The sequence below is a fragment of the Lithobates pipiens genome, unplaced genomic scaffold (assembly GCF_037356315.1).
Source record: "Lithobates pipiens isolate NorthernLeopardFrog02 unplaced genomic scaffold, aLitPip1_a1.2 Scaffold_19, whole genome shotgun sequence".
Classification (NCBI taxonomy): Eukaryota; Metazoa; Chordata; class Amphibia; order Anura; family Ranidae; genus Lithobates; species Lithobates pipiens.
Genome location: NW_027507764.1, coordinates 300,014,457 through 300,277,203, shown reverse-complemented (window position 1 = coordinate 300,277,203; position 262,747 = coordinate 300,014,457). Strand labels below are relative to the sequence as shown.

The window sequence follows — 262,747 nt, the reverse complement described above, 5'->3', positions numbered from 1 at the left end:
CAGATTCTGTGTGCAACAGTTTTAGTAAGCCTCTCTCAATGTGAGTTTAAGGGCAAGCCATTTACATACTGTGGTCCAAGACCTACCCTAGTGGGGTTGATTTTTGGATCTACAGACTCTCCCAAGAGTGTAAAACCACTGCACTCGTCACCATTAATACTCTGGAAAATTATCAATTTTAAAAACAGAAACAAACATCTGCCTGTACAGTGGCTTAGTAGTTAGCAGTTTTCTTGTCTAAATGGGCCCTAGTATGAGTGAGTTTTTTCAGTTTATCCAGCTATAATGGAATGCACAGATGCTGAGCAGCCACCAAAAGAAACTCTGAAGCAATGCCCAAGCAAGTTCCTTGGAAGTAAAAACACCTACTCCTCTGCCCTCCTGGTAGATAAATCTTTAGATATCATATGGCTCCAAGCATTAATGCATTTGGCTCCAATTAGAAAAGAACACTCTTCACTACATGAGGAAAGCATTGATGATCCAAAAAAAAAAAAAAAAAAAAAAAAAAAAAACCTCCTGTAATTCCCAGTCTCAGCTCTGGTTAAGAGGGTCCTTTATCCTAAACAAATCAATATACTGATAAGAATAGTTATATGCACAGGAACTGCAGCTCAGAATAGAAAGACAAAAACTAAAGCAAAATGTAAATATTAAAGTTTGCTCTAGTAACCTACCTGTGCTACTGACTTATCAGCTTGTAACAATGCCAATGTAAAAGGAAAACAAACAATGTTCTATACCAACAGACCAGTTCTCTCAAACTGAGTGAGGTCGGCAGGAATCGGCCGAGATTTGAATCGTTAATGGGCAGACTGAATGAAGCTGATCAATCGATCAGCTCGGGCACAACCAGCCTGCCGGATTTTCCTGAAATTATTGCTAGCAGCTGCTATAGCCACTAGTGATAAGCGCTGTCCTCTCCAGGGGGTAATGGCTACCCCTGCCCCCCCTTTCCCACCAGGATCAGATAATACTTAGGAGGGATTCTTGTCAGCACTGTCTGTGTTGATGGGGCTATGGTGCAAAATTCACACAGTGTATGGCCAGCCTAAAGCCTCATACACATGATCAGACTTTGTACAAACTTTCCTGTGGATTTTTGTACAAAGGGCATCGGCCATGAACTTGTATTGCATACACATGGCAGGACTTTTTCAGCCAACTTTCACCAAATCACGTGGTGTTTTTGCTCTTTACCACCACCTTTGGTCAACTTTTGTATTGTTTGAGCATGCATGTTTGTACTTTGTACAAAAGTCCGATGGTTTTCTGTACACATGATCAGAATTTGCTCCATCTGACTTTTGTTGCCAGAAAGTTTGTCCATTCGCACAGCCAACAAAAGTCAGATGAAAACTGAAAAAGTTTGTCGGATGGAGCGTACACACGATTGGATGTTGCTCCAAAACAGCTAATTTGCATGTTTGTTGTCAAAAAGTCAGATCGTTTGTACGGGCCTTTACAGTAACGAGGCTCAATGAGAAAAGTCAAAAGGTAGAGCAAAACACCTGCCTTACCAAGAGGACTCTGAATCAAGGTGCAGAAACTAAAAGTTCCAATACCAGAAGTCATAAGTATTTTTAATCTGTGAACAGCTGTCTGACCCTTCCTGAAGTCTATGTCATGGTGAGAAATAGGAAAATGTCATTACTGACCTCCTTCCTTTTTTCATATTTGTCCTCCAATGCTAGTTATCTCTTTGTTATTCCCTGACCTCCTGACTTAAATATCACCTAAAATCGGGAAAAAATTAAGCAGGTCAAAAAAGTCAAAGGAAAATCAAAAGTACTTAAAGTGGTGTTGCCACCAAAAAAATAAATAAATAAAAAAAATAATCTTAAAATTCATAAAAAAAAAAAAAAACAAAAAAAAAAAAAAAAAAAAAAAAAAAACTCTAAATGCCTGTTGCTAGGGGGTCCCTCATGGTCTGCCTCCTTCAGTGCCTGGGCACTGACATCACTTCCCCTTGGCGCCGCACTCATCTGGGACCTGTCACGTGTCCCAGATGACTGTGCGGCGAATCACGGCACGCGGCGCAGCTCGCGCAAGCGCAGTGGGTGCCCACAGTAAGAATGACGGTGCTGCGAGTGGAGCGGGGAACGAGGGGGAGGGGGGGGGAGGGGCGGGCTTCGTTCCTTCGCATCACTGGACCCTGGGACAGGTAAGTGTCCGATTATTAAAAGTCAGCAGCTGCAGTATTTGTAGCTGGGCACCCCACTTTAAAGTAGAAACTAGCTATGTAAAACATTAGAAATAAGTGTCTATATTGTTTCAAATCCAGTAATAAATGGTCTCACTCTGCCCTGCACATGCTCAGTTTCTCTCTATTTTTAGTCACTACAGAGTTTGTAGAGGTCAATCTGCTGACAGCAAAGTGGAATTAAACCCTCTTATCCGTTACAGCCAAGAAAGCTGCTTCTGTTTGATCTGCAACTGTCATGGTGCTGCACCTTTAATCACTTATGACACCAGCTATTTGATGGTTTGACAGTTTGGTTGAGGACACAAGCAAATGTGTCAGTTAAGAACTAATGGGTTTACTTCCGCTGTTCAGGGGATCTGGGCTTCAGAAAAATGGCAGCCTCCAGCAAGAAGAAACAGGAACAGGAACAATGCCAGAAACAATTTACAGCACACACAAATTTTGGTTGGAGAATAATGTGGGATGTATGTTCCTTGCTGAAGATCATAATTATTTATCAAGTTGTTATAGGTAACGTTCTACTTTAACTATATACTTAATAGCATGACTGCCAGGCCAACGGAACATTAGGAGGAGCTCCTTCACAGAAGAAGGAAAATGTGTAAAAAAGTAAACTTTTTTTTATTTTTTTCCCCCATTGTGGATAGAGTAAGGAAGGATTATTCCTTTGGCTAAATACAGATGCATGTCCTTGTCAAGGTTGAGGCAGACACCTTTCCCACTGGGGTGTTTTTTTAGCCGCTTTTGCGCTAAAAATAGCGCCTGTAAAGTGCCTGCAAAAACGGCTCCCCTGCAGTCTCTGTGTGAAAGAGTGCTTTCACACTGAGGCGATGTGCTGGCAGGATGTTAAAAAAAAAAAAAAAAAAAGTCCTGCAAGCAGCACGTTTGGAGTGGTGTATACCGCTCCTCCACTACTCCTGCCCATTGATATTAATGGGCACCACTGCCGAAGCGCATGCAATGAGATTTGGCAGCGGTGCTTCACGGGCGCATTTAACCTCTTCCTCGGCCGCTAGCTGGGTTATATGCGCCCTACTAGCAGCCGAATGGCACCGCTAAAGCGATGGTAAAGCGCTGCTAAAACTAACAGCATTTTACCATCAACGCCTGCCCGCTCCAGTGTGAAAGCAGCCTATAAAATAAAAACAGGTAGTCAAAACTTGGACGAAAAAAAAAAATAAAAAAAATGGGCTAACTACTGTTTTAGGTTTTTTTTTTGTTTTTTTAAATAATTTAGCGTATTTTTTTCCCAAAAAAAATGCATTTGAAAGACTTCTGCACAAATGCCGTGTGACATAAAAAATTGCAACTCAGCGTTTACTTCCTGGAATGAGATACTAGCTAACAGAACACACAATTATGTAAATCCTGGTGCCTGCTGTACAGTTCATGGCTGCGATCACACAAGTCCAACACAGATCAGCCCCCTACTGCAGCCTCCCTCCTTGCTTAAATATTTACAATATTGCAGTTTGAATACTGAAAAAATACAGAACAAATTCTTCTTCTTGCCTGTAACAGACTGCTGAAAAATTCTAAACCTAGTCAAAGTGACTCGTCGGCAGTTTAAGAACTGTTCTTTAACCACTTGCCTACAGGGAAATTTCATATGATAATTGCAGGTCATGCAACGCTTTACCCAAATTAAATTTAAAATACATTTTTAAATGTTGTAAATAAGCAATTTTACTGTGGTTGGGCACCGCTGATCACATAGGTAAAGATCCATGTCATCCGCTCTTTACAGAGATCAGGGTTGCGCCATGTCCCAGGGAAACCATGATCACGGTGAGACTGGGTGACGTCAAATATTGTCGGCCCAGGCAAGAGGGGATCCAGCCCGCTATCATTTGTCTATGCGGCAGGTACTGGGCGGTTATTGATAAGAGGTAGTTTGTATGAAAACGTATTGCTGTAAACTGTGACCTGTCAGGAATTTATTTAGGCAGACTTGCGAAGTTACTTAAAAAGGTCCAATTTGCAGCAGCAGGCATTTTTTTTTTTTTACTTTTGGTCCTCTCTAAAGCAACTGTAAATTATTATTTTTTAAATAAAACAACAAATAGCTTTTTCTTACTAGCTCTGTCCAATGCAATTGCCCCAAACCTCCTCTTCTCGGGTGCCCCACCGACGCTCATGGCTTCCCCCCCCCCCCCCCATAGGAAGGACGTGCACAGCGTTCAAATGAGGGCTCAGGTAAGTAAAAGGGGGGGGGGGGGGGTGAGAGGTGATACTAATGCTAGATTCCTTTGGTGAAAATAATCCAAATATGTGTATATTCTTTAGTCTGTAGATAAGGTATAGAGTCCACAAACTATGGGTATACAGGCATACCCCACTTAACACAATGAGGTTTATTTACTAAAGCTGGAAAGTGAAAAATCAGGCTCACTTCTGCATAGAAACCAGTGATCTTCTAGGTTTTATTACCAAAGCTTAATTGAAGCTGGGGTTAGAAGCTCATTGGTTTTTATGCAAGAATCACCCAATGCAAAAAAAAAAAAAAAAAAAAAAAAAAAGCTAGCAAGAAGCATGGTGAGTTTTTTTAAGTTAATTTTTTGTCACAATTTTTTTGTATAATGAACAAAACTTAAAAAAATAAAAATCAATTTTTTTTATTTTTAAAATACTGTCAACAGTGCAGTACAGAGTCATGATTTAACTGGTCTAGAAGTGATCATGGACAATGACTGGTGACAGTATGTAAAAAAAAAATAAAAAAAAAAAGCTTTTTTTCTTTGTATTACATTTCTTTTCAATTTTTTTAATACATATTGACCAGAGCAATACAGTGTTTTTTGTTTTTACACGCATTATGAATGCTTATACCAGTGAATTTTATTGGTATAATTAACCAGTTTTACTAAATGAAACGGATTCATTCAGTGTGCATTGTTATTAGCTGTGATTAGCAGCTAATCACATGGTAGAGATGGGCTGTGATTGGTCCGGTCTGTAACATGTGATCACTTTGACCAATCACAGCTAGCAACACATTTGTATACAATGAAAGACATGAAAGCAAAGCATCCATTGTTTACCATTGTCATGTGATCTACTGCGATTGGTCACAGTGATCACATGGTACCAGCAGTGGGCCGATCCACTAATCAGTCATTGGTTGTGCCCAGTGGACACAGCCGATGGTCGATCCACTGATCAGTCATTGATTGCGCCCAGTGGACACAGCCGATGACTGATCGCACTGCAGCGTGGACCGTGGGGCGGGCAGGTACGCGAGTGCGTGCATGGGGTGTTCTGGCAGGACATCATATGACGTCCACCCGGAAGGACGAATGGCATTTGACAATAGGCTGGGCGGGAAGTGGTTAAGCATTCTGACAGCAGCTGTCTGAATGCAATAGCAGAGCGGGGGATTCGTACATTTAGTATGGAAGAAGAAATCTGCTAGGTTTCTTTCAGTCGACCTGCAGAAAAAATAAATAAAAAATAAAAATCGAAAGATTTTATTTAAAAACCTATCATAGTGTTAAATCGCACTATTTCCTTGTACCTATTTATATTTCACCCATGTAAAGGAACAGGCAACAGAAAAAGCATCAGTAAAATTAAAAGAAGTCTCAGTTTGTTATTTGTTCTTACCTAAAGTCATAGAAGTCTGCAAACTCCAGGGCAGCGTCACCATCAGTGAGGAGCCTGCAGTGACTCTTGTCAACCATGTGAGCTTGAACTGATTCTGTAGTGTAAAAGGACTTTCCTCTTTCGTTACACCAGAGACATATCTTCCCAACACCCACCTTCTCACCTAAAAAAAAAAAAAAAAAAAAAAAAAAATCAGGAAACACAACACAGTGAACACAACTGAAAATAGTTATATGACACACCAAAGTCCATGCAGCTCACACAGCTTTTTAAGCTGAACTACAACTAAAGCTTGTCTTTTCAGTATTGAACCCTTGGAAGGAGGATTAGAATTTCTGTCAGGCATAAACTACTGCTTCCATGGAAGGAAAGATTCTCCTGGCCATTCTCATGGGTCACACAGGAGGTTATTACAATATCTGCAACAAGGACACAGGAGGTTCCATCCCTTCTTACTATCAAATCAGATTTCTTAATCACCTTAGGTACCCAACTTGAAATGAGAAAATCTCCCTGGTGGGGTGTTAGACAGCAATAAAAACCTGACCAGTTCCAATCCTTCCCTGTGTTTTTCAAAAGTAATAACATTTGGCTGGAGTTAGGCTTTATGCATATTATTTGGTTATCCATTTCCTTCACAGACTCTAGCAGTGACCCTAGCTGTATATAGGTAATAGTAACCAGTCAACAGTTCGATTAGTGAAGCGTGATAGATTGGTATACAATGGTTCCTGAACACTGACCTAAGTAGCTAAAGAGACCCTGAAGATCCTGCAGATACTCTATGTCAGGAATGAAGAAGCTATGAACTTTGGTCATGTGGGCAACATTCTTCAACAGTGAGCGGGAATGATGGGAGCAGAACAAGCACTCTGTGACAGGGATTGCACCAGGTGGAGGAGTGCTATCAGCTACAGCAGCAGCAGCAGAACTGCCTTCAACAGATAAATCTGCTTCCATCCCCTCATCACTGTCCGCATCATCTTCTGATTCCATGTCCTCCCATTCTGAAAAAAAAAAAAAAAAAGGTAAGCATAAAGTACAATTCCAAGGAAGGGAAGAGAAAACATTCAGAGATTTGACTAAACTTGGAGGATGTACTAATTTCAGAAATCCTAATCAGCCTGTGCATTCCCATGCAGGGCAATGCAACACGTCCACTTTAATGCCCTCCTCCACAATAAGTTACTTTTACTCTTCTGCTACTACGTTCAGCTGCCAGGAGCTAGATCCTTTGTTCATGTCACTTAACCCTCAGCCTCTCATGCTCATTGTAATTGGCCCAGCAGAGTTAAAAGGGGGTGCAGGTGCAGAAGTCCTTAACTTTCCATAAGCTTCAACTACAGAAACTAAGAACTTGCAAGGTGGCTGAACAGATGGCAGATGAACAAAGGAAAAGTAACTGTGTGCTGCTGCAGAGATGTGCATTAAAATGAACCTGTTGCTTTGCCCTGCAAAGCGCAAAACATAAGTTTGGTTTAAAATTATATTCCCCTGTTATGCCATCCTATGTAACCACACACACCTATTTATAGCTTTATTAGGAGGGCAGTAGGATAAACGTCCTGAGTCCTGTGCTCTATGACATCCCCTTGCTACTTCCTGCATTTATAACCACATACAAATTACAAAAGAGTGGTGCATTAGATTAGTGCACTACAGCAATAGGGTTGATTTACTAAAGGCAAATGTACTGTACACTGCAAGTGCAGTTGCTCAGGATCTTAGAAAAAGAGGGGAAGCGCTGCTGATTTCTATCATCAAATCATGTGCAAGCAAAAATGCTGATTTTTATTTTCCTTGCATGTGATTGGTTATTCTTTGCAAAGCGATGCTTTACCTCATTTACTAAGCTCTGGAGAGCTTAGTAAAATGTGCACACTATATTTATATTTAGTAAATCAACCCAAATGTCTGGACGTAAAGTGAATTACTCAGAAGGTAGTCTATGCTCCCTGCATGTCTGCATTCAGTTTCTCCTTTTCTTAAACTGACAAACTTAGTGGTCTTAACACACAAGTCACAAAAAAAGTGTTGAAACTGTTGTCTACTTGCTACCCCGGTTTCTAAAGAATAATAATACGTGTATTGAAAATTGGGGATTCATCAACCTGGTATTTGTCACCTGACTAGCGATTTTATCGCAAGTGCCAGTGACATTTTTGCAAAAAATTCACCTACTTCCATGTGTCCCTCCTTCACTGCAAAATATAAGTTGCCAGCGAGGAAGTGATGTCTTCCTCATTCAATTGTCAATGAACCGGCACATGAAAATAGGCAAAATATTTTTCCAACCATGCTTACCCCTGTATAGCGGCACTGTCACTGGTAAGTTCTTACCAGCGACAGAATTACTAGTCTGACATGGCCCTTATACTAACTGATTGCGATGAAAAGGTCACGATTTTATTGGTGGTGTAACAGTTTGCATAAAATGTCCTATGTTTTCAGCATTACCTTCTTCTTCTTCTTCTTCCACAGACTCAGAATCATTTTCATCCTCTTTAGATGCCAATTTCTTTGCTTGCTGTTCATACCACTGCAATCTGGGTGGTTTTTCAGGTCTAGGTCTCACTTTGGGCTCTTGTTTTTCTGCGATAGAAGCCATGTCACTATCCTGAGCAGTGCTGACTTTCTTTTTTGGAGACATAGAGGGCTGAGCTTTGATTGCTTGCTGAATAACTGCATTCATGGCATCTTTGTCTACATTTTCTGCCTCCAAACCTTTTTCCAGATTCTTTTCATTCATCATCTCAACCTTCTTTGTGACTGCCTGTGCTGCCTTTTTCTCCAAGTCCAGATGTTTTTTGGACTTCAGATGGTTTTCATAGGCATTGAATGTAGAGAATCTTTTACTGCATACAGTGCAGTAGGTGGCAGTTTCTTTACCCTGCTCTTCTACCACTGCCCTCTGGGCCAAGACACGCTCTTGGAAATTCTCTGCCGTCACTGGAGGCATCTCAGCCACTTTCCTCTTCAGATTGTACCTGTGCCAATCTGTCTTGTAATGTGCTCTCTGAATATCAGGATCTGCAAAGGCCACTCGGCAGGCGATGCAAGTGTAGGAAGCCATCTTTGTACAACTTGGTCACCAAAAAGGCTCTGTACTGCTGGAAAACAAAGCACATGAGATTTCTACATGTCTGCAAACTATTCTTTCATACTAGACAACCTACCCCTTTTTAGGTTATTTAGTAAATAAAGAGGTATGAAAACAATAAAAAGATGAGGAATTCAGGGCAAGGTAATGGTGTCTCCTGGGAACCCATACTCCCCAAACAGGGTACACTCACCAATCATGCTTCAGAGCTAAAACATAACAGTGTTTTGGTCTGGTGACTGGCTCCTTATGTTCAAGCACTAACACATTGGCATCCCCATGCAGGTATACAGTGTGTACGGCTATGTACAACTCGTATGAATAAGGCCTAATATTCACACAAAAAATGTTCAGCATACTCAGAGCTTTCTGCAATAAACGCTATTTTTTTAATTTATTTTTTATATACAATATTACACTTCTATCAGGCTACAAAGTTGCCACAATCCAGGAAAAAAAAAATACTAGCCTTACATCTGCCTATATATAAAAAGGTGTTACCTGGAAAGAAAAAAAAAAATACTCACCTCTTCCCTTGCCTGCAACGCTTCTCCACGAGCAGAATGCATCCTTAACAGCCAGTGACAAATGAGGCCAGGCAATCAATCTATCTCTGCATGACAGCTTACAGTTGGTCTTAAACAAGAGGTATAGCTAAAGCTTTTTTTGACCAAACTTCTCTTCTGGGTCACTTATTCCTGTGACCCAGATTCAGTTAACAGCAAGCTAAAGCAGAGTTGGACCAGGCTCTGTAGGGATTCAGGCAATAATGTCAGGATCCATCAGGACCAGCAGCTGGCTCAGCCTCTCAGCATGCCACTGAGAGGCTGAGCCAGCTGCTTTCTCCCCCTTCTTGACCTGGCATTCCAGTTAGTGCTGGAGTGACAGAGCAGAGAGCCAGTTGCTGACAGTCAACCACTTTCTGCTCAGTGAAGACTGGGAACTGAGGCATCAGCAGTCATATGATTGCACAGTTCTCAGTCTTACAGCCGTCCAGGGACAGCTGCAGCCATATAGGCGAGTATGCTTGTTTGCTTGCTATCCCACACTTCTCAGAACCTTAGTTCCATTGGTCCGACACCCATGAGGTCCCTTGCTGGCATATTCTCTCCAGGTCCTTGTGGGTGTCGATCTTTGGCAGTTTCGATTGGCCGACGCAGAAGTGCAATCGTCCCAGCACACTGCCAGTGTATGAGAATGTAAACAGAGCTGCACATGTCCAGCTTAGTGTACATTCTGCAAAGGATTACGAATAGGTGGATAATTGTACTTTATTGCAGAAGACACATTGGAGTGGGTTTACTAAAACTGGAGTGCGCAAAATCTGGTGCAGCTCTGCATTGAAACCAGTCAGATTCCAGGTTTTATTGTCAAAGCTTACTCGAACAAGCTGAAGTTAGAAGCTGATTGGCTACTAAGGATGAGCTCCGGCGTGTTCGCATACTCCACGTGCAGAGCCGCCAGGAAGTCGGCACAGCGCTGCGCTAATCACAGGCAGTGAGACATTGCCCCAATGCGCGGCTACAGAGATCGGGCAATGTCTCACTGCCTGTGATTAGCGCAGGGCTGCGCCAACTTCCTGGCGGGCTCTGCATGCAAACATGCCGGAGCTCATCCCCATTGGCTACCATGCACAGCTGCACCAGATTCTGAGTCCTCCAGTTTTAGTAAATCTCCCCCATTGCATGTCTTTTCTGTAATTAAAAGCTCACCTGATCATAATTCTTTATATTTTACAATTACTTCCACCTTAAATACTAACAGTTTCATTATCTATGAACTTGCAATTATTTTTTAATCTGATGCAGTAATAGAATTACTTTTTAATAGCAGAATTGCTAAGGACTACCTGAATCTTCTGCATGTGTCACCAAAACGGGTGGCAGAGATTTGCTTCTAATTTAATGCAGGAGCTTTCAATGTGAAAGAGCCAGAGAAGTATAGGGAGTGCTGTAATGAATTCCCCCATTCGTGTCTTCTCTAGAGCAGGAATAATTATTATTCCACACCTGATCAGAGGAATGCATACCTTACTGACTGCAACCACCAGACGCATGTATAGGGTAGGGGGGTTTAATAATAACCGACGGATCCGTGTACTGTACTAATAGATCACGCAGCTTTCCATGGCCCGCTCTGAACACCTATCTACGTAGTGTACAGTGTATCCAGTTCTGCCCCATCCGTCACTTTCAATCATTAAAAAAATCCCCACAACACGCATTGAATACTTACAGCCACTTATCTGTCACGTTTTCCGTATGTGACTTCCTTTTTCCGGTCTCACAATAGACCATTTCCTATATCCGGCCACGCCCAATGCAAACATGAAGCTTAGGCGACCATCTTGGGTGGGGGGAATTGATTCATTATAAGGTGCGCCTGCCATCTGCTGGTGGCTTTGATAAGTACCGTTTAACCGTCCAAAACCCATCTCCAGTCAGTATATATAAAAGTGACTGTTTATTGCTTCCCCGCCAAACATTAAGATTAAGGGCTCTTTCACATAGACGTGTCCGTGTACGGAGCCTGCTCTGCTCAGTGGGGGATCGCTCCATCGATCCCAGCTGAGCAGGAAGATGTCAGGTCTGTCTCTACACACTGCGCAGGGACGGACCTGTCAGAGCGCCGCTCTCCCCTATGGGGGATCGGATGAGGACGGAACGCAAAGTCCGTCGTCACCCGATCCGATCCTCAGACGGATGGAAAAGTAGGTTTTTCCTCCATCATACTTTTTTGGATCGGAGCGGGTTGGAGGTCTATGAAGAGTCTGTTCAGGTCCGCCTAAAAAACTGACAGGCGGACCTGAACAGAGCGTTCAAGTGAAAGAGACCTTAAAGTCAAACTTTAGTCAGAACATTAAAGCGGAACTTTATCCTTAAAAAAAATTGATAAAAAATAATGTTCTTTAGCAAGGAAGTTACATTCTACATTAGTAAGAATGCTACAAAAAATTGTGTGTGCTGTAAATTGTTCCTGTTTCTTCTTGCTGGAGGCTGCCATTTTGCTGAAGCCCAGAGCCCCTGAGCAGCAAATCATAAAGCGGAACTAAATCCATCAATTTAATGGTTTCAAAAAGATTACATTCCTGGAATGCCGGAATTGATAACTGACACATTAATGGCTAGTGTCATAACTGATCACATGTCCATGGCAGTTGCAGATCAAACAGAAGCAGCTACCTTGGCCTGAAGTGATCTTGCAGGACTTAATTTTCTGACTAAAATTCCACTTTAAGTCCTGCTAGATGACTTCAGGCTGGCCCCTTTTGCAGGTATAGCTATGTAAAATATTACAAATAAGTGCCTACTGTTTAATATCCAGTAATACACTGTCTCGCCCTGCTCTGCACATGCTCAGTTGCACTCTATTTTTAGGCACTGCTGATTTTGTAGAGGCCAATCTGTTGACATTCTTAAAGCAGAGCTAAACCCTCCTTTCCTTAAGACCCCTTTCACACCAGGGCGTTTTGCAGGCGCTATAGCGTTAGAAATAGCGCCTGCAATCCACCCTAAAGAAGCTGCACCATTATGTGTAGTGTGAAAGCCCGAGGGCTTTCACACTACAGCGGTGCGCTGGCAGGACGTCAGGAAAAAGTCCTGCCAGCAGCTTCTTTGGAGCGGTGAAGGAGTGGTGTGTTTACCGCTCCTCCACTGCTGCCCCCCATTGAAATCAATGGGGCAGCGCTGTAATACAGCCGGCAAAATGCCGCTATTGCGGTGTATTGCCGGCAGTTTTAGCCCTTTCTCGGCTGCCAGCGGGGGGTAAAAGCGCCCGCTAGCAGCCGAAATGCGCCGCAAATCCGCCAGTAAAACGCCGCTAAAAATAGCGGTGTTTTACCGCCCACGCTATGGGTGGTGTGGTGTGAAAGGGGTCTTACAGCCAAGGAAGCTTCCATCTTAGCTACTGTTTGCTCTAAAACTGCCATGGTGCTGCACATGTGATCAGTAATGACGCCATTTGATGATTTGACAGTTTGGTTGAGTACACAAGCAAATGTGACAGTTCCAGGAATGTAACTGTTTTTTGAAACCGTTAAATCAATGGGTTTAGTTCCGCTTTATGATTTACTGTTGTTCAGGGGCTCTGGGCTTCATTAAAATGGCAGCCTCCAGCAAGAAACAGGAACAATGGTGGAGGCAATGTACAGCACACACTGATTTTGGTAGCATAATTATTAATATGGAATCTATGTTCCTTGCTAAAGAATATTTTTTTTTTATCAAGTTGTTATGTGTAAAGTTCCATTTTAAAGTATATCTAAAGCCAAAACTAAAAACAAAATGTTGCCCTTATTTACATTTTAGCTACTATGTTTAACCACTCCAGCTCAGGAAGGATTTGCCCCCTTAATGACCAGGCCATTTTTTGCGATACGGCACTGCATCGTTTTAACTGACAATTGCGCGGTCGTGCAACACTGTACCCAAACAAAATTTACATCCTTTTTTTCCCCTACAAATAGAGCTTTCTTTTAGTGGTATTTGATCATCTCTGCGTTTTTTATTTTTTGCACTATAAACAAAAAGTAGTGACAATTTTGAAAAAAAATATTTTTTTTTTTACTTTTTGCTATAATAAATATCCCAATAAATTAATTAATTACAAATAGGTGTGTGCCTGCCCACTAAAAAGTTGTGGGATGTGCTGATTACACGTGCCGATGTGAATTCACTGAAAAAAAAAATATATATATATATATATATACATATATATATATATATATATATATATATATATATATATATATATATATGTGTGTGAAGTGATTGGTGCCTAATACAAATATTCTGTTTTAAAATCAAGCTTCACCGTATCATATAAACGTAACAATAATAACAATAGTATGAGTAATATTCATAACACACATTTCCTAAAAATTTAATTGCTAGTGCCCAAGTGAAAAATGTAAACAAGCTTATGTAGTAATATATTATTCAGTATTTAACATCCATAAAACCACATTATTATAAGTGTTAAAAGCTTCCAAACGATAATAAAGTGACTGGTGCTCAGTGGATCTTAGGTTCTGGGAAAAGTAAGCCCGGTGCGGTTTTCGTGCAGGAATCAAATTTCGCACTCACCAGCTCCCCCTCTACTGAGCACCAGTCACTTTATTATCGTTTGGAAGCTTTTAACACTTATAATAATGTGGTTTTATGGATGTTGAATACTGAATAATATATTACTACATAAGCTTGTTTACATTTTTCACTTGGGCACCAGCACCAGACATACTCATGGCTAGAAACTTTCCTGACCTAATCAGTGTTCTTGCCAGGTCTCTGGACTACTGTTAGGCCTCATTCACACCTGAGCGTTTTGTAGCTTGAAGCCTGAAGCTACAAAACACTTTAGGGGGGAAAAAATCCATTATTCTCTATGGAGATGGTTCACATCTCCACTCCAAGTCGCCTGAAGCCCTACGCCTGAAGCTCAAACAAGTTCTGGACCGTTTTTTGTCACTCAAATCAGGCAGATTTTGGCGTTTTTAGAGCAGGAAGCAAATGACAACATCTAAAAACATAGCAACAAATGATGAAACAGATGATCATATCTGCTATTGGCTAATAAAAAAAAAAAGGTCAAAGCTCAAAAACATCAGAAAAAGTTGCATAGAAATGCGCAAATACACCCGACAAAACGCCAGGAAAACACCTAAAAACGCTACGCTCAGGTGTGACAGTAAGGTTCCTGCTCTTGTACGCTAGGAGAGGCAGGGCAGCACTGGAGCAGAGGAGAGCAACAAGAGTAAGTGCAGGCTGTGTTGTCTCCTCTACCTTCTCCCTAATATAAAAAAGAGGAATTTAGGACTTTAAATAAAACTAATGACATTGTGGAGGAAATAGATGGAGATATATGTTTAATAACATGCAAGGATGTAAAAATGCATAAAAGTAGTACAAAAAGTATAAATCATGTGTATAAAACACATACATTTTCATGCAGGGACGGACTGTCAACTCATGGGGCCCCCAGGCAATCAGAGATTATTTGGCCACACAGTATACAATCACACAGTATACACATACATGTACACACAGTATACACAGACATGTTTCTATTGGCTGAGAAGGTACTGGAGAGGTGGGGCAGCTATAATCTCAGGATTTTTAGACCAAAAGGATGTCAGTAAGGGATATTTCAGAGACAGATTTAAAAAAACACAGATTTTTACATACTGTCCTTGGTTTTACTAAGGCTGGCAACCCTGATGGGGCTCCCTAGTGGCCCAGGGCCCTCGGGCAGTGCCCGAGTGGCTGAATGGTCAGTCCACCCCTATGCATGTACAATAAACATCAAGGATACATAAATATATATTGACTACAACACATGGTATAAAAAAGTTGGTAGATAAATTCAGGAAATTCATATATTTACAGTCATCATAAATGCGGCACGTTGCAAAGGAAGTAAGTAATGTGGAATGGTATATGCATGATAGATGTAAGTGGTAAACTGAAGTAAATATTGGTGCAGACATGTATCTGCATGCTATAATGCCCGGCGCGTTTTGTGTATACACACTCATCAGGGGCATAAGTTCAAGAGCATCTATGAAGGATAAATATTAAACTCATGTGGTACTAAACATAACAGAAAAAGGCAATAGCGCCTGTCCTGAATACTTACAGATAATTCAATGAGATAGGTAAGGTGAGTGGGGGCCAGGGCCGGAGAGGTAGTCAATCCCAGGAGCTGAGACAATTTGAGGCCGCATGGCTACAGGGTGAACACAGAGCCGCCCATAACAGAGGTATCTAGTCTCGTCAGTGGATCTGGGTAGTGGGTGAATGGTGACTATCAAAGAGTCTACGAATAGATAAGTGGGATATCACTGTGCTGCAAAAGTTAATAAAAGAGTGGGCTAAAGGTGGCAAGTTGAAAAAATGAGGAAACAGTGCACAACTTTTTTATACCATGTGTTGCCAAGTCGATATATATTTATGGATACTTGATGTTTATTGTACATGCAAATGTATGTGTTTTATACACATGATTTATACTTTTTGTACTACTTTTATATATTTTTACATCCTTGCATGCTATTAAACATATTCTCCATCTATTTCCTCCACAATGTCATTAGTTTTATTTAAAGTCCCAAATTCCTCTTTTTGATATTACTTGGACTCGGAATGGAGGCACACATTATATGTACTTCACTTAAAATCCCAAAATTCCCCCTTTCTAATTATCCTAGGCACTGCAGCAGGTGTCACCATGTTCTAATTATCCTAGGCACTGCAGCAGGTGTCACCATGTTGATGATGCCTGTCAGGGAAGCCTAATCCCACAAGCTTAAATCTTTCACTTGAAATCCAAAATTAAGAAGTACAGGCTGCACAACTGCTTTCTCCAGAAGCATGCTAATAGTTTATTTTTCAATTTGGTGTTTACCATCCTACAAGCTTAGCTCCTTTATTAACGTGTTTCACCCTGTAAAAACATCTACATGTAGAGATGAAACAACAAACTTTGATAGTGTTTTCGAAGTAAACAGTTGTCTTTCCTATGTCATGGTTTTCCAACGTTGGCTTCCAAGGACCACACTAGAAGCACAAAGCTGTCCTCTCACCAGCTGCTGCCGTCCAAGGGGTAAAAGGACCATCTAAGACTAATGCCGCATACATGCGATCGGACATTGATCGGACATTCCGACAACAAAATCCATGGATTTTTTCAACGGATGTTGGCTCAAACTTGTCTTGCATACACACGGTCACACAAAGTTGGTCAGAAATTGCGAACGTCAAGAACGCGGTGATGTACAACACGTACGATGAGCTGAGAAAAATTAAGTTCAATAGCCAGTGCTGCTCTTCTGCTTAATTCTGAACATGCATTGTGCGTCGGAATTGTGTAAACACGATCTGAGTTTCTGACAACGAATTTTGTTGTCGGAAAATTTGAGCTCCAGATCTCAAATTTTGTGTGACGGAAATGCCGATGGAAAATGTCAGATGGAGCCTACACACGGTCGGAATTACTGACAAAAAACTCCCATTGAACATTTTCTGTCGTTAAATCCGACCATGTGTATGCGGCATAAGAGATTTATTCCAACTGCAGCCATATTCCTCCACCTCCACTATAATGGGCTTATGGGCAGGTGCAGTTTATATTCACCTCTGGAGGTGGCACTCAACTACAGTGTCTCTGCAGCTGGAGATGAAGTCAAGAGGAACCCGGTTCATTTGTGTTTTCTTGGATCACTGGGGAAGCAGTCCAGTTGAATGCTGTTTCCCCATGTGACTCTTGGGCATCTTGGGTTAGCCAAAACCTATTTAAGGCCCTGGCCTCCGGGCACGCTTTATACAAGTGGGCAGTGCAGGGAAAGCTACCCTGTCTGTTAGGAACAATTCTAGTGGTAGGAAAAGGTTCCTAGCAAGGAGGGTGTCACGTACCTTACAGCAGAGTCCGAAATGCTGAGGGTGGCCTCTTGCACGATTCCAGTCCCAACATACCTGGTAGTGAGGACAGGGAGTGCTGGGGCAAAGAAAGGGCAGGTGCCTGCAGGCTGAAGGCTGGAGCTCGGAGATACAGGATCCTCTCGGAGGAAGGCGTGAAGACTGATCACCAGAACTGTTCAACGGAAGCCAGGCAGGTAAGTGTGGATTCAGGAACAACTGCAACCTCAGAAACAGGCTAAGGATGGCAACTGGCTGGCGACAAGGTACATAAACGGAAGGTAAGTTCGTAGTCAAGGACAGGCAGAGGTTGGCAACCGGCTGGCAGCGAGGTACAGAATCAGGAAGCAGAGCCGTAGTAGAGAATCCAAGCCGAGGCCTGTATAATCAGTAAAGGTAGATAACAGGCAGGGGTGATTCAGGAGAATAGTCAAGGAAGCCGGGTTTGTCAGGAGCAAAGTAACAGGTCAAACAGCAATCAGGAACTCAGGAACAAGCTGAAGACGATCCAGCACTGGTATCAGGCAGAGACTCTGTTTATATAGGGTGCCATGTGCCAGGATTGGTGGACGTGAATGTGCATGAGCTAGTGCGCACGTTCTTTCCAGAACTCGTTCCCCTCTGTCGGGGACACTGCACATGGCCATTGGCATTAGTGGAATGGGAATTAGCCACTGCTGCATGGAGACGGGCATTAGCACTGTGAGTTCTCTGACAATGTCCATTGGCATTAGTGGAATGGGAATTAGCTACTGCTGCATGGAGATGGGCATTATCACTGTGAGTTCTCTGACAGAGGGAAAGCGTAGGGCTGCATCTCTCCTGAACATCTTCTCGATTGGGCACAAAATGGCCAGGCCGCATTTCTATCGCTCTTTACAGATGCTGTCATTCTGGTGGTAACCCGCTCTGTTTACGTTGCTGTAACTGTGAGTGTTCCTAGTTGAGCAGTCTTTCCCCCAGGGTTCTTGTGAACTGTGCTGCATTGTTTCAATACAGGTTTATTATTGCACCTGACTGTGCGAATTATTGACGTCGCACCACGCTGCACCCCACCTAAAGGCTGAAGGAATAGTGACTGCAGTTTTACCACTCTTTTACCATGTCAGCTAGCAGCCAGGAGTGATGAGGCAGTGCTGTGGAGGAAGAGAGAGGCAGCAGGAGCAGGCTCCAGCATCCAGCTCCTCTCCTGAAGCTACATGCATCCTGTGAGTGTCTCCTAGCAGCCCTGGGGAATCTTCATAGGATGAGGATTGGCCTAAAGTAAGGGTAAGTGAAAGTGGGGAAGGGGGCTCAGATTGAGTTTGCATTATTTACAGTTTATTGTCACTACTTTTTTTTATCTACTATCACTGTTAATGTCATTAGGCATATTGCTGTGATCACCTTTATGCTGCCCCTGTAATGTCACAATTGTCCATTTGATTCCCGCATATTGTCACAGTTGCCTGTTTGTTGCCCTCATATTGCCACATTTGCCCATTTGTTGCTAGCATGTTATCACAATTGCCTATTTGATATTAACACATTGTTCCGAATGCATATTTGTTGCCTGAGTATTGTCACAAGTGCCCATTTGTTTACCACGTTTTGGAAGAATTTCCCATTTTTAGTACACTGCTGTTATGTTATTGTTTTAATATTGTCACCTCAAAGGATTTGCAGCATATGCAATATGCACTGCAAGGAACAGATAGGATTAGACTCCAGTTTAGGTGATATATATTGTATAATGTACCATACTTAAAAGGAGAAGTATTTTTATTTTTTTTATTTTTTGCAGAATCATACTTACCTACAGTAGTTGGATGCAGCATTGGTTCGATGCTGCATCTGTCCCTTGCTGGCTATAAGACTGAAAACCGAATGATCAAATAACGCCAATCGCTCGGTTCTCAGGGCTCCCTAAGCAAAGAGCTGCTCACTGTCAGTCACCAGCTCTGTGCTCTGCCCCCCCCCCCGCGCTCATTGGAGAACTGGGCTGTGGAGGGGGTGGAACCTGCCAGCTCAGCCTAAGCCCAGTGCCAGTCCAGGCATGTCCCGACTTCATTGTCTCAATCTAGTCTGAGCCTAAACCAGCTCTGTGACATCAGCCAAGAGTGGGCTTCAGCCTGCTGTCTGCTGAAAATGGGTCACAGGGGTACAGAATGAACTGTACTCCTGTGATCCACAGGAGAAGTATAGCCAAACGAGCTTTATCTGTACTTCTCCTATAAAAGGTTTTTACAATTTTATCAAACTGTAAATAATCATTGCAGCTGAGAGTATTGTACAGTACAGTATTGTACAGTAGCTCATATTAGTACTTTGGAACCTATACTTTTGCTTATGGATATAGACTCAAGTTGGCCTAGCAGTATTACATATGTTAATTTGTGTACTTCAATAAAGTAAATGTAGGGCCAATAAACAAATACAGCTTTTCAATATGTGTGTAGTTTCTCAAGTTGAATCCCTTAAAGTGGAATTCCGGGATAAAACTTAAATTAAAACTGCTTCCATCCCATTTCTAAAAGCTATACTAACTACCCTGTAGAATAAAGATGCATATACCTACCTATTCTCAGCCTTTTCTTGTGAAGTTATGTGATCGACTCCCTTCTGTCAGCTAGCAGCGGCTTCAAGGGAGAGGAGAAAGCACCGGCAATCCGGCAATGAATGGCCCATAATAAGCCTTTGGGTGACGGCACTGCAAAGGCATTCTAACCGTTGTTGGAGTGCTCTCTGCTCTTTCCTGTACTCGGTACTGGCTGACACAGGAGATCACATGACCTGACCAGAATGGCCTGAGAATAGGTAAGTACATGTATTTTTCTTTTACAGGGTATTTAGCACAGGTGTTAGAAGGGAGGTGGAAGCAGTTTTAAGATTAGATCATTTTATCTAAGAATTCCATGATAAAAGACCTAGTAAGTACAGAATTATACCTGTTATCTGCAATAATTGCACTCAGCTCCTGTTTTGACAACACACAGCATGTTTGTGGATCGAACAAGAGCAGCACTGCCCAGTTGTCTTTTGCTAAACTACTGTAGATTTTGTAGAAGCAATGATGAATAGATAGATGAATCTTGTGAAGAACTTGTTCCAGTCAGCGGAGAGCGACATGTAAAACCTATTTCCTCTAGTTTCACTTCCTACTTCCTCTTCCCACCCCCAGGTGCTCACACAGCCATGTAAATACAACACACACATAGGGGGTTATTTACTAAAGGAAATTCCACTTTGCATTGCAAGGGCACTTGGAAGTGCAGTCGCTGTAGATCCAAAGGATGCAAGGAAAAGAAAAAACAGCATTTTAGCTTGCACATGATTGGATGATAACATCAGCAGAGCTTCCACACATTTCAGATCTACCCCTTAGATTTAGAGTGACTGCACTTCCAAGTGAACTTGCAGTGCAAAGTGGATTTGCCTTTCGTAAATAACCCCCAAAGTCTACATCTTTCCCCTTTTAAAGAAAGGATATGCATATATATATAAATGAAGTGTAATATAGAACCAACAAGGAGTGCAGCATAGCAACGAACAAAAACAAACTACAATAAAAGATAAAGATGCTGAGTAAAAGTCAGTGTGTGATAAAGTCTAGACATGTGCAAAAGGAAAAAATTCGTTTAGTTTCGTTTCGTTTTAATTAGTTAATTCATTAATTTCGTTTAGTTATATTCGTTAACTTCCTTAAATTCGTTTTCGGATTTCGTTTAGTTTTCTACCGAATTCGAAAAATCGGCCACATTCGAAAATATTTCAACCAAATTCGAAAATATTTCTACCGAATTCGAAATGATTTCAACATGATTCGACATTATTTCAACCACATTCGAAAATATTTTGTGACCTGACTTTAGGGCCATGTATCTCGGGGTCACTTGGTGCTAGACACTTCAAATTTGAATATGTTGTAGTGCTAGTATTATTGTGTTTGCATACCAAATTTGGGGTTTCTATCTATAAGTTACCCCAAGATATGTGGCCCCAGAATCGGATCGCAAAATGTCATTTTCTGCTCTAATAACTAATAACGTTTTGCGACCCGATTTTGGGGCCACATATCTCGGGGTCACTTATAGATAGAAACCCCAAATTTGGTATGCAAACACAATAATACTAGCACTACAACATATCCAAATTTCAAGTGTCTAGCACCAAGTGACCCTGAGATACATGGCCCTAAATTCGGGTCACAAAATATTTTCGAATGCGGTTGAAATAATATTGAATCATGTTGAAATCATTTCGAATGCAGTTGAAATAATGTAGAATCATGTTGAAATAATTTCGAATGCATTCGAAATTATTTCAACATGATTCGACATTATTTCAACCACATTCGAAAATATTTTGTGACCCGAATTTAGGGCCATGTATCTCGGGGTCACTTGGTGCTAGAAACTCCAAATTTGGATATGTTGTAGTGCTAGTACTATTGTGTTTGTATACCAAATTTGGGGTTTCTAGCTATAAGTGACCCCGAAATATGTGGCCCCAGAATCGGATCGCAAAATGTCATTCTCTGCTCTAATAACTAATAACTTTTTGCGACCCGATTTTGGGGCCACATATCTCGGGGTCACTTATAGATAGAAACCCCAAATTTGGTATGCAAACACAATAATACTAGCACTACAACATATCCAAATTTGAAGTGTCTAGCACCAAGTGACCCTGAGATACATGGCCCTAAATTCGGGTCACAAAATATTTTCGAATGTGGTTGAAATAATGTCGAATCGAAATTATTTCAACATGATTCTACATTATTTCAACTGCATTCGAAATGATTTCAACATGATTCAACATTATTTCAACCGCATTCGAAAATATTTTGTGACCCGACTTTAGGGCCATGTATCTCGGGGTCACTTGGTGCTAGATACTTCAAATTTGGATATGTTGTAGTGCTAGTAATATTGTGTTTGCATACCAAATTTGGGGTTTCTATCTATAAGTGACCCCAAGATATGTGGCCCCAAAATCGGGTCGCAAAAAGTTATTAGTTATTAGAGCAGAGAATGACATTTTGCGATCCGATTCTGGGGCCACATATCTCGGGGTCACTTATAGATAGAAACCCCAAATTTGGTATGCAAACACAATAATACTAGCACTACAACATATTCAAATTTGAAGTGTCTAGCACCAAGTGACCCCGAGATACATGGCCCTAAAGTCAGGTCACAAAATATTTTCGAATGCGGTTGAAATAATGTTAAATCATGTTGAAATCATTTCGAATGCAGTTGAAATAATGTAGAATCATGTTGAAATAATTTCGATTCGACATTATTTCAACCACATTCGAAAATATTTTGTGACCCGAATTTAGGGCCATGTATCTCGGGGTCACTTGGTGCTAGAAACTCCAAATTTGGATATGTTGTAGTGCTAGTACTATTGTGTTTGTATACCAAATTTGGGGTTTCTAGCTATAAGTGACCCCGAAATATGTGGCCCCAGAATCGGATCGCAAAATGTAATTCTCTGCTCTAATAACTAATAACTTTTTGCGACCCGATTTTGGGGCCACATATCTCGGGGTCACTTATAGATAGAAACCCCAAATTTGGTATGCAAACACAATAATACTAGCACTACAACATATCCAAATTTGAAGTGTCTAGCACCAAGTGACCCCGAGATACATGGCCCTAAAGTCAGGTCACAAAATATTTTCGAATGTGGTTGAAATAATGTCGAATGCAGTTGAAATAATTTCGAATGCGGTTGAAATAATTTCGAATCATGTCGAATTCATTCAAATTCATTCGTTATATTTCTTTCGTATTCGTTGTAATTTGCATCCGAATGTCCGAAAGATGCAAAATTCGGCCGAATTTCGATTCGTTACGAAACGAATTGCACAAGCCTAATAAAGTCCTGGAACTTTGGACTGGGTTTACACACTCTTCCAGATCGAGTAACAACTTGTGGGGCTTGCGTGTCTGAAACATCTTGCCTGTTGCCATCATCATTTTGTTGTGGTTGTGTGTTACATCTGTTGGTGGAAGTGTCAATTGGCACAGCAGCAGATGGCTGTGTTTGGGGTCCTAAGTAATCATAGGCACATGGGCCGCGGCAGTACAGTATGATTCAGGTACCTGTAGGAGGTGACGGCAGTTCCTTACATAGGTCCTACCATTAGAATGGACAGCATAGCTGTTTGGTTGCCAGGCCTTTCAATGAACCGTGGCCAGTTTGTCAAACCCATGGCTTGTCTCCATTCTTGCAACCTGCCCAGGCTCCAGAGGGGAAAGGCATCTGGCCAATTTGTCATGGCTTATCTTTCCTTTTTGCCTGAGTGTAAATAAAGCAGCCTGAACATCAGTCTCAGGAGTTGTTGGGGTGGGACCATGGGAATCAGAGTCCTGGTTCGTCAAGCTGCGTGAATTGGATCTCAGATCCCACCATAGACGTCCAGATATTCGGATGTCAGAGATTATCCCAATCTGTTTTTGTTACACAATCTTCGGATGCCATCGGCGTGCGCTGGTCATTAAGTGGTTATACGGCACTGTATGTTTTTCCTGTGACTCAGAGTCGTTTCAAGTGTGCTTGAGCATTTGGCTCTAAAAAAATTTTCATTGAAATCATATCACATGATTTGGTGCACTTTTTGTTTTTTCATGGTGATACTTCGTTTGGAGGCTTGCTGAGAGCAGCTGTGTGAATCCGAAGATTGTGTAACATCCGAACAGATCGGGACAATCTCTGGCATCCGAAGATTGTGTAACATCCAAACAGATCGGGATAATTTCTGGCATCCGAATATCTGGACATCTATGGTGGGATCTGAGATCCAATTCACACAGTTTGACCTTCCCTAGCAGGGGGGTCACTGGGGATCTGGTAAGCCTCCATCTATAAGCGGTGTTTTAGAGGTGATGGGTCCATGTGGTCAAATTTAATTTGATTGAACGATCAAGTCTCAGATATCACTACACATGTACTGGACAATTTATATATATTTTTTGCAATATTTTTTTTTGCAATATATATGGACACTTGATATCATTTTTTATGTTTGGTTTATCTTTAATAGTATTTGTGCAGTTACTTTCACAGGTTTTTTGGCACATTTTTTTGCTCAATGGTCATAGTAATATTTATAGATTAAGTGCTGCACTTTTTTCTTTCATTGTCTAAACCTATTACCACAGAGGAAATTGCATCCGCCATAGCTGACACCCAGCCCGGCTCCCGGACCTGACAGATTCACCCTTCCTTCCTGCACAATGTATCAGGACTCTTTGGCGCCTTCCTTTCAATGCTGTGATCTATATCTGTGATCCCTAAGCCGCGTAAGGACCCACTACTATGTGCCAGTTACAAGCTCATTTCACTTCTGAACTGTGACGTGAAACTATTCACTAAAATCCTTGCCTCTAGGATGAATGTCTTATTACCACGTCCAATTGTAACAGATCAAGTCGGTTTTATCCAGACTAGAGAAGCCAGAGACAACACCATTTAAACACCGAACATTCTAGAAAAAGCAAAACAATCTCATATACCCCTGCTGCTCCTATTCACAGACGCCGAGAAGGCCTTTGACAGGGTGGACTGGTCTTTTCTCCAGGAGACACTTAAATACTTGGGAATGCCAGACCCCATCCTGTCATGGATAGCAGCCATCAATGATAATCCCACAACAACAGTACGGGTAAAGGGCTATGACTCCAGCCCTTTCCCCATCTTGATTGGCACCAGTCAGGGCTGCCCCCTGTCTCCAATGCTATTCGTCCTTTCCCTGGAACCTTTTTTACATCATATCAGAGGTAATCAGTCCATTAGAGGCATTCAATCAGGCAAATCTCAGCACAAAGTTGCAGCCTATGCTGACAACCTTTTATTCTACATTACTGAGCCCCTTACCTCTTTACCCTCCCTGTTACAGGAGCTGAAGCGCTATGGCACCCTGTCTAATTTTAAGGTCAATCTACAAAAATCAGAGGCCCTGAATGTCTTCTTGTCAGACTCTACCATTTGTAACCTACGCCACTTCTTCCTGTTCAAATGGGCTGCCCACTCAATTCAATACCTGGGAACAAAAATTTCTGCAAACTTGCCCTCAACTACCAGCCCCTCTTATCTACGCTCACTACTGATCTTAAGAGGTGGGACTCTCTGGCCATTTCCTGGTTTGGCTGTTGTAATATATTGGCGGCACAGTGGTGTAGTGGTTAGCACTCTCACCTAGCAGTAAAAAGGGTCACTGGTTCAAATACCAACCACAACACTACCTGCCTGGAGTTTGCATGTTCTCCCTGTGCCTACCTGGGTTTCCTCCAGGTACTCCGGTTTCCTCCCACGCTCCAAAGACATGCAGGTAGGTTAATTGGCTTCTGTCCAAAATTGGCCCTAGTATGTGAATGGGGACCTTGGATTGTGGGCTCCTTGAGTGTAGCAATGTACAGGGATAGGGGTAGACACTCACTCAGGATGGACTGGCATCTTTATTCAACCTTACTAACTATGAAACTATGAATATTCTTAAAATGAATGCAATACCCAGACTTCTGTATTTATTGCAGGCATTGCCCATCAAGATACTTCAGACGTTCTTCCACGCCATGCGTTCAGTATTTATCAGGTTCATCTGGTGCTGTAAACACCCACGTCTCTGCAGAGCATTACTACTACGACCGAAGATTAAAGGCGGTCTCGGGTTTTTGGATCCAGCCCTATACAATACTGCAGCACATATGACCAGGGTTGTGGACTGGTGCCGGCACAGTGACTTGAAACTCTGGGTGTCGCTGGAACAGGAGGCAGCCCAGGCCACACTTGTGGGTCTACCTTGGGCAGGGAAAACTTCTTCCACCCACCTGACTACTCATCCACTGATTGGACCAACTCTCATGGAACTGAAAAAGTTTTTCTGTCTATCCTCACTAAGAAACTTTCCATCCCCAATGACGCCACTTGTTGGTCACCCGGATTTTATAAATGGCCTCATTGACCCATCTTTTCTCTAGCAAGCCCCACAGGCACTCATGAGGGCCTCTTTGTTATTATGTTCCTCCGGTTGGATAATTATGGAGAACTTTCTCTATGGTCGGGCCCCTCCCTCATTAGATCGCTGGGATTAATCAACTATGTCACTTCCTCGGCTCTCTGCCAAAACCAACCCATTTTGTCAGATTGCTCCATTCTTTTGAGGAACTATGCTTGGGTGAGGGACCAATCTGGAGGTCCTTATCAACCTCCCACAAATCCTACAAAGACCTTCACGCTACTGAAGACCCCCATTCTTGACAAAATGGGAGAGGGACTTGCAAGTCATCTTCACAGATTAGTGCTGCCTAAGATATTTCTCTACAAACTGATCGTTGTTGGTGCTGCGGCCTACACTGAGGGATTGCCCTGCACTCCAAACTTTTTGGCAGCCGGTGCTTAAGCTCATACAGAAACTCACAGACATCTCCCTACATGATAACCGAGCTGCGGTCCTCCTTAACCTCACCCCCTTATCAAGGAAACGTTATCATAAATCCCTTCTCAAACATCTCCTTAATGCTGCACAGGCCAGCATCCCACCTCTTTGGAAGGAACAGTCTGTGCCAACGGTGGCCCAATAGATCGCAAAAGTGTGAGGTACATTGAGCAGTTGGAAGATCTGACCTCTGCTTTGCGAGATAAGTCAGAGGAACATAAGTCCAGATTATTCTATTGGAATCTCTTTCCCTTCTCTGACGAGTTCCACCAATACATGTTAGGATCCACTGTTTAGGATCTCCATCACCTGTGCAGTGCTATTGATCTTGGCTCCCTGGGGGTGATTCCCCCCTGATTTTTTTTCTCTCTTTCCCTCTCTCTCTCTCTTCCTCTCTTGTCTTCCCCTTTTTCTCTTTCTCACCCATTTCCATCTCTCCTTTTAAACTAAAAAACAAAAAGTGATGAGCACAGAAGCTTATATTTACCCTGTATTAGATTTCAGTTAGTGGAGTGAGCCCGATGAGTGGCTCCCTTCACTCACATGCAATTGTTTTGTATAGTTTTTGTGCTGGGTGCGCTCATCACAGTCTATATGCAATGTGAAGTTGTCTTTTTGTTAGTATCTGTGTCACATCTTTAAATAAAGAATTTTTTTTTAAAAATGCGAGGGGTGTACTCACTTTTCTGAGATACTGTACTTAAAATGTGTAACACCAAAAAAAATAATGTAAAAATAAAAATTGATCTAGAGGAGACTTTACCCCTAGATAGTTGGTGATGGTGATTATAGATTCCAAAGGAGAAGAAAAAAAATATATTTTCTCCTTTCTTTCACCCTTCTCCCCCTCTAAATTCACCAAACCCCTAAAACCAACACAATGATTAAAGCGGTAGTAAACCCGCAAATTATTTTTTTTTTTACCACCTGCAAAGCAAAAGGCATAATGAGCTAGTATGCAGGTAAGTATGAAATACTTACCTTAGAACGAGGCCCCGACATCTGACCCGATCCACGCCGAGGGAGCTGACATGCTCCCTCTGCGTTTCTTCCAGGTATCGCGGCTCCGGCGCTGTGAGTGGCCCGGAGCCGCGATATCGCCACTCTCGCGCATGCGCGCGGGAGATTTCATCCCGGCCGGGTCCGGCCACTGCCGGACTTTCAGCCGAGAATCCCCTTGTGCGCATGCGCCTCTGCAGTCAGCGGCGCATACCGAGGGGAATATCTCCTAAACCGTACAGGTTTAGGAGATTTTTTTTTACCTACAGGTAAGCCTTATTATAGGCTTTCCTGTAGGTAAAAGTTAAAAAAATGAGTACACAACCACTTTAATATTAGAATCTTCCATCTTAAATTCCATCGTAATACCTTCCTAAAAGAAAAGAAAACGGAGGAGGAAAAAAAAAAACGAGAAATAAAAAAATAAAAATTTGTAAATTATTTCATATTCGTCTACTAAATATCAGGGTGCATTTATAAGAGGAATGAGACTATGAGGTAATATGAACAAACTGTTGCATAAAATATAAACCCACATCCATCCAATAATATACTTTATTCTGTATCAATCTCTGAAGAGTAATACTTCCAGCCTGTCCATGTATTTTTAAATGTGTCTTGTTGGTTTCTAACCTCGTGCACCCATCGTTCCGCCTCTATTATTAAATCAACTTTTCTTTTCCATTCCGACATAGTGGAGCATGTAGCCCGTTTCCAAAACCTAGTATTAATAATTAGGCTGCATTCAACAGATGTGGAGTGATACTTTTTTTTTTATAAAGTTTAATAGAAGCAGGCATCCCATGGAACAAAAAGTGCAAGGGTGATAATTCTATAGGTTTTAGACCCCTTTCACACTGTCGGTAGTGGGCCATGTTAGCAGTAAAGAGCTGCTAGTTTTAGCAGCGCTTTACCGTAGTTTTAGCAGTGCCTTTTAGAAGCCGAACAAAGGGTGCCTGAAAAGCACCGCTGCTGAAGAGCTTTGGCAACATTGCCCATTCACTTCAATGGGCAGGGGCAGTGGAGGAGCGGTGTATACTGCTTGCAGGACTTTTTCCAAATACGATCTTTATTAAGTTTTCAAATTTGGGGTAGAGCCCCAGGAAATACAGTAATAGCTTAAACAGTGAAGGTCCCAGCCTCCCAAACTTGCATTACAATCAGAAGTGTTGTACAACATAACAATTCAGAGGGTCAATAAGAGTCGTCTAGTTTGTGTAGATCCCGCATTGTTGTAAGGATCTATTAGGGTAACCTGTTAACATCAGTGGATATCGTATATCCTGAAACCCTAAGCAAACATCTTGCAAAAAGAGCAAGATAGGCAGGTTAGGGGCCACGGCCGAAATGAAGAAATAGAAAATAAAGTGAGAGTGGAATAGGGGAGAGGGGAGGATAGAGGGGGAAGGAGAATAAGGAGGGGGGGATGGCATTGCGGGTAAAGTAATCTGTGTGCTGTTTCAATAGTAACTCAGGTTCCGAAGAGGGCTTTACCTTCTTCTGAATATATGAACATGTTCCAAATAGTCCAAGTGTTTTTATAGGCTTCTTGCCTGTCTTGGACTGTCAGTATCAAGTCTTCCATTTTATTGATATCCTCCACCTTCCGTAGCCACATTGTTGTGGTCGGTGGGGTTTGTTGTTTCCAAAGCAGAGGAATACAGGACTTGGCTGCATTGGTCAGGCATAGTAGGGATTTTTTATATTTCCTGGGGGACAAGGTCGATACATGCAGCAGGAAGAATGCTGGGTCATTCGGGATCTGATATTCTGTAAATTTTTGGGATATGGTACGGACCGCTGTCCAGAATGCTGTCGGCCTGGGGCAGGACCAGAATATGTACAGCATTGTTCCTTTATCTTCTCTACAGCGCTAACAGTGCTGCCGTGCGTCAGGGAAGATAATGTGTAGGCGACTAGGTGTGAGGTACGACCTCACGAGGTATAATTTGTATAATTTTATAATTTGTCTCCTGTATTTTTGTGCATAGTGATGATTTGAGGGAGAATTATATTATGTTTTGAATTTGGAGTGCCGTGAAGGTACGATCTAAATCCACTTACCATTTTGTAATACCTGCAAGGTGTGGTTACTGGGTCGGTGTATTTAGTAGTGAATACATTTTGGAGAGGACCCGTGGCAGTGGCTCCGTTTCCGAGCAATATTCTTCAAACATGGTCTTAGGTCTGGTGTAGTCTTGGGGATTCGGGAATGTCTGAAGAAAGTGGTGTAATCGTGCAGCATTCCAGAAATCCAGTTGAAATGGACCTGTAGGGTCCATAAGTTCTGAGATGGAGGGCCATCTGTTTTGCACTACAAACTGAGAGGCTGTGGTATGGTTTGAGTCTCCTAATGTCTGGAATTGTGTGGTTGCAATCCCTGGGGAGAATTTGGGGTTACCCAGAATCGGGGTTAATGGTGATATTTTGGTTGTCAGGGAGTGTTGTAGTGCTGCCTGTGAGCCTTGACTGAGGGTATTACCTATCAGAGGGTGTGATTTTGTCTCCAATGATAGAGAGTCTCTGCACCACAGCGGAGTCTTTAACGGGACTATGCTCTAATGTTGTTCTATTTGTGCCCATAGCTTAACTTCTTGGTGGCGACTCCAGTCAATAATCCTGCCTAAATGGATTGCCTGATAGTACTTCCGGTAGCGCTAAACCTCTGTATTGTTTTTGTAATGAGAGTCCGTGGTTGTTTGTGTGCCCAAATAAAGCAGGTGAATAAAGCTTGTACATGCTTAAAGTACGCAGGTGGTATTCAGGGCTTTTTCTAACATCCTGAAAGCGTATTGCTCCAGTGTGAAAGCACTTGGGCTGCAGGGGAGGCAATTTTCAGGTGCTATTTTTAGCCCTTTAGTGCCCGAAAAATGCCTTCAGTGTGAAAGGGGTCTAAGAGTCATCTTCTTGATCCATGGGGAAATTGCCTCCCAGAATGGTCTTATTTTCGAACAAGACCAGACAAATATGACTTCAACATGGCTAAACTACTTTTCAAATATATATATCCATTTCAGGTGGCGAAGCCAGAGCCAGGAGGGGTTATCAGGTGACCCTGAGTATCCGAAACAAGGAGCTTGAGATGATCCGGGAAATTCTGATAATCAGCCGGCTGAGGTAAGCCTTTTGCTTACATTTGAGTTATCAGACTTCCTTGATCGGTAAGGCATTTTCGGGACAAAGGGTACCTATTTTACTCCCCTTAATCGAACTGTATTGATTAGTGGTTATATGTTATGTTGTCACTGTCTACTGTCCATCAGAGTGTTATAGAGAAAGAGAAGAATAGTGCTGTTCACAGAGTATAATGTAGTACATCTGCTACATAAAGTAGTTTAGAGGCAAGAGGGTATAGGCACATGTAGAGAAGACTGGCCAGTCATTATGGGCATTAAATTAAGTAAGGGAATGAAGGGTAAGAGACCCTAAAAAATGCCCAGCGCAAGAGAAGCGCTATATATGAACCGAAGGTGCGGTTCCGCCTATACTGAGCCCCTAGATTAATGGTTGAAGTGGACAGGGATCCACAATGGGTAACTGGGTTACCACCAAAGTCCACAGGGACAAAGAATCATGCAGAGTATACAGCTAGAGAAACGGCTATTTATGTGAGCAGGATGGATCAAGAGTGACATTAACACTAGACAGAAAGGGACTTTTTGATGTTAAGTTGTGGGATGAATTTGGGGTCAGGCACTACAACTAGTAAAGTCAAGAAACAGTAATGAGAGTTAAAACAGAATCCTTTATATGTTGTCAGAGAGGGAAGATGGGATGAGCACTATAGCTACCCGTCTGATCATAGAAGGTACAGTATGTGAAGTATGGAATTAAAATACATTGGATGCAAAGGATATCAGAACAAAATAAAGAAAGCAGAAGTTTAAGCAAGGAAGTATTAAAAAAGCGTTAAAAGAAAGTGAGAGAATGATATGCATGTGTTGTGTACAAATGGGAATAATGTAAGCAATTTTAGAGATATATTTGAGTATGTTTGTGAATGCTGGAACCTTTAGTTCGCTCGCTTGTGTCATGTACGCAGATGTGACCCCCCCCTTTGTGCTCTCCTCAAAGAATGTAGCTGGGATGAGAGTTGGTGATAAGCTGCAAGGACACCATGCCAATTTCAGTTTTTTAGACAAAACATTTATAACAAAATGTGCCGGGTTAACGAATCTAATGATAAACAATGTGATCACAATTATTTTTGAATCTGTTTTCCAAACATGGTAAAATCAAGGTTACATTTAACCATGTCTTACACTAATTGAATATCTTTTGATAGTGGAAACAGTGCATTTAAAAAAAAAAGAGAGAAATTGAGTAAAATTAAGTAATATGTCCCCCTTTAAGGACATTTATCTGTGCATATATATTAGTGTGTGATATTGAAATTATCATATGAGTATTAATTTCTAATATGAGTTTAACAATTTTATTAATAAATATAGATATATTGAAACTGGTTTAGACAACCTTTGGTTGGAAATGAAATACAGGTTAATGGGAAAATTGGTAAAAATGGAATTAGTTTAGATTAAGATAACAATTTTGTAATTTTACATTTATTGAGTGGAAAGATATATCCAGATGCCCAAGTCAGGATGTTACGAGTATGTATTTTGTTTGTATGGACATGTTTTCTGGATGTCCAGTGGCAAATGCTACTGCAAAGGCCACAGTAAAAAAAGTGTTATCAGAAGTAGTTTGTAAGGACAGAGTGCAGAATCTACAGAGAGTAACAGAGGAAATCATTTTTATAGGAGAGTCCTTACTAGAAGTTTTGAGGTTTTATTTTTACACCCCCTACTGTCTACAATGTAGCGGACAAAGTAGAGTAAGAAACTAGAAAACTTTTGCCTGAATGTTTTATTATATTTTATCAAGCCCGTAGGGGGAAGTTGGACTCTCTCCCTATGGGAATTGGTTTGGGAGTGTGTTACTCACTTTTTTACATTTTGTCTCAGCAGCTGAAGTCCTCCATTCGGATCTCACAGAGAATGTTGCTGATCTTTTAAGTTTTTTGACAAACTCATTTATGTGTTTTCTCCCCAATTCCAGATCCTAAAAGTTTGGAAGGATCTAAAACTAAAGCCAGTTGACTTGTGGATTGTTAAGAGACATTTATATATAAGGAGATGTTTGGAGACTCAATACAGCATCTATTTCATGTACAGTTTTGCAAAACTTGAAGGAAAAGTGACCTGGATCCACACCAGACACTGCAAAAATGACTAAATGAAAGAAATCTCTGTGTTTGATTTGTTTCCTTCTTGCGATCACAGTCTAGGGCAATTTTTGATTCAATTACTTTAATTGTAAGGGATATATATATTTGAAAAGTAGTTTAGCCATGTTGAAGTCATATTTGTCTTTTGTACCTCTTCCATTTTATGTAGAATTGTATGTGTTTACATATGCTGATAAGTCAGCATACCAGCAATTAAGCTAGAAGGCCATTCTGGCCACAGGAGTGTACAGCCAGTACTCTGTAAATATGTCTTATCAATCATTTGTTTTTCACAGTGAAAAGTCGTTTTGTAATGAAAAAAGCTGCTCAGCTATTATTTTCTCCACAATGGAGTTTTTGCCTCTTTGGCCAGGATTACCTCCACCTAAGCGTGTGGAGGTTCCAGGTTAAAGGTGATAGCAGGTATGGTTAGTGATCAAAATATTGATCAAAAGAGAGGAGACTGTAATGGAAATTTGTAGGTTCTGTATATAATTGTATTCTATTTTATATGTATTGCACAATGCCCTCACTGTGCACACGGCACTAACAATGTTTTCAGTACATGTTTTGCATTCTTTCGAGTTCTGATTAGAATAAGCCTGCCTATGTAACGCCCCTTGTTACCATAAACGTACAATTGTAATATTAATGTGATACCTACGTAATCATGTGTATAAAAGCCTTCACATGCGTCATAATAAAGGAGAACGGTTATTTGGAAAGATGCTAAGCGTATCTTTTGTGTCTGTTCCCTACTGCAGTAGTTATTAATTTGGAACCACTAATCAATATGAGGATAGGAGTTGCCTATCATCAAAATATCCATTTCAGAGGATAGTGCCCTTTTGTTTAAAACCCCGCCAACAGCAGTCATCTGCTTTAGAGTATATCTGTGCCAGTCGGAACGGAGTCCGGTATCATCTAAATAAAAACATATATGACATTTCTTCTATAGAAGGAGCTTATAGAGGTGGAATGCATTGATTCCATACATTTTTTAACTTGTGAGGAGGTAAACGTATGATTTAACTCTCCCTCCCATTCTTTAATAAAATAGGGGTGTATTGGCCACTGAGAACAATTTTGTACATTTGAGATGATTAGGCTCTGAAATCTTCATACACAAAGTCTCAAATGCAGTAAGAGAGCTCAAGGGCCGTACTTGAGGTTCCAGTTTATTAAAGAAAACAGTAATTTGATAATATCGCCACCTGACCAAAGGTATGCTCCCCTGGGATGACACCAGCTCCAAAAAAAGGAGCTAAAGTTCTCTGTGGGGCACACATTGTATTCCTGTCTGTTCCCCATAGACCCAAGGCTCCAACCTCCTCCTCTGGTGGGAACCAAGTGCCAGTGGAGCCAGTGGAAATACTTGAGGGGCATATTTACCAGTTTTGTTCATTCTACCCCACACCGATAAAGAATTTCCGGGTTAATGGGGACATCTAGTCTGAAAGACCCCTGGATGGCTGGGATCCGTGGTGCACCCCCCAGATTTCTACCTGCTAATATTTTCTCTAGAGAGACCCATGCTTTACTTGAGGAGTCATGACACCAATTTAAGAGGCGTACCAAAGACATCGCCCTGTAATACAGGTCCATATCTGGGAGCCCAATTCCCCTTTCCCCTTTACTTCTACGTAAAATATCATAGGCTATTCTAGGGCTTCTGTCCAGTGACAGAATTACCAGGGTGGCAACAGTCGCAGCTGCGACGGGGCCCTGGCATTCCATCACTGTGGGGGGGGGGGGGGCAGCGAGGTTGCTATTCACAGGGCTCTAATCGGAGAGCGTGTCTCATGTAACAGCAACAGACATTGGCATTGATGTTTTATTTCTCCCTTGTCCATCCTTGGGATGACACAGGACACACAGCTGATCAACTCCCCCTTCCGTCCCCTTCCCTCTCCTCTCCTGTGTGCTCCGCAGGCAGTCAAGTGTGAAGCTAACAAGCTCACATTTCCAGTGGAGCACACAGGAGAGGGGAGGGGATGGGGGTGGCCTTTCCATCTCTGCAAGTCCTTTCAAAGATATATTAGAAGTGATAGGAATGAGATTAGCATCAAAAGGGTTAATTAACTGAGTACACCTACTATTTGCCTAACAAGACACATCCAATGAGATGAAATTAACCAATTGTATTGGGCGTGCGCTATTATCAATCAGTTGCAGTTTACATATGTAGGTATATTTTAACGTTATTTGCGCTTCAATGTGCGCCAGTTCGCACGTTCAATTAATGACTTTTCCAGCGCACCAATTAATGTAGGAACTGGTGCAGTGTCTTCTTAGTAAATCACCTCCTATGTGTAATGATTTTGGGTAATGTTGGAGAAAGTGGTGTAAATTGCATGTTGCTAGTTTGATTTTCTGTTATTTTTTTCAATCAGTGTTATTTATTCTATACAGTATTTTAATAGGATGGTATGGTTGATTACAGTTTAGTATTAATTTAGTTTTATGCGGTAATAATTGCTGTTATTGATAATTTTATTGTTGTGCCTTGTTTGTGATCTTTGTGTTTTCTTGTTGAATGTAATTGTATTTTAGTAATTTCCATTGGGATTAATAAAGCCTTCTGGATCTCAATAAGGGTATGCTGAATTTAGAATTTTCAGTGATCTGCATCTATGAAAGGATCTAAAATAACTCTAGACCTCCAATGTTGTGTATAATCTGTTGCAACATATTGACCTCTACTGAATTCTGCAGTACAATGAGCCATTTTGTGGGGGTACCTTTAGCTACCTATCAAGATTTGGTGTGGGCCGTCGGCTGTAATAAGATCAAATTCTGAAAAAAATGCTGTAATTATAAATAAACACCACCATTACATTTTTTATTGTCTTTATTCATATTGTTATTTGAGCCCTAAATCATTTCATGTTCCACCTTACATTTGTATACCGAACTACTTAAATTAGTAAAATATCAAAGTGCATTGTTTATCGTTACGCTGTAAGCAATCTTCAGCAAATTATACAATAAATAATTGAAAAAAACTAAAAAATGTATGAACAGTACACATGTAGCTCTAAAAGCATTTCTACTTTAAAACCAGAGGACCTTTTACAAACACACTAAATTTCCTACTCTCACAGTTTACAAGTACAATCAAAGCATGGAGACAAAATTAAAAGAATTGCATTTTAAAGGGTTAGCCGACCACAACTAAGATTTCAGTTTTTTTTTTGCTTGAAGCTGGAGACGATTACTCTAGAACAGTTGTCTATAGGTGATGGGATCACTATGATTTATGGAAACCTGCACTGTGAGAAATAAGGGGCTGTGATCGCAATATTCCTTGTAAAAATACTCGATCTCTGGCTTTTATTTATTTTATATTATTGAGAATACAGAAAAATACAGAAAGTGTGTGAACACCCAGATTTCAATAACAGGTGTATCAGGCAGGATCTAATATATATATATATATATATATATATATATATATATATATATATATATACACACATACACAACTCCTCAATGGAGTTCTCAAGAGAATAAGACACCAGGGGGCGAATCAGCACCAGACTCTGCAAATAACTGAAATTTTGGTTTTTAGGTGGACAGACCCTTTCATGAACTAAAGTGCATTTCTAGAGTCACTATTCCTTGCTAATGTGTATATTAATCAGATCAAATTATAGATGCAGTTTTGAACACAATAAAGAGACATCAGAGTTTTTTTTTCCACAGCCATAATGTAAGAATGGCACATCATCAGCTTAAATTGGCCTTTACTAGTTATTTGACGGTCATTTCCCCACTGTTACTATTGGTGGAAAAGTCAAGCAAAGCTATCAGCAAAGTGAAATTCTCAAAACCTACAGCGCTTTCAGTGAAATTAAATTTACAAATGCTGGTTACAAAAATAGAATGTTACCAGGCTTTTGATTAACAGCTTTTATATGTATTATATTATTTAAATGAGATTTCTTCTATTAATCTACTTATTCCAACTCAGCTTAGAGATCCGAAAGTTGAGACATTCTTAAATTGCCATAGACGTACCTAATCTACTGATATTTTTATTTTAAGATGCACACATTTATGTTGTTGGAAATGAAAATGTATTCATTATATAGAGCACATTAATATCTATATATAAGAATATGGTACAATGGCAGAGCACTTATATACGATGAACCATGGAAACCATTCAGAGATGAACATTCATTAGACATTGTGCACAGGTGTCAAAATGTGTCCAGTGTATTAAACGGAATGGCTCAATATCTACGCAATTTGATTCTTGCAGTCCTATTCATTGGCATTACAAATGATAATGGTGCAGTTTACTCTATTCAAGGGAGTGTGGCTGACACAGGGGCCTATGTTGGGATTTTATACAGGCACCAAGGGCATTACACCACCCATGAATGACATAATGGTTTTTTAATAAGCCCTTTAGTGTTACTTAGACATGTAACTAACTGTTTTTGGCTTTGTGAATAACAGACAAAACTATCACAAGTATAAATATATTGGGCTGTGTCTGGGATATATGAAGCTATACAATATAGACACTAAAATTGAAAGGTATAGCCCTTACTAAAACTACTAACAAGACTGACTACTTTACAACAGTAATGTAAATCAACACTGTGTTCACTGTGAGTCTGTACAGAGCAAAGCAGATATGGCATATATTGTGGCACTCTGGTGAACATTAGAAGAAATATATTTAAAGTGATACTAAACATACAATGTTTAAGCACTTGCCGACCAGCCGCCGCTGTTGTACTGCGGCAGAATGGCACGGCTGGGCGAAACAACGTTATGTAACGTTGCTTCACCCTGTGGCCACTAAGGGTGCACGCGCCCCCTGCTCGCCCACGGAGCCAATGCGAGTGCCCAGTGGTTACGATCACTGTCAGGCTCCCGAGATCGCTCGGGGCACACCGAGAACCAGAATCTGTGTGTATAAACACACAATTGATGGTTCTCTGAGGGGAAGAGACAGATAGTCTGTTCATACAGAGTATAAACAGCGATCTGTCATCTCCCCTACACAGTCTCATCCCCTATCCAGTTAGAACACACACTAGGGAACACAACCCCTTAATCGCCCCCTAGTGTTAACCCCTTCCCTGCCAGTGACATTTTTAAAGTAATCAATGCATTTTTATGATCGCTGTATAAATGCCAATGGTCCCAAAAATGTGTTGAAATTGTCCGCCGTGTCTGCCATAATGTCGCCACTATTACTAGTAAAAAAAATGAATAATAATAAAAATACCATAAAACTATCCACATCTTGGAGACGTTATAACCTTTGCGCAAACCAATCAATATAGGCATATTGCGATTTTTTTTTTTTACCAAAAATATGTAGAAGAATACATATCGGCCTAAAGTGAGGAAAAATATTCTTTTTTTATCTATTTTGGGGGATACTTATTATAGTAAAAAATATTGAGTTTTTTCAAAATTGTCACTCCATTTTTGTTTATATCACAAAAAATAAAAACCGCAGAGGTGATCAAATACCACTGAAAGAAAGCTCTATTTGTGGGAAAAAAAAGGACATCAATTTTGTTTGGGTGCAACGTCGCACGACCGCACAATTGTCAGTTAAAGCAATGCAGTGCCGAATCGCAAAAATTGCTCTGTTCAGGAAGGGGGCAAATCTTCCGGGGCTGAAGCGGTTAATTGGCAGTATCCCTTTACACTTAAGTATAAAGATCTATTTAATTTAATATATCAAAAGAACCTGATTACTTTATTTAATAATTGCTGTTCAGTGATCACATGATGTTTTCCAGGTCATTTCTGTCCCCTGTCTGCTGATGTAAGCTCTATCGCAGCAGAGGACGTCTGGGCTATGAATCTGTGTCTGCACAGCGCCGATTGGTACTGTGCTGGTGACATGACACAAAAAAAAGGCTTTCAAAATACAGTATCAAAATAAATAATGAATAGCAACAAAGTGTTTTAAAGTCTATCTTAAACAAATATTTATTTGAAAACAAATGTTTATTATTATAATTTTTTGCAATAATGTGGTGTAGGCAGAGTTTAAAGCGGTTGTATACCCGCTGAAGTTTTTTTTTTTTACTCACCTGCAAAGGAAAAGGCATAATGAGCTAGTATGCACTGCATACTAGCTCATTATGAAATACTTACCTTAGAACGAGGCCCCGACATCTGGCTCGATCCACGCAGAGGGAGCTGACATGTTCCATCGGCGTTTCTTCCGGGTATCGCGGCTCCGCTGCAGTCAGTGGCGCATTGCGAGGGGAATATCTCCTAAACCGTACAGTTTTAGGAGATATTTTTTTTAACCTACAGGTAAGCCTTATTATAGGCTTTCCTGTAGGTTACAGTCCCAAAATTGACTATACAACCACTTTAAGTCGACTGACAATAGCTGTAAAGAAATCTGGAGGAGGTTCTGTCAATTACAGGCCCCTCCAGCCTGTGTCTATGTTTGTGTATGTGCTGGGACTAAAATAGCCCATACATGAATCCATTTTTTTCAACCAGTAGGTTAAAAGGGAAAAACATGATTCCCCAATCTACCAATCAACTTCTGTATAAACACCCTGCCTATACATGGATTGGCAATCAGCCGGGAGCTGCGGAACCGGTCAAATTTAGATCTGTGTATGGCTCGCATTAACATGGAGGTGAAGCCTCCCGCATTTAACATCTTATATCCCACCCCAATAGTGTTTAGCAATAGGAGGACATGGAGGAGGAGGATGGAAGGGGACTGTCATTTACTACCGTATATACTCGAGTATAAGCCGAGATTTTCAGCCTCTTTTTTGAGGCTGAAAGTGCCCCCCTCGGCTTATACTCGAGTCATCGCTGTCTGCCCGCTCGATCAGCGTGTCGAGCAGACAGACAGCGGCCATTCTAGAATTCAAAAGCCGCGCCTCCGGCTCCGCCTTCGCCTGTGATAGGCGGAACACTGAATTTCCCAGCAGCCTGTGTTCCGCCTATCACGGGCATCGTCTCATCCTCGTACTACGGACGAGGATGAGACGATGCCCGTGATAGGCGGAACACAGGCTGCTGGGAAATTGAGTGTTCCGCCTATCACGGACATCCGATAGGCAGAACAGCAGTCAGTGGGAAATTGAGTGTTCCGCCTATCACCGACGGAGGCGCGGCTTTTGAATCCTAGAATGGCCGCCGACGAAGAGCTGAAGGACGGAGGCTCGGCTCGGGCCGGGCCGGGACGGGACGCAGGCTGGACGGGACGCAGGCTGGACGGGACGCAGGCTGGACGGACACAGGCAGGCTGGACACAGGTAGGCTGCACGGACACACACACACACACACACACACACACACACACACATGCATGGACACACACACACACACACACGGATGCATGGACACACACACAGGGATGGATGGACCCACAGGGATGGACGGACACACAGGGATGGACAGGCATGTCTCACCCTCGGCTTATACACGAGTCAATAATTTTTTCCAGTTTTTTGGGGGTAAATTGGGGCCTCGGCTTATATTCGGGTCGGCCTATACTCGAGTATATACGGTACTTTGTATGCTCCCACATGTGTGACTCTATAGTCATGTGGGCTTCACAGATAAGAAAAAGGAGGAAATGCATTGATATATTATTTCACATCCAAGCATAATAATATTACTTATTGGGTTTTTAACACAGGTTTTTTTCTGTCATGGAATTGATTGGTTCCTAAAACTGATTTCTGCAACTATATATATATATATATATATATACACATACACATACACATACAGGTGATACTGGAAAAGTTAGAATAGCGTGCACAAGTGCATTTATTTCACTAATGCAACTTAAAAGGTGAAACCAATATATGACTCATTACATGCAAAGCAAGATAGTTCAAGCCATGATTTGTCATAATTGTGACGATTATGGCGTACAGCTCATGAAAAACCCAAATCCACAATCTCAGAAAAAACAAGGAGTGTACATAGAACAATATCGGACCTCTGAAAAGTATAAGCATGCATATGTACTCAGTACTTGGTTTGGGCCCCTTTTGCAGCAATTACTGCCTCAATGTGGCATGGAAGCTGTCAGCCTGTGGCACTGCTGAGGTGTTATGGAAGACCAGGATCTGTCAATAGCGGCCTCCAGCTATTCTGCATTGCTCGGTCTCATGTCTCTCATCTTTTCTCTTGCCAATGACCTATAGATTCTCTACGGGGTTCAGGTCAGGCGAGTTTGCTGGCCAATCAAGCACAGTAATCCCACGGTCATTGAACCAGGTTTTGGTGCTTTTGGCAGTGTGGGCAGGTGCAAGACCTGCTGGAAAATGAAGTCAGCATCCCCATTGAGCTTGTTTGCAGAAGGAAGCATGAAGTGCTCCAAAATCTCCTGATAGACAGCTGCGTTGACCCTGGACTTAATGAAGCACAGTGGACCAACCCCAGCAGATGGCATGGCTCCCCAAATCAAAACAGACTGTGGAAACTTCACACTGGACTTCAAGCATCTTGAAGTTTGTGCCTCTCCATTCTTCCTCCATACTCTGGGTCCTTGGTTTCAAAATGAGATGCAAAATTTGCTCTCATCAGAAGAGAGGACTCTGGACCACTGAGCAACAGACAAGGTCTGTTTTTCTTTAGCCCAGGTAAGATACTTCTGACATTGTTTCTTGTTCAGGAGTGGCTTGACAAGAGGAATATGACATTTGAAGCCCATGTCCAGGATCCGTCTGTCTGTGGTGGCTCTCGATGCACTGACTCCAGCCTCAGTCCACTCCTTGTGAAAGTCCAACACAATCCTCTCCAGGCTGCGGTCATCCCTGCTGCCTTTGCACCTTTTTCTTCCACACTTTCCCTTCTACATAACTTTCTATTAATGTGCTTTGATACAGCACTTTGGGAACATCTAACTTCTTTTGCAATTACCTTTTTAGGCTTTCCCTCCTTATGGAGGGTGTCAATGATGGTTTTCTGCACAACTGTCAGGTCAGCAGTCTTTCCCATGATTGTGATTCCTACTGAACCAGACAGAGACCATTTAAAGGCCATTTAAAGGCTCAGAAACCCTTTGCAGGTGTAAAGGCTTAATTAGCTGATTAGAGTAGAATATTCTAATTTTCTGAGATTGTGCATTTGGGGTTTTCATGAGCTGTAAGCCATAATCATCACAATTATGACAAATCACGGCTTGAACTATCTTTCTTTGCATGTAATGAGTCTATCTCATATATTAGTTTCACCTTTTAAGTTGCATTGGTGAAATGAATTAACTTTTGCACAATATTCAAATTTTTCGAGTATCACCTGTATATTGTGACATGGGTAAATGACAATTTGCAGTTTGTAATTTTTAAATTGGAAAAATTAACAGGAATTGTGTGGCTTAAGTAGCAATGGCCAAAGAGGTAATAATTGCTCGGTAGATTGAGATTACCCTGGCAAAAAACTCCTATGCAACGCAGTCATTTTAATATGCAGAAAATAAGGTATTTGTTAATAATAGCTAGACCTGACTATTGAATGAATGGGCCCTATGTATACCTAAAAATGCATTTCATTTATGCCTTGAAATGCATGTAAACAAAGTAAATTTACATAAAATTTACATTATAAGAGGAGTAATTCATATTTAGACTACAAAGTGATAATACATAGACAATCATCTCTGGCTAATGCAAGAGATCTAATAGTCTAGGTTTCGAGCTAATGTTAATGTACCAAATTATTCTATTAATGACATACATCCCATTTAAAATGTATACATGTATAGGATGTTCGGCCCTGGACACCTTGTTTCCATAAAAAACTAAAGAATTTACATATTCTGATACTTTTACAAAGTGCCACGAAAGTGAAGCTCCGGGCAAAAAAAAGTTTTCTCATGCAGTGGGGCTGTGCCTGCACTGCACGGGTCAACTGCTTGTTTTGTCCAGGGAAGAGGAGAAAGCTGCATACCCGATCCTCCGCTTCACTGGCAAACTGCACACCCCCACGATCCAGCTGTGGACTGTTCCTGACATCCTTGTGTCCATAGCAGGTCTATGGGCTTGATGACGTTAGGAATATTTCACCACAGGGGAGGACCAGGAGCAATAGGGACTGGTCTTCTGCGGGGAGGATCAGAGGATTAAGTATATCTCCGTTCTCCAATCACCTAGGCAAAAATTGCCCATGCAGTGCAGCAACAGCCCCACTGCACAAGAAAACTTAATTTTTTTGGCCTGGAGTTGGGCTTTAGGCATTATAAATGCAGGAGTGTGTATTCTTACTTGACTCTTGGGGTGCTTAGTGTTTTTTTTTTCTTGATCTGTACAGGAATTCAGAGTGAAACATTTCCTCTGTGCAGAATCTTCCTGTAGTAAAGATCGGTCACTGCTGCTCCCAATCCTTTGCAGGGTGACTGGTCTTGTATCCCACCCCTTCCCCGCTTTAGGTTTCTGCATGCAGCTTTTAGTGGGTGGAACTGCTAGGTTGTTCTCATGGTTCTGCACTTTTCACAGGCTTTGTGACTCAACGGTGAAGTCACTTTATTTACATAGTAATATCTGCATTTGCAAAGGCATGTGGTGCACACAAAATGGATTTATATCCTTTTTGGCTATTAAGGAACATATATAAAATTGTTGTGTCTGGAGTTCAGCTTTAAATTTGAAGAACGTTAAAGTGGCATATTGTAAGACAGGTAATACTGAAAAGTACTTTAAGGTGTATATAAGCGCTAACCATGAATTTCTACTGTTTGATCTATTGTGGCTTGTTAATATACCACTGGAAGCATCTTGTTATCTATTTGATAAGTGCAAAAAGAAAAGCAAAATGATTTTGTCAGAAATTTAGGGCTGTCCTGTCTGCACTTCCTGTGTTATCTCAATAGTTTAGCAAATCACCCTGAGAGGGCTGCCACCATCCAGAACACAAAATGCTGTGCATTCTCAGACCACAACAGGACTTAGAATCTGAGTAGGTTTCTGGCACATCGGCAGGTATTATTCTGTGCTTGCAAGGTCTTTAAGTGCTCTTGCACAGAGAGTATCCATTCAGATATGTTCAAAACATTTCCAACCTCAGATTATTGAGGGAACGGAGTTCTACTCTGTACCTGATGGGGGCAGCAGTACCAAGAAGATGACTAATATTAAGGGGTTGCATGCTCATTTAATTTATACACTATGGGTACAGTAGAAGCATGGCATATTCAGTATTAATAAAATAATGAACAACTGTGATGCCTAAAATTAAACTCAACCAGGTACTAACTTTTTAAAATCTCTCTATAAATACTGGGCCAACCTTGACAAATGCAGGCTTCCCAGCACATTCGTGCTGCATGGAATTCTTTGAGGAGTGAACTGAGCATACTTTCTTTCTTCAGCCCCCTTGGGAGCCCCCCTATATGTGCTCTCAATAGTAAAGCCTATCCTGCTGTGGTAGCCATGATGAATATGCAGCCCAATTTCAGGGTATACGTAGGAACAGTTGTATCTACTTGCTGTCAGTTTTTACCCTAGGCCGGGTTCACACTGCTGTGACTTCAAAGTGGCACGACTTTGAATCTGACATTTCTGCGTGACTTTGTGACGTGCATACAACTTCTTTAACAAAAGTTAATGCCAGTCGTATTGAAGTCACAACAAACGTAGTGCAAGAACCCTTTTCTAAGTCGGCGAGACTTGAGTCGCATGGTTTTAAACAGTTCCATAGCTGTTCATGGGGCACGACTTGTCATGTGACTTTGAACTTTCAAGTTGCATGACAAGTTGCGGCAGTGTGAACCAGGGCTACCTGGCTATATATATGTTGTAGTGAAGCACCAACTGCAGCATTGTAGTAAAACAAGGCTACTGCTTAGTGGGGCAGGGTGGCAGACAATCATGTACAGAAAATGTATGAAATGTCTTCTATAGTTGTCATTTATAATGCAGAGTAGCTCCACTAAACCTGCCAGTATATATCTACATGTTAGAAAAGAACAGTACAGTGTAATTGTCCTTCCAGACCTATCCTCAAGTATTACAAAAGCTGGTCATATTTTAGTGCAATAGTGTGCCTATACAATTCATACACATTTTGACCAATCAGGTTGGCACAAACTACATAGCTGGTATATTTTCTTCTACTGTCCAAACTGAGTGGCAATAGTAGCAGTGCCTGTTTTTCACAACTCTTCACAGAATAACGCATTAAATAGGCTCCCACTGGAAACTGTGAAAAATCATGTACTGCTAGTGTTACCCCAAGAGCATTTTAGAAGACTTAGTGTTAAAGCTGCACTTAAGGTAGATATAGAAGACACATATTAATGCCGCACTGCATTCAACAGTACATCATTCGATGTCGTTTTTCAAATGTAACCCATGTACCATAATTTGGCTTGGTATTAGCCTCTGGCAATCCCCTATACAGAAGCACTCAGACTGGGAGTGGGTAGAACTGAACTGGGAGCCAATCACATGTGCTGCATGCAAATGTACAGGCAACAAACATGCTAATAGGAATAGAGAACAGAGTGAACAGTGGGATGACCCCATAATTCTGCTGCTGCACTTTCACTGTCCAGTCAGCAAGCTGGAAAAAAAAGGGAGGACACCACTGCATTTCTTAATGGTAAATTATCTAATTCACCTAGCTGTGCGAGGAGGCTGTGAAAATCTCAGGACTGGATGGACAGAGATGCAAATCCATTGGTAGGAAAACTTTGCCCTTATATGTATAGCACATACCTTATATGTTTGAATAAAGCTAGACAAAAATTACAAACTGAATTCAGCCAGCTTGGGAATTTACTTTGTCTGCTGTTTTAGCGTATAGTGTGCAGCAGCCATGTTTATAACTCATAATAGGTAAGGCCTGAAAACTCATTTTAACTAGCACTATAGCTGTATTACCTTGAATAAAGATGTTCACTTCTTTTTATTTATGTGTATTTTTCTTACACATATTTCAACCAAAGGGATAATGGCACTTTTCCTGAACTTACTTCCAAACATCTCTAAATAATTAACGTGCAAAGCAAAATTGCAAGTTCATTTGGCAGATGCAATCAAATTGCACTCTTATATGGCTATTCAGAGTAGAAGTTTGGTATAGGTGACAAGTGATATTAGAAACAAGAAATCTGCATTGTAAAATGGAGCAGCCTTGTACAGGAGAGCATCACAACTGTCCGCCTCTCCATACTTATCTTTACTGCCCATGGCTAGAACTATTATAGCATTCACAAACATTCTTACAGTCTAAGAGATCTGTGTTGTAAACTCTGGTATGCAACCAGTGAAACTTTTTTTTAAGATAAGTTTTATTCCTTCAAAATATAAGAACGCTGTCTCTTACCTACCTTACATAAATAATGCAATGCAGCTCCATGCAACACCTTCAGGGGACAGTGGGGAAAACTATTAGTGAGACAGCTGAAGACATCTGCAAAAGTTTACATAGGCCTAAAGTGACTAAAGGGAACAATACTTAAAGCTTACGATTTACACATTTTCCCTACTTATTCTTGCTGCATGATTAATGCTTGTATTTATGTGTTCCTATGAGGCCTCCCCGTCTTCACAATCTGTAGTAAAAGGAGTGGAAACGTTGGTAGGTTAATGGCCACCCAGTAGGCTGGAGAGGAATCCTGAAGGCTTTTTGCTCTCAGATTCCTGGCTTGATGAGTGCCCTGCTTCCTCTTCTATTTCCTCCAGTTCTGACTGGTCCAAAAGTTCAAAGTCATCAGCTTCCTCAGTGTCAGTATCCTCAATGGAAGTGGGAGCAGGAGTTTGTGAGGAGAGAAAGACGGACTGTAACTGGTCAGTGATGGCTGCTGAAACAGCTGCGGTGATGACCTCACTAGCCACACCGCTTACTAAATTATATGGCTGCTCACTGCCCAAAAGCAATGACAATGGTGTTACTGAGCTTTTTTCAGCTTGTGCTTTTTGACTATCTTTGTGTCTGCTCTTTGGAATGACAGGTAGACCTATGCTCGAATCTTCATCATTGGATTGGGAGCCATTCTCAAGAGAAGGGAATTCAGCCAGGCCACTGGTGAAACCTTCCTCCTGGTCACTTGGCCGATCCAGATCTGTATTTAGAAAAGAAAAAAGGTTATTCAAGAGTGGAACTAAAATGTACTTTACAAGCAAAAACTACAGTTTAAAGCCTGGTACACACTATTGTACTAACAATCCAATGTTAGTATAGCGATCTTCCCAACTTAGCTATTATGTTCTGACAGAGGAATGCCCCCCCCCCCCCCCCACCAGAACATCCTGGTCATTGGCTGATGCCTGAGAGCGCTAATCAGATGTTGATTGGCAGACCTTTTTCGGTCACACTGCCGTACACACAGGCCAATATGCAGCCTGGTATTCGGCCCGTGTGTTCTAGGCTTAGATTAATCCTGGATCAAACTTTAGCTTAACAACTTCAAGACCACCCATCGCATATTTACTGCGGCAGGGCGGCTCTACTGCAGGAAATAACATACCTGTATGTTGTTTCATGCAATAGATACTGTGGGCCCGCTGCACAGAGGGGGAACCAATGCGGCCACCCACGATCACTTCACAGAGAGGCAGAACGGTGATATGCCTATGTGAAAAAGGCAGATCCCATACTGACAGGGGAGAACATGGAGTTTGTCTGTACCTAGTAATCAGGAACAGTGATCTCTGTGTTCTTCCTGTCAGTATTTCCCCCACACAGTAAGAAAGCACAAACAGGGAACACATTTAACCCTTTGATCACCCCTGTTAACCCCTTCCCTGCCAGTGTCATTCATACAGTGATTAGTGCTTTTTTTTTTTTAGCACTGATTACTGTATTGGTGTCACTGGCCCTCAAAAAGTGTCACTTAGGGTCAGATTTGTCCACTGCAATCCTGCTTAAAAAAAAAAAAAAAAAAAATAAAATCGCTGTTTACTGACATTACCAGTAAAAACAATATTAAAAAAAAAAAAGTCCATAAATCTATAGTTTGTAGACGCTTTAATTTTTGCGCATACGAATCAATATACGCTTATTGGGATTTCTTTTACCAAAAATATTTAGAAGAATACATGTTAGCTTAAATTGATGAAGAAATTAGTTTTTTTATATATTTTTTTGGATATGTGTTATAGCATAAACTAAAAAATATAATTTTTAAAAAAAAGTTGTCAATATTTTTTTGTTTATAGCGCAAAAAATAAAAACCGCATAGGTGATCAAATACCACCAAAAAAAAAGCTCTATTTGTGGAAAAAAAGGACATCAATTTTATTTGGGTACAGCATCGCACGCCCGTGCAATTGTCAGTTAAAATAACAGTGCCGTATAGCAAAAATAGCCTGGTTATTAAGGGGGTAAATCCTCTCCGGGGCTGAGGCTGTTAAACAAAGGCTGCATTAGCATTTGTTTTTAGGCTTTTTTTTTTTTTAACCTTCGTTTTCACCTGGTCATCTGGCCAGTAACACACTTCCTGTCTTAGGGTGTCTCCACTCTGGATAGAAGAGCCATCTTTGGACAGCAGCAATATTAATCTGGGGATAGGGTAATGTTAGATGGACTAGCAGACTAAAGGCCCGTACACACGGTCAGACTTTTTGACAACAAACATGCAAATTAGCTGTTTTGGAGCAACATCCTGCTGTGTGTACGCTCCATCGGACAAACTTTTTCTGTTTTCATCGGACTTTTGTTGGCTGTGCGAACGGACAAACTTTCTGGCAACAAAAGTCCGATGGAGCAAAGTCCGACCGTGTGTACGCAAAAGCATCGGACTTTTGTACAAGGTACAAACACGCATGCTCAGAACCAATGCAAAAGATCAGACTACAATACAGAAGTTGACCAAAGGTGGCGCTGGAGTCATTGAACGTCCTCTTTTGAAGCAGCGTCAGTACGTTGTGACGTCATTACGTTCGTGTTTGTTGTCAAAAAGTCCGACCGTGTGTATGCAATACAAACTTGTGGACCACGCCCTTTGTACAAAAGTCCACAGAAAAGTTTGTACAAAGTCCGACCGTGTGTATGAGGCGTTAGATGGACTTCACTAACAAGTTAAAGCTGATGAGAGCTTTTCATTGGAAAATGCGGCCGTGTGTATGCTCCATTGAAATTTAGCTGGCCGAATTCCCGCCAGCAAAAATTTGATAGCATGTTCTCAATTTTCCTGATGGAAAAACTTTCTATCGGAAATCCCGATTGCGTGTATGCAATTCCGACGCACAAAAACTCACGCATGCTCAGATAAAACTACGAGATGGAAGCTATTGGCTACTGGGTATTGAACGTCCTTTTTCTAGTCCTTTCATATGTGTTGTACGTCACCGCATTCTTGTCGGTCGTAATTAGGGGCGGGGGGTTGGGGTGATCAAAGGAGGAAAAATTCCAGTAATCCCACAGCCAGCACAAGGGACACATCGAATTGACTTTGATGTCCAAGCCCCACATTGTCAATAGCTTATGTAATCAACAATCACGGCTTGACAAATCTTCATAATCCAACACTTCCAGGAGTGTCAGACCCATGGTCCTCAGCTGCACTCAGTGGTTCCTCCCCCTTAGGTCACTCAGTAATGATGCAGGGGTTGGAGGAAGGAACCCAATACCATCCATGAATTGAAAAGTTACAGATTGCGGATATGTTTTGTCAATATTTTACAAAACATACGTTCAAATAAGCAACATAAGAGACACAGACTATGTTCAGTTATTATGCAACCAAATATGGTAATTAAAATCACAAGTGCTCAGATACTGCTTACTACATACAAGGGGAGATTTACTAAAACTGAAGCACCTATATTCTGGTGCAGCTGTAAATGGTAGCCAATCAGCTTCTAAGTTCAGCTTGTTTAATTAAGCTATGACTATGAAACCCCATGGCAGATTGGTTTCTATGCAGAGCTGCATCAGATTTTGCACTTTCCAGTTTTAATAAATCCACTCCAATATGGTCTCTGTCCTTGGTTTGCTGCAAGTATTTTGTAGAGTTGCATGATTCTGGATAAAATGAGAATCACGATTTTTTGGTTTAGAATAAAGATCATGATTCTCGGTGTAACATCATCTTTCACATTATACAAATAAATTGCGCTAACTTTACTGTTTAGTAAAATATTGCAACGATCGCCATTTTTTTCTCTAGGTATATGTATATTATATATAAATAAATAAAAAAAATGATGTTTGGGGGTTCCAAGTGATTTTCTAGCAAAAAATTATCATTTTAACTTGGAAGCAACAAGTGTCAGAAAAAGGCTTATGCCGCGTACACACGATCAAACAATCCGGTGGAAAAGTCCGGCAAACTCAAGTCCGCCAAACAATCCCCCCGTGTGTAGCCTCCGGCATACTTTTTTAACCCGACAGTACGGCGGACTTAGAATTTCGGTTTGCACAACAATCTGCCCGCCGTACTCGCATTTCGGTGGACAATCCGGCCGTGTGTATGCCAGTCCGCCGTACTTTTGAAATGAGCGGACTTTTCCCGCCCAGAGAAAAGTCCGCTCATTTCGAGCGGGTCTCCAGGTAGGCGGGGCCCGCGAAGGAGACGTCGCTGGCCCCGCCGCCTGGTATGGACTTAAAGGGGAACCCCAACGCCGAAAAAAATCGGCGTGGGGGTCCCCCCCAAGTCCACAACAGACCCTTGTCCGAGCACGCTACCCGGCCGGCCAGGAAAGGGGGGCGAGCGAGTGCCCCCCCCATCCTTAGCCGTACCAGGCCGCGTGCCCTCAACATGGGGGGTGCCTTGGGGAAGGGGGGGGGCGCGCGGCCCCCCCCACCCCAAAGCACCTTGTCCCCATGTTGATGAGGACAAGGGCCTCTTCCCGACAACCCTGGCCGTTGGTTGTCGGGGTCTGCGGGCGGGGGGCTTATCGGAATCCGGGAGCCCCCTTTAATAAGGGGGCCCCCGGATACCGGCCCCCCACCCTATGTGAATGAGTATGGGGTACAATGTACCCCTACCCATTCACCTGTAAAATAAAAGTACAAAAAAAAACACAACACACGACATAAAATACTTTATTGCACAGCTCCGGGGGTCTTCCGTCTTCGGGGGTCTTCTCGCCGGACTCCTCCACTATCTTCTTGTAGCTCTTTTGCTAGCGGAGGAGTCCGGCTTTCTTCCTCGCCGCCGGCCTCTTCTCCCGACTTCGGGGGTCTTGTCCCCCTCTTCGGTTCTTCTGCCGGGCCACCGCGCCTTCTTATAGCTCTTTTACAGGCGGTGGCCCGGTCTTCTGTCGCCTCTGCCGCCTTCCGTTCTTCTTCATCTTCTCCTTCTTCTCCTGGAGATGTTGACTCGACGCTCTCTCCGGCCACAATGCCAGGGACGCGCTGCGCGGCCACTTATATAGGGGCAAGGAGCGGTGTCACATGGCTTTATGTCACATGGGTTGGTCACATGGGTTGATGTCCCATGGGGACTGTGACATCGTAAGGGGGCGGGGTCACCATGTGACACCAACCCATGTGACATAAAGCCATGTGACACCGCCCCTTGTCCCTATATAAGTGGCCGCGCAGCGCGTCCCTGGCATTGTGGCCGGAGAGAGCGTCGAGTCAACATCTCCAGGAGAAGAAGGAGAAGAAGAAGAAGAAGAACGGAAGGCGGCAGCGGCGACAGAAGACCGGGCCACCGCCTGTAAAAGAGCTATAAGAAGGCGCGGTGGCCCGGCAGAAGAACCGAAGAGGGGGACAAGACCCCCGAAGTCGGGAGAAGAGGCCGGCGGCGAGGAAGAAAGCCGGACTCCTCCGCTAGCAAAAGAGCTACAAGAAGATAGCGGAGGAGTCCGGCGAGACGACCCCCGAAGACGGAAGACCCCCGGAGCTGTGCAATAAAGTATTTTATCTCGTGTGTTGTGTTTTTTTTGTACTTTTATTTTACAGGTGAATGGGTAGGGGTACATTGTACCCCATACTCATTCACATAGGGTGGGGGGCCGGTATCCGGAGGCCCCCTTATTAAAGGGGGCTCCCGGATTCCGATAAGCCCCCCGCCCGCAGACCCCGACAACCAACGGCCAGGGTTGTCGGGAAGAGGCCCTTGTCCTCATCAACATGGGGACAAGGTGCTTTGGGGTGGGGGGGCCGCGCGGCCCCCCCTTCCCCAAGGCACCCCCCATGTTGAGGGCACGCGGCCTGGTACGGCTCAGGAGGGGGGGGCACTCGCACGGGTAGCGTGCTCGGACAAGGGTCTGTTGTGGACTTGGGGGGGGCCCCCACGCCGATTTTTTTCGGCGTTGGGGTTCGCCTTTAAGTCCATACCAGGCGGCGGGGCCAGCGACGTCTCCTTCGCGGGCCCCGCCTACCTGGAGACGCGCTCGAAATGAGCGGACTTTCCTCCGCGTGTGTGGGCGAGTCCGTTAATTTCGAAAGTACGACGGACTTAGTACGGCGGCCTTAGTACGCCGTATTAGTCCGCTGAAAAAGTGGCATGTGTGGGCAAGTAGCCCGTTCGAAAATTCCGACGGACAGTTTGGCGGACGTCCGCCAGACTAAGTACGTCGGACAGACGGCTACGTGTGTACGCGGCTTTAGTCTTTAAGTGGTTAAACTGCCCTCATTCGCAGACCGAAGTTCATCCCTTTAAATTAAAAGAACCAAATGAAACAATGTTTCTTTTTATCTCTCAGCGCTGAGCGATGTTGTGATAAAAACTTTGCTGGTTGCCTTTTTTTTGACAGCTCTGAGTAGAGAACGATTCTGCACATTTTACATGAATCGTGGAAATGCCGAATTGAGATTGTGAGGGGGGGTTGAATCAAGATCGCAAATTTTTAACAATTAATCATGGAGCTTTAGTATATTGCAACATCGATTGAGCCATACCATCGGATGTATCAGTCTGTGGAGTGTAGCCTTCTGAAAGGTTAAAGGTTCCATTTTCTGTCCATGACAACTCTGATGGTTCTGTGTCAGAAATTGACAGCTCCTTAACCAATGTTCCTGGAGTGATCTACATGAAAAGACAGGCAACGATAGGGTTATCTAAGGTTTCAGCCTGTTGCATTAACTGGCATTATCACAGTAATGTGGGAATTTTTCCTCACTGATTCACAAGAAATAGTTACCTATTATGGAAAACAGAGCTGTGTACACAAAGGATACATGCCTAAAAGGTCTTTAATCTTGTTTTAAATTGCAATATGCCTCGTTTACAATTAGGCGTCAGTTCACATGAAAAAGTACAGCATGCGTCTTGCAACACTGTACACCACAACGCGCCACATTATTGAATAGAACTGAAAAAAAAAAGTTTACAGTGTGATGCAGTGTTTTCAGCACCTTTGTGCCACTCCCTCCATAGCGCACACCAGCAGCTGCTTTCTAAAGCCCCATACACACTATCAGTTTTTCTGCTGAGTTTTTCCTTCAGATTTAGCAAAACCATATAATATGAGGTCAAACCTTAGGAGTTTCAATGTGTATGCAAACAGATAGGGCCTTGTACTACATGGTTTTGGTAAACCTGAAGGAAAAAATCAGCAGAAAATCTGATAGTGTGTATGGGGCTTTATGCAGCCCTGAAAAGTAGCCTGATCTGTATTACTTCTTCTTTTTGACCAGATTAAATAGTCTTGTTTGGCCCCATTTCTGAGTTTAATGATACCCAGTCTCATTTTGCTATTTCCTCTTTGCCATGGGTGTCAGGGACCCGCCTACTGTAGTCCCCTGGACTATGCGAAGGAACATCACCACAGTTTATTCATCAACGTGTGTATATCTTGGTGCAGGGTGAGTGCTTTAAGCTAAAGTTTAACTTAAAAAAATAAAATAAAAATTATATATATATATACACACACACACATATACACATACATGCATACACACACACACACACACACACATACAGGACTCAAAATGTCAAGTCCTGAGCTACTAGCCAGGCCTTAAGAGTTACTCGCCATCAGCTGTCCCACCCAAACCCTACCCTACCCGCCCCTAAACACGCCCTTGTAAATTCTCTCATGAAATGACACTGTTAAATGTTTTATGCAGAATTAAGTCACACAAATAATTATTAACAACTTTAACAATATTAACATAAAGCATCAGACTCCAAGGTTCCCCTTTACATCACAGTCCACAAAGTTGTCCCTTACTTCAGAGTCTGCAATATTCCCCCTAACATTATGGTCTGCAGCATTTCCCTTTACACCAGAGTCCCCACTTACATTAGAGCCTGCTCTCTGCAGCATTTCTCTTTACATCAGAGTTCCTCCTTATGCCCAAATCCTATTCAGTCCTTTAGTTGTGGGTAGATGTGCCAACTGACATCTACCCAGCACCGGAGGGGCAGGAGACTGTCCCGAGCGGGACTGAAGATCAACTTCAAGTATACTGTACAGTGTATGGCCATCTTACAGGAGATTGTACAATCAGATTGGACAGCGTACGGCCATCTGCAATTAGTTTGGACAGTGTTTGGCCACCTGCTCTCTCTCCTCCTGTCAGCATGCAGCCTGATATTGTTCTGCAGATGTGGAACTACAAGTCCCAGCACTCTACATTCAGGTAGGGGGTAGAAGCACAGCTCCCGCAGACGATATTGGTGAACTACAAATTCCCAACATGCCTTGGCACTGCTCTGCACGCAGGGCCCTCTGGGACTTCCCAGCCGGTCTTACCCTCTGGTGGTAAGGACAGCTGTACCACCGCCGTCCAATCTATGCTCCCCGCCTCCGCTGTACTCTGCCTCCTCCAAGCACGCTGGCTGGCACACTGTCCAGGAATCTGAGGTGGCAGCCGACGCTCATGTTATACCTACAAACTTGGGCCCCCGTGTTCCCATGTCCCCGGTCTGGCCTGGCTGCCCCTGCTGTAGCCTGTAGTTCATAACAGGCACCGCCGCCATGACATCACCATCCACAAGCCCGGCTGCCTGCCCACCATCTGAGCCCAGACTGGTCTTGGAACTGCGCCTGCGCAGTTCCAAAGTCTACCCATATTTTTTACAGGCAGCAGTCGTCCGCAATGGACGTTTGGCAACCCTGCTTCATGCTCACTCTCAACTTAAATCCACTCACCAAATGTGAGCAGGCGAGTGGAAATTTTGAGGACTGTGTGTGTGTGTGTGTGTGTGTATGTGTGTGTATGTGTGTGTGTATATATATATATATATATATATATATATATATACAGTGGTGTGAAAAAGTGTTTGCCCCCTTCCTCATTTCCTGTTCCTTTGCATGTTTGTCACACTTAAGTGTTTCGGAACATCAAACCAATTTAAACAATAGTCAAGGACAACACAAGTAAACACAAAATGCAATTTGTAAATGAAGGTGTTTATTATTAAAGGTGAAAAAAAATCCAAACCATCATGGCCCTGTGTGAAAAAGTGATTGCCCCCCTTGTTAAAACATACTATAACTGTGGTTGTCCACACCTGAGTTCAATTTCTCTAGCCACACCCAGGCCTGATTATTGCCACACCTGTTCACAATCAAGGCATCACTTAAATAGGAGCTGCTTGACACAGTAAGGTCCACCAGAAGATCCTTAAAAGCTACACATCATGCCGAGACCCAAAGAAATTCAGGAACAATTGAGAAAGAAAGTAATTGAGATCTATCAGTCTGGAAAGGGTTATAAAGCCATTTCCAAAGCTTTGGGAATCCAGCGAACCACAGTGAGAGCCATTATCCACAAATGGCGAAGACATGGAACAGTGGTGAACCTTCCCAGGAGTGGCCGGCCGCCCAAAATTACCCCAAGAGCGCAGCGACGACTCATCCAAGAGGTCACAAAAGACCCCACAACAACGTCCAAGGAACTGCAGGCCTCACTTGCCTCAGTTAAGGTCAGCGTTCATGCCTCCACCATCAGGAAAAGACTGGGCAAAAATGGCCTGCATGGCAGAGTTCCAAGGAGAAAACCACTGCTGAGCAAAAAGAACATCAAAGCTCGTCTCAATTTCTCCACAACCCATCTTGATGATCCCCAAGACTTTTGGGACAACATTCTGTGGACCGATGAGACAAAAGTGGAACTCTTTGGAAGGTGTGTGTCCAAGTATATCTGGCGTAGAAGGAACACTGCATTTCATAAAAAGAACATTATACCAACAGTAAAATATGGTGGTGGTAGTGTGATGGTCTGGGGCTGTTTTGCTGCTTCAGGACCTGGAAGACTTGCCGTGATAAAAGGAACTATGAATTCTGCTGTCTACCAAGAGATCCTGAAGGAGAATGTCCGACCATCTGTTCGTGTACTCAAGCTGAAACGAACTTGGGTTCTGCAGCAGGACAATGATCCTAAACACACCAGCAAGTCCACCACCGAATGGCTGAAGAAAAACAAAATGAAGACTTTGGAGTGGCCTAGCCAAAGTCCTGACCTGAATCCTATTGAGATGTTGTGGTATGACCTTAAAAAGGCCGTTCATGCTCGAAAACCCTCTAATGTAACTGAATTAGGACAATTCTGCAAAGATGAGTGGGCCAAAATTCCTCCAGGACGCTGTAAAAGCCTCATTGCACGTTATTGCAAACGCTTGGTTGCAGTTGTTGCTGCTAAGGGTGGCCCAACCAGTTATTAGGTTTAGGGGGCAATCACTTTTTCACACAGGGCCATGATGGTTTGGATTTTTTTTCACCTTTAATAATAAACACCTTCATTTACAAATTGCATTTTGTGTTTACTTGTGTTGTCCTTGACTATTGTTTAAATTGGTTTGATGTTCCGAAACACTTAAGTGTGACAAACATGCAAAGGAACAGGAAATGAGGAAGGGGGCAAACACTTTTTCACACCACTGTATATATATATATATATATACACACATACACATATCCCTACAACCCTACAGTCACATCATTTAGGAAGTACTATATGTCCCACATTATCCAGGCAGCTGAATCCTGGAAAAATCTTCACTTGAGGGATGCTTGTTTTAAGGTGAACATATGATATGTAAAGCCTGAATTTTCATCACGCGAATAATTCTAGTCACACACTACTGAACTCTGTATACTACCATAAATACGACTGACCCCTGGACGCTGCTCTACATACAGCTGACCCCTGGACACTGCTCTACATACAGCTGACCCCTGGACACTGCTCTACATACAGCTGACCCCTGGACACTGCTCTACATACAGCTGACCCCTGGACACTGCTCTACATACAGCTGACCCCTGGACACTGCTCTACATACCACTCAGAACTCAACCCAGCCAGTCAGGCCACAGTCAGACAGAAAACTGGTTGAGCAAATCAGCCTGCAGTACCAGTTTTTCTGCCCTTACGATGATCTTCTGCATCAGACTTGGGGTGACCAATTACTCGCCAGACATTAAACAATTGTAAATAATAATGTCAAAGAAATTCTGTGAACAAAGAGCACGTGCAATAAACAATTAGTGACTTATATATTAAAAGATGCAAAGTGAAATCATAAAAATATTAGTTGTGTAATAAACATAAACTATATTAAATTAAAAGTCCATAACTAAATATTAAATTAACTCCATGAAACAAATATGTATGCGCTCTTCATGGAAATCACACACACCGATGATATGAAGTTGAAAATGTATCCCCAATTGACTGGTAAGTGAACTAAACTTCCCCACTCACCAAAAGATGTTGACCCTCATGATCGTATGATAAGAGAGGTCAGACGAGCTTATGACTCTGTGACTAAGGACTCCCCAGGACAGGCTCCGATCAAAGTTTCCTTGCTGCGGTCCATAATTCAAGGGTTAACCTTTTAGCAATCAAAAAGAAAAGGGGCTCCTCATATAGTTTATCTCTTTATTCAAAACTTTTTATCAATTACGAATGCCGAACAGGAATAAATCCTCGTTGTAACAAGCATTGAGGCACCAGTAAAACTCACAAAGGCTAAAAGAGGCTCAGGTATAATGCTGCGTATCACCTAGAGCCTTACACAAGGCACCTGTGGCCTAACTTTACAATGATACGCAGCATTATACCTGAACCTCTTTTAGCCTAATTTAACAAGTTAGGAGGCACGTGTGGTGTGTAAGGCTCTAGGTGATACGTAGCATTATACCTTATCCTCTTTTAGCCTTGTAAGTTTTACCTAATGCCCAATGCTTGTTACAATGAGGATTTATTCCTGTTTGCCATAATTGCTAAAAAGTTTTAAATAAAGAGGAAAAAACTTTTTTACGCTATGAGGATTGCTACGAGGTTAATCCTTGGATTATAGACCGCAGCAAGGAAACTTTGATTGGAGCCTTGGTCACGGCAACCGCTTAAGCTCGCCTGACCTCTTATCGTACGATAATGAGAGTCAACATCTTTTGGTGAGTAGGGAACTTTACTTCACTTACCAGTCGATTGGGGACACTTTTTCAATTTACTAGCATCAATGTGTGGGATTTCAATGAAGAGCACATACACATTTGTTTCAAGGAGTTCATTTAATATTAGATATATAAGTCACTCATTGTTTATTGCACGCGTTGTTTGTGCACGGGATTTCTTTGACATTATTATTCATTATCAAATCACACGATTTAAGACTTACTTTAGATATTTATTGTCAAGGTGTGAGTGTTTATTTTTTCACTTATTAAACAATTGTGCATGAAAGTGAATGCCAAGTTTCTCACTGAAGCAAACTTTTACGGTGGACTAAGCTTATATTTTTACAGTGACAGTTTTTAAACTATATTTTCTGTTTTCGTTATGTTGTTTTTTTATAAGGGCCTTGCTAATAGCTGCACCCTGACGGTGATATTTGATCTCTTCCATGTTGTTCGGGTAGATCTCCATCTCTCAAAGGTTGCCTACCTCTGCCCTACTATATGCAGAATTTACAAAACTGTCTTTAGCTATAGTTACATGTCAATAATCATCATACAAGCAACTGCCAAATTGATACATTTATTCTAAACATGTTATTTACCTGAGGATATAATGCAGACAAATCTACTTCACTGTTTTCTTCTGGAAACTTTTCAAGTTTTTCTGTAGGGAAAAAAAAAAAAAGAAATATTTGGTTATTATCTGCATATGGTTAGCATTGTCTACATTATTCCAATCACATTTGCAGGAAATTAATTGTTGTATGCAAACACCATAAGGGAGAAGACTGCATTTGATGAGTATGTGCTCCTGGTTTAGCGAAGGATATTGAGCATTTTATCCTGCGAAAACAACTAATCTTCATATATTCTTTATTGCACCAGCATGCATATTCAGAAACTGTAGATGTATTTTCAATGTGACATTTCTGTCATCCCAACTTTTATACCCCAAGCTTACTAAAACATTTGGAAAAGGCAGTTCCAAAAGATTAAACTGACCATGTACATTTTCATGTACATAACAGATAAAACTAAAATACAATCTTTAAAGCAGTTGTATAGTCTTTTTTTTTTTACCTACAGGTAGGCCTATAATAAGGCTTACCTGTAGGTAAAAAAAAATCTCCTAAATCTGTATGGTTTAGGAGATATTCCCCTCGCAATGACTGCCGCTTTAATTTGAATGAATTTCTTTGACCAAAATGCTAAGATATACTACTTCACACTAAAGGACTCGCTTATATTGCTACTCCCCTTCCTGCTATAAACACAGTGGCCTGCATTTTTCAGTCCTTTCATAAAATGAAGCTCACGGTGTGGAGCGTACTATGCCCTACTTTGTTTTTCTGTTTAAGGTGGAATTCCAGGCTATACCCAACTAGTGCTAAAAATGCTCCCTCCCCTTCTTAACACCTATGCTGACTCACCTATGTAAGAAAGATGTAAGCTGCATCTTCTAATGATAACAGGGAGTGCCCACAATGGATGGGCCACAGCAAGCTATGGGTGATGTCACCACTTCCTAGCATTACCAGCCATTGTTGGGCACTCTCCCCTCTCCCCCTGCAGCCTCTGCTGGCTGACACAGGGAAGATCACATAACCGGACCAGAGATGCCTGAAAATAGGTAAGTATATATACATCTTTCTTAAACAAGTTAGTCAGCATAGGTGTAAAGAGGGGGAGGGAGGAAGCAATTTTAGGATTATTTCGGTATAACCTGGAATTCTACTTCTATCACAGTGGAAAGAACTCCATGATTGAAACAAACTTTGAAATCATGTCTGTGCTCTCCTTTTGCCTTTGCTTTCTCATTCATCTTAATATGCTCCACTTGGTTTGGGGTGTCAAAGCCAGTGGAACACTAAGCACATTTACAGAGCACATTGCTATTGTTTAAAAAATGTGCAGTGCAGTCCATGTGTATTATGAGCACTTAGTGCCCAGGTACAGATGTTAATCTCTGAGCCCACAGTACCCAGCTTATGTAGGTTAACCCCAGCACTTAGCACCCAATGTCTGTGCTATGACCTCTCAAAATCTATTCTTCTACTAATGTGCATTTACCCCGCAGCTGCCAGTTGTCAGCATGTGTAATATCCCTTCAATGCCTAGCAAATGTTTGTTAAACCCATCAGTGCACCATAACAAATGTCAGTCGCATCTCCACTGACTCTGGTTTAGCCCTGGTTCACACTGATGTGATGCAGGAAACTAACAAGATTCAATGATTTTCCCTGCATCGCACTGCACGGCGTCCATGCAATCTGCTGTGAGTGTCAATGTTTAAGGAACAGATTGCAACTGCCAGAATCGCATCGCATGGGTGTGAACATCCATGCAATGTGGTTCAGGTGCAGGAAAAAAAAAGGGTCCTGCACCATTTTGGTGCGGATGCAATGTGATTTGAGCCATACAAAATGTATGGCTCAAGTCACACCGCATGGACATTGCATGTGATGTGTACAGGAATGCTGTGTGATTTCTGTAAAAACGAAAATCCAGACAAACAGACCAGAGGCCAAATGAAAGGTCAAAAAGAAAAATTAAATGTAGCTGTGGCCGCTGCTGTCCAAAACTCAGACAAATGAGGACAGAAGATATAATCAAAAGGGTGAACAGCGCTGATCAGCAGACATAAATAGGACCCTCAGAGGCAAAGTAAAAACTTTTTATTATTGTTCAAAAAAATAATAAAATGTTCACCAAGGCATACAGCAGTCAATTGGTGGTCATGCAGAGACTTGGATTAAAAAACTGACAGTGCCTGGAGGCTGTAGCCGCATGAATGACACAAGGGCTTAGGGAAACCCAGTACAAAGCCCTTGGACAAAGAACACAGGAGCACAGCTGGTGGGGGTCCAGGACCGTAAGGCCAGGGGTCCAATAAAGGGGGAACCAAACTGCAGGCTCAGGAACTGTTGGGGCCAGTATACAGTGGCCACTCGCACTGTGTACGAAGCCAAGAAGTGATGTCGCAGCCTGGTGGAAGTCAGCCAAGGGAATCCGAAGAGTATGGGCAAACCCTGCTGTTGGGGCCAATTAGGAACTGCTGATGCCAAGGGAGCAAAAGAGTCACACATGGCCTAAGCCCCTGTGTTATCCATGCGGCTCCAGCCTCCAGGTACTGTCAGTTTTTTAATCCAATTGATACATGACCATCAATTGACTGCTGTATGCCTTGGTGAACATTTTATTATGATTTTTTTTTTAACAATAATAAAAAGTTTTTACTTTGCCTCTGAGGGTCCTATTTATATCTGTTGATCAGCGGTGTAATTTTGTTGTGTGAAACACATGTAGTGTTTTGCACGCACCAGTGTGAACCTAGGTTCAGTGGAAATTTAAACAATCCTTGGCAAGATGGCCCTGGTCCCCAGCACTACCATCCATTGTTCCTGTACTCCATGACACAGTGCCTGCTACAAACACTCCTATTTAAGTAACCTTTACCATCATCTATCCATTTCACAGTGCTGCTAACATGATACTTGCTACCTCCACTGTACCAGAATAACCAGTTCAATTTTAGCAGAACTCTATCCTGGACACTGAATTTAACCTCTGTCCCCCCTATGTAAACTGTCCAAGTGAAGAGCTGAGCTCCTATGCTGCAGTGCTTTAATTACTCAGGTATGTGAATAGTTGCCAAATGCATTATGAGGCATCCTCCATCCCTGTTATTCACCTGCATGTGCATATTTTTCAGTGCGTTTGTCAACAGTTACTGAAAGATCACTAACCAAAATTTAAGTAGTCAAAGGATTACCTGTCCTTCTCTTTGTCATACTCTCCACACATTTCTCCTACACATAGTGCCCACTGTTATAATAAGGGGCGTCTTTAATATTAATTGGACCCTGGGCAAACATTTTCTTGGACCCCAATGCAATTTCACTCTCCATCCCAAGCACACCTTTAAACACCACCCCCCCCAAACACATCTCTCTACATCCAGCACAATCCTATACCCCCCCCCCAAACACATCTTCATACCTCTAGAAGACCTCTGCACCCCCTAGCACCCATCTGTACCCCAGCATTCTTCTATATCCACCAGCACCCCCCCAAACACACACCACTGCATGCCCTAGTGCACCTTTGTACCCCCAACACAACTTCTTACCCCCAGCAATTCTCTGCTGTATTGCCACCCTGTACCCCTCCAAACCCTCTCCACATCTCTGTGCCTCTAGAATGCCTATGAACCCCCTACAAGTCTCTGTACCTCCACTATGCCTCTCCCCCCAGTACATATATGTACTCCCCCAGGACATCTCTGCACCCCTACACACCTCTGTACCCCAGTATACCTCTACACCCCCCAGTACTTCTATGTACTACCCCAGCACATCTCTGCACCCCCCTGTACCCCTTCATACCCTCTGCACATCTCTGTACCTCTAGAACATCTCTGTACCCCGTGCAAGCCTCTGTGCTCCCAATGTGACGATTGCATCCCCCCTTTCCCTCCCAGTACATCTCTGCTCCCACAACCCCCCAAACACACACACATATTTGTAATCTGTTTAATACTACATGGCCATGTACCCTGTCTCAGGCTACTGTGGCTTCTCTGGTGGCGGTGGACGTACACAGAGAGAGGAAGCCACACAGAACCTCAGTTAGCTGGGTCACTAGTGTTGATGATATTGATGCCCTGAACCTCTCCCTTCACCTCCGGCAGCTTTTGGTATGCAGTGGATTAGGCACTCAGGAGGCGCACCTATGCTGAGAAAGCACCAGCTACAGTTAACTAACTGAGCACCTCTCTACTCCACGTGTATACTGAAAACTGCCATTGGTGTAGAGAGAGGTTTTAGGCAGCACAACTGTCCATTATCATCAACACTAGTGACCCCCTGATATAGAGTGTACTCCTGCTGCCACCAGAGAAGCCACAGAGCTGTCAACCAAAGCTGCAGAGGAAGGGTTCTGGAACTGCAGCTGCCCATCAGATCATCATATACTAGTGAGCCCAAACGCTGCAATTCCGGGACAAAGCCATCGCGGGACAATGAAAGCAAAAAGGGGCATGTATGTTATTTGCGGGCAGGGCAGGCTCAAGGGGCAGCTGCTTTGGACCCACAACAATGATTTGGCCCAGGGCAGCTGCCCCTTTTGCCCCAAGTTAAAGACAGCCCTGGTTATAATTTCAACAAGTCTCTTCTGCACATACTGCCCCATCATACTTTAGGACTCCTATGCTGCACATACTAGTCACTGTCATACCCTCTGCATTCCTTTCCAGCAGAGATTCCCCCCTGTAATACCCTCTATACTTTTTTCTTGCACACAAATCCCCCCCGTAATACTTTCTGTACTCTTCTTCTGAACATACTGCCTGCTGTCAAACACTGCACATTCTCCTACTGCATAAACTATCCTCCTGCATACTCTCCACGCTCCTTTCCTGTACATATTTTCTCCCATCATACAATCATAATTCTTTTTTCTACATACTGCTCACTGTTATACCCTACTGCATACTGGGTTGATTTACTAAAACTGGAGACTGCTAAATATGGTGCAGCTCTGTATAGAAACCAATCAGCTTCCAAGCTGTTTTTTTTTTTTAATCAAAGCTTAATTGAACAAACTGAAATTAGAAGCTGATTGGTTACCGTGCAGAGCTGCACCAGATTTTGGACTCTCCAGTTTTAGTAAATAAACTCTATTGTCTGCTGTCATACCTTTGCATGCTTCCTACGCATACTGCCTACTGTCATACCCATTTGTACTTTTGTTCTGCACATATTGGCCACTAGGAATTAAGGCTGAGCTCAGGCGTGTTCGCATGCTCCATGTGCAGAGCCCGCCAGGGAGTCAGCGCAGAGCTGCACTAATCACAGGCAGTGAGACATTGCCCTGATGCGTCGCTGCAGAGATCGGGCAATGTCTCACTGCCTGTGATTAGCGCAGCTCTGCGCCGACTTCCTGACGGGCTCTGCACGTGGAGCATGCAAACGCACTGGAGCTCATCCCTAATAGGGATGAGCTTGGGCTCAGTCCACACCCATGTTTGGCCAAACCCAGAAGCTGTCAGTGCTGACCCAATCAACCTCGGTTGAAGCAATCCCTGCCCTGCAGCTGCATGCATACAAAGGTGGGGATGCTTTTGACACCAATGGCCTTCAAAAAGCTCAGAGAATGCCCAGCTAAGGAAGATTGGGACAGCACAGACAGCTTCCTTCCAGGTTATGCTGAACAGAGTGTACTCTGTTCAGAGTGTACTCTGGTTTGGATCGAACCCAAGTGCCGCTCTATTTGCCAATGTCATACCTTCGCATTCCTCTCCTGCATGAACTGACCACCAAGGCACCTCTTTAGCATTGTTTGTTTTATGTCCAGCCTTTTCAGTTTGATGTGAATATGTTACCCCCGAGAATGAAGGAGGTTTTATTATCAACAGAGCAAGCATCACAATAGTTTTGTAAAAATTAAAGTTGTGATAATGAAGTCATATAAAAAGAGAAGGTTGTATCTAGAGTTGGCAGAGCTGGAGAGGAGTAATTTCTCTATAAATAGTTGTAAGCTGCATCAGACAATAGAGGCTGTCTCCACTCTTCTGTTCAGTACAGTGTAATGCAGACTACTCTGAGGTTATTTATTGAGATCCAAAAGAAAGAATTTACTTACTAGACCTGGCTTTCATCCACTGGCTGATATAGGACTGCAGCCCAAAATCCAGCTTCTGCAGAACTGGCTTCAGCTTGCTGTATGCTTTCTGTCCAATTTCATTGCATTTTAACAATGGGCACAAGAAGGCACACAATACTGTATTGAACACAGAATGAAAAAAAAACTCAGAATGGCATTTTAACCAATTTCGTTAGCTAACATCCAAGTTTACTTTATTTAGAAATGTGATATTCAGTGCATCAACCCAAAACATAAATGTTATAATCCAGCTGGAGCTGCAGAAACACCAACAAATAAGTGGAACAAATGAAAGTCTAAAATGTATTTTTGGTGCTGAAGACTTTCCAAATATTCTGGCATCACTCCAACTGCTTAATAAGAACTGTTATAAAATATACTAAAGCATTTCACATGAGGCATATTTGCAAAAGAAAAGGATTTGCCATCAGATTCCATGTACATTGGTCCAGTTTAAAAAGTACATTCACCAAGTAAAAAAACATTTACCATATTCACCAACATTTCTTCTTTAACAGGAAGGAGGTTACTCTAGCACAGGGGTAGGCAAGCTTAAAGAGGCTGAGATCTACTTGAACAACATGAGAGAAGTCAAAGATCACCAGGCACAGTGTTGCCTCCTCACACCTGATTTACACCTCTAATTGCCATACCCAATCATGGGTTTAAACTGCAGCACATCAGCGTGAAAGCAGCCCCATATTATTATGCCTGGTGTATTGGTTCACATTGACCTGAAGATCTCTTCTTTCCTGCTGCTGGCACCACTCTGAAGACCACTAGCCACTATAAGAGATGGAGTGCAGTTGGTATTACTCCATGGGACAGGAGCCAGCACTACAGAGGAGGCATCGGCTTATGCGGCTCTTGTTCCCTACTACAGCTCCAACTTTACAAGTAGTCCCTCTGCATTACACTCAGTTTAAAACTCTGGAATAGCGAGTCAGCAAGCTCAGGCTGCGATCTACCAGTTACCTGTCGGCTATCTACAGGTTACTGACCCCTGCTCTAACATGTCCCCTATTTATCATAGGGCAAATGTAACATTTTTTCACAGTTGTCATTGTTCTATTTTCACCAGTCACCAGCCTCTGCTGGTAAATCATTTCATTCTTTAAAAATTTAACTGCAAATAGACTGCCTTCACACGGCAAGTATTTGCACACAGTGGATTCCAGCCCCAAGGATTAGTGGATTCTTGCACAGGTGTATGTGAACAGCCTGTAGAAAGAAATTACAGGCTGGGGTGAGCCATTGCCATTTGCGCACATAGTGTTTACCTGCACTTAGGGACAGATGAGCAACCCTGGAGACAGAAAGGATTCAGGGTTCAGACATCCCCTTGAACCACAGGTAACATATGGGTATGCGAATACATGTGAACAGCGACAGCTCCTCTTAGCCAGTTATTTCTTTGTATGTGCTGAGCAGCCACAGCTGTTTGTAATTTCAGACATTTTTATTAAAGTGCAGATAACAATACAGTCAATGTAAATACAGTAATATTAAACAAAATCATATGTGAATTCAATCAGCAACTGCCATAAACATGGAAATATCAGTATATCATCTATTGTTATTATCACATTAGGCTGATAGTTGCTATTATAATGTAGACCGAGTGAATATGGCGTGTTTTAGATATAGGTGTACAAAATGTTGTATTCTTAACATGAGAGGCAGCTAAGTGTAAGACTTGTAGGGGTCGAACATGCCCCTCGGGTAGTGAGAGTGGGGATTTCATGGAGAACCGATCATCCGTATGTGCAGTGTGTAGTTCGGGGGAGTTTAGACGTACAATTTTGAGTAGCCTATAGTTGTGAAGACTCAATCTCAGTTGGCCATAGTTGTCGGAGGGGTTCTAAGGGTTGCATCTTTAAGACCATCAGAGCTATAAACAGGTCCTGTGATTCCCATCCATTCACCCCTACTGGGAACTCGCTGTAGCAGCCACAGCTGTTTGTATACACCTGTGGTCTCAGTCTCAAGAATCCATTGACTCTTGGGACTGGAATCCGCTGTAAGCAGATAGTCGTCTGTGTAAAGGGTGCTTTGCTTTCGAAGGAGAGCACTGCATGGGTTCAATGCTTGTTTTGTCTAAGGTGACAAGAACAAGTATAAATAGTTACATTATTCATCGTTCCACTGGCGCTCTCCATCGCTCTTCCACGTTCTGGAATGTGAGTTGGACAGGGCCCTCCCCATCCTCACATATAATGCAGGACTACTGGTCCTGCATTGTACATGACAGTGTCAGAGAGCTGTCATAAAGCACAGAAGACACTTTTTGGTGACTGAGTTACTTGTGTGGCTAGAAATGTGGGGGTATGTTGGCAAGATCCTGACACTAATTAAAGCTGGGGAATCTCTTAAACATTACAGAGGAAGTCCGGCTAACTACGCCTTACTAACTATAAAATAATCTGCATAAATGAGAACCTTTACATACATTTTAGAAGGAATACATAAAATTAAGACCTGATTTATAATTGTTTGTTATAGAACCTGATACAATATAAAGGCATCAGGGTACACAGTGAGCAAAGTAATGTTTAAAAGAAAAAAAACGATTTAAGTCAGGAATGGAATAACTGCATGTATTTAAAATACTGTTTACCTGGGCACCTCATGTATATATACACACAATATCAGTTTTTCTGCTGAGATTTTCCATTAGATTTACCAAAACCATTTAGTAGAAGGGCCTGCCTGATTGCATACACATTGAAACTCCTAAGGTTTGATCTCATATTATATGGTTTTGGTAAATCTGAAGGAAAAACTCAGCAGAAAAACCGATAGTGTGTATGATTTTCCAAAAAGAAGTTGATAATGCTACACAGTAATCCTACAGGTTTCAGCTGCCCTTTTTAGTATGGGTTGGTATACAACCTTGAAGCACAGACATTTTCAAACAATGTTAATGTATGGGGCTTAAAAAAAGTACTTACAAATTACATAGGAGAGGACAACTCCTGGAATGTAGCTTCCCAATATAACGAGAAATGAACAAACACTGCATGCCAAAAGGCAAAACTGCAAAAAAAAAACAAAAGAACAAAACAAAGTAAAACTAGTACTGTTGATATACAGATATCTAAATGCTTGCTTGTAATATTTAACAATGTGACTCAAAGTAAAAAAAGACCTAAATGTCTGTTAAGACTGTATAAGTCACCAAACTAAAACTGGGTCACCCCTTTATGTACAGCCAGGCATGACATCATCTCATCTACTGACATTTAAACCACACCCAGGGTGCAGTTCAGTGAGTGTAATGGAAAAATGCATGTGCCTGGCAAAATAGCAAGAGTACTATAACATTACTGGAGATTTACAAAGAATATTGTGCACAGCTGGAGATTTACATAGACTATTGCACACAGTCTGTCTTATTTGGCCAGCAAACAAATTACACTTTACAATACTTATCCACAGTGTTATTAGTTTTGTTTCATTTTCCATCCTAAGCATCTATTATTCAAACATTAGATAGACTGTTTAGTCAACTCTCAACTACAAAAAGTGTTTGGACACCTATAAATTATTTATATATTTTTTTTCAATAATGTCCCTAAGGTAGGACACTATTTTGTTTGATAAAATGGTGAAATGAGTTCAGTTCACTCTACATTGACCTCTCTCTGCACTTTTTTTTCTTCTGCAGATTAATTCACAGAAGATTCAACTTTTGTTAATCATTACCAAATCCCGTTTGTTAGCAGTTTTATCAACAGAACGACAATAGGAAAAGCTGAACAGACAAATGCCGCGTGCACACGATTGGAATTTTGGCCAGCAAAAGACCGATGAGAGCTTTTCATGGGAAAATGCGACCGTGTGTAAGCTCTATCGGAATTTAGCTGGCCGAATTCCCGCCAGCAAAAATTTGATAGCATGTTCTCAATTTTCCCGATGGAAAAACTTTCTATTGGAAATTCCGATCGCGTGTATGCAATTCCGATGTGCAAAAACTCACGCATGCTCAGATTCAACTACGAGATGGAAGCTATTGGCTACTAGGTATTGAACTCCCTTTTTCTAGTCCCGTCGTACGTGTTGTACGTCACCGCGTTCTTGGCGGTCGGAATTTGGTGTGACCGTGTGTAGGCAAGACAGTTTGAGTGGAATTCCATCGGAATTCAGACGGGAAAACCATCAGAGATTTTTCCAACGAGAATTCCCATCATGTGTACGTGGCAAAAGAGTGTTGTTTCTTGCTAGCCTAAATATTGACTAGTCTTTTTCAGTTGTAAAACTGGTTTTATATTTAAACAGTAGATCTCCTCAATGCCCATCAAGGTCTTTTATGTCCTATATGCCTTTGGAAATCAACACTTCTAGGACCTCTACTTTCGAGACTTGTGAACAGCTACTGATTTTGAGTTCATATGAGGTCAGGCTGTGTATTTCCTTGATATTCATCAACTAAAATTTCATATCAGAAAAATCCTGACAGTACCCAATGCGACATGCACCATGTTCGCTTGTAGATGGGCAGTGAAAGCGCGAATCAGCTATCACAGGTTAAAGCAAAGTTTGATATGACAAAACACATTAAGTAATGATTGTATTTTTGAGGACATACACATTTATTCTGGATATCTGATCAGACTAAATCATGCAAATGTGCTCAAACTGAGATGCATCATCAATGGTTTGAGAAAGGGCCACTTTATGAACTTACTCAACGTGCTATGCTGTTGAATGTATTTGCTGTGTCATAGCTGTAATATAAATGTTGTGTTTTTTCTACTTAAAGAGGAATTTCTCCCCAGCCCCCCCCTATTTTTATTTTCTCCCCTGCTTACCTGATGTCGGGCTGTGCACATTTCAGATACTCGCTCATACAGCACATCCTCTTCTCAGTAACTGCCACTGGGTCCTGCTCCACCATGTTTCTTTTTTGACATCATCAGAAGGCTGTGCTGGCCCTTTGGGTTCTGGTGCAGCCTTTTGATTACGTGCTGCTAGGCTCACTACCTCATCTGTTAGTGAATGGGGTGATGTGCAGGCTCCTGGTGCCTCCGGGGATATGAACAAGACATCTCCCAGGAGGCACTGAGGTCAATCGCCTAGGCGATTGACAGAGGACGGGGAGCGAGCTGAAACTAAAAACAAGTAAACATACAAAAAGAAAAAAAAAACACGGTATATGTGCAGCGGAAGGGCGCCAGGATTTAGAGGAACCAAGTTAAGGGTGAAAATGTGCTTTAAATTTGAACGTGGTACCCTTAGTTTGCCATGAAGCAGTACTAGCATCCAATGAATCTTGGCCTAGCAGAAAATACATTGTCCAAAGTGCCCTGATGTACAGTATATGTGCTGGCGTGCTCTGTGACATGGCAGGAATGTCTGCTGTGTAGACTGTAGAAGGCAGGTTCTAATTACTTGTTGGAATGTGTGATATGTGACAGAGCATGCTTTACAATATGGCACTAATTACACTGGGCTGGAGTGTATTAATAAAAGTATACATTTTGTAATAGATCATGCAAATCTAAGATGACCACATGCCAACATCAGTTCATAAACTCTTTAATTTTCCATTGCAATTAAACTAAGCTAGTCATCATGCTATCCTTTGCCAATGTTATAGAAAGATATTAAAAGCATTACATACAAAATAATAAATCATCTAATAGAGTACACTTATCTTATATGAGCAGAATGATACTATATACTTTTCCAATATAGGACCTGTCATACAGCTTTTATCATTTCTACAAAATGCATTTTTTTTTTAAGTAAAAGCACAAATGTAGTGTTTTAGTTCTACTATATGAAATTTTCATGATACACGTCAGCTATAAAACGTTGTCCACCCTTTACTGTCTAGTGAACTACATTGCATTATACACTGCAAAGGTAAAGAAGTGCAAAGTCACTCAGATCAAATTAAAACGGTGCAAAATGCGACTGAAATAGAAAATCCTATGGAGAATGCTCAAGACACGATAGTGGATGGACATGATCTCATTAATCCTTATGAATATTAATATTATCCCAGAATGTTTTCTTAACACACACTTATACAACAGAGCTGGCAGGAATATACAATAATGTGTTTTGTACTGTTGGATTCACACTCCACAATCTGATTGTGCAATCCCGGTACAATATTCTTTAAGATTTACAGTAAAATTACAGTATCACAAAGTGAGTACACTTCTCACATTTTTGTAAATATTTTATTCTATCTTTTCATGTGACAACACTGAAAAAAATGACACTTTGCTACAAAGTAAAGTAGTGAGTGTACAGCGTGTATAACAGTGTAAATTTGCTGTCCCCTCAAAATAACTCAACACATAGCCATTAACCCCCCTAGCGGTAATCCCGAGTCTGGCTCGGGTTAGGAATTTACTGATAGAAGCGGTAACCCCGAGCCAGACTCGGGATCGCATCGCTAGATGCAGGGGAGGACACAGGGAGAGTTACTTACCTTGTCCCCTGGATCCAGCGATGTCCGCCACGCTGTGTGATCGAGCTGTCCTCCGCTCGATTCACAGTGCCGAATGCCGCCGAGCTCCGTTCCCTGCGACGTTACGGCGCATGGGAGCGGAGAACGGCGCTAAATTCAAAAAAGTAAAAAGACACAAAACACACACAGCACTGTAATCTTACAGATTACAGTAATGTATTAAAAATTACACACCCCCTTTGTCCCTAGTGGTCTGTGCAGTGCCCTGCATGCACTTTTATATTATAAATACTGTTTTTTCTGCCTGAAATTTGGAGATTGTGCATAGCAACCAAAACGTGTCCCTTTTTCAGTGTTTTTGGATTTGATTACATTATTGAATAATTTTTATTAGTCTTTATTATATTATAAACTTTATCATACCCGGGATGTCTACTAGACTCTGGTTTGAACAGATTTAAGAGCGTTATTCCTAAGAATTACAGGACTACAAAATAAAACGCCAAATTCCCATACAAAATAATTGTACCGCTTTCAGCACCTAAAACCGGACTGAATCATACCGCCAGGGAGGTTAATGTCTAAACCGCTGGCAACAAAACTGAGTACACCCCTTAGTGAAAATGTACAAATTGGGCCTAATTAGCCATTTTACCTCCCCCGGTGTCATGTGACTCTTTATTGTTACAAGGTCTCAGGGGAGCAGGTGTGTTAAATTTGATTTGAGCACTCTCTCATACTGGTCTCTGGAAGTTCAACATGGCACTTCATGGAAAAGAACTCTCTAAAGGGGTCTGAAAAAAAGAATTGTTGCTCTACATAAAGATGGCCTAGGCTATAAGAAGATTGCCAAGACCCTGAAACTGAGCTGCAGCACGGTGGTCAAGACCATACAGTGGTTTAACAGGATAGGTTCCTCTCTAAACAGGCCTTGCCATGGTAGATCAAAGAAGTGGAGTGCACGTGCTCAGTGTCATATCCAGAGGTTGTCTTTGGGAAATAGACATGTCAGTGCTGCCAGCATTGCTGCAGGTGTGGAAGGAGTGGGGGATCAGCCTGTCAGTGCTCAGAGCATACGCTGCACACTGCATCAAACTGGTCTGAATGGCTGTCGTCCCAAAAGAAGCCTCTTCTAAAGATGCACAAGAAAGCCTGCAAACAGTTTGCTGAAGACAAGAAGACTAAGGACATGGATTAATGGGACCATGCCCTGTGGTCTGATGAGACCAAGATAAACTTATTTGGTTCAGATGGTGTCAAGCATATGTGGCAGCAACCAGATGAGGAGTACAAAGACAAGTGTGTCTTGACTACAGTCAAGCATGGTGGTGGGAGTGTCATGGTCTGGGGCTGCATGAGTGCTGCCAGCACTGGGTTGCTATAGTTCATTGAGGGATCCATGAATGCCAACATGTACTGTGACATACTGAAGCAGAGCACGATCCCCTCCCTTTGGAGACTGGGCCGCAGGGCAGTATTCCAACACAATAATGGCCCCAAACACAGCTCCAAGTTGACCACTCCCTTGCTAAAGAAGCTGAGGGCAAAGGGGATGGACTGGCCAAGCATGTCTCCAGACCTAAGGTGGAGGAGCACAAGGTCTCTAATCCACCAGCTCTGTAAAGTCGTCATGGAGGAGTGGAAGAGGACTCCAGTGGCAACCTGTGTAGCTCTGGTGAACTCCATGTCCAAGAGGGTTAAGGTAGTGCTGGGAAATAATGGCCGCCAATTGGGTCCAATTTGGACAATTTCACTTAGGAGTGTACTCACTTTTGTTAAAGGAAAACTCTCAACCAAACACTGCGCTATTCTTATATATAAAAAAAATATATACAAAAAACAAAAAAGTGAGCTGCTAACACACCACCAGGGTATAAAGTGTAATGTGATAAATGCTATATAAAAGTGTAGCGCTTCAAAGACGTGGCATATTTATACCATCCTTACAAGAATATCTTATGTATATACATTCAGTGAATGTTCACAATATGAAATAGTGCACATAACATATAAAATCACATATAGATATTACTTGCTATATACAGATATATAGCTATAGCTATAGATTGATTCTACAGAAAGAAATCAAACAAAAGAAAAAGTTCAAAAACAAGAGAATCCAAACATAAAAATGCAAAAGTCTCTTGTATATAATGTCCGTGTATAGTCCACAAGTGTGCAGGGAAAATCATACACCTCCTTCATAAAAAATCATGCAGTCACCACGTGATATTCCCTTCACCAAGCGAAATGGACGCTTACCGAAATTATTGGATCCACACAAATTTACATTTGGAGGATCACATAAGCTCATACATATATATGCAGACTCCTTTGACAGTGCATTTTCCAGAGGGATTTCAAATGTAGCTATTCCATTCGTGTACTAGGAGGTAAATTATCTCCAGCCATACAAATCCATAGGAGTAGTTGAACACATAGGGACTTCACTGCAGCCTTGTTTTACACTGAAAAGCGCTTAAACTACTGTACACATGTGAGTTTACTACTTTTTTATTAAATTTTTTATATAAAACGGAATTGCACTATTTTGGTCCCTGCTTTCCTTTATATGTGTTCAACTTTACATTGTATCAAAGTGTAATTTCTTCAGTGTTGTCACATGAAAAGATATAATAAAATATTTACAAAAATGTGAGGGGTGAACTCACTTTTGTGAGATACTGTATATAGTACCTGAGCCTACATAAGCAATACATTAAACTTATAAAGTTGGTTAGGCCCTTGCATTTCTGCAAAGGTTGGCAAAGTTTAATTGAACATTCAGACGGTAATGTTTGCATACATCCTGAAGTGTGAACGTATGCCATGATTATACCAAACGATGGAACAGATTCAAGCATCACTTGTGACAGTAATGTGATTGGAAAGCATGTATGGGTTAAATAGAGGGTGTTAGCAAATTAGTCTGACATCAGCAAGTGCTTGCAACAACACACAGAGAGGTTTCAACGTGTCACCAGCCACTCTTAGGTCTTTTTTTCTACAGCAAAAATGAACTTCTGAGCACAATTGTCAACTATCCATCGACTGAGAGATGACTGGGAGCAGTGCCAGCTTTCCAAAGACATACGTTGGGATGAGGGGACAGCTTACTATATGGTACCCAAATAATAGTGGTGCACTGAGATTTCTGCCACCAAAAATTATTGGCTGAAAACAGTGTTTTTTCATTCGGCCGAAAAATTCCGAAATGGGGAGTGGTCTACCCCAGGTGCTGCCCATTGCCGCCCAGTCCTCCACTCCCAACTCCTCCTCCACTCACTGCGATCTCAGTGTTCCACGGAGGTGAATTGCCCATTATGGGGCTGCTAGGCTGCATATGATGGGCACTGGTGGGCTGCATATGATGGGCACCGGTGAGGCTGCATATGATGGGCACTGGTGAGGCTGCATATGATGGGCACTGGTGAGGCTGCTGGGCACAAGCAGGCTGCATTGATCTCTTGTATCATGTCTGCAGTCTCTGACCATCTCTGGTATCATGTCTGCAGTCTCTGACCATCTCCTGTACCATGTCTGCAGTCTCTGACCATCTCCTGTACCATGTCTGCAGTCTCTGACCATCTCTTGTATCATGTCTACAGTCTCTGACCATCTCCTGTATTATGTCTGCAGTCTATAACCATCTCCTATATAATGTCTGCAGTCTCTGACCATCTTCTGTATCATATCTGCTAGAGGTGCATCGAATTTAAATTTTCCTAATTACTATTAGCAATGTGTTTAAGTTTAAGTAAGAGATTGCGCAGACATGATACAAGAGATGGTTAGAGACTGCAGACTGTATTTTTCTTGACCTTTCTTGCAGTGGTGTCAACAATGGCAAACAAAAAAATCATATTAATTTAATGATAATAATTAAAAAGTTGAATATAATACAATTATATATAAAAATAATATAAATATTTATTAAAAACTGTAATTTTCGGCGTAGTGCATTCTTAATTTTCGGTACCAAAATTTCAATTCGGTGCACCCCTACCAAATACCCATCCAAAGCCAGACTACCATAGTTTAAAATAAGTTCAGTTATACACTGTACACATACAGTACAGTTTAGTGGATCTTTATGGTACAGACGTACATACTAGAAAGCACAGTATTGTTGATTTACTACAGTAGTGTGAATGTTATATTGCAAAGCCTATATTCATTTTGAATAGTGAATGTTAGTAACTTTGTTCACTTTGCATACCCAGTCAGGTGCTAGAAAGCATCCTTTTCCCCCTAATTTTTCTCATACGTGATTGGGTACTCAAAATCATTAAATCACTTCTACTTTAGTAAATCATCCCGAATATATGCAATTAACACACTCAGGTTCAATCCTGACAACTTTCATCGTCTCGGAACATACAACACTTGATAACATACTTTGCCTGGATTTTGTCGTTTAAAGAGGGATAGTTCTTGAAAGAAAGTGCTGTAACTGGACCAGGATTCTTCCATGCATTGACCAAGCTGAGGTTTGCATTCTGAACTAGAGTTGACTGCCTCCCACCTACAAATGAAAAAAATAAATTTTGTTAAACAGGCTTTACCATATGTTTACAAAGAATCGGATAATTTGGTGTTGTCCAGAGTATTTGACACCCAAGGCAGATTTTTTTAACACTCTCATAAACTTTAAAAAAAAATATATATTTTCAGTAATAAACCTGAAATAGAAGATGAACTGCAGTCTTCTCACATAATTGCTAATAAAAAATAAAAAAACATCTTTCTGAAGCTTCCCTCCACACACATGGCTGCCATCAGGGGGGTACAGCCGATACAACTGTAAGGGGCCTCGGGGCCAACCCGGGCCAGAAGAAGGCAGGACAAGTGAAGGGGAGCAGTGTTGTGCTCTATAGAAACAATCTTACAGCTCCTGCTACTCTCTGTGTCATTGAGTTCAGACATCAAGCTCTTTACTGCCACCTCTAGCTACTATGTGCATGTACACCCCTCGTGTGAGCTGCCTGTACGCTTTGTAAAAATGAGCTGGGACTAGGTAGGAAGATTTCCTTTACAAGTAGGGGCTGTGATGGAAAGGGAGGGGGGCTGGTTGTGTACGGGGAGGGGCTAGAGGCTTGTGTGTTTACAGATTTGTGTAGGTGTGGGGCTGACATATATACAGGTGTGGGGGGGCTGACATATATACAGGTGTGGGGGGGGGGCTGACATATATACAGGTGTGGGGGGGGGCTGACATATATACAGGTGTGGGGGGGCTGACATACATACAGGTGTGGGGGGGCTGACATACATACAGGTGTGAGGGGGCTGACATACATACATACAGGTGTGAGGGGGCTGGCATATATAAATAGGTGTCATGAGGTAGTTTCTGGATTCAGTGGGATGGCCCGTGGGCAAGCCCTGGGGAATGTTGGTGGTCAGGCTCGAGCGGGCCCAGGCCTAAAGCTGTGTAAGGGGCCCAAAAATTTCTGATGGCTGCCCTGGAGGCACACCTCCAGCTCTGCAGCTCTCATTGTGTAAATAAATTATAAATGCAGCGCTAATTAGGTGAACAAGTGAAAATATATCACTAAACATAACTCAAAAAGTCATTCACTGAAACCATAAACCATTAGTGTCAGATACACCACAATGGAATGTGAATGTGAGGTTTACACCACAATGTGTAAAATAATGTGCACAACTAAAAGAGAGTTCGGATATAATTGTGTTCCAACTGGTTAGGTAGGTGAATCCAACCACAGATGTTTTCTGTGGTTAGGTAGGTGAATCCAACCACAGCACCACCACCTTATTTGGGGGAGGCTTACCAGATTATAATGACCTAGAAAGCCATACACCTCTCAGGTCATATAAGGCCTGTAGTTTTAGTAAAACACAATGGATGTGGCTGGTCCTGGGCTCAAAATAGTGAATCCACCTCAATGATCGAAGCATCAATGGGATGTAGATAGTTGAACTCAAAACTTCACATAGAGGGCAAAGGCTCGATACCACATAGCATACGTCATAAATAGAAAAAAGCTTGCATAGTAGGATACCGTTTTAAAATCAGTATTTGATGAATGATTTAAAAAATGAACACTCACATATAGGAAATCGTAAATAGGCATATCATATATGAATACAGATCTGAAGCAATGCAATTACTGTGGTGCCCTATTAAATTGGTAGTCAGTGGAGAAGGCCCACCTTACTGTGGTGCTTAGTGTAAAAGATCCACCTTACATTTTTATTGAGTAAAAAAGAGCTTTCCTACAGTGGTGGTCTTTGGAGAAGGGCCCGATCACATTGATGGTCATTTGAGAAGGGCCCCCTTATACTGGTAGTGGAGAAAATTTGTGAAAATTTAAATTGGTGGTCAATAAAGAAGGGCCCATTTACATTGGTCAGTGTAGAAAGGTCCCCTTTTATGGGGGGGGGGGGAGTGGAAAAGGCACACCATACAATAATGGTCAGTTGGGGGGGTCCCTCTCTTACATTTATGGTTACTGGGAAGAAGACTTGGAAGAATTGGTGGTCTGTCAGAAAGGATCCTTACAGACATCCAAAAAGATCAATGGATGTCAATGGTTACACATCTCCAATGGTCCCATGCAACTGCCTCCAGTGAGTAACATCAGCCCCTGGAACTATACAGGCACTGTCAGGGGGGAAAGCAATCTGCCACTGCTCCAGGAACCTCTAGCAAAAACAGAAGGAATCCTGGTTGCGTAAGGCTGAGATAAAAAAAAATGTAGTTACTTCAGTGAAGTACACATCCATAGCCTTGTCAACTTGCAACTGCTGCTTAAGACTAAGGGGTGACTAGACAAATATTTTCACTAACTAGTATGGGATAGATTGAGTGTAAAAAAAACTCTAAAGGTGGCCATATACCTTGTAATTTGTTATCGGTTTATATATGTGCAATTGCAAACAACCGGGTCATCACTGATTAAGACATTCGATGCTACATATACAAATAATTCCACAGTAGCACACTAATTAATCTACAAATCCCCTGAAGATTAACATTGTGATAAAATCAACATAAAAAGGCCCATACATAATAAAAAGTGTCAATATAACATATCCAAACAATATATGCCAACATATGCAAACCAATATAGTAATACAGTCCAACTTAAAGTGATGAAAAAATAGTGTAAAACAATAGTGAAACAAAATCTCGTTGATCCACTAGAACTCTTCACCAAGTGATGTGTGCCACTATCATTCCTTAAAAATAAAGCTCACCAGATGCTGTTGACATTCACTCTCATGTCTGTCAAATATCACCTTATTAAATGTTATTGAAGAAAAGCTTATTCCTTGCCAATCTCCATCCAGATCAATAAAGACATTCTCCACATGTGGGGATAGAAATTGAGACAGAGCCTCCAATAATGTAAAAACACCTTATGATAAATTGGTTTATTAAAAGTAATGCACTTACATCATAAAATTCCAAACATGCCATATGACTTAGTGTTGTGATCTCCTCTTAGCTTCCTTCACACACATGGAGTCACTGTCTCAGTGTTGCTATATAGCCACGCCCCGATGCGCTTCGTCACGTCCGAGTTCGTCACATGGCCTACTTTTGGCATGAACTCGCACAGATGTCTGTCAAATCACCCCCCAAGTCAGACTAAAATGCCGGTTTGAAATCGTGCGAGTTCAGCTGAAAACTGGCACTGTAAACCAGACCTTCAGAACGCATGCGCCGATGATGTCATCGGCTGCATGCACTCTGAATATATCCTAAACGGTGCAAGCTTAGGAGATATTTAGAGTACCTACAGGTAAGCCTTATTCTATTAAAACACACAAATCCATATTAACCCCTAGGCATGTAGTAAATTCAAATGCATTCGTTTCATCATATTCCCTGTAGCACCTTCTCAATAGACATGAACATCATCTGGCAATTAAAATAACCAGCAGAGGTATCTCAATGGTAAGTTATTATAAGCAGACTAATCACTAGGTGCCTGTATGTCATCTACTCCAATAAAAAGACCTAACAAATGATCAAATGTGTTTGTGCTTTATGAACTTGGCAGGTACCCACACCACGTTACTGCAGAGCATTATAAAGCTTATACATATCCAGAATTGGAAAGATTAAAATGTCAGGATGCACGTGTAGTAGGCACACTGAGCCACGACCTTTTACAGCCTTTAAAGACTTAAGGGGTTTATTTATAAACGTTAGCAAAATAACAGTTTTTTTGTCTCTGTGCCTGATTTTATAGCAAAAATCTACTGGCTTTTGCCACAAACAAAATGAAGAAACATAGGCCTGGTAAAAAAAAATCTGCAAATTAGATTTAGTAAAATTATTTTCATTGCAGTGTGTTGCTTTAAAAACACGTTAAACTGGCTCAATCTATATATGATATTTGTCACAAGACCGTCGGCGTCGGCTGGGGACAGATGCAGCACTGAATCGAATCGATGCTGCATCCACCTAGGTGAGTATAAAGATTTGCTTTTTTTGTATGCCCGTGCTTCTCTTTTAAGGCGACAGCTTTGCTGCAAAATTGTTTATTTTTCCTTTAGGATACAAGGTGCTTGTGTGCTTTAATAATTACAGAAGAGAAGTTTGTGCAACACAAGATGTGGGTTGTTATTTAACCACATCGGCCTGGTCGGATTTACCCCCTTAATGACCAGGCCATTTTTTGAGAGACGACACTGCGTCACTTTAACTGACAACTGCACGGTCGTGTGACGTTGCGCTATAAAGAAAAAAAAAGTGACAATTTTGAAAAAAATTTTTTTTAACTTTTTGCTATAATAAATATCCAAAAAAACAAAACAAAAAATAAAAAAACAAAATGTCTTCATCAGTTTAGGTTAATATGTATTCTTCTACGTATTTTTGGTAAAAAAAAAAAATCACAATAAGCTGATTAGTTTACGCACAAATGGTTATAGCATCTACAAAATAGGGGATACATTTATGGCATTTTATTTATTATTTATTTTTTTACTAGCAATGGCAGTGATCAGCGATTTTAGCAGGGCTGCGACATTGCGGTGCACAAATCGGACACTTTTTTGGGACCATTGACATTTAAACAGCAATCAGAGCTAAAAATAGCCACGATTACTGTATAAATGTCACTGGCAGGGGAGGGGTTAACACTAGGGGGCGATCAAGGGGTTAAGTGTTCCCTAGGGAAGTGTTTCTAACTGTGGGGGGAGTGTACTGACTGGAGGAGGAGAGAGATCACTGTTCCTGATCACTAGGAACAGCAGATCTCTTTCTACTTCCCTGACAGAATGGGGATCTGTCTGTTTACAATGACAAATCCCTGTTCTGGCTCTCTGAGGAGCTGTCGCGGGTCGCCGGCAGACATCTCGAGTCACCGACCACATGCATTTGCTCCGGCATCGCTATCTCTTAAAGCAGCCGACATACATGTGAAAGTGAGATTTATAGTTTCAGATAAATATTACAATAATGGCATGTATTTTTTAAAATACTGTATACCGTATTGTCTCTTCGCCAGGTTTCCTGTGACAATATGCAGTACTAAGAACCCTGTTTTCACTGAAAACTATTACCAGTCCTAAATTCATCATGGCAGTGTAATGCCGCATACACACTACTGTTTTTTCCGTCAGAATAAACGGGCGTTTTTTCCGACGGAGTTCCGCTGAAACAGACTTGCCTACACACGATCAAACCAAAGTCTGATCGTTTAGAACATGGTGACATACAACGGGACTAGAAAAAGGAAGTTCAATAGCTAGTAGCCAATAGCTACCCTTGCGTCGTTTTTGGTCTGTCGGAACAGCATACAGACAAACGTTTTTCCTAATAGGAATTGATTCCCTCGGAAAGATTTAAAACATGTTCTATTTCTAGGTCCCTCAGAATTTTCAAAAAAAAAGTCAGCTGAAGCCCACACACGATCGGAATATCCGATGAAATGATTCCATCTGACTTTTTCTGGCCGAAAGTCCGGTCATGTGTACACGGCATTAAAGGTCTCCCTGTTAAAGTCTCAGAGCCGTTAACTATGTTAATGATGAAACCATACCTAGTCTATTCTGCATGGAGTTTAAACTGTATCGCTGATTTATAATTTTTACTGCCATGTAACCCCCTGAAGGTTTAAGTTTGTTTGTAGAGGGACAATGTACACAATTTTAGCACTCTATTTAAAATATCCAAACTTAAGACAATTCATGTGATTTCTGTTGGCAGTGACAGCCTGGCAGCAATGTTATCTCTGACTGCTTGTGGTTCTGGCATTCCACCAAGCTCCTGAAACTGAATCCAGCCTAGAGCACACACACGGATTCATCACTTAGGCAGTCTCCCATCAGCTGCCAGATACAGTTGCCTCTCCTCTTCATGGTATCATCTCATATTATCTTACTCTGAAGATGACTAATGACCTTACAGTCTCATGTAGTAAGAGTGCTGAGGCAACCTCATGAGCTGCTGGGTCTGGTTGGTTACCAGTCTCCAACCCACCTCAGATCACGAAGTTTCAGGTTGCAGATTTCCAAACCTGCCATTTTAAACTACAAGAGTGACTTAATCATGTGAGCAGATAGTAAATACTTCCAAGTAACTATTTTGGATCATAGCTCTAGGAAATACAATCAAACAACATGCATCATGAAAGCAGAGAAGTAAACTGAAATGACGCAAATGTATTTCACCTACTACAGAAACTATGCTGTGACCAAGTAGCATACATGATACCTTTTACTTATATATCTTTTGATTAATGTGAAAAGTATGTTCTATGGAACTGGAAAAATCCTGATCCCCCCTTCCATAAAAGAAGTGATAGAATCGACTCAAACTCACTATATTTATGAATCAATCCTAGCTCTTCAGCCTCATAAAAAAGAACATACTCATAAAATATGGCAGCCATGGTTAAAATGGGCTAGTCCCCAAAACATTGCCCGAGTTCTATGTTCCTACATAACTTGAATAATAAAAAAAAAAAATTCTTTATTTCGCTCCAATATTTTTATCTTTGTCTCATATCTATTAAATGACAGGTTACTATTACTGTCTCGAACACAGTTTAGCACCCATAGGGGTGTTCGGGAATATATTTAGGTTTATCATCTCTGAATTACTTGAATTGGCAGTATATAAATATATGAAAATAATATTTATATTACTTTTGTGTACTGTCTCCAAAATAGATGCATTAATAACTACCTGATCGTCATTTTTATTATCCCTATTATAATTAATATTTTTTTTTTCTGGATACTATTATCTATGTATCTAAATATTGTATCTGATATGTTATTTAGTCATAATTTTTGTCATTTGTCTTGATGAAAATTTAAACTTCAATAAAAATTATTGATTCAAAAAAGTATGTTCTACAAAGTATGTTCTAAAGAAACATGTCCAAAACTAGATGTGATTTATATATGTTAGCATTGGATATATAGTTCCCCAAATCCCCAGTAATATGACTACCTTGGCCAATACACAGGAAGAGCCATTGGCAGAAAACTTTACAAATCAACATAGGAACGTAAAAATAGTTACATATGCTTTTGAGAACCATTATCAAAAAACAAGGACTAAACTAGTCAACAGGAATCACCAAACTTCATTGCCATTAAAGTGATACAAAACACATTTAGATTTTCTCTTCTATTTCTGTATATGGATGATGGGCATTGTAATTATTTTATCAAAAAAAAAAAAAAAACACATCTAAGCACCTTTTTCCTAATCAATATACAGCTAAGCAGGAAAGCAGGAGGAGCTTCTAGTCCTCTGTTGGTCACATTTCAAAATATCAAAACAACAGCCTTTGGAATACAGAGTAAAGGTAAATCATTAATATCAATAAGCTGTTTTCAATTATCATACAAATATATATTTGGAATCAAATCTTTATTATTTTTTGGCAATAACATGACGTAAGCGGATTTCTGCCAGTCACAGGCTGTGTCCCGCCCCTCCAGGGGAAGCCTCCATCAATCTACATGTAATATCCTGCCACCATTGTGTTTAGCTGGTTAGTGGGTATGGAGGAGGAGAGAGGGAGTGGGGTGATATTTGCCACTGTGTATACACTCACATGTGTGACTCTATAGTCACATGGGCTGCTCAGATATGATAGGGAGGAAATGTTCAGCATATAAACTTACTGAAAACTGAGCATGTGCAGAGTTGCCACCACAGCTGCAAAATCCCTAGCTGAATTGGGGACATGGACAGGAGGTGGAAATAGAGAGCAGCAGGATTCACCAGGTTTTTTGCAGAATACAGAAAATTAATTATATAGTGACTGAATGAGTATTGACAGCATAATAATGTACCATTTATTGATATGATACAGGTTTAGTGACACTATAAAGAAACCGTTTTTTTTTACCCATGATTACAGAAAACAATGCCTAACATGAACTATTCAGATTATAAATAACTCACAGCATAATCAGTGAACAAAAACTGATTGTCTATCCCATGAGACCCAACTCTGGCCCCACTGGGTGCCACCATCTTGCCTTTTTCACAGCATATAAAAGGGGAAAGTCAGACTACAAATTTAGCCTTAGCCAGAGATGGAGATGAAGACTTAGCAGAGAATTTCAAGAAGAAGCACTTTTTAGTCTGCTTATACCTCCCATTTTGTGGTAAGGAGGAGTGTGTTTGAACCATTTTATGAATCAGATTCCTGAAGGTATCTCTACATTAGGTGTAGGCAACCCGGCCCTACAACTGTGGTGAAACTACAAGTCCCATGAGACATTGCAAGACCCTGACAATCACATGCATGAGTCCTAGAGGCAGAGGCATGATGGGATTTGTAGTTTCACCACAACTGGAGTGCCGAGGTTGCCTACCCTTGCTCTACATGTTTAGAGAATAGAACTGGTCACAGGCATAATTGCAGATTAGAGTATAAACCACTGGGCTCTGGCTTGGTGCAATTACTACATTTTGGGCTTGATTTACTAAAACTGGAGAGTGCAAAAGCTAGTGCAGCTCTGCATAGATACCAATCAGCTGCCATTTTTTTTGTCAAAGCTTAATTTAACAATCTGAAGTTAGAAGCGGGTTGGCTACCATGCACAGCTGCTCCAGATTTTACTCTCTCCAGTTTTAGTAAATCAACCCAATTTTGTCTTATCAGACAACAATATCATCAAATATCTTCTACAACCTTTTACAGGAGAGCTTCTGGACCTTGTTAGACAAAAGCTGGTCATACATAGTAAAATTTAATTTGAATATTCTACAGAAATAAAAAAAAAAAAAAAAAAAAGACCATTCTTTCTTTCCATCATTTAGTCAACTCATTTTGGACAAAAGCCCTCAAAATTGTTATCCAGGCCTGCGATTTGAATAGAATGGAGTGCCAGAGGAATTAAAAGGATTCTTTAGTGCCAAGGACCTGCACTTTACATTGTGCATGTGTTTTCCTGAACGAAAATCACATTCACGGTTAAGTTTTGCTAGTTTATGGAAAACATTCCATGCTGGATAACTTTCTTGTTCAAATAGAGAGAGAACAACAAATATAAAAAACAAACTTTACCTAGTTTAAATATACCATGAGAACAAGGGTACAAAATGGTACAGGGTGACAACAGAAACGCTTCCAAGATGCAATAAGAAAGAGGGTGCAAAAGTGCCCGAGTGGTTTCTGGAGCTGGATAGCTTTCTAGCAATGGAAAACTGTATTGTACAATGCTGTGAAAAAGTATTTACCCCTTTCTGATTTTTATTTTTTTTGCATATTGTCACACTTATATGACTCAGATCATCAAAAAAATGTTATTATTACACAAAGATAACCCGAGTAAACACAAAATGCAATTTTTACATTGTTTGACATTTTCCAGCATGAATGGCCTGTATAAGGTCATGATACAGCATTTCGATTGGATTTAAGTCTGGGCTTAGACTAGGCCACTCCAAAACCTAAATTTTGCTTTGTTTGAACCATTTTGGAGGTGGACTTGCTGTTACGTTTTGGATCATTGTCCTGCTGCATAACCCAAGTGCACTTGAGCTTGAGGTCACGAACTGATGGCTAGACATTCTTTTAGGATTTTCTGGTATAGCTCAGAAATGCTGTATTAGTTTTATGCCAGATGTAACGGGACGAACACCTTCCAAAAAGTTACATTTTTGTCTCATAAATCCACAGAATATTTGCCTAAAAGTCTTGGGGATAATCAAGATGTTATTTGGTAAATGTGAAATGAGCCTTTGTGTTCTTTTTGGTAAGCAGTGGCTTTAGCCTTGGAAATCTCTCATGGATGCCATTTTTGCCCCGTCTCTTTCTTATTGTTGAATCATGAACACTGATATTACCGGAGTCAAGTGAGGCCTGCAGTTCTTTAGATGTTGCTCTGGGTTTTTTATGACCTCCAGAATGAGTCTTCTCCATGCTCTTGGAGTCATTTTTGTGGGCCGGCCATTCCTGGGAAGGTTCACCACTGTTCCAAGTTATCTCCATTTGTGGATAATGGTCCTCCTTGTGGTTGACTGGAGTTCCAAAGCCTTAGAAATGGCTTTCAAACCCTTCCTAGACCGATACATGTCCATTACTTTGTTTCTAATCTGTTCTTGAATTTTTTTAGATTGTGTCACGATGTGTAGCTTTTTGTGATCTTTTAGCGTGCCTGGGTGTGGCAAGTGAAATTTAACTCAGCTTTCCATAAAAATGTGGTTAATCGCAGTTCATGTGTAATTCAACATGGGAGGGGGCAATTACTTTTTCATATAGGACCAGGCAGGTTTGAACAGCTTTTTTCCCTTAATAAATTAAACAATAATTTAAAAATTGCATCTTGGATTTACTCGGGTTATCTATGTGTAATATTAAAATTTGTTTGATGATCTGAACCATTTAAGTGTGAGAAATATGCAAAAATTCAAAAATCAGAAAGGGGGCAAATACTTTTTCACAGCACCGTACATGGATAATCATAGTTGGTAAGCTATCATTTCAATTTTGGAAAGTCAGTTGACAAAAGTCAGCATGGGATCATAATACTAAAGTTATACGTGGGAAACAGATAAGGTTTTGTTGTATGGAAGTACTTTGTTTTTGATCTGGTTTAATGAACAATTACATACAGTCTTCAATTACTCTAAGTTACAGTGCTCGATTATCTGACCAGTGGTTCATTCCAACATCCAGCTGGAAAACAAAATATATGTACCTCCAAGGAGCATAAATGGCACAGCGGGAACAATTTAGAAGTCCCATGAAACACATTCTCTGAGACTGCACTGGGGACTAAGTTAGAGGAGGCCAACTGGGAACGCATCCATTTATACATTAATAAAGAGTCCTTGAACGTCCCAACTCAAGAAAATGCATATAAAATAAAGGCACGGAGGTATAGAACACCAGATCTGATTCACAAATTCACCCCTTCGGGTCCCTGACTGTTGTTGGAGATGTGGCAAAGAGAAAGGCACTCTACTCCACATTTGGTCGGATGCCCAATAATTCAATCTTATTGGCAGGAGGTTCGATATGTTCGGATGATACGATATTGGAGGTCTCTTCACTCCCATTGGAGTTCTCACCTGCACTATACCTTCTGCATCATTCAAAGATATCTCAAAAGCGCTACTACAAAGGAGTGGCTTTGGCGTATTGATTGCATAGCAGAGATGGAGGAGCTGATTCATATAACTCTTGACAAAGTCTCTAAATATTCTGACACCTGGACGCCCTGAGTAACCTATCAAAGCTAAAGTTCATAATAAAGCATTACAGTAAGCTCTTCACCGATTTCTGGCATACCAGCACGATGGAGAATTGTGCTGGGTCCAACTGCATGTATGCCATGACAGTTTTCCTAAGTACACTCGGCAAGGATGGATGGAGAGGGCAGCTGGTGGTGATGCCACCCCCTCTCAATTCCTCACTTTTACCCAATACTTTTCTCTTCTTGAACCCCACCCCCCCCCCCCCCATTTTTCTTGCCCCCTCCACTTTTTTTTTCGTTCTCTTCCTCTCAACTCGATGAGGGGTGGTAGTAGAATTACAAAGGACCTAAGAATTACAAAGGACCTAAGATGGCCATGTTCTTAGGCCCTCCTGACGTAGGAGGCAAAGGCTCGATCGTTTTATATAATTTGGGTTATTATTGCAGTGGGGTCTTGTGGACATAAGACCCTAATCTTATCGTATGATAAACAATGTTAACTTCTCTCACCTTGGTTGACCAATGTTCATTTACAGGAATATGCAATCTATATAAAACTTTTCTCCTCGGCTTGTTCTTTATCTTTTTGAAAACATTCAATAAAATGTCCCATGAATAAATCAGCCTAACAAAAAACACAATAAGTAAACCTTCAAAAACAAAAGTAGGTTTCCTGGAGATAACACACATATGCTAAACTTGAGGAAGCTCCTGGATGCTGACCAGTTTTTCCAACCGAACACTAGCATGTGATGGCTTGTGTGCCAATCTGTTGCTCTGTAAGGGATATTCTTGTACAAACAGACACAAGCACTGAGCCATGTACAGGATACATACCCTCATTCACATAACCTAAAGTAAATAGAGAAAGGCCACTCTTGCTTATTTAGTCAGACAGTGCAAAAAGCAATGATGAAAAACAGTAATCCATATTATTTGAACAGATTTTAAGTTGTATTAGTTTAGAGTTGTCAGAATATATAAAGAAAACTGTCAATTGATTCTAACGTGTTAATGCACTTTGCACATTGTTTATTGATTTATTGTGCAATGTTCTATGCAAGTTTTTAAAATAATTTTCATCTGAAATTTCACAAGTGACTAGGGGCACATTCATAAACAGTGTTTGTGACATTCACCAAACATTTACTGCAGGTAAATCAACAACTGTAATCAATCTCTGCAATTGTTATATGGGTTGTTTCAGAAGTAATTAGGAGTAAAAATAAAAGACAAGAAAAAATCTTTCACGATATGTCTGCATAGATCTCAATTGTCCTTCATTTCGAGGGACTGTCCCTCATTTTAAATTAAATCTGTCCATCCATCTTTCCTCCTCATTTGTCCCACTTTTTTGATCTTGAGCAAGAGTCTCCAAACTTTCTAAACAAAGGGCCAGTTTATTGTTCAGATTTTAGCAGGGCTGAACTGTGGCCAGTATTAGTAGAAAACGTCTCAGTGTCAATGGAAGCAACAATGCGTCAGACTTGGAATGTGAAAACTACATAGTAGTACTGAGTAGGAGGAGGAATAGTTCCCCATCATTGATATTAGTTTAAGGGATAGCATCCTGTTAAGGGTGTCTGTGGGAGGAATAGTGCCTCATTAGTGATAAATTGGAGGACTATTGCCCCATCATTGATGTTATAGGGAGGAATAGTGCTCCATTGTTAGTATCAGTGAAGAGAATAATACCCCATCATTGCTGTCAACAGGAGAAATGATGCCCCATTGTTGGTATCAGTGGAAATTGGAGGAATTAGGTGCCACTGTTTGTGTCAGTGAAGGGAATGGTACCTCATTGTTGATGTCAATAGGAGAAATAGTGGCAAGCAAAGGACAGCATCTGGCCCACGGGCCACAGTTTTGAAACCACTGGTCTAAAGGTACAGGCTTCTTTAAACAATGTATTTTTTTAACTACCAAAACTATTCTAGAATGTTAAACCTTTCATTTACTGTCTAAATTCTTACATGTATTGTTCTGAACAGCTAGTATGAAGGGGAAAAAAACACTTGTGGGTTTACTCAATTATTTTCTGTGTATTGATTATAAGGAATCTGTGTAACTCGGAGCATGGCCACCTCAGAAAGTTGGGAGGTATGTATTCATGGTTTTGTTTGGCATGATACCTTAACCACTTGCTTACTGCGCACCAAAACCCCCCCTCCTGCCCAGACCAATTTCCAACTTTTAGCGCTGTCACTCTTTGAATGACAATTGCGCGGTCATACAACAAGGTACCCAAATGAAATTTTTATAATTTTTTCCCACAAATAGAGCTTTCTTTCGGTGGTATTTGATAACCTCTGGGTTTTTCATTTTTTGTTAAGAAAATTTAAAAAAGACCAATTGAAAAAAAAAAAAATACAAAACCGTTTTATATTTTGTTTTGTTAATAAATTTTGCAAACTGGTAACCTTTCTCCTTCATATATGTACGCTGATGAGGCTACACCGATGGGAATTTAGGCTGCACTGCTGGGCACTGATAAGGCGGCACCGATGGGCATTGATAGGTGGCACTGAAGGGCACTAATCGACAGCACTGCTAGGTGGCACTGATAAGGCATTGATTGGCACCACTGGTGGGCATTGATAGGTGGGCAGTGTAAGCACCGATTCATGCCACTGATTGTTGTCATTGGCAGGCGCTACTGGTGGGCACAGAGGCTATTCCTCTTCAGGACCAATGTCCCTTCAAACAGAAGCTGGCGATCAGCTTTGAGGGCATGAGAAGAAAAAAAAAAACAATTACCGAGCCTCTGTTTACATCACGGGATCAGTTGTCATTGGGTGACAGTTGATCACGTGGTAAGGGGCCAGGACCGGCCCCTTACTCAGATCTGTGATCACCCTAATCTCATTGACTCGGGTGATCACAGTACGTGCCGCGCACCCCATGCAGGGGGGCATGGCCAGCTTTGAAATGGGAGGACCTCAATAGACGGCCTCTCGGCAAAGCAGATCCACGCTGTAGCTCTCATTCAGCTATAGCACAGATCTGAACAGGTTAAAGTCCTACTGCATTATATTGTTGCTATTTTCCCACTAATTTAAAACACATGCACCATGAAGACCTGCAGTGAATGTTTTGTCAGGACTATTGGGGTTAAAAGAATATATAATGTCTTTGCATCATATATTTATTTTTCATATATATGCAATGAACCAGAAGCCATCTTGTTTAAAAATATATATATTTTTAAAGAGGTAAACTTAAGTTCACTGTCTTTAGAGGAGAGTTTTTTTTTGTAAGAGACTCTAGGCACCTTGCATATCAGCTTAGGTCGTAAATTAGAGGTTTGGACACTTAGTAAAATAAACAAGATAAGGGAACCCTAAGCTCACAGACCTAATTTTTGTTTCCAGGATTGAGCAACAAGAGAGGGCTTATTCATAAATGAAACATGTTGTATTATATAACAATCATATTACCAATAATCCCATATATATTATATAACTAAGTGAATACTTTTACATATATTTGTTTATGTATTATAATAATAATTTTTCTTTCATAATATTTTTTATAATGTATTGTTTGGATATTCATAAAACCCATTAATACATATATATTATCATAATAAGGGTTAACAATATGGAATCCTATGAAAAGTTTGAAAGTATAGAAGCTGCATTTGTTAAATATGGGGTTATATGATCTGAGTCTCAAGGTATGGATAACACCAGTTAATTGTGTGGGTTAGATTCACTTAGAAGAAATAAATCTCCGGAATTGCCACTATGCCTAGAGAGAATGATAGAATTTAGACAGTTCAGTCTAATTCATGGCTTTCTGTTAAGCTTAACATTAAAGGTTACATGAAGATTGATTTTGGACAAACTAAAATAATTTTCAATATCATTTCTTCCTATATCCCCCCTACTGGAAGCTATGTGTAAGGAAACTACAATTTCTCTATAAGAGTTATCCTGGAAATGAGGTGTGTTTTATGTCACTCATGACGTGAAAGTCATTTCCACACCTACATTCTAAGGGCAATATAGACTGGTTACACATAGCTGGAAGGAGGTCTGAAAGAATTTTTGGGATGGAAAAAATCTTGGAAGACATGAGGAAAAAGAGAGAGCGCAGAGATGTAGGAATGTTGGAGAAGTCCTGTGTGACAGCTAACTTGATGCTTCTCAAAACAAGTTTGTAAGCCCTGTTAAATATCAATCTTTTATTTTTACCCTTTTGGATAATTGAAGTTGTTTGAGCATATGCCTAACTAATCCAATCAATATAGCCAGTTCAGTTTTGAAGTGAATTGAATTTTAACTGCAGTATGAATTTGTTTTGCTTTTAAACCAAGGGAGATATATATCTTGTTATATCCCACAAATTGACTTCAAAGTCTTAGAATTGGATTAATTATAGTATGTGTTGAACCATAGATTCCTTCTAAATGTAAAAATGAATTCTGGTTAAATTACCAAGTTTGTATATGGTTAACAAAATTGTCCATATACTGTAAAAGAGGATTAAGCTTTAAGGTCCGTTTGTTTTGAGAAGGAATCACAAGTGTTAACGTCAACACCTAATCTGTTTACATAAGTCTGTTCACTAATGCTGAGTACACACGACCGGACTTTCCAGCAGAAAAGGTCTGACGGACTTTTCCGAACTAACAGACTTGGCCGCAGATGAATGGAGTCTGTTCGAAAGTCCATTTGTTTTGAACGTGATGACGTAAATGGGACTAAAAAAGGAAGTTCAATAGCCAGCAGCCAATAGCTTCCCTTGCGTCTTATTTGGTACTTCGGGCCAGCATACAGAGGAACGGTTTTCCCGATAGGAATTGAGTCCATCGGAAAGATTTGAAACGTGCTATTTCTAGGTCTGTCGGATTTTTATAACGAAAACGGATTAGCCCACACACGATCGGATTGTCCGACGGACTAATTCCATCGGACCTAGTCTGCCGGAAAGTCCGGTCGTGTGTAAGTGGCATAAGAGTTACCAAGTCTAAATTTACCAAGTTATCATTCAAGTATTGAAATATGGTATTTTGTAATAAGAGCTTGTGGTAAAAATGTGATTATCATCTGTATCCCCATATATATTTTTTATTTGAAAGTATATTTTTTTTTAATATCACTAATTATATCTGATATTATTTTACACTGAATTTTAGTTAAAAAAAAAATATATTTTTAGCATATTGTTGTTATCACTTGTCACTTGTCTTCAAAATAGAACGGATAAACAAACTTGAATTACTTGGTTGTATTTGTGGAAAAATTTGAAAATCTCCCTAAAACCACAGATTTTGCATAATTCCATAAATATAATATTGTTTTAATATTTCAGTATAAACATCCTGACAGTTTGCTAATTGTCCATTCTCTTCTATATAAATAACATATCTTTTGCTTGGTCCAATGAGCTCTACAAATGCATTGACAGAAGCAGATTTTAGTTTCAGAGGCACAAAACCTTTACGATTAATGTTTAGCATGTGTTGGATCAGTGCATTTGTTTCCAGCATAGTAGTTCTCAGCCTGTTTCCCCAAAAACTCGAATGTTTACCAGACCCCAATACATGACCCATCCCAACCATAAAAATAAAAAAAAACTTTAAACTGCACCAGATAGATAACTCTATCCTAATACTTAAACGAGAAGTCTAGCTTTTGAACTAATTTACATTGTTTGTTTGGGCTAAAGTGGCACAAACAAACTATGTCTCTCCCTAGCCCACTGCATGTGCAGTAAAACTGTATCTAACTTCAGCTACATACAGTATACCACACTGTGTTCCAGATACGAACTCAGACTTCCCAGAACACGACTCCTCTACAGTCTAGTCTACAGCAACGGCGCTCAGCCAATCACAGTGAGCGATGTATTCTATTAATGACTACAAAGCCTCCTCAGAGGTTGTGACATCAACAGCCCGCCTCTCTGACTGTGTATGTATAGTGTATTGGTGTGTTTCGGGAAGTCTGAGCTCATACTCGGAACACAGTGTGGTATGCTATATGTAGACGTGGTTACATATCGTTTTACCACACATGCAGTGGGCTGACAGCATAGGTAATTTAGTTCAAAAGCTGGAGTTCTCTTTTAAAGCAGAACTAAACTCCAAATACTTTTCCTTTATTGGTCTCTCGCTGGCATCTACCTGGCTTCTTACGAGTGGTGGGCAGCACCTATCTTCATTGGCTGACATGGGATGATGTCCCCCTTGTGCACACACAGGAGTTCAGTCCCGACACACAAGCAATGTGCCTGAATGTAAACTGAGCGACACCTGTGAGTACATTCCAAAGAAGGCTGCAAGCAGGCAGGTAGGTATATTTTATTGCAAAAGAGACACTGCAAATTTCTATTGCATTAAAGATCCCGCCTACGCCCAGTCTTTAAATCTAGGACTTTAGTTTTGCTTTAAAGTGTATGTAAGCCCAAACAATAACCCTACTTTATTGGCTATTTTTTGTGTGTTAAATATACCAGTGGAAGGATTTTTCTATATTTGTTACATACAGTATCTCACAAAAATGAGTACACCCCTCACACTTTGGTAAATATTTAATTATATCTTTTAATGAGACAACACTGAAGAAATTTAACTTTGCTACAATGTAAAGTAGTGAGTGTACAGCTTGTATAACAGTGTAAATTTGCTTTCCTCTCAAAATAACTCCACACTGCCATTAATGTCTAAACCACTGGCAACAAAAGTGAGTACACTCCTAAGTCAAACTGGGCCCAATTAGCCATTTTCCCTCCCTGGTGTCCTGTGACTCGTTAGTGTTACAAAGTCGCAGGTGTGAATAGGGAGTAGATGTGTTAAATATGGTGTTAGCGCTCTTATGCCGCGTACACACGGGCGGACTGTATGGCCTACTTAGTCCGCCGAAACACATTTCAGCGGACAGTCCGCTCGTGTGTGGGCTTCAGCTGACTTTTTCAGCGTGCAGTACGGCGGACTAAGTATTTCGGAATGTTCGAAATACTGTCCGTCGTACTCGCATTTCGGCGGACAATCCGCCCGTGTGTATGCCAGTCTGCCGTACTTTTGAAATGAGCGGACTTTTCCCGCCCGGAGAAAAGTCCGCTCATTTCGAGCGGGTATCCAGGTAGGCGGGGCCCGCGAAGGAGACGTCGCTGGCCCCGCCGCCTGGTATGGACTTAAAGGGGAACCCCAACGCCGAAAAAAATCGGCGTGGAGGTCCCCCCCAAGTCCACAACAGACCCTTGTCCGAGCACGCTACCCGGCTGGCCAGGAAAGGGGGGCGAGCGAGCGCCCCCCCTCCTGAGCCGTACCAGGCCGCGTGCCCTCAACATGGGGGGGTGCCTTGGGGAAGGGGGGGCCGCACCCCAAAGCACCTTGTCCCCATGTTGATGAGGACAAGGGCCTCTTCCCGACAACCCTGGCCGTTGGTTGTCGGGGTCTGCGGGCGGGGGGCTTATTGGAATCCGGGAGCCCCCTTTAATAAGGGGGCCCCCGGATACCGGCCCCCCACCCTATGTGAATGAGTATGGGGTACAATGTACCCCTACCCATTCACCTGTAAAATAAAAGTACCAAAAAAAACACAACACACGAGATAAAATACTTTATTGCACAGCTCCGGGGGTCTTCCGTCTTCGGGGGTCTTCTCGCCGGACTCCTCCGCTATCTTCTTGTAGCTCTTTTGCTAGCGGAGGAGTCCGGCTTTCTTCCTCGCCGCCGGCCTCTTCTCCCGACTTCGGGGGTCTTGTCCCCCTCTTTGGTTCTTCTGCCGGGCCACCGCGCCTTCTTATAGCTCTTTTACAGGCGGTGGCCCGATCTTCTGTTTCTTCTTCTTCTTCTCCAGGAGATGTTGCCTCGACGATCTCTCCGGCCGGAATGCCAGGGACGCACTGCGCGGCCACTTATATAGGGACAAGGGGCGGTGTCACATGGCTTTATGTCACATGGGTTGGTCACATGGGTTGATGTCACATGGGGACTATGACATCGTAAGGGGGCGGGGTCACCATGCGACACCAACCCATGTGACATAAAGCCATGTGACACCGCCCCTTGTCCCTATATAAGTGGCCGCGCAGTGCGTCCCTGGCATTCCGGCCGGAGAGATCGTCGAGGCAACATCTCCTGGAGAAGAAGAAGAAGAAGAAGAAGAAGAAGAAGAACGGAAGGCGGCGTGCTCGGACAAGGGTCTGTTGTGGACTTGGGGGGGACCCCCACGCCGATTTTTTTCGACATTGGGGTTCCCCTTTAAGTCCATACCAGGCGGCGGGGTCAGCGACGTCTCCTTCGAAATGAGCGGACTTTCCTCCGCGTGTGTGGGCAAGTCCGTTCATTTCAAAAGTAGGGCGGATAGTATGGCGGACTTAGTACGCCGTATTAGTACGCTCAAAAAGTGGTGTGTGTGGTCAAGTCCGTTCATTCAAAAGTATGACGGACTGTCCGTCGGATTGTCTGACAGACTAAGTTGGCCAAACAGTCCGCCCGTGTGTACGCGGCTTTAGCCTTTCATATTGGTCACTGGAAGTTCAACATGACACCTCATGGCAAAGAACTATCTGAGGATCTGAAAAAATAAAATGTTGCTTTACATAAAGATGGCCTAGGCTATAAGAAGATTGCCAAGACCCTGAAACTGAACTGCAGCACGGTGGCCTAGACCATACAGCGGTTTAACAGGTCAGGTTCCACTCAGAACAGGCCTACCCATGGTTCAAATCTTGGCCAGTTCCTGCTGAAGTGGCTGTGATTTGAACCGTCTATGGCTGGCTTAATTTTCTTGTTCAACCAGCGGGTTGAAAGCAAAATGACTTGATTCCCCCATGCACACATTCAAGGTGGATAAGTGAATCCTCTTGCTGAGCCTTTGTATTCTGATAGTGGGGAGATTTCCCTGTCATCAGAATACACTGATCAGTGCTGCTGGCTATAGCCTTATCGAGCAAAAAAAATTTAGATCCACGTGTGACCAGCTTTAGCCCAAAACACATTTGTGGAAGATAAACAGGTACGTTTCTGTGCTTGCAGGGTTTTTAAAGCGATAAAGTATGTGAGACTGTGCATGCATTTTGGAGATGTATTGCATTTGTGTTTTTTTTTATCATTTGCTGTGCCATATACTTTAAACTTAACATTAAACCTTGACCCTATAACTTTAGGTTTCCAAACCCTTTTCCTAACACTTAATCTAACTTGCAAACAAAATACTTAGCATATAACCTCCAACCCAGAACTTTACCACTCACCAATATGGTCTACTTCCTAAACCCTATTCTCAACCCTCCAAACCCTAATGCTAAATCTAACTATATCCTAATGCCTAACACTTATCAACCCTAGAATACCATATTTACTAGTTGAAAGCTTTTGTACCAAGATCTTATAACTTAAAGACACTCTTCAGATGTTGAATTACCTTTCCAATGAACTGTGTTTCTGTCTTATAACTGAGAATAAAGCTACTGAGATGAGTCAGAAGAGTCACCTTTCAATGTTATCAACTATTGTTATTGCCTTAATCAGCTTTCATTTATGCAGTTAAATATGTTTATGAGTTTGCTGTAAGCACAATTGATAACATGGGGTTTATGGGTTTAAAGTATTATGTAAGTGTGATTCTGGGGAAGTTCGTAACCATAGTGTAGTGCAGGAAAAAAACATGCAGTGAACATGACTACCTGAATATAATGTGAAGTAGGGTCCAGCAATGGCTCAGGTCTGGTCACTGCTTCTTTCTTGCACAGATAGATAAATGTGCCAGTTCAGTGCTTGCACATGATTGGATGAAAGAACATCCAAGAGTTTCACCTCACTCACTAAGCTAAGGAAAAATCCCCTTGCAAAGTGTCTATTTGATTTTAGTATATCAGCCCCCAAGTGTTCAAAAAAAATAATTAAAATGCACTAAATATTCAATAAGTAAGCAAAATTAGGTACAAAAGCAAGGGAAACCGTATCTTAGGTAATGATGCTCTCTAATAGAAATAAAAAAAGTTGTGGTCTGCAGCACCATGAGTAATGAACCTCCATCTTAAATATATATGCAAAGAGGGGAATTGTGTACTATTATATTTTGAAGTGATTTGCTTCATTTCAAGTCCCAATGCCCTCTAATAATAAAGGTGAGACACTGAATGTGTAAAACCTTTAAAAAGCCTGAAAACTGGCAAATGAACCAAGCTCCCAACCTGGCCAGGTGGCAGGAGAGAAAGGAAGACACAGCACTGAACCTGAAAGCATTTTCTTTCTTGATTCACTATAGTCCCACTGGATTAGCAAGACGAGATGCAAGCCACAGGTCAATCAGTAAAATTATTATTTCAAATCTCATAGATTATTTACAGCACCAAAATGGTTTAGAAACTGTTTAAATGGTTATTATTACCTTTTTTTTACTAAATTTTTTTTTAAAGGGGTTGGAAAAGCTCGTGTTTTTTCACCTTAATGCATCAAGGTGAAAAACACCTTGCAGTCACTGGCCCTCCTAATCCCCCGTTTTACTTACCTGAGCCCCAAATTTCCATTGTCGCGTCCCTTTCTCCACAGGTTCCCGGCTCTTGATTGGATAGATTGATAACAGCGCAGCCATTGGCTCGCGCTGTTGTCAATCAAATCCAATAACGTGGGCGCTGGGGGGCAGGGCCGAGTCCAGCTTTCGTCCTCTATGGACACCGAATGCTGGACTCCTGAGCACACCCACAAGGTAACCCCCTCGGGAGAGCGCTTCTACAAGGGGGTAATCTAATGCAAGGAGGAGCTGCAAGAGCGGCCAAGGGACCCCAGAAATGCATGTTCTGGGCCACTGTGCAAAACGAGATGCACATTAGAGGCAAGTATGACACGTTTGTTATTCTAAAAAAAAAAAAAAAAACACGATCCTTTATTATCACTTTAATAAGTGCAAGCAGACTGAAGTGCCTGGTATTATCCTTATCACCACAGTCATATCCCTAGTTTTGGTTGCTGTCAGCATGACCCTGGTATATATCAGAACAGAGTTGTCACTTCGAGTTGGAGGACTTTAGACAGAGGCTGCCAGCATAGTAGGAGAGTACAGAAAGGGTGTTTTGTTTGATTTTACTGGTCAGGCACAGTGGTTATTGGCATGAAGGGGATAAGTGCTAATGGCTCATATCAGAGGTAGAATGAATTGTCAGAGTAAGAAAATGTAACTATATGTAGACTATGGACTTTCTAATTTTTTTTTTACAAGTAGGAAATTAACTTTAAAGCAAGCCCCAGCCTCAACCTTAGTAGCTGTAGCCACTGTGGAGAAATGTGTAAAATCCACAGCAGAATCACCAAAGTCCTTTAAGTCAATATCAGCAGCTTTACTACCTCTGATGCCCCTTTCCAGAGCTACTAAGATCCCGCTCTCTATATATTAACATTGGGAAGGCTACTGAAATCACTTCTGGGACAAGGGAGGAGGATCAGCTGACTAGCCCTAGACAATGACTTAAAGAGGACCACCCCAGCCCACTCTTTTAAAAAATAGAATACATACAGTATATATGAAACAGTGTACCTAAACAAGTACACTCACATACCTCAGTGCAAATTCTCCTTCTGTTTTAGGCTGGGTTCACACTATTGCAAATTGGTTTCCCTGCATCCAATTTGCATGTTAGGAGACTGTGACCACCACTCTATGGAGCGGCTCCAGTGCAAATTGCACAGGAGTCCTGTGCGTCTTCTGTACCGTAACAGGTCCGAATTCAGCCCAAAATTCAGGCCGAAATCAGACCTCAAACAGTGAATGGGAATGTGCCGGACATCTGCTGTGAGCGCTCCATGCTGCAGTGTGAACCCAGCCTTAGTCTTTTCAGCTTGCCTCACTTCTGCCTGTACTCCTGCACCACTGTTTATGATAATGTATGCCTGGGATCAGCTTGCAATATAGTTGTACTGAGAATGCACAAAATAGAGTGCATCACGTCATGACAATACCATACCATACATTGTATGACATATTTGTGCCCTACGCAAAACAAAAATCAGCAAAAATGCTCAACAAAATGTACAACAAAACACAAGCCTGCTAACTACATTTGTGGTATCATTAAAAATAATGTCAATTACTATCTTCAATGACTTAAAGTTTGGGTTTATTAATCCCTCATGTTAATTAATTTGCTCAAAAAGAAAAATATACTGTTTCACCATGTTCTATATATATATATATATATATATATATATATATATATATATATATATATATATATATATACAGTGGTGTGAAAAAGTGTTTGCCCCCTTCCTCATTTCCTGTTCCTTTGCATGTTTGTCACACTTAAGTGTTTCGGAACATCAAACCAATTTAAACAATAGTCAAGGACAACACAAGTAAACACAAAATGCAATTTGTAAATGAAGGTGTTTATTATTAAAGGTGAAAAAAAAATCCAAACCATCATGGCCCTGTGTAAAAAAGTGATTGCCCCCCTTGTTAAAATAGTTCAATTTCTCTAGCCACACCCAGGCCTGATTATTGCCACACCTGTTCACAATCAAGGCATCACTTAAATAGGAGCTGCTTGACACAGTAAGGTCCACCAGAAGATCCTTAAAAGCTACACATCATGTCGAGACCCAAAGAAATTCAGGAACAATTGAGAAAGAAAGTAATTGAGATCTATCAGTCTGGAAAGGGTTATAAAGCCATTTCCAAAGCTTTGGGAATCCAGCGAACCACAGTGAGAGCCATTATCCACAAATGGCGAAGACATGGAACAGTGGTGAACCTTCCCAGGAGTGGCCGGCCGCCCAAAATTACCCCAAGAGCGCAGCGACGACTCATCCAAGAGGTCACAAAAGACCCCACAACAACGTCCAAGGAACTGCAGGCCTCACTTGCCTCAGTTAAGGTCAGCGTTTATGCCTCCACCATCAGGAAAAGACTGGGCAAAAATGGCCTGCATGGCAGAGTTCCAAGGAGAAAACCACTGCTGAGCAAAAAGAACATCAAAGCTCGTCTCAATTCCTCCACAACACATCTTGATGATCCCCAAGATTTTTGGGACAACATTCTGTGGACCGATGAGACAAAAGTGGAACTCTTTGGAAGGTGTGTGTCCAAGTATATCTGGCGTAGAAGGAACACTGCATTTCATAAAAAGAACATTATACCAACAGTAAAATATGGTGGTGGTAGTGTGATGGTCTGGGGCTGTTTTGCTGCTTCAGGACCTGGAAGACTTGCCGTGATAAAAGGAACTATGAATTCTGCTGTCTACCAAGAGATCCTGAAGGAGAATGTCCGACCATCTGTTCGTGTACTCAAGCTGAAACGAACTTGGGTTCTGCAGCAGGACAATGATCCTAAACACACCAGCAAGTCCACCACCGAATGGCTGAAGAAAAACAAAATGAAGACTTTGGAGTGGCCTAGCCAAAGTCCTGACCTGAATCCTATTGAGATGTTGTGGTATGACCTTAAAAAGGCCGTTCATGCTCGAAAACCCTCTAATGTAACTGAATTAGGACAATTCTGCAAAGATGAGTGGGCCAAAATTCCTCCAGGACGCTGTAAAAGCCTCATTGCACGTTATCGCAAACGCTTGGTTGCAGTTGTTGCTGCTAAGGGTGGCCCAACCAGTTATTAGGTTTAGGGGGCAATCACTTTTTCACACAGGGCCATGATGGTTTGGATTTTTTTTCACCTTTAATAATAAACACCTTCATTTACAAATTGCATTTTGTGTTTACTTGTGTTGTCCTTGACTATTGTTTAAATTGGTTTGATGTTCCGAAACACTTAAGTGTGACAAACATGCAAAGGAACAGGAAATGAGGAAGGGGGCAAACACTTTTTCACACCACTGTATATATATATATATATATATATATATATATATATGTTACCTGCTATGCAATTTATGAATATCAGATGTTGATGTACCTGTCGATTCTTACACTTTGTTAAATATCTCAATAAAAAATTATTGGAAAAGAAAAATAATGTCAATTCAGAGTGCAGCGCACGTGTCAGTGACTTTACTAGCTGCTTCAAGTGTGAATAACTCCTAAACACTGCAAGTTTAGGAGATATTCACTAACTACAGGTAAGCCTTATTATGGGCTAACCTGTAGGTGCAAATTAAAAACTTGCCTGCTTGCTTGAGCTTGATGGATTCCAGAAAGTAAATGCTACATGTATCATTATCCCTTACCAAGATGGCTGCAGCTAGAAATGCTAGGGGGTGTTTTTCAAGGTGTTTTCTCAACATAATAAAGCATAGGGACATGGATGGTTGGGTGACTTTACTTTGAAGTATAAAAATTTATTAGAGTTTTGAGTTTGTGGTTCTCAGGTAGTTCACTTCCGCTTTCAGGAACATTGGGTTGTCCAAGAGCAGTCCAACTGAGCAGTAGGCAACACAGCAACAAAAGGCTAACAAGCCCACAGTAACCAACAGGTTTAGGGCTCGTTTAACCACTTGCTTACTGGGCACTTAAACCCCCCTCCTATTCAGACCAATTTTCAGCTTTCAGCGCTGATGCACTTTGAATGACAATTGCGCGATCATACAACACTGTACCCTAATGCAATTTTTTATCATTTTTTTCCCCCCAAATAGAGCTTTCTTTTGGTGGTATTTGATCACCTATGCGGAAGAAGACCCCCGGTGGCGACAACGAAGGAGAAAGCCGGGCTCCTCCGCTAGTAAAAGAGCAGTAAACGAGCAGAAGATAGCGGAGGAGCCCGGCGAGAAGACCCCCGAAGTCGGAAGAAGACCCCCGGAGGTGACTAATAAACTACTTTAAAAACCTGTGTTGTGTGTTTTTTTATGTACATTTTTTCCCCCCCAGGTGAATGGGTATCATACCCCATACTCATTTACATAGGGTGGGGGGCTGTAATCTGGGGGTCCCCTTATTAAAGGGGGCTCCCGGATTCCGATAAGCCCCCCACCCGCAGACCCCAACAACCAACGGCCAGGGTTGTCGGAAGAGGCCCTTGTCCTCATCAACATGGGCACATGGCCTGGTATGGTTCAGGGGGGGCACTTGCTTGTCCCCACCCCCTTTCCTGACCGGCCCGGGCTGCGTGCTCAGACAAGGGTCTGGTATGGACTTTGGGGGGACCCCCACGTTGATTTCCTCCCATGCTCTAAATGCTCGTGGGTACATATCTAAACTGGCCCTAGTAAATGTGCATACATCTGAGGTAGGACCTTAGATTATAAGCTCTCTGAGAGCAGTGACTGATGTGAATGTATAATTTTGACACTCATTCAATAAACAAAATAAAAATATGGGTGACTGTGCTGGGGACATAAGAGTGCACGCTCCTGTGGTGCAGAGATAAAAAGTTGAATGCTCTCTGGGTAGCACTGCAGCATACATCAGCAATATATAATAGTAAAGTTGAATGTGATTTTTTTTTGGAGGTGTTTATGTGAATTGTATACAGTATCTCACAAAAGTGAGTACATCCCTCACATTTTTGTAAATATTTTATTCTATTTTGTCATGTGACAACACGCAAGCTTGTATAACAGTGTAAATTTGCTGTCCCCTCAATATAATTCAACACACAGCCATTATTGTTGAAACCGCTGGCAACCAAAGTGAGTACACTCTTAATTGAAAATGTCCGAATTGTGCCCAATTAGCCATTTTCCCTCCCCGGTGTCACGTGAGGCCGCGTACACACGGGCGGACTGTTCGCCCAACTTTGTTCGTCAAACAATCCGACAAACAGTCCGCTCAAAATTTGCATGAACGGACTTGACCACACACGATGAACGAACAGTCCGCTGAAAGCGTGCGCGATGACGTGAACGGCACGTACGACGGGACGAAAAATACGACGTCCAATACACTGCAATGCAACCTTCGCCGTGTAAATCCTTTCTGAGCATGCGCGAAACTTAGTTTGTCGAACAAGCCTACACACGAGCGGACTGTCCGCTCAAACCAAGTTTCAGCGGACTGTCTTACGGGAATTCCGAAAAACTTTGTTCGTCAGACTGTCCACTGAAACTGTCCGCTGAAGCCCACACACGAGCGGACTGTCCGCTTAAACACTGTTCAGCGGACAAAGTTGGGCGAACAGTCCGCCCGTGTGTACGCGGCCTGACTCGTTAGTGTTACAATGTCTCAGGTGTGAATGGGGAGCAGGTGTGTTAAATTTGGTGTTATCGCTCTCACTCTCTCATGCAGGTCATTGGAAGTTCAACATGGCACCTCATGGCAAAGAACTCTCTTAGGATCATAATAAAAAAAAATTGTTGTTCTACATAAAGATGGCCTAGGCTATAAGAAGATTTCCAAGACCCTGAAACTGAGCTGCAGCATGGTGGTCAAAACCATACAACGGTTTAACAGGACAGGTTCCACTTAGAATAGGCCTCGCCATGGTCGACCAAAGAAGTGTGCACGTGCTCAGAGTCATATCCAGAGGTTGGCTTTGGGAAATCAACGTATGAGTGCTGGCAGTATTGCTGCAGAGGTTAAAGGGGTGGGGGGGGGGGGGTGAGCCTATCAGTGCTCAGAACATACACTGCAAATTGGTCTGCATGGCTGCTGTCCTAAAAGGAAGCCTCATCTAAAGATGATGCACAAGAAAGCCCACAAACAGTTTGCTGAAGACAAGCAGACTAAGGACATGGATTACTGGAACCATGTTATGTGGTCTGATGAAGCCAAGATAAATTTATTTGGTACAGATGGTGTCAAGGGTGTATGGTGGCAACCAGGTGAGGAGTACAAAGACAAGTATGTCTTGCCTACAGTCAAGCATGGTGGTGGGAGTGCCATGGTCTGGGGCTGCATGAGTGCTGTTGGCACTGGGGAGCTACAGTTCTCATTGAGGGAACCATGAATGCCAACATGTACTGTGACATACTGAAGCAGAGCATGATCCCTCCCTTCGGAGACTGAGCTGCAGAGCAGTATTCCAACATGATAACGACCCCAAACACACCTCCAAGACGACCACTGCCTTACTATCGAAGCTGAGGGTAAAGGTGATGGAATGACCAACCATGTCTCCAGATCCAAACCCTATTGAGCATCTGTGGGGCATCCTCAAAGCGGAAGGTGGAGGAGAACAAGGTCTCCAAAATCCACCAGCTCTGTGATGTCATCATGGAGGAGTGGAAGAGGACTCCAGTGGCAACCTGTGAAGCTCTGGTGAACTCCATACCCAAGAGGTTAAAAGCAGTGCTGGAAAATAATGGTGGCCACACAAAATATTGACACTTTGGGCCCAATTTGGACATTTTCACTTAGGGGTGTACTCACTTTTGTTGCCAGCAGTTTAGGCATTAATGGCTTTGTGTTGAGTTATTTTGAGGGGGCAGCAAATTTACACTGTTATACAAGCTGTACACTCACTACTTTACATTGTAGCAAGTGTAATGTCATTAGTGTTGTCTCATTTAACACACCTGCTCCCCATTCACACCTGAGACATTGTAACACTAACGAGTCACGTGACACCGGGGAGGGAAAATGGCTAATTGGGTACAAATCGGACATTTTCAATTAAGGGTGTATTCACTTTGGTTGCCAGCGGTTTCGACATTAATGGCTGTGTGTTGAGTTATATTGAGGGGACAGCAAATTTACACTGTTATACAAGCTTGCGTGTTGTCACATGAAAAAATTGAATAAAATATTTTCAAAAATGTGAGGGGCATACTCACTTTTGTGAGATACTGTATATGTTCTATAAAGCTATTGGTTACATTTATACAATCAACAGGGATTCTGGGAAATAATACAGCAGCAGTTAGACTGGATTCTTCATTAGCGTTATTGTACGTCTGACTAGTCATGATTGTGTTTGGAACAAAAGCAACAAAATCTTTCAAATGATTGTAGGCCAGTGATATAAAATTACACAGCTTAACATGTCTCATTATTCATCAAATCAAAGTAGCAGTTCTTCTCATGTTAACGTCAATATGAACAGAGCTAAGGACCTGAATATGAAGAAGAGATCAGAATATAGAATGTGAAAACATAAACCTAGGCAGTGCAGTCTCTTCAAGGATCACACAAAGCAGTGGGTAAACACGTCTGACTGCTGACTCTAGGGAGGCTGCCTGAGTCTATCTGTATGCACCATGCTCTCTGTAAAGGTGACCATAGGTATATCAATTTAACATTGAATGATGCAACACATATGGTATTCAATTAAAACAAACAATCTATTGAAAATGATCATTTAATTGATCTGTATTATGGTCGCTTGTCAGACAAACATGCAGGTATTTGTTTTGACAATCAGAAGTGGTCGATAAAATCACCTTGCCAATGTGGAAACTGACCAAAAGCTCACTAAATTGATTGAATGCCGAGAGTCTGGTTTATGATTCTTATTTAGTTTTGATAATTAATTAATAATTAAATAATGATATGGATCAATTGTACATAAATGTGGAAAACACCCCAACCAATAAGCACATGGAAGGGTAATGCACATGACAAACAAACAAAGACCCCCCTTTGTGCAAAGGCCGTTATAGAATGGGATAGTTGCCACTTTTTTGTACCGCAGGGATGCACTGGATGCCTTCACTGCCACTGTGCTTTTGCTGGGTGTGACGTGCGTCGTTGTGTCTTTAAGGAGGGGTAGGCTCCCTCCAGACATACCTGCCTTTAATCTATCCATTCCTATATGTGCTCCTACTATGGAGGCTCTGGAGATTTAGAGTTAGGACTGCAGTATCTACTGAGGTCCCCTGACATGGGCACTGCAGCTTATGCATACATTTGGAAATGTGTGCAAACAAAAGCCTCTACTTTTAAAGTAACCGTTGGATAGGGTCAGTTTGTTTTGCAAGCTGGCTGGTAAGTGAGCTGAGAAATCTTTTGTTTGTTTGGGATAATAACATGGATAAATGTATGGCAACCTCAACTCTTTTAGCCTCTCACTATTTCTAACCTGCCATATGGATACTTTGTACACCACTGGCCCAGAAGAAAAGATCAAGCAGACCCATTCAAAAGACAGCTGTGTACAGTAAGGATGCCACTACTAATGAGGTTGATGAAATTTATTTGTCATCTGGGTTGGCTGACATATGGTGATAGATTATAAATTACTAGGTGTTCTGTGCAGCCACTATGGGAATACTTGCAGGTGGTCAGGCACCAGCACTCCTTAGCACAATCTGTCTTCAACTGGCACACAGCTGCTCGTAAATGTTCAAGTTCATACGGTGAGAGCCACAATCGTCCAGGTTCTGTGCAAGTTACCTCTCTTTGGCATGTTAAAGACAGGCATCACTTGCTTGGCACCTCTGAAATTCATAGAATGCCCTGTATTTTCTCAATGAATACAAAGAGTCCTCTTATTGGATGAAGTAGACATTGTGATGTCACCACTCCTCCTTTCCACCTCGTCCAGTTAGAAAATGTCTTAATTCTCTGAATGAACTACAAGACATTCTACGAATAGCAGCTACCCCCTTGTTCAGTATGCAGAGGGGAAGCCACTCACCCAGAACTCCCAGAAAATTGTGACAATCACTGTAGTAGTGCTGACCCCAGCAGCAGCCTGCATATCACATATGGATATTTACATGGAGCCAAGCTGGGCCAACATAAGTATGCAAAAATCGAATTCCTGTGCTTCAGCTTTAAAGGGGTTGTAAACCCCAAAGGTTTTTCACCTTAATGCATTTTATGTATTAAGGTGAAAAACCTTCTGTAGTGCAGCAACCCCCCTTTTACTTACCTGAACCCAATCGTTCTAGAAACGGGGACGAGCACAGCAGCTCCAGTGGCTGTCTCAGGCCCTCATTGGATAGATTGATAGGAAGGAGCGGGAGCCATTGGTTCCCACTGCTGTCAATGAAATCCAGTGACATGGGAGCCGGGGGTGGGACCGAGTACTGCTGTGTCAATGGCCGCAGCAGCAGAACTCAGGAGCGTGCCCGCGTGAGTGCCTCCATGGAAAGCAGCTCTCCGTGGGGGCACTTGAGAAGAGGAGGAACCAGGAGCACCACTAAGGGACCCCAGAATAGGAGGACCGGGGCCACTCCGTGCACAACCCTTGCACAGAGGTAGTAAGTATAACATGTTTTTTTTTAAAATAACAAAACCTTTATAACCATTTTAGGCAACGCCCCACTTCCTTCTCTGCAGTTTTATGAAATATACTTGTTAGCATTAGCTGGAACCATGCATATAAAAATATTTTTCACACACATAACTCAGTCATATGACATTTTAGTGCTGACATTATCTAGCACAGTAATATACATGCAACTGAAAGCAGCCCCAACAGTCCTAAACATATACAAAAAATCAAAAGGTTGCAGTACTCCTATGTCTTTATTGAAAATGTCCATCAATCCAGTAGCATGGCCAGAACCTTGCAAGCAGCATACAACCATACTACTGGACTGATTGATGTTTTCAATAAAAATATTGGGATATTTCAGCCTTTTGCTTTGTCTATACAATGATCAGCCATAACATTATGACCAGACACCTAGTATTTAATAGGTCCCCTTTTGCTGCCAAAACAGCTCTGCCCTGTTGAGGCATGGACTCTAATAGACCTTTGAAGGTATGCTTTGGTATCTGGCACCAAGCCATCAGTAGCAGATCCTTTAAGCCCTGTAATTTATGAGGTGGGTCCTCCATTGATCAGACTTGTTTTACCAGCACATCCCACAGATGCTCAATTGGAATAAGATCTGGAGAATTTGGAGGACTCAAAGACACCTTCTTCCATTGCTCCCTTTTCCAGTTCTGATGCTCACATGCCATTGTAAGTGCTTCTGGCTGTGGACATGACTCAGCATGGGCACTCTGACCAGTCTGTGGCTACGCAACAAAGCACTGTGTGTTCTGATACCTTTCTATCGGAACCAGCATTAACCTTTAGCAATCTGAGCTACAGTAGCACTTCTACTGGATCGGAGAGGTTATGTCAGCCCTTCCTCCCCACGTGAATCAATGAGTCTTGGCCGCCCATAACCCAGTTCTCTGGTTTCCTTCTTTGGACCACTTTTGGCAGGTCCCAACCACTGCAGATCGGAAGCATCCCACAAGAGATGACATTTTGGAGTTGCTCTAACCTAGTCATTTTGCCATTATCATTTGTCCATTGTCAGAGTTGTTCAAATCCTTATACTTGCCCATTTTTCTGCTTTCAACACATCAATGTCTAGGACAACATGTTCACTTGCTGCCTAATAAATCCCAACAACTTTGTTGTGCCATTATAATGAGATGATCAATCTTATTCACGTTAATTGTCAGTGGTCATAATGACATGTCTGATCAATGTATATTTATATGTGTGTAATTAATCATCTTCTTTCCACTGACTTGATATATATACTATATTACCAAAAGTATTGGGACACCTGCCTTTGCACGCACACAAACTTTAATGGCATCCTAGTCTTAGTACATAGGGTTCAGTATTGAGTTGGCCCACCCTTTGCAGCTATAACAGCTCCAACTCTTCTGGGAAGGCTATCCACAAGGTTTAGGAGGGAGTCTACGGGAATGTACCAACAGGTTTCTTGAAACTATCGATGCCCCCCGCTGAAACCACCACCTGTGGAAGGGAATTCCACATCCTTGCCGCTCTTATAATAAAGAGCCCTCTACGTAGTTTAAGGTTAAAGGTTAGGCACTGATGTGGACCAGAAGACCTGGCTCGCAGTCTCTGCTCTAATTCATCCTAAAGGTGTTCTTCTAGGTTGAGGTCAGGACTCTGTGCACGCCAGTCAAGTTCCTCCAACCCAAACTTGCTCATCCATGTCTTTATGGACCTTGCTTTGTGCACTGGTCCAAATCATTTGGTGGAGAAGGGATTATGGTGTGGGGTTGTTTTTCAGGGGTTGAGCTTAGCCCCTTAGTTCCAGTGAAGGGAACTCTTAAGGCGTCAGCATACCAAGACATTTTGGACAATTTCATGCTCCCAACTTTGTGGGAACAGTTTGGGGATGGCCCCTTCCTGCTTCAACATGACTGCCCACCAGTGCACAAAACAAGGTCCATAAAGACATGGATGAGCGGGCTTGGGGTGGAGGAACTTGACTGACCTCAACCAGATAGAACACCTTTGGAATGAATTAAAGTGGAGACTGTGAACCAGGCCTTCTCATCCACATCAGTGCCTGAACTCTCAAATGCGCTTCTGGAAGAATGGTGAAACATTCCCATAGATGCATTTCTAAACCTTGTGGACAGCCTTCCCAGAAGAGTTGAAGCTGTTAAAGTGCAAAGGGTGGGCCAACACAATATTGAACCCAACGGACTAAGACTGGGATGCCATTAAAGTTCATGTGCATGTAAAGGCAGTCGTCCCGATACTTTTGGTAATATAGTGTAAGTGAAAACAAGATATCAGTTAACATTAGGGAAACAAAGTATATACTCTAATTTGTAGACTACAATAGCATATTTGTCATTTTCCGAACATTATTCTTTTTTGTTTTACTATTTAACTTAAAAGGAGTTTATTAAGATTGGAGCAGCCATAATCTGGAGTAGATGTGCTTGGCAACCAACCAGCTTCCAATTTAAATTTTTTAAGCTTAAAGCGTTTGTAAACACAACATTTCATATTCCTGATATGTGCCTGCTGTACCATATACTTGTATGAAAAAGTATCCTGTTCTCTTCGTATTGCTTCCTTTGTGTGAAATCCCTCAACGTGGTCAGATGTCTGGCCAGGGGCGGACTGACAACTCATGGGGCCCCCGGGCAATAGGAGATTATGGGGCCCCCGGGGAATAGGAGATTATGGGGCCACACAGTATACACACATATACATACAGTATAGACACACAGTAAACACACAGAATACACATACACACACTGAAAAGGTACTGGAGAGGCGGGGCAGCTATAATCTTGGGATTTTTAAAAAAACACAGATTTTGACATACTGTTCCTGGTTTTATTGAGGCTGGCAACCCTGATGGGGCCCCCTAGTGGCATGGGGCCCTCGGGCAGTGCCCGAGTTCCCCAATGGTCAGTCCGCCCCTGTGTCTGGCTGTGCTGGGAACTCAGCCTGCTCTCCCACAATGATCAGACTTGCCCTGACACCCCCTGGGAATTCAGCCTGCTCTCCTACAATGATCCGACTTGCCCTGACACCCCCTGGGAATTCAGCCTGCTCTCCTACAATGATCCGACTTGCCCTGACACCCCCTGGGAATTCAGCCTGCTCTCCTACAATGATCCGACTTGCCCTGACACCCCCTGGGAATTCAGCCTGCTCTCCTACAATGATCAGACTTGCCCTGACACCCCCTGGGAATTCAGCCTGCTCTCCTACAATGATCAGACTTGCCCTGACACCCCCTGGGAATTCAGCCTGCTCTCCTACAATGATCAGACTTGCCCTGACACCCCCTGGGAATTCAGCCTGCTCTCCTACAATGATCAGACTTGCCCTGACACCCCCTGGGAATTCAGCCTGACACCCCCTGGGAATTCAGCCTGCTCTCCTACAATGATCAGACTTGCCCTGACACCCCCTGGGAATTCAGCCTGCTCTCCTACAATGATCAGACTTGCCCTGACACCCCCTGGGAATTCAGCCTGACACCCCCTGGGAATTCAGCCTGCTCTCCTACAATGATCAGACTTGCCCTGACACCCCCTGGGAATTCAGCCTGCTCTCCTACAATGATCAGAATTGCCCTGACACCCCCTGGGAATTCAGCCTGCTCTCCTACAATGATCAGACTTGCCCTGACACCCCCTGGGAATTCAGCCTGCTCTCCTACAATGATCAGACTTTCCCTGACACCCCCCGGGAATTCAGCCTGCTCTCCTACAATGATCAGACTTGCCCTGACACCCCCTGGGAACTCAGCCTGCTCTCCTACAATGTTCCGACTTGCCCCGGCACCCCCTGGGAATTCAGCCTGCTCTCCTACAATGATCAGACTTGCCCTGACACCCCCCCCCCCCCCACACACACAGCTATTCACTGGAAAGCTCAGTGTGCTGAAGCTTCTCCTCCCCCAGCTCTCTATGCATCTTTGAACAAAGGGAATGTGATCACTTTTCAAAACAAGAAAAAAAAGTTTTTTAAATATATCTATACAAAATTTTTCCAAGGTAGTCATTTACAATCCCCTTAACTGCACAATCTGAAGCTAGAAGCGGATTGGTTGACATGCACATCTGCTCCAGACCCCCAGGATGCGTTTTTATGTAGTGACTGTAGATCATCAGGTCAGCTGGTTTGATCTTTGTCCACTTCAAACTTATGTTTTATGAAGGAGTTATCAAGTCAGCACAAATGTTTATGAAATATCTTGTCAGTTTGTTTCCTTGGTAGTTGTTCTGCTATAGTCCTACAACATAGCGATTAAAATCTAAACCCGTATGCGCCATCAGCAAACTGCACCCTGGTAGAGATCATGTTATGAAAACAACAATGTCCTTGTGTGTTTTCTTCCTTGTTGTAACTTCACCTGCTAAGAAAAATAAAGATCAGCTTGTTACCTTTCGTTTAGTTCAAAGTCTTCTCTTTCAGGCATTTCTGCCTTCTTTCCACAGACGTTTTTGCCAGTGAGTGTAATCCAGATCCAGAATGGTTCTGTAGAACGTAACCTTCAGTGCTGTTGAGTTGTGTAAGCCCAGTGCTGGGAACGTTTGTGTTTACAAACCTCCTGTGTGTCAGTTTGTCTTGAATGAAGCTGGCTGAGAGATGCCTCTAATTGGTTGTTATAAATAGTCCTGGCTGGGATCTCACCGACTCAGGTCCCCTGGGCTGTGCTGCTTCTCGCTGTCACCTTCTCTGCTGGTGTCTGGGCTACACCCATACAAAGAGACTCTTCCTAAGAATCTGATTTAAATCTAATATTTAACTCCTTAGGTATTAAAGATTTTCAAGTAGTGGCTACCTAACTTGTAAATAGATTTGACAAAATAGCAAAAATGTAATTTAACCTACTCATCATAACAAGAAAAAAAGAAAAAAAATGAAATAAATAAATAATATATAAAAAAAAAACACATAGTACTGGTAAAAATGCTAAGAGACAGGCAGACCATAGACAGTGCGATTTTCTTTCTTGCAACAACGGGTTGCAGGTAAGAGATTTGCACGATTCCCCCATCAACACAGACAGTGCTGACCAGTGAATCCCTCCTGCCGAGCAATTGTCTATTGGCAGGGGGGCTGAGGCAGGTGGGGGAAGCTGTCCCCACCCAGAGAAGACAGTAATCATCACTAGCGGCTATAGCAGCCACTAGCGATAATTGGAAGCAAATCCGGCAGGCTGGTTATACCATTATTGATCAACTGGGTACATTCAGCCTGCCCATTAAAGAAGAAGAAAACCCTGGTGTGTTCTACTTCCTCTTTATTTCCCTGCAAAGGTAAAGCATAGGCAGGTGAACAGAACAAAACTCTGGATAACAGCACACTGGAAAAAGACTTGAAATCTAGTCTTTTATTGAAAAATCGTAGATCACATCAAATCAAATAATCCACAGAAAAAAGATAAAGGGGGGGGGGGGTGCAATAAACTAGTGCGTTTCGCACTGAGATCAGTGCTTACTCATAGCTTTCCAGTGTGCGGTTATCCAGACTTTTGTTCTGTTCACCTGCCTATAGTGTGTGTAACAGCCAGCACCTGGGGCTCATCAATACGAGGAAAAGCTTTTGCCCTGGAGGGCTATCTTGGAGCGGTGGTTTTTCTTTCCCTGCAAAGGTAAAGCATAATGGGCTACTATGCATCGCATAGTAGCCCATCAGGTGTCACTTACCTGGCACCAAAGTCCGCACTGTTGCCGTTGTCCCCACGAGCAGGGAGAATCCATCTTCACCCCTCTTCCTTCCATGGCTGCGAACTCTGGCTCTGTGACTGGCTGGAGTCACGTGACGTCACTCCCACACATGTGCATGGGAGCTGCCAGTCATGGCATGATCCCTATTCGAAACGGCACGATGTGTCCTTTCTAAAGGTTGGCGCATGTGCCGTAGTCATCGAACCTTGTCATTTTAGTAAATATCTCCTAAACCGTGGAGGTTTAGGAGATATTTCAAGCATCTACAGGTAAGCCTTAATATAGGCTTACCTGTAGGTAAAAGTGGTTGTACAGGGTGTCCAACCACTTTTGAATCCTGGCCAGTTCCTAAGATTTGAACCATGTATGGCCGCCCTTAATCTGCTCATAGTTAGCCTTTCCTGGTTCCTCCTTCCCTCCTCATCAACATGCTAATGAAATTATTAACCCTTTCCCACCCACCATATAGCCACTTGAACACCAAGCCTTTTCTGACACTTTTTGTGTAAAGTAAAGTAAAAATCTGTATTTTTTGCTGGTAAATTACTTATGCCGTGTACACACGACCGGACTTTCCGGCAGACTAGGTCGGACGGTCCGAATGAATGGACTTGGCCACACACAATCACACCAAAGTCCGACGGATTGGAATGTAATAACGTACAACCAGACTAGAATAAGGAAGTTCGTAGCTAGTAGCCAATAGCAGCCCTAGCGTTGGTTTTCGTCCATCGGACTAGCATACAGGCAAGCTAATGTCTCGATAGGAACTGGTTCTACTTCTAAAGTCCGTCAGATTTTTGAACAGCAAAGGTCCGATCGAATTGTCCGACGGATTCGTTCCGTCAGACCTTTGCTGACGAAAAGTCTGGTCGTGTGTACATGGCATTAGAACCCCCAAACCTTATATAGCAGAGGCCCTAGAGCAGGGGTGGCCAACCCACGGCTCTTTGCCCGGTTCCATTCGGCTCTTACGTTCATATTGTAGCGTTCTGCCAGACGTGCAAGAATGACGAGAATTAGTTGAATAAACTTTCATTTATTGACAACAGCAGAACTCCATTACTGTTGGCCGTAATCACGCCAAAACAACACAAACAAAAAACAATCTTCGTTTCTCTTCCTTACTCTTTTCCAGTCGTTCGCCATCCGCTCTCACACACACCTCCGCTCACCCCTCACTCTCACTCCCCCGCCCCCTCGCTCTCACATCCAGGCAGACGCAGTCACAGACCATGGGAAATCACAGAACTCTAACATAAACATTGTAACACTCAACATTACTGCAGGGTCGCTACAGTATTTTCGTCAAATGCGCATGTGGGCAGTTTTTCATGTATGTATTGTAAATTGTTCTATTATTGTTTATGGATTTGGTTAAACAGAGTTTGTCTGTGTGAGAGTGCACACAGTGTTCATTGTTGAAAATGACTGGCCTGTGGTCTTTGTAGTGTTAAAACAGCGTGTGACATTTACAATAAATCCAGCTGAGCAAAAGTATGTGTGTATGAGGAAGGGATGGGGTGATGTTCATGTGTGCCCATGCGTATGATGTGGCTCTTTGGCTCTTGGTAAAAAATGTGGCTCTTGGTCTTTGTCTGGTTGGCCACCCCTGCCCTAGAGAATAAAATGGTGGTCTTTGCAATTTTTTATGTCACACGGTATTTGCACAGCAGTTTTCAAATGCAATTTTTTTGGGGAAAAAAATACACTCTTAAATGCCAAAACACACAATATATAACCCAATTTTTTTTCCTACAGTATAAAAGATGATATTAAGCTGAGTAAATAGATACCCAACATGTCACGCTTTAAAATTGCACACATTCATGCGATGGCGACAAACTATGATACATAAAAATCTCCATAGGCACCGCTTTAACATTTTTGTTTACAGGTTACCAGTTTATCAGAATTATTGCTCTCGCTATAACATTCGAAGCAATACCTCACATGTGTGGTGCGAACACCGTTTACATATGTGTGTGCGACCTACATATGCACATGAGTTTAACTCTGCAGGCTAGCATGGAGGACGGAGGCACTTAAATACATATATATATATATATATATATATATATATATATATATTTTTTTTTTTTTTTTTTTTTTTAAACACCCCCATCCCCCATGCTAGCCCACAGAGGTGAACGCATGTGCATATGTAAGTCGCACACACATATGTAAACGGTATATATATTATATATATATATATATATATATATATTATTTTTTGTGTAGCAGAGGTCTCCAAAACTATTCAGAACTTTGTGTCCGATCATTTCTCAGACACTACTACTCCCCTTATTCAGTGGGAAACGCTGAAATGTGTGGTTTGGAGCGTTCTTCAGGCAGGAGCCATGTTGAATAAGAGGAGCATAGTGGATGAAATCCACTGCCTGTTAACCACCATTGCAGAGCTTGAATCACTCCACAAATGAAATTTAAAACCATTTACCTATGTCAAGTTAGCTAATGCCCGCCGCAATCTGCTCCAACTCCTGGACTTTCACTTCTTAAATTGCATGTGATAGGGCACGTAACTAACACTACTCTTTGACCAACAAATGTGGCCAACACTTAGTGCAGAATCTTCATCCCAGACCTCCCGGTCACTCTATCCCATTCATCACCCAACCTAACCAGGACAAAACCTTTCACACTAAGGGCATTTCCTCCTCTTTTAGGCACTACTATTCTCAGCTCTAAAACCTAAATCGCCCGACGCCCCCAACAACACCAACTCCACCCATCGAGATGATATGCAGGCTTATATCACTGAGACGGCTTTATCCAAAATGGACTCCCAGGACGCCGCAGACCTGGACAAACCCTTGGCAGAGCCTGAATTTTTGGGCGCTTTCAAGGTTTTGAAGTTAAGTAAATGTCCTAGCCCAGACGGGTTCAGGCCTTGGTTTTATAAAACCTTTGCACCCCTACTAACATCATTCATGACTCTGGCGTTTAACGCTATAGACGATTCCACTCTCCCCTCTAGAGGGCTCTTGTTAGCGAATGTGTCTATTCTTTTGAAACCTGGTAAGGACCCTTCACAATGCAGTAGTTATCGCCAAATATCCTTATTAAACATAGATCTCAAAATCTTAGTGAAGGTTCTTGCCAAATCACTTATCTCCTCTATTACCTGAAGTTATTCACAGGGATCAGGTTGGTTTTGTCCTGGGTCACCAGGCAAGAGACAACACAACTAAAACGATTTACCTTATCTCTTATATCCAAAGCCATAACTAGAGGTCGACCGATATATCGGCCGATATTTGCCGTTTTTTAAATAATCGGCATCGGCCGATTGTGCTGATAAAAAGCCGATTTAGAACTACAGCGGGACTTTGAAATGACTTCTGTAATAGAAGTCAGTGTAAGTTGTCTGAGTCGTCATAGCAACGTCTTTCCTCCTCTCTGGGCAGTCTGCCAAGAAAAGAACAGAAAGATACAATGTTTACACTTGAATGAATGAAGTCATCTCTGTGTGTAGAAGTTCTCAGTTTAACCATTTAAAGACTAAATCTTTTCTGACACTTGTTGCTTACAAGTAAAAATCCTGTATTTTCTGCCAGAAAATCACTTAGACCCCCCCAAAAATTATATATATTTTTTTAGCAGAGATCCTAGGGAATAAAATAGTGGTTGTTGCAATATTTTATGTCATACTGCATTTGCACAGAGGTCTTTCAAATGCATTTTTTTGGGAAAAAAATACACTATTTAAAAAATAAAATAAAAACAGTAAAGTTAGCCCATTTTTTTTTTTGTACAAAAGTTTTGACTACCTGTTTTTATTTAATATATAGGTTTTTTTTTTTTTTTACATCTAAATCATACATACAAGTAAACTGATTGGCGGTTTGTTTTGTTTAATAAATGTTTAAATGCAAGAAATTTTCTGTATCACTTATGAAGGCTGCTTTCACACTGGAAAGGGCAGGCGTTGATGGTAAAACGCAAGTTTTAGCCGCTCTTTACCATAATTTTAGCGGTGCTATTTGGCTGCTAGTGGGGCACATATAACCCAGCTAGCGGCCAAGGAAGAGGTTAAATGCGCCCATGAAGCACTGCTGCCAAATCGCATTGCATGCGCTTCGGCAGTGGTGCCCATTCATATCAATGGGCAGGAGTGGTGGAGGAGCGGTATACACCACTCCAAACGTGCTGCTTGCAGGACTTTTTTTTAAGATCCTGCCAGCGCATCGCCTCAGTGTGAAAGCACTCTGTCTTTCACACAGACTGCAGGGGAGCCATTTTGCAGGCACTTTACAGGCGCTATTTTTAGCCCAAAAGCGCCTGAAAAACGCCCCAGTGGGAAAGGTGTGTTAGATCAAGGGGGATTAAAAATAAATAAAAAATAAATAAAAAAGGAAAAAAATTAATAAATAAATAAAATAAAATCGGCCTAACATATCGGCCCAAAAAAATTGGGATCATATATCGGCTATCGGCCGCCATGATTTCTAAATATCGGCATCGGCATCGGCCAGAGAAAAACCCATATCGGTCGACCTCTAGCCATAACCTGAAAGCCTGTCTTCTGTCTTTATGATGCCGAAAAAGCGTTTGATAGTCGTAGAAATCTCCAATTGACCCCATCTCTGGAACAAATAGGTCTGGGTGCAGCTTTCATTTCTAAGGTGATGTCCCTGTATTCTCAACCCTCTGTCTCTGTCCTTGTGAATGGAACCTCCTCTGAACCATTTCACATCTTGAACGGCACTCGTCAGGGATGTCCATTTTCCCCTCTTAATTGTTTTAGTCATTGAGCTTCTAGCGAATGCCATGCTTTGATTCAAGGTATCCAAACACTCTCCTCGCATCATAAAATATCTTTATATGCGGACGACCTTATGGTCTACGTTCAGCAACCCCACACATCCCTACCCTTGCTTTTCTCTGAATTCAGATACTTTGACTCATTCAGCCACTTTAAACTAAACATATCCAAAACAGAGGCCCTTAATGTGTCTTTACACGACTCCACGATGTCCTCGCTATGCTCAAACTATTCCTTTCAGTGGCAAACGAAGGGCATCTCCTGCCTGGGGGTTATGATCCCTGCCAATTTGTCCAATCTATTTTCCCTAAACTATGTTCCTCTCCTATCTTGGATTCGGAAGGAATTAGAGACCAGGGGGCTCCTCTTTACCTTGGTTTGGACGCATTAATACTTCTGAAATGTATACCCTACTCAAATTGCTGTACCTATTTTAAACCATCACCCAAATCCTTTCACTTCACTACGTTCTCTCTCTATCAGATTTCTTTGGAATCATGGCCTATCTAAAGTCAAATATAACTTGCTCACCCTTCCAAAACTCCAGTGGGGTACAGGACTACCCGATTAGGAGCTCTATTATATAGCTGCTCTTATGGAACTCATCCTAGAGTGGTTACCCCATCCCTCCACGAAGGCTTCTGTCATGATTGAACAGGATTTAGCTCCAGTTGACCTACGCACACTTCTCTGCGGATATAATGGTGCTTTGTCCCACTTAACCTCCTCTTCACCACTGACACTCGCCGCTCTTAGGTTATGGTATAGAAAAGGATTTTGTTCCTATCCCTCAACTCCTTCTTATTTGATGCCCTTATTCGACACCTCTGCCTTTCCCAGGGGTATAGGAGTTCCTACATTAGGATCATTCCTATGCTCCAAGTGGCCACAGGCATACTCGTTTATCTGACCTCGAGTGGGAACCCCAGGTATCCCTGCGGGTAGGCGTGATTGGCTTACTACCCTTCACCTATTAACGTTCACAAAACAATTGTTCCTCTCTTCCCAAATACATCTCCCTCTTACTGAGTTTGAAAGGTTGTATTCCCTACAGGATACGCCAAGACATCTACTTTAATCCTTGTACTGTTTAATTCAAGCCCTTACACATGATGACCTGCCACCCTACACCAAGATGTGATCCGCAGATTTGAGGAAGGAATTTTCAGGGGCAGAATGGCAGACTTCAATTCATTTTACCCATAGGTCTTCCATCTCCTGGCACTCACAAGAAAAGAATTACAAGATCCTATCACGGTGGTATAGGGATCCTTCAACATTACACCGAATCTTCCCCAATACCCCTGCTTCGTGCTGGCGCTGTGGCACAGCCTCGGGCACTTACCTACATGTCTGGTGGTAATGTAAGAGGATAAACCCCTTCTGGACACAGGTATTTCAAGTTTATAATGTCATGTATGAGGAATCTCTAATACCAGCTCTGGTGGTTGCCATGTTCTCTATGCACCCCGGATCTATTGCTTCACAAAAAAAGTGCTTTCTACAGCTCATTCCTTTATATTGGAAGACTGCCACTGCACTGCCTGGCTCAATGGGTTTCTACTTTGAACAACATTATGAGAATGGAGGAGATGCTGGCATAGGATAATAACACCTTCGACAAATATAAAGTATTGTGGTTTGTTTGGCTCTGCTTCTTCTCAGATACCCTCGCAACTATGCACTCGGCTTCAACAGGACCGTCCTCACACCTGCCTTAATTCAGGGCTCCGAGAATTATATTCTCCTGTTTCCTTGCTATCTTTTTCCTCAACCAATTCCCCAGCAGAATTCTCCTCTCCATCCCTCTTTCTCTCTCGCTTTCCCTCTCCTCTTGGTCTTCTATGTCCTTTTATTTTTCTTATTTCTCTTCTTCTCATTCAGTTCACAATGGAACTGAATTTCCTTTTTTTATAGTGTTCCCTGATGACTTCTACCAATGGACTTTTATGTTTATATGCCATTGTTGATTGACATGAGTCCAGCTGTGGGCAATAGCAATTGAGCGGACTCGCTGCCTCACTTAACTACTTGATGTCATTCTTTTGTTCTTTGCATGTTGCTCCAAATAAAAATATTTTCAACCCTAAAAAAAATATATAAAAATGTTAAAATTTTATTTTTACACAGTCTCTTGAAATCTCTCCTCTACTCTTGAAAGCAAGAGATTAAAACAAAAATAAGCAACAAACAACAACAACCAACACACACATGCTTTCCAAAAAATAAAATGGCTCTGTTTACATTTGCCTTAACAGGAAGTGAAAAAAAAAACGTTGCTTCCGGTCTCCTGGAGCATAGATATGATCGGAGACATTCTGATCCCCAATCAGCTCTATGATCAGCCGGTGGAACCAGCTTGAGTGACGGGCTTCCTGATCCCACAGGAGTGCCCAGAGAGGCACCAGTGAGCAGAGGGAGTGGGGGTAGATGACCCTTCAGCGGAGCCACGTGGATCACTTTTCCAGGGGTAGGGAATCCCTGGATGAAAATTTTAATACCAGGGTTATGGCTGACAGCTACAGCCATGGCCCTCGTATAACCACTTGAACACAATAACATATATATACGCAATTGAGCGGCAAAATTTGACAGGATCCTGTTGAACCGGACAAATTTTGATCCATCTATGGGCAGGCAGATTGCCATGAAGTTGATCTATTGACCGACTTTAGTACAACCAGTCTGTCTGTTTTTTTTCATAGGATCACTGCTGCCCACCGCATATATACTGTGGCAGGGTGGCTCTATTGTGCAAAACAACATATCTGTACGTTGATTCCTGCAATACTGTGTTGGTGTGTGCGCCATGGTGGGCGCATGCGCCTGTGTCACGGAGGAGGAGCCTATGCCCATACCGAGAGGCAGAATGGGGGATCTGCCTATGTAAACAAGGCATATCCCTGTTCTGACAAGGGACAACATGGAAATCTTTTGTTCCTAGTGATCATGAACAGGGATCTCTGTGTTGTTCCTATGAGCACTTCCCTCACAAAGTAAGAAAACACACTTAACTCTTTAATTGCCATGATGTTAACCCCTTCCCCGCCAGTGTCATTTATACAGTAATCAGTGCATTTTTTAGCACTGATCACCATATTGGTTTCACTGGTCCCCAAAAAGTGTCACTTAGGGTCAGCTTTGTCTGCCGCAATGTTGCAGTCCCGATAAAAATTGCTGACGCAGTCATTACTAGTAAAAATCCATAAATCTATCCCGTAGTTTGTAGACGCTATAACTTTTGGGCAAACCAATCAATATATGCTTATTGTTTTTTTTTTTTACCAAAAACATTTAGCAGAATACAAATTGGCCTAAATTGATGAAGAAATTAGTTGTTTTACTTTTTTTATTTGGATATATGTTATAACAGAAAGTAAAAAAATATCGTATGTATCTTTATTTATTGTCCGTGTTTGTAGCGCAAAAGAATAAAAACTACAGAGGTGATCAAATACCACCAAAAGAAAGCCCTATTTGTGTAAAAAAAAAAAGGACATCAATTTTGTTTGGGTACAGCGTTGCACGACTGCGCAACTGTCAGTTAAAGTAACACAGTGCCGTATCACATAAAAATGACCTGGTCATTAAGGGGATAAATCCTTCTGGAGCTGAAGTGGTTAAAAGACAGGGTAAAGTACCAACAGTTAGAGACAAAGCCAGGAAATGGCATCAAACTTCAATGTACTGTAGGTCTCTTTTGAAATGAAAAGCTGGTTTGATGGCAGTAAGTTCCTATCGCATTATCACACTAACATGCCATGGTTCACGGAATTTTATAACACAGGAAAGACAGTCATGCCGCTACCCGTCAAAGTTACACGGAGTTTACAAATTTAGGGAATTACCTTTGAAATTCAACCTTAAGTGCTATTTCCGTTACAATCAGGATTTCATTTTCTGTTCCGATATAAAGTGTTTATCACATGATAGCTATTATAATACCATATAAGACTAACAGATCCAAGCATAGCTGAGAACCGATATAGGATTTACAGCATTATCAGGAGCCTTTTTGTGTATAAATGTGATATCCAGCTTGTGGAAAGCATTCGGGTTAAACCAATGTCACAAGCTTGCCACCAGACAAGACTTAAACAGATTTAGTTGCTGGGTCTGGTGAGCTGTGTTGGAGGCTTGTCACAGGAACACAGTGCATGTCTCCTGAATAAACACAACAGCTGCTTCGCTCATTCCTGTTAACAGTGTATCATGTGAACGAGCTGCAATCTTCAGAAACCACATGATAAACAGGTTCACGTTATAACATGAAGCTTCCATACAGCCTGGTTACAATTCATGGCCAGTGTATCGAAAAAAGTATTGACACTATTCATCTATAGTACCAACCTGGGTTCTGAGAACTTTCTTGGCTTTAGGAAATGAAGCATTTTAGGACTGATCTGATCATCAGGTAGTGCAGGGACCAGCGATGAGCGCAAACATGGTAAGACCAGAACCTGAATCCATGTATGCGAGCCTGCCAGGAAGCTGTCACCTATACAGCACAAATTCAGGGCTCGAGTCCTGTGGGAACGCGTGGGAACGGCGTCCCTGCACTTTTTTCACAGCTGGAACGCCATTCCCATTGCAGGACTAGATCCGCCCGAGACGATCCTTCACTAAGCAGCGATGCCCAGCATCGCCGCATAGTGAAGGACGGCGTCCTCCCCTCCCTCAGTCCACCTCCTCCAGCACCCGCGGCTATACTATACAGGACCGCGCCTGTCAATCTGCAGTGCTAGATCTCCGCTGCAATACTGTCATTGGCTGCTAGAACCGCCATTGTCCTAACAACCAATGACATCACCTGTGCTTCCTGCCCTCATCAAGTTCCTCCACCCGACTTTTGACCCCCTGCAGCTGCTCCTTCGTCAAGGACTTATCCAGGTACACGTTTTTCTACTTTGTGATGGCTCAGTCACAACTCTGAAGGGGAACTCTGGGGACACTCTGATGGGGGGACTCTCTGATGGGGATAACTGCTCTCTGATGGGGGGCACTCTGATGGGAACACCTGCTCTCTCGTGGAAGGAATCGTCCCCCATAATTGGTGTCAGTGGGAGGAATCGAACAAGGGAAAGATCATCACCCATTGTGGTGATTATTCTGTTAGTTTGACAAGTAAACTTATTTTGTTTTTGTAAACTGGCACTTTACAATAAATGTTGCACGGTATTTTCTGTGAAATATATATGCATATGAGTGTATAAATTTTTTTTGGTGGGGGAGTGGATCTTGGGTGGGAGTTCCCACACTTTTTTCCCCAGGACTTGACCCCTGAGCACGATCATTGGCGGCCAAGGCTTTCCACAGCCGCATGTATACACACCACCCGTATATGTGCAACAGAAGGGGTGGGGAAAACCTCTGTCACAGATGATTGGCTCCTACAGGTGATAGCCCCCTGGTGGGTTCGCATACGTGGGTTTCCGATTCTAGTTCAAAACACACCCGAGCCCATCATTAGCAGGGAAAAGAAAGCAGCTGCACTGGAGCATAACGGTGATTTAATAAGGAGTTAATGACACATTGGAAAATATGGTTTTACTGGAATGAAAGGAAAAGGGGGGAAACAGTTTTACCTTCCCCTTCCCTCATGGGATTGTGTCAGCGGGGTTTCCCCTCAGGTTTAAAAGATGCTGGAAGTGGTCACCTGGCCAATGGAGGGGTCAGGTGACCACTGTATCTGGTCAGTTTAAGGGGATCTGTGAGGAAATTTTCAAATAAAAAGGGAGTTCAGAGCCCCAGAGGCCCAGTCGCCTCAGTAGGATCAAGCTGTGGTGTTCCCTCGCTCCCTTCAGTCGGGGCTAATTATGTGGTAGTGTCACTATATTTAAGGGGAACGTTTTTTTTTTACATATTTTGAACATTTAATTATTTATGAATAAAGAGTGTTGGTGTTCTTGAAGTAATTATTAAAATATGGGGTTATCCCCCTCTTCTTTGGATGATACAGCTTGAGTCGTAGTGGCCGAGCTGTTTATGTGTTTTAAATGGAAAATAAAAGTAAATTTTATTTATTTAAGCCAATAATAATAATAAAGGCCGCGGCCCTAATTTTATCCAAAGGAAAGTGTGAGTTTGTTTATTGGTTTAAACAAGAAAAAAATTCTGCTGTCTGCTATCCCGTGAGTTTCCCTTTACCTTGGAGTTCAAATCCTTATTACAGACTGCTGATGACACGGATGTGACAATCTCCCCTTAGCAGAGGGGGGACAGGACATTTCCAAAACCCATCCATCCTCACTTCTGCATCCCCTTTCTCCATTTTTCTATTTCTTACCACTCCACATATTCTTAATACAAAAATAATACCTACAGAAAGGTTTAGATGCACAGTTCACTTTTATCATTTTATTCTATCATTTATATTTAATTAGGCAGCAATTATACTTATGGGTCATCATAAGTACAAATGTCCTGATATGATCCTGACAGATTGAGGTTATGGCACACATTGTTCTGTGCTTCCTTTCTCGCTGGTCATGTGTTTGGCCTGTTGATTTCTTTAACTATTTTTGTGCCTCATGTATATGCTGTACTGTATGATACTTTCTATAAATAAAGAATGCAGAAAAAAGGGCATTTTCTACACATTCCTAGAGGTCTGTATATAGTCGGAAGCATTGTTGGTACTGACTTTTGACAAATTCAAGCAGTTCAGCACTTTTAATCACTTTCATCACCAAATGGTGCTATTGTTGTGAGAAATTCATAAAGAAACTTTATAATATCAGAGACAAGTCTGAGTACATCCGCCTGCCTATAGACCTGCATAGAGCTTCCGATAAGTCAGCAGGATAGGTACACGGGCAGTCACCTGAGGCTCAACTGAGGTGCAGAGTCTAAGTACTAATCTGCGTTCCCCAGAGTTCCTGATGGTGGAGATGGATTTTTCTGCTGTTAGTGCCAGGTCGCGATCCTCAGGATCGCTCCACCAGTAGGTGAGTAAGCTGGGGTCCATTACAGGATAAGCAGGTAGGGACAAACAGACTCGTAGTCAGTAAACAAGCCAAAGGGTCGTTAATGAGTAGTTGCAGGTTGGGATTAGGCAGAAGTGTAGTCAAGGAACAAGACAAGGGTCTATAACAAAGCAAAATAAGGACAGCAGCAGGAAGGACAGGAGCGAGATACTGGCTGGAGAGAGCACAATAATCTGGCAAACAGGAAGTGCAGAGACATGGCTTAAATCAGGAAGTTCATGGGGGGAGCAAAGCGTTCACGGTTCAAGGCAAACAAGGTTCAAGACAGGATCATTCAAAGAATTTTCCCGGGCACTGCCCAGCATTCCAGGTAGCTCAGCAAGAAAAGACATTGCTTAACACAGCAGAGGTTCCGGGTTCAAATCCAGGCCCTGACACTACTCTTGCAGAATTTCCATGTACTATGGGCATCCTGTCCCGACCAGGAGAGACTGTGTGGGCAGTTCTTCAGCTATAGGAATGCAATGACGTTCCACCACGTGACATAAGTGAAATTTGACATCTCATCAGTGAACCAGGATGTCATATAGTTCCTAGTGATATTGTTTACCATCCCACTATCAACGCTTTTGATTTCAATCAGTGAGCTCACATGCAGCCCCCATCCCGCTGAACAGGAGTTTAAAACCTTTCTTCCATTTTGATACTACATGCCCCCACCTTCAATGATCCACAGTGGTGAGTGGTCTGGGAGTATCCTTTAATTTTGCAGTGGACCTTGTTATACCCATTATATTTTGTTTGGTGTATGTGTGTGTGTGTGTGTGTGTGTGTGTGTGTGTGTGTGTGTGTGTGTGTGTGTGTGTGTGTGTGTGTGTGTGTATCTCGGCTTTTCTTTTTACCATTCCCAGTGCATCTGTTTTTGTGAGTGTATTTGACATTGATTTTATTAAAAGCATATGTCACTGACTTTGCTATGGAGTTCTTTGAGCTGTTCTCTTTTTCTTCTCCCACTACAGACAGCTTGCAAAAAACTATGGGGTGGGATGGGTGTAATAATATGAATGAATCATCATGACTCCTCCATTTTGTCCTTATTGTGTGGGTTTCTGTTTGTGTATGCCCTTGTACACACGGTCGGATATTCCGACGGAAAATGTCGGATCAGACCGTGTTGTCGGATAATCCAACTGTGTGTGAGCTCCATCGGACTGTTTCCGTCGGAATATCCGACCGACAAAGTTTTAGAGCTGGGCTATAAAACTTTCAGACAACATGATCCGATCAGACTTTGCCCGATTGTGTGTAGAGAATTCCGATCAGACAAAATGCTCAGATCAAATTACTAGACCAAAGCTATTGGCTACTAGCCTGAACTCGTCATAACGAAATTACGTCATCACGTTCTGAACGATCAGATTTTCCGACAACTTTGTCCAACCGCATGTATGCAACACCAGTTTCGGACAAAATCCGACGGATTTTGTTGTCGGAATGTCCGACCGTGTGTACAAGGGCTATGAGAATGTGGGAATGTTTGTACAGCAACACCACCTCCCCCACCCCCCCAGCTCATCTGTGTGGTCAAGCCTGTTCTTTGAATGTATATCCTGTTTAGCCTTAGTGTTCGTTCACACTGAGGCAGCACGACTTGCAGCGCGACCGCCTCAGACGACCTGGACACGACCACTGCGGCGACTTGCAATACGACTTATAGAAGTCAATGCAAGTCGCCTCAAGTCGCCCCCAAAGTCTTACAGGAACCTTTTTCTAAGTCGGAGCGAAGTCGCAGTGTGAACCGACCCTTAGGCAATCAGCTAAGATATGTGACTAATGACCAGGCGTCTTATGTAACTGTTTATAGATACACATCAAAGTAACAAACTGGTTTAACCCTAGACACTAGGCATTCATTGCACAGATATGGAAAAAATACGCAAAGCACATTGGGACTCAAGTAAAAATACATGTTTCTTGTACTTAGACAATATTTGCTTATTCTGAACTTCAACTTTAATTTCATGATAGATCTACTTTAAAAGCACATTTTTATTTTATGAGTGTTCTTATCCTTTCAATGTCTTGCCTTTTAAATGTTGGTCCTGCTATTATCTATGTCCTCTATGATATAAAGAACTGACTATCAGTTTAAGATGCACACCAATCTCCACTCACCCGTCAATGAACCTATCCCCCTTGCCACCACTGACAAATGAACCCACCACTACTATGCAGACCAGGGACTTCCTGTATCTGGCAGTGAAATCTTTCAACATGGGCAAAACTATCGCAGCATTTTGGATGCAATGACTGCTGTCACCATCCCTGCCACCATTACTAAAGACGTGTCCTGGGCTTCCCATAGGGGCAGGTTGTAATTCAGTGGAAAATAATGTTTTACTAACACTCCATTGCAATGTAAGGAAAAAAGAAACAATGCAGCACGTTGAGTCCCCTTTGCCTGCAATGGTTTCTTGCCTTGAAACAAAAGTAGAAACACACTTTAAGAACTTTTTTGTTATTGCAGGCACATATTTAACATCCTTTCTATTGGCAGGTGTTTATACTCATATCTAAGAGGTAAAACATTAACTGTGATACAGTGAGCAAACACTTTGGTACACAGGAATAAAGAACAATGAAAAGAAAAAGTACACTCACACTACTGAAATCAAAACTTCATTATTAGTTTTTTTCTATTATTTCTGCATACTTTGATTAAAGGTAAGATAAAATACCCCAAAAAATGCATTTTGACATTAATACGTTATTTAAAATCAGATACAATAACCTGTTTTCTTTGTCATTACCTGGTTTAAAGCAACCCTATTATGAAAGAAAAAACTATCCCTAAAAAAGTGAAGAGTGCGTACCCACCTCTCTGTTGAACAGAAATCACCATTGAATTTTATGCAGCAACTGACACTTCCTGGAGTGACAATCTCCTGGTCACTGTACTCACACTGACCTCCACATCCTAAATGTGTCCTGTAGTGGTGTGGAGGTAGGCATAAAGAACCACTAAGTGCACCAACCAATTAAATCTCTTGGAGGTGCCAGTTTTTAAACAGACTCTAAAGTGGAAGATTTCTTATCAAATTGGAGTTTGGCAATGTGTGCAGTGCATAAGGTGAGAATTTACTCTCTTTTTTTTTTGTATGGACATCTTTTAGGGAAACCGAAAGTACAATTGAGGCCAATTATTCTGTAAATCATATGACTTTGGCATCAACTGTGCTAAGCGACATTAACATTGATGCCACGTATAAAATGTGCCTTGCCATTGTAGAGGCAACGAAAACTGCATTTCAAATGACCGGCTAGCCCTCCCGCCACCTAAATGTAAAGCTTGAGATAGGTAGGTTTCATCTGTATTTCATATTTCATTCCGGAAGTCCTCTAAGCATATGGGGAAGATTAAATTTCCCAGCATTTTGGTCCCAATTTCTCATACTGGGGCATGTCGTTGGAAACCAGTGCTGGGTGTAGGCAAGGAAGGCATTGCATAGACAAGAATTTGTACAAAATTATATCATACCTCATGCGTCAAGCTGTGGTCGCCAAAGGGCACTGCAAATGCACGCAGTAACTACAGCCAATCCAGGAAGTGTGTGAATGCATGGTCGCTTCATAGAAGGCAATTTAAAAATAATATAAGATTTTTTTTTTTTTTTTGGAAGTACGTAGAGCCACTTTGCTTGTATTGGCAAACAAAAAGAGGGTTGTATGGGATTTTATTAATTTTACTATACTAAATAGATTTTTTTCATGTGTTGCTCATAGTTTCATTTTAATTCTGCAACAGAGTTGCTTTTGTTCAGGCACAACGCAGTATCAAGATTTAGGCTGGGTCCACACTGATGTCGGATAAGGGGTCTGGTGCATCCCTGTTCTTCGTTTGCCTGAATTCGGACCTGAAACTGAGCCAGAGACACACAGGACTCCTGTTCAAGACGCTCCACAGCCGCCACAGAGATATGTGAACCAGCTCCATTGAGAGCCGGTCACAATTTCATGCAATTTGGGTGCGGGAAAACACACATCCAATTCGCACTAGTGTGAACCCAGCCTTAAAGAGTAACAAACACCATTGGGCTAATGTAAGAATCTGAATAAGATTCAGATAAATACTGAACTTATCTATTCAAACCGGAAAAAAGAAATTTGCAGAAAAGCTGGTATCATTGCTAATGGCAAATAACCAGGTTTCAAATGTATTTCTTTTTATTATTAAACGGAGTTAAAAGAAGTATGGATTTTTTTTCTTACACAATCATATTTACCTAGGTGAATGCAGAATTGCTCCAGTTCTCAGGTCTCCCAGGGCAGAGTGCTGGTGACACTCACTGGACCACTGTGCTGTGGAGGGGCAGGAGTGGTCAGCTCAGGCTCTCAGCCTTTCGCATGTGGGTGCCCTCTCCACTGATTACAAGAGTTAATAGGGTGTCAACCCAAATGCTGAATGCTTCGGGGAAGTTTTGTGAGCAATGCCCATGTTGATATATAAGCCTTCTAGTAAGATTACAGCATTGGTAAAGGTAAGCTACATTTGCCTAAAGGGGACTTCTGTACAGAGCTACTTGTTGTCAACACAACTCTTGCCATTAATACATATTCTGGATAAAATCTGTCATCTTGCCCTTTGTTCTTCATCAGGAGTGCCAAACAGGCAAACGTTAAGTGTAAATAGGACAGGGCTACCTGACAGTGTTAACAAAAGATGCAATAATTTACTTTCAAAAGCTGAAGAATTTATTAGAGTTTCAGCAAACAGTGCAGTTTTCTTAAGGACCTGCAGTGAAGGCTACGTCCAGCAGCGATCACCGTAGGTAACTGTTGGTTAGGCAGACAGCCATGGATAGCTGCGGCCACCACCCCCAACTTGTCTTTGAATTGTACAGGGCTTGGTGGCTGCAACTAGCCTCTCAAAGGGGGCAGAAACAGCTTTGGGAATCAGCTAATTCCTGCCATTGTCATTCGCACCAACGCTAGTCGACTATACAAATATAATCTTATTCTGAAGAGGAGCACAGTGACCAGACACTTATACTCCACTTTTCCCATCCTCTAAAGCTGGGGTAGACAACCTTAAAGAGGTGGAGATCTACCTGAACATGGGAGAAGTCAAAGCTCACCGTGCACAGTCTCAGTGATTCACATCTGATCCTGTGTTGGCTACGCTTTGCCATAGACTTCGTACACACAAGCGGAATGTCCGACAGAAAAAGTCAGACGGGAGCTTTTCATCGTGTATTTCGATCGTGTGTATGCCCCATCAGACTTTTTACATCAAAAATTCTGACGGACCTAGAAATATAACATGTTCTAAATATTTCCGACAGAACCAATTCCTATCAGGAAAATCGCTCGTCTGCATGCTGTTCCGACGGACCAAAAGCGACGCATGCTCTAAAGCAAGTACGAGACGGAAGCTACTGGCTACTGAACTTCCGTTTTCTAGTCCCGTTGTATGTGTTGTACGTCACCGCATTCTTGACGGCCGGACTTTGGTGTGATCGTGTGTACGCAAGACAGTTTCAGCAGAATTCCATCGGAATGCCGTTGGAAAAATCTTCAGAGTTTATTCCGACGGGAAAACCGGTCGTGTGTACAGGGCATAAGAGTGCACTAAAACTCCCGTATTCAGGAGTTTTGATGGACTTTCAGAAAGTGCACCAAACCAGCAGCATATATTGAAAGTCTTATGGCTAAGCGCAGCAAACCCGCAGGAAAGCTGCAGGTACACTGATCCCGAAGTGTGGGTAAACTGCAGCACATCAGTCTAAAAGCAGCCTTATATTATGACCAGTGTATTGCTTCACAGTGATTTGAAGATCTCTTCTTTCCTGCTGCTTGCTCCACTCTGGAGACCGCTTCATGACCGGGCATTTTTTTGCTATTCAGCACTGCTCTACTGGTAATTGCACGGTCATGTAACACTGTAAACAAATTAAATTGATATCTTTTTTCCCCCAAAACAAATAGAGCTTTCTTTTGGTGGTATTTTTTTGCCACTGGGTTTTTTTGCTACTTAAATGAAAAAAGACTGAATGTGTTTGTTTTTTTTAAATCCAATATTTTCTACTTCCTGTTATAAAACATATCCAATAAAATCAAAATTCTAAAATTCTCAAAATTTAGGCCAAAATGTCTTCTGCTACATGTGTTTGGTAAAAATAAAAATCTCAATAAGTATAGATTAATTGATTTGTGTGAAAGTTATAGCGTCTACAAAATATGGTATATATATTTTAAAATTGATCAATTCTGATCTACTGACAGCCTATCTCAATGTTTTGAGGCCCCTAAATATCAGGACAGTAGAAATACCCCCTAAATTACCTCTTTTTGGAAAGCAGACAGTCCAAGGTATTTAGTAAGTGGCATGAAAAGTTTTCTGAAGCTGTAATTTTTTGCCACAATTTTTGCAAAATAAAAAAGCCAGTTTCCAGTTTATTCCCCTCTCCCCCCCCCCCCCCCCCCCCGACAGTTTTCAGCTGCTGGATGAGAGAACCAGAGGGTCAGATTTAGGGGGTGCTGGGGTGGGTTGTGCTGTGCCCACCCAGATTACAGTTCTGCCCCCCTGAGCTCCTTCCTCCGCCCCCATGCCCACACGCACAGCAGGGACAAGGAGACAGCAGCCTGGAGGCTGGAGCAGTGAGAGAAGAAGAGCCAGTGGGAGGTGTGCTGTGTTCTGCTCTCCCCTCCTGTCAGAAGAGCGCTGGTCTATACAGTACATCAGACCGGATTGCTCTTACTATAGATCTCACGCCCCTCTGACAGGAAGGGAGAGCAAAAACACAGTGCGCCTTCTCCTGGTTGTCTGTGTTGGCAAATGTAATGGCGATGTGGAGAGGGGGGATATGTGCAAGGAGGAAGAATGGGGGGGTGGGGGATATGTGCAAGGAGGAAGAATGGGGAGAGGGATTGAAGAAAGAACATTTGTGCTGGGAGGGGAGATGGGGGGGGGGGTTTGTGCCAGGAGGAAGTGGGGTAATTTGGCATAATAGAAGGTTTTGGGGGGGATTTGTGCTGAAGATTTGTGCTAGGAAAGAAAGTTCGAGAAGAAAGAGGATGTGCTAGGCAGGTGATTTTATTTGGGGTGAGGGAGATCTGTGCCACGAGGGGGGATTTTCATTTTGAAATTTTTGCACGGGGGTGGGCGTCCCATCAGTTAGGCTGTACGGGGCCCTGTGATTTCTAACAGCGGCCCTGCCTGTAGCTATCGCCTTCTTGCAGTAAACCTACTGCGGGCAGACGGCAAGTGGTTAAAGGCCAGCTATCTGCAAAGTTCTATAAATATGGTGTGTGCAGGACTAGCGTAAAAATGTAGAGCTTTAAGGACACCACCAGTCTCTGGTTCTTCTTTTTAGGGGCTTTGTTTGCCCATTTTTATTAAAAGAAAGTTCAACAAATATAGGTTTCCCTCACAGGAGTTTTCAGCATTCCCTTTTCCATCAACAAAATGACGTTCAGCCTGGTTGGCTCTCACTTGCAGCACTGCTGCTCTGGCCTTACACTTCAGGCCCTTGTCTGTCTCATACAGACTGTTTCACCAACCACCTTGGTGCATATAGCCATTAGTCTCTTGCTGCACTGGCTCCCATCTGGAGCCCTCCTGACTCCTGGTACTCAGACTTCCTATCTGCCGGGGTGGAGCCCAGAACCATGGTCAGCTTACTACCAAAAGCTCAGCACTAGGGATGAGCTTCGTGTTCGCCCGTTCGGCAAATACCGAACTTTATGGGCCGTTCGCGACAAATTCGTGTGGCGCTCACGGCCCACAATGCACTGCGCCATCGCAGTGCATTGCTGGCTCATGATTGGCCAGTCATGCACTGTGACCGCGCATGCTTGGCCAATCACAGCGCCGGCAGCGAGGAGAGACACGATTGGCCACAGGCAGGATGTCTGTGGCCAATCATAGCTCAGGCTGTGTATTACACGCCCCACACTATATAAGTTTGCCAGTGCGGCGGCCTTGTGTAGTGTGTTGGCGTCTGTAGGAGTTAGTGGGTGTTCTGTGTAACTTCAACACAGTATACGCCGTTCGTTATCGGCCGATTTTGCGTTCTTGCTCTTCTGTAGTGGTTGTTGTCTGCGTGCCCTGACCGCAGTATACACCGCTATATCCACCTATATAGCTAGCTATCTTGCTCTTTTTAAATAGAGCTTGCAGTCAGTTGTAGGAGATTGTGCGTGCTGTCTGCGTGCCCTGACCGCAGTATACACCGCTATATCCACCTATATAGCTAGCTATATTGCTCTTTTTAAAAAGAGCTTGCAGTCAGTTGTAGGAGATTGTGCGTGCTGTCTGCGTGCCCTGACCGCAGTATACACCGCTATATCCACCTATATAGCTAGCTATCTTGCTCTTTTTAAATAGAGCTTGCAGTCAGTTGTAGGAGATTGTGCGTGCTGTCTGCGTGCCCTGACCGCAGTATACACTGCTATATCCACCTATATAGCTAGCTATATTGCTCTTTTTAAAAAGAGCTTGCAGTCAGTTGTAGGAGATTGTGCGTGCTGTCTGCATTCCCTGACCACAGTATACACCGTTATATCCACCTATATAGCTAGCTATATTGCTCTTTTTAAATAGAGCTTGCAGTCAGTTGTAGGAGATTGTGTGTGCTGTCTGCGTGCCCTGACAGCAGTATACGCCGCTATATACACCTATATAGCTAGCTATCTTGCTCTTTTTAAATAGAGCTTGCAGTCAGTTGTAGGAGATTGTGCGTGCTTTCTGCGTGCCCTCACCACAGTATACACCGTTATATCCACCTACATAGCTCTTCTCTAATTGAGCCATCTGCAGGAGATAGTGGGTGTTGTGTGTGCCTCCAGCACAATATACACTACCCAATTGCTGGTTTTCCCATCTCCCTTCAGGCCATTACCATGTCTGGAAGGCCAACAAGGAGAGGCAGACAGGCGCGAGCTGATAACAAGCAGGCTCTGTGTCTAGAGACAACAGTGCTGGTCGTGGACGCGGTGCATCGTCATCATCAGCACGTGGCCATGGGACGCGCTTGTCCTTCTTTTCGGCAGCTGAACATGTTGAGCGGCAACATGTGGAAGACTTGGTAGAGTGGATGACCAAGCCCTCTTCATCCTCCTCATCCTCTCTCACCCAGGCTCAGGGTACTAGCAAAGCAGCTGCCAACGCATCATCTTCACTCCTCTCAATGTTATCATCAGTGACTGCTTCCCTAGACCCACCACGTCCTCCTGAGGAGTCTCATGAACTATTTGAGCACAGTGTTGGGTACATACTCCAGGAGGATGCCCAGTGTTTTGTAGGCTCTGATGATGATACTCAGCTAGAGGAAGGCAGTAGCATGAGCGCAGAGAGAGGGGGTGCTCAAGAAGGACAGCAATCTGGCAGTCATGTTCCACAAGCTGCAGCATACTGCCAGGTTTGCTCCAGCGATGAAGAGGGAGGGGATGATGAGGGCACTGACTCCACGTGGGTGCCTGGTAGGAGAAAGGAGGAGGAGGCACATGTCCAACGAGGCAGGATGCCCTCCGGGGGCCAGCTTAGGTGCAGCACACCGACTGAATCACACCGCAGAGCTCCGCCTGTGCAGGGCGCTGCCTCTGCGCGTTATTCTAAAAGTTCATCAGATCGCACCGCTATTTGCAGCATGCGTCTCAAGCGTATCTCGCGTGGCCAAAACATCAGCCGCTTGGGCACCACATGCTTGACCAGACATATGTTGACCTGCCATGCAGCTCGTTGGCAAGTGTACCTCAAAGACCCACACCAAAGAACAAAGCGGACCTCTCCTTGCTCCTCATCAGCTGGGATCTCCAACCCCACTAGACCTTCAGTCCTCTCTGAAACCTGCTCTGAGAGGAATGAAGGTGTAGAATTTTAGGTGTGTTACAGCTAAGTGCTTCCGGGCACTCTGCTAGCAGTACACCCACGTCCGATTATAGCAGGCAAATGTCCCTGCCCCAGCTGCTGGACCGTCAAAAGAAGTTCACTCCCAGCCATCCACATGCCCAGCGGTTGAATGCTAGCTTGGTTAAATTGCTAGCACTTCAACTGCTGCCTTTTCAGTTGGTAGACTCGGCCCCCTTCCGTGAGTTTGTACAATGTACGGTTCCTCAGTGGCAGGTCCCCAAACGCCTCTTTTTCTCACGGAAGGCGATTCCGGCTCTCTACCGGCATGTGGAAGGCAATGTCCTTGCCTCGCTGGACATGGCGGTCAGCGGTAAGGTGCATATTACCGTTGACTCATGGTCCAGCAGGCATGGACAGGGACGTTACCTGTCTTTCACGGCCCATTGGGTCACTCTTCTGGCAGCTGGGAAGGATGCAGGACAAGGTGCAGTAGTGTTAGAGGTTGTTCCGCCACCACTCCTCCAAAATGCTACTATTGGTTGCGATATACCTCTCTCCTCCACCCTCTCCTCTTCTTCTTCCTCCATGGCCTCTTCCAGTGCTCTGTCCTCAGAACCAGCGGTGCTCCGTAGGCGTTCCAGGGACTACGCAAGTACACAGGCAAAACGATGCCATGCCGTGCTTGCGCTGGTTTGTTTGGGGGACAGGAGCCACACTGGGGCAGATGTTTTGTCAGCTCTGCAGGGGCAGGCCGAGAGGTGGTTGACGCCACGCCAGCTTAAGCCAGGAATGGTGGTTTGCGACAATGGCACCAACCTCCTCTCCAGCCCTCCAACAGGGACAACTGACCCATGTGCCCTGTGTGGCTCATGTCCTTAACCTGGTGGTGCAGCGGTTCTTGGGCAGGTACCTGGGCTTACAGGATGTCCTGAAGCAGGCCAGGAAAGTCTGTGTGCATTTCCACTGATCATTTAATGCCTGTGCTCGGCTGGCTGAGCTCCAAAAGGAGTTGAACCTGCCCAAGAACCGCCTTATATGTGACATGCCCACCAGGTGGAACTCAACGTTGGCTATGCTGCAGCGGCTGCACACGCAGCAGAGGGCCATCAATGAGTACCTGTGCGACTGCGGAACCAGGACAGGGTCAAGGGAGCAACGCCAGTGGGGCATGATCAGGGATGCATGCACTGTCCTGTCACCGTTTGAGGAGGCCACAAGGATGGTGAGCAGTGACAGTGCATGCATCAGTGACACTGTACCTCTTGTCCACCCTCTTGGAGCATACGCTGCGTGGAATAATGGACAGGGCACTTGAGGCAGAACAGAGGCAGGAAGAGGAGGACTTCCTTGCCTCTCAAGGCCCCCTTTATCCAGACAGTGTTTCTGCTGTTCCACCCATCACACAGGAAGAGGATGAGGAGGAGGAGGAGGAGGATGATTGTGTCAGCATGGAGGTGGAGGCTGGCACTCAGCATCAGCAGCAGTCTTGTAGGGATGATTTACAGTCCCAAGAAACCTGTGGACTTGTACGTGGCTGGGAGGAGGTAGCTGCAGATCATGTTGTCCTTAGTGACCTAGAGGACTCCGGACCTGCATCCAGCGTTCTTTCGGAACGCACCTTCAGTGCTGCTGGTGGCTTTGTTACCGATCACAGGGTGCGCCTGTCCACCGACTCAGTTGATCGACTGACCTTCATCAAGATGAATCAGTCTTGGATCACCCACAGCTACCAAGCACCTGAAGCTGATGTAACCGAATAATTTTTTTTGAAATATCACATCCCTTCAAGACTGCCTATGCTGATGCTGAGTGACTGTCCTGTTAAGTTGATTGTCTATCCTCTTCCTCCTCCGCTGATATGTTGGAAGAACATTTTTGGTTCTGGGTGATGCCACCAGCCCAATTTTTCTGCCCCTGTTTAACAGGGGCGTTTAATTACAATTTTTAATGCAATGCTTTGCAGCAGGGCTCATTCCTGCACTACAACTAGAGTATATGGGAGAGGTTGCAGTGTCGTGGCACCAGCACCAGTGCCTAAGGCCCAATTTTTCTGCCCCTGTTTAACAGGGGCGTTTAATTACAATTTTTGATGCAATGCTTTGCAGCAGGGCTCATTCCTGCACTACAACTAGAGTATATGGGAGAGGTTGCAGTGTCGTGGCACCAGCACCAGTGCCAGCAGCCAAATTTTTCAGCCCTTGTTTAACAGGGGCATGTAATTACAATTCTTGATATAATATTTCACAAGAGGGCCCGTTCCTGTGCCCACCCAGAGTAACTGTGAGGACTTATAGTGTTGTGGCAAAACCAACACCTTGTTCTGCCATTTCTGCAGAGCATATAGGGCAGGCCCCTACTTTCAAACATCCAACTTACAAACGTCTCCTACTTGCAAATGGAAGGAGACAACAGCAAGTGAGATGAAAAAAGACGGACGGCAAAACAAATTATACAGGGGTGATAACCCTTCCCTATGTTTTCCAAAAAGCTTAAAAATTGATTTTTTGACTGGAGCTGCACTTTAAAAACGTACCAGTTGAAAATTACAAACAGATTCTACTTAACACAACAAACCTACACAGTCCCTGTCTTGTTTGCACCGCCTGTATACTGCTGTTCTGAGTATATAGGGCCTGGGGGCCACACGTATTTCCTTTTTTTAATATGGGTACGGGGTTCCCCTTAATATCCGTACAAGACCCAAAGGGGCTGGTAATGGGCAGGGGGGGGGGGGGGCTACCCATGCCATTTTTCTCAATGATTTTCATCCATATTGCCGGAACCAGATATAACATTAAAACCGCAAGCAGTTTTAAATGACATTATTTGTGTTAAATGTAATTATGTGCAGGGATTGTTCTAAACACAGGAAACACGTGGCACTTCACAGGCATACTATAGACACCCCTCAGGCACGATATTTAAAGGAATATTTCAGTTTTTTTTTCAGTTTAATCGTCATTAAAATCAGTGCTCCCGAAAAAACTGCCGTTTTTAAAACTTTTTTTTGCATTGACCCATGTCCCCTGGTGCAGGAGCCAGGTCCCCAAACCCCAGTATCTTGCATATTAGCCATTAAAATTAGCACTTTTGATTTCGAACGTTCGAGTCCCATAGACTTCAATGGGGTTCTAAAATTCGTACGAATTTGCGGTCCGTTCGAAAGTTCTGGTGCAAACCGAACCCGGGGGGGGGGGGGGGGGGTTCGGCTCATCCCTACTCAGCACACACCTGACCAATCAGTATGCTGGCTATTCTCAAATCAGGACCCAGGACTAGGGGTTTCACCCGGATCTCTCAGAAATTCCTGATCTCCAGGTCCCAAGGTGGACTTTGCAAAAGACTAAGGAAATTGAAAGACCAGTTTCCTCTTCATGTTACCAGCTCCCTGGAACCCCTCTACTCGTCCGGTTGAGAATTCTGGGTCACAACCTTCTTCTAGACACTGGCAGGGCAACGCTCTGCCACATATCCCCCCCCCCCCCCGTTTTGACCTCAGAGGGGGCGTAACACACCAGCCAAACCTCTTGAAACCTCTTCAAATGTGTTAAGCAGATTAACACAGGAGGAGACACCCGGAGGGATTAACTCCGAAGTTAGTCTGTAGATCCAGTACCCTAAAACCCGTACCCACACAGTACCCCAAACAAATTGTCTCAAACAGATCATTACTCACCCAACCAGCCTCTCTCATAGAACATACCCGCCGCTGGGGAGAAGTATGGACTGGCCTTTCTCCCTAGAGTCCTGTCAGCTGCTTGAAAGAAGACAGGGTGACTGGGCTCACTCAATCATACTGTTAGGGATCTGGACCGACTTCCCAGCATGCCTAGGATATAGAGGTGGGGACTGTAGTCCCATCCACTCCCTCTGGAAATCCATTCATTGTTAGTTGAGGGCAGAGGACAGCAGTCCTCTGCCATGTTGCCAGCACTTCTGCTGGGGACCCAACATCATTCGCTCCAGCTAACTGTTAGGGAGGATGGTCGGCTTCCTCCACTCCCAGACTGTGGATCTGCCGCTGCAGAGATAAGCCAGTTGCTTCATCTCCCAGACTCCTTTTGTGGAGCGAGGACGACTTCTGTCGCACCCCAGTCCCTACTCTGCTGTTGGGGAATGACCACCACCTTCTCAGCCTGGGCTGTCGGAACTGTCGCAGGTGTGGGGAAGAGGTCTTGGACCCTCTGTTCACTAGAAGGTTCGCTCTACAGAAAAGTCTATTAAATCCATATATTCTGTGATCTGTGGCTGGGGAATGAGGACGACTTCCTCTTGTCCCGAGCCCTGGATCTGCAAATGGGAAGTTGAACCGGCTGTTCCAACTCCTGTACATTTACCCAGCTGCTGGACAGATGCATTCCTCCATTCAAGATCGTCCCGTGCAGAAACAGGATCATCAAGGTCAGTCAGCACTTGCATCCGCCATAAGACCCCCTCGTCCATAGCTGTGGGTGGCGGTAGGCAAAGCACAATGCTTGCCACCAATGAAACGGAACTGGTACACGGAACACTACACTTGAATTCTTCCATCAGTAGCCAGCCTCCTCCAGTCTGAACATCAGAGATCAGATATTATAGCCGATCGTAAAACACTAGCTGACAATAACATGTAAGAACATGGAATGTTTATTTGACCAACAAACACAGAATATATACCACACAGGAGGACATCCCTCCTGCTGATCATATTACACCAAAAATACAACCTATACACAGGAAAATAATTACAAAAACCACATATAATATACACTGTACGTTAATTGGCCACCTGGATCACTCAGATGTCTCATTCCAGGTCAGACTTGCCGACTTCAAGCTCAGAAGGCCCCCCGCCCAAAGTGAGTCCCGTCACACTATCATTAGATGTACATTATTCAGAATAGAATTTTTTTGGCGATAGCAGTTCTTTAAAAATAGATTTAGGTTCAGGGACACCAGACCTATCTGTAGTATCATGTGAAACTATGTCAGATAGATAATGCTACTATGGCTGTCTGTATGCTATGAGGCCACAGTCCTGGGGAGCTGAGCATTCAAAGTGTTCCAAGTTGTCAGCAATCTGCTGCTTCCAATTTTGAGGCTTGGTACTAAAGGGACAAGACATCTGGATGTAAGAGCTAGGAGAGACAGGGATGACTACAAGAAGATTGATAGCTGATCGAGAACCTCAATATTGCTTCATACCCTGCTACCATCTAGACCATGGCAGTATCAATTTAAAAAGGTTCAACATTTATGTTTTTGTGTACTAAAGGGTTGTTTAACGTTAGCTAACACATTTTAAATCAAATATTAATCTATTTACTATTCTATCCAAATAGAATATGAGTTCATAAAGGTATTTTTAGAGATTTTGATGTTCCATGTACAAGTCATTTAAAAAAAAAAACATGGTAGAAGTGACACAGCAAAATCAGTGGCTTTGTTTTCAATGTTTGTCAAGTGACCTCCCATCTGATGTCACTTTCTAGTTTGGGAGAGAAGCAGCTTCTGAGAATAGAAGGACATACTGTCACCAGCCACTAACATACTTGCAACACTTTACACAGAAAGTATGTTTGTGTTATAGTATGTAACTAAGCTTATAGGACTTAATTATTTATCTGCTCACAACAGATTATTTACTAACTAGAGTAATACAAGCTTGTGTTTAGTGTTTCTTTTGTGAGCTCAATACAAAATCCATTTAAATCACCATCTCTTCTGTTCTGGATATTACTATTTTCCATTCACATTATCTAATTCCTTTAACCTGCCTTTCACTTTTATATATACTGGTTATCTCTTTTTTAATACATTTGAAATAACTACCAAGCCCCATAATGTGGATCTATATTCAAATGGTAACACACAGCATATGTTACATGTTAAAGCTGAACTTCAGGGATGATCTTGTATTGCATAGTTACATTGGTCCAGCTTGGCACAGTGTAAGTATGCATAAGGCTACATGTACACTGGCCACCCCCTAAACGTAACTCTAATAGCAGTAGAACAGGGACGTAGATAAGGAGGGCTTTGGGGGGGGTTGAACCCCCCCCCCCAGAGCGTCAGTGCAGAAGTAGTAATTATTATGTGTGCCGCCTTTAACTAGTGGCACGACCTCCACACTTGCCATTAATTTACCTACACTGATGTGTGCCTGGCGTGCTGTTACACTGGTGTGCTGTCACCAAGCATCAGTGAGCTCCGCTGATGCTTGGCCCCTGCCCCATGCAGCCTGCATAGGCTCGGAGCAGAGAAACCGAGAGGGAGAATTGAGAGCCTTACACCTCTGAGAGTGCCTCCCCTGGACCTCTGAGAGCCCCCTCCCCAGACATCTGGGAGTCGGAGGTAAACCTGGCTGGCCAGGTAGGTCTTTCTCTCCATAAATACTGTCTCTGGTTATCTCCTGTAGTACATTGTTTCCACAGTCTCTGGTTATCTCCTGTAATCTATCCGCAGTCTCTCGTTATCTCCTGTAATCTATCCACAGTCTCTGGTTATCTCCTGTAGTACATTGTGTCCGCAGTCTCTGGTTATCTCCTGTAATCTATCCGCAGTCTCTGGTTATCTCTTGTAATCTATCCGCAGTCTATCGTTATCTCCTGTAATCTATCCACAGTCTCTGGTTATCTCCTGTAATACATTGTGTCCACAGTCTCTGGTTATCTCCTGTAATCTATCCGCAGTCTCTGGTTATCTCCTGTAATCTATCCGCAGTCTCTGGTTATCTCTTGTAATCTATCCGCAGTCTCTAGTTATCTCTTGTAATCTATCCGCAGTCTCTGGTTATCTCTTGTAATCTATCCGCAGTCTCTGGTTATTTCTTGTAATCTATTCGCAGTCTCTGGGTATCTCCTGTAGTCCATTCACAGTCTCTGGTTATCTCATGAAGGCCATCCGCAGTCTTTGTTTATATCATGCAGCCCATCGGCAGTCTCCGTTTATCTAATATAGGCAAACTGCAGTCTTTGGTTATCTGTGCATTTGGCTTGTGGCTGCCGCAAATGTGACTTCAATGGACATGTTTGATGGTGACGCTTGTGAAACTTGACATGTCAGGTTGCGGCACCGTGAAGCTAAGCATTGATGTCACGGCAATGTGTAGTCAGCGATGCAGTTGCTATGTTAATTTAGAGATAGGTGGACAAGGGGTGATTCTGTTTAATCACCCTCTTTTTACTGGCACTAAAATGTGGTGTGGTTTTTCTGTGATTGTTGATCCATTTATCGCACAACAAGCATCCCAAACCGCACCGTGTTTTGGTGCTACTAAAAACTACTGGAAGACAAACACGTGCTGCATTTTGCCAGCACTGCAATGTGATGTGATTTGGATTGGATGGCGGCAGAATCACAGCGATATTCTACCCACAATCCCAAATTGCTATATGTAAACAGTCAGGGCCTACCACAACAGCATTTATGGAAGACTCAGCCTCAGCATATTTTATAGGTACAAGGAAGCCCTGGTTTTGTTTAACCATGGCCCCTAAGCCCCTCCCAATGACTGCTGTGTTCTGGTTGGGGGGGGGGGCGCCCCCCATCAGAACACAATAGCACAGCGGGAGAGATTGCTGTACTAACACCGCGTGTGTTAGTATAGTGATCTGTCAGTTTTTTTTTTCGTATAGCCCAGCGGGCAGTATGTACCAGGCCTTAGACTGGACAATAGCCAACCTCAGTGGGCAATGTTCATAAAAACTGAAAGAAGGAAAACTGAAATCAGGTTAAATTATTAAGAGGATCTGAGAAAATAGAATTAGGAATGCAATTACTTACTATGAGCAACACATCGTTTTTCCTTTTTTCCAGACTTTATGAATTTGGCGCAATTTGTTTTATTTAAAAAGACTTTTACTTAATACCTGCTGCCAACCCAAACAAAAAAATTATCTACAGCCCTGCAGCAGAAAAACACTAAACAGCAGCACTTGCGTTTTTTGCTAAAACGTCCCCCCTGCCCCCGAATGTGCTTCTTCTGTATTCAGGGGAGGGACTTTTAACTGGCCCTATACTCTGCTGCTCCTAAACTCTGATAAAAGCCTTTGTGTACATTGACACACAGGCTTTTATTAAGTTGAGTTCAGCCCAGGGGCTTTGGCAAAAAAATGCCAAAAGCTCCTAAACTTACATTAAGGAGCAGCAGTGTACATGGGCCATTGGAGAAGCTGAAAATCATTTTAGTCGCTACTACAGTGATAGCTGCCATCTTACGGGTCCTGCTGACTGTGATATCACCACCACTCCTCTCCACTTCATCCAATTAGAGAATGCCTTGCATTCATTTAAAAATACAAGGGATTCTGTGAATGGCGGTGGTTCCAAGCAAGTGACCTCCCCAGGTCCTGTGTGCAGAAAATGCCATTTGCACAGAACCTGAACAGGACCTGGAAAATCGCAGCTATCAATGTAGTAGCGCCAACTACTACAGTGATTTTCAGTTTCCCCAGTGACCCCTTGGGTATGAGTTATGCATAATTACACTGTGCCAAAGTGGCGTTGCTATTGGGTGGGGGGGATCGGGGTGCTGCCAGCGGGGTGACACTGGAGCCGCTGCTACACAGTGCACTATGTTGCGTACACTTGCAGAGCTTCAGTGGAGTGGTGCGAGGGAGGTTGCCCGTAACACTCCACAGTCAGTGAAGCTAACCCTTTGATCTTCAATATCCCCTTCAGCCAGGGTAGGTGGGCGGAGCTGGGGGTGTGGCTGCCTCTTACACTCCTCCCACAGACTTCTTTACTCTAGCTCAGGGATATGCAATTAGCGGACCTCCAGCTGTTGCAGAACTACAAGTCTCATGAGGCATAGCAAGACTCTGACAGCCACAAGCATGACACCCAGAGGCAGAGGTATGATGGGACTTGTCGTTTTGCAACAGCTGGAGGTCCGCTAATTGCATATCCCTGCTCTAGCTGATGCTGGCTGAATGAGGATAAAGAAGGGAGGACACAGCAGCCTCAAGTGTCTTCATCTGAAGCTATGTTATAAGGTGCTGCAAACTGTCACTGCATAGATCCCTAACCTGCCCTGTACCACCTCAAACTGCCCTATACTAACACAACCTGCCCTATACTACCCCAACCTACCTCATATCACCCTAACCATCCCTATACCACACTGCCATGTATTACCCTAACCTGCCCTATACTACCCCAATCTGCCCTATACTAGCCCAACCTTCCACTACACCATGCTGACCTGCCACTACACCACCTTATACTACCCTAACCTGCCACTATACCACCCTATACTATCATTTACAAGGACCAGTTTGCTTGCAGGGTGCTGGGCAGGATACACAGGGGGGGGGGGGGGGTTGACACCATGTTTTACAGCACCAGGTGACACCAACCCTACTGATGCCACTGCTGTGTGCCAAGTGTAATTGGACCAATTTAAGTTTGTATGCCATAGATATATCTATTATATAAGGGCTCGAATACTGGATTTCATGGAAACTGGCAGACATTTGGCAGCCAGTCCAACAGGAGCCGGCCAAATGTCTGGCTTCTGCCGAAGAGGCATTACAGGAAGAGGTACAAATGGCCAAGAGTGCTGACTGCTGTGTTCTGGCAGGGGGGCCATCCCCGTATCAGAACACAATAGCTGGGGGGGGCGTGGCGACCAAGCTCCATGCAGGACGTGTAGCGTGAGAGCTCTGCCCGTTTACCGGAGAAATCCGCCACCATCCGACTCCACCAGCGTCCCTCACAGACCCCAAAGGCACCCTCGAGAAGTTCTTTCACAGGGGCATCCAGCAGCGATGGGCCGGCGGCGAAAGATGGTCCAACAACCGCACAAATTAGATGCCTACTTTGCCCCAGGCCCGGGCGGGCTTCAACAAAATGGTGACGGCACACGCGTGCTTCGGGCGAACGGAGCATCCAGCCAGCACAACACCGATCGCCGCCTGCCGCACGGTGCCTCTGACTCAGCCATCGTACACAGCGGATCCTTCTCGGGCACACAAAGCCCTTCTACACGCAGCCCAGCGAAAGCTAAACAAAGGAGGACATCTCCTGATAGGCTGCAACCCCAGCCTGAGGCTTCAATGGAGGTAAGCGGGCTGCATATCTCCACAAGGGGCACAGGAGAGGAACCCCATTGGTGACTTTCCTACCACAGATGCCCCGATATCAGAATCTACCCTCAAAGACATGTTAATGTCTCTTTGGGCATCCCTTCAAGCTGACTTGGTAAAAAAAAAAATCAATGACTGTCATAAATCAGTGCAGGCCCTGGGCAACAGAGTTGATAGAGTGGAACAACAAATGGGCACATACGCCTCCTCATACAATGTTATGGTAGAGGCCCATGAGGCTCAGGGGGATGACATACAATGGCTAAAAGCAAAATCGCAGACCTCGAGGACAGATCCAGGAGAAACAACCTTAAACTAAGGGGTATACCTGAGTCCATCCCCGCCACCCAACTCCTGCAATATGTTTTCCACAATGATACCGGAACTCCCTGTTCAGGATTTGATAGTGGATAGAATACATAGACTTCCTAAGCCCTCGTTTCTCCCTGTTGAAACACCACGGGATGTCCTCTTGAGGGTCCACTACTACCACGTCAAGGAAAAACTCCTGCTTGAGTCCCGCAAGCTGGACACATTGCCTCCACAATATGCCGACATACGGATGCTGCCGGACCTATCCAGACATACGCTACAAAGGCGCAGAAATCTTGCGACCATCACTAAAGCTTTGCGCAACCATGCCATTCCTCACAAATGGAAATACCCAGCGACTCTTGCTATTACCCACAATGGGGTTACGGTCATGATATCAAAATTGGAGGACGGCATTGAGGCCTTAAGGAAGTGGAACATTTTGCCAGATCTCTCATCCTGTTGCTTGCATCCGAGTAACCCACAACACATACCTGATGAATGGCAAGTGGTCACTCATAAACGTTCTCCCAGGAAACTCAATGGTGGAGTCTCCAGATCTAACGAAAACTAAGCAGATCCACTTCTCCGGGGATAGGAGCTGTTTCTCTGGTTCTCCTCTACCCTCCCTGGTGATACATAGCAGTTAAATCTGCACACGGATCGGTTTATGGATCCATTTCTTAAGCATACCTTGTTGACTTTTTTTTTTTATAATGTTATGTTCTATCTGTTCCATTACTTGCTCTCTTTTTTTTTACACTCGATATACACAGTGAGTCTGGAGAATTACAGAAAAACCTCACCGATGCAGTCTGGCCTAATACCTTCCTCCCACCATGTACATATGGTTCCAACGGTTTGAACATTGCAACGGTGAGTACTTGCACCACAAACCCAACTATCCAGTATTTGAACTATGGTAATTAACTGTTTATCTATAAATGCCAAGGGGTTAAACCACCCCGCCAAAAGATTTTCCCTATGGACAGAGGCTAAAAAACAAAAAGCGGACATACTCTGCGTCCAAGAGACTCATTTTCAAAAAGACAAGGTACCCTATTGTTCCAACAAGAACTTCCCTCACGTCTTTATGGCTTCTACTCCCGACCGTAAAGCAGGTGGGGTACTCCTGGCCATTGGCAATTCAGTCTCTTTTCAACTCGAAAAGGCTGGATGATGGCAGAAGATACATAATTGTTAATGGTGATGTCAATTCCAAACCATACACGCTAATAACGTTATACTCTTCTAACTCTCATCAACTCCGCTTCTTCAAAATGGTACTCAAAAAAGCAGCTTCTATGCAGTATGGTAATCTTCTTATATGTGGGGACTTCAATACTGTACCCGACCTGGTCATGGACACAACTACCAAACGCTCTAGAGGGACACCATCCCTTCAACCCCTTCTGCAGAATGAAGGACTGTTCGATGCGTGGAGGTGTTACCACGCCAACGAAAGGGACTATACTTTCTTTTCACATAGGCATTGTTCTTACTCACGAATAGATTTATTCCTGACGGATAAATGGCTATTGCAACAAATAGTAACCACTAAGATATTTGATATTACCTGGTTTGATCATGCTGCAATCTCTATGTCTATTTCGGAGGGGAATGTCTCTTCCTCACCCCCCATCTGGCGCTGTAATGTGTGATTGTTGCAGGAACCCAACACCAATGATGACTTATCACAACATATCCAAATTTTTTTTGCAGATAACCAACATTCAGTGAATGACCCATACGTTCTGTGGAACTCACACAAAGCATACATGAGGGGTGTCCTTATCCAATTGGGAGCCCAACAAAAAAGAAAACGCATACAAACATTAAATAATTTGCTGATAGAGATTCATGACATTGAGGTACTAAACAAACAAGCTCCCACACACAACTTAGCTAGTAAACTTGCGAACCTCAGAGAAGCACTGCGAGAACATCTATCACAGCAATACGATAGACACTTACGACGTTTACAACTCAATCATTATGCCAATGCCAATAAGGCAGGCAAATATTTGGCTAATAGACTAAAAGCCACACGCACGAAATCCAGGATACCATTTCTCTACAGCTCTGCGACACAGCATAAAATAATTAATCCCCTAGACATTGCAAACCAATTCGCTGACTACTATAGCAATTTATATAATCTTAAAGAAGACCCTGCTACATTACAACCATCCACAGACAAAATGCAATCCTTTCTACAAAAATTAAAGCTACCATCCCTCTCTGGTCAACAACTGGATGACCTCAACACGGCAATTTCATTTGAAGAAATTCAACAAACTATCTCTAGCCTTCCCAATGGCAAATCACCAGGGCCCGAACGGATTCGCAAACGAATATCTTAAAACATTCCAATCCATTCTTGCCCCACATTTACAACAGGTGTTTCACAAAGCAGCTGCTACTGCATACTTCCCACAAGAAATGTTGAGGGCTCACATTGTCACACTCCCTAAACCAGGGAAAGAACCTACAACCCCGGCCAATTTTAGACCAATATCATTATTGAATTCTGATATAAAAGTATTTGCCAAGTTATTGGCTAAAAGATTAACTAATATAATTCCTACACTCATTCAACGCGACCAGATGGGATTCATGAGGGGGAGACAAACTTCCGACGCTACGAGAAGAATCATAAATGTGATACACTCAGCAGGGGTAAATCGAACACCTTCTCTGCTGTTGTCCATTGATGCAGAGAAGGCGCTCGATAGGGTACACTGGGAGTATATGAAATCCGTTTTGACTAAGTTTGGTTTTTCAGGCCACATTTTTACAGCCATATCTGCACTCTACTCCTGTCCCTCAGCCCAGGTACAATCAGCTGTTTTTTTGTCCAAGGTCTTTAATATAACGAACGGTACCAGACAGGGGTGCCCACTATCACCCACCATCTTTAACCTTATAATAGAACCATTGGCTGAAACTATTCGCTCACATCCCCTTATCACTGGGTTCCAATTTGGTGCCAGTAAACACTATCAATCTCTTCGCAGATGACGTTATTTTACTTTTGACTTACCCGCAACAACCCTTGCCACAGGCACACAAGGTTCTTATGGAATTTGGAGAGGCTTCTTATTATAAAGTGAACTTTAGTAAATCCCTAATACTAGACCTAGGGGTGCCCCCTACAATCAGAAATAGGTTACGAATCCAACTACCATACACCTGGAGCGAGATGGGTATAGTATACCTAGGCATCACACTGACTAGTACACTAGCCAATTTAATCAAAACCAACATGTCCCAACTACTCCCTAAAATAGAAAAACAATTAAGAGATATGTCACAGAAGGAAATATCATGGATGGGGAAGATCACAGCATACAAAATGCTGATATTACCACAAATTCTATATCTCTTCCACTCCCTTCCGGTCCATATCCTCGCATCTTACATTACCCAGCTATTAAGTATGTGTTGGAAATTCATATGGAGAGGAAAAAGGGCTAGATGTTCACGTAACAACCTAGTAGCACATAAAAAAGTAGGAGGAGCAGGTTTAGTGGACTTACATGATTACCTGAATGCAGTTAGACTAGACTCTCTTAAACATTGGATAGGTTCTCAGGAACCCCCAATATGGGTGGATATAGAAGAATCAATATCACCTACCGCTGATCTAAAATTATTGCTACTGAGTGACAGGTGGTCACCATGGAATTTGGTTTCCCTATCTCCACCCATGCAGTCATCTTTGTTATCTTGGAGAGCTTTCCTTAATCTGAAACATAGTGAGACCCAAAAAATACCTTACCAGTTCCCTGTAACACTACTTGAGGCAAAAATACCAATGTTATCGGTGAAATCTCTCATGAAATATGGTATAGCGTCTTTTTCGGATATATATAACAGAACCCAACTCAGAAGCGTAGATCAATTATTAACTCGCTATAATCTACCATGTACAGAATTGTTCACTTGCTTATGCATCACTAATTTCCTCAAACAACTTCCCAATCCGGAAACCTATGTCCCACAACCACTGTGGCACTTTTACACCGGCCTTACCAGGCAAAATAGGGGTATCTCGTTTTGTTATACTCAATTACAAGACAAACTTACTTTCAAAAGAACAAGGGCAATGAGTAACTGGGAAATAGACTTACATACTAACTTCTTTTATATTCAATGGAAGATAGCCTTCAAGACTATCCACACATCAACACATTGTATTAAGCACTGGGAGATGACTCTAAAAATTGTAAATAGGTGACAATATACACCATATAGATTGTCCAAATACTTTTTGGGGTCATCTCCACAGTGCTGGAGGGACTGTGGTATGGTAGGAAATTTGCTACATATGTTCTGGAATTGTCCAAATATCAGAATCCTCTGGAACCAAGTATTCAGATTAATTTCCTCCCTTACGGGGAAATGTTGTCCCTCCTCCTCATGATTGGCGTTATTACATATTGGTATAGAAGAATTCCCTGCCAAATTTAGACCAATGGTTAGCCACATTTTATTGGAAACCAGAGCTCTAATTTTACGCCATTGGAAATCAAATACCATGATAAACCTCTCTGATGTGACTAGGGCTGTCCATAGGAACTATGTCTCATTGCACTTAACGCTATGCAGGGCCAGAAATTTGATAAACAATGGTCTACTTGGGGTAAGTACAACTCTCACTGATATTAAATTTTATGGATATCACTCCTTACCTATTTCTGTTCTACATAAACAATGACACACCTTTTATATTATTGTAAAACATTATATTGTGTATGTCGAGTACAACATGATTGGACTTTCTTTTTTTTTTTTCTTCTCTCTGCACTTTTATGTTTTTTCTTTTACTGCTAATAGTATTCTTGAATATTGTTACTTGAAAAACTTTCAATAAATATTAATGAAACAAAAAAAAAAAAAGAACACAATAGCTTAGTGGGGAGATCACTGAACTAACATCGCATAGTTAGTACAGGATCTCCTCCAGAGCTCTTCAGGGTTTTTTTTATTCAGCCCGCAGGGTTGAATAAAAAAACACTGATAGCGTGTAATAGGCTTTAGAGTTTAGGTTTATTAGTCTTGATAAAGTTGCTCTTAAATGAAGTACGGTATTATATGGTTTGAAAACACATAGCTGCTTAGATGCTGTTAAAGCTAAATTCCATTTATGTTTTTTTTTTTTGCACAGATGCATTTGTCCAGCTTGGAACAATGTAAATATGCATAATCAAAAGAAATCTGGAATTCACTTTACCTTTATTGATCCTTCATACAAAAGACATCACAGACGGTGTGGAGTACAGTAAATGCTGTGTGACTAGCACTTACTCATAACTTCATTAGGGCTGAATCAACTAATCGATTAATCAACAACCAGTCGATTATGAAATTAATCGATTGCTATTTTCATAATCGATTAATCGGCCAGTAACATAATGGGGTTAAAAAAAAAACTAAAATGAGCCCTTTATAGTACAAAAATATAATCACTACTGTAAATATTACTTTCACTGTTCTACAGTGAAAAATGTAAACCCCTTCTAGTAGTAATTATCTGCTTTTTTTGTACTATAAAGGGCTAATTTTAGTCTTTTTAACCCCATTATGTTGCTACACGTCTTAGGCCTGGTTCACATCTATATGTTTAATGGTGCTTTTTGCAGAAATGCACTACAGTTCATTTACATCGTTTCCTATGGGACACGTTCACATCTGTGCTTTTTTTCAGCCGCTGCATATTTGGAAAGGTTCAGGGATTTTTAACGCAAAACTGTACTTTTTTGATTCAATATACTTCAATGGAAAAGCTGCAGAAAAGAATGTAATGCGTTTTTGCAGCAATGTGTGTTTTTTTAATCTGCCCAAAAAACGCAAATTGCAGTAAAATCACGTGCACAAAAATCAAAACGCACAGCAAAAAGCACTGTAGAGACAGATCAAAAGCTAAAACTGCATAGGTGTATACCGAGCCTTATGCTGGCCTCACAGATCAATTTTCAGGTGAGAATATTCAGATGAAAAATCTTTGTACATTCGCTGAAAGAATTTTGTTTGAAATTTTCACTTCATTTCTGAACAAAAACCACATACACTGTCTGAAAATTCCTTTGACCGAGAAGTTCTCTATTATTTCCAAATTTTCATATCACTGTGGTTGAAAATGAACGTCAATTTGACCCACTTTTAATTTAAGGTTATTATCTGATTAATCGAAACAATAATTGACCAACTAATCGATTATGAAAATAATTGTTAGTTGCAGCCCTAAACTTCATACACAAAAATATAATAAATCACCCTAATAAGCTCTATACCACTATGACCCCAATTACACTAATTGGAAAATCCCTCCCATCCTTAACAAGGGTGGGATATCTGGGAACTACAACACATTTAAAGACAGGTGTGTAACTGATTCAGTTAGTAATTATGTGTATGGATAAGAACACGGTTTGCACACATTTACCACTCAAGTAAGATTCTGTATGCTCCACACCTGTCTCTTATGCCGCATACACACAGTCGGATTTTCTGACGTAAAATGTTCGATGGGAGCTTTTTGTCGGAAATTCCGACCATGTGTAGGCTCCATCGGACATTTTCCGTCGGACTTTCCATCACACAAAATTTGAGATCTGAATCTCAAATTTTCCGACAACACAATCCGTTGTCGGACATTCTGCGTACACAATTCCAATGCACAAAGTTCCACGCATGCTCGGAATGAAGCAGAAGAGCCGCACTGGCTATTGAACTTAATTTGTCTCGGCTCGTCGTACGTGTTGTACATCACCGCATTCTTGACGTTTGTGTGACAAGTTTGGGCCAACATCCGTCGGAAAAAAATCCATGGATTTTGTTGTTGGAATGTCCGATGGTATGTACGGGGCATTAAAGTGTTGCAAGTAGGTTCTTGCATAGGGGGTTTACTGCACATGTGCACAGATACCACAAGTGTCAAGGTCCCAGATACCAGCGGGTCTCAAAGACAGGCCAGAGACCTTCGCCACATCTGCACATGGTGGTGTGGCAGAGGAGGGGCAGGATCAATATATCAGGGTACTGAAGTTCCTCTTGAACATTTTTTTTCTCGGTTCAGACCTGCTCAGCTCTCACACGACAAGGGGTGGCTATCAGTCCAGCTGCTTTTACATTTTTCCAGGAGTATGATTTTTCAAAACATAAGGATCCCATATGCAGGACGACATTTTAAAAAAGTTGGATTTTCTGAAATGATTCTAAATTCCCAAAGTATAAACCATAGTTCAGCATTATCTGAGGATTTTTGGCCAATGATTGTGACAGATGTTTCTCCTAAATCTCATTGCGTAACAACCCAAGAACATACTTCACAACACAACATATGCAGGGATTGCTCATGAGAACACTGTGTTTCTTCCCTGTGTTACATAAAAGACGCCTGCACTTATTCTTTATCTACAGGGAGGCCATAAACACAGAGAAAAAAAACATGTTATTGACTTGATCTGAACAGAGCGCCTATAACCAAGGTGCTATCTCTTCACTATCCAATAGGATTCAAGTCCAGGTAACACACCCACTTGTGTCACAACAGCCAGGATATTTGCAAGGATATGTCGGTCAAACCTTTTAGTTTCAGTTTGCTCAGCAAAGTACACAATCAACTAAAAACAAACGTACATACATAAGGGCAGAAAAAAAGAGAATTTTAACCACTTAAGAACCACGCCTTTTTTTTACACTTGGTGTTTTAAAAGTTAAAACCTGTTTGTTTTTTGCTAGAAAATTACTTAGAACCCCCCGAACATTATATATATATATTTTTTTTTTTCAGACACCCTAGAGAACAATATGGCGGTCGTTGCAATACTTTATGTCACACCGTATTTGCACAGCAGTCTAACAAACGCGATTTTTTTGGAAAAAATACACTTTTTTTAATCAAAAAATAAGAAAACAGCAAAGTTAGTCCAAATTTTTTATTGTGAAAGATAATGTTACGCCGAGTAAATTGATACCCAACATGACATGCTTCAAAATTCCCCTCGCTTGTGGAAAGGCGACACACTTTGACACTTAAAAATCTCCATAGGCAACGTTAAAACATGCGGGCGCGACTTATGTATGCGTTCACTTTTGCGCATGAGCACGGTGGACGGGGCGCTTTAAATCATTTTTTTTTTCTTATTTCGTTTACTTTTAATTTCTACACTGTCCCTTAAAAAAAAAAAAAAGCTCACTTTTTTTCCTATTACAGGGAATGTAAACATCTCTTGTAACAGGAAAAAAAAGCATGACAGGACCTCTTTGATGTTAGATTGGGGGTCAAAAAGACCTTAGATCTCACATTTACACTTAAATGTAATAAAAATAAAAAATAAAGTAATTTTTTTTCAATAAAATAAAAAGTTTTCCCTTTAAGACCATTGGGCGGAAGTGACATCTGATGTCGCTACCGTCATCTAATGGTAGGGAGTTGAGTGGGGGCATCATTATCTCACTCAACTTCTTGCATCAGGAGGGGGAAGGATCGGGTCATCTCCACCGCTACCGACAGCTCCGGTAAGAGGTGGAGATGGCCGGAATGCAGCGTGGGTGGGCACCTCTCCCGCGGCTGCTAAAAGTGATCTGAAAGCAGACCGCCCGTCATTTTTAAAAATTACCCGGGTTATGACAGCCATCTGCTGCCATAACATCGGTATTCAACGTCAAAGTACCGACGTATAACGTCGGTGGGCAGTCCGGAAGTGGTTAAAGCGGTTCTTCACCCTAAAGGGGAAGTTCCGCTAATCTTATCCCTCCCCCCCTCCGATGCCACAATCGGCACCTTTCAGGGGGGAGGGGGGTGCAGTTACCTGGATAATCCAGGTAACTGCACCCACTTCCGGCCAGACCGCCGCAGACCCCCGCAGACGCTCCGCCCCCCCCCCCCCCCCGTTGTGTTCTGGGAAACACACAGTTCCCAGAGACACAGCGGGGGACCATAAGAGACGCGCAGCGTGACTCGCGCATGCGCAGTAGGGAACCGGGCAGTGAAGCCGTCATGCTTCACTTCCCGATTCCCTGACAGAGGATGGCGGCGGTGGCGCTCGTCATCTGCCGCTGACATCGCTGGAACCTGGGACAGGTAAGTGTGATTTTATTAAAAGTCAGCAGCTGCAATATTAGTAGCTGCTGGCTTTTAATATTTTTTTTTTAGGTGCAGCTCCTCTTTAAAGTGCATTTATTTCCACTTTTGCTGTCAAGTTTGAGCCTACCCTACTGTAGGGTATGTTTTTTTATGTGTTCCCATTCACATAGCATGGCTAACATTTAAGCCAACCATAGATGGATCAAAATTCAGCAGGAACCAGACAACTTTCGATCACTGTATGGCACATGTGTCAAACACAAGGCCAGATGGCCAAATCCTGCCCTCAAGGCCATTTAATGTGGCCCTCGTACCGCCCCTGCAGCTGCAGGAGAGCACTAGCCCTCCTCTGGTCCTCCTCCAAACCCTGTATTTTCTGCTTTCCAGCAATGCCTCTAGCTTCTTCCCAGCAGCAGCACAATGTAAGGGGGATGCACTGTGATGTAAGGGAAGGTGGAGGGCTCTTGATGTCTGATGTAAGGGTAGGGGATGCTCTGGACATCTAGTCTTACAAATACAACCGGCCATTTTCAGGACAATCATAATGCTGATGCGGCCCACAATGAAATTTAGTTAGACACCCCGATGTATGGGCAGGCTTGTTCTACTGAAGTCAAACTGCTGGCAATGGTCATTGTATTCTGATGGCTGGAAAACCTCCTGCTTTCAGAATACAATAACACAGTGGGAGGGATTCCCCATCAACACTGATTGCATTGATGGGGGGGATCAAGCAATTTTCTTTCCTTTAACCTGTGGTTGAAAGAAAGAAAAATTGCATAAAGCACGACTTGACTTAAGCCAGGTACACACTATTCGTTTTTTTTCGTGCAAGCAAAAAAATAAAAAAATAAAAAAAATGACAGCTCCGGTCGAAGACACTTAGCTAACCATGCGAGGTTAGTACAATCATCTCCCCCACTGAGCTGTTGTTGTTTTCCGACAGGGGGACAGCCCCCCCCCCACCAGAACACTCCAATAATCGCTCTCTGCCATTGGCTGAGAGCGCTAATTGGGAGTCGGTCGGCTGCTTGTTTTCCAGCATGCACGTCCGACGCGGTCTTCTGTCACACAGACCGACATACACATGCACAGAAAGTCGGCTGGTATTTTTTGTAACGGCAAATGTCTCCCGACATTCTGTCCACGTGTACGGGGCTCAAGGGTCCATGCCCACTGGTTTAAAAATCGTTGCTTCTGCAGTTTTGTGTTCTGCCTGTAGAAACAGCTCAATGTTATCCATGCACATTTGGACGATTATAGGCTTTTTTTAAGCTCATCATTTAGACACAGGGAAAAAAACGGAAAATTCCTATCAAAATACTTACCGTAATTTTCCTTTCCTGATGGACTCCATGGCAGCAACGCGTGGGTTAAGTCCCGCCTCCACTACCCTAGAGGACACTACTCCCATAAATCTTTGCTCCCTGCCCATGGCCGTGTTCGAGAACTAGCCTACTCCAGCCATTTTGGGAGGGAACTCCTGCTGCCATGGAGTCCATCAGGAAAGGAAAATTACGGTAAGTATTTTGATAGGAATTTTGCGTTTTCCTGACAGACTCCATGGCAGCAATGTGTGGGAAATAACTCGCCAAACACACTCGGGTGGGCAAAAATGCTGAACAAAAATTTATTTAACACTGTCCACCGACAGCACCTTTAAACCAAAATCAACGGAAGATAAACTGGCAGGTTCGACACAATAGTGAGCCATAAATGTATGAATGGATGACCAAGAGGCAGCCTTGCAGATAACCTCAGGAGCCACATGATGTGAAGCTGCCCAAGAAGTAGAGAGCCTTCTCGTGGAATGTGCCATAACCGCCTCAGGAGGAGCCAAGCCCTTCTCTTTATAAGCCCACTGGATCGCCTGAACCACCCACGTGGAGATGGATCTGACCGAAGCCCTAAAGCCTTTGCTTTTACCATGAAAAAGAACAAAAAGATAATCTGATTGCCGGAAAGAAGCTGTCGCCTCCAGGTATCGTTTCAGAATAACTCCCATGTCGAGAGGATGAAGATCCTGACTCCCAGCAGAATTAAAAGGTAGGAAGAGTAATATCCTGATTTTCGTGGAAGACTGAGGTAACCTTTGGGTTCGACCCCAGCATTGGCACTAGGACCACTCTGTCAATGCCGAGACTTGTACACGAAGAGCGCTGACAGATAGGGGAATGTCTAGTCCGGACTGTAAGAAACCCAAAACATCCTGAACCGTCAAATTACCATTGGAGCAAGACCTGGAAGACAAGTGACTTGTGAATCTAGACCAAATCCTCTCATACACCTGGTTGGTACTTTTCCTCCTTGCACTCATGAGAGTAGGAATGGCCTCCTTTGAACAACCCAGAGCCTCTAACCTTCCCCTCTCAAAAACCAGACCCTCAGACATAGATGGGCCGGGCAGGGATGGAACCCACTGGATCGCCTGAACCACCCACGTGGAGATAGATCTGACCGAAGCCCTAAAGCCTTTGCTTTTACCATGAAAAAGAACAAAAAGATAATCTGATTGCCGGAAAGAAGCTGTCGCCTCCAGGTATCGTTTCAGAATAACTCCCATGTCGAGAGGATGAAGATCCTGACTCCCAGCAGAATTAAAAGGTAGGAAGAGTAATATCCTGATTTTCGTGGAAGACTGAGGTAACCTTTGGGTTCGACCCCAGCATTGGCACTAGGACCACTCTGTCAGGAAAAATGTGAGGAAAGGTTCCTTTGATCCTAAAGACTGAATCTCAGAGACTCTTTTTGCTGAGGATATGGCTACCAAAAAAGATGTCATTAGGGACAATTCTTTGACTGAAAGTGTTCTGTCCAGTTGAGAGAAGAAGTCGAGAACCAGCGGTAAATCCCACTTGGGGAATCTAAGTTTCCTCTGTGGTCTAAGTCTAATTGCTCCTTTAAAAAATTGCTGAACCAAGGGATGTTTAGCCCAGGATACTCCAGAAAAGGCTGAAATTGCCGAGACTTGTACACGAAGAGCGCTGACAGATAGGGGAATGTCTAGTCCGGACTGTAAGAAACCCAAAACATCCTGAACCGTCAAATTACCATTGGAGCAAGACCTGGAAGACAAGTGACTTGTGAATCTAGACCAAATCCTCTCATACACCTGGTTGGTACTTTTCCTCCTTGCACTCATGAGAGTAGGAATGGCCTCCTTTGAACAACCCAGAGCCTCTAACCTTCCCCTCTCAAAAACCAGACCCTCAGACATAGATGGGCCGGGCAGGGATGGAGCTTCGAGCCCTGGGATAGAAGATCGGGTCTGAGAGGTAAGGGAATCGGATCTCTGACACTGGGGAGCATTAGAAGCAGAAACCATGGCCTGTTGGGCCAATAAGGTATTACAGCTATCACCTCTACTGCCTCTGATTTGAGTCTCCGCAGGAACTGTAGAATAATAGGAGTTGGAGGAAAGGCGTAAGCTTTGTTGAACCACCATCGATCCGTCAGAGCATCCACTCCGTAGGCCTGAGGATCCCGAAACCTGGAATAATACCTTGCCAGTTTCTTGTTGCAAGGGAAGGCAAATAGGTCGACCTCTGGGGAGAACCACAACGTTAGAATCCACCTGAAAACTTCTTAGTGAAGGGACCATTCGTTGTTGTCCAGACTGACTCGAGACAGAAAGTCCGCTTGGACGTTCTGCGTTCCTGGAACATAAGTTGCTGTAATGTTGACCAGGTTCTTCTGAGCCCAAGACATGATTGGCTCTATCTCCTGAAGAAGGGACAGACACCGAGTACCTCCTTGTCTCCTTATATATGCCACTGCTGTTGTGTTGTCTAGTCGAGTAGGACCGAGGTTCCTGAGACCAGATGACGAAAGGCTAGGAGCGCCTGGAAGGCTGCCCTCAATTCTAGAATATTCGACACCATCCTCCTGGAAGGGAAGTCCCAGGTGCCTTGTGCTACTTCCGTCAAACAGTGGGCGCCCCAGCCCCTGTTGCTGGCATCCGAAGTTATTGTTACCCATGAGATGGGGAGAATGGAATGACAATTGAATAGGTTCTCCTTCCGAAGCCACCAGGGCAGAGAGATTCTCATTGAAGATGTGATCCGGATAGGTTGAGTCTTGTCGCCTAGCCATTGGTGAAGAAACCCTTTTTGGAACGGTCTCATCTTCCATTGGGCCCACTTCACCATTGGAATCGTGGCCACCATAGTGCCAATAATTCTCAGGCACCGAAGAGCCGGGAGATGGGAGGCTGAGAGGGCCGGACGAATTCTGTCCCGAATTACCGCTACTTTCTCTTCGGGTAATGAGATGGTACCCTTCACTGTGTTGAAGAGTGCGCCTAGGAATACAAGAGACTGGGAAGGAATTAACTGACTCTTTTCTAGATTCAGGATCCAACCGAATTCTTGAAGAGTGGAGATAACCTGATCCTTGTGCAATAACAGACGGTCTCTGTCCTGGGCTAGCAGCAGAAGATCGTCCAAATAGTGGTGAAGACGAATTCCCTTGGTTCTCAATAGAGCCACTACGGCCAACAACACCTTTGAAAACACTCGGGGGGACGTTGAAAGCCCGAACGGGAGACATACGAACTGAAGATGTAGTTTTCCTACTGAAAATCGCAGAAACTGCTGAAAATCTTCTGCCACAGGGACATGAAAGTAAGCGTCCTTTAGGTCTATTGAAATCATCCAGTCGCCTGACTGGACTGACTGTTGTATTGTTGACAAGGTTTCCATCTTGAACCTTTCCTTTTTGATAAAACGATTTAGATGTGTAAGGTCTATGACTGGCCTCCAAGAACCGTTTTTCTTTTGGACCATAAAAAGAGGAGAATAAATTCCTCTCCCTCGTTGATCGTCTGGCACGGGTACGGCAGCGCCTTGAGCCAATAAAGATTTCACGTAGGCCAACAAGATCTGCCTTTCTTCTTCTGAGGCCGGAAAGGAGGTGGGAACATATTTTAGTCTTGGGGACCTGCTGAAGGTCTAAGAATGGCCTGAAGAGACCGTTCTGACGGTCCAGAAGTCCTGGATTGAGGCCGCCCAAACATGCCGAAAATGTAGAAGACGAGCCCCCACCTGGCCTATCTGAGCGGGCCCAATCTCAAAAAGATTTGGTTGGTTCCCTCTCTCCTGTCGCACTGCTCTTGGCGGATTTCTTAAAGGAGGACTGCCTTGACTTCCATGATCTGGAATATTCCCGACCCGGTCTATAGCTACGGGCCTCCCTGGCCTGCTCTTGATATTGCTTTTTAGGAAAAAATCTCCTCTGGCTTTTTAAACATCTATCCTGAGGAAGAAACCCCGACTTACCACCAGTGGCCCGGGTTATGGCATTATCCAATTTATTCCCAAAAAGGGAAGAACCCTCGAAAGGGATACGGCACCACACCTGTTTAGACGCTGGATCAGCCAGCCAGGGACGGAGCCAAAGGGCCTGTTTGGCGGTTACAGCTGAAAGCATAACCCGAGACACTAGGCGGATGATGTCAATCGAAGCCTCCCCCAGAAAAGCCGATGCAAGCCGTAACTCCTGGATAGGAGAGTTTTTAGCGACTTCATCTGAAATGTTTCTGAGGGTATCATCCACACCGTCCGTCCAGACTTCCATGGCCTTGGACATTGCCGCTAAAGCCAATGCTGGCTTGCATGCCATACCAGCAGTGAGGTAGACTCTCTTTAAATTGGAATCAATCCGCCTATCTAAGGCATCCTTGAATGAAACTGTATCTTCCAATGGAAGGGTCACATGTTTTACTAGTCTCATCACCGCTGCATCCACGAGTGGAGCTGATTCCAGATACTTGACCTCATCCTCCTTAAAGGGATATAACCTTAGGACTTTTGAGAGCATACTATTCTTTTTCTCAACTCCATTCATCCGTGATGACCTCACCAAGTTCAGACAGGAATGGAAAGTTAAGACGCTCCCTTTTAAGTTGCTTAAAATACTTCCTCTGTTTGGAAGGATTAGCCACCTCATCTTCCCAGTTCAAAGCCTCTCTGATAGCCTTCAACAAGGGGTAAAGTAAGGCAAAGTCAAACCCCACACAGGGACTATCTTCCTCAGATTCACTGTCTGATGCAGCAGCTGAAGGGTGGCTTGTTAGAGAGGACTCCCAGAGCTCTTGAGCATGCGACTCCCTGACTGGTGACAGGTGATTCTGACTGAGGCATAGGGGTCTGACTGGCCCCGATCCCCTTGAGGGATTCTTTCACCACTTTTTCCACAAGGGATCTTAGTTGCTGGTCCGTACCCCCTCTCTCACTAGAGGCTTTGGAAAAGCAGAGGTCACACCGGGATTTCCCAATAGGAACTTGCGATCTGCATCCCCAGCAAGTATTAATAACTGAGCGGCTGGAATGAGCCCTGGAGGAGCGAGATCGATCCTCGCTACGGCGACCGGATCTTGAGGGTGAGCCGTGATGTTTAGACTTAGAATATGAATGCCGGTGGTAAGACTTAGAAGAATCGCTTCCTCTATGCGTTGAGCTGCGTTGCTGTTCTGATCTAGATGGGCTAAGACAGAGATAGAAGAGACATACAGATAAGAAAAGATAACAGACTGACTAATACTGGACCCCCCCCCCCCCTACTTCCCCCCCAGACAGTACCTATTATGAGAGGGCTGGCCACATACAGTCGGGGGTGAGTCCATATCTCTAGGGGTTTCCATAAATGCTGCAAAGACATATAAGTAAGGCTGAGAGCACCATACACACACACGCCCACCCCCCTCTTCCCAGAAGGCCACCTACCTCCACAGAAGAAATCCTGGACAAGGGGAAGTCACGTAATAACCTGCAAGCATTCCCAAAGCTTGTAGGCTATTTTCTATGTTTAAATAGGGCGCCTTAATGACGTCATCACCGCGTCCTGTGCCCCGCTACTGCGCATGCGCGAATAGCGTCATTTTGCCGCTATCGCGCATGCGCGAACCAAGCCTCGTTCCTGTGCCGTACTCGCTCATGCGCAGAACGTATCTAACGAAAAACAGGAAGTGAGCGGTGGCTGGAACGCAGGCTAATCCAGCCGCCATGCCTATACCCACATACATGGACACACAAAAAATGAACGGAAATGAAGGAAAAGGCAAGGAACAAACACAAACTGCTGCCATGAAAAAGAGGAACAATCTTACCGCTCCCACACGATCGTCTCCAGGCCGAAGGTAAGAACAATACATACCGGACTTCTCAGGGCAAAATAGGTCACCTGCTATTTAGCTGGGCTATCCGACCGAATGCGCAGCCTGCCTGCCAGTGGCTAGGCTCCTGGCTTCCTCCAGCGCTTATATCCAATGCCCACTCCATACCCCGCTAGTAGCTAGGGCTTAACGGAGTCATGCGACAATTCCATCCACAGTCGCTATTCGGCCAAACCAACAACGGAACCGTGTGGGAGCAATCTTCAGGTAGAAAGACCGTAATGGGTCCTACGGAGGAGGACAAAAAAAGAACACGGCCATGGGCAGGGAGCAAAGATTTATGGGAGTAGTGTCCTATAGGGTAGTGGAGGCGGGACTTAACCCACACGTTGCTGCCATGGAGTCTGTCAGGAAAAAACCTTTTGGTTTGTGCTTGATTGGAGCTTTCTGGCAGAAAAAAAAAAATGCTAAACTCTCCTAAACTCGCCTAAACTGTATACAAAAACACTCTATATACCGTATATACTCGAGTATAAGCCGAGATTTTCAGCCTCTTTTTTGAGGCTGAAAGTGCCCCCTCGGCTTATACTCGAGTCACCGCTGTCTGACTGCTCGATCAGCGTATCGAGCAGACAGACGGCGGACATTAAAATTCAAAAGCCGCGCCTCCTTCTCCGCCTCCGCCTGTGATAGGCGGAACACTGAATTTCCCAGCAGTCAGTGTTCCGCCTATCACGGACATCCGTTCATTCTCATACTACGGACGAGTATGAGAGGATGTCCGTGATAGGCGGAACACAGGCTGCTGGGAAATTGAGTGTTCCGCCTATCACAGGCGGAGGACGGAGGCGCGGCTTTTGAATTGTAGAATGGCCGCCGAGAAGAGCGGCGATCCTGGAGCGGCGATCTATCGGCACGACACGGGACGGAGGAGGCACGGGACGGAGGAGGCACGGGACAGAGGAGGCACGGGACAGAGGAGGCACGGGACAGAGGAGGCACGGGACAGAGGAGGCACGGGACAGAGGAGGCACGGGACAGAGGAGGCACGGGACAGAGGAGGCTCGGGACGACGGCGGCTCGGGACGGAGGCTTGGGACACAGGTAGGCTGGACACACACACAAGGCTGCACGGACACACACACACACACACACACACACACACACACACAGGGATGGATGGATGGATGGATGGATACACACACACACACACACAGGGATGGATGGATGGATGAATACACACACACACACACACACACACACAGGGATGGATGGATGGATGGATGAATACACACACACACACACACACACACACACAGGGATGGATGGATGGATGGATACACACACAGGGATGGATGGACGGACACACACACAGGGATGGATGGATGGATGGATGGATGGACACACACACAGGGATGGATGGACGGACACACACACAGGGATGGACGGACACACAGGGATGGACAGCCATGTCTCACCCTCGGCTTATACACGAGTCAATAAGTTTTCCAGTTTTTTGGGGGTAAATTGGGGGCCTCGGCTTATATTCGGGTCGGCCTATACTCGAGTATATACGGTAAGCATTTTTTTCTGCCAAGGAAAATTGCTTTTTTTTTACGCCCAGTGTGTATGGAGCCCTAGTGTATAAATATTTCTCACAGTGACTTTGTCCCCGGGCCAATTAAGATACAGTGCCTTGAAAAAGTATTCATACCCCTTAAAATTTTACACAATTTGTCATGTTGCAACCAAAAAGATAAATGTCTTTTATTGTGATTTTTTGTGATAGATCAACACAAAGTGGCACATAATTGTGAAGTGGAAGGAAAATGATAAATGGTTTTCAAATTATTTTACAAATAAATATGTGAAAAGTGTGGTGTGCATTTGTATTCAGCCCCCGAGTCAATACTCTGTAACTACCTTTAGATGCAATTACAGCTGCAAGTCTTTTTGGGGATGTCTCTATCAGCTTTGCACATCTAGAGAGTGACATTTTTGCCCATTCTTCTTTGCAAAATAGCTCAAGGTCTGTCAGATAGGATGGAGAGCGTTTGCGAACAGCAATTTCCAAGTCTTGGCACAGATTCTCAATTGGATTTAGGTCTGGACTTTGACTGGACCATTCTAAAGCCCCATACACACTATTAGTTTTTCTGCTGAGTTTTTCCTTCAGATTTACCAAAACCATATAATATGAGGTCAAACCTTAGGAGTTTTAATTTGTATGCAATCAGGCAGGCCCTTGCACTACATGGTTTTGGTAAACCTGAAGGAAAAACTCAGCAGAAAAACTGATAGGTGTATGGGGCTTAACACATGAATATGCTTTTATCTAAAGTAAACCATTCCATTGTAGCTCTGGCTGTATGTTTAGAGGCGTTGTCCTGCTGTAAGGTGAACTTCTGCCCCAGTCTCAAGTCTTTTGCAGACTCTAACAGGTTTTTATCAAATGCCGCGTACACAGGACTGGACTTTTTGAGAGACTAGGTCTGACAGACTTTCAGCAGAGTTCCGACGGACTTTCCAAATGAACGGACTTGGCCACAAACAATCACACCAAAGTCCAACGGATTTGAACATGATAACGCACGACCGGACTAGAATAAGGAAGTCCATAGCCAGTAGCCAATAGCTGCCCTAGCGTCGTTTTTTGTCCGTCGGACTAGCATTCACACGAACGGATTTCTCGGTCTGGGAGAGTTCTGGTGGGAAAATTTAAAACATGTTCTATTTCTAAAGTCCGCCGGATTTTTGGCAAGCAAAGGTCCGATGGAGCCCACACACGATCGAATTGTCCAACGGACTCGTTCCGTCAGACTTTTGCTGTCAAAAAGTCCGGTCGTGTGCACGTGGCATATGATTGCCCTGTATTTGGCTCCATCCATCTTCCCATTAACTCTGACCAGCTTCCCTGTCCCTGCTGAAGAAAAGCATCCCCACATGATGCTGCCATCACCATGTTTCACGGTGGGGATGGTGTGTTCAGAGTGTTGTACAGTGTAAGTTTTCCGCCACACATGGCGTTTTGCTTTTAGGCCAAAAAGTTAAATTTTGGACTTATCTGACCAAGGCACCTTCTTCCAGATGTTTGTTGTGTCCCCCACATGGCTTCTCGTAAACAGCAAATGGACTTCTTATGGCTTTCTTTTAACAATTACTTTCTTCCTGCCCCTCTTCTATAAAGGCCAGATTTGTGGCGTGCACGACTAATAGTTGTCCTGTGGACAGATCCTCTCAGATTCTGCAGCTCCTCCAGAGTTACCATGGGCCTCTTGGCTGCTTCTCTGATGAATGCTCTCCTTGCCCTGCCTGTCAATTTAGGTAGAAAGCCATGTTTTGGTAGGTTTGTAGTTGTGCTATACTCTTTCAATTTCCAGATAATGGATTGAACAGTGCTCCGTGAGATGTGAAAAGCTTGGGATCTTTTTTATAACCTAACCCTGCTTTAAACTTCTCAACAACTTTATACCTGACCTGTCCGGTGTGTTTCTTGTCCTTGATGATGCTGTTTGTTCACTAAGGTTCTCTAACACATCTCTGAGGGCTTCACAGAACAGATGTAATTATACTGAGACTACATCACACACAGGTGGACTCTATTTACTAGTTAGGCGACTTCTGACTGAATGCAATTGATTCCACTAGATTTTAGGAGTTAGGAGTATCAGAGTAAAGGGGGCTGAATACAAATGCATGCCACACTATCATTTTCCTTCAATTTCACAATTATGTGAAACTTTGTGTTGGTCTATCACATAAAATCCCAATAAAATACATTTACGGTACGTTTTTGGTTGTAACATGACAAAATGTGGAAAATTTCAAGGGGTGTGAATACTTTTTCAAGGCACGGTATAAATACCTCATTAACCTACAATGCAGGAATGCAGTTTCTAATCTTTTATCCCTTTGTTAGGACAGACAGTGTTCACATTTAGTTTACAGTCGATAATGAAGAACTGTAAACACAGTACAGGCAGGGTTAAAGCGATTTTAAAGGCTCAGGTTTTCTTTTTTTCTTTTTTTTATAACAAACACGGTATGCTTACCTGTTCTATGCAATAATATTGCACAGAGTGGTCCTCAACCTTCGCTCCTGGGAGGCAGGTAAGTCCTTTCATAGTAAAAATCAGCAGCTACAATGTTTGTAGCTGCTGACTTTAAATTTTTGGAGGTGGGGGGCTGGAACTCCTCTTTAAACACTACCCCACAGTGCCACCCTAAACATTACAAAGCACAGAAAGAATGTAAGAATTTTAAGCAAGGAAAAAACACTTAAAACGGTAACCAGCATTTTTTCAAATTTTTTTTTTGTTATTTTATTAGAATGTGAACATCTACAAGTTTACAGATAAGCACTACTGGGTTGCACTCCCTTTGCTCACTCCCAATCGACAGTCCATGTTTCCCACAGAAGGTCAATTCCCAGTTTCCTCCGTCCGCTTTACTCCTACTTCCTCGTCCGCGTGGTCCGGCGCATCCCTGGCTGGGACGCCCGGTTTCTCCTCTGGTCTACATAGAAATGTCTGCTCAGGCTATCCAGTGCTGGGGTCTCTAAACCCCCAGACCTTCAAGCCCGCTTCCGCTATCCAGCACTGGAGCCTCTGAACCCTCAGGCCTTCAAGCCCACTTCCGCTATCCAGCACTGGGGTCTCTGAACCCCCAGGCCTTCAAGCCCGCTTCTGCTATCCAGCACTGGGGTCTCTGAACCCCCAGGCCTTCAAGCCCGCTTCTGCTATCCAGCACTGGGGTCTCTGAACCCCCAGGCCTTCAAGCCCGCTTCTGCTATCCAGCACTGGGGTCTCTGAACCCCCAGGCCTTAAAGCCCGCTTCTGCTGCACTCTCTACATCTTGGGTTCTCTCCTCCCCGGAAGCATGTGACCCCCAGCTTATATGCGAGTGCTGCCCCTGCCAATACAATTTAATGATTGGTCCAGAGCTCTCCACATAAGCTGCCTGCCACTCAGGTCCCAAATCCTGCCTCCCTTCCAGAACATTTCCACTGGAAGGATGAGGGGACTTCCTTGAGCCAGAGTGTAGGTGGCCACACCCACCTCTATTCTAACACTCCCATCTCCCAAATAAACAACCAGGCCTAGAAAAAGTACAAGGCCATGGCTAAATTTACCTATCACTAACCACAGGAACACACTAAGCACCCACCTAAATGGGGTGGGCATTACATTTATATGTGACATTGCTTGTTGTCATCTATGGCAAGCAACATTGTCAGAGTGATTATCATGAACCTTGCTGTTTCACAATCAGCGAGAATTTGCCTGTGCACCTTTTTAAAGTCACTGGATTACCGCAAATTAATAGGTATAGTGTATCTGTGTGATGTGCAGTATAGTTGCCAGCCTTAAGGCTGAAGAAGGACCGTTTCAACAGAAGCCAGCTGATATTTGGCCAGAGTGTATGCTGAAAAACCAGCAGCCATCTGGTATCCTATCAGCGCTGGCAGCCAATGACATTAATATAGCACATAGGAAGCACGTTTACTGGATACTAATGAAGCAAAGACTTTAGAGTCTGGTCTCTTCAGTGCCTTGAAAAAGTATTCATACCCCTGACATTTTCCAAATTTTTTCATGTTACAGCCAAAAACGTAAAATGTATTTTATTGAGATTTTAGGTTATAGACCAACAACAAGTGGCACATAATTGTGAAGTGGAAGGAAAATGATAAATGGTTTTATTTTTTTTTACAAATAAATATGTCAAAAGTGTGGTGTGCATTTGTATTCAGCCCCCTTGAGTCAATATTTTGTAGATCCACCTTTCACTGCAATTACAGCTGCAAGTCTTTTTGGGCATGTCTCTACCAGCTTTGTACATCTAGAGAGTGAAACTTTTGCCCATTCTTTGCAAAATAGCTCAAGCTCTGTCAAATTGGATGGAGAGCGTTTGTGAACAGCAATTGGATTTAGGTCTGGACTTTGACTGGGCCATTCTAATACAAGAATATGCTTTTATCTAAACCATTCCATTGTAGCTCTGGCTGTATGTGTAGGGTTGTTGTCCTGCTGGAAGGTGAACCTCCACCCCAGTCAGTTTGCAGACTCCAACAGGTTTTCATCTATGATTGCCCTGTATTTAGCTCCATCCATCCACCAGCTTCCCTGTCCCTGCTGAAGAAAATCATTACCACAACATAATGCTTCCCCCACCATGTTTCAGTGTGCATTGTTAGTTTTCCACCATACATAGCGTTTTACTTTTAGGCCAAAAAGTTCAATTTTGGTCTCATGTGACCAGAGCACCTTCTTCCACGTTTGCTTCCCGCAAACCGGACTTCTTAAGGCTTTCTTTCAACAATGGCTTTCTTCTTGCCACTCTTCCATAAATGCCAGACTTGTGGAGTGCACAACTAAAAGTTGCCCTGTGGACAGATTCTCCTACTTGAGCTATGGATCTCTGTAGCTCTTCCAGAGTTACCATGGGCCTCTTGGCTGCTTCTCTGATTAATGCTCTCCTAGCCCGGCCTGTCAGTTTAGGTGGACGGCCATGTCTTTGTAGGTTTGCAGCTGTGCCATACTCTTTCCATTTTCAGGTGACGGATTGAACAGTGCTCCATGAGATGTTTGAAGCTTGGGATATTTTTTATAACCTAACCCTGCTTTAACCTTTTCCACAACCTTATCCCTAACCTGGCTGGTGTGTTCCTTGGCCTTTATGGTGCTGTTTGTTCACTAAAGTTCCCTAACATACCTCTGAGGGCTTCACAGAACAGCTGTATTGATACCAAGAATAAATTACACACAGGTGGGCTTTATTTACAAATTAGATGACTTTTAAAGGCAATTCGTTGGACTAGATTTTAGTTAGGGGTATCAGAGTTAAAGGGGGCTGAATACAAATGCATGCCACACTTTTCACATATTTATTTGTAAAAAAAAAAAAATGAAAACCATTTATCATTTTCCTACCACTTCACAATTATGTGCCACTTTGTGTTGGTCTATCACATAAAAATCCAATAAAATTAATTTATGTTTTTGGTTAAAAAATGACAAAATGTGGAAAATGTCAAGGGGTATGAATACTTTTTCAAGGCACTGTATGTACCAAGAATCCTAGTAGCACTCCTCATCCCCTGCTGCACAAATCAAAACATAAATTAAAGCTGATACTGTGTAGCAAGTCTTTTACGATTATGAATGAACAAGCACTGCTATCGGGGCTGTGTGATTGGGCTGCCAGTGCCCTGTATAATTATGAAGAGCCAACAGTTTTATCACACAGCCCTGCAGCGCTCATTGATCTTTCATAATAGTAAAAGAACAGTCAACTTAAAAGGTGGGAGGGGCTCAGTGCTGTCTGTACCTGCCCAACAGAAAAGCCCATAAATTGGGCTTCAGATTGGGGTGAAGCTACAGCCAATATTAACAGGAATAAAAATGCGCCTTTAATCAACAAACGGATCACCAATCATAACAGCACCAAGTGCTATATGCACATGGTCCACTGGAAAACGAAATAACAAATGTCAAATGTTGTTGAGAGTGCTTTAAATAAGAAGAAGATTAGCTGTATTCTAAGAAAAGTGATTTTAATGACTTTTAAATGTCATCTATAGAAAGATTCATCTCGCATATTTCTCTGCACACGGTAACTGAGGTGTTGAGTGTTCATGACACATACCATGCTCCCTTGTTCACTAGTTATTTCTGTAAATCTACAAACACTTAAACAGATTATGGAAAGCCCTACCACCTGATCATTATGACAATGGACGTTTCCAGCTATGGATCTATTAATCATCAACCAGTTTCCCAGCTTTCTAACATTTGACTTTGTGATTCCTAAAGCTCTAGTATAAAAATAAACTTTATGAAGCTGATCCAATGCCGCACTTGCATTCTTACGCCTTGTTTCCAGCTGTATCCAAGAAGTCATCTGCAGGCAAGAGATGGAGTGAAGTAACAAAAATCTAAGATGACAGATTTATCCCAGCAATATAAACACAGAACGGGTAAGCTGAATACCTACTTGCCCTCATGTTCTATCACCATAGTGCTACTCTCACTATAAGGTCACTGTGGTGCCTGCTTCAATTAACTCCACAGAAATAGGTGGACATAATGTGCCAACCAGCTTCCCCTGACACTAAAGGAATGCCCTCCCATGTCACATCTCTGTCTTAATCATTCAGCTCAGGCTAGGATGTGACATTGCGGCGACTATGACTCAGGAAATAAACTTGGTTTAATAACCTCTGTGTCATTCCATAGTTGTGACCTACAAATTGTACAAGCCGGTCTAAACCGGGGCATATACATTAAGATTTTGACTGGATAATTCTAAAATGTAATGGCAAATATATCAGTGATAAGACAATTTAAAACTTAAAGTGGTTGTAAACCTCAGACTTGAAATACGAACAAAGCATATCCGTCTAAAGCAGAGGTGTCAAACTGGCAGCCCTCCAGCTGTTGTGGAACTACAAGTCCCATGAAGCATTGCAAGACTGACCATTACAAGCATGATTCCCACAGGCTGATGGGACTTGTAGTATTAAAGAGGAAGTAAACCCTGCTGGGTTTTACATGCTCTTTTTTCCCCCTGCAAAGTAAAAGCATAATGGGCTAGTATGCATTGCATACTAGCCCATTATGGGACACTTACCTGAAAACAAAGCCTGCGTTATCCCAGCTGGTGGCCGCATACATCTTCGCCCCTCTTCCTTCCGGGGCTGCAGACTCCGGCTCTGTGACTGGCCAGAGTAGCGCGACGTCCCTTCCGCGCATGCGCTCGGGAACAGTCAGTCACAGCACTTGCTAGTGAAGAAACGGCATGGAGGGCTGTATATGGTAAGTATCTTCTAAACTGTGCAGGTTTAGGATATATTTACAGTACCTACAGGTAAGCCTTATTATAGGCTTACTTGTAAGTACAAGTGGTATAACTAGGTTTACAACCACTTTAAGTGTCATTTCTATCAGCCGGCACGTTCCTCTGCTATCAGTATAAGTCCCTTCTGACAATTTTTCCTGACAGCAAGAGAAAAAAAGGTGACGGGGAGGGATCTCCAGCACAAAGCCTGTGATTGACAGCCTCAGATTTGCTCCTGTGTGCTGTTTGAAGGGGGGGGGGGGTCCTTTCCCTGTAATCAGCTCTCAGCTCCCCTCGCTGAGCTCTGCAGAGTGTAACTTTAGCTCCACAACCCCTGCTTTCTGAAAGCTCATAAAAGCGGTATAAATTCTGCACTTTGAATGGCTATAGAGAAGAGAACACTGAAAATAAGCAAATGCAACTTATGTACAGGGATTTGTTTCATCCCTGTGTATTATCTGAGGCCAGTCACTTCACTGGGTATAAATAGAGGTTTAAACCACGTTGATTCCTTTAGTTAAAGAGTAACTCCATTCAACCTATCAACTAACGATGATACAATCATGCCAATATGGACCTAAATCTCTGAGGAATGTTACCAACACCTTGTTGTATTTATTGCAGTTCCGAAGGCGGTGAGTGTAAATGCCCCCAATAATTCCTCTGTAAGCAGCTTCTCGGATATCTGCTACCCTGAATAAATTTAAAAACTTGCAAACATTATTGAGCTCAGATGAAGGGGGGGGGGGGGGGGGGGTATTTAGTCCCTGAAATGCTTTGGATGGTTTGTAAAGCATTAAAGCTGTTTTGGACTTCTTTATGAATTTGGTCTGTCACTCCTTTTGGTTTAAAGTGGAGCTCCAGGCTCCTTAAAAAAAAAAAAGTAAAGTCAGCGGCTACAAATATTGTAGCTGCTAACTTTTAATATTAGGACACTTATCTGTCCACGTATCCAGTGGTGTCTTCACCCCAGCCGAACTTTCAATTGGCTCTCGGGTGCTGCCGCTGCCATTTCTTGTAAGGGGAACCGGCAGCAAAGCTTTGTGGCTTCACAGCCGGTTCCCTACTGCGCATGCGCGAGCATGCTGCGCTTTGTGAGCGGCCCAATGGCGGAAGGCCAAACTTCTGGGTGACTTTGCCATGGCAAGATCAGCCAGAAGTGGGAGCGGGTACCTGTCAAAACCAGATACCCCCACCCGCCTGAAAGGTGCCAAATGTGGCAGCGGAGGAGGGGAGAAGGCAAACAAGCGGAGCTTTCCCTTTTAGGTGGAGCTCTGCTTTAAGGTCTGAGTGATGCCCCTGGGTATTCATTGGAGGGTAGCCCTGGATGCATGCGATTTGCCTAACCAGAGCCAGGGAACTTTTCAAATGACTGTATTCTTTCCCTTTACTTGTATTTATAAGCATTGAAGTCCTAGCACCTCTTGGATGTATGCCTTTGGCCCATCTGTAAGATGCCTTTCCTGTCACCAGAACAAGTGTCCCCACTTGATTTTAACTCTGTTCTGTGTAAATTATTGTAGTTTGAGTTTCCCTCATTTTCTCTTCTGGTAACAGTGGTAGCCATCAGAATACAAAGAAGTTAAACTTATTCAAAGACAATAAAAACGTACCCAAAGGCAGCAATAAAAACCTGATAGAGGTTCTAACCATTCCCCACTAATGCAAAACTTGAGAAAAGTTTTGGCTGAGATGCTACTTTAAAACCACTTACGGACCGCCCACCATGGATATACGCTTTTTTTTTACGTTAAATACCGTTGTTGTATCAGCAGATAGCTGCCATAACCCCTGTATATTTAACCATGGTCAGCAATCCTCTTTCACATAAAAGTGGTCTCAGCAGCAGATTCACCACCATATCACTTTTATGGGTGGTGGGAGAGATGCCCCCACCGCATCCCAGTACTCCGTGCCGCTTACAGGAGCTGTTGGAAGCGGTAGAGACAATCCGATCCCAGGGATGGATGGGTAGGAAATCGAGTAAGGGCAAGATGGCCCCCACTCGATTCAATGCCCTTGGAGGACCGGATCGACATCAAACGTCACTTCCACCCTCCAGCTTTAAAGGGCCCATTTTTTTTTTTTATTGCTTTTAAGTGTAAATGTGAGATCTGGGGTCTTTTTGACCCCCTGGTCTCACATTAAAGAGGTCCTGTCATGCTTTTTTTCTATTACAAGGGATGTTTACATTCCCTGTAATAGGAATAAAAGTAATCCAACAATTTTTTTTAAAGGGACAGTGTAAAAATAAAAAACAAAATAAATAAGAAATAAAAATAATTTAAGGAGACTTGGCCTAGCACCAGAGGGAAGATGGCAGCATAGACTGAAAGCTCTGCCATCCAGAGCTTCTGTTTTTCCTTTAATTAGCGGGGCAACCCTCACACCAACGGGCAAAGATGACCGGGAGGAGCTTGTCGGCCACCCAGTCCCCACAGGACTCATCGACACAACTCAGCATCAGCAGGAACATACCGGCGATGTTCCCCACCCAGCATGCTGATCCACAGGCCGCATCTCAGGCCTCAGACCGGAGTTATGCCACCTCTGCTGACTCCCCTGATGCCTCTGCTGCAGGTATGCTCATCTCTCACTGCTCTCCCCTACTGTGTTTAGCCAATTTCCAACAAGTAGTCATGGATATCAAGAGCACCCTGTCTGCGGCCATTTCTGACCTTAAAACTGACATTAGAGCAGTGGTCTCTCGGCTGGAATACGTGGAAGTGGCGGCAATGACACATGGGGCAGCCATCCAGCATATCCAAAGAGTCACCAGCATTCATGCCAAGCACTAGCTGGACATGCACAGGCACATGGAGGACCTAAACAGGGGCCACGAATTAGAGGCATACCGCAGTCAGTAGAAGGGCCCAATGATGTTCTCTGGGCCATCTTTATTACTCTCCTGGGTAGGCTGCCTGATGCACCTGCTGAAATAGAACACTGTCACAGGGCTCTCAGACCAAAGGGCAGAGATACTGATTCCCTAGAGATGTGGTGTGCTGTCTGGTTAATTTCACTCAAAAGGAAGAAATAATGCGCTTAACCCGCAACCATGATCATTTGAAACATGAGGGTGCACGGATACAGCTATTTCAAGACCTCTCGGCCATTACCCTTTAACACAGGAGAGATCTACATCCGTTTACTTATCGGTGGAAATTTCTCTTCTGCCTGCAAGCAACTACAGGCAATTGCACAGCACAGTTGAGAACACCAGCCAACCCACAGCCTTTCTGTGACACCCTGAACATCCCAGTGGTAGATGTCCCAGACTGGTACAGTGCATTCCTGCAACCAGATCCCTGGATACCCACGCAGCCTGATGCCCCTCCAAGATCCAAAGAAACAGAAAAAGGCGTTGTAGACCCTCAAGCGCCTCCCCATCAAGGATTCGTGGTGATATAGAAACAGATGAGAACCCACGAGTTTCCCCGTCAGTCCGACACAGAAAAGACCATTAAGTGTACAACAGCTTGACAGGAAAACTGATCTACACCACCTCTATAATTCCACCCCTAGTCCGGGGGTTTTGCACTTGTTACAGATGAACACGTTGATGCCATTACTCCTTTGAACATCAACAGCTTCCAGATCTTGGATGCCAGATCGTGATGGCTATTTCGAAGGACTACCTTGCATGGCCTTGTGACTGACATCCTCTCAGGCATGAGAAATCAGGTAATCCTCCCAGGCCTGGGAGATGGTTCTTGCTTCCCTTTTTTCATTTAGTTGACCTGAAATTGCTAGGGATCCCAGTGAGTGATCAGATTTTTTGGATGCAGGACTTTATACCAACAAATAGCAGAGACACTCTTTCTCTCTCTCAGGGCTTTTAAACTCTGTGTGCTATATGCTCTGCACTGGTGGTGCTCCAGAAGAGAATACACTGACCAAAGTCATAGTGAAACTTATGGGTCATTTGCCATGTGAACTTGCTTGCAGCGGTATTACCTGGTCTCTACGCTGTCTGCTTGTGGGCGAGAGTCGCGGCTCCCTCACACAAGCGATGGAGCATATTACAGTTATTAATGGCCATCACAACACTGGTATTTTTGTGTTTTTTCTCCTGTTTAATACACTTTTGTTATTATGTTTATGGTTTCTCTCTTTCTTCCCATCATTGGCCCTCGGGGGTTCTTATTCGTTTTTAGAACCCACGAGACTCAAATCTAACAGCACAGTAAGATTGGATGCTCCCTGAAATGGATGTAATATCAGCCATGCTCATGCTCAGGAGTAATGTGGAGTGCCGATATGCCATCTCCTCCTATAGAAATGAGATTGCTAGTTGTTTTTGGAGTCCTGTACCCCCGAGTTCTTGATGCTTCAGACCCGAAGTTTGTGCTCCGGCCTGAATGTTAAGTCCTTAGGGGTCGGGAGTATGAGTTTGCAAACCTTTAGAATACTCAAGTTCTTTTGCATGTCAGAAGTTCAGGGGGCACGGCTCTCTACCTGCTCCAAGATGTGGAGTGACAATGTGCTATTCAAGGGCCTCTAACCTGTTTTTTATTATATCTACATTAAGTCAGGAGGGATCTGTTACCTTCTTAATGTGATGTGGTCCCTTGGTCTATATCTGTCCAGGGTGGCCACAATAGAGCAAGGCTGGACACAGGAGCTTCTGATCTCTGGGCCCATACATATTGGATGAGGTCCTGGGTCGGTGGTCCCAGTGTGCAGCACAATAAAAATAATAGGGGTTACGCCAGCCTCAAAGTTAATTGACACATACCACTTTTGCCTTCTCCTGGATCCTGGTTATGCAGCGGGGGGGGTGATTTCCAGAGAGCGCTGGTAGTCACTCATTCTAGGTGAGCTCTATCTGGAACTTGCCGGTTCTTGTGGCTGAGGTTTGTCCCATGTTGTATGTGCTCCAGCTCATAATTCTTTGGGTGGTGGAGGCATATGGATTCACTTTGGTGTTCCTTCCCCAACTCAAGGAGGCAGGTTCCCCTGTGAAATTATCCTGTATAGTTTTTTTCCCTATCACCATACCCCTTAGTATTCCTGACTAGGTGGGCCAACAGGCTGCACCCACCTCTGGTAGCTATTACTCCCTACCTGTGTTAGGAGTATTCACCACATATGGGTTGGGGTTTCTGTTCACTACTAGAATCACCTGTTGTGCATGCATAGGCTAGAAATATAGTCCAACTCTCTCTTTCTTTTAACCCTCTTCCTCCTCCCACTTTGAGCACTCTCGGTCTACGACTTACGAGTATCATCCACGCACACTAACAGTGTTCAATAATGTCTTCTGCAGTGCATTCTTCAGCTCTTCTGTCCCTTCAAGTGTATTCCTTAAATGCTAAGAGTCTCAATGTCCCGGAGAAGTGTAGCAGTGTTTTAGCGGAAACTCATCGACATAGAGCACAAGTTATCTTTTTGCAAGAACCACATTTTAAGGCAGGGTCAGTTCCACGCTGAGCTGATAGGTGCTTTCCTGACGTTTAACCAAAACCAAGGGGGTTTGCATCTTGCTGCCGTTTATGTTTCACCTTACTGATCAAATGCTGGACCCCAAGGGAAGATCTCTCTTCTTAAAAGGCACCTGGAAAGACGGACCAGTGACTGTGGCAAACGTATATTGTCCTAATTGTAACCTTTCTGAAAGACACCCTTCTGAGAATTGCTTCATTTCAGACAGGCCTTTTAATCCTGGGAGGGGACTTTAACATGGCTCTAGACCCGCTTTTGGATACATCTACTGGCATCTCCTCATTTCCCTTCTCTGCTCTGTATCCGGTGAAACTTCAACTGGCTTCCCTTACATTACATAATACCTGGCGCACCCCTAACGCTAGAGAGAAGGATTACACATTTTTCTTGGCACCGCATAATTGCTACAAAAGATTGGACTATCTTTTTAAACACAAGGAAGATCTGTCCTAACTTTCTGATGCTACTATTAAAAACATGGTGCTTTCTGATCATCATCCGATGATACAGCGACCCTACGATTCCCGCAGAGAGAGGGGTCCACTAAGACGTGGAGGTTGGATGCTTCTATTCTAGCTGATCTGGGGGTTGCAGAGACCATTAGACAGGCCCTTAGCAACTATTTCCGCCCTAATGACACAACAGATGTGTCACCCATGACTCAATGGGAGGCACATAAGTGTGTCATATGGGGGCATCTTCTGGCGATTGCAGCTAGGAAAAAAAATATGGAACATCAAGCTCTGATACTGACCCTTTCTGAGAACTAAACTAGAGGCTCAGCATAAAGGTTCCCAGGCTATCCAGACTGCAAAAGAATTAGCGGACACGCAATCACTGTTGGTAGAGGAACTCTTAGGCACGAATACGTCATATACTGTCATAAAAACTGTTTTATGCACAGGGCAACAAGCCAGGGAAGCTATTAGCTAAGTTCACGCAAAAACGCGCCCTTGCCTACACAGTTCATCATGTGATTGATCAGTCCAGGACAATCCACTCCAAAAATGAGGACATTGCACAAGAATTCCTTCACTTTTATAGCAAACTTTGTAATCTTAATGAGACAAGCCATAGTCCTATAGCAGACAGGGCCCACTCGGAATTGCTACGGGACTTTCTTAGTAAGTAAAGCCCTACCACTTTATCTGAAAGCGACTGGGCCACTTTGGAAGCCCCTTTGTCCTCTGTGGAACGGGAAGAAGCCCTGAAGACCACAAAGCCTGGCAAAATCCCGGGGGCCAGATGGCTTCTCGCCACAATATTATAAATGCTACGCTGACCTTCTAGCTCCACGTTTCCTTAAAGCTTTCAACCCACCCTCCTCTACCCCTTGCCCCTCAGGAACCCTACTAGAGGCTTACATTTCGGTAATCCCTAAGGAAAACAAAGATCCCCCTGATGTGGCCAATTACCAGCCAATTTCATTTCTCAATGTGGACGGAAAGCTTTTTTCTAAAATTCTGGTGATCTGCTTATCGTACCATGTGCCAGCCTGGGTAGGAATGGACCAGATAGGCTTTGTCCCTGGCAGGGAAGCTAGGGACAACACCTTTAAAGTGGTTGTAAACCCTTACAACCAACTTTGACCTACAGGTAAGCCTAGATTAAGGCTTACCTGTAGGTCCAAGAAATATCTCCTAAACCTACACAGTTGCTCCGGACTACAGGGGACAGCGGTGACATCGCTGGCTCCTGTGTCAGGTACATATGCGATGCATAGTAGTCCATTATGCTTTACCTTTGCAGGGAATCAAAGAGGAAGTAAACTCATCAGGGTTTACTTCCTCTTTAAGGCCCTGAACTTGCATCTTTGGCTCACCTCTACTCAGCGGGAAGGGTTTTTCCTGGCAATGGATGCGGTGAAGGCATTCAATCGAGTGGCCTGTGACTATATGGATGCGGTACTAGATGCTCTTGGATTGGGTAGTAGTATGTGTACCATCATTGTATCCCTTTATGTGAATCCAAGAGCTAGAGTCAAAGTCAATGGCCACTTATCGGACGCCTTCCCCATCCATAATGGTACTAAACAATGGTGTCCTCTTTCACCCCTACTCTATATCCTCACATTAGAACCCCTCTTACGTTGCATCCGGGCCAACCCGAATATAAAGGGTATTGGGGTCCATTACAGGGAATACAAGATTGCACCCTTGGTGGATGACATCTGCTTTTTCTGTCAGCTCCGCTGATGTCCCTGCCCAACCTTATGCCAGTCCTTGAACAATTTAAACGTATTTCTAATCTAAAAATCAACTATTCAAAAGCGTTTGCACTGGAAGTCTCTCTACCGGCCAACCTAGTACAGCAGTGCCAGACAAAGTTTCCTTTTAAATGGAAAGCAGATGCCACCACCTATCTGGGTATCCAACTCCCTGGCAAGCTAGATGTACTATATGATAATAAAAAAAAAATTATTAGAACTGAAAGACTTACAACAAGGTCTACAAACGGTGGAATGTGCCCACCCTCTCTTGGTTTGGACGGCCTCTTTTCTAAAGATGACAGTTCTTCCCTGCCTGCTGTACAAAATGCAGACTATCCCGATCCGAATATCGCCAGCCTTTTTTACAGCCTACAGGAGGATGTGTAGGTCTTTCCTTTGGGGAACTAAATCAGCATGCTTAATCTTGCTGATCTTGGGATCCTTCGCTCAGTTCCCTGGTTCTCCAAAAAGCCTGCAAGTCCTAACCTTCACACATAATAATGGTGTTTATTTACATAGGTGACAATTAAGTGAATATAACAGTGCACAACCAACCCAAACCCACAAACAACAATGGTATATACAAATAATTGGAAATACCGGAAGCGTAACAAGAGCCAGGCTGAGGTCATATACAGGGGGGGTCAGCAGATGGGTAAGGATGGGGAACCAAGAGGACAGGGTGAGGAAGGATGGATGGGCTGCACAGTAGGGATCCAAGGCAAACAGGAGGGACAGGTCCAGGGTGGGATCAGAATAAGTCAGGTCAGATGCAGGCTTAAGGTCAGGAATGCAGGCTCAAGGTCAGGCTAGCAGGGAGAGAGATACCAAGGCAAGCATGTGTGGGCTTGCCGGGTATTTACAAGACTGCAGTAATTGTCCTCAAGGAACACATGAGCGCAGGAAGTGTTGCCTGCTCCATACTGCCAGGATCCATCCGCTGGTGGACGGCAGTACTGCGGCCCAATGATGACATAACACCAGCAGGGAAAGTCTCTCCTGACAGTTACAAACTGCCAGGAGACACCTGCTGGTGGACCTCAGCACTGCACACCAAATGATGGATCTTACCAGCGGACCGACCCTTTCCTGACAGACAGTAGAGAGGGCAGCTGGTGGACCCCCACCCCCTCTCTATCTGTTATCTTGTGTATGCTCCCCCCCCCATTCTGTTATATTTACCTCTTTGCTTATTTTTTCCCGACTTTACCCTTTCTTTCTATCTTGTTCTCTTACACATCTTCTCTATTTCTTTCTCTCTCTCTTTTCTTCTTTTTCGGAGTTCTAGTTTAGGGCAGTAATGGAGCAGGGGGTTGACTGACGTAGTCGACCCTGATCTCTGGACTATACTAGACCTACTAAACGACTAGTATACAATTAGTTCCTAGAAACCCAGTATTTTCAGTTGGTCTTGCTAGATTTCCGGATAGACAATTCACCAATATGGAGAATAAAATAGTGAGACATTTATAATCATCAAAGTTTCCAGGGCGATTGTGCCTTATAATCTGTAATCCAAATTGTTGTTTTTTTTGTTATTGCTTATCTTGTTTTTTTTATCTTTTCCTCCGTACTCTGTGTTTAATGTAAAACTGCATGACATGCTGCAAATGGGAATTTATCCTATTTTGCTATTGTACTTTGTATGGTCTTTAAAACCTACAATAAAATCTTTATATTAAAAAAAATAAAAAATAAATAATAATAGTAATTTAATGCGCCCCATCCCTCTGAGCTTGCATATGTAAACGGTGTTCAAACCACACATGTAAGGTATCGCCACAATCAGAGCGAGAGCAATAATCCTAGCCCCAGATCTCCTCTGTAACGCAAAACTGGTAACCTGTAGAAATTTTGAAACTTCGCCTATGGAGATTTTTAAGGGCAAAAGGTTTGTTGCTATTCCACGAGCGGGCGCAATTATGAAGCGTGACATTGTTAGGCATCAATTTACTTGGTGGAACATTATCTTTCATATCATAGAAAAAAAATAGGGTTAACTTTATTGTTCTCTTATTTTTTTAAATTAAAAAAGTGATTTTTTTTTCCCCAAAAAAATTTGTTTGTAAGACCGCTGTGCAAATATGATGTGACAAAGTATTGTAACTATCTCCATTTTATTTTCTAGGGTGTCTGAAAAAACATATATAATGTTTGGGGGTTCCAAGTAATTTTCTAGCAAAAAAAAACAACAAAAAACAGATTTTAACGTGTAAACAACAAGTGTCAGAAATAGGCTTGGTCCTTAACCACTTAAACCCCGGACCATTTTGCTGGCCAAAGACCAGAGCACTTTTTGCGATTCTGCACTGCGCCGCTTTAACTGACAATTGCTCAGTCGTGCGACGTGGCTCTCAAACAAAATTGATGTCCTTTTTTTTCCCACAAATAGAGCTTTCTTTTGGTGGTATTTGATAACCTCTTTTTTTTTTGCTCTATAAACAAATAAATATCGCCAATTTTGAAAAAAAGTGTCTTCCCTCAGTTTAGGCCGAGACATATTCTTCTACATATTTTTGGTAAAAAAATAAAAAATCACAATATGCGTTTTTTGATTGGTTTGCGCAAAGGTTATAGCATCTACAAAATAGGGGATAGTTTTATGGCATTTTTATTAATATTTCTTGTTTTACTAGTAATGGCGGCGATCAGCGATTTTTATCATGACTGAGACATTATGGCGGACACGTCGGACACATTTATACAGCGATCAGTGCGATTAAAATTGCATTGATTACTGTGTAAACGTGACTGGCAGTGAAGGGGTTAACGCTAGGTGGCGCTGTATGGGGTTAAGTGTGTCCTAGGGATGTATTATAACTGTAGGGGGATGGGCTAGGAGTGACACATCACTGATCATAGCTCCCGATCACAGGGAGCTATGATCAGTGACACTGTCACTAGGCAGAATGGGGAGATGCTTGTTTACATTAGCATCTCTCCGTTCTTCAGCTCTGTGAGACGATCATGGGTATCTCTGTGGACATCGAGTCTGTGGGACCTGCGACCCGACTCACAGAGGTCCTGGCTGGCACGCGGGCGCCGTCGGCGGTGCACACGCAATGGCATGGCGGCAAATTTAAAGGGACGTACAGGTATGCCCATTTGCCCAGCCATGCCATTCTGCCGATGTACATCGGCGTGCACCGATCGGTAACTGGTTAAAAAGGAGGTCTGCCCACCCCTGCAAAAATGAACTGCCAGCAGCTACACATGCTGCAGCAGCAGACTTGCCTGCCCTGGAGTCCAGCGATGTTGGCACCAATGCTGATGTTTCCATCAAATTTTCGGCTGCTGCCGCCGCCATTGCCGGTGGTGAAGCCTTATGTCCATACTGCGCATGCGCAAGGCACTGCTGCACTCTCCTACTGGCCCGGTGGTAGGGAAAGGAGGAGGTGGGGGCCGAGCCACTGACGTTATGAGCCACGGCCCGGGCTCCCAGAAGTGGGTATAGGGTATGCCCACCCCTCCTAAAGGTGCCAAAAGTGGCACGGGGGGGGGGGGGGAATGAGCGGAATTTCCACTTTTGGGTGGAACTCTGCTTTAAAGTGGATGTAAACCCGATTCATGAAAGCTGGGCACATATACCTGCAGCGTTTTCTTATCTTTCTTCAAAGCATGTCCTGCTCCATTCCTCTGTTATGAGCCTGATAACTCCTGACAAGTTCTCTGACACATGTGATAAAAAAAGCAGTTTGAGTTTTGTGTTGGGGAGGATGCTATAAATAGATTAGCAGAGCTCTGAATGATTCAACAAACTGAGCTGAAAGTCTCTACCTATGAGGAGAGGGGGTGTGTACCTTTCCACCAATCAGCTGTCTTGGCTGTATGCCCAGGTTTCACTGCCGTGCTAACCAGAAGGATAAAATCTCTTAACACGATGTGGAGTTTCTAAAGAATATAAAGCTGAAGACAGCAGATATACATGTAAAACTTATGTAGGGAGATTTGTTTCATCCCTCTGTTTATTATCTGAGGCTGTTCACTTGTTGTATACCCAGCTTGCACATTTTTACATACAGGTAACACAAAATGTTTCCAAGGAGGTTCCAAAGAGAGAAGACCATCCACAGAAAGAAAGACGGCTACTATGGATGTAGTGGGCAATTATGGGAGAGTAATAGTAAAAATGAACTCATGTTTTATTAGATATCAAGCTACGTTTTAGTGGCGGTTTGACCACCGGGTCTCAATGCATCTGTGGTAATTAAGGCGCACGGTGCATCTCTGTTATTTGTGTGTCAATTGTCTGTTTTCGTCTGTGTATTTGGTTGTTTGGTGCACCATATGTTTTAATGCATTTTTGGTGTGTCACTTTTTAAGATTCAGCAAGACGAGCTCATTATAGCTATAGCTTATTTGTTGAGTGATTTTTTTATATTGTTGTAGTTTTGATATCCAATAAAACATGAGTTAAATTTTACTATTACTCTCCTATAATTGCCCACTACAGCCATAGTAGCCATCTTTCTTTCTGTGGGAGGTCTTCTCTCTTTGGACCCTCCTTGGAAAGCATTTTGTGTATGCTGTTTTTTGGTTACGCAGTAGCCTCATTTATTTAGAGGAGTGGCATTGGGTTGGTAATCATCACTACACAGGTGGCGTGTGGTGGAAGTTTGGTCGCTTCTTTTTTGTTTTGCATTACCTACAGGTAAGCCTATAATAAGGCTTACCTGTATGTAAAATTAATATCTCCTAAACGTGCACCGTTTAGGAAATATTCACCTTGCATGCAGACGTTGACGTCAGCAGACCTTCACGGCGTCAGCGATGGTCCGGCGAATGCAGCCGGAAATTCAGAGCTCCTTGCCGGTGTTCTATCCAATAGTGCCCCCCATCAAAAAGTGCCCACGCATGCGCAGTACAATCGGCTGGTGTGACGTCACCATAGCGCATGCGCACATCGCAGGAAGCATTTTTCGATGGGAAATAGCATTTGATGGGCAGAATTGAAAGCTATGCAAACAGCGGAGGGAGACCGTATTTGTCAGCTTGTGCCTTGCTGTTGCAGGGCGGGCTTTGTGTTGCAACCCACCCTTGGACACAGGCAAAACCCACTGTTCAACACAGCAAACCCGCCCTGCAACACAGATAAAACCTGCCCTTGAGCAGCCCTAGAGCAACAGCGAGGCACAATCTGACAAATACAGTGTCCCTCCGCTGTTTGCATAGCTTTCAATCATGGCCAGCAAATACTGTCTCCCGTCGAAAAACGCCTCTTACAATGTGCACGTGTGCCATGGTGATGTGTGGGCACTGTTCAATGGAGGGCACTTTTGGATAGAACACCGGAACAGGGACTCCCACAATTCACAGAGCCAGAGCCGCAAACCCGTAAGAATCAAGAGGGAACATGTTAGCTCCATCGGTGGTGCAGGCACTTCCTTCTAAGGTATTTCATCATGAGCTAGTATGCGGGGCATACTAGCTCAATATGCCTTTGCCTTGCAGGTTTTTTTTTTCCAGGGCATACAACTGCTATATTTTTTTGATAAACAAAAAATGAATATGTCAAAAATTCTGAACTGTCCTGTATTATGCTTCCTAGTTGTTATCTTGGGACAACAGTGTGAGAGTGGAAGAGTAGTTTAGCGAAAGATCACACCATTTGATCACGAAAATGTTGTATTCTATCAGGCCAAAACGTGACTTAGAAGCTGAGTGCATTTCTGCGCATGTATTGCAGAGGATGTACTGCATATTTTGTTTTTGCATTTTTCCCTGACTTTACAGTGCACTCGGAAAGTATTCACAGAGCTTCACTTTTCCCACATTTTGTTATATTACAGCCTTATTCCAAAAGGAATTACATTCATTATTGTCCTCAAAATTCTACAAATCATACCCCATAATGACAATGTGAAAGAAGTTTGCTTGAAATCTTTGCAAATTTATATAAAAAAAAAAATCACATGTACATAAGTATTCACAGCGTTTGCCATGACACTCAAAATTGAGCTCAGGTACATCCTGTTTCCACTGATCATTGAGATGTTTCTACACTTGATTGGAGTCCACCTGTGGTAAATTCAGTTGACTGGACATGATTTGGAAAGGCACACAATAAACCAAGCCATGAAGTTCAAGGAATTGTCTGTAGACCTCCAAGACAGGATTGTATCGAGGCACAGATCTGGGGAAGGGTACAGAAAAATGTCTGCAGCATTGAAGGTCCCAATGAGAACAGTGGCCTCTATCATTTGTAAATAAAATAGTTTGAAACCACCAGGACTCTTCCTAAAGTGGCCTACCCGGCCAAACTGAGCGATCAGAAGAAAAGAGCCTTAGTCAGGGAGGTGACCAAGAACCTGATGGCCACTCTAACAAAGCTGCAGCCTTTCTCTGTGGAAAGAGGAGACCTTTCCAGAACAACCATCTCTGCAGCACTCCACCAATCAGGCCTGTATGGTAAAGTGGCCAGACAGAAGCCACTCCTCAGTAAAAAGGCACATGACCGCCCGCTTGGAGATCTGAAAATGGCTGTGCACTGACGCTCCCCACCCAACCTGATCTAGCTTGAGAGGTCCTGCAAAGAGGAATGGGAGAAACTACCGAAAAATAGGTGTGCCAAGCCTGTAGCATCATACTCAAAAAGACTTGAGGCTGTAATTGGTGCCAAAGGTGCTTCAACAAAGTATTGAGCAAAGGCTGCAAATATTTATGTACTGCTCACGTGATTCTTTTATTTTTAATAAATCTGCAAAGATTCCAAACAAACTTCTTTCACATTGTCATCATGGGGTTTTGTTTGTAGAGTTTTGAGGAAAATAATTAATTGAATCCATTTTGGAATAAGGCTGTAACATAACAAAATGTGGAAAAAGTGAAGTGCTCTGAATACGTTCCGGATACACTGTAAAACTTCTCATTCTGAAGAAAGGGGTAGAGTGCAATGAAAACATGAGCACAGTTGTTAGGCAATCAGCCTACCTATATGTATGTGAAATGGATAAGAACCATAACATGTTATCACAACCTCAAATGACCTATGAAAATAAATTAGTTGGAATCAGCTGTCACTTACTGTCACTGTCTGTTACAAGTCTGGTCTGTGACTTGGATACCAGGGAACACATGGGGAAATGTATGTTAGCCAACTAAACAATGCAGAATCCAACCACGTAGTGTATAGTGCACAAAAATCCAATGAGTGAATGAGCTGCAGCAGCTTAGACTGAACTGAAGGGGGCAGACTGCATGCACAAGGCAAGAGAATATTAGACTAAAAAAATCCAGCGCCCACAGCCTGCCCTAAAACCAGACAGCAGAGTTGACACCATGAGATCAAGGAAGTAGTTTTAAAAACCAGACTATCCAGTTCTAAACCAGACAGGTGGCAACTCTAGTATAGATGTAAACATTACGTCTTAAATTACATTAAAGAGGGAGTAACTAGTAACTAGGTGTCACGGTCGTTCCACTACCCCGATCGTACAGAAGAGACGTACCTGCAGGGTTCCTGTACGACGGGATCTCCGACGCCCTCGGACGCGGGTCGACGCGAACAAACACGCGCGGGTGCACGCAGGTCCCAACAGACGTTCGCAGGTGCGCGCCGACACAAGCGGGCGTTCGCACCGTACGGACGTGCGCGGGGTCACGAGCGTAACCACGGCCACCTGCGGGGGTACGCAAACGGGCCGTACGACCAATCCTGTTGCCCAATAGACTATTTAAGGCCACAGCTCCTGCTCCTCGGCGCTGTTCGGTCTACAGCGTTCCTGAGACTTCTGCTGTTTGTTCGTGATTGTGTTCCTGATATTATACCCGACCTGTTCCTGGACTCTGCCTGTATTCCGCCTGCCCTTGACCTTTGCCTGATTGACTACGCCTCTGCCTCCCGCTTCTGTACCTCCGCTGCCAGATAGTTGCCGACCCTGCCTGACTGACCACGCCTCTGCCTCTCGCTTCTGTACCTCCGCTGCCTGATAGTTACCGACCCAGCCTGATTGACTACGCCTGTCTGCCCGAAGTCCGGCACCCATTGACTCTGCCACCTTGCCGGTCCACTTGTGCCAGCCGCCCAGCAGTCCTTGACTGACATCCAACGCCAGGTGCACCTGCCGTTCCTGTTACCACCAGTTCCAGTTGTATCCGCTATCTGCTATCCGGCTAGGCACTTGTGTCCTCCGGGCTCCTGAACCCCTGTCTCCATCACCAGGGGCTCGAGAGCCGGTGGTTTACGAGGCGCCGCTCCCTGCACGTCGGGGCTCTCTAACCAGGTACGTGACAGTACCGAACAGCCAGGATGTCTGAGCCCTCGCAGGGAGCGTCTCCCATGGATGAACTCTGCCATCATCTAGCCGGCCTCACCCAGGCCGTGAAGAGCCTACAAGAAGGCTACGGACGTTTGGAGGAACAGGTCCAGGCCCTATCTGCCGCAGCCCCGGCTGCCTCTGGGTCTCCAGGCCCACCATCAGTGGTCATGTTGCCGCCAGAACCAAGGGTACCTACACCAGACCGCTTCTCCGGTAACCGGAATAAGTTCAGGGCCTTCCGGAACTCCTGCGAGCTCTTTTTCGCCCTCCAACCCCGGACTTTTTCTCTTGAGGCAACAAAAGTGGGGTTCGTCATTTCTCTATTAACCGACGAACCTCAGACCTGGGCACATCGTCTCCTCGAACGGAAGGACCCCTCTTTGGATTCTTTGAACGATTTCTTCCTAGCCATGTCCCGACTGTACGAGGACCCGCAACTCGCCGCCACTGCAGAAGCAGCTTTGCATGTACTCCAGCAGGGTCGCAGGCCAGTAGAGGACTATGTGTCTGAGTTCAGGCGTTGGAGTGCCGACACAGAGTGGAATAACTCAGCCCTTCGCTACCAGTTCCGCATGGGACTTTCGGAGGCATTAAAGGATGAATTGGCTCGCGTGGGAACCCCTGAAACCCTCGAAGCCCTCATCGATCTCTCGATTCAGATTGACAGGCGTTTGAGGGAACGTCGTTTAGAGCGCTCAACTTCCACTTCTCGCCCAGTCTGGATGATGCCGCGGGTTCCAAGTCCCAACCCTCCGGTCCTTCCTGCTCCACCTGCTCTGGATCCTTCGGAGCCTATGCAACTGGGTCTACTTCGCCCTTCCTTGACGCCCGAGGAGCGCCAACGCCGGAGAACTGGCAACCTTTGCCTTTATTGTGGGGAATCTGGACATTACGTTCGCACCTGCCCCGCCAAGTCACGTAAGTGCCTCCTTGCACCTTCTGCTTCTCCTGCCATTCTGCCCAGCACCAACACCATCTCTCACCTGGTTGTACCTCTTCTCCTACAGTTTTCCGGAGGGACTCTCAGCGTTGACGCCATCATAGACTCTGGAGCTTGCAGCGGCTTCATGGACCTGTCTTTTGCCCTGAAGAATAACATCCCTCTTCGGCCTAGGGTAAAGGGACTTTCAATCTTTCTGGCCGACGGCTCCTCCCTTAAATCCGGACCCGTTACTCAGGAGACGTCCCCGCTTTTCGTCACCATAGCCGGAACTCATCAGGAATTCCTGAGTCTGGATATCATCAAATCCCCCCTGTTTCCTGTGATCCTGGGCATGCCCTGGTTGAAGGCCCACAACCCTCTGATTAACTGGTTCACTGGAGAAGTAGAGTTCCCGTCTGCATATTGTCATCAAAACTGCTTCCCAGCCGCCAACACAGATCCTGCCTCTTCTTCTCTGCTCTGCATGGAAACAGACACCGAGCTCCGACGGGTTGTGCCCGAAGCTTACCACCAGTTTTTAGATGTATTCAGTAAAAAGGGCGCAGAGACTTTACCTCCCCACAGGCAATACGATTGCCCTATTGACCTACTCCCGGGAGCGGAGATCCCGTTCGGGAGGATCTTCCCCTTATCTGAAACCGAGCTGGGTGCTTTAAAAACCTACCTGGACGATAACCTGAAGAAGGGTTTCATACGACCATCCACTTCCCCAGCAGGCGCAGGGATTTTCTTTGTTCAGAAGAAGGACCATTCCTTACGGCCCTGTGTGGACTACCGAGCACTCAACAAAGTTACAATTAAGAACCGTTATCCTCTACCGTTAGTGCCCGAATTATTTCAGAGACTGGGGTCGGCCAAGGTGTTCTCCAAGTTAGACTTACGGGGCGCGTACAACCTCATTCGCATTCGCAAAGGCGACGAATGGAAGACCGCCTTCCGTACCCGCTTCGGACATTATGAGTACCGAGTTATGCCCTTTGGACTTTGTAACGCTCCCGCTACATTTCAACACTTTGTTAACGATGTCTTTAGAGAGTACCTTGATTTGTTTGTTGTTATATATCTCGATGACATCTTAATCTTCTCTTCCTCTTTAGCTGAACACCGGGAGCATGTGAGAAGTGTCCTGGCCCGTCTCCGCCTCCATGGCCTTTACGCCAAACCGGAGAAGTGCGTTTTCGAACAGCAGAGTATCCAATTCCTGGGCTTGATCATCTCCGTAAACGGCATAGAGATGGACCCACAGAAAATTTCAGCCATCATAAACTGGCCCGCTCCCTCGGACAAGAAAGGGGTCCAACGCTTCGTGGGATTCGCGAACTTTTACAGAAAATTCATCAGGGGATTTTCTTCCATTATTTCCCCCATCACTGAGCTGACCAAGCAGAACCAGAAATTTCAGTGGACCCCTAGGGCTCAGGAGGCCTTCGAAACTCTGAAAAACCTGTTTATCTCTGCCTCAATTCTCAAACACCCCGACGCCTCGCTGCCTTATATCCTAGAGGTGGACGCTTCGGAAGTGGCCGTCGGGGCAGTACTTTCCCAGAGACAGGGACCCAAGTCACTTCTGTACCCGGTGGCTTTCTTCTCCCGCAAACTCTCAGAAGCTGAGCGCAACTACGATGTCGGTGACCGGGAGCTCCTAGCGATCAAGGCAGCATTGGAGGAATGGCGCTATCTCCTTGAAGGCGCCTCTCATCCAATCCTGGTCTATACCGACCATAAAAATCTCGAGTATTTGAAAGCAGCCAAGCGATGGAAACCTCGGCAGGCCCGGTGGGCACTTTTCTTTTCCAGATTTGTGTTCCACATCACATACCGGCCCGGGTCAAAGAATGTGAAGCCTGATGCTCTTTCCCGGATGTACAACGAAGCTGTGGAACCTCATACCCCCGACACCATCCTGCCTCCAGGAAACTTCCTTCTGCTCCAGGAAGGCCTCCTATCTCAAATTAAACAGGCTTCCAGCGATCCAGCCATCCCACCGGACATCTCCTTAACCTCCAAGGACGGACTTCTCTGGCACCTGGACCGAATCTTCGTCCCCCAAGAGATCCGCACGGCGGTCCTCAGTTCCTGTCACGACCATCCATTGGCCGGTCATTTTGGGGTGTCCAAGACCACGGACTTGCTCCAGCGCACGTTCTGGTGGCCCCAGATGAGGAAGCATTGCAGGGAATATGTGGAGGCATGCACCACCTGCATCAGGAATAAAGGTAGCAAATTAGGGGCTTGGGGCTTGTTGAGACCTTTACCCATCCCGGACAGACCATGGAAGATGATATCTATGGACTTTATAGTGGATCTGCCCCTCTCAGAAGGCTTCTCCTCTATCCTGGTAGTGGTAGACAGGTTTACCAAGATGGCCCACTTCATACCGATGAGGGGGACCCCGTCGGCCACAGAAACGGCCAAGGCCTTTATTAAGGAAGTAGTAAGGCTCCACGGTGTTCCTGCTGACATTACCTCTGACAGAGGAGTACAATTTACGTCTAGGTTCTGGAAAGCCCTCTGTGAAGCCCTGAAGATTGAGCTCCGTCTCTCCTCGGCCTATCACCCTCAAACCAATGGCCAGACCGAGCGAACCAACCAGACGTTAGAGCAATATCTGCGTTGTTTCTCCTCTTTCTCTCAGGATGATTGGGCATCACTTTTACCGCTTGCAGAGTTTGCTTATAATAATGCTACTCATTCTGCCACTAAACAGTCACCATTTTTTGCAAATTTTGGTTTTCATCCGTCCTTTTTGTCCGGTAGTCTCCCCGAATGTTCTGTACCTGCAGTCCTGGAGGACCTTAATTTTTTTTTGAACAATAACAAGCTTCTTCAAGAGACCCTGGCGAAGACCCAGAAATGCTATAAAGAGGCCTTTGACAAGAGGAGAAGAGGGGAACTTGACCTCCAGGTCGGGGACCTGGTCTGGTTGTCCACACTAAATTTGAAGCTAGCCTGCCCATCCAAGAAGCTGGGCCCGAGGTTTGTGGGTCCATTTCCCATCGTAAGGAAACTAAATGACGTGGCCGTCGAGCTGAAACTCCCGGAGTCATTCAGGATACACCCGGTCTTTCATGTCTCGCTACTGAAGCCTGCGGTTCCTGATCCCTTTGTTGACCGGAATACCAATCCTCCTGAGCCCGTGACAATTGATGGGGAACTGGAGTACGAGGTCGAGTCCATCCTGGACTGCAGGAAGAGACGGAACCAGATCCAGTTCTTGGTAAAGTGGAAGGGCTACGGCCCTGAGGAGAACTCGTGGGAACCAGAGTCCAACCTGCATGCTGCAAAACTAGTCCAAGCCTTTAAGAGGTCCCATCCTGATAGGATGATGCAGTTGGGCATCCGGAGGTTGCCCTTTGGGGGGGGGCAATGTCACGGTCGTTCCACTACCCCGATCGTACAGAAGAGACGTACCTGCAGGGTTCCTGTACGACGGGATCTCCGACGCCCTCGGACGCGGGTCGACGCGAACAAACACGCGCGGGTGCACGCAGGTCCCAACAGACGTTCGCAGGTGCGCGCCGACACAAGCGGGCGTTCGCACCGTACGGACGTGCGCGGGGTCACGAGCGTAACCACGGCCACCTGCGGGGGTACGCAAACGGGCCGTACGACCAATCCTGTTGCCCAATAGACTATTTAAGGCCACAGCTCCTGCTCCTCGGCGCTGTTCGGTCTACAGCGTTCCTGAGACTTCTGCTGTTTGTTCGTGATTGTGTTCCTGATATTATACCCGACCTGTTCCTGGACTCTGCCTGTATTCCGCCTGCCCTTGACCTTTGCCTGATTGACTACGCCTCTGCCTCCCGCTTCTGTACCTCCGCTGCCAGATAGTTGCCGACCCTGCCTGACTGACCACGCCTCTGCCTCTCGCTTCTGTACCTCCGCTGCCTGATAGTTACCGACCCAGCCTGATTGACTACGCCTGTCTGCCCGAAGTCCGGCACCCATTGACTCTGCCACCTTGCCGGTCCACTTGTGCCAGCCGCCCAGCAGTCCTTGACTGACATCCAACGCCAGGTGCACCTGCCGTTCCTGTTACCACCAGTTCCAGTTGTATCCGCTATCTGCTATCCGGCTAGGCACTTGTGTCCTCCGGGCTCCTGAACCCCTGTCTCCATCACCAGGGGCTCGAGAGCCGGTGGTTTACGAGGCGCCGCTCCCTGCACGTCGGGGCTCTCTAACCAGGTACGTGACACTAGGGCTACAACAAACGATTATTTTCGGTCAATTCTTTTTTCGATTAATTGGATAAAATCATAAAAAAAACGGGGCGCTATTCTTCCCGTGAACACCAATGATGGAGAGTTATTCCTGCCGGGGACCACCAATGCCAAGGAGTTATTCCTCCCGGGAACACCAATGCTGGGGTGTTATTCCTCCTGGGAACAACAATGCCGGGGCGTTATTCCTCCCGGGAACAACAATGCCGGGGCGTTATTCCTCCCGGGAACAACAATGCCGGGGCGTTATTCCTCCCGGGAACAACAATGCCGGGGCGTTATTCCTCCCGGGAACAACAATGCCGGGGCGTTATTCCTCCCGGGAACAACAATGCCGGGGCGTTATTCCTCCCGGGAACAACAATGCCGGGGCGTTATTCCTCCCGGGAACAACAATGCCGGGGCGTTATTCCTCCCGGGGACAACAATGCCGGGGGGCGTTATTCCTCCCAGGGACAACAATGTTGGGGCGTTATTCCTCCCAGGGACTCCAATGCCGGGGCTTTATTCCTCCCGTGAACACCAATGTCGGGGCGTTATTCCTCCCGGGAACAACAATGCCGGGGCGTTATTCCTCCCGGGGACAACAATGCGTTATTCCTCCCAGGGACACCAATGCCGGGGCTTTATTCCTCCCGAGAACACCAATGCCGGGGCGTTATTCCTCCCGGGAACAACAATGCCGGGGCGTTATTCCTCCCTGGAACAACAATGCCCGGGGCGTTATTCCTCCCAGGAACAACAATGCCGGGGCGTTATTCCTCCCGGGGACAAAAATCATGGGGCGTTATTCCTCCCGCGGACAACAATGCCGGGGCGTTATTCCTCCCGGGGATAACAATGCCGGGGCGTTATTCCTCCCGGGGATAACAATGCCGGGGCGTTATTCCTCCCGGGGACAACAATGCCGGGGCGTTATTCCTCCCGGGGACAACAATGCCGGGGCGTTATTCCTCCCGTGGACAACAATGCCGGGGCGTTATTCCTCCCGGGGACAACAATGCTGGGGCATTATTCCTCCCGGGGACAAAAATCATGGGGCGTTATTCCTCCCGGGGACAACAATGCCGGGGCGTTATTCCTCCCGGGGACAACAATGCCGGGGCGTTATTCCTCCCGGGGACAACAATGCCGGGGCGTTATTCCTCCCGGGGACAACAATGCCGGGGCGTTATTCCTCCCGGGGACAACAATGCCGGGGCGTTATTCCTCCCGGGGACAACAATGCCGGGGCGTTATTCCTCCCGGGGACAACAATGCCGGGGTGTTATTCCTCCCGGGGCTATCGGCCTAAACTGAGGGGGAAAAAAAATAGTTTTTTTTCAAAATTGTCCCTGTTTTTTTTGTTTATAGCACAAAAAATAAATACTGCCAGGGTGATCAAATACCACCAAAAGAAATCTCTATTTGTGGGGAAAAAAAGGACGTACATTTTGTTTGGGAGCCACATCGCACGGCCGCGTAATTGTCAGTTAAAGCGACGCAGTGCAGAATCACAAAAAGTGCTCTGGTCAGGAAGAGGGTAAAATCTTCCAGGGCTGAAGCGGTTAATATCATTATAAAACTGAAATCTGGGCAGACAAGTCTGTGTTATTTGGTTAAGCAGTGTAAATCCCAGGACTGGATGGACAGAAAGAGTAAATCTTTAGCAGGTAAAACATCTCCCACAACCTGTATTTATGAGGGTTGTACTATCCTCATAATACCAAAGTAGACATAACTTTTTTATTGACTTGCATAGGTCGTTCAAATATCATATTGTTAAAGTAACTCTTCCTCTACAGTAACTCTTTTTTTGTGGTAGGTAAATAATGGATTCCATGAAAAAACAACATGCCATCATTAAGTGCCACTCGGCGACGATTCGTGTCAGTGATCGCAGTTGATGGTTTCTAACTGCATGGTTTGTCCCCCTCCTTAAACGTCTTCCTCTTCTGTCCTATGCGAATGGTGTCAAATTGGTAAATACCCTGTAGCCTTCTGCACCCCTCCATCATGAACTCAATGACGGCATGTTGATTTTGTTTGGAATCCATTATTTACCTGCAATGAAAAAAGAAAATGAAGAGTTGCTCTATGAACATGTGAAATTTGAAACACTTATAATAAAAAATGTATGTCAAATTTTTTCATTACTTTTGGTACAGCCCTCATATTTACTGTTGGCCTCAACACAGCACAATAAGGTTCCTCTAAAGCTGCAGGCCATTCTGGTCAAACATCGGACATTTCTGTACATTTCAATCCTGTTCCACATTCATCTAAAAGTCACAGGCTAAATAAATATGAAATTGCATAGAAGAGATTTGCATTTCTGCTATTAAAAAGTGATAATTCAAGAAGAGTGTGCTCTTGACAACTGCAGGCTATATATATCAAGGGAAGGGGTATGAGCTACAAGTATATAATTCCACCTTTTAGTACCATCTGAGAACAAGCTGTGCTGGATTAATGGATATTACAGATCATACTTGACCAAGCATAGGATGTTCAATGGCATGCGAGAGTGGGAACTACATCCACTTGATATGGGGAAGACTTTCATTCCATAGGAACAATTTGAGTCATACCAGTCAATATTCCAGTCTGAAAACATAGGCAGTCCTGGAGGATTTGTTTTAAATACTGAACTGCAAAGTTTAAAATAATATGTGAATGAAGGACTTGTAAACAATGCAAGCATGGAATGTTCCTTTGGTATATAATACTCAGCTAAAAACCTGTAAAATCAGTGATCACACAACCACAATTGCTGGGATCAGCTGGTTACACCTGGACACGGGGCATGGTATTCGGGTGGTGACAGTGACGTACTATTGGTTCTAAAATCTACAACACCTTTTTGCATTGCCTATTGCTGTAAGCTTTGACTGGCCACTGTAGTGGAGGCTCTGATTGGCTGCTTCAATCTACATGATACCTCCTCTAGTCTTCTGCAGCACCCTGCTGTTTCCAGGAGTTACTGCACGTCTTTCAGTACTACCACAGGTTTATAAGACTAAACAATTCACGGTAAATTAAAAACCAATTCCAGCATAGAGTACTATAACAATGCATTTTGTAGAACGATAAAAATATTTTCTGCATACCTTGTTTCCTGCTAAATGATTACGCCATACCAATCATTCCAGTATGGAAGGTTCCAATAGGTTACCAACCATTGCACATACATATACATGTCATTGTATATGACATACACCTAACCACTGCAATCTGTACGCTATGTTGTATATAAAATACTCCTGATCACTGCACTCTGTATCCTAGGCTGCATATGACATACTCCTGACCACTGCACTCCGTATGCTAGTCTTTATATGACCTACTCCTGGCCACTGCATTCTGTATGCTAGGCTGTATAAGACCTACTCCTGATCAGTGCACTCGATATGCTAGGCTAGGCTGCATAGGACACACTCTTGGCCACTGCACTCTGTGCACATACGTCTAACCCCTGCACTCTTTATGCTATACTGCACAACAATTGCTGATTGACCAGTAGTCAGACTATGTTGATGAATTTCCTCCTGAAGGTAAGCTGTGTGCTTTCCTGCACACAGCTTACCTGTGTTTAGGTTTGTATGCGTCTGTTGACTCTTACTCATGGGATAGCATCTAAAGAATATTTTGTAGGTACAAGGACTGTGCCATATGTTACTGTATACACAGTGAGTAAGCCCAAGTTTTTATGCTTCCGCCACAGTTAGCACAATTCATCACAGGAACCCCCACCGCCTTAAATTCCCTCTGGGTGCTTAAGGTTGTACCCACCCACCCCCAGAAAAAAAAAAGGATCTATGGCTCTGGGGCTATAGAATTTATTTAACTGCAGGACCTCTGAACTGCAATGATTGTTTATTGTATAAACTGTGCTTGTTTATTCTAGGGAGAGTAAAGCTCCATTCACATATGTGTGATTTGTCATGCGACTTTAGACATCAAAGCCACATGACACATCGCACACCATTCTTTTTAATGGTATAAAGAGTAAACCGCGCTATTCAAACAAGATAAAGACTATAAAAAATAAAATATAAACAAATAAATAAATTCCCTACAAGCAGCAACCCTAATCGTAATACTCCGATACCAAACTAGATAAGTGAAAAAAGTGAGCTGCGCTAAAAGAACTAAACAAAAAAAATCCTAAACAGAAAAAATAAATCTAATCACAAAAATTCATCAATAATCGTGAAAAAAAGTTATGTGACCAAAAAAATGCAAATAATTGAATTATATAAGTGAATAATAACTTTTCATCATATGAGTGAAAAATTTTTTTGAATCAGAACCAATAATAGCATAAATTATATACCCCTTATATATAAATCGTATACATTAGAGAAAATAAACCGACACACCAGTAAATTAATTGTAGTGAATAAACAGAAAAGACTGGCAAAAAATTATATATTAAATAATAAAATAGAAAAACAAAATGTCCAAAGAGTAGTGATGATTCTTCCAAGGTGAAAATATGAAGTGGACACCCACAAATTTCTGTGTTAAAGAAAATCCAAACAATCCTCCACCAGTGAGAAGAGGGGCCGCTTACCAGAATTATAGATCTCAGTGTCAATGAGATCAACAGGGCAACAGCACAGAAGTTCTGGATGAACCGTCACAGGCGCCACACAACCTTTATCTCTGATACGAAGCCTCAAGACAAGGAACGAGGGTATCGTGGATCATATAAGAAATCAAAAGGCACTCGCATAGCATAAAACCACTTAGTTTAGTAGAATTAAAATGTAAAATATTACACTCACATGTGCATAGAAGAAAACGATCGAATAATAAGAAAAACGAGCCGGCCGGGACTCGTATGCCGCCCGCACTTCCTAGTTGGGCGTAGAACGCGGAGACGTCAGAACGCCTACCTCCCTACGCGTGTTTCGTCACGAACGGACGTGTTCACGGGATGCGGGAAGGCGTTCTGACGCACCGCCTATATACCAAGTCACAAACAAAACAGCCTCGGTCTGAGCTCCATGCAGTCTCTCAATCCGCCATATTAAGTAAGGGAAAAAGGACAAAAATACCCATATTATCTCCTAATCCACCATATTGCATGAGGGAAGGAGGATAAAGATTGCCCTGCTGCCACACAAAGCCAGACCTCTGCCAATAACCATCAGAATTACCTGGGAATCACAGATTAAAAACTAAAAATCATGTAGATATACAATGAATGTAAAAAACTTTATAAAAACAAAAGAGGTCATCTCTCATCAGAGAGAATCCTTTCTTCCCCTCCCCCTCTCATTGGTCAAATATATTACAGACCCATGTATATACACATGTCCAAAAAAAGAAAAAAGGAAAAAAAAACATCCCCTGAGATTTTTTTTTTTTTAAAATAATATTTATTAAAATAATATATAAAAAATAAAAATGAAATTAAATGTGAATCAACACAGGCAAGACAATCCAGATGGATAAGCAAAGGGGCCTATACGGCGAAAAAATATTTTTTTTCCCTTTTTTTATATCTGAATATTAACAGTTGTATATACAGACGTTATCAGTTGTATATATAAAAGATGCTACCACCATAGAGAAAATATGTAATGATAACCCCGGGTAAAAAACAACACAGGTGGAAACAAAAATCACTTAGCAAAGACTCATGGAACTCACACCAAGTTTACAGTCAAAGGTAAAACAGGAAGCCTAAACTATATAAGCTGTTCAAACCAGTTATATGTTGTTCATGCATTGTCAATGAACGCATTTACGTCCACTTCAATGTTAAGGCCATGAGGGGTATAACTTTTTAGTTTATGTATCCACATCATTTCAAGCTTTGAAATGCTTCTCACCAAATGGGTTCCCCTCCAATTGGGGTTGAACTTATCGATTCCCAAAAAAATTGTGTTGGTAGGGTCCCTATTATGCACCAAAAGGTAATGTTTGGAGACCGAATGTTGGGTATACCCCCTACGGATATTCCCAATGTGTTCATTCAAACGCACATGTAGAGCACGTTTGGTCCGCCCTACATACTGGAGGCCACAAGGGCACTCCAGCAAGTAGACCACCGCCTCGTGAAAGACTTAGAAGTCACCGCAGATCTAAAGGTGGTACTTCTCCTAGATCTACAACCATTTATGTTACACACAGGGCACTTTCTGCATTGGTAATACCCGGTGAGGTTTGAGAAAAAATGCGGCTTTCCTGCACACAGCTTACCTGTGTTTAGGTTTGTATGCGTCTGTTGACTCTTACTCATGGGATAGCATCTAAAGAATATTTTGTAGGTACAAGGACTGTGCCATATGTTACTGTATACACAGTGAGTAAGCCCAAGTTTTTATGCTTCCGCCACAGTTAGCACAATTCATCACAGGAACCCCCACCGCCTTAAATCCCCTCTGGGTGCTTAACGTTGTACCCACCCTCCCCCAGAAAAAAAAAAGGATCTATGGCTCTGGGGCTATAGAATTTATTTAACTGCAGGACCTCTGAACTGCAATGATTGTTTATTGTATAAACTGTGCTTGTTTATTCTAGGGAGAGTAAAGCTCCATTCACATATGTGTGATTTGTCATGCGACTTTAGACATCAAAGCCACATGACACATCGCACACCATTCTTTTTAATGGTACCTGTTTAAATCAGTGAGACTTAAAGTTGCAGAAACCTTTAACTGGTTGCCGCCTGCCCACTGTCAAATGACAGCGGGGCGGTGCGGCTCTTGTTCTGGGATGCCGTCATATGACGGTGCCCCAGAACGGCCACTCTCCCGCTCCCGAAGGTGCGCACATTGCATCGATCGCAGCCGCACCATGTTGCTAGGACACGGCGAGACCCTGATCTGTGGAAACATGTGATCTGCTGTGTCCAATCACAGCAGGTCACGTGTAAACAAGGAAGTGCCAGTAATTGCCGCTCCTCGCCTCACACTGACAGAGTGTGTAGCAAGTAGAGTCGATCCACGGCATCTCCACGCAGGGGGACATTTGGAATATAATCAGTGCACTGATCATCAGTGCCCTGATGACAATAGTGAAAGATAGTGTCACGATACAGTGCCCACCAATGACAGCAATCAGTGCCCACCAGTGGCAGCAATCAGTGCCCAACACTGCCCACAAGTGCCACCAATCAGTGCCCATTAGTGATGCCAGTCAGTGCTGGCAATCAGTGCTGCCCATCAATGCCCATCACTGCTGTCAATGCCCAGTGTCACCCATCAGTGCCACCCATCAATGTCCATCAGTACCGCCTATCCATGCTGCCTATCAGTGCCCACCAGTGCTGCCTATCAGTGCCCACTAATGCCACCTATTAGTCCCCACCAGTGCTGTCTATCAGTGCGGCATATTAGTGCCTCATTAGTGCCACCTAATCAGTGCCCATAAGTGCCATATCATCAATGCCCACTAGTTCAGCCTATCAGTGCCCATAAGTGCCGCCTCATCAGTGCACATCAGTGAAGGCGAAAAATTACTTAGTTACACTATTTACTGACAGTAAAAAAGCTAAAACATTTTTTTTCACTTTTTTTTTTGTAAAAAATAAAAAACCCAGCAGTGGTTAAATACCACCAAAAGAAAGCTCTATTTGTGTGATTCAAAGTGTGACAGCGCTGAAAGCTGAAAAATGGCCCAGGCAGGAAGGGGGTGTAAGTGCCTGGTAGGCAAGTGGTTTAAAAGGTGCCTGCACTACTTTGGTCTGACCTTTGATGTGACTTTCTTCCAGAGAATGTAAAGTTGGATGAAAAATGCACCCAAAAAATTACATCAAAGTCACGTTCCAAAGTCGCACTGGAAAGTGTGAGACTTTGGAGATGCGCTAATGTAAATGGAGCCTTAAAACACATTTACTTAACACATTCTATGTTCCTTGAACATGCAGTGTTCCCTATGCTCTGGCGGTCGACAGTCTTTTGTAGTCATCACACCAAATGCAGGGCTATGCACCCTGCATAAGTCTTGATGGCATCAGAACCTTAGACCACTAGCACATGGGGGAGAAGATACTGCAGGGACTGGTCCATCAGCTCAGAGGAGCAGGTAAGTAAATCTTGTCTAGGAGCAGTTAACCCTGACAGTGGAGAGAATTTTCAATTTTCCAGAATTAGGCTTTAGGGCTTACATATGCATACACAGCACCAGACATTCTGAATATATGCTGTATTATACAGTTCCCATTAGCAAGGAGTCAATCAAGGATACATGTTTTAGGGTAGCCTGATAACATAATTTAATAAAAACATTATCAAATTTAAATTACATAAATCGTGTATAGCCATTCTTTACTGAATTCTTACCTGATTGAGATATTTAAAATACCGGTATACTTGCCATTGCCAATAATATCTGTTACTGGATGTGCTTGCTTGTGCCATAGTTCATATAGAGTGATGCACAAGTTTCCTACAATGCTGCCTCCTGCTGGAAGTTTTAGACTGATACAAGTTTGATCTTTTAGTTACAACATACTGTACCTCCCAACTTGATGGACAGAGAACGAAGGACACCTTTTTAGCAGACAGTATGTAGGCATAAGACATGACCCCTTTATTAGGACTATGAAGATTTAGTGAACCAAAAATTATTGGTTCAATTCACAAGTGTAAATTTTTCACCACAACTTTTACTTTATAATAGTTTTAAAACTAATAATAGCAATGACATAGAAGATGGATGAGAGATTTAGTGTTGTATAACATTTTTGGTAATTAAATGATGTACTTTTATAGACACTCATAGATAAGACCAAAAAAGGACAAATGGGCAGGATAGAGAGGCTTTTTACAGATTTGGTATCCAAAGAGGAACAGTCGCTCCAAATGAGGGACAACTGGGAGCTATGGTTAATCACTTCAGCCCCAGAAGGATTTGCTCCCTTAATGACCAGGCCATTTTTTGCCAAACAGCACTGCGTATCTTTAACTGAGAATTGCGATAGTGTGGGTTGTACCCAAACAAAATTGATGTAATTTTTTCCCCACAAATAGAGCCTTCTTTTGGTGGTATTTGATCACCTCTTTTTTGCGCTTTAAAGAAAAAAAGAGCGTCAATTTTGCTGTAATAAATATCACATTTTTTTTTTTAAATGAGGGTGCTCGGTAGACATTGCATCAGTTCCTATGTCACGCTGTGGCCATGAGCACCTCTGGCGGCACGCACGCGCCTCCAAGGTTATTTAAAGGGCCGATGAACAGCTACAGCCATTTGCCCAGGAGAGCCAACCTGCCGCAGTATAATGATGGCGGCTGGTCGGCTAGTGGTTAAAACAAGCCTTTGCTGAGAGAAACACAGAGAATGGCATTGCCGAGTTCTCATTCTGCAAATCTTGGCTGTCATGCTGATTATCTTGGCTTTAATACCTTTAGTCACTGCCAATGGATCAGCAGGGCACACATGTAACACAGTACCCCCTATTGGGGTTCTAAGAGAAGTCAAAGAGTGTAAGAGAAGTAATGGAAGCACCATATAGGCCATAGAATTTTTTCTTTTTCAGTTACATTATTGTTTTGTATTATAGCCATGATGAAGGGGGGTCTAAACCCTCGAAACACGTTGGTTGTTGTGTACAAGTTTAACATGACACGATTAAAGTTTTTTGGGGAATTTGACTTATGATTTGGAGCTTCCACTAATTCGCTTAGAGACCTAGAGATATACTTGATCCGGATCAGTGACCTAAAAAATTGGAGCCAGAGAGAGCCAGGTAACTAGCATTTTAGGAACAAGATCATCAGCACCAACCAAGGTGTTTTCCTCAGTACACATTTCCAATAAGACTGTTGTCACTGGAGAATTATCTATGTCAAAGTGAAAAAATTCTAGTGTGCAAAAATACAAGCTTAATGAGGCAATGCAAAGAAATACAAAAAAAAAAATACAAGCTTAATGAGGCAATGAAAATTAATACAAAAAATTACAAGCTTAATGAGGCAATGCAAAGAAAAATAACAGCGTGAAAAGGACACCATCCCATTCGCATTGTACTTCACTCAGTTCAGTCAAGTTAAAGGTGAATTATAAGTTGCTATGAGTTACTGCGCTAGGCCTTACCGAACACCAAAATCTATAGTGCAAGCTTTGTAGCATAACATGTACTATATCATACTTTATAACTTTAAAAATAGTGCAGAAGTAGTACAGTAGTTCTCAGAAGTGAGTTACGAGGAAAGCTGGTTCTAATGAATAGAGGTGTTAATGATGGAACTTCATCCACGCATGAGCTTCCAGAAAATACAGACACTATTGGCAGATACTGTACAGGGGTAGTATGAGGACACCGTCTGGGACATGTAAGATAAAAATGCCATCCTATTACAAACTTTGTAATTCAGATATGTATCAGGAATGCCCATTTAGCAAAATGAATGTTCACTTAGCTCTGAATAAGGGGAATTTTGTTTTTAATTAAATCATGCAATCATAAGTATGCAAAAATAAAAACTTTAAAGTAATAAGCTAATTCAGATTTTCTTCTTTTTTTTTGTTAAAAAGAAAAATTCCATGTTTCACAAAAATAAATTTAAAATAAATAAAATACATTCTAATAATAATAATAATAAATAATGTGCCCATATTGCAAAAATATGCATTTATTATTATTTTTTGCCTTTGAACCAGCTGTAACCACAATCAGTGGATTATGGGTGCTCGGCTGATGTAGACTCTTTCCAGCTCAGTACCACCAGCTACAGAGCTAAAGTAAATATCAATGGACTACAAGTGCAGTGACATCACCCAACGTGTGCTCTATTGAGAACAACATTGTGGCAGATATCTGTAAACATATGGCATAGCTTTGCCAGCAGAGTCACACATGGCTGTGCCAAATTCATATAATGACAGGAGCCAGCAGGGTGAAAAACCACAGGATTCTGCAAGTGGGGAAAGGGGGTGGTTTGAGGCTGGGGAGCTGTGGACAATTCATTTTTAAATCTGAAAATATAAAAACGTGGTCCGAAAGCTGGACTTAAAAGCGGAGCTTCGCCCAAAAGGGGAAGTTCCGCTTTAAGGCCTTCTCCCCTATCCTCTTTCAGCAATGGCATTTTTTTTGTGGGGGGGGGGTACCTAGTTTGACACAGTTTTCCCAACTCTGCTCAGATCACCTCGGAGATCCGAGCAGAAGTTCTCCTCCTTCCCTCTTTCCCCGTAGTCTTCCGGGATCTGTGGTGTGTCCATTCACAATGTGAAGTGCGACTTGTGCATGCGCAGTGGGCATTCGGCTGTAAAGCCGCAAGTTGTCACAGTCAAGTGCCCACAATTAAGATAACAGCATCAGGGACTGAAGATAGGTGGAGAAAAGGGATTGGGTGAGCACAGCGCTGGATCCTGGGATAGATGAGTGTCTGTTTATTAACAGTTGTTGTACCTGTTGACTTAAAATTTTTACCATACTGACTGAAGCTCCTCTTTGATTTTTAAATCACCGACTTTTGTCCCCTTGAACGACTGCTTTAAAGAGGGGTTCTCATTTACAAAAAAAAAATACAAATACTGCATCTGCTGACTTTTAACAAATCGGACACTTACCTGTCCCAGGGTCCAGCGATGCGGTGGATCGAAGCCCCGCTCGTCTCCCCCTCCGCTCAGCGTCGCCAGCATTGTATCTGTGGGCACCCAGCTGTGAAGCCACAGCCGGGCACCCATTGCGCATGAATGAGCAGCGCCGCATGCCGTCATTGGCCGCGCAATGATTGACAAGAGGGAGGGGGCAGAGCTTAGCCCTTCCTGCGCTGAGGGGAAGTGATGTCAAGAGCCCAGGCACTGAAAGAGGCAGACTACGAGGGACCTCCTAGTAACAGCCATTTAGAGGTTCTAATTCTAATTTTTTTTTATTTTTAGGCACATTCATGATTTTATTTTTATCTTTTTAGGGTGGAACACCACTTTAAATACAAAGATATCAATGTTGGAAATAGCTTTATTAAAGCATATCTAAATGCTTACCTTGTAAAAAAAAACGTATTCAGGAATACAATAGAAATCTAAGGAAAAACGTTTGTGTATATAGTGTACATATACAGTGGGTATAGAAAAGAATCATCCCCCTTAAAAATAATTACATTCTGTTGCTTTGCAGCCTGATTTTGTTTTATCCAGCTGTATTTACAGTGCAAGATATAACACCAACATGTCCGGGGAAAAAAAAAAAAAAGTAAAAATTCAAAAACTGAAACACTGAGTTGGAAAAGATCACCCCCTCCTAAAAATGGCTTGTTAACTCAATAAGGTGTAGCTAATCGCCTTCTCGATGGCACACAAAGCCATTTGACTTTCAACTGTAATCACTTTGATTAGCTCAGCATGAAAAGAGCTTTCCTGGAGCATTTCAGCCCCTGGTAGTGCACCTGAAACTAACAATGAACTATGGGTGAGGCGGAATATAAATGTAAGTTTTTCAGGTATTTGCAAAAAATTTTGAAAACCATTTCGAATTTTCCTTCCACGTCACAATCATGTGCCACTTAGTGTTGGGGATAGGCAATTAGCGGACCTCCAGCTGTTGCAAAACTGCAAGTCCCATCATGCCTCTGCCTCTGGGTGTCATGCTTGTGGCTGTATGAGTCTTGTTATGCCTCATGGGACTCGTAGTTCTGCAACAGCTGGGAGGTCCACTAATTGCATTTCCCTGCGAGTATTACATAAAATCCCAATAAAATACATTTACGTTTTTGATTGTACCATGGCAAAATGTGGGAAATTTCAAGGGGTATGAATACTTTTCAAGGCACTGTATGTGTATATTATATATAAACACACACACACATATATATATATATATATATATAAACACAGTAAAACCTTGATTTGAGAGTGTTTTGCAAGATTTTAAATACATTTTGACTTGATATACAAGTAGCGTCATGTCACTTAGTATAAAAGAGAAGAGAGGTGCCTCTAAGTGTAGCAATATGGTTACATTTAATGAAGGTACAACATTTAGCAATATATTGCTACACTTAGAGGCGCCTCTCTTCTCTTTTATACTCTGTAGCTCCTGCTGGATTTTGCTTCGAATCCCCTTGGGGATGGACATTTTATGGTTACACAACCTGGTCACATTGCTATATTCTTTTTATAAGGGCTATAAACTGAAGGACCTATGAATAAATGGTTGTGGAAAGAATAATTTGTGTTTCCATTATTTATTATGGGGAAATTTGCTTTGATACAGAAAGAGGAAATGGGATATATTCGTGTTTGGACTCTTAACATCCTAAACATACAAAAGGTTTGTACACCAACACCGTACTTTTACAGTGTAGGTGTACAAACCTTTTGCTTTGATATACAAGTGCTTTGGTTTACATGCATGTTTCTTTTATTATGCTCACAATCCAAGGTTTTACACATGAAAATATTTTATATATATATATATATATATATATATATACATATACATATACACACACACACACACACATATATAAAATATTTTCATTTCCTATAAGTAATGACATGACCTCTGTTCTTAGTTGTAAAGGGGGCTTAGAAAGGTGAGAGTGGAGGCTGCAGGGGGATGGGGTGTCAGCAGAAGGCAGAGAAAGAGAAATACACTGATCTTCCTGATGACGAGTTGTGTGTGGGAGGGGGGCGTGTCAGCACAAGTCTGACCATTGGAGGACAGGCAGGCTGTCTCCCACCACAGCCAGAAAACTGACCACACTGCCAAGGGTGTGCTCTTATGCCTAGTGTGTCAGTTTGAAACAGGAAAGCAGGGGGACTGGCAGGATCACCAGGTATTTCACACAAAGGAAGAAATACAAAGAGAACAGGATACTTTTTAACACAAGTACATAGTACACATAAGACAACATACGCATATCAGGACTATGAAATATTGGGGTAACAAACACTTTAATAATGCATTATTGTATCTTCGTGGAGCACAAAAGTCCTTTAATGGAAGGGCTTTATTATAAAAGGAATATTCATACATTATCAGATGTAAAGAACTACAGCATAATAAAGATATGTAACAAAATTCACTATACCTTTTGACTATACCTCTCCATAGTTGTGCACCTAGAAAAAAAACAAGCATACACGTTTTAAACATAAAAAGGGAAGCTCTGCTTACCGAACCATAAAAAGACTAGAGACTACAGAAGTTTGCTTCCTTTTTTTTTTTTTTTTTTTTAGGTGAATCTATCATTACATACTTTTGGGACATAAGAAAGGGCATCAAATGTTATACATACAAAACAGTTCAGGATGGGCGCTGATGAGTTGAATTACAATTTCTTCTGCTTTTATTCCTGTTTGTCACCCCATTACGGGAATGCCCTTCACTTCTTAACCCTATGATACCTGTACAATAAATGGGGGGATGGGAGATCAGCAATAGAAGGAGATTTTAAAGTGAAAGATCAGAAGTACAGAACATGTTCCACTATCTGCATTAGATGATCATCGTGGCAGGTTCCTGGTCCTTGTTTGAGTTGTACAAGGACAAGCAGATATATGCACATCGACCATTCTCAGGTAGATATCATTCTGTCTATGTCAAGCCTAATTTAACAGTACAATGTTCCACATACAGAATCATGAACGGGTCTATCTGCAAGACATGGAGTTATTAAATATACAAACAACCTTTGTCAGAAACTATGTATCCAAGAAAAAATAAATGCAGAATTTACTGGTAAAAATAAGATGACACTGACGTAGCAAAAAAATGATACATCATTTTATTATTACTTAAAAAAATATCGGGATCATTTATATTCTAAAAAAGCTGTACACACCTTTACGTGTATGTTTTTTAGGGCCACTAATTACATAAAAATTATAAGATGGGACAAGAGACCACCTCTATGATGTAATATGGTTTCTGTTAGGCACCCCATAGACCCAATAACAATCATGTACAAATAAACGAAACAACCAAAAAAAAAAAATCTAGAACAAAAAAAAAATCCCTTTCCCCCTTTTCCCTTCCTCTGCTCTCTCTCTCCTTACAATGTGTAGGTATACATTTAAATCAAAATATCTAAAGGAATATGCGGGATTGATCAGGGGTGATATATAGTCATTTAACTTTGAAGTAATTGTTAATACATTACTTATTTAGATCACTCCAATTATGGCATATTCTGGACACCATAATGAATACAATTAAAAAGTTGATACAACAGGATGTAAGCCCCCTGTGAGATAGTGGATCTGGTGGAGGGGTTGATGCCCCATTTTAAAATTATATCTTTTTCTCTCATCTTTAAGAATAAAAAAAAAAAAAAAGAAAAAAAAAAAAAAAAAAAGAAGAAGATTAGCCCATTCCTTGATGCCCCTTCTGCCCACCTCAGATGTATTGTTGCATATTGGTAGGGTAGGTTGACACATTTGTTTTTTTATCTGAATATGAAGATCATTTGTAGATTTTCAGTGTCTATAAATATAATTAATTTATATATATATATATATATATATATATATATATATATAATACACACACACACGTAGCTCACAAAAGTGAGTGCACACCTCACATTTTTGTAAATATTTTATGATATCTTTATGCTACAACACTGAAGAAATGACACTTTGCTACAATGTAAAGTAGTGAGTATATAGCTTGTATAACAGTGTCAATTTGCTGTCCCCTCAAAATAACTCAACACACAGCCATTCATTTCTAAGCCGCTGGCAACAAAAGTGAGTACACCCCTAAGTGAAAATTGGGCCCAAAAGTGTTAATATTTTGTGAGGCCACCATTATTTTCCAGCACTGCCTTAACCCTCTTGGGCATGGAGTTCACCACAGCTTCACAGGTTGCCACTGGAATCTTTTTCCACTCCTCCATGATGACATCATGGAGCTGGTGGATGTTACAGACCTTGCGCTCCTCCACCTTCCATTTGAGGATGCCCCACAGATGCTCAATAGGGTTTAGGTCTGGAGACATGCTTGGCCAGTCCATCACCTTTACCCTCAGCTTCTTTAGCAAGACAGTGGTCATCTTGGAGGTGTGTATGGGGTCGTTATCATGTTGGAATACTGCCCTGCAGCCCAGTCTCTGATGGGAGGGGATCATGCTCTGCTTCAGTATGTCACAGTACATGTTGGCATTCATGGTTCCCATTCATGGCTCCCTAAATGAACTGTAGCTCACCCAGTGACACTCCCACCACCATGCTTGACTGTAGGCAAGACATACTTGTCTTTGTACTCCTCACCTGGCTGCCACCACACACGGTTCACACCATTTGAACCAAGTTTATATTGGTTTCATCAGACCACAGGAAAGGGTTCTAGTAATCCATGTCCTTAATATGCTTGTCTTCAGCAAACTGTTTGCGGGCTTTCTTGTGCATCATCTTTAGAAGAGGCTTCCTTCTGGGTCGACAGCCATGCAGACCAATTTGATGCAGCGTGAGGCGTATAGTCTGAGCACTGACAGGCTGACCCCCACCCCTTCAACCTCTGCAGTAATGCTGGCAGCACTCATACATCTATTTCCCAAAGACAACCTCTGGATATGGCGCTGAGCACGTGCACAAACTTCTTTGGTTGACCATGGCCTATTCTGAGTGGAATCTGTCCTGGTAAACTGCTGTATGATCTTGACCACCGTGCTACAGCTCAGTTTCAGGGTCTTGGCAATCTTCCTATAGCCTAGGCCATGTTTATGTAGAGCAACAATGCTTTTTTTCAGATACTCAGAAAGTTCTTTGCCATGAGGTGCCATGTTGAACTTCAAGTGACCAGTATGAGGGAGTGAGAGTGATAACACCAAATTTAACACACCTACTCCCCATTCACACCTGAGACCATGTAAAACTAATGAGTCACATGACACTGGGGAGGGAAAATGGCAAATTGGGCCCAATTTGGACATTTTTACTTAGGGGTGTACATATTTGTTGCCAGCAGTTTAGACATTAATGGGACAAATTTGCACTCTTATACAAACTGTAAACTCACAACTTTACATTGTAGCAAAGTGTCATTTCTTCAGTGTTGTCACATGAAAAGAAAAAATATGAAAACATATTTACAAAAATGTGTGAGGGGTGTATTCACTTTGGTGAGATACTGTGTATATATATATATATATATATATATATATATATATATATATATATGTGTGTGTGTGTGAAGTGACCATTTATACGTTGTATATTAAATTAAGTGGTGTCAGCTATGAGGAGATACTGTTAATCATGGAAACTATGTTTTTTAAGATATAAATGATCCAGATATTTTAGGAGTAATATTAAAATAATGTATGATTTTTATATGTCAGCATCATCTCATTTGTACCAGTAAAGTCCACTTTTTTTTTCTTGGATACATAGTGATATTTTGGAAGTGTTTGTTACATGAGTGATGGCCTCTATCTACTTTGATAGAAACATTTACTGTTGTCTTATTTAGGTTTGTAGTTCATGGGAAAATGTCCAAAATTTGTAAAACTATATGATAGGAATAAATAGATCTACTCACCTGTGTTTCTAGACAGCAAAAAATGTTTAATAATCTGAAGCAGAAGAAGTCCAAGTAAAATCAGTGAGAGTAAGTGATAAATTCTCCAGGGGCTCAGTGCTAGAAACCTGAAATACAGAACAAAACACATAGTTGTAAACTAACATTTGCATTATTATTATAATAATCTGATAGATTTATCTTATGTTCCCTTATGAATAAGATACTTAAACTTATAAAGGGTTCCATATACTCACAATAAATAAAACTATTCAATATCGACATAAATTAATCCTGCTTCTATCAAGGTACTACACGGCAACACACATTGCCCCATTGCCCAGGAATGATGTGTAATTAGGCGGAATTAGTGCAGTCTGCTCTTGTGTTAATTCCCACCTCTAAAGCCTCGTATTACGAGGAACTTCAGCTCTTGAGCGCCATCCTTTGGGCCCCTTCTGGTAATTTCGTCTTTAAGGATACACTGGCCTGCATGCACCAGCTCCACTGAAGCACTAATTGCACATCAGAGGAAGGTGAAATTGTGGACTATCGGGCTGACGAGTTCCTGGAGATTGGGATATATATGCACAATTACCCCCCGTGGGTACAGGGATCCGGTGAGTGGGGACCTGAGGGGGTGAGCACAGAAGTCACCGGCTTGTCTGTATGAGCACTAACGTCACCTTATGATCTACCTACCTGAAGATCTGCTGTACATAGAACTTTCTTTGTTAAATAATTTTTCTTCCAAGGACTCTATATGATATTTACAGACTATCTGCACATTACAGCATAAATTAATGTGTGTTTCGGGTTCTTTGGCACTTTTGTGTTTACTTATATTGTAGCACTTTAATATATTCTTTTCATATTTTTTCATATTTTATTATCTATTTTTTATTTTAGCCAATATTATATATATTCTTTTTTAATTAATTTTTTTCGCATTTTTTGCACAGTTGCACATTTTTTGCACACGCTCTTTTGCACATTTTTTTGCACATAATTTATCCCTTTGAATTTTTTGCACATAATTTATCCCTTTGTGACCTATAATAATGCTTTCACATATAGTGTGGACTGTATAACATCGAGTTGATGTGATAAGGACATCTACGATATTGAGGTGGAGATCTTTGGACATTGGCTTAGTGTACTTATAAAGTTAGGGCTGTATATATTTCACATAGTCAGATAAGTGACAGAAAGTCACCAGTTAACCGTTAATTTATTATTATTACTCTTGTGCTTTTTTTTTTTTCATCTATTTTATACTGTTTTCTTGTAATTGATTATGGTCTAACGATGTGATATAGTATCAACTCTGACCCTTTCCCTATAGCATGTTTATATAACCAGCTGGTATACACATTAAGTAGGGGGGTGTTGATAACTTACCCAGTGTTCAGAACTACATAGCTCAAGCATAGAGTACCCCCACAGTGGTCTAGAATATACAGGCTGTGGCTCTTTCCTCTTGCTTTGCCTTTGTTGTTTACATTAGGCACACTTTTCCCTCTTATTTACGGGACATAAAGACTACTATAGCTAATAAATTTCATATCACCCTATGTAGTAAGGGTATATTTGCCACTTAAAAACACCTTTTGGAGGTAGCGCTTGGGTCCCTAAATTTATTTATATAACACATTGCCCCATTAGCACTCTAATTGAGAGGCTCCTATTTAGTTCCTCTTAAATGTGACTCGGTTGAGCGTCATCTCACCTCAATTACCCCTTTTGAATTTAATAAAATGCAATTTATTCCCCATGAGAATGGAAAACCCACTTTGTTGTTGCTTTTTAAATACAGACCTCTATCCATGTCTCTAACTCCTAAAACATATTACATGATTTGATGGGAAGAGGAACTCTTCACCAGAGGATTTGATGGAAATATGGGTTTCCATAGCCAAAAGCTCATTCAATATTTTGGCCTTGAAGAAGTCATACAAGTCCTCTTCCTCTGGTACTCACTTTCCAAATTGGTACCAAAGTAGTCACCTTTACGTTTCTATACGTGTGGGCAGAAAATAATGATGTTGCATATATGGTGGACTTGCCCCAAGTTATGTATAGGAGTTTATACATTGATTTATACTGTTCTGGGATGTAACTTACGTAAGGATCTTAAGCTTTGCTGAACAACCTCCCAAATGTCCAACATGCAGAAGAAAATTCAATTACCTTTACCTTTAGTACCAACAAACATACTATAGCTTGCTCTTGGAAGTCTCTGGTATTAAATTTGAATTGGAACATGACTAATGAATTATCAGCCAATTACTCTGATACACACAGGAAATTCCTTAAATTTTTTTTTCCCATAGATAGCTTACTCCCAACCAGATAAAAGGTTGTTGAACCTTTGAGCTATGTGGGTACCTAGATGGACCATGGGAGAAGGAAATTTATCTGCCCCCACACCACCCTTAACGCCCTTCCTTCATTCATTCCTTGTTACTTCCCTCTTTTACTATCTCCCTTTCCTCTTTTTGACTTTACTTTTTTTAAATTCCTAAACTCATCATTTGTTTCATTCACTAATTCCTTAAGCTGGCCATACAGTAGATGGACAAAATAAACCCAATAGGGACTGGCTGAATTTTTATTAAAATAACAGCCTTTAGTATCATTTTAAAGAGCCCATCACCTAAAAAGGGGCCCCATGAACATAAAACAATTCACACATAAACAAAGCAGCCTAAAACAAAAGCACCAGGAAGATTTGCTTGCAGTGAATGTTTGGTGAATGACCAATTTACTGGTTTATAAATATGCCCCTCAAAACATATGTCTGGGCAAAATTAAAACAAAATCAGTAGTCATTGCAATGCATGCACATTTCCTGATATTTTGTCTTGACTTTTCTGGGTTTTGACTGGATGTTAGTGATCACAGCAGAAGTTCAGTGTAAGAAATACACAGGATAAAATACATGTTGACAAGGGGAGTGTAGAGGTGGGTGGAGAGTCTACTGACATCACGACTCCACCCACCTAGCTACGGACAACAGACCCACCCACAGAATCTTCAGTTTTTAAGGTCTCATAACAGACAGACGGGAGACATTTGACAGGTAAGGATACATCGTTTCATAGTTAGCTTCATAGTTAACAAGGTTGAATAAAGACACCAGTCCATCCAGTTCAACCTGAGTGAGTGTCTACAATTGTCCCTATCCCTGTACATTGCACACTCACATCGGTCCCTACCCTCAAGAAGCCCACAATCCAAGGTCCCCATTCTTATACTAGGGCCAATTTTGGACAGAAGCCAATAAACCTACCTGCATGTCTTTGGAGTGACATGGCAGAAGGCATGTATATCTTCACAAATAATCACTAGGGCAGTAGTTTGGAAAGCATGAGAGTGGGTTTACATCCACTTTAAGCAAAGCAGTAATGTGGTGCATGTAGTGTACAGTGGGGAAAATAAATATTTGATCCACTGCAGATTTTGCAAGTTTGCCCACTAACAAAGAAATTAAGAGTCTATAATTTTTTATCATAAGTGCTTTTGATAGAGACAGAATATCTCCTTTGAGAGAGACAGGGGCTAATTGATAGCGACAGAATATCAACCAAAAATCCTGAAAAAACATGATACAAAGGTTATAAATGGAGTTGCAGTTCAGTGAGTAAAATAAGTATTTGAAAGCACTCACTCATTGGACCTATGACATGTGTGCGTTTCCGGCTCTTCTCTGCATCTAAACTATCTACTATGGAACCCCTGAAATACCCTATCCTGGGCAATCCACGTTTTGCTCCAGGACCTCGGGAAGACCCATTCTATTCACTCTGGGTATCAGGACATTTCCAAGCCTCTCATTTCTTGTCCTCGGGTGCTTGGCCCTCGCTACAAGCCCTGATGGATGTCACAAGCCCCTGTCAACTTGACTTTTGGAAAGCTGTACAGATCCATCGTTTTTTGCAGTCGTTTCCTATCCCAGGCAAATTTTACAGTCATCATACCTTGTTTGAAGAATATTGCACAGATCAAGGCCCAGTTCCCCCGCACCCTCTGTACCCTGTTGATTTTGCCCCCCCCCCGGGAACTATCGACTGTCCTTCTTAGCAAAGTGGGAATCTGACCAGCCATTTATGAAAGTGCAACAAACCAAAATAATCCACTTCACCCTAAAATCCTTGACCTGTATGAAAATACAGGAGACTAATTTCATTGGATAGATTGGCTCCCGCTGCTGTCAATCAAATCCAGTGCAGTCTATGCATTAAGATAAAAAGCCTTCTGTGTGCAGCAGCCCCCCTCAGTGCTCGTCTGCTTCAAAACAAGGCTTCGGACACACTTTTTTAAAGCTCTATGAATGCCAGACAAAGCCCCTGTCACTAAATAAAATGGTTAGCTTACAGTCCTGTTTACTCCTTGCCTTTGCTTTGGCTTTGCTTCAAAAGTCATACCCCATGTCACTTTAGTGGTGCTTTAAAGCGTTTTCAAATGCTCCATAGAAGTCTATGACAAAGCTCGCTTGAAGCACCTAAAGAGAGGCTTTAAGTCAGTATTGCAGGTATGAAATATCAACACACAGAGGAAGTAGAATTGATCTGTATTAGCCAAATAGAGAGCGGTATCTGGAGACCTGGTGTGCAATTTTAATATTTTATTGTAATAAACTTGTTTTCTTATTTGTGGAATCTATGATTTATGTTTTGGGCCTCTTTTAAGGAATTAAAATATGATACTCTGAATTTTTTTTGAATTTTTTATAATAGCCAAACTTAACTGGCTAATTTATCATTTTCTATTAGTAACAATCTACTGTATGCTAAATGTCATATCCTTTTCATATCTTTCATTACAGAAAATATGAGAGATCGCTGGTTGGCAGTGAAAAGACTGCGGGAACACCCCTTCTTCAGATCTATTGACTGGAAGAAGTTGGAGGAAGGAAAGGTTACTTCACCATTGTGGATGCCAGAAGTAAGTCCATTGGAAGTACAATTAATATGTGTGCACATACAAGGAGATCATTTCATAGGGAGCTGCATTCAGTTACTAGGAATTGCAGAATAATTATAAACTGCAAAAAAAAACAAAAAAAAAAAATGTTCATCTGTATATTTGCTATATTCTACATGCAGCCAACTGCTAATTATTATTATAAAATACAATTAAAAGTTCATAGAAGAACCGAAATATCAGTTATAATGGTAACATTAGGTAGTATAGTGTTACATTTGAAAATGCATCTCCTGGTTGGTATGTCATGTGTTTAATGATACGTCTGATTTATGTATTTTCTTGTTGCAGTGCCCAGAAATAGACACAATTGAGCAATTTGAAATGAAGAAACTGATTCACTACAGAAGAAAGAAAGAAAGAATTGCAGATGAGCAACAGAGATTGTTAGATGGCGTCAGCTTCATAAGCAAGAAATGGAGAAAGATGAAAAGGAAATGAAAGAATAAGGTCTGCTGTCATTTAAGAAACACTCAGGCGGCGTACACACGGGCGGACTGTCTGCCCAAACTAAGTTCGTCAAACAGTCCGCTCAAACTTTTGAATGAACGAACTTGCCCACACACGGCACTTTTTGAGCGGACTAATACGGCAAACTAAGTTCGTCGTACTAAGTCCGCGCAACTTTTAAAAATGAACGGACTCGCCCACACACGCGGAGGACAGTCCGCTCATTTCGAGTGCGTGTCAAGGTAGGCGGGGCCCGCGACGGAGACGTCGCGGGCTCCGCCGCCTGGAATGTACTTAAAGGGGAACCCCAACGCCGAAAAAAAATCGGCGTGGGGGTCCCACCAAGTCCACAACAGACCCTTGTCAGAGCACGCTACCCGGCCGGCCAGGAAAGGGGGGCGAGCGAGCGCGCCCCCCCTCCTGAGCCGTACCAGGCCGCGTGCCCTCAACATGGGGGGTGCCTTGGGGAAGGGGGGGCCGCGCGGCCCCCCCACCCCAAAGCACCTTGTCCCCATGTTGATGAGGACAAGGGCCTCTTCCCGACAACCCTGGCCGTTGGTTGTTGGGGTCTGCGGGCGGGGGGCTTATCGGAATCCGGGAGCCCCCTTTAATAAGGGGGCCCCCGGATACCGGCCCCCCACCCTATGTGAATGAGTATGGGGTACAATGTACCCCTACCCATTCACCTGTAAAATAAAAGTACCCAAAAAAAAACACAACACACGAGATAAAATATTTTATTGCACAGCTCCGGGGGTCTTCCGTCTTCGGGGGTCTTCTCGCCGGACTCCTCCGCTATCTTCTTGTAGCTCTTTTGCTAGCGGAGGAGTCCGGCTTTCTTCCTCCCCGCAGCCGGCCTCTTCTCCCGACTTCGGGGGTCTTGTCCCCCTCTTCGGTTCTTCTGCCGGGCCACCGTGCCTTCTTATAGCTCTTTTAGAGGCGGTGGCCCCATCTTCTGTCGCCGCTGTTGCCGCCTTCCGTTCTTCTTCTTCTTCTTCTTCTTCTCCAGGAGATGTTGACACGACGCTCTCTCCGGCCGGAATGCCAGAGCCGCGCTGCGCTGCCACTTATATAGTGACAATGGGGCGGTGTCACATGGTATATGTCACATGGGTTGGTCACATGGGTTGATGTCACATGGGGACTATGACATCGTAAGGGGGCGGGGTCACCATGTGACCAACCCATGTGACATATACCATGTGACACCGCCCCATTGTCACTATATAAGTGGCCGCACAGCGCGGCTCTGGCATTCCGGCTGGAGAGAGCGTCGTGTCAACATCTCCTGGAGAAGAAGAAGAAGAAGAAGAACGGAAGGCGGCGACAGAAGACCGGGCCACCGCCTCTAAAAGAGCTATAAGAAGGCACGGTGGCCCGGCAGAAGAACCGAAGAGGGGGACAAGACCCCCGAAGTCGGGAGAAGAGGCCGGCGGCGGGGAGGAAGAAAGCCGGACTCCTCCGCTAGCAAAAAAGCTACAAGAAGATAGCGGAGGAGTCCGGCGAGAAGACCCCCGAAGACGGAAGACCCCCGGAGCTGTGCAATAAAATATTTTATCTCGTGTGTTGTGTTTTTTTTGGGGTACTTTTATTTTACAGGTGAATGGGTAGGGGTACATTGTACCCCATACTCATTCACATAGGGTGGGGGGCTGGTATCCGGGGGGCCCCTTTATTAAAGGGGGCCCCCGGATTCCGATAAGCCCCCCGCCCGCAGACCCCGACAACCAACGGCCAGGGTTGTCGGGAAGAGGCCCTTGTCCTCATCAACATGGGGACAAGGTGCTTTGGGGTGGGGGGGCCGCGCGGCCCCCCCTTCCCCAAGGCACCCCCCATGTTGAGGGCACGCGGCCTGGTACGGCTCAGGAGGGGGGGCGCGCTCGCTCGCCCCCCTTTCCTGGCCGGCCGGGTAGCGTGCTCTGACAAGGGTCTGTTGTAGACTTGGTGGGACCCCCACGCCGATTTTTTTCGGCGTTGGGGTTCCCCTTTAAGTCCATACCAGGCGGCGGGGCCCGCAAAGTCTCCTTCGCGGGCCCCGCCTACCTGGAGACGCGCTTGAAATGAGCGGACTTTTCTCCGGGCGGGAACAGTTCACTCATTTCGAAAGTACAGCGGACTGGCCCACACACGGGCGTACTGTCCGCTCAAACCAAGTTTCAGCGGACAGTTTTACGGAAATTCCGTAAGACTTTGTTCGTCAGACAGTCCGCTGAAACTGTCCGCTGAAGCCCACACACGAGCGGACTGTCCGCTGAAACACTGTTCAGCGGACAAAGTTGGGCGAACAGTCCGCCCATGTGTACGCGGCCTAACTAATCCAAGAGTCCTATACTGTCTTTAGCCGGGCCAATACTTTGCTGGTTTTCAGAATCCCTGGCATTACTAACTAGACTTAGGGAGCCAGCTGTGACCCCAAGTGCGCATGCACGAAATCCAGCTGCGCTTTCAGTCTGGTCCAGCAGCCTCCCAAGACATGTGAAGGGTAATTCTCATCTCTGATGTGGATCGACATCACAGGACAAAATATATTTGATTATAACCCTGGCTCTTTCAGGTTGGAAGATTGTCAGCAGATTGCGACATTTGTGCATCACTCATCTTTAACCAGTTGCCGACCGCCGCACGCCGATGTACGTCGGTACAATGGCACGGGCAGGCATAAGGACATACATGTACGTCCCTTGCCTCCCGCGGGTCGGGGGCCCGATCGGGCCCCCGCCCGGTGCCTGCGGCGGTCGGTATTCGTACGGGAGCGATCCCGGACGAGGGGACGGCCATTCATTCATGGCCACCCCCTCGCGATCGCTCCCGACGAATAGAAATCCCCGGTGACATCACTTCCTCTCCTGTAATGTAAACACAGGAGAGGAAGTGATGTATTCTCTCCTCCGTGTCGGTATTTTTCGTTCCGACACGGAGGAGAGCGGATCAGTAAGTTGCACCAACACTCACACACACAGTAGAACATGCCAGGCACACTCACACCCCCCCTTTACCCCCCGATCACCCCCCCAATTACCCCTGCCCCCCAGTCACAGTGACACCAATGTCATTTTTTTTTTTTTTTTTTTTGCATTGGTGTCATTTGTGACTGTAATAACTGTTAGGGCAGTTAGAGTTAGCCCCCTTTAGTTCTAATGTACCCCCCTAACCCCCCCAATAAAGGTTTAACCCCGTGATCACCCCCCGTCGCCAGTGTCACTAAGGCTGGGTTCACATTGCAGCGGTTTATGAGAACGAATGTGATTCGCACCGCACTGCAGTGCAAATCACATCCGATCTCTGTGCGATTCGAGTTCAGCCATTCGCCGCACCCGCCGCACCCGCCACACCCGCCGCACCCGCCGCAAATTCGCACGGGACCCTTTTTTTGGCTCGCAGCAGAATCGGATCGCATGGGTGTTCACACCATGCGATCCGAGTTTGCAGATCGCACTGCGATATGCGAACTGATCTGGGGGTGTCAGTAACATTTCACTGACACTCCCAGCAGTTCGCATAGGGCAGTGTGAACTGCCGCCGGGAGGCATGCGATGCGGGAACCCGCCGCGGATTCGCGGCGTTTCCGCATCGCTCCAGTGTGAACCCAGCCTAATAAGCGATCATTTTTCTGATCGCCGTATTAGTGTCACAGGTGACGCTAGTTAGGCAGGTAGGTATTTAGGTTCGCCGCAGCTTTTTATAGCGCCAGGGACCCCCATATACTACCGCATAAAGCCCCCTGATTGCCCCCTAGTTAACCCTTTCACCAGTGATCACCATATAACTGTTACAGGTGACGCTGGTTGGTTAGTTATTTTTTTATAGTTTCAGGGCACCCGCCATTTATTACCTAATAAAGGTTTAACCCCCTGATCACCCGGCGGGTGTCATTTGTGACTAATAACTGTTAGGGCAGTTAGGGTTAGCCCCCTTTAGTTCTAAGGTACCCCCCTAACCCCCCCAATAAAGGTTTAACCCCGTGATCACCCCCCGTCGCCAGTGTCACTAAGGCTGGGTTCACATTGCAGCGGTTTATGAGAACGGATGTGATTCGCACCGCACTGCAGTGCAAATCACATCCGATCTCTGTGCGATTCGAGTTCAGCCATTCGCCGCACCCGCCGCACCCGCCGCAAATTCGCACGGGACCCTTTTTTTGGCCCGCAGCAGAATCGGATCGCATGGGTGTTCACACCATGCGATCCGAGTTTGCAGATCGCACTGCGATATGCGAACTGATCTGGGGGTGTCAGTAACATTTCACTGACACTCCCAGCAGTTCGCATAGGGCAGTGTGAACTGCCGCCGGGAGGCATGCGATGCGGGAACCCGCCGCGCATTCGTGGCGTTCCCGCATCGCTCCAGTGTGAACCCAGCCTAATAAGCGATCGTTTTTCTGATCGCTGTATTAGTGTCACAGGTGACGCTAGTTAGGCAGGTAGGTATTTAGGTTCGCTGCAGCTTTTTATAGCGCCAGGGACCCCCATATACTACCGCATAAAGCCCCCTAATTGCCCCCTAGTTAACCCTTTCACCAGTGATCACCATATAACTGTTACAGGTGACGCTGGTTGGTTAGTTATTTTTTTATAGTTTCAGGGCACCCGCCATTTATTACCTAGTCTCACTAGTGTACCCCTAAATTTAGGGGTGTCTACTTTCCAAAATGGGGTCATTTGGGGGGGGTTTGTGCCATCTTGGCATTTTATGGCCTTCAAAACTGTAACGCCCTTAGAAAGCCTGAAGGCGGTGCTTGGTTTTCGGGGCCCCGTGCGCGGCTAGGCTCCCAAAAAGTCCCACATATGTGGTATCCCCATACTCAGGAGAAGCAGCAGAATTTATTTTGGGGTGTCATTTCACATATGCCCATGGCATGCGTGAGCAATATATCATTTAGTGACAACTTTGTGGAAAAAAAAAAAAAAAAAAAAAAAGTTTGTAATTTTCCCGCAACTTGTGGCAAAATATAAAATATTCCATGGACTCAACATGCCTCTCAGCAAATAGCTTGGGGTGTCTACTTTCTAAAATGGGGTCATTTGTGGGGGTTTTGTGCCATCTTGGCATTTTATGGCCTTCAAAACTGTAATAGGTAGTGAGGAGTGAAATCAAAAAATTACGCCCTTAGAAAGCCTGAAGGCGGTGCTTGGTTTTCGGGGCCCCGTACGCGGCTAGGCTCCCAAAAAGTCCCACATATGTGGTATCCCCGTACTCAGGAGAAGCAGCAGAATTTATTTTGGGGTGTCATTTCACATATGCCCATGGCATGCATGAGCAATATATCATTTAGTGACAACTTTGTTAAAAAAAAAAAAAAAAAAAAAAAAGTTTGTAATTTTCCCGCAACTTGTGGCAAAATATAAAATATTCCATGAACTCAACATGCCTCTCAGCAAATAGCTTGGGGTGTCTACTTTCTAAAATGGGGTCATTTGTGGGGGTTTTGTGCCATCTTGGCATTTTATGGCCTTCAAAACTGTAATAGGTAGTGAGAAGTGAACTCAAAAATTTACGCCCTTAGAAAGCCTGAAGGCGGTGCTTGGTTTTCGGGGCCCCGTACGCGGCTAGGCTCCCAAAAAGTCCCACATATGTGGTATCCCCATACTCAGGAGAAGCAGCAGAATTTATTTTGGGGTGTCATTTCACATACGCCCATAGCATGTGTGAGCAATATATCATTTAGTGACAACTTTGTGTAAAAAAAAAAAAAAATTTTTTTTTTTGTCATTATTCAATCGCTTGAGGCAAAAAAATAAAATATTCAATGGGCTCAACATGCCTCTTATCAATTTCCTTAGGGGGTCTACTTTCCAAAATGGGGTCATTTGGGGGGGTTTTGTACTGCCCTGCCATTTTAGCACCTCAAGAAATGAGATAGGCAGTCGTAAACTAAAAGCTGCGTAAATTCCAGAAAACGTACCTTAGTTTGTAGATGTGACAACTTTTGCGCAAACCAATAAATATACAATTATTGACTTTTTTTTTACCAAAGACATGTGGCTGAATACATTTTGGCCTAAATGTATGACTAAAATTGAGTTTATTGGATTTTTCTAATAACAAAAAGTAGAAAATATAATTTTTTTTCAAAATTTGCGGTCTTTTTACGTTTATATCGCAAAAAATAAAAATCGCAGAGGCAATCAAATACCATCAAAAGAAAGCTCTATTTGTGGGAAGAAAAGGACGCAAATTTTGTTTGGGTACAACATTGCATGACCGCGCAATTACCAGTTAAAGCAGCGCAGTGCCAAAGTGTAAAAAGACCTCTGGTCATTTACCAGCAAAATGGTCCGGTCTGAAAGTGGTTAAGGATGAGCCGAACACCCCCCCCCCCCCCCCCCCCCGATTCAGTTCGCACCAGAACCTGCGAACAGACCTACAATTTGCAGGTTTCCATTACATCATCCGCATGTTACTGGGGAAGCCCGGCTTTCCCCTTGCGTCAGAGGGGGGCGGGGTCAGGTGACGGGTGACCCCATCCTCCTCAGCTAAGATTTGTCAGGCTGCCGGGATTCCCCCAGTGTCTCCGGTGGACCATCGGGAGAGATCACCCATCGATGGACCCCGGAAAAGAGATCAGATCACCCATCGCTGGACCCTGGAGAAGATATCAGCCATCGCTGGATAGCAAGAGTGGATTACCACCGCTGGAATCTTTTTTTTTTTTTTTTAATAAAGGACTTTTCCCAACCGTGTGTGTGTGTTTTTTAACATTTTTTTACACTTTCTTTGTGAAATGGTAGGGGTACATTTCAAACGGGGAGCTGGGATCTGGGGGTCCCCTTGTTAAAGGGGGCTTCCAAATTCTGATAAGCCTCCCACCCGCAGACCCCCACAACCACTGGCCAGGGTTGTGGGGATGAGGCCCTTGTCCTTATCAACATGGGGACATGGTGCTTTGAGGGGTCACAGACCCCCAAAGCACCCTCCCAATGTTGGGCATGTGGCCTGGTACAGTTTAGGAGGGGGGGGGCGCTCTCTCGACCTCCCCCTTTTCCTGCACTTTAGATTTCTCCCATAGACTTTTACAGGGTGTTCCGCGGCTTTTCGAATTTTCCGCGAACACCCCAAATTGTTCGCTGTTCGGCGAACAGGCAATGTTCGAGTCGAACATGAGTTTGACTCGAACTCAAAGCTCATCCCTACTCATCATGATAGACATGGATAAACATTGCTGGACGACATTAATGACATTGGATTTATATCGTATTACATAACCCTGTCCATTTTGTGTTTGAAGATTGGAAATAGTGGTGGTTTGCCATATCAGCAGATGACCACCTTTGCACATCACTCATTGTGATTGACAATGGCATTGCTAAGGGGGTGCGGACCGCACCCGGGTGACATCTACCAGAGAGATGACACTTGCCAGATGGATGACACTATGGCTGGATCTGAGGGGGGCGCCGATTTTAGTTGTGCCACCCCCCCCCCCCCAAGGCTGCTGTACCTGGTCTTCCCCCCATCCCTGCACTCACAGCTGGGACAAGGGGAGAGCAGCCTTGAGCAGTGTCCACAAAGGAGAAATGACAGAGGAGAGAGCCGGGAGTGCGGGATGTGCTTTCCCCCTCCTATCAGCAGAGCGATCTGCCATAAAGCATATGACACAGGATTGCTCTTACATTGGCATGTTCGGTGTTTGATTCATTCCCAGCTGCTGGGGGGGATTTGTGCTAGGAGAGGGTGTTTGGGGGTATTTGTGGGAGGAGGGGGATGGGGGGGGGGGGATTTGTGCTAGTAGCAGGGGTAGGACAACATGGTGTTGCCCCCTGTGGGGATGACCATCACACCATGTTTTACCACACCAGATTTCCCCCACCCTAGTGATGCCACTGCTGGTTGCCATGGATCTACAATGCTGGAAGATGTGAATAACATTGCTACATTATATCACATGTTAGATAGCCGCCGGTCCCCATCGGTGTGAGGATCGCAGGACAGGGGTTTGCCAATTCAGCAGATCACCACCTCGTGCATCACTCATTGTGATTGAGATACATCAACATTGCCCATAACCCCATCCATTTTGGGTGTGAGGATTGTATTTATTTCCTATAATAAATACTTGTAGTCAGGGCCTTCCCTTGAAAGGGGTTATGGCATAACTACCAAGACCTGAGGTGAGCCTTGGCCTAGCTGGTCACGCATGCCTAAAAGAGGGCATACCCTGAATGAATATGTATGAAATGTAAATGAAATGATGAAAGTATGGGGGAACGGGTGGGTGGGAACCCAGACATGAGCCGACAAAGGATCTAAAAGAGGAGGAGGGGGATATATAGCCCTCAGACCCCTCCTACAAATTCAGGCTAAGCTGAGGCTAGCCTTCTAACCTGTAGTCAGAGTCTTCCCTTGGAAAGGATTATCGCATAACTACCAAGACCTGAGGTGAGCCTTGGCCTAGCTGGTCAGTATGCATACTTGCCAACCCTCCCGAATTTCCCAGGACCTTCCCGGGATTTAGACCTGTCTAAGTCTTACAGTTTCCCAGGAAATCTGCGTTTTCCCAATTTTTTTCCCCGCCATTGCCGCCACTGGAGGTCCGCGGCCAGCACTAGGCAATGCTGTCTCCATCTGAAACGCTGCGACTGAAACTGAAACACTGCGACTAAAAAAGCTATGACTGAAAAATGACATGCTAAGACAGGAACACGCTAAGACAAGAACGCGCTAAGATAGAAACACAAACACTGAAAATATCAGTAATTCCATAATGACTAGGTCTGTCCATGATAATAAAGAATTTCCCACTGTTGCCAAATGACAAGAATGGCACCATCTGATAGCAATTACTCCATTAGGTGTTGGTCACTACTTATATACAGTGCCTTGCGAAAGTATTTGGCCCCCTTGAACTTTTCAACCTTTTGCCACATTTCAGGCTTCAAACATAGATATAAAATTTTAATTTTTTGTGAAGAATCACCAACAAGTGGGACACAATTGTGAAGTGGGTCGAAATCTATTGGATAATTTAAACTTTTTTAGCAAATAAAAAACTGAAAAGTGGTGCGTGCAAAATTATTCGGCCCCTTTACTTTCAGTGCAGCAAACTCACTCCAGAAGTTCAGCGAGGATCTCTGAATGATCCAATGTTGTCCTAAATGACTGATGGTGATAAATAGAATCCACCTGTGTGTAATCAAGTCTGTATAAATGCACCTAAAAACCTTTGGAAAACAGCGCTGTCCAAAAAATAACTCAATTCATCAAAACAAGGCCTAAGCCAGTGAAGCAAACTCTAAATGTGATAATATAAATAATAACAGTATAAATTCTTGCTGCAGCCCAATGTGAGATACGCACACTAAACCCAAACCAAAAAATATAAAGCTGCGCTAAAACTTATACATTACAATAATAACATTGTGACATGTTAAATTCTAGTATTAAATACTAGACAGTGTGTACTATCAAAAATTGTGTAGAAAATCCTCAAACTTAAAACACATAAAAAGTCCAAGAGGAGGGAAGCCCAAAGATATGAATTTAGTCCATTGAAGTGACTCTTTACAAACACCCTTCAGATGTATAGCAGGTGCGCCCAAAGAGAAAGTTCTATCCACCACCTATTTCAATGAGGCTTACCAGCTGCCAAGATCTCTTTTTAGGGAGATCATACAAGCATGAAGAAAAACGATCGTTCCTGGTCTCTCCAATGGGTTCTGCTGGCGTCTCCACCTCTTATATCTCTTTCTTACAGCGTCTCACATTCCACCGTAATTATTAGGTAAAAAAAGAAAGAAAGGCTCCCATAGCCTAATTCCGCATAAAATTTTTAATCCGAACGAAATAAAGATAAAACAAACTCACAAATTTCCAGTTGAGTACAAGCGTAAGTACAATCACGAGCCGGCCGGCTCTCTCCTATTAACACTGCCCGTCCTTCCTGGTCAACGGGAAATGGCGGTAACGTCAGCACGCCGCTCACCCAGCACGCCGCTCAATGCACCTGCTCTGTGATAGTCTCAGGGTTCTGTTAAAAGCGCAGAGAGCATCATGAAGACCAAGGAACACACCAGGCAGGTCCGTAATGCTGTTGTGGAGAAGTTTAAAGCCGGATTTGGATACAAAAAGATTTCCCAAGCTTTAAACATCCCAAGGAGCACTGTGCAAGCGATCATTTTGAAATGGAAGGAGTATCAGACCACTGCAAATCTACCAAGACCTGGCCGTCCCTCTAAACTTTCAGCTCAGACAAGGAGAAAACTTATCAGAGATGCAGCCAAGAGGCCCATGATCACTCTGGATGAACTGCAGAGAACTACAGCTGAGGTGGGAGAGTCTGTCCATAGGACAACAATCAGTCGTACACTGCACAAATCTGGCCTTTATGGAAGAGTGGCAAGAAGAAAGCCATTTCTCAAAGATATCCATAAAAAGTCTCGTCTAAAGTTTGCCACAAGCCTCCTGGGAGACACACCAAACATGTGGAAGAAGATGCTCTGGTTAGATGAAACCAAAATCGAACTTTTTGCCCACAATGCAAAACGATATGTTTGGCGTAATAGCAACACAGCTCATCACCCTCAACACACCATCCCCACTGTCAAACATGGTGGTGGCAGCATCATGGTTTGGGCCTGCTTTTCTTCAGCAGGGACAGGGAAGATGGTTAAAATTGAGGGGAAGATGGATGCAGCCAAATACAGGACCATTCTGGATGAAAACCTGTTGGAGTCTGCAAAAGACCTGAAACTGGGACGGAGATTTATCTTCCAACAAGACAATGATCCCAAACATACAGCAAAATCTACAAAGGAATGGTTCACAAATAAACGTATCCAGGTGTTAGAATGGCCAAGTCAAAGTCCAGACCTGAATCCAATCGAGAATCTGTGGAAAGAGCTGAAAACTGCTGTTTACAAACGCTCTCCATCCAACCTCACTGAGCTCGAGCTGTTTTGCAAGGAAGAATGGGCAAGAATTTCAGTCTCTCGATGTGCAAAACTAATAGAGACATACCCCAAGCGACTTGCAGCTGTAATCGCAGCAAAAGGTGGCTCTACAAAGTATTAACGCAAGGGGGCCGAATAATTTTGCACGCCCCACTTTTCATTTTTTTATTAGTTAAAAAAGTTTCAAAAATCCAATAGTTTTCTTTCCACTTCACAATTGTGTCCCACTTGTTGGTGATTCTTCACAAAAAATAAAAATTTGATATCTTTATGTTTGAAGCCTGAAATGTGGCAAAAGGTTGAAAAGTTCAAGGGGGCCGAATACTTTTGCAAGGCACTGTAAATATCATCAGAACCATCCCCCTTATTCCTGAAGCTGCAGATGTGTTGGGTCATTCTCCCAGGCGATATCAGACATCCTTGTTTAGTGGGACAGTGCTCAATGAGACAAACAGCTCCCCCAGAGACGCCGCTTTACTCTTCACCTGGAACTTTAAAACATGACCATCCAAATGCACCACTGAGAACTGCACCAGCTTGTTGAAGGTTGGAACTGAAGAACCGGCTGAGGGTTTGACTTCCTCTCTGGATATCTCCAAGTTTTGATAAAAGAGGGAGATGGTAATGTTGGCAGTGGGGGTGGAGCCATGTGATAAATACTAGAAATACAGAGAAAGAGGTGGGATAAAGATTTATCATCAAAGAAATTCCAGGAGTGGCCAAATCATCCCAACAGATAAAACAGTAATCTTACCAATCATGAAAACTATTTGTAGTCAGCCATGGCAGCCCCCCCCCCATCTTGGAACTGCCCTCAGTCACTCCCCCCCCCCCCCGGCAGCTTGAAGGGGGGGCACACAGGGGCAGTGCGGCAGAAGAGTGACTCGATTTTTGAGGGAGAGCAGGAGGAGCTGCAGTGCAGAGGGCTGGATGGGCGGAGACTAGGAGGGGCTGGAATAACTGTAAAAACGAATAGAGCAAACCCTGGGAGAAATGGATGGGCGGATGCCCCCCCCCCCCGACGCTGGCATGACTAGGGAGGAGTGGGTGGATGGACGCCCTCCCTCTCCCCCGGCGTGAGCACTGGGGAAAGCAGGTGGCTCCTCCTCCCAAATGCCGGATAGAGCATGTATGCATGGGCAGGTGGTCCCCATGGTACCTGGCATAAGCACCAGGAGAGCGGACAGGCGGACCCCTCGATGGTGCTGAATTGCGCACTGGATGCGTGGGTGGTCCCGCGATGGTACCCGGCGTGAGCATTGTGAGAGGAACCGCCACCACTGCTGCCACTGAACACCGCACTGAGGAACCAGAAGTGACGTGCATCACCCGTAACCCAGAAAGGAGCCGACAAAGGATCTAATAGAAGAGGAAGGATATATAACCCTCAGACTCCTCCTACAAATTCTAGCCTTCCAACATAGCTAATAAACAATACACCGCTGAACTTGCTAAAATAACTCAGGTGGTAGAGTGTTAGATTGAAGGTCTAACAGTCCCTGGTTCAATCCCAGGTTTTGGCAGCTTTTGAGTTGTTCCCAGGAGTTTGAGGAATCGATTTATATATGTGCCAAATAAAGAGCGATATATGGAGACCTGATGAGCGATCCATTTGTCTTTTATTGTATTGGCTTTTATGGAAAGCACAATGATTCATGTTTTAAGCCCCTAAAGGTTTTGCCCAGTGGACAGGGGTAGACCGCTGTCAGCTCTATGGACTACCGGATATAAAGGACTCCCCTATACCTATACACCAGGCTACTTCTGATCTGGTCCAGAAAATTATGCAGTCTTCTGGGTTTTTTTCTGGATGTGGATGGACCCGGTTAAGTAAAATTAGAAAAAAGAAAGTAAAAAACAAAAAATGTAAAAAATTAATAAATTGTTGTTTTATTGAGTCAATGGTATGTCATTACTCTCTGTGTTATTGTTAGCCGTTCTTGTTTGCTTTGCAGGAACACCAAACAGTCGCAGCACTGATCTGTTTATTCTGACAGCTGCAAGGGGCGGCTCTCAGATTATATTTGTGATGCACCAAAATTTTGGCTTTTAGGAATTAAAAAAGGTTGTTAGGAGGCAACATAATGCCTCCTTGCTGCCTGCCAAACACCCTCTGAACAGTGATCACATGTTGCCCACTCTTCAAAGGCCAATACAAGTGTAAATAAGTACTGGTGCTACCTCACATCTATGCAGTGCATTGACTAAAAAAAATTAAGGTCCGTTTTTAAATGCAATAAGGCTTGCTATCAGAGCTTTTGATGGGAATTTCAGTGCATGTCAACGCATCACAATACTTCTGCCCAAAGCAATAAAAAAATACAGAGAAATACAGATGAGAAGTCAGCCTACGTATGCGACAAATAAATACAACCGGAACTAAATTCTAAATTAAAAATAAATGTGAGCAGGCTGATGCAATGTCTCTTCTGCAATAAAATAAACTCCCCCTACTGCTCTCATTCCCTGTACACACGGTCAGACTTTCCGACATAAAATGTGTGATCGGAGGTTGTGTAGGCTCCATTGGACAGTTTCCATCGGAATTTCCATCACACAAAATTTGAAATCTGGTTCTCAAATTTGACAACAAAATCTGTTTGCGAAAATTCTGATTGTGTGCACATAATTCCGATGCATAAAGTGCTAAGCATGCTTGGAATCAAGCAGTGGAGCAGCACTGGCTATTGAACTTCATTTATCTCAGCTCGTCGTACGTGTCGTATGTCACCGCATTCTTGACATTCGTAATTTACGACCAACTTTGTGTGACCATGTGTATGCAAGACAAGTTTGAGCCAACATCCGTCGGAAAAAAATCCATGGATTTTGTTGTCGGAAAGTCTGATCAATGTCCGATCGTGTGTACGGGACATTAGTCCTCTTTAACATGTACAGTAAGTTGCAAAAGTGCAGCTTAGTTTACATTCAGGCATAGTGGCTGTGTGCCGGGATGACTGACCTCCTGAACATGGAAAGGAGTCCCATGCTGGCCAATTAAAGCAGCCAAAGACCTGGAAAAATCAGGAGAGAAAATGCCAGTATCGCAAAGGGTCATTGCACGTGCTGGACTGTTGAAGTCGAGGTTAATAAGGAGGAGGACTTAGCCTTAAAGCCATTCTTCAGTTTCGGCAGTAAGATTTTATCAAATGTAATCTCCAACACAGGTTCAAGATAAAAAATTTAAAAAAAAAACGTTCTGGCTGCAATACTCTCCAGTGCTATAACACCACCAACTCACCCATTTACCAATCCAGCACGGCTCCCCGTTCAGATCATGACTCTACCCACCAGCATGCCTCCCAACTTTTTGCGATGGGAGTCAGGGACATCTATCAGCAAAAGTATGTAGGCATAAGACACACCCCCTTCAAGGAGAATTATGCAACAAAAAAAAGGAAAATTAGTTAAACCCAAAAGTTGTTTACCACTACTATTCCTTTATATTGGCTTTTGACATTTACAAATGCAGCAATTTAGAAACTGGATGAAAGGGTTAGCACTGGGAAACACTATTTAAGAGAGAAATAGAGCATTTTATATATATATATATATATATATATATATATATATATATATATATCAGACCAAAATGAGGAACAAATGAGAAGGAAAGAGGGACCGTGGGACTTTGTTCCAAATCAGTAACAGTCCCTCTAAATCAGGGACAGTTGGGAAGTTGGGAGCTTTGCCCACCAGCCACGATCTGAAAGGAGAATGCTGTAACCCTCTGCAATATTTAGGATCCATTCACTGACATAGGAAGAAGAGGATCTTGTGACATCACTGACTACACTGAAGGCATGAATAAAGATTCAGGGTGCAGGGGTGCTCCAATGGGGGGTGAAGGGACCAGAATCTGGAATAGGACTTTTCAATTAAAGCCTAGCGTCACATTTAATGTCCCTTTAACAACTTCAATACTGGGCACTTTTATCCCCTTCCTGCCCTGGCCAATTTTCAGCGCTGTTAGGCCGCGTACACACGCGCGGACTGTTCGCCCAACTTTGTCCGTCCAACAGTTTCGGCAAACAGTCCGCTCAAACTTAGCATGGACGGACATGGCCACACACGACGGACGAACAGTTTGCTGAAACCGTGCGCGATGACGTGAACGGCACGTACGACGGGACGAAAAATACGACGTCCTATACACTGCATTATAGCTTTCGGCGTGAAAATCCTTTCTGAGCATGCGCGCAACTTTGTTTGACGAACAAGCCTACACACGGGCGGACTGTTCGCTCAAACAAGGTTTCAGCGGACAGTTTTTCGGAAATTCCGAAAAACCTTGTCCGTCCAACTGTCCGCTGAAACTGTCCGCTGAAAGCCCACACACGAGCGGACTGTCCGCCCAAACACTGTTCAGCGGACAAAGTTGGGCGAACAGTCCGCCCGTGTGTACGCGGCCTTACACTTTGAATGACAACACTGTACCAAAATAAATTCTTTTCATTTTTTTTCCCACACAAAATATATGTATTTAACCACTTCAGTCCCAGGAGATTTTACCCCCTTCCTGACCGGACGCTATACCCATAACAAAACTTGCATCTATTTTTTTTTTCCCACAAATGGAGCTTTCTTTTGGTGGAATTTGATCCATTGACAATTTTGAAAAAAAAAATATTTTTTACTTTTTGCTATAATCAATACCCCCAATATAAAAAAAAAGTCTTCATCAGTTTAGGCTGATATGTATATGATATTTTTGGCAAAAAAAAATCGCAATAAGCGTATATTGATTGTAGATGCTATGACTTTCGCGCAAACCAAACTATGGGAAAGATTTATGGCATTTTTTTTTTTTTACTAGTAATGGCGGTGAACTGCGATTTTTGGCGGTACTGCATTGTGATAGACAGATCAACCACATTTGACACATTTTTGGAACCATTGACATTTATACAGCAATTAGTGCTATAAATATGCACCGAATACTGTATAAATGTCATTGGCAGGGAAGGGGTTAACACTAGGGTGATCAAGGGGTTAAATGTGTGTTCTCTCAGTGTGTTCTAACTGTATGGAGATAGGACTGAGTAGGAGAGGAGACATATCTTTGTTCCTACTTAGTAGGAACAAATGACATCTCTTTTCTCCTGACAAAACAGGGATTTGTGTGTTTTTGTATGCTAGCTCTTGTGCACGCGAATGCGCATGACCGGCAGTGATCACAACCGGCCATGCACATCAGGTCCCCTGCTTTTCAGCAGGTGCATGTGCTCCCTCTGGCGGCTCTTAAAGGGAACCCTGTAAAAAAAAAATTATAATTTCTTAGCTTCTGTCAGAAAATGTTGTTACAACACACCTCCCGCAGCACAGCAGGTTTGACACCCACATCCAGGTATCATGATGATAGCTGTGATTTTGGATTCCCCGCTTAGGTGGTTTATCCTAGAGATCCATTCGGTCTCACCAAGGACTGATAGCAGAAGTTACTTGGTTGATGTTAGCCCCTTTCCACCTGGATGTCATAGTCTTACCGTGTTTATCCTGTTCACATTATATCCACAATGACCATTATTTTTTATGATTGCTTCTGCAAATCCCTACAAATTTTTAATCATTGACAGTTGTTTTTATCTCTTTAAGAGTGCATCAAATAAATTAATTCATTTTTAAATTGGCTATATGTTTGCCAGTCTTTATGCTGGACCCATGGAGCGCTGCTTTTTTGTTTTAGTGTCTTGTTATCCACCTTTTCCAGTGATTGGCGGCTGCACTGGGCTTTAGCTCTCTTTATATTCTCCAGGATACGTATATCTACACAGATGGCTGACAGTTTATAGCACTCAAGGAACTTTTGTTGTGTTATTTTTTCCTTTACTGACATGCACTGTTAAGGCTGCACTGATGAGGTGGCACTAATATGCAGCACTGATGGGCAAGTGATGTGCACTGATAGGTGGCAGTTATGGGCAATGATAGGCAGCACTGATGGGCAGCACTGATTGGCATCACTGATGGGCAAAAATTGGCATCACTACTGGGGTTGCACTGATAATCAGTGCCCTAATTATCTGTGCAGATCTCCTCTGTGAGGAAATGCCACTGACTGGCTGTTCTTTCCTCACATGCCTTCAGTGTGAGGCGAGGAGAGACAAAACTGGCATTTCCTTGTTTACATGTGATCAGCTGTGATTCGACACAGCTGATCGCATGGGTAAAGAGCCTCATCATCGTCTCTTTACCAAGATCAGGGTTGTGCCCTGTCCACTGTGCCGCTGATCTGTGAGCCCCCGTGGGCACACAAGCACGGCAAGACTGGGGCAATGTCATATGACATGAATGATATGAATGAGAAAGCCACCCCTCCACCGTCATTAGTCTATACCAGGGATCCTAAAACTACGGCCCTCCAGCTGTTGTGAAACTACACATCCCATGAGGCATTGTAAAACTCTGACATTCACAGACATGACTAGGCATGATGGGAACTGTAGTTCCTGAACAACTGGAGGGCCATAGTTTGAAGACCCATGGTCTATACAGTGGGCGGGAGGTGGTTAAATAGTCTATTTTGTCCAAAAGGCCCAAACAAGCTATTTAACTGCTTGCTGACTATCCGCCACAGTTGTACTGTGGCAGAATGGCACAGGCAGGCGAATCGCCGTCATGTTACGTCAGCCGCGACCATCGGATTCGATCAGGCACCGATCAATCCCCAGGCCCAGGCCAGTGATATCTGGCCTGGACCTGGTGATCGGTCCTGACGAATGATATACGACAGGGGAAGGATAAGTGTAAACACTGACGGGGAAGTGATGTCATCTCTCCTCGTGTTGGTCTTTTTCGTTCCAGACCGAGGAGAGAAGACATCACTGTTAGGGCTGGCTTAGCCCTTCCTTCGCTGGGCTGGCTGCTCAGATGTCGGCTAATTGCCAGCTCTCATCTCTCTCCACAGTTACCAGCTGTTCCTGATTATGCTCATCTGACCTGCCTACTTAAAGCTGTCCAGCTCACTTCACCTCTGCCTTTGCCTTGGTCACATCACAAGAAACCATCTCCTGCGGTTCTGTTTAAAGACTGGCTTGCTGACATCCCTTCTGGCTCCTTATCCTGCTTGCTGTTGCTCTACTTGGATGCCTGACTTCTGGCCTGGCTGATTACCTGATCTGGTTATTGAACTCTGGCCTGGCTGACTACTCTATCTGGTTACTGGACTCTGGCTATGCTTTGACTACGCTCCATTTACCTTTTTATTTAATAAACACGTGAGATTTAATTGTACTTCTGTCTCGGTCTGATTCATGGTTTCTGACAATAATATAGTGTATATAGTTCTGGATGTCCTGCCGAACTGCCGCGCGCCGATGTCCGTCCCTATTTTGGGGACAGATATCGTTGTTATGGCAGCAGCTAGCTGCCATAATCCCAGTATCCCCGTGTTCGGCCGGAGGTCAGCTACAAGATAAACGTGGTGTCTGCAGTGGATTCATCGCGGGATCACTTTTATCAGTGGCGGGAGAGGGGGCCCCCTCCCGCTGCTATCCGGTGCCCTCCGCCGCTTACCGGAGCCATCGGCAGCATTAGAGGCCATCGCGCCTGTCTCCTTGCTAGATATGGAGACGAGTGGAAGACGGCCCCCAACCGTCTCCATACCATAGCAGGGTGGAAGCAACGTCAAAATGTCACTTCCGCCCATACGTCTTAAAGGCACAATTTTTTTAATGTAATTTTTTCTAAATTACAAAACTTAATTTTTTTTTTTTGCATTTAAGTCCAAATATGAGATCTGAGGCCTTTTTGACCCCAGATCTCATATTTAAGAGGTCCTGTCATGCACTGCAAGACTAGTTCAGAGGAAAAAAAAAACGATTGCATGTTATTTTGCTCTTAAGTTTCTGTAGCGACTGGTCAGCAACTATTCATTTAAAGTGGTTGTAAACCCCCTGGGACCACTTTAACTTACAGGTAAGCCTAGATTAAGGCTTACATGTAGGTGCAAGAAATATCTCCTTAACCTACACTGTTAAGGAGATATTTTACAAAAACTGTGCACCGCTGAGCGCGCCGCAAGTGAAGGTGAACATGCCGTCACTGACTGCTCCCGAGCGCATGCGCCAGAATGATGTCATCGTGGCTCCGGCCAGTCACAGCACCGGAGCTGCGATGCCCGGAAGTCATTAAGGGTATCATGGCAGTGACGGAGGAAGGGTCGCTTCGATCTCAGGTAAGTTATTCATAATGAGCTAGTATGCTATGCATACTAGCTCATTATGACTTTCCTTGCAGGGTGTATTTTTTTTTCTCGCTTTACTTCCTCTTTAATTCATAACCTACTTGTTATCCCATAACATAATAGCAGCATAAGGAGAGCTAATAACTTCAAAATTAACTCTATGCAAAATAACTACACCAGCCCTTTCTACGCCTTTCTTCTGAAGCTCCTCTTTTGAACTGCCGTGCCTTTATTAAAATTAGTTAAAGGGGAACTCTGGGATAAGTAAATATTGTCTGAATCCAAGAGTCGTGTGTATTCTTACTTGAATATTGGGATGGTTTGTATATTTCTTCCAGACCTGAGCAGTAATCTAGAACAAAACTTTGCCTCTGTGGAAGAGCCTCCTGTAATAAAGACCTTTCTGTGCTGCTCTCTTTCCTTGTGCAGGGTGACTGGTCTTGTCTCCGCCCCCTCCAGTAGATTTCTGCAAATAGCCTATAGTGGGTAGGGCATGTTAGGTTCATCGCACAGCTCTGCTCTCTGCACAGGCTATGTACAACACAGTGATGCTGTCAATCCCTTTTACAAGGTAACATCCAGGTTTGCAAAGGTATTTGGTGTATACGGAGTAGATCAAAGGGACACTAAAGGTTCATGTTTTTTTTAAATAACAAACATATCATACTTACCTCCACTGTGCAGCTCGTTTTGCACAGAGTGGCCCCGATGCTGAACCTTTACAAACCCTTTAATATCCTTTGTGGCTATTGAGCAATATATTTAAGCATAAGTGAATTGGCACTAGAACCTAAAGCATACCACATGGGGACACCGAAGTCAACGTTGGGCAAATACTGTATAAATCTGTTGCAACGGTGGCAAGCATTGGAACCCCTGGAAACTTCTCCAGAACCCCAACTGAGAATTATTGCATGAAGATATAAAGAATAGTATCTGCCAACATGATCATTATGTTCAGCAATAAGATCCAATGACAGCTGAAAATTACACTCATGGCCAATTTGCTATGGCACATAACACATAGCAGTTTAGTGTATTGGGCTTGCTATCTCTTAACCACTTCAATACTGGGCACTTTCCCCCCCTTCCTGCCCAGGCCAATTTTCAGCTTACAGTGAAGTTGCATTTTGAATGACAATTGTGCAGTCATGCAACATTTTGATCATTTTCTTCCCACAAATAGAGCTTTCTTTTGGTGGTATTTGATCAACACTGGGTTTTTTATTTTTTTGCTAAACAACTAAAATAAGACTGAAAATTTTGAAGAAAAAAAGTTTCTTAGTCTTTGCTATAAAAATTTGTAAATAGGTAAGTCTTCTTCCATCACTGATGAGCACTGATGAGGCTGCACTGACTGGCACTGAAGAGGTGGCACCGATGAGATGGCACTAACATGTAGCAATGATGGCCACTGATATGCAGCACGGATGGGCACTCATAGGCAGCACTGATGAGGACACACTGACAGGCATTACTGATGGGTAGTGTTTGGCAGCCTTAATGGACACCGATTTGCATCCCTGTCGGGCATGGGTTGGCATCCCTGGTGGGCTCTGGAGAGCATCCCTGATGGGTCTGTACTGATAATCTGAGCATTGACACAATGAATATTACATGTAGATTAATGGAGGCTTCACCTCCTTCTTATTCTAAGGCCGCGTACACACGCGCGGACTGTTCGCCCAACCTTGTTCGGCAAACAGTTTGTCAAACAGTCCGCTCAAAATTTGCATGAGCGGACTTGCCCACACACGAGCGGACTGTTTGACGAACAAGGTTGGGCAAACAGTTCGCTCAACTTTTGAAATGAACGGACTCGCCCACGTAAGGAGGAGGCAAATCCGCCCATTTCGAGCGCGTGTACAGGTAGGCGGGGCCCGCGAAGGAGACGTCGCGGGCTCCGCCGCCTGGAATGGGCTTAAAGGGGAACCCCAACGCCGAAAAAAATCGGCGTGGGGGTTCCCCCCAAGTCCACACCAGACCCTTGTCCGAGCACGCTACCCGGCCGGCCAGGAAAGGGGGGCGAGCGAGCGCGCCCCCCCTCCTGAGCCGTACCAGGCCGCGTGCCCTCAACATGGGGGGTGCCTTGGGGAAGGGGGGGCCGCGCGGCCCCCCCACCCCAAAGCACCTTGTCCCCATGTTGATGAGGACAAGGGCCTCTTCCCGACAACCCTGGCCGTTGGTTGTCGGGGTCTGCGGGCGGGGGGCTTATCGGAATCCGGGAGCCCCCTTTAAGAAGGGGGCCCCCGGATACCGGCCCCCCACCCTATGTGAATGAGTATGGGGTACAATGTACCCCTACCCATTCACCTGTGAAATAAAGTACAAATAAAAACACAACACAGGGGAAAAAAATATTTTATTGCACAGCCGGGGGTCTTCCGTCTTCGGGGGTCTTCTCGCCGGACTCCTCCGCTATGTGTGTGTAGCTCTTTTGCTAGCGGAGGAGTCCGGCTTTCTTCCTCCCCGCCGCCGGCCTCTTCTCCCGACTTCGGGGGTCTTGTCCCCCTCTTCGGTTCTTCTGCCGGGCCACCGCGCCTGGTCCGGTGGCCCGGTCTTCTGTCGCCGTCTTCCGTTCTTCTGTCGCCGCCTTCGGTTCTTCTGCCGGGCCACCGCGCCTTCTTGTAGCTCTTTTACAGGCGGTGGCCCGGTCTTCTGTCGCCGCTGTCGTCGCCGCCGCCGCCGCCGCCTTCCGTTCTTGTTCTTCTTCTTCTTCTTCTTCTCCTGGAGATGTTGACTCGACGATCTCTCCGGCCGGAATGCCAGAGCCGCGCTGTGCGGTCACTTATATAGTGACAATGGGGCGGTGTCACATGGTATATGTCACATGGGTTGGTCACATGGTGACCCTGCCCCCTTACGATGTCATAGTCCCCATGTGACATCAACCCATGTGACCAACCCATGTGACATATACCATGTGACCCCGCCCCATTGTCACTATATAAGTGACAGCGCAGGGCGGCTCTGGCATTCCGGCCGGAGGGAGCGACGTGTCAACATCTCCAGGAGAAGAAGAAGAAGAAGAAGAAGAAGAAGAACGGAAGGCGGCGGCGGCGGCGGCGGCGACGACAGCGGCGACAGAAGACCGGGCCACCGCCTGTAAAAGAGCTACAAGAAGGCGCGGTGGCCCGGCAGAAGAACCGAAGGCGGCGACAGAAGAACGGAAGACGGCGACAGAAGACCGGGCCACCGGACCAGGCGCGGTGGCCCGGCAGAAGAACCGAAGAGGGGGACAAGACCCCCGAAGTCGGGAGAAGAGGCCGGCGGCGGGGAGGAAGAAAGCCGGACTCCTCCGCTAGCAAAAGAGCTACACACACATAGCGGAGGAGTCCGGCGAGAAGACCCCCGAAGACGGAAGACCCCCGGCTGTGCAATAAAATATTTTTTTCCCCTGTGTTGTGTTTTTATTTGTACTTTATTTCACAGGTGAATGGGTAGGGGTACATTGTACCCCATACTCATTCACATAGGGTGGGGGGCCGGTATCCGGGGGCCCCCTTCTTAAAGGGGGCTCCCGGATTCCGATAAGCCCCCCGCCCGCAGACCCCGACAACCAACGGCCAGGGTTGTCGGGAAGAGGCCCTTGTCCTCATCAACATGGGGACAAGGTGCTTTGGGGTGGGGGGGCCGCGCGGCCCCCCCTTCCCCAAGGCACCCCCCATGTTGAGGGCACGCGGCCTGGTACGGCTCAGGAGGGGGGGGCGCGCTCGCTCGCCCCCCTTTCCTGGCCGGCCGGGTAGCGTGCTCGGACAAGGGTCTGGTGTGGACTTGGGGGGAACCCCCACGCCGATTTTTTTCGGCGTTGGGGTTCCCCTTTAAGCCCATTCCAGGCGGCGGAGCCCGCGACGTCTCCTTCGCGGGCCCCGCCTACCTGTACACGCGCTCGAAATGGGCGGACTTTCCGAGCGGGAACAGTCTGCTCATTTCGAAAGTACAGCGGACAAGCCCACACACGGGCGGACTGTTCGCTCAAACACAGTTTCAGCGGACAGTTTTTCGGAATTTCCGAAAGACTTTGTCCGTCCAACTGTCCGCTGAAACTGTCCGCTGAAAGCCCACACACGAGCGGACTGTCCGCCCAAACACTGTTCAGCGGACAAGGTTGGGCGAACAGTCCGCCCGTGTGTACGCGGCCTAAGACACAGGCTGGAGTGACATTGCACTGGCACTATGTTATTGTCAAAAAAATAATAAAGATTTGATTTCAAATATATATTTGTATGACAACATAAAACAGTTTATTGATATTATTTATTTTTACTCTGTATTCCAGAGGCTGTTTTTTTTTTAATTATTTATTTTGAACATGTGACCGGCAGCAGAGAACTAGAAGCTTCTCCTGCCACCGTTTCCCTGCAGACAAGCAGGGAAAGAGCTGGGTCATGTGACAGCTGTATATCAATTAGGAAAAAGGTACTTTTTTTTTTATTTATTAAAAAAATATAGTACCATCATCCATACACAGGAATAGAAGGGACAATGTAAATTACACAGTGTGTGTTTAGTATCACTTTAACCACTTCAGGACCGCCGTATTGCCAATGTACGTCAGCACAATGGCACAGGCAGGCACAATCACGTAGATGTACGTGATTGCCTTCCAGCGGGTGGGGGGTCCAATCGGACCCCCTCCCGTTGGATACGACGGTCCGGTTCCCTCCAGGAGCGCTCCGTGATGAGATGATGGCCGTTCGTTTTCGGCCACCCCCTCTGGATCGCTCCTGGCCAATGAGAAGCTTCCTCCCCTGTGTATTGTTTACACAGGAAGGAGGAAGTGATGTCATTCTCCTCGGGGCGGTCTTTTTGACCGGACTACGAGGAGAAGACTAATAGTAAGTGTGCACCAACACTACACTGACATGTAGGTACACACAGGCACACAAACCCCCCCCCGATCCCCCCCCGCCCCCCCTCCCCCCCCCCAGTCACAGTGTCACTGATTGCATTGATTATTTCTTTACTGATCAATGCATTCAGTGTCAGTTGTGACAGTAAAAACTGTCAGGACAGTTAGTGTTAGGTCCAGGGTAGCCCCCTATCACCCCCAATAAAGATTTAACCCCCTGATTGCCCCTAGAGTTAACCCTTTCACCCCCTTTTGCCAGTGTCACTAAGCGATCATTTTTCTGATCGCTGCATGTGTCGCTAGTGTCGCTAGGTAGCTAGTTATTTTTTTAGGTTCACCGCCAGGTTTTTATATCGCTAGGTACCCCGATATACTACCCAATAATGTTTTTAACCCCCTGATTGCCGCTAGTTAACCCTTTCACCCCCTTTTGCCAGTGTCACTAAGCGATCATTTTTCTGATCGCTGCATGTGTCGCTAGGTAGCTAGTTATTTTTTTAGGTTCACCGCCAGGTTTTTATAGCGCTAGGTACCCCGATATACTACCCAATAATGGTTTTAACCCCCTGATTGCCGCTAGTTAACCCTTTCACCCCCTTTTGCCAGTGTAACTAAGCGATCATTTTTCTGATCGCTGCATCAGTGTCACTAGTGTCGCTAGGTAGCTAGTTATTTTTTTAGGTTCACCGCCAGGTTTTTATAGCGCTAGGTACCCCGATATACTAACCAAAAATGGTTTTAACCCCCTGATTGCCGCTAGTTAACCCTTTCACCCCCTTTTGCCATTGTCACTAAGCGATCATTTTTCTGATCGCTGCATGTGTCGCTAGGTAGCTAGTTATTTTTTTAGGTTCACCGCCAGGTTTTTATAGCGCTAGGTACCCCGATATACTACCCAATAATGGTTTTAACCCCGATTGCCGCTAGTTAACCCTTTCACCCCCTTTTGCCAGTGTCACTAAGCGATCATTTTTCTGATCGCTGCATCAGTGTCGCTAGTGTCGCTAGGTAGCTAGTTATTTTTTTAGGTTCACCGCCAGGTTTTTATAGCGCTAGGTACCCCGATATACTACCCAATAATGGTTTTAACCCCCTGATTGCTGCTAGTTAACCCTTTCACCCCCTTTCACCAGCGATCACAGTATAAGTGTCACTGGTGACGCTGGTTAGCCAGTTAGTTATTTAGGTTCCCCGTCAGGTTTTTATATAGCGCCAGGGACCCCCATATACTACCTAATAAAAATTTGAACCCCCTGATTGCCCCTAGTTAACCCTTTCACCACTGATCACCGTATAAGTGTTACGGGTGACTCTGGTTAGTTTGTTTTTTATAGCATCAGGGCACCCACCATTTATTACCCAATAAAGGTTTAACCCCCTGATCACCCGGCGGGTGATATCAATTAGGTTTTAGGGTCAGGGTCTGCGTTGCCCCAGGCAGCGCTAGGTTAGTGCCAGTACCGCTAACACCCACACGCAAAGCATACACCTCCCGTAGTGCTATAGAATCTGAACAGATCAATATCTGATCTGATCAGATCTATACTAGCGTCCCCAGCAGTTTAGGGTTCCAAAAAAACGCATTGTTAGCGGGATCAGCCCAGATACCTGCTAGCACCTGCGTTTTGCCCCTCTGCCCAGCCCACCCAAGTGCAGTATCGATCGATCACTGTCACTTACAAAACACTAAACACATAACTGCAGCGATCGCAGAGTCAGGCCTGATCCCTGCCATCGCTAACAGTTTTTTTGGTAGCATTTTATATTTAAATCCGGAAGGCAGTGCTTGGTTTTCGGGGTCCCGTACGTGGCTAGGCTCCCAAAAAGTCCCCCACATGTGGTATCCCCGTACTCGGGAGAAGCAGCAGAATTTATTTTGGGGTGTAATTTGACTTCTGCCCATAGCATGTGTGAGCAATATATCATTTAGTGACAACTTTGTGCAAAAAAAAAAAAAGTTTGTAATCTTCCCGCAACTTTTGGCAAAATATAAAATATTCCATGGACTCAACATGCCTCTCAGTAAATAGCTTGGGGTGTCTACTTTCCAAAATGGGGTCATTTGGGGGGGGTTTTGTGCTATTTTGGCATTTTATGGCCTTCGAAACTGTGATAGGTAGTGAGGAGTTAAATCAAAAATTTGCACCCTTAGAAATCCTGAAGGTGGTGATTGGTTTTCGGGGTCCCGTACGCGACTAGACTCCCAAAAAGTCCCACACATGTGGTATCCCCGTACTCAGGAGAAGCAGCAGAATGTATTTTGGGGTGTCATTTCACATATGCCCATAGCATGTGTGAGCAATATATCATTTAGTGACAACTTTGTGCAAAAAAAAAAAAGTTTGTAATATTCCCGCAACTTGTGGCAAAATATAAAATATTCCATGGACTCAACATGCATCTCAGTAATTAGCTTGGGGTGTCTACTTTCCAAAATGGGGTCATTTTGGGGGGTTTTGTGCTATTTTGGCATTTTATGGCCTTCGAAACTGTGATAGGTAGTGAGGAGTTAAATCAAAAATTTGCACCCTTAGAAATCCTGAAGGTGGTGATTGGTTTTCGGGGTGCCGTGCGCGACTAGACTCCCAAAAAGTCCCACACATGTGGTATCCCCATACTCGGGAGAAGTAGCGGAATATATTTTGGGGTGCAATTCCACATATAACCATGGCATGTGTGAGCAATATATCATTTAGTGAAAACTTTTAGTAAAAAATTTTTTTTTTTTTTTTTTTGTCATTATTCAATCCCTTAGGACAAAAAAAATAAATATTCAATGGGCTCAACATACCCATCAGCAATTTCCTTGGGGTGTCTACTTTCCAAAATGGGGTCATTTGGGGGGGATTTGTACTGCCCTGCCATTTTAGCACCTCAAGAAATGAGATCGGCAGTCATAAATTAAAAGCTGTGTAAATTCCAGAAAATGTACTCTAGTTTGTAGACGCTATAACTTTTGCGCAAACCAAAAAATATACGCTTATTGACATTTTTTTTACTAAAGACATGTGGCTGAATACATTTTGCCCTCAATGTATGACTAAAATTTAGTTTATTCGATTTTTCTTATAACAAAAAGAAGAAAATATCTTTTTTTTTCAAAATTTTCGCTCTTTTTCCATTTATATCGCAAAAAAAAAAAATCGCAGAGGCAATCAAATACCATCAAAAGAAAGCTCTATTTGTGGGAAGAAAAGGACGCAAATTTCGTTTGGGTGCAATATTGCATGACCGCGCAATTACCAGTTAAAGCAGCGCAGTGCGAAATTGCAAAAAGACCTCTGGTCCTTAAGGTGTTTATTGGTCCGAGGCTGAAGTGGTTAAGGACTAAGTCCACCTTTTAGACCAATGTTTCCCGTAACAGCTATACTTAAGCCCTATCAGATTTTCTGCAGATTTTCCAAAACCATATAATATGAGGTCAAACCTTATGAGTTTCAATTTGTATGCAATCAGGCACGCCCTTGCACTACATGGTTTTGGTAAATCTGAAGGAAAAAATCAGCACAAAATCTGATAGTGTGTATGGGGCTTAAGGGTGTTACATATGCAATACCCAAAACCCAACAGATGATAGCAATATTATTAACATAATAAACTGTCCCAGATCAGGTAATATAAAAGTAAACATGATCATTACATATTTCTTTAACCACTTGCCGCCCGCCCTATAGGCAATTGACGGCTGCAAAGTGGTTTCATAATCCTGACCGGACGTCATATGACGTGATCAGGATTATGAGCCGCTGCGCGCCCCCGGGGGCGCGCAGCGCGGCGATCGTTGTTGCGGGGTGTCAGTCTGACACCCGGCAACTACGATCTCGGTAAAGAGTCTCCGATGGAGACTCTTTACCACATGATCAGCCGTGTCCAATCACGGCTGATCACAGTGTAAATGGGAAGAGCCGGTGATCGGCTTTCCCTCACTCGTGTCTGTCAGACGCGAGTAGAGGAGAGCCGATCGGCTGCTCCTCTGACAGGGGGGGTCTGTGCTGATCGATTATCAGCACAGCCCCCCCCCCCCGAGGATGCCCACACTGGACCACCAGGGACGCCACCAGACCCCCAGGGAAAAGGTAATCCTCCCTAGACCACCAGGGATGCCAGTCAGCACAATGGATGCCAATCAGTGCCCATAATGGATGCCAATCAGTGCCCACAATGGGCATCACTGATTGGCATGCATTATTGTTTGGCACTGATTGGCATCCATTACTATAGTATAACACCAATGCCACCTATGAGTGCCCACCTGTACCGCCTATCAGTGCCCACCTGTGCCGCCTATCAGTGCCCACCATGCCCATCTGTGCCACCTATCCGTGCCCATCTGTGCCGCCTATCCACGCCCATCTGTGCCGCCCATCCATGCCAATCCGTGCCAGCTATCAGTGCCAATTTGTGCCACCTATCAGTGTCCGTCCGTGTCGCCCATCCGTGTCGCCCATCAGTGCCGCCTATCAGTGCCGCCTATCAGTGCCGCCTATCAGTGCCGCCTATCAGTGCCGCCTATCAGTGTCCATCAATGCCACCTCATCAGTGCCACTTCATTGGTGCCACATTGGTGCCCATCAGTGCCGCCTTATCAGTGCCCATCAGTGTAGCCCCATCAGTGCCCATCAGTGAAGGAGAAAACATACTTATTTACAAAGTTTTAAAACTGAAACAAAAAAAAACATTTTTTTTTTCAAAATTTTCGGTATTTTTTTATTTGTAGCGCAAAAAAATAAAAACCGTAGAGGTGATCAAATACCACCAAAAGAAAGCTCTATTTGTGGGAAAAAAATGATAAAAATTTAATTTGGGTACAGTGTAGCATGACCGCGCAATTGTCATTCAAAGTGCGACAGCGCTGAAAGCTCAAAATTGGTCTGGGCAGGAAGGTGTTTAAGTGCCCGGTATTGAAGTGGTTAATAAAAAAGAAAGGTTTAGTACCAGTAATCATTAGCAAGCTTCTCTTATGCATTGGTTACTTGTACTATTATGTATTGCAATGTCAGATTTTTTATATTTTCTGACCTTGATGTGTTCCTTGGATTTTGTCCTGCCGTGTTTTTTGTCCCTGGGAGTCTTTGCTATCTTTGCATAATTTTTTTCTCTCTGCCTCTGGTCCCGAGTCTACAAATCAACATTATCTGCTATTCCTCGGTATCAGTTTCTGCCAAGAGGATAAATCTGAGAGCCTTTGGGCAAGTTACAAGGTTTTCTAAATATTTGCTACTAAATTGACCCGCCTGCACTAAATCCAGTGAAGATGAGGAAGCCGTATTTAGGTTAAAGCCCGTTTACACTTGCGGTTAGAGTGAGTGATAAAAACAAGCAGTTGAGCCCTTAACAGCGCCCCCCTCTAAAGCAGAACTAAAGACTCCAATTTTAAGCTGCAAGCAGGCAGGCTTTTTATTGCACTGCACATAGTTGTAGTGTGGTGGTGTAGCATCTACGGGGGTTAAAACAGGCAACATGTCACCTCCTCACCACTTGTCAATCGCCTCTGAAAAGCGATCCAAATGTGAACCGCTTTACAGAGACATGCCAATATTGCAGCACATCTAAACCTAGCCTTAAAGCTTAAAGGCCAAGTTCACTTTTTTTTTTTTCTAAATTCCAGCTACCCTTTGTACCAATGTAGCATTCATGTACTTCTTTTGCAAAAAGAAAACAGATTTCCATTTATTCTACCCACACTTACCTCACTCTCTTCATTGATGTTTAAACACATTGCTCTATTACTTCTGCCTTACTTCCTGAACTGACTTTGGGTCATGACACAGGAAGGAGTTGAGCAGCTGATCTCATGAGCACACACCCTGCATCATCTCCCGTCAGCTTGTAAACTCCTTCCTATGTCATGACCCAAAGTCTTTTTAGGAAGTAAGGCAGAAGTAATCAAGCAGGGTTTTAAACATCCATGAAGACAGTGAGGTAAATATGGGTATATTCCAAGGGTCATGCACACTTTTATAATATCTGTGGGAATTCAAACTCGCAGGTGCTTGAATGCCAAAAACCCCAGACGATGTCTATGAGGACGAAACACGTCAGAAGGACTCCACTGCCGCCATTTTTTATTGAAAGCGCTTGATAAACTGCATAAATGTGAGTTTGTTACTACTTTTTTTTTATAAGTTTCGACTTTAAATGGAATTACGCTATATGGCTCTATCTTTCCATTCTATTTGTTCATCACTCTGAGTTGGGCCTCTATGTGATTGGAGAAAACCTATTGTTACCATTTGTGTTTGGGAAAGACTGCTCTGATGTTTTTTTAGCGCTACACTTTCTTACAAATTGTACACTTCTTAACTAAAATATCAATTTTAGGGTCGGTTCACACAGGGGCGACCCGTCAGGCGACTTAGCCACCTGACAAGTCGCGTCCCGCTCTATGCAATGGAACCGTTCTAATCGGAGCGACTCAATACTTAGAAAAAGATTCCTTTTGGGGCGACTTGCATTGACTTCTATACAGAAGTCATTTCACAAGCCGCCGCTAAAGTCGGATCCCGGTCGCCTGAGGCAGTCGCGCTGAAAGTCGTGCTGCCTCAGTGTGAACGGGCTCTGTGTTACCAGCTTCTAGATATTTGGATAGCGCAGTGTTTTTTCTTTATAAAAATTTTTTTTTTAGGTAAACATGGGTAGAATAAATGGAAAGCTGTTTCTTTTTTGCAAAAGAAGTACATTAATGCTCCATTGGTACAAAGGGGAGATGAAATCTAGGAAAAAAAAAAAAAATGAACAAAAGGTGAACTTTAATTCTAGCCAAATAAAATAGGCACACACTGATGCAGATCGGTATTCAAGCATACATACATATACTGTTTGTATATTTTAACCACATCCAAGACATTTTTTTTTCTATGTTAAAATCTGTTTTTGCTAGAAAATTACTTAAAACCCCCAAACAATTATATACAGTATTTTCCGGGAAGCAGAGGCCCTGTAGAATAAAATGGTGGCAGTTGCAATTTTTTATGCCACATGTTATTTGCGCAAATGTTTATCAAATCTGTATTTTCAGGAAATAATACACTAGAATGAATTTTTGTGTTTAGTAAATAGATACCAAACATGTCAAACCCTAAAATTGCACATGCCCATGAAATGGCAAAAAAACAAACAAAAAAACAAAACAATGGTATCCAAAATTGTCCATAGGCGACATTATAAAAAAAAATTAAAAAAAAAATTAAAAATTTAGTGTGAGCCATGAACTATAGGACTAAATTTACTACTCTCACTCTGACATTTGAAGCAATACCTAACATGTACCCAGGGGTCAAGTCCTGGGGAAAAAAGTGTGGGAACTCCCACCCAAGATCCACTCGCCCACCAAAAAAAAAAAAAAAAAAAAAAAGATATGCTCATATGCACGAACACTTCAAAGGTGGTATTTTTCAACCATCGTATTGTGTATATGAAGCTTAACTGTTAGTACATAAAAAAACAAAACAATCTTCAATAAACATAAATACTCGGAATAATCGGCATTCATTCAATTGTGCTTCCATGCAAATGTGAACATTGTGTTCTGATCTTTATTGGGAAATGTTATTTTGTATATAGAGTGTTTATGTGGTGAGTTTACACTTTTCATTGAACAGAGTTTGGATAACACAGGGTTAAATGGAAAGGTCATATATGAACTGCACATTATCTGGAAAGAATGCTTGGGGAGCTAGTGATGTGTTCCTGCTTAGGAGATGTATGTTAGCTTGGGGGGCTGCAAACTCTACAGGGCTCCAACACACACTCGCTGCTATTCCAACCTAAGCTATTTCCACATAAACTTCCCTCCTGGCATTACATTTTGCCAGTTATTGTGCTCAGCTTACCACCCCAAACTGATGTTCCTCCCTCAGCTCACCTCTCTCCCTGCATGTCCTGTGAGCAGAATAGCTGTACTCCTCCTCTGGGTTCTCTCATCATATGGCACTGAAGATAGAGGGGGGGGGGGGGGGGGATTCAGCGGGACACACAGAGCAAGTAAGCAGGAGACTGGGTGGGGGGGGGGGGGTTCCTGTTGTGGAAAAAGTACAGGAACTCCGTTCCCATGCGTTCCCGCAGGACTTGAGCCCTGCATGTACCTAGGATGCAAATGCTGTTTACATACACGTGTGCCCTATTGCATGTGTGTGCTTAGTGTGTGCTTAGTGTCCTGGGGTTTCTTTTTAATTTTCATACATTTTTGATGTTTTTAATATAGTATCATTTTTTAACACTTTAAACAAAGTTTAATATTGAGTTGGCCCACCCTTTCCAGCTATATCCACTTTAACTCTTCTGGAAAGGCTGTCCGCAAGGTTTAGGAGTGTGTCTATAGGAATGTTTGACCATTCTTCCAGAAGCGCATTTGTGAGGTCAGGCACTGATGTGGATGAGAAGGCCTGGCTCACAGTCTCCGCTCTAATTCATCCCAAAGGTGTTCTATTGGGTTGAGGTCAGGACAGGGGGGAATTATGGTGTGGGGTTGCTTTTCAGGGGTTGGGCTTGGCCCCTTAGTTCCAGTGAAGGGAACACTTAATGTGTCAGCATATCAAGACATTTTGGATAATTTCATTCTCCCAACTTTGTGGGAACAGTTTGGAGATGGCCCCTTCCTGTTCCAACATGACTGTGCACCGGTGTACAAAGCAAGGGTGGAGACATCATGTCCCCCATTGGCAGACATGGAACATGCAAAGGTGTTGTAAAGTTTTTTTGCACTCAAAAGGGTTTATTGTGATATACAAGGGGGGATTGGGATAGCCTCGTATTATAAAGAGAGGAGAGGTGGATTCACTATTTGGATGCTACTAAACTACCAGGCTTGAATGACACTGCCGGTTACAAGCCTTTTTTTTGCACTTTCTTGACCTGGCTAACAGTTGACTTTCATATGTCTTGTGCTTCTGGTTCTGGATGTCAGCGGTGACATGCCTGCTGACATGCTTCCCGCTCTGCTAAAGTGTGACGGATGGAAACCCTATTTTTTCATCTGTCTGGCGGATCGGATGAAAATGAACTCTATGGTACGTCTTCATCCAATCCTTCATAGAGGAGAGCGGCACCCTGACAGGTCTGTCCCTGCACAGTGTGCAGAGACGGACCTGTCATCTGCCTGCTCAGCGAGGTTCAATGGTGCGATCCCTTCTGAGCAAAGCAGAGCCCATACATGACCTGCGAAAACGCAATGGCGTGCGTGAGCACAATGGCGCAAAAGTGTGCACATGTGGCAGATCAATAAGAGCGAAACGATGCCATATTGTCGATGTGAAGCCCCTCCTCTGGCACATGCGCAAACGTAGGGAACAGCAGAAACATGCACCTACAGTGGATATGAAAGTCTACACACCCCTGTTAAAATGTCAGGTTTCTGTGATGTAAAAAAAAAACGAGACAAGAGGAAGGAGAAGGGAGTAGTGGGTGGGGAGCGTGTCACGTTGCGGCCACTGGATGGTGCTGAGTATTATAGGAAATGCATATGCTCCTCAGCTCCATCTGGTGGCCATGTGGTTGTGTTTCCCCCCATTCACACTTTTTTTTTTTTTTTCAATGAATAACATTTTGCTACCTTTGCACAGATAGAATGTACATTGAGCAGGGCCCTCTTAATTCTCCTGTATTTTATTATATTATAACTGTACTGACTCCTTTCTATATTGTAAAGCGCTGCGTAAACTGCTATATAAATCCTGTATAATAATAATAATAATACATGCAGATCACATGGTTAAAGAGCCACAGCCATGGCTCTTTACAGAGATTGTGGACGTGCCGTGTTGCCATGCACCCCCGGGGGCGCACGTGAACGGCCGTTCTGGGCGCCGTCGTAGGACATCCACCCGTAACGAGAGCCACACTGCCCTTCTGTCATTTGATGGCGGGATGGGCAGCAAGTGATTAATGCTTTGGGGATATTTTTCTTCCACGGGAACAGGGGCCGTAGTCAAGGTAGAGGGAATTATGAACAGTTCCAAATACCAGTCAATTTTGGCACAAAACCTTCAGGCTTCTGCTAGAAAGCTGAACACGAAGAGAAACTTAATCTTTCAGCATGACAACGACCCAAAGCATACATCCAAATCAACAAAGGAATGGCTTCACCAGAAAAAGATTAAAGTTTTGGAATGGCCCAGCCAGAGCCCAGACCTGAATCCCATTGAAAATCTGTGGGGCGATTTGCAAAGGGCTGTGTACAGGAGATGCGCTCTCAATCTGACAGATTTGGAATCTTTTTGCAAAGAAAAGTGGGCAAATATTGCCAAGACAAGAGGTGCCATGCTGATAGACTCAAAAAGACAGAGTGCTGTAATAAAATCAAAAGGTGCCTTTAAGAAAGTATTAGTTTAAGGGTGTGCACACTTATGCAACCATATTATTTTATTTTTATTTCCCTCCACCTAAAAGACTTGAGCTTGTTGTTTAACTGAGTTGTACAGTTTATAGGTCACATTAAAGGTGGAATAGGTTCTGAAATTATTTATCTTTGTCTAATTTATTTACATCACAAAAACCTGACATTTTAACAGGGGTATGCAGACTTTTTATATCCACTGTACTTCTCCTATTTATAGAGGAGAGTAACTATTGCAGGCATGTCCAAAGTCTGGCCCGCGGGCCAATCGCAGGCCGCGGCCCGGTTTTGAGCGGCCCGCCTGGTAATCTAAACATATATATCTTTTGTGGCCCCCAACGATCTCCCAGCGCCGGGGCCACAAAAGATATATAGTCTGGCTGCATCGGAGATAGGAGGCTGTACGAGCGTTGTGCACACAGGAGTATTTCCTGTTTACACGGCAGCCTCTGTAATAGGAAGTCCCGTCCATCAAAGGAGGCAGGACTTTCTCTTAAAGAGGCCGCTGTATAAACAGGAGATTCTCCTGTTCTTTAGCGCTCGTCCTGCCCCCTCCATGTCCCGTCCAAGGCTGCACTGATGGCAATGGTAAGTACATTCCCGGCTAATGGTGGCTGCATTCCTGGCTAATGGTGGCTGCATTCCTGGCAATAGTGAGTGAAATCCTGGCTAATGGTGGCTGCATTCCTGGCAATAGTGAGTGAAATCCTGGCAATGGTGGCTGCATTCCTGGCTAATGGTGGCTGCATTCCTGGCTACTAGTGAGTGAAATCCTGGCTAATGGTGGCTGCATTCCTGGCTAATAGTGAGTGAAATCCTGGCTAATGGTGGCTGCATTCCTGGCTAATAGTGAGTGAAATCCTGGCTAATGGTGGCTGCATTCCTGGCTACTAGTGAGTGAAATCCTGGCTAATGGTGGCTGCATTCCTGGCTAATAGTGAGTGAAATCCTGGCTAATGGTGGCTGCATTCCTGGCTAATAGTGAGTGAAATCCTGGCTAATGGTGGCGGCATTCCTGGCTAATGGTGGCGGCATTCCTGGCTAATGGTGGCGGCATTCCTGGCTAATGGTGGCGGCATTCCTGACAATGGTGGCGGCATTCCTGGCAATGGTGGGGGCTGCATTCCCAGCAATGGTGGGGGCTGCATTCCCAGCAATGGTGGGCGCGCAGATGGGCACTGACCCTTATTTTGCTTCACAGTTTTTTATTTAACATTTTAAGGTTTTTTCCTGAAACTTCCCTCTTATTCGCCAATAAATACGGTATATCCAAATAACACGCCCAAGCTCATCTCTTCAACACACACAGCCACAAAGGCAAGAGAATTCTTGTTGGGCCCTGTATTAGTGTTCGAACAAACACACTTAAGGCCCATACACACGATCAGACTTTTTGACAACAAACATGCAAATTAGCTGTTTTGGAGCAACATCCTACCGTGTGTACGCTCCATTGGACAAACTTTTTTGGTTTTCATCGGACTTTTGTTGGCTGTGCGAACGGACAAACTTTCTGGGAACAAAAGTCTGATGGAGCAAAGTCTGATCGTGTGTACAGAAAACCATAGGATTTTTGTACAAAGTACAAACAGGCATGCTCAGAACCAATGCAAAAGATCAGACAACAATACAGAAGTTGACCAAAGGTGGCGGTAAAGAGCAGAAAAACCACGTGATTTGGTGAAAGTTGGCTGAAAAAGTCCTGCTGTGTGTATGCAATACAAGTTCAGGGCCGACGCCCTTTGTACAAAAATCCAAGGGAAAGTTTGTACAAAGTCCTATCGTGTGTATGAGGCTTTAGACCGAATTTTAATGGTTCAAAGAATGTCAGACAAAATGGTCGGCCCTCGTGCATGTTCACTTCATCAAATCTGGCCCTCTTTGAAAAAAGTTTGGGCACCCCTGAACTATTGGGTAATGCTCCTACAAACACTATGGAGGATATTTGACCTCCCTTCCTTACTGGACTATTAATGCCACGTACACACGATCAGACTATCCGGCGGACTTAGTCTGGCGGACAAACCACTGGAAAGTCCGCCGGACTTTCCGAACGAGCGGACCTGCCCACACACAACTGGACTTTTCTGTCAGACTAGGTCCGCCGGACTTTTGGCGGGAGTCCGCCAGACTTTTGAAATGAACGGCCTTGCCTACACACGGAGGAAAGTCTGTTCATTTTGAAAGCGGCTCCAGGTAGATGGGACTAGCGCATGGGGGGTGAGGACATGTTGATGAGGACAAGGGCATCTTCCCGACAACTCTGGCCATTGGTTGTCGGGGTCTGCAGGCGGGAGCTTATCCAGTGACCGGAGTCCCAGAGGATGCTGAGACTGTGACATCATAATGGGCGGTGACATCACCCGGTGACCCTGCCCACTGTCCCTATATAAGTCACCGCGCAACACATCCCTGTCATTGCGGCCAGAGACAGCGTTGAGTCAACATCTCAAGGAAGAAGAAGAGAAGGCGGCAACAGAAGACCGGGCCACCGCTAGTAAAAGAGATGGAAGAAAAAGAACCGAAGAGGAGGACAAGACCCCTGAAGTCGGAAGAAGACCCCCGGAAGGCGACGAAGAAGAAAGCCGGGCTCCTCCGCTAGTGAAAGAGCTAGCAAAAGAGCAGAAGATAGCAGAAGAGACCAGCGAGAAGACCCCCCCAAGACGGAAGAAGACCCCCGGAGCTGTGCAATAAATTATTTTATTATTTAAAACCTTGTGTTGTGTTTTATTTAAATTTTTTTCACCAGGTGAATGGGTAGGGGGTACATTGCACCCCATACTCATTCACATAAGGAGGCCCCCAGATACCGGCCCCCACCCTATTAAAGGGGGCTCCCGGATTCCGATAAGCCCCCCGCCCGCAGACCCCGACAACCAACGGCCAGGGTTGTTGGGAAGAGGCCCTTGTCCTCATCAACATGGGGAAAAGGTGCTTTGGGGTGGGGGAAAGGCAGGGCCCCCCCTTCCTCAAAGCACCCCCCCATGTTGAGGGCACACAGCCTGGTACGGCTAAGGAGGGGGGGGGGGCGCTCGCTCGTCCCCACCCCCTTTCCTGACCAGCCAGGTTGCGTGCTTGGATAAGGGTCGTATATGGACCTTAGGGGGGACCCCAACGTAATTTTTTCGATACCAGGTGACGAAGGTGGCGACATTGACCTGCTGCTCTAGTCCCGTCTACATGGAGCCGCATTCAAAATGAACTGACTTTTCTCCATGTATGGGAAAGTTTGTTCATTTCAAAAGTCTGTCAGACTAGCACACAGACGGCCGGATTGTCCGCCAGACTCGCAGTCCAGTGGACAATTTTTCAGTCAAAACTACTTTCTAAGTCCGCTGGACTTTTGGGGAAAAAAAGTCAGCCGGAGCCCACACATGGGCGGATTGTCCAGCGGGATTCATTCGATGCTTTTATACACTAGAGATGGATTACCATACACTTAATGTAATGGGGATTTTGGCCGCCTCTTGTTAAGGGGAATATAATTATACATAATTTAGTTTACTTGGTAAATTATTTTATTATAATGACCTTTGATATTACTGTGATAATAATGGGTTCAACCCCTTGAGGGCAGGGCTGGACTGGGACAAAAATTTGGCCCTGGACTTCATCCAGACTGCCCCACTTTAATTTGCAAACACGCACAAAAACAATATATAAACTATACGCAATTGCGCAAAAAAAAAAAAGTAAAAACATTCCACTGTAAGTATAAACGGCTTTTTTGTTTCAGGGTTCCCAGAGCCCCCAACTTACATCAGGGTCCCCAGAGAGCCCCTCCTTACATCAGGGTCACCAGAGAACCCCCCTTACATCAGGGTCCCCAGAGAGCCCAACCCCCACTTACATCAGGGTCCCCAGAGAGCCCCCCCTGCACTTACATCAGGATCCCCAGAGAACCCCCCACTTACATCAGGGTCACCCCCTAGCGACACCACCGGCTTTCACTGAAAGCAGCCCACTGGGAAACTCCCGGTAGTCCCGATGGCCAGTACATGCCTGCTTGAGGAGGACATGAACTTCTAAGCCCCCAACTTACATCAGGGTCCCCAGAGAGCCCCTCCTTACATCAGGGTCACCAGAGAACCCCCCATACATCAGAGTCCCCAGAGAGTCCCAGCCTTGCATCAGGGTCCCCAGAGAGCCACCCCCTTACATCAGGGTCCCCAGAGAGCCCCTCCTTACATCAAGGTCACCAGAGAACCCCCCTTACATCAGAATCCCCAGAGAGTCCCAGCCTTGCACCAGGGTCCCCAGAGAGCCCCCCCCCACTTACATCAGGGTCCCCAGAGAGCCCTCCCACTTACATCAGGGTCCCCAGAGAGCCCCCCCACTTACATCAGGGTCCCCAGAGAGCCACCCCCCACTTACATCAGGGTCCCCAGAGAGCCCCCCCACTTACATCAGGGTCCCCAGAGAGCCCCCCCCCCCACTTACATCAGGGTCACCCCCTAGCGACACCACCGGCTTTCACTGAAAGCTGAACTGAAACTCCCGGTGGTCCCGGTGGCCAGTACATGCCTGCTTGAGGTGGATCCAGGGACCACAAAGCTAATTTTCTCAAATTGGGGAGTAGGGGTGTAGTTTGGAAATATGGGCCCCTAATTATATTATTCTCACCATCTGTGAGCATCATGGTTTACATTGTTATAACAATAACATGAAGACACTACTAGATTATTGCCGATAATGAGTAGGCACACCCCTGTAAATGATGGATTATCCCATTTTATATATATATATATATATATATATATATAGCGATTTTTTTTTTTTGCATGTGGACTGACCCATCTAGTCCAGAACCTTTACAATTAGTGGCTGTGTGTATCTCTCTATGTATGATCGTTTTATATGTAAAAATACAGGTATGCAATATTTTCTTATCCCCCAGTAGGGGGGACAAACTTGTATTGGATATTTCTTATATCACTGTTAGCTTGATGATTGTATTGTTTATTATTATAGAGCTTGACTGTTAATATCTTCCGGATGAAGTGGGCATGGACCCGTGAAACGCGTCAAAGTTACAGCAAGCATGTCATCGTCCAAGTATAATGGGGATACAGTATCTCACAAAAGTGAGTACACCTCTAACATGTTTGTAAATATTTTATTATATCTTTTAATGTGACAACACTGAAGGAATTACACTTTGCTACAATGTAAAGTAGTGAGTGTACAGCTTGTATAAAACAGTGCAAATTTGCTTACCCCTCAAAATAACTCAACACAGAGCCATTAATGTCTAAACTGTTGGCAACAAAAAAGTGAGTACACCCTTAAGTGAAAGATTACTGGAACCATGTCCTGTGGTCTGATAAGATCAAAATAAACTTATTTGGTTCAGTTGGTGTCAAGTGTGTGTGGCGGCAACCAGGAGAGTACAAAGACAAGTGTGTCACAGTCAAGCATGGTGGTGGGAGTGTCATGGTCTGGGGCTGCATGAGTGCTGCCGCCAACGTGTACTGTGGCATACTGAAGCAGAGCATGATCCCCTCCCTTTGGAGACTGGGCCGCATGGGCAGTATTCCAACATGATAACGACCCCAAACACACCTCCAATATAACCACTGTCTTGCTAAAGAAGCTGAGGGTAAAGGTGAGGGACTAGCCAAGCATGTCTCCAGACCTAAACCCTATTGAGCATCTGTGGGGCATCCTCAAACAGAAGGTGGAGGAACGCAAGGTCTTTAACATCCACCAGCTTCGTGATGTTGTCATGGGGGAGTGTAAGAGGACTCCAGTGGCAACCTGTGAAGCTCTGGTGAACTCCATGCCCAAGAGCAGGCCCGGATTGGCCATAGGGCAAACCAGGCAACTGCCCAGTGGCCCGGGGTCGCAAGCCCTAGTGGGACCCAAGGCAGCTGGGCTGCTCTTTGAGTCCACGCTGCTCACCCGGCCTCTCTGCGAGCACCAGTCCAGCTCAGCCATTGGCGCCAGTGGGACAGAAAGGAGGGAGGAGTTAGAGGAGACAACTTTGGCCTCTCTGTGGCCTCCAGTATAGTTCAGTCATTGGTGGGAGCTAGAGGAGACACCCGCTGCAGACTCCATGGAGCCGGATCAGAGAGAACGTGAGTGCAGCCCCCCCTATAGCATGGATAGGAGGAGCAGTGGTGGTGGCTGCATATAGAAGAATCATTCAATCCATCTTCCTCCTGCAGCCTCTGAAAGCCTGCAAGAGGGAGGAGGAGGAGTAGCAGGCATTCAGAGACTGCAAAAGGAAGATGGAGAGAATGATTCTTCTATATGCAGCCACCACCACTGCTCCTCCTATCCTGCTTCTTTCTGCTGCCCCCCCGGTCTCTGCCCCACCCATGCTCTCTGCCTCCCTGTGCGCTCCACCTCCCCCCTGGCTCTAAGCCCTCCCACCCAGCTCTCAGGCCCCCCCTGTGCTCTCCAGCCCCCAGTTCTCCCCACCACCCCCCTGGCTCTCCTGCCCTCCCTGTGCTCTCCACCTCCCCCCTGGCTCTCCGGCCCTCACTGTGCTCTCCAGCCCCCAGTGCTCTCCTCCTCTCCCCTGGCTCCCAGCCTCCCTCGTGCTCTCCACCTCTTCCCTGTGCTCTCCGGCCCTTCCTATGCTCTCCAGCCCCCAGTGCTCTCCATCCCCTCCCTGGCTCTCCGGCCCCCAGTGCTCTTTCCCTTTCCTCTCTGGCCCCCAGTGCTCTCCACCTCCCCCCCTGGCTCTCTGCCCCCCCCGTACTCTCCACCTCCCCACTGGCTCTCAGCCTCCCCCGTGCTCTCCAAGTTCCCCCATGCTCTTCGCTGCCCCCCCCCCCCCCCGTGCTCTCCACCTCACCCTGGCTCTTCGGCAACCCCCTCAGTCTCCGTCCCTCCCTTTGCTCTCTTCTTCCCCCCTGCTCTCCATCTCCCCCTGGGCTCTCCACCAACCACCCCCCCCGGCAACTCCACCTCCCCCCGGGCTCTCCAGACCCCCCTGTGCTCTCAAACCTCCCCCTGTGCTCTCTGCCTCTCCCCGTTTTCTGCAACCCCCTCCCCGTGCTCTCTAGCCCCCCCCCCTTGTGCTCTCCTGCCCTCCCTGTGCTCCTTTCCTCTCCAGCTTCCCCAGTGTTGTCCACCTCCCTCCAGTGATCTCGGCCTCCCCTTGTGCTTGCCGCCCCATCCCATGCTCTCCTGCCCTCCCCCTGTGCTTTCCCCCTCCCCTCCACCTTGTACTCTCCACCTCCCCCTGTACTCTTCACTCCCCATGCACTCCTGCCTTCCTTGTGCTCTCCGTCCCACCCTATGTTTTTGCTTCCCCCTGTGCTCTCCACCCACCCCATGTTCTCAAGGTTCCTCCATGTGCTCCCTGCCCTCTCCCCATGCTCTTCTTACCCGGTCCACCCCCCCCCGGGGCATCTGCCAGGGTGGAGAGTGGGGAAGGGGCCAGATAACATGTCATGGGCTATTCAGTCCAGAATACCCAGGCTTATTTTTGTCCCGGTTCGGGCCTGCCCAAGAGGGTTAAAGGAGTGCTGGAAAAAAATGGCGGCCACACAAAATATTGATACTATGGGCCCAATTTGGGCATTTTCACTTAGGGGTGTACTCACTGTTATACAAGCTGTACACTCACTACTTTACATTGTAGCAAAGTGTCATTTCTTCAGTGTTGTCACATAAAAAAATATAATAAAATATTTACAAAAATGTGGAGGGGTGTACTCACTTTTGTGAGCTACTGTTTATTCCTTTTTTTATGCATGTGTAATGTTTATGTGAAATACTGTGGTTTCTTCAAAAATGTCACATGTTTTTTAACATTTGTAGAATAAAATATTGACCTTTTATACAAACATGTGGTACCTCAAAAGTCCTCTTTTTTAGAGTTAGGTTTTTCTTTGTATGTATCAAGTTTTAAGCATGTGGTACCAGACAGCATATGTCCAATAATTAGAAGGTCTCCTATTGGATCCCTTCCTCCCATTAGCTTAAAGTGATTGTAAAGTCTAGTTTTTTTCCCTATAAAAATAACAAACATGCTATACTTACCTGCTCTTTTGCAGTGGATTTGCATAGAGGATTCAACCCTTCTGTGATCCTGGCTCCTCCCTCCTGTTCAGTGCCCCCACAGCAAGTAGCTTGCTATGGGTGCACCTGAGTCAAGTCACAACTCCCTGTGTCCATTCAGACACAGAGCCCCGATCTGTCCCTGCTCCCTCTCTCCCGACTGGCTATCTGACTTTATTGATGGCAGCCAATGGCACCACTGCTGTGTCTCAGCCAATCAGGAGGGAGAATCTGGGATGGCTGAGACACTCTTGGACTCATGGAGACCCTGGACACTGCGCTGTGTGTGGGAGGAGCAGTCTGACCCTCCTAGGGGTGAAGGGCGTGTCGGACTCATGGAGACCCTGGACACTGCGCTGTGTGTGGGAGGAGCAGTCTGACCCTCCTAGGGGTGAAGGGGCGTGTCAGACTCATGGAGACCCTGCGCTGTGTGTGGGAGGAGCGGTCTGACCCTCCTAGGGGTGAAGGGGCGTGTCGGACTCATGGAGACCCTGCGCTGTGTGTGGGAGGAGCAGTCTGACCCTCCTAGGGGTGAAGGGGCGTGTCGGACTCATGGAGCCCCTACGCTGTGTGTGGGAGGAGCAGTCTGACCCTCCTAGGGGTGAAGGGGCGTGTCGGACTCATGGAGACCCTGGACACTGCGCTGTGTGTGGGAGGAGCAGTCTGACCCTCCTAGGGGTGAACGGGCGTGTCGGACTCATGGAGACCCTGCGCTGTGTGTGGGAGGAGCAGTCTGACCCTCCTAGGGGTGAAGGGGCGTGTCAGACTCATGGAGACCCTGGACACTGCGCTGTGTGGGAGGAGCGGTCTGACCCTCCTAGGGGTGAAGGGGCAAGTTGGACTCATGGAGACCCTGCGCTGTGTGTGGGAGGAGCGGTCTGACCCTCCTAGGGGTGAAGGAGCGTGTCGGACTCATGGAGACCCTGGACACTGCGCTGTGTGTGGGAGGAGCGGTCTGACCCTCCTAGGGGTGAAGGGGCAAGTTGGACTCATGGAGACCCTGCACTGTGTGTGGGAGGAGCAGTCTGACCCTCCTAGGGGTGAAGGGGCGTGTCAGACTCATGGAGACCCTGGACACTGCGCTGTGTGTGGGAGGAGCGGTCTGACCCTTCTAGGGGTGAAGGGGCGTGTCGGACTCATCGAGACCCTGCGCTGTGTGTGGGAGGAGCAGTCTGACCCTCCTAGGGGTGAAGGGGCATGTCGGACTCATGGAGACCCTGCACTGTGTGTGGGAGGAGCAGTCTGACCCTCCTAGGGGTGAAGGGGCGTGTCGGACTCATCGAGACCCTGCGCTGTGTGTGGGAGGAGCAGTCTGACCCTCCTAGGGGTGAAGGGGTGTGTCGGACTCATGGAGACCCTGGACCCTGCGCTGTGTGTGGGAGGAGCGGTCTGACCCTTCTAGGGGTGAAGGGGCGTGTCGGACTCATGGAGACCCTGGACACTGCGCTGTGTGTGGGAGGAGCGGTCTGACCCTTCTAGGGGTGAAGGGGCGTGTCGGACTCATTGAGACCCTGCGCTGTGTGTGGGAGGAGCAGTCTGACCCTCCTAGGGGTGAAGGGGTGTGTCTGACTCATGGAGACCCTGCGCTGTGTGTGGGAGGAGCAGTCTGACCCTCCTAGGGGTGAAGGGGTGTGTCTGACTCATGGAGACCCTGCGCTGTGTGTGGGAGGAGCAGTCTGACCCTCCTAGGGGTGAAGGGGTGTGTCGGACTCATGGAGACCCTGCGCTGTGTGTGGGAGGAGCGGTCTGACCCTCCTAGGGGTGAAGGGGTGTGTCGGACTCATGGAGACCCTGCGCTGTGTGTGGGAGGAGCGGTCTGACCCTCCTAGGGGTGAAGGGGTGTGTCGGACTCATGGAGACCCTGCGCTGTGTGTGGGAGGAGCAGTCTGACCCTCCTAGGGGTGAAGGGGTGTGTCGGACTCATGGAGACCCTGCGCTGTGTGTGGGAGGAGCAGTCTGACCCTCCTAGGGGTGAAGGGGTGTGTCGGACTCATGGAGACCCTGCGCTGTGTGTGGGAGGAGCGGTCTGACCCTCCTAGGGGTGAAGGGGTGTGTCGGACTCATGGAGACCCTGCGCTGTGTGTGGGAGGAGCGGTCTGACCCTCCTAGGGGTGAAGGGGCGTGTCGGACCTCCTAAGCTTTCATGGAGAAAGATTCACCCTCTGTGTTGTCCTGATAACATTGCCATTCAGACAGAAAGGGACCAGAAATCCAACATTTTACACTTGTCACCAGAACAGGACATGACATCTCCCAATAGGGAATGTTACAGTGACAGCAATGAGGGGAGATTTCCTCACTTGGTGTATTCAGGAGAGAAAGACATAAACAAAGTGACAAACAGGGGACAGAACACTAAACATGACAATCTTTGGTCATTATCCTTCCTAATACTAGCTCTCCTTTCCCTGGTGCTGAGATCTGATGGTGTATGGAGGATTCTCCCTGATCCATGATGACAATGCAGGCCAGCTCATCCCAGCCTCCATCCTCCCGGGATGATGACAGCCAGCACCTACCAGTACAGCACGTTACAGCCCATGAAGACGGCCAGGCTATGGAGAGGCCTCCTCCACGTTATGGTGTCTGATAGACGCTGCATGACATCAGGCTGCCGCCCCTCTCCCCCATTCCGCCCGCCGCTCATCATCGATGTCCACCAGGCTCCTTCTCCCTCCCCTCTCGGTGCTCAGGCACGGTCCTCCATGAGGAGAGCGCAGGTGGGATCGGCTCTGACACCTCCCCGACTTGTCATATGGAGGAGGCGGTGACTACCAGCAGGGCTGCCATCACGGGGTACAGCCGGTGGTGTGCCCAGATCGGTCTCCCCAACAAAATCGCTTCCCCCTGGTACTAGGCTGACATCGGAGCTCCGCCCCTCCACTCCTCTGCACTGCCGCTCCTCCCACTCTCCCCCAAATGCTAATCAGCCTTCTACCGCCCCGCCCCCTGCGCGTCTGAGGAAATCTTTTTCGTGGAAGTTCTCCCCGTGGTCCGTGTTATGTCATCATTATTAGTCCGACAATATGGAAGGATGAACACTCTCCTATTGTTGTTATTATTACTCCTCCCACACACATATATATATATATATATATATATATATATATATATAGATATATAATATCAATATACACACGTCATCATTATTATCCCTTCATATTATTTTGTCTAATTTATAATTACCCCTCCTACGTCATCATTATTATCCCCTCCTATTATTTAATATTATTTATTGTTATCCCTCCTATTATTATTACTCCTACCACCTATTATATGTCTAGCTATCAGTATACACGTTATCATTATCATCTCTTCCTATTCATTTATCTAATTTTGCCCCTCCTATTATTTTATATTATTACACCTCCTATTATTTTATATTTATTGTTAACCCTTCTGTGATTTTACAATATTATTACACCTCCTATTAATTTATCTCATTTATTATTACCCCCTCCCAGTGGCGGCTGGTGCTCAAACAAAGGGGCACGCAAGGGGGGCGCAAACAAACTGAAAAATTCTGTAATAAAACCCATCAATTGCAGCCTCACTGTACCATCAATCGCAGCCACTGTGCCCATCAATTGCCGCCACTGTACCATGAAATGCAGCCACTGTACCCATCAATAGAGATGGCCTTGCGGTTCACCTGGTTGTCGGTTCGCGGCAAACTTTGCTCGTTCGCGATTCGCCAAACATACCCCCTACCTTATAAATAGACCTGATCTGGTGGCCATTTTACATTCTGTCTTTTGTCAGTGTAGGGAAAGGACGCTGTGTGGAGTAGGGACAGACTGTCTAATCACTAGCTATTACTATTAGGTCCACAAAAGTCCTTTTAAGGACTGGTATAGGTGTACAGTATATAGGGTTGTAATACACTTATAATATACTTTCTTTCCAATATAGAAAGCATATTATAGTGCACTGCAGTGCTGCTGAGTGCTGACCGATTCTGCAGCTGTCTTTTCTCAGTGTAGGGAGAGACAGTTTGGTGTTTGGAGTAGGGACAGTCTGCAATTCACTAGCTAGCTACTATTAGGTCCACAGAGGTCCTTTTAAGGACTGGTATAGGTGTACAGTATATAGGGTTGTAATACACTTATAATATACTTTCTTTCAAATATAGAAAGCATATTATAGTGCACTGCATGCAGTGCTGCTGACCGATTTTGCAACTGTAGTTTCTCAGTGTAGGGACAGTTTGGTTTTTGGAGCAGGGACAGTCTGCAATTCACTAGCTACTAGGTCTACAAAGGTCCTTTTAAGGACTGGTATAGGTGTACAGTATATAGGGTTGTAATACACGTATAATATATTTTCTTTCAAATATAGAAAGCATATTATAGACAGTCTGCAATTCAATAGCTACTAGCTAGCTACTATTAGGTCCACAAAGGTCCTTTTAAGGACTGGTATAGGTGAACTATTTGGTGTAATACACGTATAAAATACTTTCAAATATAGAAAGCATAGTATAGTGCATTTCCACTGTGCAGCATTGTGACTGCTGAGCGGTTCTGCAGCGATACTACAAAGAGAGACAAACGCAATTAGAAAAAAGTATTATAACTTGTGTGATAGACCAGTGCCCCCCCCCCCCCCCAAAATGACAGATTGAAGCGGAGTGTTATATACCTTCTTCCACATATACTGCACTTTTCTAGGGGCGTGAGCCAAAGTGGCAAATTGCAGAAGGTACGTTCGATTACGTCAAAGGATGCACCAGACTTGGTTGAGTGACTTACTCTTCTGCACCCCCCTCATCCTCTCGATCTGCACCCTCTTCACTCTCTGCTACCAACACCACCACCACCACATACCCTCCGCTTGAGTCACAGGAATTATTTTCCGATCTATCACAAGACATTGCCGATACGCAGCCATTCTTGGCATTGGATCAGGAAGAGGCGGTAGCAACAACCGCCACTCAGCAGTCTGATGACAGTACCCAGATCAGCCCAAGGAGGTTGGTCCCCGGTGTTGCTGCCTACTCCGAGATCTCTAATTATAGCGGTGGGGAAGGTGATGTCAATGATGACATGTCTAGTGATGTCACGTGGGCACCCACAAGAGAGGAAGAGGAGGGGAGTTCAGAGAGAGATATGGACCAGCAGATAGGGAGGAGAAGCAGGTGAAACTTACATTGCACAGGAGGGACAAACCAGACTGCTAATGTATCAGGAGCGAGGCATGAACCATGTATGGTCACATCTGGCGCTCCCAGGAAGCCGGCACATGGCTCCGCAGTGTGGGCTTTTTTTAACGTGTCCGCTGCTGACAATAGTGTTGCCATCTGCAGACTTTGCAGTCAACGCATACGTTGTGGTAAGCCCAAAACTCACCTAGGGACGACCGCCTTAAGAAGGCACATGAGCTGCCATCACCGAGCCCAGTGCAAGCAACGGAACCCACAAAGCCAAACTCCAGGCTCTCACCGTCCAGCCTCTTCTACTTCTCCTTCTCCTCTCTCCTCAGAATTGTCCTCCACTCCACCTTCCATCATGCCGTCCTCATGTTTTTATGGAAAAAGGCAGGTTTCCGTGGGCCAAATGTTCGAGCGTAAAAAAATGATGACGCCGGATAACCCTCTTGCCCAACAATTGACGGCTGGCTTGTCAGAACTGATAGCCCGCCAACTACTGCCATATAAACTGGTGGACTCGGAGGCCTTTCGAAAATTTGTGGCCATTGGAACACCACAATGGAAGGTCCCAGGAAGGAAGTATTTCTAACAGAAGGGCATCCCAGAGCTATATGGCCATGTTCAGCGGCAAGTGAATGTATCTTTGGCACACAGTGTCGGTGCCAAGATACATCTGACCACAGACACGTGGTCTAGCAAACACAGGCAGGGAAGGTATATAACTTTTACTGCCCACTGGGTGAACCTTCTGACGGCCGTCAAGCATGTAACCCGTGTAGATTTGGTTTTACCGCCATGGATTGCATGCAGGCCTGGCTCTTATTCTCCTCCTCCGACTCCATCCTCCCTCTCCTCCTCGGCTGACTCCTCCTTTTCCACTGCTAGCGTCTCTTCCGCTGCGCCGCCCAAGCTCCCCAGAACCTATTCGACATGCCAGGTGAGACATGCTGTGAGTTGCCATGCTGTGCTGCGTCTATTGTGCCTGGAAGCCAAGAGCCACACTCCTTTCAGCTTTGCGTTCACAGGCAGATCAGTGGCTAACACCGCTCAATTTGACAGTTGGTAAAGTGGTGTGTGACAACGGTGCCAATCTGCTTAGTGCATTGAAACAAGCAAAATTACACATGTGCCATGCATGGCACACGTCTTAAACTTGGTCATGCAGCGATTCGTTGTCAAATACCCTGGGGTCCAGGACATCTTGCGGCAGGCAAGAAAAATCTTGGCCCATTTCAGAAGATCTTACACGGCCATGGCTCACCTTGCTGACATTCAGCGGCAACACAATCTGCCGGTCAGACGTCTTATTTGCGATTGCCTGACGCATGGAACTCAACCTTCTATATGCTTGATAGGCTGCTCCAGCAGAAACGTGCAGTTAACAAATACCTGTACGAACTCTGCGGCAGAACAGGTTCTGGGAGTTTTTTTTTTTTTTTCACTGCGCCAGTGGCTGCTCATGCGCAACACATGCAGACTTCTGCGGCCATTTGATGAGATCACCAAACTGGTCAGTCGCAGCCATGGCGCCATCAGTAACATCGTACCTTATGCCTTCTCTATGGAGCGTGCATTGCGTTGTGTCATTGATCAAGCCGTGGAGGAGCAGGAAGATGAGGACATCGCAATGATGGATGAATTCCCAGGGGGGGCTACTCTGAGACAAGTCAACAACAGGAGTCTGAAGAGGATTCAGAGGAGGATGGTGCCAGGGCGGATGAGGAGGAACAAGAAGCACACTCGACTAGCTCACGACAGTATTGACTACCTCACATTTATAAAAATGAATGAGGCATG

At 43.9% G+C, this 262,747-nt stretch overlaps 3 protein-coding genes across 6 annotated transcripts in view; 1 reads left to right on the top strand and 2 right to left on the bottom strand.

The window, feature by feature from the left end:
• Positions 1-11,219, bottom strand: part of ZNF622 (zinc finger protein 622) — a 32,582-nt gene extending 21,363 nt beyond the window's left edge. Inside the window, exons 1-4 of one of the 2 annotated variants that reach the window (XM_077492022.1) lie at positions 11,145-11,219; positions 8,267-8,919; positions 6,553-6,816; positions 5,810-5,972 (exon numbers count right to left, since the gene is read on the bottom strand). In XM_077492022.1, the coding sequence (XP_077348148.1) occupies positions 5,810-5,972; positions 6,553-6,816; positions 8,267-8,882 (1,043 nt within the window). In that variant the 5' untranslated portion in view covers positions 8,883-8,919; positions 11,145-11,219. The remainder of the gene's footprint in view (positions 1-5,809; positions 5,973-6,552; positions 6,817-8,266; positions 8,920-11,144) is intronic. The other variant, XM_077492023.1, reaches the window with a different exon arrangement.
• Positions 11,220-44,083: 32,864 nt separating this feature from the next.
• On the bottom strand, positions 44,084-258,678 carry RETREG1 (reticulophagy regulator 1). Of its 2 annotated transcripts, XM_077492018.1 has the most exons (9): positions 258,321-258,678; positions 208,118-208,224; positions 204,666-204,696; positions 75,688-75,814; positions 67,817-67,901; positions 64,845-64,982; positions 58,805-58,866; positions 52,750-52,876; positions 44,084-47,017 (listed from the first exon to the last, which is right to left on the bottom strand). In XM_077492018.1, exons 1-9 carry the CDS (start codon positions 258,449-258,451, stop codon positions 46,539-46,541), a joined length of 1,287 nt encoding a protein of 428 aa, XP_077348144.1. In that variant the 5' UTR covers positions 258,452-258,678; the 3' UTR covers positions 44,084-46,538. The 2 variants fall into 2 exon arrangements, with proteins under 2 accessions (XP_077348144.1, XP_077348145.1); XM_077492019.1 differs by lacking the exons at positions 204,666-204,696; positions 208,118-208,224; positions 258,321-258,678 and adding an exon at positions 111,347-111,591.
• On the top strand, positions 168,598-231,632 carry LOC143996766 (putative serine/threonine-protein kinase DDB_G0277449). Of its 2 annotated transcripts, none has more exons than XM_077492021.1 (4): positions 168,598-168,760; positions 212,925-213,016; positions 213,374-213,532; positions 231,326-231,632. In XM_077492021.1, the coding sequence occupies exons 1-3, from the start codon at positions 168,724-168,726 to the stop codon at positions 213,521-213,523; spliced, it is 279 nt and encodes a 92-aa protein (XP_077348147.1). In that variant the 5' UTR covers positions 168,598-168,723; the 3' UTR covers positions 213,524-213,532; positions 231,326-231,632. The 2 variants fall into 2 exon arrangements, with proteins under 2 accessions (XP_077348147.1, XP_077348146.1); XM_077492020.1 differs by having other exon boundaries at positions 212,925-213,043.
• Positions 258,679-262,747: the final 4,069 nt, after the last annotated feature.

Coding starts and splice junctions, on each gene's coding strand:
- RETREG1 (XM_077492018.1), bottom strand. CDS start 258,451: ATGATGAGCGGCGGGCGGAATGGGGGAGAGGGGCGGCAGCCTGATGTC. Junction 208,225..258,320: donor GGCTGTAACGTGCTGTACTG/GTAGGTGCTGGC, acceptor TCTGTATTTCAG/GTTTCTAGCACTGAGCCCCT. Junction 67,902..75,687: donor AACGACAAAATCCAGGCAAA/GTATGTTATCAA, acceptor TTTTTTTTGCAG/TTTTGCCTTTTGGCATGCAG.
- LOC143996766 (XM_077492020.1), top strand. CDS start 168,724: ATGACAGATTTATCCCAGCAATATAAACACAGAACGG. Junction 168,761..212,924: donor GCAATATAAACACAGAACGG/GTAAGCTGAATA, acceptor CTTTCATTACAG/AAAATATGAGAGATCGCTGG. Junction 213,044..213,373: donor CACCATTGTGGATGCCAGAA/GTAAGTCCATTG, acceptor TTCTTGTTGCAG/TGCCCAGAAATAGACACAAT.